This window comes from Arvicanthis niloticus, chromosome 19 (assembly GCF_011762505.2).
Source record: "Arvicanthis niloticus isolate mArvNil1 chromosome 19, mArvNil1.pat.X, whole genome shotgun sequence".
NCBI lineage: Eukaryota > Metazoa > Chordata > Mammalia > Rodentia > Muridae > Arvicanthis > Arvicanthis niloticus.
The window spans coordinates 6,802,364-7,055,485 of record NC_047676.1 but is presented as its reverse complement, the minus strand read 5'-3'; the positions used below and the strand labels follow the sequence as shown (position 1 = coordinate 7,055,485).

Genomic DNA, 253,122 nt, shown 5'->3' with positions numbered 1-253,122 from the left:
CCCTTTCAGGTGAACCCAGTTGACTTGTGGCCGCGGGCGGCTACATATGGGTTTTATTTGAATAGCATATATCTGTTGTCAAACAAAAGCCATCAGTCTGTTGAACAGCATGAACTTGAGAGACAAGAGACTTAATGCCTAAATAGTTTGCAACACTTTTTAACGGGCAACACACAATTCCCCTGTTGGAGAAGTAAAAGGTCTAAGCCTTGTACCCACAAATAGAAGAAATTATACCAATGAAACCCTTGAATTTGCATCAGCTTAGTAACAATTATAGAGATTTCTACCAATAGATTATGGATGTGTAATCAATTTTAGCTCTTCCTCCCTGTTCCAATAAAACAATTACTTTCCCCTAGAAAGACAGCCTAATATTAACCACCTCAGTCCCCAAGTCCAGGGAACTGGGGTGCCGACTCTTCATTAACTTCTTCAAGCTGAATATGGGCTTTAAAGTTTAAATAAGTCTTTAAAGCCTTTTTCACCTCTTTCTGCTCACTTATTTCTTGCCCCATTTTCGTTACTATAACCTTTATCTATTTATCCATTTGGCTCTCTTGACTCAGAGCAGCCTGCAATTTACTCCTTGCATCTTTAAAGCCTTTTTCATCTGTTTCTGTTTACTTATTTCTTGCCCCATTTTCATTACTATGACCTACTGGTCTCACTGCAATCACCTTTGTTTCACTTCTGAATTCTTGACAGACCCTTCTTCCAGTAACATCCCTCACTGAGTCTCTCATTCTTGCTGTCTCAAGTCAAGTGCCACTGCCAAGCCAGCTCCTTCAGTCTACTGGTTCTCCAGCTCAGGAGCGAGGATGCTGACTTCCAATTCCCAAGGTGTCCTTCACTTTATCTCACTTACTGGAGCTCCAACATTGAAGCTCTTTGTTTCACTTCTGAATTCTCGGCAGACCCTTCTTCCAGTAATGTCCCTCACTGGATCTCTCGTTCTTGCTGCCTCTCGTTGAGCACCAAAATGTCCCAGCCTGAGCTGCCCCACGCTTGGGGGCCAAAATGTCCTGGACTGCTCTGCTGCTCTGGTCTATGGGTCAGAGTCTAGCAGGAGAGAGAGTGTCGGGAAGAAGGGGAAGAGACTCGACAAATGGAGACAAAACAGAGTGTGTAGTCAAGTCTCATTTACTGTCTCCCATTGACTCCCTTGCAAGAAAATCCTGGGTATTTATAAGCACAAGCAGGGGAACACAGCTGAAGACTATACCACGGGCACCATGCAGCTGGGGTCACTAAACAGCAAAACAAGATATGTGGGATGAACAAGATGTTTGTCAGAGTGTGCTCAGCTGTTGTAGGCTGCTGAAAAACAAGTCTCTTATCGGGGTATATGGCTCAAGATGGCTGCAAAGTTGATAGCTGCTTTCTCCTAGAAGTCTGCTCCCAACAATTGACAAAGGAAGTCTCAAAAAAGCCCAGCAGAGATTTATTCTCTGGCTAAGTCTCATGAAGAGCATTTTACACAAGCTTAGGAAGGTTGGGAAGGAAAAATATAAAATATGTGGTTCAAGTCTTTAAGGGGCACCAGGAAATGAAATGGAGCTGAATCCTGTGTTCTAGGAGATAACAGATTAGAAGATATTGGGGCAAGGTCAAGTTTAGATCCAGGCATAGTGGTGCACACCTTTAATCGCTGAAGGCAAAGCCTAACACATCTCTGAGTACATGGCCATTGTAATACAAAGTAGGTTGTAGGTAAAGAAAGCTTAAATCCAGATGTGTCACACCTTTAGTCCCAGCATTACAGGAGACAGAGCAATGCAGATCTCTGAGTTCAAGCTCAATCTACAGAGCAAGTTCTAGGAAAGCCAAGTTTAGGCAGTGAGGGAGTTGGAAAATAGAAACCTGGTAATAAGGGCAGCCATGTTCCAGTGCCAGCAACCAGTAGAACATTTCAGCTTCAGCCATGTGGCTCTGGCTTTAGAGTAAAAAGCAGAAGGTACTACTGTGACAGTGGATGCTGGTTAGATGGAGCTAAGAAGTTAGTAGTGATTAAGAAGAGACCAGCCTCATTGAAGTGAAATCTTCTGGGAAGTATTTTCTGAGAACACAAAGAAGCTGTGTTTCAGAGATAGCCAAGGTTGTAGGTTGTGCTGCAGCTGTACTTGGTAATATGTAAGAGTCACCCAGGTGGTACTGCTTTTGAAGGCATTAAGGAGTTATGAAGAACAACTGAGGCTTGACACTGTGAGAGGCCATGGAAGGCCATTGGTGAAGGGGCAGCCTCAGTTGTAGTGGATGTACCAGGAATGAAGGGGTCAGGAAAAGGAGTTGAGGCTTGGACCCATGAAGGGATCCTATGAGAGGCTATTTGTGAAGCCTAGTTGCAGTGGAAGACCCCACTGTATTAGAGATTCAAGCACCATGGGACTATGAACAAGAGCAGCAGTGGCAGTGGAGTGGATCACACTGAGCTTAGCGAGCAACCGAAAGAAGAGCTGCAGAAGTGGTGCCAGCCCTTTCAAGCAGCCCAGAATGTCGTGTGTGGATCCCAGACATTGAGACAAGAAGCTGTAACACTGAAGTTGCCTTGAAGACCATGAGAATTTCGAGATGCCAGTATACCTCCTAAGGAATGCTGCTAACAGGGAGTGGATCCAGATCAGGAAAACAAGTCTGTTGCAATCAAAAAAGATGAAAAGGGAGTTGGAGATATGAAAAGTCCTTTAATATCTGAGATGGAAATGCAGAGTTTGGTGTTTGCTCAGCTGTTTCCCTATCTTGATTCCAGGAATTACAGTTAACTGATTGGATAGATATCAAAAGAGACTTTGCACTTAGACTTTTGACATTGTTTATACTTGTTTAGACTATGGGGACTTTAGAAGTTGGATTAAGTGTATTTTTCTTAATTATGCTATGACAAGATTTGGCCCCCACACATTCATATGTTTGAACAAATCTATGGGGGTCAGTGAGTGGAATGTGATGTTTTTTATATGGTTGGCACAGAGAGTGGCACTGTTGGGAGGTGTGGCCTTGTTAGAATAGGTGTGGCCTTGTGGGTGTGGCCTTTAATACCCTTGTTCTAGCTGCCTGGGAGCAGTAGCCTGCTAGCAGCCTTCAGATGAAAATGTAGAACTCTCAGCTCTTCTGTCCATTGCCTACCTGGATGTGGCCACGTTCCTGCCTTGATGAACTGGACAGAACCTCTGAACTTGTAAGATAGTCACAATTAAATGTTTTTTTTTTTTTTTTTTTTTTTTTTTTTTTTTTTTTTTAAGACTTGCATTGGTCATGGTGTCTGTTCACAGCAGTAAAACCCTAACTAAGACAACTAGGCTGTTTAAGATTTCCTTAGCTAATGCATTTAATCTAAATCTCTTCACTTAATCCTCAGACAGAGTATTCTGAACAGGAAACAAAGCAGCCAAATTCATCACAAAGCACCTGCAAGCGCGCGCACGGGCGCGCGCGCACACACACACACACACACACACACACACACACACCTAGTGAGAGAGGGGGAGAGGGAGGGAGAGAGGGATAGAGATGTCTAAGGCACATACTAATATTCTTTGCCTGTGAAACTTTTTGAGCTAGGCCTCAACAGTTCAAGTCACCCTCAGCACCAAAGTCTTCCATATTTTACTAACATGACACATTAAGCCCATCTTAAAGCATTTCACTGCTTTCCTAATTTAAAGTCCCCAAATCCTTATTCTTCCAAAGCAAAACATGGTAAGACCTAGCAGAGCAAATACCACAGTCTCTGGTACCAAGTTACATCTTAGTTAGGGTGTCATTTCTCTAGAGGGACAACATAACTAAGGCAACTCTTTTTTTTTCTTTTTTTTTTTTTTTAAAGATTTATTTATTTATTGTATGTATGTACATGAATACACTGTAGCTGTTTTCTGACACAACAGAAGAGGGCATCAGATCCCATTACAGATGGTTGTAAGCCATGCCCATATGGTTGCTGGGAATTGAACTCAGGACCTCTGGAAGAGCAGTCGGCGCTCTTAACCACTGAGCCATCTCTCCAGCCCAACTAGGGCAACTCTTAGAAAGCATTTAATTAGGGCTGGTTTATATTTTCAGAGGTTTAGTTCATTATCATCATGGTAAGAAGCATGGTTGAGTTTTGGCAGACATGGCACTCGCAGAGCCAAGAGTTTTTCTTTATTTGCAGGCAGCAGATGGTGACTGCCTTCTGGAAGCAGCAAGGAAGAGGCTCTGGATCACACTGGCCAGACTTGACCATATGTTTGAGACATCAAAGCCCCACCTCCACTGTGACATGCTTCCTGTACCAAGACTACACCTTAAATGAGGCTACACCTCCTATCAGTGCCACTTCCCATGGACCAAGCATGTTAAAACTACCACTGTCTCCTTGTCACATAATAATCAAAAAACCACTAAAGATTAGAATCAGTTCCTCAATAAATCGACATCATAGACTAAGTTGCCAATAAAAAGACATAGATTAACTGAATGGATGCAAGGCAAAAAAGACTATAAGAAATACTCCTCAACATCAAAGATAGCTTTCACCTCAGAGTAAAAGTTTATAAAAATATTTTCCAAGCAAACAAACCTCAGATGGAAGCTGGGATAGCTATTCTATTGTGTAACAAAATAGAATTCAAACAAAAATTCATCAGAAAAAAACCCACAAATAAATCAAACATGGAGGAACATTTCAAAATCCTCAGAAGAAAAATCCACAAAGATGATGTTTCAATTCTTAACATCTAGATAGCAAATTGCAAGGATATCCATGCCTAAAGCAGAAACATTTCCAAGCTCAATCCCACATTCTCCCTAACATACTAATCATTGGAGAGTTCAATACCCCACTCTCAGCAAAGGACAGGCTGTCCAGCCAAAATCTAAACAACAACAACAAAAAAAATACCATAAATAACAAACATTAAACCAAATAGACCTGACAGACATCTGCAGAACATTTAACTCCAAGACAAAAGAATATACTTTCTTTTCAGCTCATATGGAAATTTTTCCCAAATTGACTACATACTTCGTCAGAAAGCAACTCTTGCCAGACATTAGAAAATTGAAATAACCCAAAAGGGTTATTCAAAAGGTGCATCCTTTCAGACCACTATGGATTAGACCAGAATTTTAATAATAACAGAAACAACAGAGATTCTAACATCACAGAGAATCTAAACAACTCTCTCCTGAATGAATATAGATTTTCAAAGTACAACTAAGGTCAATAATCATTAATTGTTCCACAGAAATAGAAATGCAGGAAATTTTTTAAAATCTGTATTGTGAGGCCATGGTGACATTGATAACCCAAGTACACAAAGATTCAATGAAGGAAGACAATTATAAATTACCTGTATCAGCATAGATGCAAAAATTCTCAATAAAGTTCTTTCAAAGCCAATCTAGGAACACATCAAAAATATTATAGAACATGACCAAGTAGGCTTTCTCTTAGACCTGAAAGGATGGTTCCATATTAAAAAAAAAAAAACAAAAAAAAAACAAAAAAAAAAACAAAAACAACAACAAACAAAAAAACCATAGCCAGTCAGTGTAATTTATCATATAGGAAAACTTAAAACCACATGACCATCGTATTAGACATCAAACAGTCTTTTGAGAAAATTCAACACATCTTAATGACAAAAGTCTTAGAAAGAGCAGAGATATATTGGACGTGGCTAACTATAATACAGGTGATTTCCATCAAGCCTATAGCCAACATCAAATGAAATGGATAGAAACTCAAAAGAAATTTCAGGAAAATCGGGAATGAGGCAAGGTTTTCTATCTTTTGAATATATATTTGAAGTTGTAGCTACAGTAATTAGAAAACTGAATGGAGCCACCCCTCGCCTGGGTCTGCTGCCTTCAGCAGACACTGCCAGGTCTGCTCCTGTGTGGACACTGGATCCCGAGACATCCTTCAGGGATCACCGAACACAGAGGGGCAGGTAAGAACATTCACACACTGCCCTAAGCCGGCCCCAGACACATAACTGGGTACAGGCAGCTCAGGTTCTAGCAGACACCCAAACCCTGCCCCTGTGGAATACCACTCCCCTTCTGCCCCTCGCCTGGGCTGGCTGCCTTGAACAGATACCCACTAGGTCTGCTCCTGTGTAGACACTGGATCCCAAGATATCCTAGAGAAACCACTGAACCCAGAGCTGCAGACACCCAAACCCTGCCCCTGTGGAATACAACTCCCCTTCCGCTTCTTGCTTGGGCTGGCTGCCTTGAACAGATACCCACTAGGTCTGCTCCTGTGTAGACACTGGATCCCAAGATATCCTAGAGAAACCACTGAACCCAGAGCTGCAGACACCCAAACCCTGCTCCTGTGGAATACCACTCCCCTTCTGCCCCTCGCCTGGGCTGGCTGCCTTGAACAGATACCCACTAGGTCTGCTCCTGTGTAGACACTGGATCCCAAGATATCCTAGAGAAACCACTGAACCCAGAGCTGCAGACACCCAAACCCTGCCCCTGTGGAATACAACTCCCCTTCCGCTTCTTGCTTGGGCCTGCTTCTTGGAGCAGACACCTGCCTGGTCTGCCCCTGTGTGGACACTGGATACCGAGACACCCTAGAGGAGACACTGCACCCAGAGAAGCGGACACCTAGCTGGTCTGCCACCATGGAGACACCATATCCTGAGACATCCTAGAGAAACCACTGTACTCAGAGCAACTGGAACTCAGGATTAAAAGATCACAGAGACATTAGGACCCTGAGGAGCACAGACACAAGCAAAATAACTGGAAAGACAGGCTCCAGTCAGAGACAGTGAGTGCAGGCAGCACTAGAGTTAAGCAGATGGTGAAAGGCAAGCGCAAGAATGTAAGCAAAAGAATCCAGAGTTACATGGCATCACCAGAACCCAGTTCTCCCATCATAGCAAGCTCTGAATACCCAATCACACTGGAAAAGCAAGATTCAGAATTAAAAATCACTTCTCATGACGATGATAGAGGACTTTAAGGACATAAATCACTCTCTCAAAGAATTTAAGGAGAACGCACGTAGACAGGTAGAAACCCTGAAAGAGGAAACACAAAAATCCCTTAAAGAATTGCAAGATAACACAACCAAAAAGGTGAAGGAATTAAACAGAAGGGAGACTATCCTGGAGATAGAAAACCTAGGAGAAAGATCAGGAGTCATAGACACAAGTATCACCAACAGAATACAAGAGATAGAAGAGAGAATCTCATGTGCAGAAGATACCATGGAAAACATTGACATAACTGTCAAAGAAAATGCAAAATGCAAAAAGCTACTAACCAAAAACATCCAGGAAATCTAGGACACAATGAGAAAGCCAAACCTAAGAATAATAGGTATAGATGAGGGTGAAGACTCCCAATTTAAAGGACCAGTAAATATCTTCAACAAACTTATAGAGGAAAACTTTCCTAACCTACAAAAAGAGATGCCCATAAATATACAAGAAGCCTACAGAACTCCAAATAGTTTAGACCAGAAAAGAAATACCTCCTGCCACATAATAATCAAAACAACAAATGTACAAAACAAAGAAAAAATACTAAAAGCAGTAAGGGAAAAAGGCAAAGTAACATATAAAGACTGACCTATAAGAATACACCAGACTTCTCACCAGAGACTATAAAAGCCAGAAGATCCTGGACTAATATCATACAGACCCTAAGAGAACATAAATGCCAGCCCAGACTACTATACCCAGCAAAACTCTCAATCAATATTGATGGAGAAACCAAGATATTCCATGACAAAACCAAATTTACACAATATCTTACTACTAATCCAGCACTTCAAAGGATAATTGGCAGAAAACTCCAACACAAGGAGGGAAACTATAACCTAGAAAAATCAAGAAAGTAATCTTTCAACAACCCCAAAAGAAGATAACTACACAAGCACCTTCAATAACAAAAATAAAAGGAAACAACATTCATTTTTCCTTAATATCTCTTAATATCAATGGACTCAACTCTCCAATAAAAAGACATGTACTATCAGACTGGATACATAAACATGACCCAGCATTTTGCTGCATACAGGAAACGCACCTCTGTGAAAAAGACAGACACTACCTCAGAGTAAAAGGATGAAAAACAATCTTCCAAGCGAATGGTACCAAGAAACAAGCTGGAGTAGCGATTCTAATATCAAATAAAATCGATTTTCAACCAAAAGTAATCAAAAAAGATAAGGAAGGACATTTCATTTTCATCAAAGGAAAAGTGTACCAAGAGGAACTCTCAATTCTGAACATCTATGCCCCAAATGCAAGAGCACCCACATACATAAAAGAAACCTTACTAAAGCTTGAAGCATACATTGAACCTCACACAATAATAGTGGGAGATTTCAAAACCCCACTCTCAGTAATGGACAGATCATGCAAACAAAAACTAAACTGAGACACATGAAAGTAACAGAAGTTATGAACCAATTGCACTTAACTGATATCTATAGAACATTTCATCCTAAAACAAAGGAATATACCTTTTTCTCAGCACCTCATGGTACCTTCTCCAAAATAGACCATATAATTGGTCACAAAACAGGCCTCAACAGATACAAAGAGATTGAAATAATTCGTTGTACCCTATCAGACCACCATGGACGAAGGCTGGTCTTTAGTAATGACAAAAACAATGGAAAGCCCACAAACACGTGGAAACTGAACAATGCTCTACTCAATGATGACTTGGTCAAGGAAGAAATAAAGAAAGAAATTAAAGACTTTTTAGAATTTAATGTAATCCTAAAACTGATAAACAACTTCAGCAAAGTGGCTGGATATAAAATCAACTCAAACAATTCAGTAGCCTTCCTCTATTCAAAGGATCAACAGGCTGAGAAAGAAATTAGGGAAATGACACCCTTCACAATAGTCACAAACAATATAAAATACCTTGGAGTGAATCTATCCAAGCAAGTAAAAGATCTGTATGACAAGAACTTCAAATCTCTGAAGAAAGAAATAGAAGATCTCAGAAGATGGAAAGATCTCCCATGCTCCTGGATTGGCAGGATAAATTTAGTAAAAATGGCCATCTTGCCAAAAGCAATCTACAGATTCAATGCAATCCCCATCAGAATTCCAAATCAATTCTTCATAGAGATAGAAAGAGCAATTTGCAAATTCATTTGGAATAACAACAAACTCAGGATAGTGTGAACTATTCTCAACAATAAAAGAACTTCTGGGGGAATCACCATCCCTGACCTCAAACTGTACTACAGAGCAATAGTGATAAAAACTGCATGGTATTGGTACAGAGACAGACAGGAAGATCAATGGAATAAAAGATCCAGAAATGAACCCACACACCTATGATCACTTGATCTTTGACAAAAGAGCTAAAACCATCCAGTGGGAAAGGGATAGCATTTTCAGCAAATGGTGCTGGTTCAACTGAAGGTCAGCATGTAGAAGGATAGAAATCAATCCAATCTTATCTCCTTGTACAAAGCTCAAGTCCAAGTGGATAAAGGACCTTCACATAAAACCAGATACACTGGAACTAATAGACGAGAAGGTGGGGAAGACCCTCAAATACTTAGGCACAGGGGAAAAGTTTCTGAACAGAACACCAATGGCTTATGCTCTAAGATCAAGAACTGACAAATGGAACCTCATAAAATTGCAAAGCTTCTGTAAGGCAAAGGACATTGTCAATAAAACAAAATAGCAACCAAGAGTTTGGGAAAAGATCTTTACCAATCCTACATCCAATAGAGGACTAATATCCAATATATACAAAGAACTAAAGAAATCATACTCCAGACAACGAAATAACCCTATTTAAAAAATGGGGTACAAAGCTAAACAAAGAATTCTCAACTGAAGAAACTCAAATGGCCAAGAAGCACCTTAAGAAATGCTCAACATCCTTAGTCATCAGGGAAATGCAAATCAAAACAACCCTGAGATACTACCTCACAACAGTCAGAATGACTAAGATCAAAAACTCAGGTGATAGCAGATACTGGCAAGGATGTGGAGAAAGAGGAACACTCCTCCATTGTTGGTGGGATTGCAAGCTGGTACAACCACTCTGGAAATCAGTCTGGCAGTTCCTCAGAAAATTGGACATAGTATTACCTGAGGATCCAGCTATACCACTCCTGGGCATATACCCAGAAGATGCTCCAACATATAACAAGGAAATATGCTCCACTACGTTTATAGCAGCCTTATTTATAATAGCCAGAAGCTAGAAAGAACCCAGATGTCCTTCAACAGAGGAATGGATACAAAAAATGTGGTACATTTACACAATGGAGTATTACTCAGCTATTAAAAATAATGAATTTCAGAAATTCTTAGGTAAATGGATGGAACTAGAAATTATCATCCTGAGTGAGTTAACCCAATCACAAAAGAACACACATGGTATTTACTCACTGATAAGCAGATGTTAGCCCAAAAGCTTGGAATAGCCAAGATCAACACACAGACCACATGAAGTTCATGGAGAAGAAAGACTAAGTGTGGATGCCTCAGTCCTACTTAGAACGAATAACAAAAATACTCAAGGGAGCAAATATGGAAGCAAAGTGTGGGACAGAAACTGAAGAAGAAGCCATCTGGAGACCATTCCACCTGGGTCTCCATCCCAAGTGCAGGCACCAAAGACAGACACTGATACAGATATCAGGAAGTGCATGCTGACAAGAGCCTGATATAGCTGTCTCCATAGAGGTCTGCCAGAGGCTGACACATTCAGAGGCAGATGCTCACAGCTAACCACTGATTTGATCAAAGATTTCCCAATGGGGAAGTTAGAGAAAAGACTGAAGGAGCAGAAAGGGTTTGTGGCCCCATGAGGAGAGCAACAATACCAACCAACTAGAGCTCCCCAGGGTCTAAACCACCAGCCTGGGAGCACATAGGGAGGGACCCATGACTCCAGCCGTATATGTAGGGGAGGATGGCCTTGTCAGGCATAGGTGGGAGAGGAGATTCTTGGTCCCATGAAGAATGAACACCAAATGGGGGGAGGGAATTTGAGGGTGGGGAAGGTGGGAGTTGGGGGGGGGTAGGTGTGGGCAATTCCTCAAGAAGTATGAGGAGGGGGATGGGATAGAGGTTCCTGGGTGGTGGGGGGGAAGGAGAGTTAGGGGATAAAATCTGACATGTAAATATAATATCCAATAAAAAAAAGAGAGACAACTGAATGGAATAAGGGGATCCAAATAACAAAGGCAGAAGTCAAATATGAATATTATTTAATTTACTCTTTTATTTATTTATTTATTCATTTATTTATTTTTTATAGGTCAGATTTTATTCCCCTTGTACTGTTCCATATCCTATACCTCCTCTTCCCCACCCCCCCACAACTCCACCAGAAGTCTAAACTCCCTGGGGCCTCCAGCCTCTTGAGGGTTAGGTGCATCTTCTCTGACTGAACCCAGACCCAGAAATCCTCGGCTATATATGTGTTGGAGGTCTTATATAAACTGGTATATGCTGCCTGGTTGGTGGTACAGTGCTTGAGAGATCTCAGGGGTTCAGGTTAAATTGAGACTGCTGGTCTTCCTACAGGTTGCCACCCTCCTCAGCTTCTTCCAGCTTTCCTGTAATTTAACCACAGGAGTCAGCAGCTTCTGTCCATTGGTTGGGTGCAAATATCTGCATCTTACACTTTTAGCTGCTTGTTGGGTCTTGCATAGGGCAGTCATGTTAGGGCCCTTTTTGTGAGTACTCCATAGCCTCAGTAATAGTGTCAGGGCTTTGGGACTCCCCTTGAGCTGGATCCCACTTTGAGCCTGTCACTGGACCTCTTTTTCCTCAAGCTCCTCTTCATTTCCATCTAGTTCTTTCAGACAGGAACAATAATGGGTCAGAGTTTTGACTGTGGGATGAAAACCCTATCCCTCACTTGATGCCCTGTCTTTCTGCTGCTGGTGGGCTCTACAACTTCCCTCTTCCCACTGTAGATCATTTTGTTTATGGACTCTCCCTTGGAGTTCTGAGAATCTCTCACCTCCCAGGTCTCTGGTACACTGTGGAGGGTCTTCCCAGCCTCCTACCTCCCGAGGTTGCCTGTTTTCATTCCTTCTGCTCACTCTCAGGGCTTCAGTCTTTTTCTTCTACCAAATACTAGATCAGGTTCCCCACCACCACCCACCCACATTCCCTCCCAGGTCCCTCCCTTCTTCCTGCCTTGTGATTGCTTTCCCTCCTCAGTGGAATTGAGGTGTTCTCACTTTGGCCCTTCGGCTTGTTGACTGTTCCACACTCAGGAAGAAGGAAATTGATGAGTAGTTGTTCTCTGGGTATTATCTCATACCTCAGCATCTCAGTCAAACAGATGCTTACAGTCACAATCAACAGGCCTTCTGAAATCAATTAAAGTAATCAAGATGAATCCTTCAAATCAACCAGAGGCTTGCAACTCAAATGACTCAAGACCTCATGGTGCTAACAAGTGAGATACAATTCTTGTCCACATAAAACACAAAGTCATTTCAAAAGTGTAATTTATGTTTATTTCTGGGCACACAAATATATGTTTCTGTGGGGGCCCATACATGGAGGTGAGAGGACAACCTTCAGAGGTAATTACCTCATTCTATTTTGAAGGTACTGGGAACACTAACATGGGTGTGGGTCTGGTTGACAATTCACTTTGTTCTCAAACATGCTAGCTTTATCCTAAAAGCTTTTAATCAAAACATTCCTTCCCTTTCACAAACCTTACCCTTACTTCTAAGTAAAATAGGTTACAGCTTGAAAGGTCCACAAAGAATTTAACAATTACAACAGCATGAAAGACCACAGTCCATGTGGCATGTGAGACTCAAGGCAATCTCTTAACTGTGAGCTTCTACAACATACAAACAAGTGACTACTTTTCTACATACTGGTATAGAACAAGGGCTTCAATTCTAAAAGAAACAAAAGACAACAATGAAGGATCATCCCCAAATCCAGAAGGACATCCACAGGGTCTGACAGCTCCACTTTTGACATGGGTGTATGAAGGATTCCAAAGCCTTTACTACACTCCCCAAATTTATAGGGCTTCAATTCAGTATGAAGCTGTTGATAACTTTTAGGGTCTGAAGAAGTGTTAAGATTTTATGAACATTTAACATTTTTACTATTTCTCTCCAGTTTGACCTACCTTGTGCTAAGAAATATAAGAAAGCTTATTAAGGCGATTGCAATATTTTTCACACTTGTGACATTTCAATCTACTATGAATATAAGGTTTTTCCCATAGTTTCAGTAAGTCCAAAAGTCTTTAGTACATTCTTCACACTAGTGTGGTTTCTCTCACAGATGAAGTCTTTCATGTTGCTTGAGACCAGAAGACTGGTAATAATAGTGTTGGCCACATTCTTCACATGTGTAGTATTTATCTTTAATAGAATTATTCTCTGTTCAGACCATGCAATGGAACTTCAAAAGTATTTGCCACATTGTTTACATTTGTATGGTTTCTCTGCAGAATAAATTCTTTGATGATCCCTAAATGTGTTGAGCACTTTGACATACTCTTTTCATTTGTAAATAGTCTCTCCATTGTGAGGTAATTTGTGTAGACATAGGTAGGACTTTGTAAAGGAGGCTTTTCCACATTCCTCATGTTTGTATGGCTTCTCTCCGGAATGAGTTATGAAATGAAGGAATGAATCTGGAAAGTTCTACAGGATACATTGACTGATACATGACAAGTTTAGGGTTTCCACCTGTATGGATGCTCTTTTTTCAGAATGTAATTATGGACAATGGAAGGCCAGGCCGCATACTTCATACTTGTAGGGTTTCTCTCATGTATGAATTCTTTTATGTTTGTAAAGACTTGATGGATATTCAAAGGTCTTGTCACAAACTTCACATTTGTAGGGATTTTTTTCTGTATGAAGTCTCTTGTGACTAGAAAGTAATGATGGATATTCAAAAGCCTTGCCACATACTTCACACTTATAGGGTTTCACTCCTGCATGCATTATCTTGTGTGAATGAAGTGATGACTGAGAACGGACGAATTCTCCACAGATTTTACACTTGTAGGGTTTTTGGTCTGTATGACTTATCTTGTGTTTTGAAAGTAAACATGGAAAGCGAAAGGCCTTGCCACATACATCACAATTGTAGGGTTTCTCTCCTGTATGAGTTCTCTTATGTTGACAAAGTGATGGTGGAGAGTGGAAGGCCTTCCCACATATTTCACACTTGTATGGCTTCTCTCCTGTATGGATTCTCATGTGAACATAAAGTCTTGATGAATAACTGAAAGCCTTGTCACATACTTCACATTTGTAGACTTTTTCTTTTATGTGAATTTTCTTATGTTGAGAAAGTCTTGATGGACCATGGAAGGCCTTGCTACAGATGTCACACTTGTAGGGTTTTTCTCCTGTGTGAATTCCTTTGTGTTCAGAAAGTACTGATGGATAACGGAAGGACTTGCCACACTCTTCACATTTGTAGGGCTTGTCTCCTAAATGAATTATCTGATGATCTTGAAATGCTTCTTTCCCTTCAAAGACATTACCACATTCTTTGCATGTATAGCAGTCTCCCCCTGGTGAGTAACAGTTGAGAAATGAATGAAAACAGATCAAAAATGTGTATATTCATACTGAAAGCTTTTAAAAAACAAACATTTACTTGTACTTGGATTTGTCTGTATTAATCTGAAGCTACATTCAATTTTCTGTACCTGTATTCAGTGCAGTACAATTTAAAACACAGAATAAGTGAAAATCATGTAGACTTCCTTGAAGAAAGAAGACAATGGCAACATACAACACAAAACAAATAGAATATTAAACAAAATCAAACATCTATGAAAGAATCATATCCACTAAGAAAACCCATAAGGGCATTATGCAAATGCAAATCAGCTGCTTAAAGAGATACTGAAATGTCATGAGTACTTAAAAACAAAGTATAAATTAGTCTAATGTAGAAACCACCTGAATAAACAACATTTATATATTATATGTGTATATAATATCTGTAGAGTTTTGTTTCAGAAGTTTTGAATGGCAACTGAAGACATTCTTTAATAACTAAATAAAGATTCAAGAAAAAAAAGATTTATGCACGTCTTTAGGCATAATGGTTTTGTGCATTTTGTGAAGATTATCCATGCATTATTCAAATGCTTGATTTCTCTACCCCCATATGTTTGTGCCATCCAGAATTGGCATTGGACTGTTCATTCTTAGAATCTCCCATCTCAAGTTTGTGTAAATATTATTCCTCATTTGCCCTCTAACTTGTCAATAAAAGCTGATCAGCCAATGGCAGCAGGCAGAAGAAAAAATCTGCTGGACTTCTGCTACCCCAGGGAAGAACAGAGAGGGGGTGTTCACTATAAGAAGGGGTTCTAAACAGACATCATGTGAAGTCCCCTGAAGATCAGAGAGCCAGACCAACACTAAAATGCAAAGACCATGGGGACTATTTCTGAGAGCTAGCCTGATTACCTTAGAGCATTAGACTCATTACTAATGTCCCAGTAACTGTGTTGTAAAGCTTATCCAAGAAGTCTTATAATCACTGTCTCATTCATTTGGGAGCTAGCTGAGATGACTCATCACTTTTAAACATGCATGTATGTACCCTTCCCCCAGCCATGAGCAGGCCTGAGAGACCTTGCTTACCACAACAGACCAAGTGATAGGATCTAGGTGGAGTTATGCACCTTAGCAGCACAGAACACAGAAGCAGAACTGCCCCTGGGCTTGCCTTGCGATATCTCTGGCCACTACCAAGAATGGATTATGGATTATCCCACCCATCTCTGCCTGAAACCAGGAGGGGTTTTGGGTTGGACCTTCCCCTTTAAATTGAGAACTGAACATTAAAGCTTGGAGCCTTGATCAGAAAACTTTGTCTTGGCTTCATCTTTCCTCACCCTCCTTCCCCTTTCATTCCCAGCCCCCCTTTCTGGTGAACCCAGTTGATTCGTGGCTGCAGGCGGCTACACATGTACATATATCTCATAAAAATACATACCCAAGTTAAAGATTACATAGAAATGACAGAGCTTTGTCAGTCATGGGAAACCCAAGCTAATCTCATGGTAGAAGAAAGCAAAGCTAAGGGGACTCAAAGCATTATAAATGTTAGATTATGTCCTGCTTTGACAGAAAAAGTCAGAAAACTAGATTTTGAAAAGCAAATGAACATGTGGTCTTCTGAAAGGCTCCACCCAGCAGCTGACTCACACAGATACAGACAACCACGGCCAAATACAGTGGATGGACCATGGGGACTCCTAAGGAGGAAGAGGAGAAGATGTTGCAGGACTCAAATGGGATATGAAGTCCACAGAAAGACCAATAGAGTCAAGTAACCTAGATCCTTGGGGCTTTGAATTTGAATGACCAATCAAAGCACATACATGGGCTGGATCTAGGCCTCCCTTCTCATAAGTAGTAGAGGTGCAGTTTGATCATTATGTGGGTCCTGAACAATTGGAAAACAGGCTATCCCAACAGCTGTTGTCTGTATGTGAAACATACTCTACTAGCTGGGCTGCCATGCCTGTACTCAGTGGGAAAGAAAGCACCTAGGATTACAGAGTGTTGAAGTGGCAGTGTTGGGATGGAGCCCACCAGCTGAGAGCTGAAGAGGATGGCAGACAAATGAAGAATTGTGGAAAGGGGTGACCAGGTGGAGGGCAGTGAGCCAGATGTGAGGTGAATAAGTAAAATAATGATAATAAAAATTATACATATATATGTATATATATGTATATATATACACATATATATAAATTTTAAAAGGATGATTTATACCAGAATATTGTGTGTCAATGCATTTATGTTAGATCTTAGCATTTCCCACTCTGTTCTCTGACACCCTCCTTCTGACATACCTGAGCAACTAGTGATGGCCGATTGACTCTTCACATCTGAAAGCTCTTGTATTTGCTCCAGGAACGTGACTAGGTATGGCCTAGAGGAAGCAAGACCTGTTTGTGGAAAAATGGAAAGACATTGTTACTGTGGTCACGTGGGAAATAAAATGTCCCTCGAGGTCTGTGTGTATCAGGAATGAGAAGACACAATAAAGGAGTATAGAGGACCAGTTCTTGTGTGTTTTCTGATGGCCACATCAGAATGCTGAGGAGGACCTTGGAAACTCCAGGGCCTGAGCCTCATACCCTTGATTACAAGGAGAACTTTTACAACTGAAGTGTGTGTTGTTCTCTTTAGGGTACCACTTATGTTCTAAGACAAAGCACACATTTAGGGGTGGTATGAACCCAAGAAGAGATAGTGCAAAGCTATAGGAATAATTTAAATTTTCCTTACAAGTAGCCCTGTGACGCCATTGACAAATGTAGAAATTCCCATGAGATACTGTACGAAGGGAGCAATTTTCATGCTTACAAATAATTAAATATTCATCATGGAAGGTATCCTCACCCAGGAAAACAAGGTTGTTGTAATTCTCCAACATCACATCCCTGTACAGTTTCCACTGAGCAGGACCCAGGTATTCCCATTCCTCTGCAGAGAAATAAATGACCACATCCCAGAATGACAGCATATTCTGAAAAAAATAAAATTAAAAAAAGAGTAAACATCTGACATTATTGTTTGTGGTTGGTGTGGTGCATCCATTTATTCAAGTGGTAAATTCTGTACCCCAACATCTGGCTGCCCCAAGACAAGTGAATTTCCATGAGTTCCCAGGAATTTTTGTGTAAAACTGGCTCCCCAATTTAAAATATTGGTTAAATAAAATTAGCAATAGTCAATTATGGCGGTGGATAGAGGTAGGCAGGGCTTCGAAGACAGGACTAGGGTTTGCAAGTAAGGTCCACAACATGAGAAAGAGAAATAGGGAAGGGAAGGAAAGATGTAAGGACAGGTCTCCAGTAGTCATGATGGATCAGCAGCAATGCCCAAGTGAAATGCCCCACCCCGGCCCCAGACACATTGATGGAGCACAAATAATTCAGTAAAGACAAAAACAGTAAGAATTTGGGGAGCAAGAAAAATAGATTAGGAGAAATCCTCCTGTAATTGAGCAAATGCCAAATAAATGAATCATATAGTCTGAGTCTCATTCATTCATAAACTATACTGTGGTAGACATAACCACAATTAACTTACACATTGTGCTAAATAAAACCATCAGTAATAACATAAATACAAAGAGGCATCATGCACTTCTGCATATAAATCTAAAGGTGACCCTAAGGGAGAGGAGAGCAGGAAGCACTTCTGATACAGGTAAGAAAGAATCCTAAAATACTCCTGATGTGGTACTGTTTGCAACACAGGACCCATCTCTAAGTGAAGTGGATGACAAAAGGTCCTAGAAACTCCCATTATATAATGCTTTTAAGAACCATAAAATGGAGAACGAGGGCAACTAAAAACAGTGTGTTAAAGCTAGACAGATGACTCAGTAGTTAAGAGCACTGGGTACTCTTCCAAAGGACATGGGGTTTGATTCCTAGAGGCCTCATGGCCACTCACAACTGTCCATAACTACAGTTAGAGAGGATAAGACAATCTCTTAGACATGAATGGTAACAAAATACAAACACACATATGCCTTAGTTACAGCTTCTATTCCTGCTATGAAACTCCATGACCAAAAATCAGCTTGGTCAAAAAAGAGTTTATTGGGCACCAGGCAGTAGTGGTGCATGCCTTTAATCCCACCACTCAGAAGGCAGAGGCAGGCAGATTTCTGAGTTTGAGGCCAGCCTAGTCTACAGAGTGAGTTCCAGGACAGCCAGGGATATATAGAGAAACCCTGTCTCGGAAAAACAAAACAAACCAATACAAAATGAAACAAAACAAAATTAAAGTTTATTGGGCTTACACTTCCACAGCACAGATCATTATAGAAGGTCAGGACAGGGATTTAAACAGGACAGGGACCAGGAGGCAGGAGATGATTAGAGATAATGGAGGGGTTCTGTTCGTAGACTTCCTATAATGGCTTGCTCAGCCTGCTTCTCTATACAATCCAGGGCTACCGTCTCAGAGTTCCACCTTGAATATCAGTATGTGCCATTCTCCACCAATCACTAGGAAATTGTTCTACAGGCTGGCACACACCCTGATCTTATAGAGTATTACCTAAACTAACATCTCCTCTACTCACATAAGGATACTTCAAGTGCACAATACTCTAGCTAACATGATAAAAAAATAAACAAATAGTTAAATCTTGGGGAAAATGGAGCTTTAGTGTCCCATCATTGTATTATAATACAGCACACATTGTGTAAATGGTTCACAGTAGGGAGCCATGGTGAGGCTCAACCCAAGTATGCACAACCACAAATGACAAATACAATGAAGATCCACATATATTGTAGGAAGTATTTGGGAAGGGCTGGCTTCTTGAGCACACTCAGAGAAATCCAAATGATACTGCACAAAGGGAAAGGAGTTTGAGCACCCAATGGGTAGAACAGTAAATGAATTTGTAGACAAATGGAAACCAATTATACAAACTACATTATAATTAGAAAATTTACCAATAAGTTCAGTCACTGTGGGGCTTATACCAAAACAACACTCTCTCAAAGGCCCCATGAAAGGACAATGGGAACTTTAGTTCTCTGTCTTCATCCTGTAGGGGACTTGGCCAGGCTAATCAGACAGAGGACACATTGCCATGAAGTCATTGTTGCAGTTACAGGGGATTCCACACTTCTTCTGTGACTGCAGTTATCTTCCCTAAGGCAGCAGTTTCTGAAGTATCCTGTGCACTTTCTGCCTAAACTGAATGATTTAGGTATCAGGTGAACTTGGTCATTTTTCATCTACCAATACAATATTGCATGTTGTATTTTTTAATAAACTTGCTTGCCTTTTGTCAACAGTTTATACAAGACATCCTGTTCCCAGCTATTGCTTTTGTCTTCTTTAAGTTTTCTTCTTTGTTTTCATTCCATGATCCACCCATTCCACACCTTGCCATTTGAGAAAATCCCTTGAATTCAGGGCAGCATCAGTACTCTAAGATTCCTGCATCTTTTTATTTTTTATTTTTATTTTTTTATTAGATATTTTATTTACACTTCAGATGCCATCCCCTTTTCCCATTCCACCCCCTTAGAAAATCCCTATCCCATGCCCCCTTTTCCTTTCTGCATTTATACATTTTTAAAAAAAATAATGTTAATCATAAGCGTTATAAGTTTGGACTTGTTCAATCAGAGGTGTAACCCACTGACCAACCTAGATATAACAACTATCTTTGACTGGTGGAGATACATGAATATCTGCCTCCCTGTCTCCCCCCTCTTTCTCTCTCTCATCACCTAGCTTCTCCTCTCCTCCTTCTCCTCTTCTTACTCATTTTCTTCCTCTCAGTATTCCTCCTACCTTAACTCCTCCTACACATCACCCTTCCTGTTAAAATGAAACTTTTCTCTCAAAATACACTTAGAGCATAATTATGCCAATTTGTACCAGTGAGGTACAAGATAGTCCTAATACCCCATCCATCCTTTTGTTGACTAACCAGCACCTCTGTCATTTATCCTAACTAAAACATTTAGTTCTGAACCTGGCTTTAGGATGAATGTCAGCTGATGACCATCCACTCAAATCTTTTCTCTTATGATAAATAGCTGTAAGTTTTCAACCCCATCAGAAATCCAGAATGACTGAGTTAACTATAACTGTGGGAAGCACAAAGCATAGCTTCTAAAACTTAGCCAATTTATAGAGACCTCTGAACACCTGAAAAGCCCCTATACTACCGAACGTTGGAGCATCAAATCTTCAGCCTTCTGGCCCAGAATCATCTGACAGACCTTGGTGATGCAGGATTATTAAGGACTGATTACTCTGTCTAGGCAGATATAATCAGTCGACCATTCTGCATGTGTGTCCTTTTCTGGACAGTAATTTGTCTGTAGATGGAGACAGGCAATTCTTGCCTAGTGGCTGTTACCACACAACTGGAGTAACTCCAAGGATGCTCAATTTCTTCTTAGAATCCACGACAGGAAGCTGTCAGGAGCAGAGAGGTCTCTAATCAATATGAACATTAATATATAAATATTTGTAGCGTCAGTTCTATGGACTTCTGATGTTTTGAAAACCAACTATCCATGTAAGGTAACCTGGACTGTTGTCTGTTCACTCCTCTCAGCTATTTCTAAATAAAATATGGGAAACACCCTAACAATAAACTCAAAAACATGAATTTGCTATAGTCCCTTAACTCATAAGTTAACCGTCCCAAATCAGTTAAAAAGGTTAAAAAAGGGCTGGGTCTAGGCATTGTATTCCTAAATGTGTTATACAGGCACAATGCCCATGAGCGTATCAATATTCATCTCATTTTTATATTAATAAGAGGCTTGTACCAATGAAAACCTTAAATTTGAGATCAAAGTAAATTTTGTACCATTTAAGAAATTATAACTTCATCTTGATAATAATTATACAGATTTCTACCAATAGGTTATGGCTATGCAATAAGTCCTAGCTAATCCCCCCTGTTCCAACAAAACCACTACTTGTCCCTAGAAAGACAGACCATTATTAACCACATTAGTCCCCAAGCTCAGGGAATAGGGGCGCTGACTCTTCTTTAACTTCTTCATGCTGATTAAGGGCGTTGAGATTTTAGAAGAGGGGTTGGGGGGAAGAGTAAGTTGATAAGCCTCTAATGCTGTGTCTTCACTGAATCCAGATGGAATTCCAGGACATCAGAAGTTTGGGCAGGTCTGCTCAGTATGCTTGATGAGTAGATACACCAAGGCTGTGTATTCTGCAATATACAATTCTCAGAACAAGCTTTAGTATCAAGAAAAAAAAAAATTTCCCACCCCCAGGGGGCTGACATTTTTTTTAAAAGATGTTGGTTCTGAAGACTTTTTTTCCCCGCTTGTTAAAATTGGTTGTAGTATTTACATTTCAGATTTTATCCTCTTAGCTTACTTCCTCCCACCACCCAGAAAACTCCTATCCCATCCCCCTCCTCATGCTTCTATGAGGCAGTGACTGCACCTACCCCCCCTCACTATCCTCTCCCCACCCTCACATCATTCCCGCCCCCCCCCCCCACTGTGTGTTCATTTTTTTTTTATGGGACCAAGAAACTCCTCTCCCACCTATGTCCTACAAGGCCATCCTCCCCTACATATACCTCTGGAGTCTTGGGTCCCTCCCTATGTGTCCATGTTTTGTTTCCCTATTTGCTCCCTTGAGCATTTTTTTCTCGTTCTAAGAAGACCTGAGGCATCCCCTCTTGGTCTTCCTTCTTCATGAGCTTCATGTGGTCTGTGGGTTGAGTCTTCGCTAATCCAAGCTTTTGGGCTAACATCCGTGGAGATATGTTTGTGTAACTATCTTCTTTTGGGGTTTTTGGAAGATTACTTTCTTGCTTTTTCTAGGTTATAGTTTCCCTCCTTGTGTTGGAGTTTTCCACCAATTATTCTTTGAAGTGCTGGATTTGTGTTGAGATACTGTGTAAATTTGGATTTGTCATGGAATATTTTGGTTTCTCCATCAATAATGATTGAGAGTTTTGCTGGGTATAGTAGTCTGGGCTGGCATTTGTGTTCTCTTAGGGTCTGTATGATATCGGTCCAGGATCTTCTGGCTTTTATGGTCTCTGGTGAGAAGTCTGTTGTAATTCTTATAGGTCTGCCTTTATATGTTACTTTGCCTTTTTCCCTTACTGCTTTTAGTATTTTTTCTTTGTTTTGTACATTTGATGTTTTGACTATTATATGGCAGGAAGTATTTCTTTTCTGGTCTAAACTATTTGGAGTTCTGTAAGCTTCTTGTATATTTATGGACATCTCTTTCTTTAGGTTAGGGAAGTTTTCCTCTATAATTTTGTTGAGGATATTTACTGGTCCTTTTAGTTGGGAGTCTTCCCCCTCATCTATACCTATTATCCTTAGGTTTGGCCTTCTCATTGTGTCTTGGATTTCTTGTATATTTTGGGTTAGTAGCTTTTTGTATTTTGCATTTTCTTTGACAGTTGTGTCAATGTTTTCCATGGTATCTTCTGCACATGAGATTCTCTCTTCCATCTCTTGTATTCTGTTGGTGATACTTGTGTCTATGACTCCTGATCTTTTTTTTAGGTTTTTCTATCTCCAGGGTATTGTCCCTTTGTGATTTCTTTATTGTTTCTACTTCCAGTTTTAGATCCTGCATGGTTCTGTTTAATTCCTTTTCCCGTTTGGTTGCATTTTCTTGCAATTCCTTAAGGGATTTTTGTGTTTCCTCTTTAAGGGTTTCTATCTGTCTACCAGTGCTCTCCTTAAGTTCTTTGAGAGTGTTATTTATGTCTTTCTTAAAGCCCTCTATCATCATCATGAGAAGTGATTTTAATTCTGATTCCTGCTTTTCTGGTGTGATGGGGTGTTGAGGGCTTGCTCTGATGGGGGAGCTGGGTTCTGATGATGCCATTAACTTTGGTTTCTGTTGCTTATGTTCTTGCTCTTGCCTTTTGCCATCTGGTTAACTCTAGTGCTGCCTGTACTTGCTGTCTCTGACTGAAGCCTGTCTTTCTAGTTATCTAGCTTGTGTCTGATCTCCTAGGGGTCCAGATGTTTCTGTGATCTTTTCCAGCTGCACTGATTACAGTGGTACCTCTAGGATGCCTCAGGATATGGTGCCTCCAAGGTAGTAGTTCAGCTAGGTGTCTGCTGTTCTGGGTGCAGTGTCTCCTCTAGAATATCTCAGGATATGTTGTCTGACGCTCTGAGTTCATTTGTTCCTCTGTGGCTCTGGATTGAGTGGACCTTCCAGTAGGTCTCAGGTGGAATCCAGGATCCACACAACAGCAGACCTGGCAGAGGTCTGATCCAGGCCTCAGATCTGAGAACTAGTTTCTAAGACACTGTCCAAGTTAGAGCGCCTGGGATCCCTGCTTCCTCTGGGTTCTTGGAGGTTGGGGACAGAGCTACCACCCAAGATCTGTTCAGTGCTCTGGCCCAGACTTCAAGGAACCAGTGTTCCAGGCCGGGAGTGACTTCCTGGGTCCTTTTGGTTCCCAGTTACTCCCTGTTTAGGGCGGGCCCTGCTGTCTGCTTACCTAAGATACTGCCTGAGTTAGAGCGCCTGGGATCTCTGCTTCCTCTGGGTTCTTGGAGGTTGGGGACAGAGCTGCAACCCAAGATCTGCTCAGTGCTCTGGCCCAGACTGGAAGGAACCAGTGTTCAGGGCCTGGAGTGACTTCCTAGATTCCTGCATCTTATCTAAATGAAGAATAATAAGTGTTGATCAACATTCCTGTAGGTTTCCTCTTCATGAGATTACTGGACAAAGGGATAAAAATTACATCTCTCACTTGACTCACAATCCTTTAGATTCAATGTGTGACTGACTGGATTAGATTTCTTGCCTTTAAAAACAGGATTCCTGTGTGAATGCAGCTGACTTTCCTTACCCTTCCTTGTTTGCTACAACCAGGGAGGATGTGTTTGGGGACCTCCTGTGTCTCAATATAATCTGTCTTTCCCAAGCAGACAACACCAGAAAGGGGACACCGCAGATCAGCACAGGGCTCCTAGAGCATCATCCACTTCCTCATTCCCCAAACACTAATGCTCTAAAAGGTACAAGCCAGGTTTCTCTCCTCACTCAATCCCCATCCCATACTTCCAGGACAGTTGGTGCCCCTCTCTGTGAGTACTAATAAACAGTCTCATCTGTTGTTCCCAGACTCTTTCCTGCTCTTCTCCTTGGACTGTGCTCCCAAACCTAACATTGTCCATATTGTCAAAAATGACCATATGTATCCTTTGATGCCATTTAATAGTATCCCAAATTAACCATGTGTACCACAATTCCCAGGTTGTTTTACTTTCATGATTTAATTAAAGTTCATTCAAAGGAAAGAACTTCATATCCAACCCCATTAAGATGACTCCAAAACCACAGAAAAAAGGAATATAAAGAAAAATATTTCATTTGGGTTAAAAAACTATAGAGGTCTTTTATAACTAGAAAGAATAAAGGAAGCTGCTACGAAGTCAAACACACAAAACAAAGAAAACAACATATAAGTTTGCTGCAGGTAGGGTGACTGCTCTGTCAGGCCTGCATTTTCTCCTGAAAACCACATGGTCAGATCGCATATCAAAATAAGCAATAGAGAAGATGATGCTGGCTTATATCCACCATCACACAAGATAGAAACACTTTCCATTACACGTTGCTTAGATGAGCACTAGGACACAGACCTTAGAAGACAATCATAAGCTTCATCAAAGACAACAAAATGTTTCAGAAAGGCATGAAGAAGCATCCCAGTAGCATTAAAGACAATGATCATAAGGAGAATAAATGCTTCTTTGATGTTCCAGAAACCAAAAACTTTAGAATGATGGAAATGACAAAACATCCCAGGATTTGAAACTGAAATTCAATAAAGAGAAACCCTGAACAGGACTCTAGCAGCAGTGACCTAAAATCTAGCCCAATAATCCTAAATGAAAACCTAAAAAAACCTTACATTAGAAAGAACTGGCAGAAGATAGCATGCAAGAATTTACAAATAAAGTAGGTGATCTAGATAAAATAAGCTAAGTATATGAAGCAAATGAAGAAAGAAATCTGTGGGAAGGAAACATACAGGAAATGTTAGACAAGGTGAAAAGACCAGGCAATGGCATAGATGAAGAGGGCTTGGCCTAATACTCCTTGTATTCTAATGCTAATCTTGGTGCCCCAAACAGCTTACACAGTGTCTGCATATGAGACACTGAAGGACCCAGACCCCAGTTGGTTCTGATTGGTAAATAAAGATGACAGCAGCAAATAGCTTGGCAGGGCAGACAGAGGCTGGACTTTTAGGATTCCTGGGCTTGGGACAGATAGAACAGAGAGAAAGGAGACAGTCCTCATGACTCAGCAGAGACAGCAGAATCAGATTTAGGAGCTACAGAAGAAAACCCATCCAAAATGTAGGTGGAAGGAGAAAGCATCTTTATGGGGGGTGGCAGCCCAGAAGGTAATAGAACAGCAAAGATAAAACATAGAATGAGAAGGGGTTAAACCAGAAACCCTGGAGGGAAGTAGATGCTAGGCACAGGGGGGATTAGAAGTGCCCAACCATTGAGCCAGCCAAGGCATATGAAAATTAATTGGCGCGCGCGTGTGTGTGTGTGTGTGTGTGTGTGTGTGTGTGTGTGTCTGTCTGTCTGTCTGTCTGTCTGTCTTTCATTTTCGAATCTACAGCAGGTTAACTAAATTACCACTACACAGATATGATCTCAAGAGGGCCATAAAAGAAATCTTCCCTAAACCAAGGAAAGGTACACTCATAATAATATAAAAAGCACACTTAATAATTAATTGGACAAGATCAGAAAATAAGATCCTCATAGCATACTGAAATCTGCAAGTGAAAGAACACATTTATTAGGATAACAGCCAATTCCTGTATGGAGCTTTGAAAGAACCTGGAGGAATACATTCCAACTCCTAAAAAACAATGACATCCAACTTTAGATACTGCACACCACACAACTATCTGCAGTGATTAAAAGGGACAGAAAAACCACCCATAAAATAAAGGGCATTAAAAAATTATGATTTACAAACCAAACATAAAGAAAATACAGAAGCAACCATCTTAGGCTGATGAGAGAGATGAGCATAGCCAAAAGACTCTAGAAAGGAATCAGAAGCCAAAATTACAAAACCACAAAGGACCACTGAGAATACACACAACACTGAACATGAAGAACGGACTGACAATTAACACTGACATATCAGATCAAGTGATGCCCACAGGCCTCCATTCACAAGACACAGGTCAGGGGAATGGAACAAGAAATGAATCCAACTTCATGCTATCTACAAGAAGGAAAGTGATGTCTTTTAGATGTACCACTTAATTCAGACAGGTTTTAAAATATCCCCGTATGATAGTCTGAATGTTTTGGTATCTGTTGTAATATCTCCCCGTTTATTTCTGAATCTCATCATTTGGGTCCTGTATCTGTTGGATAGCTGGATCAAGTGTCCCTCAATCTTATTTAGCTTCTTAATGAACCTGAGGCAAATCTGTTGATCATTTGAATCTTTTTCTGTGACTTACTTTTAATTATTTCTCTTCTCAGTCTTTACTAAATTATTTGCCATTGACAGGATTAGAATTACATTTGTTCCTGTTTTTCCCAAATTTCTTCAATGTTTCATTCAATCATTTTTCCGTAGTCTTTCTCAAAGTTTCATACAATTAGAGCTGTAATCTTCACCTGCAGGATTGCCTTGAACAGGTCCCAGAGCTTTAGTTTCTTTGTGATTTCATTTCTATGTATGTTTTACCCATAAATAAAAACATGAATGAGGAAGAAATTAACAACCTAAATGGATTCAAAAGAATGGGGAGGTTGTAATTTTAATAAGAAGTTTTCCAGCTAAAAAAAAAAATTCTGTGTCCAGATGGATTCACAAGAAGATTATATATATAAATGTATATAAAATGTATATATGTTAATAGATATAGATATATAAATATATTAAGTATGTATGTATATATATGAATTTTAAAAGAAACCTTGGATCTCTTGTCCCAACTCCCTACCAGCCTGCAACTACTCTGGTCAAACCCAGAAGTAGTCATCCTGATACCTAAATCACACAGAGACTTATTTCAACCAGTTTTCCTTATGAATATTGATACAGAAATACTCAGGAAAATACTCACAAAACGGATCCAAGAATACATCAAAAATATCATCTACCATGATCATGTAGTCTTTAGTCTTAATCTCAAGAATGAATGGGTGGTTCAAGAAAAAAAGGTAATCTATTTAATACAACACATAAATACATTGAGAAAACCAAAAATGACATGACCATCCCCTTAGATGATGAAAAAAAAGCTTTGGAAAAAACCAAAACCCCTTCATGTTAAAAGTCTTGCAGAGATAAGGGACAAGACAAAGCTGTTCACTGTCACCAGATCTCTTCAATATAATACTTGAAGTTCTAGCCAGAGCAATGAGACAACTAAAGGGGATCAAAGGTATATAATTTGGAAAGAAAAGGTCAAAGCATAACTATTTGAACTATTTGTAGGTAATACTGCAGTATTCATAAGTGACCACAAAACTCTACCAGAGAACTCCAACAGCTGACGAACACTGTCAACAAAATGGCTAGATTCAAACTCAAATAAAAAAATATCAGTAGGCCTCTTTTATTTAAAAAAAAAAAAAAAAATGGGATGAGGAAGAAATGGGAAATCAGGAATGTTTCCCAGGAATACAACCACCCTAATGATATCCACAAATAATACAAAATATTTGGTATAGCTGTAACCAAGGAAGTGAAAGACCTGTATGACAAGAACTTCACATGTCTAATGAAAGAATTTGAAGAAGATATCAAAAGATGAAAAGATCTCCCATACTAATGGTTAAGTAGGATTAACATAGTAAAAAATGGCCATCTTACCAAAAGTAATCTACAGACTTAATGCACTTCCCATCAAAATTCCAACACAATTCTTTATAGACCTTGAAGGAACCATTCTCAACTTCAAATGAAAAACCAAAAATCCCTGGATAGCTAAAATAAACCTGTACAATAAAAGAACTTCTAGACATATTACAACCCTGATTTCAGGATATATTACAGAGCAGCAGTAATGAAAACTACATGGTATTGGTGTAGAAACAGAAATATTGATAAATGCATTCAAAAAGAGGAGCCAGAAATAGACTTACACACCTATGGATGCTTGATTTTTGAGAAAGAACCCCAAACCATATACTGGAAAAACGTAAGTATTTTCAAAAAAGGTGCTGACCTAACTGGAAATCGGCATTACAGAAATGCAAAGGGATTCATATTTATCACCCTGCTCAAACTCAAGTCCCAGTGGATGAAAGACCTCAACATAAAACCAGACACACTAAATCTAACAGAAGAGAAGGTGTGTGGAGTACCCTTGAACACTTTTGTACGGAAGATAACTTCCTGAACAGAACAGCAATAGCTCAGGCACTAAGATCAGCAATTACTAAATGGGACTTTATAAAACTGAAAAGCTTTTGAAAGGTAAAGGACACTGTCAATAGGATAAAATGGCAGCCTACAGAATGGGTAAATAATATTCGCCAGCCTAACATCCCTTTGAGGGCTGAGGTCGAAAATATGTAAGGAACTGAGGAAGGCAGACACCAACAGAGTAACCCAGTTAAAAAATGGGGTATAGAAATGAACAGAGAATTTTCATCAGAGGAATTTCTAATGACTAGCTAACACTTCTAAAAGGGCCACCATGTTTAGTCATTAGGGAAGCACAAATCAAAGTGACTCTGACATTCTCCCTTATACCCATCAGAATGACTCAGATCAAAAACTCAAGTAAAGGCACATGCTGGCAAGGACTGGATCAAGGAGAACACTCCTCCATTGCTGGTGGGATTGCCAACTTGTACAACCACTACAGAAATCAGTTTGGCACTTTCTCAGATAATTGGGAATAGTTCTACCTCAAGACCCAGCTATACCATTCCTGGGCATATACCCAAAAGATCTTCCACCACACCACAAGGACACTTGCTCAACTTGTTCATAGCAGACTAATTCACAATAGTCAGAAACTGCAAACAATCCAGATACACCAAAACAGATGAATGGAGTACTATGTGGCTGTTAAAAACAAGGACATCATGAAATTTGCAAGGAAATGGATGGAACTAGAAAACATCATCCTGAGTGAGGTAACCCAGGTCCTAAATGACATGCATAGCATGTACTCACTCATAACTGAATATTAGCCATAAAGTACAGGGTAACTAAGCTATGAACCACAGACTGAAAGAAGGTAAATAACAAGCAGGGTTCAAGGGAGGATGGTTGGATCTCACTCAGAAGGGAAATAAAATAGTCATGAGGAGTGGATGGAGGGAAGGAGGTGGGTGGGGAAGGAGATAGGAAGGGGCATGGGTGATGGGGGATAAGGTGTAGGGAGAGCCTGGGGACAGGGCCAGTAGACTGAATGGAATTCTATGGTGGGCAGTGGAAGGGGGATCTCTGGGACAAGTCTGAGAGCAGGGATGCAAGAGGCTTCAAGGAGTCTATGAGGGTCACTCTAGCTGAGTTCCTAGCAGTGGGGAATATGGGGCCTAAAGTGGCTTCCTCCTGTAGTCAGGCAAGACCCCCATTGGAGAGATAAGGACATTGATCTGAGGACAAAACCTTTCACCTAAAATTTCTCCTACCTACAAGAAGTGAAGAGGAAGATGGAACAGACACTGAGGGAATGGCCAACACTTGATTAATCCAACTTGAGACCCTTTCCACAGGCAAGAACCAATGCCTAATACAATTGATAACACTGTGTTAATCTTGCAGAGAGGAGCTTCAGTGCAATGTCCTCTGAGAGGATCAACCCAGCATCTGACTGAAACAGATGTAGCCACCTACAGCCAAATATTAGGAGGAGCTTGGGGAGTTTTAAGGACGAGTGGTGGAAGTATTGTAGGACAAGGAGAGGAAATGGGCTCCACAAAAGACAGTGTTAAGTCTGTTAAAATCAGTGAGTCCTTCGTTCACACCATCACTCACAGTAACATTAGGATGAAGTGAAAAGAGCCTGCAAGGAAAAGGGCAGAACTTCACCTCATAGGAGACTGGAGTCCCCCCTTGAGGAAGAGGAAGGAATCCTACCTGGACAGTTGACTGTCTGGATGGTGGTGATGCCACCTGTGAAGGACATGGTAGATGAGGTTGTCATTTTCTATCTGTAGAGCCACAGTGCTGTTCTCAAAAGATTCATGTGAAATCAGAAGAACTCACTATGAGGTAACGTCAGAAAATAAGAGAGAAGAATATGCAAAGATAACTAACATTCCCTGCCAATAGAGAGGAACAGTCCAGCCAGGCAAAGGGAGGGATCCTTCCCCACACAGTAAATGCAAGCAAGTTTCTAATCCCCAACACTAGTCATTAATAGAAGGATGCTAGTGAAAATTTGGATCTAAGACTTCAAATATAATCGACAGAATTTCTTAAAGCACATTTTTATGTTTTCATAATTAGAAGATGTCAATTGGATGAATTTCTGTCAGATCACTGGTGTTCAGAACTGAGACCAACCAGAAGTAATTACCACTTGGAAAAAACATACATTTTAAGAATCATTTTAAACCACTGTTCTCAAGCAGCTTAGGCTCACAATGAGTTGGCTATAAAAGAGAGGATGATTTTGAACCCAAGAATCCCTGACTAACCCCAAAAAGCAGAGCTGACAGAAATGAATCATAGAATAGGCTTAACTTCACTTTTCTGTCATAGAGCTGGTTAAAATTCATATGAATATTTGGTGCCTGTAATTCATATCTGAGCAGGCTGCTGTACCCTCTCTACATTGTAAGGAACCTGGTTTGGTGTACAAGGTCGCATGTGAGTCCAACTTCATATATTGTTACATTTTTCCTACAGATTAGAAACATTAACTAAGAAATGTCTATTATCCTAGATATGGTTTCAAACTCATTGAAAATCCCAGTAAACAGAGCAAGGTGGTCTGAAGCCCATGTTCCCAGAGAGTAGACTTCAATGCCATAAGCCAGGCTCTGGCTCAGTAACTCTTGGTTTGACTGGACTGACAATATAAGCAAAGTCACCAGAGATGGGGGAGGGTCTGTCGAGGAGAAATTCTTAAAACACAAACACACAAAACCACATGTCTGACTGTGAATGCAAATCTCTTGGAAGGAGTCTGTGTGTGCAGAGACTGATGGTCCATGTGGAAGTTCATTGAGGGGCAGAGCCTGGAATTTTGCAGGTTCAGGGGCAGCTGACTTACCTTGGGCTGGTTTTCCCTGCAGGACAGTCAGTCCTTGCCTCACTATGTAGTAAACCACACAGCTTGTGACAATAGATTAAAAACCTCTCAGAACCCACTGACTTGGCAGAACCTGAGATTCGACCAGTCCAAAAGCTAAAATCTCACCAGATGGCATCATAGGCGAATAGAATATCTCTGATTTCTCTATGACACACACACTAATGTATTTTAACTTTCCTTGGTTAATGACATTCTCTGTTCTCTAAAACCATGAAACTGCTTTTTGTTGAAGCACGGATTTTGGATTAAACTAATGCTGTGTTCTCAGATAATGACCACTCAAAAGGCACCGGACTGAAGTCTCTCTTAACCCTTTAAGAGGAGGACTGAATTTTACATGGCAGAAACCTATGTTAAAATAATAAGAAGGCAAATGTGCCAGAACCTTGTAAATTTTTCTTACATCCTCACGAATACATTAGGAAATCTTTCTAGAAATAGTCAGAGAACAACAGTGAAGCTGGATGCCAGACACAGGGACAGAGTACATTCAAGAGAATTTAGACACTGCTGATAATGTGAACAGACAGAAGACAATCATGTGAGCAGAGGAGGGCCATCACCCTTCCCTTTCTGAGACATTCCAGTCCCTCACAGAGATCACAAGTCCCATTTCTCTCATTACACCGAGTCAACTCTCTTATCACAAAACAAGTCCAAATTTTGAATAGAACACGTACTAAGAATTGCTGAGGTGTTATGGTCTAGTGACTTTTAAGCAGAGGAGTAAATTCCATAACAATTTGTATTGTGTAAACACAGGTTCATACCAGTTACAAGGTTATTCTGTGGCTTTATCACCATGTATTGTGGTGATTCAGGTGACAGTGAAAGAGTTAAAAATCTTTTAACAAAATAAGTAAGATAAGAGTTCAGAGCTGGGAGTTTAGGTCAGTGTGACCGAGTGCTATGGATACCAGGAGAGTTTGAGTTGGGAGGCCCGTGCACCCTGGATACCAGGAGAGTTTGAGTTGTGCACCCTGGATACCAGGAGAGTTTGAGTTGGGAGTTCTCAGCTTGCCCATACATCCTGGATACCAGGAACTTGGCTGATTACTTATAGGCTCTTAGAGAATAGCCTGTTCCTTGTACCCTGTCACAAACTGAATAATGAGCTGGGACTTTCCACAGGTGCTCTCCAATAGCCCTCCCTTACTCCCCCAGAGTTGTGGTTCCCCCCCACCCCCAAGTTGTGGTTTTGGGCTTTAAATTCTCTCTGTCTCCAAAGCCCCTGGGACAGACCCCATTACCCCTGCATGGGCTACAGGTCTTGACCTCAGTATACTGATTAAAATATGCCTCTTGCTGATTACATCAAGTTTGGTGTCTTGCAGTTAATGGGTGGCCGTGAATTCCTGAGGCTTGGGTGAGGTTCTCCATTCGTGGGGGCCTTACAACGGGAGTGTACATTCAGAATTCTTATTCAAACCGAGGCATACATAAATCTAAGAATTCATTCCAAAGGAAAAGGAACTAACACCCCACACAACAATCACCGCCACAGGACTCTGTCCCTGGACATTAGGAACTTTAGGAGGATTTGTGAGCTCAAACTCAGTACTAGAGAGGACATAAAGTAAAGGGGGCGCTAGACATCCACGTGTTCTGTAAGACCTGAGATTCTGACTACAGCCACGTGAGCAGGGGTCAGCTAAGGAGAGCACATTTCCCCAGTAAAGATGAGTGCGCTCCCTTCAGCATCTCAGGCACAGGCAGGCAGCAGACCCAGCCTGCCCTTGCCACCCTGTTGTTTCCAACCTTCTTCCCTAGCCTAGGTCAGCACAGCACCTCCAGGTCAGCAGCTTCCCCTGTCTCACAACAAGCCCAAGTAAGCTCCTTCCCGCGCCTGCATGGTCCCTCAGATCTGCAAGATTGCACTGTTCCCTGCACCAACCTCCATGTCAGAGATCCAAACGCAGCTCTCAACAGGACAGTCGCCTAAGTTGAGGAGAAGTTAAGTTTCAAAATCAAATGCGGAAGTTTGACTCCAATGGCCAGCCTTCTGATGTCGTCACAGTGGTTCGGACTACATTTCCCACAAGTCATTGCAAGGCACTTCCCTGAGCCCACAGAACCCGTTGGTTCACCGCCTGGATTCCTGAGGAACTATGAGTAGGTGAATTTGGGAAGGAACAGAATTCTGCAGCTGGGCAGCCACTGGCTTTTGGACTCATTTAAACTTCTGTGGTCTCAGCACGTGATGTTGGCCTGTGAGTCGACCCTTTCACAGTGATGTTTACCAGGTTTCCTAGTTATTTCAGCTACAACGCTGTGATTTTAAAGGAATTTAAAGTATCTTACTAGCACATGGAAAATTCATGACTTGTTTTACTTAAAAATGTGGAAGCAAAAGTTAATGTAGGAGTGAGCATCATCTCTGTAAGATGCTCTTGAAAGCATCCTTGGTGACCCTGCCTGTCATGTCTGGTACTTAAGACACAAGACTTAGAATTCAAAGCCAGTAACCACAGGTGTTCTGAGCTCACTCTTTCCATCTCTGCATCTCCTAAGAGGAGGGGCAGAGCTCCTGGGATCACACTGGTGTGTGTCCTGAGACCTGATCAATCGTGCACGATAAGATTTCTGTCTGTGTTAGGTTGATGTTCCTTATCAAATTTCCTGACTCTCTGCTGATCCTGTCATCGTTCATTTTGACAATCTTTGAAGATCAGTGGTATTGGCCTTGAACTTCCCACATTTCTCCTAAGCAGAACACCGAGATGATTTCTTCTTGAACACAAAGGTATCATAAATATGTTCATATTTCTGTCAAGTGAGGTCACTGTGTTAAAGAAGTTGCACTGGAAACATGGAGTATTGAGAATTCCCATCTCTTCTTTGGAAGGTTTATTCTTGTGCAGTTCATGCTTGAGTCAAAGTTACAAAACCCCTTTCCTAGCTGTCTGGGAGCAGTAGTCTGTTAGCAGCCTTCAGATGAAGGTGTAGAACTATCAGTGCCTCCTGTACTAGGCCTGCCTGGATGCTGCCATGTTCCCTCTTTGATGATACTGAAGTGAACCTCTTAACCTGTAAGCCAGCCCCAATTCAAGGCTGTCCTTTATAAGACTTGCCTTGGTCATGATTTCTGTTCACAGCAGTAAAACCCTAAGACAGAAGTTGGTACCAGGGAGTGGGCTCTTGCTGTGATAGGCCTGACCATGCTTTTGTCTGGAAGAATGTGGATTTGGGGAAGAATTTTAATTTGTCAACAGTGGAATGCTTTAAATGGGGCTTAAGGGGTTATCCTAATAGGAATATGAAAGACTTTGTTACTGAAAGTGATTCTAACTGTGCAAACCTGGCCCAAGAGCTTTCAGAGAATTTCAGTATGTGTTCTAGTGACTTTGTGATATTTTGTGAATGTGGCTGCTTTTTGCTCTTGTCTGACAAGATTACCTGAGTCTAAAGTAAAGAGATTTATATTAATTGCATTGACAAAGGAAGTCTCAAAAAAGCCCAGCAGAGATTTATTCTCTGGCTAAGTCTCATGAAGAGTATTTTGCACAAGCTTAGCAAGCTTGGAACAGAAAAATATAAAATATGTGGTTCACGTCTTAAAGGGGCACAAGGAAGTGAAATGGAGCTGAATCCTGTGTTCTAGGAGATAACAGATTAAAGGATTTTGGGACAAGATCACGTTTACATGTAGGCATGGTGGTGCACACATTTAATCCCTGAAGGCAAAGCCTAACACATCTCTGAGTGCATGGCCATCCTAATAAAAGTAGACTGTAGGCAAAGAATGCTTAAATCCAGGCATGGTGGCACACACCTTTAGTCCCAGCATTACAGGAGACAGGCATGCAGATCTCTGAGTTCAAGCTCAATGTACAGAGCAAGTTCCAGCAAAGCCAAGTTTAGGCAGTGAGGGAGTTGGAAAATAGAAACCTGATAATAGCATAAGGGCCACTATGTTCCAGTGCCAGCAAGCAGTAGAATATGGCAGCTTCAGCCATGTGGCTCTGGCTTTAGAGTAAAAAACAGAAGGTACTACTGGGACAGTTGATGCTTGTTATCTAGAGCTAAGAAGTTAGTAGTGATTAAGAAGAGAACATTATCATTGAAGTGAAATCTTCTGGAAATATTTTCTGAGAACACAAAGAAGCTGTGTTTCAGAGACAGCCAAGGTTGTAGGTTGTGCTGCAGCTGTACTTGGTAATATGTAAGAGTCACCCAGGTGGTACTGGTTTTGAAGGCATCAAGGAGTTATGAAGAACATCTGAGGCTTGGCACTGTGAGAAGCCATGGAAGGCCATTGGTGAAGGTGCAGCTTCATTTATAGTTGACTCCCCAGTACTGAAGGGGTCATGCAAAGGATTTTAGACTTGCCACCATGTAGACATTCTATGAGAGCCTATTTGTGAAGCCCAGTTGCAGTGGAAGACCCCATTGCATTGGAGATGCCAGTACCATAAGATGATCACCAAGAGCAGTAGTGGCAATGGAGTGGATCATGCTGAGGTTAGCCTGCTACAGAAGGCAGAGCTGCAGAAGTGGTGCCAGCCCTTTCAAGCAGCCCAGAATGTCATGTTTGGATCCCAGACATTGAAACAAGAAGCTGTAACACTGAAGTTGCCTTGAAGACCACAAGATTTTCAGGATGCCAGACCCATAGTATAGCTCCTAAGGAATGCTGCTAACAGGGAGTGGATCCAGATCAGGAAAACAAGTCTGTTGTCACCAACAAAGATGAAAAGGGAGTTGGAGATATGAAAACTCCTTTGACATCAGATATGGAAATGCAGAGTTTAGTGTTTGCTCAGCAGGTTTCCTATCTTGATTCAGGGGATTACAGTTAACTGATTGGATAGGTATCAGAAAAGACTTTGCACTTGGACTTTTGACATTGTTTATACTTGTTTAGACTATGGGGACTTTAGAAGTTGGATTAAGTGTATTTTTCTTAATTATGCTATGACTAGATTTGGCCCCCACAGACTCATATGTTTGAATAAATCTATGGGGGCCAGGGAGTGGAATGTAATGGTTTTTATATGGTTGGCCCAGAGAGTGGCACTGTTGGGAGGTGTGGCCTTGTTAGAATAGGTGTGGCCTTGTGGGTGTGGCCTTTAATACCCTTGTTCTAGCTGCCTGGGAGCAGTAGCCTGCTAGCAGCCTTCAGATGAAAATGTAGAACTCTCAGCTCTTCTGTCCATTGCCTACCTGGATGTGGCCACGTTCCTGCCTTGATGAACTGGACAGAACCTCTGAACTTGTAAGCTAGTCACAATTAAATGTTGGTTTTTTTTTTTTTTTTAAGACTTGCATTGGTCATGGTGTCTGTTCACAGCAGTAAAACCCTAACTAAGACAACTAGGCTGTTTAAGATTTCCTTAGCTAATGCATTTGATCTAAATCTCTTCACTTAATCCTCAGGCAGAGTATTCTGAACAGGAAACAAAGCAGCCAAATTCATCACAAAGCATCAACACACACACACCACCTAGAGAGGGGGGAGGGAGGAAGGGAGAGAGGGATAGAGATGTCTAGGGCACATACTAATATTCTTGGCCTGTGAAACATCTTGAGCTAGGCCTCAACAGTTCAAGTCACCCTCAGCACCAAAGTCTTCCATATTTTACTAACATGACACATTAAGCCCTTCTTAAAGCATTTCACTGTTTTCCTAATTTAAAATCCCCAAATCCTTATTCCTCCAAAGCAAAACATGGTAAGACCTATCACAGCAAATACCACAATCTCTGGTACCAAGTTACATCTTAGTTAGGGTGTCATTTCTCTAGAGGGACAACATAAGTAAGGCAACTCTTAGAAAGCATTTAATTAGGGCTGGGTTATATTTTCAGAGGTTTAGTTCATTACCATCATGGTAAGAAGCATGGTTGGGTTTTGGCAGACATGGCACTTGCAGAGCCAAGAGTTCTTCTTCTTTATTTGCAGGCAGCAGATGGTGACTGCCTTCTGGAAGCAGCAAGGAAGAAGCTCTGGATCACACTGGCCAGACTTGACCATATGTTTGAGACATCAAAGCCCCATCTCCACTGTAACATGCTTCCTGTACCAAGACTACATCTCAAATGAGGCCACACCTCCTATCAGTGCCACTTCCCATGGACCAAGCATGTTAAAACTACCACTGTTTCCTTGTCACATAATAATCAAAAACCACTAAAGATTAGAATCAATTCCTCAATAAACCAGCATCATAGACTAAGTTGTCAATAAAAAGACACAGATTAACTGAATGGATGCAAGGTAAAAAAAAAAAAAAAAAAAAAAAAAAAAACCATAAGAAATACTCCTCAATGTTGTGGATAGCCCTAGCCTCTTGTCATGGTAATTCCACTCCTGGGAGGGGCTGCGAAGGAGGAGTGAATCTTGTGAACCTTCTGTCCAATTGAATTTGTTAAATAAAGGCTAGAGACAGTGATTGGGCAGTAGAAGGGGAGTGGGAGGAGCTGGAGGTGTGGGAGGAGTCAGAAGAGCCATTGGGGCAGTTGGGGAGTTGGTGGAAAGAACAAGGAGAATAAGAATAAGCAACAGGAAGGAGATAGAGATAAAATTTGGAAACAAAGTCTAGAAGATAATTTACTAATGTTAGCAAATAAGGCAGATGCTGCAATATTACAATTACAACATAAAGAGAAATTAAGATTATGAGCAAGCCAGCGGTGATGCTGCAGCTTAGGTGGCCGCCTGCAGAGGGCGAGCCCGTGCCCTTTGCTTTCTCTCTCCAGGTTCAAATCCCACTTTCCCCATGTGACTCTACCCGAGTCTCATGGGAAAAAAAAAAAAAAAGTATAATGCCAGGCGGTGATGGTGCACGCCTTTAATCTCAGCACTTGGGAGGCAGAGGCAGGCGGATTTCTGAGTTCGAGGCCAGCCTGGTCTACAGAGTTAGTTCCAGGACAGCCAGGGCTACACAGAGAAACCCTATCTCAAAAAACAAAAAACAAAAACAAAATTTTCAGTTAAGGAAAATACTCAGGTAGAGACAGAAGAAACTAGAGAAAATCAACCAATGGTTATTAGAAAACACAATTTATTCTATCTGGTTAATGTACAACAAAGACCTACAGACATTGTTTATCCACAGGGTTATGAGGAATTTGAATGGCAACCCATGGATGTGTTAGATCTGAGAAAATTTAAGGAAAGTGTCACTAATTTTGGAATGGACTCACCATTTGTAAAACAAATTCTGACTTCTTGGGCTATTAAAAATAGAATAATCCCCCAAGACTGGAAAGATATGGCAAGAGCAATACTAGAACCTGATGGAAATTTACAATGTTTTGCATGGTGGAGAGATGAGGTAAGGGATACAGCAAGACAATATAGAGCTAGGGGAAGAGAGATTTCCACAGACCAACTGCTTGGTGAAGGTCACTTTGCTGAAATAGAGGTGCAGGCTGTATATGATGAAGAAACTCTGGCATTGTGTAGATTGTCAGCCTTAAAGGCCTGGGACAAAGTTGCAGAATCTGGGAAGACACTTGAACCATTTACTCAAGTCATACAAGGTCCAAAAGAAACCTTCCCTGACTTTTTACAAAGGCTAACCTCAGCTGTTGAAAGGAGTGTGTCAGATTCAGTAGCATGAAAGGCAATAATTGAGTCTTTAGCTTTTGAAAATGCAACTGCTGAATGCAAGGAAGTAATCAGACCACTGAGGGCAAGGTCAGCATCTATAGATGAGTGGATTAGATACACAGTTGATATTGGATCTTGCTCAGCTGATATGATGGTAATAGACACCTAGAGATGACCCAAGATTTCAAATGTTTTAATTGTGGTGAATGGAGTCATCTCAGAAATGACTGCAGGAAAAAAATCAAAGTAATACAAATGGGGGCCTAGGCCTTCTGGATTATGTCAGAGATGTGGCAAAGGCTGACATCTGACTAGGGAATGTAGAGCAACAACAGACAAATGGGGCAATACCCTGCCAAAAATCTTCCGGGGGGGCTTCTCGCAGGCCCCAATGCCAGACAGGGAGAGTTCTCTTCCTCAGGACAATTAAATGTCACTGCTTCAAAAACAGATGTTCTGAGACCAGATATGGCTGAGAAGAAGGGCACACAAGCTGGAGAGATACACGGCCTCAAGGACATGCTGGACGTGAAGGACCGGAAGGTCAATGTTCTCCAGAAGTAGATAGAAACTCTTCAAGAACAACTAAGAGATAAAGAGAAGCAGATGAGCAGCTTGAAAGAGCAAGTCAAGTCTCTGCAGGCAGACACGACTAACACAGACACAGCTCTGACAATGCTGGAGGAGGCTCTTGCAGACAAAGAGCAGACAATTGAATGTTAAAAGGAGCAGCAGGACAGAGATGAGTGAGAGAAGCAAGAGGAGATTGATACCTACCAAAAAGATCTTAAAGACTTGAAAGAAAAAGTCAGCCTATTGCAAGGAGACCTCTCAGAGAAGGAGACTTCTCTCTTGAATCTCAAAGAGCATGCTTCTTCCCTGGCTTCCTCAGGACTAAAAAAGGACTCATGGCTCAAGACCTTAGAAATTGCTCTTGAGCAGAAGAAGGAAGAGTGCCTAAAAATGGATAGATCTAATCGAACTCTGAAGGAGATGCTTAATAGGCAAAAGGAATCAATAAGAACCCCCAAAGATAGATTATATATTGCTTTATTAACCTTAAATTTTTTGAATGCTAATGAAAAAAAACACCACAGCCACTGAGATACATTGGATGGTGGAAAAAATTACTGAACTAAATCAACCTGTTTATATTAAGGATATTTTGACATCAGAATGGAAAGTGGGAAATGTGTTACGCTGGGGGAGAGGTTATGTTTATGTTTCCACAGGAATAGAAAAGCTGTGGGTTCCTTCCAAGTTGATAAAGATCAGAAATGACAAAGGGAGACCCCCTGAAGACCTGGTCGACACATAAGAAAAGGGAGACTAACACAACCAACCAAATAGGTGATGTATATATGGTTTTGTTTATGTCTCTTATATGGAGACAGCTCTGGAACTGGCTGGGACTAAAATGTCTATACAAAGCTAACAATACTTAATTGGGTACTAATTTCTCATGACTTAATACATGTCATCCTTTATGAGGCATGTATACAAAGTTATATTATAGTTTGATTAAGTGATGAAACTAACCTGAAGAAGGGCAGTTGCCTTTCTTTATTGATCTTCATTGACCAAGCTGTGTGCCCTGCATGCTCTATGTGAATGTCTTTATAGAACTACCTGCTGCTTTTAAGTTTTATATGTTGCAGAGTGAAAGAAGAGAAAGACAGCCCTAGCCAGATTCATACTCGGGGATGGTGAGACTCCAGGACCTTCTATTCCAGCTTTGTGCTTGATTCTACTGCAACGACATTGAAGCTGTTTCTTTTAAGGACTTGCTTCCAGAACTTTTCCAGAACAACTAGATTGCCTGTCCAGCCTTTCTGACTGTCACAGTCATGGTGTCAGCTAAGCAATGAACTTTCTCAGCACATAGTGACTTCAAGGCAAGTGATGCCAGCTAACTCTCCTTTGACTAAGCCAATTTTCCTATTTCCCTTTGGACTCCCAGATGGGAATTCTTTGCCCCAATTCAGCTGGAAGCAGACAAAAGGAGATCATCTTCCCAGTTCCTTATGTTCGGTGGATGGTTCTAGTTACTTTAGAAATTACTGAGAGAAAAGGGTCTTTTAATTGGACAGAAAGTGGGGAAATGTTGTGGATAGCCCTAGCCTCTTGTCATGGTAATTCCACTCCTGGGAGGGGCTGCGAAGGAGGAGTGAATCTTGTGAACCTTCTGTCCAATTGATTTGTTAAATAAAGACTGGAGCCACTGATTGGGCAATAGAAGGGGAGGTAGAGAAAAAAGGCTTAGGGGAGGAGTCAGAAGAGCCATTGGGGCAGTTGGGGAGTTGGTGGAAAGAACAAGAAGGAGAAGTACATGACCTAGAAAAACCACAGGTTGTAAGGGATCTCATAGCTGGGCATTAGAGTAGTCCAATGGTAAATCTGCCCAATCTAGGCGTGCAGTTTATAATCATAAATACTGAGTTGTGTTTTCCTTGACTGGACTTCCTTGGGTCTGAGATTTACTGCAACACCTCAACATCAAAGATAGCTTTCACCTCAGAATAAAAGTGTATAAAAATATTTTCCAAGCAAACAAACCTCAGATGGAAGCTGGGATAGCTATTCTATTGTGTAACAAAAGAAAATTCAAACCAAAATTCATCAAAAAAAAAAAAAAAAAAAAAACCACAAATAAGTCAAACATGGAGGAACACTTCAAAATCCTCAGAAGAAAAATCCACAAAGATGATGTTTCAATTCTTAACATCTAGATAGCAAATTGCAAGGATATCCATGCCTAAAGCAGAAACATTTCCAAGCTCAATCCCACATTCTCCCTAACATACTAATCATTGGAGAGTTCAATACCCCACTCTCAGCAAAGGACAGGCTGTCCAGCCAAAAGCTAAACAACAACAACAACAAAAATACCATAAATAACAAACATTAAACCAAATAGATCTGACAGACATCTGCAGAACATTTAACCCCAAGACAAAAGAATATACTTTCTTTTCAGCTCATACGGAAATTTCTCCCAAATTGACTACATACTTCGTCAGAAAGCAACTCTTGCCAGACATTAGAAAATTGAAATAAACCAAAAGGGTTATTCAAAAGGTGCATCCTTTCAGACCACCATGGATTAGACCAGAATTTTAGAATAACAGAAACAACAGAGATCCTAATATCACAGAGAATCTAAACAACTCTCTCCTGAATGAAAATAGATTTTTCAAAGTACAACTAAGGTCAATAATCCTTAATTGTTCCACAGAAATAAAAATGCAGGAAAATTTAAAAAATCTGTATTGTGAGGCCATGGTAACATTGATAACCCAACTACACAAAGATTCAATGAAGGAAGACAATTACAAATAACCCATATCAGCATAGATGAAAAAATTCCAAATAAATTTCTTTCAAAGCCAATCTAAGAACACATCAAATATATTATAGAGCATGACCAAGTAGGCTTTCTCTTAGACCTGCATGGATGGTTCCATATTAAAAAAAATAGTCAGTCAGTGTAATTTATTATATAGGAAAACTTAAAACCGCATGACCATCTTATCAGAAATCAAAAAGTCTTTTGAGAAAATTCAACACATCTTAATGACAAAAGTCTTAGAAAGAGCAGAGATACATTGGACGTAGCTAACTATAATACAGGTGATTTCCATCAAGCCTATAGCCAACATCAAATGAAATGGATAGAAACTCAAAAGAAATTTCAATAAAATCAGGAATGAGGCAAGGTTTTCTACTGTCTCTTTATCTATTCAATATACATTTGAAGTTGTAGTGAGAGTAGTTAGAAAAATGAATGGAATAATGGGATCCAAATAACAAAGGCAGAAGTCAAATTTGAATATTATTTAATTTAATCTTTTATTTATTCATTTATTTATTTTTTACACTTCAGATTTTATTCCACTCGGACTGTTCCACAACCTATACCTCCTCTTCTCCATGAGGATGTCCCCACCCACCACCCTGCCAGAAGTCTAAACTCCCTGGGACCTCCAGCCTCTTGAGGGTTAGGTGCATCTTCTCTGACGGAAACCAGACCCAACAATCCTTGACTATATATGTATTGGGGGCCTTATATAAACTGGTATATGCTGCCTGGTTGGTGGTACAGTGCTTGAGAGATCTCAGGGGTTCAGGTTAAATTGAGACTGCTGGTCTTCCTACAGGTTGCCACCCTCCTCAGCTTCTTCCAGCTTTCCTGTAATTTAACCACAGGAGTCAGCAGCTTCTGACCATTGGTTGGGTGCAAATATCTGCATCTTACTCTTTTAGCTGCTTGTTGGGTCTTGCATAGGGCAGTCATGTTAGGGCCCTTTTTGTGAGTACTCCATAGCCTCAGTAATATTGCCAGGGCTTTGGGACTCCCCTTGAGCTGGATCCCACTTTGAGCCTGTCACTGGACCTCTTTTTCCTCAAGTTCCTCTCCATTTCCATCTAGTTATTTCAGACAGGAACAATAATGGGTCAGAGTTTTGACTGTGGGATGGAAACCCCATCCCTCACTTGATGCCCTGTCTTTCTGCTGCTGGTGGGCTCTACAACTTCCCTCTCCCCACTGTAGTTCATTTTGTTTATGGACTCTCCCTTGGAGTTCTGAGAATCTCTCACCTCCCAGGTCTCTGTTACATTGTGGAGGGTCTCCCCAACCTCCTACCTCCCAAGGTTGCCTGTTTTCATAGCTTCTGCTCGCTCTCAGGGCTTCAGTCTTTTTCTTCTACCAAATACTAGATCAGGTTCCCCCCACCACCACCCACATTCCCTCCCAGATCCCTCCCTTCTTTCTGCCTTGTGATTACTTTCTTCTCCCTCCCCAGTGGAATTGAGGTGTTCTCACTTTGGCCCGTCAGCTTGTTGACCTCTTTGAATTCTGTGGACTGCATTTTCGGTATTCTATATTATTCTGTGTGGGTAATATACACTTGTTAGTGAGTACATAAAATGCATGGTTTTGGGGGGTGGGTGGGTCTGAGTTACCTCTCTCAGGATATTTTCTAGTTCAATCCATTTGCCTGCAAAACTCAGTGTAGGAAGCTGCTGTTAGCTGCGCAGTTGCTAGGCAGATAGGCGTGCCTTAGCCACTGCCAATCCCGAGGCATATTGGGTGGTGAGCGAACAGCCAATCAAAAAGTGAATATGTCACTCTAGACTGCACTTAAGCGGGGGACCCGTTCCTCAGCTCTCTCTCTCTGACTCTGACTCACTCTCTCTCGCTCTCTCTCTCTCTCTCTCTCTCTCTCTCTCTCTCTCCCTCCCTCCCTCCCTCCCTCCCTTCCTTCCGCGTCTCTCCACGTTTCTCCACGTGGGTGATAAAGATTAAAAGCCTCGTTTACAGTAACTACCTGTTCTCTGCGTCTCGTGATTTCTTCGTGGACGCAAAAGCGCCAGGGGGGCGCGGTAGATCTGGTGCCGAAACCCGGGTTAAGTTCCAGGCGCAAGAATCCAAGCGCGCAGATTCTCCACGCGAGCGAAACCCACGCGCGGTTTTCCCCGGCGGCAGATCCCTACGCGTTAGCGGAAGGAACCCTGAGCTTCGAGAACGGTTAACAAACTGTGGATGTCGGGGTCACATCCGGAAGGTATGCTTGGGATAGAAACCCTCGTCGCGGGTGGATATTCTCCCATTGCCACCGCAATAGCTAGCTTCCTGTTTGCGTTGCTTTCAGCTATTAGGGCAAGTCAAAAGGTTTCACGAGAGGTCCGTTCCAAGCTATCAGAACCAGAGTGTGTTAGTGTGAGCCGGCGGCGGCATCAGGCCAAGGAGCCTTGGAGAAATAGGGTGCTCAAAAGTAACTAAGACTACTACAGAGTCCATGGAACCACCGGCAGGTGGGAAAAAGTGGGTACAAAAGAGAATCCGGTGGACAGAGGAAGCCGGGCGTGGCGACGCATGCCTTTAATAGTGAAACAAAGGATTTTAAAACCGCGCACAGCCGCGGCCGCTGCGGCAGAATCGCGCACAGGCGCGCCTGCAGCGGCAAAACATGTAGCTGCTTCTCGTGGGAAGGGAAGCCTGAAAAATTGTCTGGGCACATTTTGCGGCCCGGGAGAGGGTCTTTTTTGTGTTTCTTTCACAGGCGAAAACAATCTAATTCGGTCCGTGGCACATGGCAGTGCGGGCGCACTCGCGACGGAGGAGCGCGGCCTGGAGCTGCTGCCCCCCCCCCCCCCCCCCCCCCCCCCCCCCCCCGTGGTGCAGACGCAGCTACAGAAGCAGAAATCTTCGGAAGACCACAAAGAAGGAAGCTAGATTACAAGATCTCGGCTGACTCTCCTGCCATTGTGGCTGAGTATATCGATGTGGGATTTAATAAAATCTTAAACTATTCCAGAGGTTTTTAGTTCAAATTTAAGGTTTTAAATAAAAGCAAAATCTCTCAGTTCAGAACTGCGCCTAAACTGGCAGACAGGCAGGCAGAGAGAGGTTAAGTGCATTTACATTTGAATTAAGACACGCAGGCTACGGCCAGAAGCAGTTTTCGTTCTGAGTCTAAAGACCAGATCCTAACAAGATAACCTATATTCAAAGCTGTTAAAAATAAGATGCCTTAGATTCCTTTAAAATGTGTAACAAGTATTAGAGAATAAAATTGGCTTTTATCCGAAATTCTCATGAGACAAAAAAGATTGGTTATTAAATTAATCCAAAATAAAGTTCAAATTTAAGTTTTATACAACCTAACTTGTCTTATCCAGCTACCATTTCAATAAATGTTTACATAAAAAAAAATATTTTTATACCATTCCTTTACATTTTTGGTAAAGGTAAAAGGTTTATAGGTAATAAATTTATTCATAATGTTTAAGAGCCCATGAAACAATATTTGTTAAAAAATAATTGCTTCAGAAAATGGGTAATGTTTTATATTTTACATATATGTACAAATTTTGTTGCCTTAATACAAAAAGGATAAGAGGTTAAATCCTTTGGTGTATATTATATTTTACCAGTGGATTTCTCTAAAGAAAATTTTTTCTACAAACTATCGCTTCAATATAGCGAGCTTTTAAAATTTTTAAAATACTTGTTACTTCAAAAAGGTATTCAAAGACAGTGTCTTTCAATGTTTGAGTCAATTTGACTTTAGAAATAACTCAGCCATTAAGGCTGGACTTAATTTAAAATATAAAGGCTAAACTCCCAGCGGCACTTAATTTAAAATATAAAGGCTAAACTCCCAGCGGCCACGTGGTGTCTCACAACCATTTGTGGTGAGGATCTAACGCCATCTTCTGGCTTGTGAGTGTACATGCAAAGAAAAATAGTTTACTTTAATCTTAAATTACTCTTAGTAATTTTTAAAGGTTGTTAAGAGATATTATTTGACTAAAACCTCATTTTAAGCTTACCATAAGAGGATTTAAAACCTCTGTTTAATGTTTTCAAAGGGATGTAAGTCCTAAATTAAATCATATATATATTTTCTTGAGTTTATCTTGCTTCAACACAATTTATGTGTTGTAGTCACTGTTTTAAATGTTAAAAAAGGGGTATATCTGCCTTTGTCTTGTTAAATATGTTTCATAAAGTGCAAAATGTTTCGGCTACAAGATTTAATATCTCTAGCCATTTAAATAACATTAAAAATTAGTAAGGTGTTTAAAAATACATCTACACAACCGGTGTTGGTGTGTGTAGACCCTTCATTTTTCTTTATGTTATCCAACCTTCAGAATAATTCTGATATCTTGGATTATAAGAATGTTACATGCTTTTTAGCACAAGGCTAGAATGGATCACTAGACCTAGCCTTGGTTGTGCATGTGCCTACCTTTGTGCCCATCTCAATACATCCTTATGGAGACTTAAAATAGACTTTGGTCAATCAGAGAGTTGATTGGCTCTAGCCCATGTGAAGGGGCTCACAGATGTGGCTCAAATAAGCTGTGTCAACAGCCCCACATCCAGGTGTTACACCTCTAAGATTTGTGAATGATGCATTTACTTAAAGCCATGATCTTTCTGCTTATTTAAAAGGAAAGTGAAATGGGAAATTGGACCAGATACAGCAGCCATTGCAAATCCGGATTTCCAGCCTTGATGGAGTGTGGATGGAGCCTGTTTCCCGTGGAGATTTTACTTCTTAAAAATAAATTTCTTCTGCCTTTTCTTTCTTTCTAAAGAGCGGGAATAGGCCTGCTTGATATGCAGTCCTATGATGTGAATTAGTATTCATAAATGGTTGGTTTGTAAGCTCAGAGCCCAACAAAATAAGTGACAAGGTAGCTTATAGCCTAAGCACTCGCAAACCTTGGAGCAAGCATCCCTCCCTCAAATTTGACGATCTAGGCTAAAAAATAGCCTATGACAGAGACACTCTCAGTCTATGCACCCCAAGAGCTCAGCTCATTTGCACTGGGTAGATGAGAGGTCTTGTCCAGTCAGCTCTTGCCTAAATAATTGTGATACCTAATAATAGGTTGACAGCCCTCGCACCCCTGGGAGCTATATATACTCCATTGCACAGGGATGGGTGTCAATGCCTCTTTATATTTCCTTAGCCCATGCACCCAGAGGACTGGTTTCCATGGCACCTGGAAGGGTAAGGAAAAATCTTCGGGCTATAAGCTCTTGATCGATTACTCCCCCCCAAGATGGAGTTTGCTTGATCGGGTTTGAGTTCGAATCTTATTTGGTACTACATTTAATAGGCAAAAGGCTGTTTCATATTAATAATTTAAACAGGGGGAGATGTAGGAAGCTGCTGTTAGCTGCGCAGTTGCTAGGCAGATAGGCGTGCCTTAGCCACTGCCAATCCCGAGGCATATTGGGTGGTGAGCGAACAGCCAATCAAAAAGTGAATACGTCACTCTAGACTGCACTTAAGCGGGGGACCCGTTCCTCAGCTCTCTCTCTCTGACTCTGACTCACTCTCTCTCGCTCTCTGACTCTGGCGCTCTCTCTCTCTCTCTCTCTCTCTCTCTCTCTCTCTCTCTCCCCCTCCCTTCCTTCCTTCCGCGTCTCTCCACGTTTCTCCACGTGGGTGATAAAGATTAAAAGCCTCGTTTACAGTAACTACCTGTTCTCTGCGTCTCGTGATTTCTTCGTGGACGCAAAAGCGCCAGGGGGGCGCGGTAGAACTCAGGATGTCCTCGTTCTTAATAGCAGAGTAGTATTCCATTGTGTAAGTGAACAACATTTTCTGTATCCATTCTTTTGTTGTGGGACATCTGGGTTGTTTTCAGCTTCTCAGTATCACAAATAAATCCACTATGAACATAGTGGAACACGTCCCCGTGGCATGGTGTGGCATCTTTTGGGTATAATCCCAAGAGTGATATTGCTGGGTCTTCAGGTAGATATATTTCCAATTTTCTGAGGAAACTCCAGATTGATTTCCAGGGTGATTGTATTAGTTTGCAATCCCACCAGCAATGGAGGGATGTGCCTCTTTTTCCACATTTTAGCCAACATGTGTTGTCACCTGAGATTTTGATCTTAGCCATTCTGATTGGTTTAAGGTGGCTTTGATTTGCATTTCTCTGATCACTAAGGACTTTGACCATTCTTTAGGTGCTCCTCAGCCATTCAAGATGCCTGCATTCTGAATTCTTGGTTTAGTTCTATACCCCATTTTTTGATTGGATTGTTTGGTTTTTTTTGGTGGTTAGCTTTTGAGTTCTTTATATATTTTGGATAGTAGCACTCTATCAGATGTGGGGTTATTGAAGATTTTTTTCCCCCAGTCTGTAAGTTGCCAATTTGTCTTACTGACTATGTTCTTTGCCTTACAGAAGCTTTCCAGTTTCATGGGGTCTCATTTACAAGTTCTTAATCTTAGACCATGAGCCATTGTAGTTTTGTTTAGGAAAGTTCCACTTGTGCTAATGAGTTCAAGGCTCTTTCCCACTTCTATTAGATTCAGTGTATCTGGTTTTATGTCGAGGTCCTTGATCCACTTGGAATTGATCTCTTTGCAATGTGACAAATATGGGTCTATTTTCATTTTTCTACACACAGACAGCGAGTAAGTCCAGCACCATTTATTGAAGATGCTTTCTTTTTTCCATTGTTTTTTTTTTTTTTTTTTTTTTTTTTGCTTCTTTGTCAAAGATGAAGTGTCCATAAGTGTGTGGTTTTATCTGGGTCTTCAATTTTATCCCATTGATTAATGTGCCTGTCTGTCTCTGTACAAATACCAAAGCTACAAATACAAATAAATGACATATAAACTGAAGATGTAATAGACATGGGCGCAGAAGTAACAATAACTTTACCAACATCTTCACATTCAGATGGGCTCTTCAGAGGGTAAATATTCAGCTTCTAGGAACTTTATCTATGGTGAAACCACTTGCACGTGGGGTCAGGTGTATAGGGCCAGAAGGATACATATATAAATAAAAACAATGTGTGGCCAACATAGCATAAATTTATTGGGATGGGAGATGTTGCCGCCATGGAAAACACAGATTAGCATGCCTCTAATCTCAGAAAGAAACCACTGTCAGGAACCATCTCAGGAGGTTAAAGGCTACTAGTTATTCCAGGGATGTTTCACTGTGGAAAAGATGATGTATGAGCCATCTGAGGCAAGGCCTAGGGGATAAGTCTCAGGAAAGATTCCTGCTAATATATGCCTTTACGGTTAATATTAAACATTATCTTACTGAACATTTGCTGACCTTCTTTGGGCAGGATCTCTACAGGTTCAATGAAGATTCACTGTTTTGTACTGATGTGATTCAGACAAATATATAACTTCTTAATAATAATAACAACAACAACAACAACAACAATGACAACAATTAACAAGAATATACATGATACAACTCACACCCTGAACGAAGTTTACCAAGAAGGAAGGCCCAAGTGAGAATGCTTCCTTCCCACTTAGAGGAGAGAACACAATAATCTCGGAAGACAGAGGGAAGGAGGGACCTTGATGAGAAAGGGGATTGGGAGGGAAACGGGGACAGGCGTAGGTATTGGGGGAGACAGGAGTGAAGCACAGAAGGACAGGCGAATCAATGGAAATATGCTGCTACAGTGGCGTGAGTGGTGAGGGCAACCACTAGAAAGTCCCAGTGATCTGGGATGTGAGAAGCCCCCAGGAATTAATGGGGATGACCTTAGCCAAAATGCACAACAATGAGGAGAGGAACCCTGAAGAGACCACCTCCTGTGGATAGACAGGACCCCCAGTAGAGGGGTGGTTTCACCCATTCATCTTCATATTTTGACTCAGAATTGTTCCTGGATAAAGGAAATGCAGGGACACAAATTGAGCAGACACTGAAGGAAAGTCCATCCAGGACCAGGCCCAACTGGGGATTGCTCTCATATTCATACACCAAACCCTGGCACTATTACTTATACCACACTCTGAAGACAGGAACCTTGCATGACTGTCTTCTGAGAGTCTGTACCAGCAACTGACTGAAAGTGATGCAGATCCTTACAGCCAATCATTGGAGTGTGGTCAGAGACCCATATGGAAGAGTTACATGGAGGACAGAACCTAAATGGGATTGCAACCCCATAGGAAGAACAATAGTATCAATTACCTGGACCATTCAGAGCTCCCAGGTACTTAGCCACCAACCAAAGAGCATGCATGGTCTGGTCTGTGTCCTCCAGCACATACGTAGCGGAGGACTGTCTCATCTGGTCTCAGTGGGAGAGGATATGTCTAATCCTCTAGAGACTTGATGCCCCAAGGGTTTCTTTATGGGATGGGGGCAAGAAAATTGGAAAATATGATTAGTCTTAAGACAGCTAGCTGTAGCTTTGGCTGTCTAGTCTTTGTATGCTGAGCAAGTTCAAGGCTTAACTGAAGTCCGGATTAGAACCATCTGAAAGTCTAGATGAACTGAAATCTTAGGGGATTAGCAGCAAGTCTCTGGAAACAGGATCAGTTGAGGCAGGATCAGGCAGGGAGCTGGAAGAGCAGGTAATTTCAGCTTCCCCGAGGATGACTTTTGTTAGAAGTGTTCTTTTGGTGTTTTATTCTGTAGTATATAAACCTTCCAACAATATTTAATTCTATAAAGACATTTATATGGAATGTGCAAGGTGCAAAAATCAATTAAGTATAAATTTTTGGTTTTTTTAAGCAGGTGAAAGAAAACTGATTTTAATATGAATTAGCTTGATCAATAACCAAATTGTAATAAATCTTCATTCATGCCATGTGAAAGGATAGCATGATGAATTTTGAGGATTCTGTAACCAATAATATTTATAGGCTATGTATACCTTACGTTTTGTCTAGAAACATTTTTATGTCTCAGCCAGTTTCAAGACAGTTCCCATGTAGAGAGAGCAGGAAATCATGTTACCTGTCCTGTATGGTCTTCTTGATGTTTTTCCTTTATGTCTTCAGCCAAGATCTTCAAGAGGTCTTCCTGTGTCATGTTTGATCCATACCACTTTGGAAGGATTTTGGAGCTTTTCTCTCTCTCTCTCTCTCTCTCTCTCTCTCTCTCTCTCTCTCTCTCTCTCTCTCTCTTTCTTTTTCTGGTAACAGAAATGCAGAGGCTCTCTCCCAAAATAGCATGTTCTTGGCCCAGCAACCCAAAGTCTTCAAAATCTAAATTGATTCAAAATAGCAGTCTCCTTTTTATTTAGACCTGCTCAACTTTGACATCTCTCACAGACGATTTGTAATACCATTGTAATCGTCAAACATATTACCTCCTTCATTTTGATAATTAAAACAATGTAAAATACTTTAAGCAATTTGAAACAATTATTATTAATTACTGAGATAGGGTTTTTCTCTCTTGGAGCCCATAACTTTGTCTCCTACACATCAGATTAAAGGCCTTGATTTATTTATTCCTTAATTTCAATACATTTCTCTATACTGAAAGTCATTTGAAACAATATTTATTTATTCCTGCTTTCTATGGAGATTAATCTCTCTCAATCTCCCTCTGTGTTTGTGTATATATACACACACACACACACACACACACATATATATATATATATATTGATGTATATATATAAGTGTGTGTGTATGTATATCTCTTCTTTGTATGCATTGAACTAATACCATTTCCTATATTTAACTTCAATTAAACTCCCATCAATTTACTGGGTAACCTATTTTTCAGGCCAATATATGTGTCACGTACGAGGCTAAGCAGTCCTAATATTACTGTGGAGACATTAAAAGAACTGAATTGCTTGAGATAGCATTGACAACTTACATTTTCATTTACTCTTTATTTTGATTTTGACTGTGAGAGGCATGCAACCATGCTTTCTGCCCTCTGAGCAGCCTGCTTCATTGCACAGCAGGGCTCCTAGCATCAGCACAGAGCCCACCAGTGAGTGTATTGTCAGTGTCCACTTGGGGGCTGCAGCTGTGTCTTAGCTTATGATATGAACCCCAGGATTTTGTGCACTCAATCAGCATGAATTTTCTCCTAGTCCCAAACACCATGTGTCTTTGAGAAAATGTACAGCTAAGAAACCAGTTCTTCCTGTCTCCTAAGCTAAAATGAATGGCATATGTTTTCCATTTGGTAATCTCAAATCAATTTTTTTTTAAAGAGTTTTTGCCAGATGTTGAGATGCCGTATGTTGTAGAAATATTTTAATCCTGGTTCAGGGTTTCGACCCCGCCTTTACCATTTGGTTCCTGAATAAAAACACACGCAACTTTTATATTTACAATAAGCCTTACATAGTGCAAAGGATGGGTGGACACCTAGCATTGATGCTATTAGAATCCAATTTCCTATTGATAATATTAGCTGTATTTCATCTGGGCTGCCCTAAACTTCAATTGGCCAGCTCACAGAGTCACTTTTTTTTTGATGGCTCACCTAACCCACAGCAGCTTCTTCTTTTCCCACCTCTACATTCTTCTTCTCCTGGTTCTCCTCTGATCCCAAGCCCAGGAAACCTGAACAGTACTTATGTCCCTTCTGCCTAGCTGTTAGCCTGTTGGCTCCTTATTGACCCATCAGAAATAAGGTGGGGCAGGATCACAAGGACTAAGCACACACTCCAGGTCTTAGGAGCCTGCTCTTAGCATTACAATAGATAGTAAAAGACAAAACCTCAACACATGCTAGTTTAGTTAAGTCACAGACATTTTCTAACTTAATAAGACAGTAAATAGCTAGAGACAAGCAACATATGCCTATGGTAATATACTGAGAATGTAGGATGGTCTTCAGAACCATCAGAAATCTGTAGAATATGACATTGAAGAGTGTTTTATGAATTATTGACAATCAGAAATGCTGGCTCTTGGCAAACCCACTGAGTCCTTCGAAGAGGAAGATGAACACTGAAGAACCTCCTTATGGAGTTTGCTGCAAATGTGACAAGCAGCCACTGGACAAGAAACATCCCTTGTCTCAACTTCTGACCATATATTGTGCAAGCTGTGGACACAAAGAAAGTCAACTGCCAAACTCTGTCAGGACAAGAGAGAGAACTCCATCTTATTTGCTGCTTTACAGAAAAACCTGTCAGATGTTTTGGGCCAATAGGTTGAAGAGATGAATGTTCCAGAGTTGCAGGGGAATCTGTGTGACTGTCAGGCAGCCAGAAGTCACTAACGTTTCTATAGTTTTGGACACTGTTTGCTCTACATCTGTGTTGTTCATCTAGATATGTGTGTAGCTATGTAAGTAAAGAGAAGAGCAAATACTTTTTGGAGACAGACAAAATGGAGGATAATAATAGGAAAAGGGAAAAAGTACATGATTCATATGTATTAAATGTCACATTGAAACTTGCTTTTGGCATGAAGATTTAGTAAGTGTCCTCATGGCAGTGAGAAAATATGCACACAAGAGCAACTTGAAGGGTTTAATTTGGACCATAGTTCAATTTCATTGTCTACCACTATCTTAGTTAGGGTAGTACTGCTTTGAACAGACACCATGACCATATTTGGGGCTGGCTTACAGGTTCAGAGGGTCAGTCCATTATCAACGTAGGAGCATGGCAGCATCTAAGACAGGCATGGTGCAGGCAGAGCTGAGAGTTCTACACCTTCATCTGAAGGCTGTCAGTAGAAGACTGACTTCCAGGCAGCTAGGATGAAGGTCTTAAGTCCGTGCCTACAGTGGACACCTATTCCAACAAGGCCACAACTCCTAACAGTGCCAATCCCTGGGCAGAGCATATACAAACCATCACAACCATGGAATCTTACTCAGTGTTCTATAGCTATGGAGAGACACCAAACCAGGACAACTCTCATGAAAGAAAGCCTTGATTGGGGCTTCTTACCAGCTTCAGAGGTTTGTCCATTATGATTGTGGGGAGCAAGCTAGGTAACACATTGGAATGCAGGCAGACATGGAACTGGAGAAGCAGCTGGGAATTATCCATACTGACCCATAGTCAGTAAAAGAGGGGACACTGGGTCTGAGCTTTTGAAACCTCAACTATGACCCCCAGTGACACCTTAACACCAATGAGGCCACACTTCTGAATCCTTATCCAGCAGTGCCACTACCTGATGAGTAAGCATTGAGCTCTAGGGCAATTCCTATTCCAACCACAGCAGGTGCTGAGAAAGTTACAACAAGAGGCACTTAAAGCAGCTGCTCATGTTCCTTCCACAGTCAGGAAGAAGGAGATTGATGAGTAGTTGTTCTCAGGGTATTATCTCATACCTCAGCCTCTCAGTCAACAGGTGCTTACAATCACAATCAACAGGCCTTCTGAAATCAATTAAAGTAATCAAGATAAATCCTTCAAATCAACCAGAGGCTTGCAACTCAAATGATTCAAGAACTCATGATGCTAACAAGTGAGATACAATTCTTGTCCACATAAAACACAAAGTCATTTCAAAAGTGTAATTTATGTTTATTTCTGGGCACACAAATTTATGTTTCTGTGGGGGCCCATACATGGAGGTGAGAGGACAACCTTCAGAGATAATTACCTCATTCTATTTTGAGGGTACTGGGAACACTAACATGGGTGTGGTCTTGGTGACAATTCAGTTTGTTCCCAAACATGCTAGCTTTATCCTAAAAGCTTTTAATCAAAACCTACCTTCCCTTTCCCAAAGCTTACCCTTACTATATAAGTAAAATAGGTTACAACTTGAAAGGTCCACAAAGAATTTAACAATTACAACAGCATGAAAGACCACAGTCCATGTGGCATGTGAGACTCAAGGCAATCTCTTAACTGTGAGCTTCTACAACATACAAACAAGTGACTACTTTTCTATATACGGGTATAGAACAAGGGCTTCAATTCTAAGAAACAAAAGACAACAATGAAGGATCACCTCCAAATCCAGAAGGACATCCACAGGGTCTGATGGCTCCACTTTTAACGTTGGTGTATGAATAATTCCAAAGCCTTTACCACCTTCCCCAAATTTATAGGGCTTCAATTCAGCATGAAGCTGTTGATAACTTTTAGGGTCTGAAGAAGTGTTAAGATTTTATGAACATTTAACATTTGAATTATTTGCTGTGGTAAATCTTCGACCCAAATAAGTCTGGTCAAGAAAAACCCAACACAATACTTATGGATATAAACTGGAGGCCTAGATTGGGCAGATTTACCACTGCACTACTTTATTCCCCAGCTATGAGATCCGTTACAACTTGCAATTTTTCTAGGCCATGTTCTTCTCCTCATTCTTCTCCTCTGTTGTCCTTCCACCTCAGGCTCCTCTGTAGCTGTTCCTTAGCTTCTTCTGTAGCCTTTCTCTCTCTCCTGTCGACTTCTTCCTCCAACTCCTCCCCTTTTGACTCCTCCCCTAAGCCTTTTTCTCCACCTCCTCTTCTACTGCCCAATCACTGGCTCTAGCTTTTATTTTACATGTTCAATTGAACAGAAGGTTCACAAGAGTACTGATTCACTCCTACTCTGCAGCTCCTCCCAGGAAAGTGGAACTACCATCAAAACACGAGCCTGGGGCTATCCACAACACTTTCCCCTTTCTGTCCAATTAAAAGACTCTTTTCTCTCAGATATAAATTGAACACAAACTATATTACCATGTTGTAATTGTTAAAGTACAAGATAGACCTAATACCCAGTCCATTTTTTGTTTACTGAATAGAACCTCTGCCATCTCTCTCAACTAAAAGACTTAGTTCTGAACCTGGCTTATTTTTGGGGGCTGACTTTTAGCAGAAAGCGGCTATCAGCTTTGCAGCCATCTTGAGCCATATACCCTGACATGAGACTTGGATTACAATAGCCTACAACAGCTGAGCACACTCTGATAATCTTGGTTTAGATACCTTGGGTGTGTGAGATTAAAGGTGTGTGAGATTAAAGGTGTGTAACTTAAGAGTGTGACTTAGAAATGTAGAGATCAGATTTAGAGACAAGACCTAAGGGCATGATTAAAGGTGTGACCAAAAGGCATGGCTTAGAAGTGAGACATATAAAAGGCAGAGGCAGATGGTAGAGAATCAGACTCTTTATATATACTCTTTAGGGAGACTCTTTAGAGAGCACAGCTAGACTTGGGACTTGGACTAGGAAGAGAGACTGAAGAATAAATGGGACTGAATCACACTCTGTCTGGTCTCCATTCTTCGAGTCCGTCCTCTCTCTCTTGCTGAACCCCGACCCGCGGACTGGAGTGGCAGCTTGGGCCAGGATACAGTGGCCGCCAAACGCAGGGCAGCCTGGGCCTCAACATTTTGCTTGGGCCGAGACATTTTTGACCGCCCAAACGTGGGGCTAGTGCGGTTCCCGCTATTTTTTGGCCACCCAAAATGGGCCAGCTAAGGCCTCAACAGCTTATAACCTGTCTTCAGAATGAACAGCATCCAAAAGCCATCCTCTCAAAGTAAATAGCCTGGGTTGGCTGTGAGACTATAAATCTTCAAGGCCATCAGAAATCCAGAATGACTGAATTAACTAAAGATTATGGGAAGCACAAAGCATGGCTTCTAAAACTTAGACAATTTATATAGACCGATGAACACTTGGACAGTCCCTTACTTCAAAATGATGGAGCATCTGGTCTTTTTCCTTCTGCCCAGGATCATCTGACAGATATAATCAGTCTACTATTCCGCAAATGTATCCTTTTTCTGCACAGTATTTCATCTGTCGATGAAAAGAGGCAATTCCTGCTTAGTGGCTATCTCACCACAACTGGAGTAACTCCAAAGATGCTTAATGTCTTCTTAGAATCCAAGACAGGGAAGCTGTCAGGGGCAGACAGGTCTTCAATAAAATGAATGTTTATACAGGAATGCTTGTAACATCAATTCTGTGGATTTCTGACATTTTTGAAAACCAACTATCTATGTAAAGCAATCTAAACTGTTGTCTGTTCATTCCTTTTTGCTATTTCTAATTAAAATCTAGAAAATACCCTAACAGTAAGCTCTGAGCCATGCAATTGCTATAGGCCCTTAACTCACAAGACAACCATCTCAAATCAGTTAGAAAAGTTAAAGAACTGGGTCTAAGCCTTGTACTCCTAAATGTGTTATATAGGCACAATGCCTATGAGAGTAACAATATTAATCTCACTTTTATATCAATTATAATCTTGTACTAATGAAAACCTTACATTTGAAATCAAAGTAAATTTAAGAAATTATAACTTCATCTTAATAAAAATTATACTTATTTCTACCAATAGGTTATGGCTATAAAATAAATCCTAGATATTCCTCCCTGTTCCAACAAAACCACTACCTTTCCCTAGAAAGATAGTCCAATATTAACCACCTTAGTCCTCAAGCCCAGGGAATAGGGGTGCTGACTCTTCATTAACTTCTTCAAGTTGATTGCAGGCATTGAGATATTAGAAGGGGGCAGGAAAGAGTAAATTAATAAGCTTTTGACATCTCTGTCTTCACTGCATCCAGCTGAAATTCCAGGACCTCAGAGGTTTGAGCAGATCTGCTCAGCTTGCTTAATGAGTAGATACACCAAGGCTGTGTATTCTGCAATATACAATTCTCAAAACAAATTTTAATGTCAAGATAATTTTTTGTTTGAATTCTGAAATCTAGTCTTCTGGCAGGCTGCCTCTGTCATGTCTAATCCATATAATTCTGGGAGTTTCTATGAGGGTGTGCTCCCACCATCCTCTTATTCCTGCCTCCCTGCCCTCAAATTTTCCAACACTAGGGAATTCAAACTTTCAGGCACCAATGCCCTCCACTTCCAATGATGTCTGACAAGGCCACCCTCAACTACCTATACAGGTGGAGCCATGAGTCCTTCCCTTTGTGTTCTCAGGCTGGAGGATTTAGAAGCTTGTTTCTTAAGACCATTTGCTTGAAAATTTGTTTTTCAGTCTTTTACTTTAAGGTAGTGTCTGTCTTTGTCACTGAGGTGGGTTTCCTGTATGCAGCATATTGCTGGGTCCTGTTTACAAATCTAGTCCAATTAGGCATATGGTTTTTTTTATTGAGGAATTGAGTCCATTGATGTTAAGAGATATTAAGGAACAGTGATTGTTGCTTCCTGTTATTTTTGTTATTAGAGGTAGAATTATCTTTAATTATGTTATTAGAGGTGACTATCTTCTTTTGGATTTGTTGGAAGAGGATTACTTTCTTGTTCTATCTAGGGTATAGTTTCCCTCCCTGTATTGGAGCTTTCCTGCTATTATGCATTGTAATGCTGGGTTTGTGGAAAGATATTGTATAAATTTGGTTTTGTCATGGAATATCTTGGTTTCTCAATCTATGGTAATTGAGAGTTTTGCTGGGTATAGTAGCCTGGGCTGGCATTTGTGTTCTCTTAGAGTTTGTATGACATCTTTCCAGAATCTTCTCGATTTTATAGTATCTGGTGAGAAGTCTAGTGTATTTCTGATAGGTCTGCCTTTATATGTTACTTGGCCTTTTTCCTGTCCCAGTCCCACGGGGCACTGAACTGGGATCAGAAGACCTGGAAGAGAGGACTGGAGGACAGGGGACACAAAGAATGAGTGGCTTGTCTATAGGCTGGTAAAACAGCTGATTTTACTTTTTTCACACAGGGGTTATATGCACATAGAAGCAGGATGTGGGGAAGGGGATGACGCAGCAGTGTAGGTGTTCAGGGGGAGTACAGATATCTTCCAGAAGAGAGTGTCAGCTGGGTGAAGGTTCAGGGGACAGGGCACTATGACTCCGCCTATGATTCACTTGTCCTTATTTAAGGTATCCACCAAGGCTACCCAAGGTCTATGAGTATCCACAAGACCTATGACTGACTACTCATTCCTATCCAGGCTGGTAAATTTCCACCAAAGCTGCCCATTTACAATATCTTATAATTATCTGTCTCAGTGTTTTTCCACAGAAACCCGAGACTTTGTATTAGCAGACTGACTGAGGCCTATGGCTGATTTTAGACCTTCAGTATATAAGCAAAGCTGCCCCTGACATTTTCCTTTACTGTATTTATTATTCTCTCTTTGTTTTGTGCATTTGGTGTTGTGATTTTTATGTGAGGTATTTTATGGGAGGTATTTCTTTTCTCATCTAGTCCTTTTGGCGTTCTGTAGGCTTCTTGTATGTTTCAGGGCATCTCGTTCTTTAGGTTAGGGAAGTTTTCTTGTATAATTTTGTTGAAGATATTTATTGGCCCTCTAAGTTGGGAATCTTCACTCTCATCTATACCTATTATCCTTAGCTTTTGTCTTCTCATTGTGTCCTGGATTTCCTGGATGTTTTGTATTAAGAACTTTTTTACATTTTGCATTTTCTTTGACAGTTGTGTTAATATTTTCAATGGTATCTTCTGCACCTGAGATTCTTTCTTCTATCTCTTGTATTCTGTTGGTGATGCTTGCATCTATGCCTTCTGATTTCTTTCCTAGGTTTCCTATCTCCAGGGTAGTCTCCCTTTGTGATTTCTTTATTGTTTTTACTTCCATTTTTATGTTCTGGATGGTTTTGTTCAATTCCTTCACCTGTTTGGTTGTGTTCTCTTGTAATTCTTTAAGGGATTTTTGTGTTTCCACTTTAAGGGCTTCTACCTGTTTACCTGTGTTCTCCTCAAATTCGTTGAGAGTGTTATTTATGTCCTTCTTAAAGTCCTCTATCATCGTCATTAGAAGTGATTTTAAATCTGAATCTTGCTTTCCCAGTGATTTGGGGAATTCAGGACTTTCTAGTGTGGGAGAACTAGGTTCTAATGATGCCAAGTACCCTGGGTTGCTGATGCTTATGTTCTTGAGCTTTCCTTTTGACATCTGGATCTCCATAGTGCTACCTGCACTCAGTGTCTCTGACTGGAGCCTGTCTTTCTTATTATTTTGGTTGTTTCAGAACTGTATGGTGTGGGTATTATTACAGGGGTTAGAGCTGAGGCCCAAGATCTGCTCAGTGCTTGGCCACAGACAGGAAGAAACCAGTGCTCTGGGCCAGGAGTAAATTTCTGGGTCCCAGTGGGTCCCAGTTACTCCCTGTTTGGGGCAGGTATTGCTATCTTCTTACCTAAGATACTGCCTGGTTTAGAGCTCCTGGGAACCCCACTTCCTCTGGGTTCTGTGAGATTGGGGACAGAGCTGCTGCCCGGGATCTGCTCAGTGCTTGGGCCCAGACTGGCCACCTATTGACTTCTAATGCAAATACTTTATGTATATGGAGAAAAAATACTCTTTTTTTGGTTTTTCATGACAGTGTTTCTCTGTGTAGTCCTGGAACTCACTCTGTAGACCAGGCTGGCCTCAAACTCAGAAATCCACCCGCGTCTGCCTCCCAAGTGCTGGGATTAAAGGCGTGCGCCACCACTGCCTGGCTGAAAAAAATATTCTTTGTTTGAGAAATAAATCTGGACATTTCACAAGGCACGGAGAACCTTATACTCAGTCATTGCCAACCACCCTATTGTCATAAGGACTCTGTTTGCAATGATAGTAAAGCCAGAGTCAAATTCAAAGGAAGAATACATCTCAGGATTACCCATAGAAGGAATGCTGTTAGATGGAACTGGTACCTATCTGAATTCTCTTCATGAACAGGATGTGGGTGCAAAGATACCTGTGCCTTCTCACACTGAGGAAATAGCTCAGTTACCTACTCTGCCCACCCCTCCACAAGAAGATGCAACTATTAAACTGTGGGGACCAATGGAATATTAATAACATTTGGCAAAACCATGATTTACTGATGATTCATCAAACACTGATGGGATCAAAACTAATGAAAAGCAACAGCCTTTAGACCTATAGCACCTTATAGCCCATAGAATTGAATGGCTACTACTGAGGAAAGAACTACAAAATGAGTGTAGCACCACTGGCTATAAGATAAAGACCTACAAAAGCAAAGAAAAAATTTCTGTCTTCTCCAGTGAATGTTGTGTGCAGTGGTATAGCTATATACTCATCAAAATGAAAAAAACACTAACTGGTAGAAAAATGGCAAGGATATCTGGTCATGGGATGTATGACTGCAAATGGCAAAATCTTAAAAAATGTAAAGACATTGAATTCTATGTAGCTCATAGAGACAAGACAAACAAAATGCTTGAATATAGTGAAATAATGGGCAAAATGTTTATTTAAGATTTAATTAAGACTGGAATGTTAAAATATAATATTTTAGAATAGATATTTAAAACACATAAACAGAGCAAAAAGTTATAAACCTATACAGAAAAGTTTTTTATTTGATTGTGAAAGGAAGAATAAGACTTCATGAATTAACGGGAATAAACCCCATCAGAGATTACAGTGTCTTACACGAATGCTGAAATTATTCCATTATGTGTATTCAATGAGGATTGGCAAAAAAACTTGCAGTAATTTTGGGAAGAAATTAACAACAAATACCAGAAAATCAAGCAAGTTTAGTTTACTTAAACACAAAACCAAAAACCTAATTGGATTCTTCCTCAGCTAGTGAGAGGAATACCAATTTTAAAAGCCTTTTATACAAATGGCAATAAATCAAGAAGAGAAGGTTATAAGTCAGAAAACATGAGTAACATAACTCAGCATCTACATGCTCAGTTCAGAAATCTGAATTCTCATGTTTATACCAGATTTCCAAAAACCTCTTAATATAGTTACTGGCTCTCAATATGTGGAGATGCTTCTTTTCCATATAGAAACTCCTCAAATTATTACAGATTCAGAATAAAGATTGTTATGTATACAACTGTAACTAGTAATCTGAAACAGTGATCTTCCAATATATATAACTCATATTCGATCACATACAGGTTTGCCAGGATCATTGCCATCAAGAAATAAGAATATAGATCAATGATTAATAGCAAATGCATTAGAAACTTTAAACTTTTATAAAAGTTATAATGCAATATGTAAAAGTTTAAAGAATACAAGTTTCTATATTCCAACAAGCCTGAAAAAAATATTAAAAATTTATGTGCTTGTTCTTTTTTTTAATAATAATCAAGCTCCATTACCTATCAGGAAAAAAATTCTAGAGATAATCCATGGGGCAGTGAGCTGTAGAGATAGCTGAGTAACTGGTTAAGCATGCCTTGAACCCTAGAGGCCCTAAAGGGATGGTAGGGGTTTGCTGCCTATCCCAGATACCTAATTAACATGATGTTTTTCTTTCTCAGCCATCCAAAGCACTCAAAGATGCCTTCCAGGACTAAATTTCCTCAAACACCCTTGCTTTCTTAGGATTATAACAGCAGACCATGCGGTGCTTACTCCCAAGTAGCTTAGTACTTGCTACCCACCCTTTGAAGACATCCCCCTGCTGGGGTTCTGCTCTTCTGTTGTGACCACCCTACAGGTTACCCACACAAAGGAAAAGGACAGTGCCCCTCTCACAAATTCAGTGGAGACAACCCCATCTCATGGAACCTGCCTAGGAAAACAAGTTGCCTTCCTCCAGACACTCATCTGACTGAAGCCTCTCGAGACACATGCTGAGATCCAGAAACATGTGCTGAGTTCTACAGCAGACAGACTTAGAGCTTCCAGCTGCAGATGTACTCTCTTGCCAAAGTCAAATGGCTACTGAACTTGGCGAAAGTTACATGTTACTAAGGAAAATATAATGTCTATCCAGATTAATCAGATGTTATTACCCTCAAACTGTACAAACCTGTGAAACAATTGGTTCATTGATGCCTTGCCTTCCCAACCCCCACCCTCAACCTTCTTACACTGTGACTTAATTGTGCTATCCCCTACAGCCTGTATAGTGTTTTCTTTTGATACTTCCACCTCATCCAAAATTTTCACAACAAACAGTCACTTCAGTGATGCCTCACCTTTTTAAAAAAATGTAAAAGGAGGAGTTTCAGGGCAGTGGGCTGTGAGAGGCAGCTGGGTAACTCATCGAGCATGCTTTGAACCCCAGAGACCCTAAAGGGATGGTAGGAGTTTGGGATTGCTCCTGGGACCCCTGGTTTCACATAGCCACAGTCCTTCATGGCCCTGCCCAAAGAGAGGTTTGTGGCTATCGGTCAAGGAGCACAGGTAGAGGGCATGACTACAGGCCTCAGAGCCTCAAGACATCTCCATATTTGTGAGATACCTAAAGGCCAGAGGGCATAGCCAATTAAGCATTCCTTCCCAGACCCTCCTCTTTGCAAAAGGTATTTAACCTTAGGCCTGCCCTGAGAATACAGGCTATAGCTTCATCCATTTCCACAATGACAATGAAGATTTTTAAGATCATGGACTATCTCTCATCTTTGGGGCCAACTATGGGGAACCATGGAGAAGGTCTTCAACTACCAAGCCATATAATCTCCTGCTGAGGACCTCTCTATGTTCCATGGAGGCGGCCAACTCAAGCCAACTAGCTGAGTCAGCCATGACCAAGTCAAACAAATTGCCATGACCAAGAGCCCTCTCCCGAGGGGCACCACCGGAGCTCATCTTCTCTCCCTCGCCTCTTCAGCTGCAGGTCAATCCAGCCCGTATGCCCCCCATCTTGGTTCTTCTTTGGCCTCTCAGTGGTGCCTGAGAGCCCAAGGTCTTGAGACCAGTTAGTCCCCGGCCACCTCCTGGCTGAGGGATCTCCAACCCAAGATTCTGGCCCCCATGGGGGTGGTCTCAGACTGTGTTCTCTCTACCCATAGATCGTAGTCACCAGCTTCCCACAGCCCAAAATCTTCCTGATGCGGCATGGAGCGAATTCAGTCAACTTCCTGTGCTTCTTCACACCTGAGCTACGGCCCTAGCCCCTTGGAGGGGCAGACATGTGGGACCCACAATTTAGCCCAATGGGACACATGCTCACATGGGTGCCCACAGCCCAACAGTAACCAAAGAAATAAAATTTGTCAGATGGATTTCTTTCATTTTGCAGAGTTTGGAAAACTTAAAGATATGCATCCATCATAAGAGAAAAGAGTCCATTCCCAAGAGACTGGGTGGGTTGTTCCTTGGGTGATGAAGGTTTGCCATCCTTTAAGGAGGTGTTGGTCTGGGAGGAAACAAAGCAAAAATAGTAAGATTCAGGGATCTCTTTCTTTCCCTTTCTTTCTCTTTCTTTCATCCTTCTTTCTCTTCACTCTTGTCCTAGGGCCAAGTGGTGGAGAGGAGATGAAAAGAACAGGAGGGGATATATAAATAATAGGATGAAATAATAGATCTTTGAATCTGTTTAAACTAAACATCATCAACAGGACAAATAACTTACATCGATATAAAATTTATTGATATATTGATACAAGTTTAAGATTCTTTAGATTACCAAATACTCTATTATGTTTTCACCATATTTTAGATATCCTACATAAACAATTACAGTCCTTAAAAGCTACTATTTCAAACTCTTTAAGATACAAGCTGGTGGTCATTTAACTAAAGCTGTGCTCTTGTTAGCTAGTTCTTTATCTAGTTCATTAGCTAGTTCCATAATTACAAAAATAAGCTTTGTTTGCCCTCCTGTAGCTGTTTTCCAATTTAAACAGATAAATAGCTAGAAAAAAAGCAACATCTACATATGTATATATCCCTTAGATATATAGGTGTTTTTCAAACACTTCGGAGATCTATCTACAGAATATGGCATTTAAGATGTTTTAATAATAAAAGACTTTTCATAACAGTGAGACACAAAATATTTTATATTACTTTTGGCTATTGTGAAGGGTGTTGTTCCCCTGATCAGTCATTTGTAGTTACTATCCTTCTGCTAATAATAGTACTTGCCTTCTGCATTTCTTATTTGGATCCACTTATTCCATTCAGTATTTTAATTAATCTAGCTACAACCTCAAATACTATATTGAATAAATATGGAGGGAGTGGAGAACCTTGCCTCATTCCTGATTTTACTGAAATTTCATTGTGTTTCTCTTCATTTAATTTGATGTTGGCTATAGGCTTGATGTAAATTGTCTTTCTTCTTTGAATCTTTGTGTATTTTGAGTATCAGTGTTACCATGGCCTCATAAAATTAATTTTGAAAAATTTCCTTCCTTTCTATTTCTGTGGAATAATTAAGGATTATTGGCCTTAGCTGTACATTGAAAACTATTTTTCATTCAGGAGAGAGTTGGTTAGATTCCATGTGATTTTAGGATCTCTGTTGTTTCTGTTATGCTTGAAATTCTGGTCTAATCCATGATGGTCTGAAAGGATGTAGTGGGTTATTTCAATTCTCTTATGTCTGACAAGAATTGCTTTATGACCAAGTATGTAGTTAGTTTGGGAGAAATTTCCTATGAGCTATAAAAAAAAGGTATATTCGTTTTGTTTTTGGTGAAATGTTCTGCAGATATATGTCACCTCTGTTTGCTATAATGTTTGTTATTGATGGAACTTTTTTGTTTAGCTTTTGACTGGATAACTGTCCATTTGTGAGAGTGGGGTATTGAACCTTCCAATGATTAATATGTTAAGACCAATGTGGGATTAAGCTTGGAAATGTTTCTCTTTTAGTCATGAATCTTTGCATTTTTATACAGATGTTAACAATTGAAAAATCATCTTTGTGAATTTTTCATTTGATGAGTTTGAAGTGTTCCTGTTTGGTTTGCTTTTTGATTAATTTGGGTTTGAATTCTATTTTGTTACATGATAAAATAGCTACACCAGCTCCCATCTGAGGTCTATTCACCTGAAATTTTTTTTAAAAAAACCTTTACTCTGAAGTGACAGCTATCTTTGATGTTGAGGTGTGTTTCCTATAGGTAGCAGGGTTTTTTTTGGGTGGGGGGAGCAGGAGGCTTCAATCAACTCAGGGAGTTTATGTCTTTTTATTAAAATCTTAGTCTGTGCCTATTTATTTATCTTAGTCTATGCCTATTTATTTATAGTTGATTCTAATCTTTAGGGTTTAATTATTATGTTACAAGGAGACAGTGGTAGTTTCAACATGCTTGATCCATGGGAAGTGGCATTGTTGAGGTGTAGTCTTGCTACAGGAAGAATGACACAGTGAGGTGGGGCTTTGGTGTCTCAAACTTATAGTCAACTCTGGCCAGTGTGATCCAGAGCCTCTTCTTTGCTGCCTCCAGAAGACAGCCACCATCTGCTGCCTGCAAATAAAGAAAAAGAACGCTTGGCTCTCCAAGTGCCATGTCTGCCTAAATCCTACCATGCTTCCTACCATGACGATAATGGACTAACCCTCTAAAAATATAAGCCAGCTCAAATTAACTGCTTTTGAAGAGTTGCCTTAATTATGTTGTCCCTACAGAAAAATGACACCCTAAGACACAACTTAGTACTGGACACTCTGATATTTGTTGTGATAGGTCTTACCATGTTTTGAGGAATATGGATTAAAATTTGAAAAGCAGGGGATTATTTTAGGATGGGCTTAATGGGTCATATTAGTGAGAATATGGAAGACATTGGTGCTGAGGGTGACTTGAACTGTGGGGACCTGGCTCAAGAGGATTCACAGGCAAAGAATGTTACTATGTGGCCTAAACAAAATATCTCTCTCTCTCTCTCTCTCTCTCTCTCTCTCTCTCTCTCTCTCTCTCTCTCTCTCTCTCTCTCTGTGTGTGTGTGTGTGTGTGTTTGTGTGTGTGTGTGTGTGTGTGTGTGTGTGTGTGTGTGTGCTAGGTGAAGAATTTGGCTGCTTTGATTCCTGTCCAGAATACCCTGTCTTCTAATAAAGTGAAGATATTTAGATTAAATGCATTAGCTAAGGAAATCTTAAACAGCCTAGTTGTCTGAAGGTTTTACTGCTGTGAACAGACACCATGACCAAGGCAAGTTTTATAAAGGACAACATTTAATTGTGGCTGGCTTATAGATTCAGAGGTTTGGTCTAGTGTCATCAAGAGGGAGCATGGCATCATCCAGGCTGGAATGGGACAAGAAAAGCTGAGGGTTCTACATCTTCATCTGAAGGCTGCTAGCAGACTACTGTTCCCAGGCAGCTAGGACAAGGGTATTAAAGCCCACACTCACAAGATCACACCTCCTCCCACAAGGCCACAAATCCCAACATTGCTACTCCCTGGGCAAACCATATATAAACCATGACATTTAACTCCCTGGCTCCTAAAGACTAGTTCAACCACGTCAGTCTCTGGGTCCATATCTAGCTATAGCATAATTTTAAAAGTATCTTTAGTCCAACTTCTAAAATCCCCATAGTCTATATCAGTATCAACAATGTCAAAAGTCCAAAGTTCAAAGTCTCTTCTGATATCCATCCAATCATCTAACTGTAATCCCTGAATCAAGATAGGAAACCAGCTGGGCAAATTTCAAACTCTGCATTTCCATGTTTGATATCAAAGCAGTTTTCAGATCTCCAACTTCTTCTTCGTTTTTGTTGACTGCAACAAACTTGTTTTCCTGGGCTGGTTCCAATCCATGTTAGCAGCATTCCTCAGGAGATATTCTATGGGTCTGGCATCTCAAAAATCTTTTGGTCTCCAAGGCAACTTCAATGTTACAGCTTCTTGTTTCAATGTTGGAGATCCACTTATGACCTTTTGGGTTCCTCCAATGGGTTGACATCACTTCTCCAGCTCTGCCTTCTGTAGCATTCTAAACTCAGTGTCATCCACACCACTGTTGCTGCTGTTCTTGTTCATAGTCCCATGGTGCTTGAATCTCTAATACAGTGGGGTCTTCCACTGCAACTAGGCTTCACAAATAGCCTCTCATAGGATCTCTTCATGGGGCCAAGCCTCAACTCCTTTTCCTGACCCCTTCATTCCTGGTACATCGACTACAACTGAGGCTGCTCCTTCACCAATGGCCTTCCATGGCCTCTCACAGTGTCAAGCCTCAGTTGTTCTTCATAACCCCTTAATGCCTTCAAAAGCAGTACCACCTGGGTGACTCTTACATATTACCAAGTACAGCTGCAGCACAACCTACAACCTTGGCTATCTCTGAAACACAGCTTCTTTGTGTGCTCAGAAAATAATTCCCAGAAGATTTTACCTCAGTAATGTTGGTATCTTCCTAAACACCACTAACTTCTTAGCTCTAGATAACCAGCCTCAACTGTCCCAGTTGTACCCTCTGTTTTTTACTCTAAAGCCAGAGCCACATGGCTGAAGCTGCCATATTCTACTGCTTGCTGGCACTGGAACATGGCTGCTCTTTTGCTATTACCAGGTTTCTATTTTCCAACTCCCTCACTGCCTAAACTTAGCTTTCCTGGAAATCTCTCTGTAGATTGAGCTTGAACTCAGAGATTTGCATGGCTCTGTCTCCTGTAATGCTGGGACTAAAGGTGTGTGCCACCACATGCCTGGATTTAAGATTTTCTTCACCTACAACCTACTTTGTATTAGGATGGGCATGCACTCAGAAATCTTTTTGACTTTGTCTTCGAGGATTAAAGATATATACCAATATGGATCTAAACTTAGCTGGATAGGATCTTGCCACCAAATCCTTTAATCTGTTATCTCCTAGAACATAGAATTCGTTCCATTTCACTTCCTAGTGCCCCTTTAAGACATGGAGTATATATTTTACATTTTTCTGTTCCAAGCTTGCTAAGCTTGTTCAAAATGATCTTCATGAGACTTAACCAGAGAACAAATCTCTGCTGGGCTTTTTTGAAACTTCCTTTATCAATGCAATTAATATAAATCTCTTTACCTGACTCAGACAGTCTTGTCAGACAAGGGCAAAAAGTAGCCACTTTCTTCACAAAAATACTACAAAAACAGTCTCTAGGCTGTTTTTGTTCAAATCAATTGCAGCAACAAAGCCTTTCATATTCTTACTAGGATAACCCCTTAAGCCCCATTTAAAGCATCCCACTGTTCCCATATTCAAAGTCCCCAAATCCACATTCTTCCAGACAAAAGTATGGTCAGGCCTATACCCAAGTCCCTGGTACCAACTTCTGTCTTAGTTAGGGTTTTACTGCTGTGAATAGACATCATGACTAAGGCAAGTCTTATAAAGGACACCATTGAATTGGGGCTGGCTTACAGGTTAAGAGGTTCACTTCAGTATCATCAAAGAGGGAACATGGCAGCATCCAGACAGGCCTAGTACAGGAGGTGCTGATAGTTCTACATCTTCATCTGAAGGCTGCTAACAGACTACTGCTCCCAGACAGCTAGGAATGGGGTTTTGTAACTTTGACTCAAGCATGAACTGCACAAGAATAAACCTTCCAAAGAAGAGATGGGAATTCTCAATACTCCATGTTTCCAGTGCAACTTCTTTAACACAGTGACCTCACTTGACAGAAATATGAACATATTTATGATACCTTTGTGTTCAAGAAGAAATCATCTTGGTGTTCTGTTCAAGAGAGATACCACTGATGTTCAAATATTGTCAAATATGAACGATGATGGTGTTGGACTCTAAGTATCCAATACCAAGGGACGCACTCCCACAGAGAACCCACAGGCAGGTCTCGTTGTAATAACATGAGGTTTATTGATACTGGTGCACCAGGACTCTCTTGTGTGCAGGTAAGAGAGAGTCCTGATTCAGAGTTGAGGCCATTTATATACCAGTATTCACAAGGCTCATAAAGGCAGTTTTACCTCTTAATCAATAACTACAAAGTCAGATTTTAACATCCATTCTCAAGCTTGGTTTCCTTCCCAGTTTGTGTCCCGATTTATGTATCTCACTCTCAATTTACATCTGTATCTCCTTCTGGGAGAATTCTTTTAAGTGACTGTTTACCCAGGTCTTTTATTGCCTCTATCTTGGGTCCTTTGTTCTTTTGAAATGTTAGTTCAAGTCCCAGGGATGCACCCCAGGGGCAGCTAACACTTGAATGTAAATTGAAACTCTGAACCTAAGAATCTTTCATGTTGAGACCTAAAATTTCATTTTTACGATTTATTCTCACAACGGGATCAGCAGAGAGTCAGGAAATTTGATAAGGAACATCAAACCTAACACAGACAGAAATCTTATCGTGCACGATTGATCAAGACTCAGGACACAGACCAGTGTGATCCCAGGAGCTCTGCCCCTCCTCTTGGGAGACACAGAGAAGGAAAGAGCTTAGAGAACATCTGTGGTTACTGGCTTTGAATTCTAAGTCTTGTGTCTTAAGCACCAGACATGACAGGCAGGGTCACCAAGGATGGTTTCAAGAGTATCTTACAGAGATGATGCTCACTCCTAAATTAACTTATGCTTTCACAGTTTAAAGTAAAGCAAGTCATGAATTTTCCATGTGCTAGTAAGATACTTTAAATTCCTTTAAAATCACAACGTTCTAGCTGAAATAACTAGGAAACTTGGTAAGCATCACTGTGAGTCGACCCTTTCACAGGGTCACTAAGAATGGTTTCAAGAGGATCTTAAATTAGCTTTTGCTTCCATATTTTTAAGTAAAACAAGTCATAAAAGCTTGAATTTTCCATGCTGAAGTAAGATACTTTAAATTTTACGGCGTTCTAGCAGAAATAACCTGGAAGCCTGGTAAACATCACTGTGAAAGGGTCGACTCACAGGCTAACATCGCGTCCTGAGACCACAGAACTTTGAATGAGTCCAAATGCCAGTGGCTGCCCATCTGCAGAGAAGACTGTTCCATCCCAAAGTCACCTACACACAGCTGGTCAGGAACCCAGATGGTGAACCAATCAGTTCTGTTGGTTCCGGGGAGTTCCTCGCAGTGCCTTGTGGGAAATGTAGTCCTGACCATTGTGGCATTCTCAGAAGGTTGGCCATAGGAATCAAACTTCCGCATTTGATATTCATACTTAGCTTCTCCCCAAAGTTAGGCGACTGTCCTGTTGAGAGCTGCGTTTGGATCAATGACATGGAGGTTGGTGCAGGGAACAGCGCAATCTTGCAGATCTGAGGGACCGTGCAGGGCGCGGGAAGGAGCTTACTTGGGCTTGTTGTGAGACAGGGGAAGCTGCTGACCTGGAGGTGCTGTGCTGACCTAGGTTAGGGAAGAAGGTTGGAAACAACAGGGTGGCAAGGGCAGGCTGGGTCTGCTGCCTGCCTGTGCCTGAGATGCTGAAGGGAGCGCACTCATCTTTGCTGGGGAAATGTGCTCTCCTTAGCTGACCCCTGCTCACGTGGCTGTTGTCAGAATCTCAGGTCTTACAGAACACGTGGATGTCTAGCGCCCCCTTTACTTTATGTCCTCTCTAGTACTGAGTTTGAGCTCATAAATCCTCCTAAAGTTCCTAGTGTCCAGGGACAGAGTCTTGTTGGAGTGATTGTTGTGTGGGGTTGTTAGTTCCTTTTCCTTTGGAATGAATTCCTAGATTTATGTATGCCTCGGTTTGAATAAGAATTCTGAATGTACACTCCTGTCACCGGAATCATCACAATACATGGCGATATAGCCACAGAATAATCTTGTAACTGGTATGATCTGGTGTTTACACATTCCAAATAATTATGCATTTTGCCCATCCGCTTAAAAATCCCTAGGCAATAATACCCCAACAATTTTTAGTATGTGTTCTGTCCAAAATATGGACTCCTTTTCAGATATGAGAGATGACTTGGTGTGATGAGAGAAATGAAACACATGATCTCTGGTAGGGGCTGGAATGTCTCTGAAAGGGAAGGGAGATGGCCATCCTCTGGTCACATGATTTTCTTCAGTCTGTTCACATTATCACCAATGTCTAAATTCCCTTAAATGTACTGTGTCCCTGTATCTGGAATCCAGCTTTTATTGTTGCTCCCTGAGTATTTCTATAATGGTATCCTCATGTCTTCGTGAGGATGTAAGAAAAATTCCATGTTCTCTGGCCCACTTGGGGTTTTATGATTTTCACATAGGTTCCTGTCCATGCAAAATGCACACACAGTTCTCCTCTTAAAGGGTTAAGAGAGTTTAGTTCGGAGATTTTTGAGTGGCCATTATCTGAGAATACAGATTTTGTATTCAAAGTCTGGGCTTCAACACAAGGCAGTTTCATGGTTTTACAGAACAGAGAATGTCATTAACCAAGGAGAATTAAAATTCATTGGCATGTGTCTCATAGAGGTGTCGGATATATTGTATTCACCTAAGATACCATCTGATGAGATTTCAGCTTTTGGACTGGTCGAATCTCATGTTCTGCCAATTCTGTGGATTTGAGGTTTTAAATCTGACACAAGTTGTTTGGTCTAATATGGAGTGAGGCAAGGACTGTCCCTGAAGGGAAAACCAGTCCAAGTTAAGTCAGCTACCCCTGAACCTGCAAAATTCCAGGCTCTGCCCCTCAATGAACTTCCGCATGGGCCTTCAGTCTCTGCACATACAGACTCCTTCCGAGAGTTTTGCATTTACAGTCAGACAAGTGGTTTTGTGTGTTTGTATTTTAAGGATTTCTCCTCCACAGCCCCTCCCCCTACCTCAGGTGATCTTGTTTATATTGTCAGTCCAGTCAAACCAAGCATTAGTGACCTGGAGCCTGGCTTATGGCATTCAAGTCTACTCTCAGGGAACATCGATTCAGACCACCTTGTTCTGTTTACTAGCATTTTAATGAGTTTCTAACCATACCAAGGATAATAGACATTTCTTAGTTAACTCTGCTAATCTGTAGAAAAAATATAACAGTATATGAAATCAGAATCACATGCTGCCTCATACTTCAAAACATGTTCCTTATAGTATAGAGAGGGTACAGCAGCATGCTTATATATAATTTATGGGATATATATATATATATATATATATATATATATATATATATATTTACTTAAACAGCCTTATGACAGTAGAGTGAACTTATGCCTATTCTATGACTCATTTTTGTCATCTCTGCTTTTGGGGGAGGAGTCAGGAAACCTAGGGTTCAAAATCATCCTCTCCTTTATAGCCAACTTATTGTGAGCCTATGTGACATGAGACCTGTGCTTTACAAAGATTCTTAAAACATAGTTTTTTTTTTCCATGTGGTAATTAATTCTTCTAGTTGGTCTCAGTTCTGAGCACCAACGACTTGACAGAAAGCCATTCAATTGACATCTTCTAATTATGAAAACTTACAAATGTGCTTTAAGAAGTTCGGTTGAATGTATTTGAAATCTTAGATCCAAATTTTCACTAGCATCATTTTGTTAATGACTTGAGTTGGGGTTTCCATTTACTATGTGAAGAAGTGTTCCCCTCTTTGTCTGCCTTGACTATTCTGTATTTGCAGGGAATGTTAGTTGTCTCTGCATACTCTTCTCTCTTATTTTCTGACATGACCTCATGGTGATTTCTTCTGATTTTACATGTATCTTTTGAGAACAGCACTGAGGCTCTACAGATAGAAAATGACAACCTCATCCACCACTGTCCTTCACCATCCAGACAGTAAAGTGTCATGGTGGGATTCCTTCTTCTTCCTCAGGGAGGACTCCAGTCTCCTGTGGTGTGCAGTCCTGCCCTTTTTTCTCACAGCCTCTTTTCGTTTCATTCTAATATTACTGTGATTGATGGTGCGAATGAAGGACTCACTGACTTTAACAGACTGGCACTATTTGCCTTTTTTGGAGCCCGTATCCTGTCCTACAATACTTCCCAACTCTTCTACAAGACTCTGAGCTCCTTCTAATATTTGGCTATAGTTCCTTGCATCTTTGTCCGTCAGATGCTGGTGGGTACTACGCTCCTGTCAGCAAGACTAACAGAGTATTATTATGTTAGGCATTGGTTCTTGCCCATAAAAAGGGTCTCAGGTGGGAGGTAATTAGGGGTTTTCCTTTCCCTCAGTCTCTGCTCCTTTTTTTCCTGCACTTCTTGTAGGCAGGACAAATTTTGGGTCTAACGTTTTGTCCACTGATCAGTGTCCTTATCTCTCCAATGGGGGTCCTGCCTGACTACAGGAGGAAGCCACTTTAGGCCCCATATTCTCCACTGCTGGGATCTCAGCTAGAGTGACCCTCATAGACTCCTTGAAGCCTCTTGCATCCCTGCTCTCAGACTTGTCCCAGAGATCCCCCTTCCCCTGCCCACCATAGAATTCCATTCAGTCTACTGGCCCTGTCTCCCAGGCTCTCCCTACACCTTATCCCCCATCACCCATGCCCCTTCCTAACCCCTTCCCCACCCACCTCCTTCCCTCTGTCCACTCCTCATGACTATTTTATTTCCCTTCTGAGTGAGATCCAACCATCCTCCCTTGAACCCTGCTTGTTATTTACCTTCTTTCAGTCTCTGGTTCATAGCTTAGTTACCCTGTACTTTATGGCTAATATTCAGTTATGAGTGAGTACATGCTATGCATGTCATTTAGGACCTGGGTTACCTCACTCAGGATGATGTTTTCTAGTTCCATCCATTTCCTTGCAAATTTTATGGTGGTTTTTTTTTAAACAGCCACATAGTACTCCATTCATCTGTTTTGGTGTATCTGGATTGTTTGCAGTTTCTGACTATTGTGAATTAGTCTGCTATGAACAAGTTGAGCAAGTGTCCTTGCGGTGTGGTGGAAGATCTTTTGGGTATATGCCCAGGAATGGTATAGCTGGGTCTTGAGGTAGAACTATTCCCAATTATCTGAGAAAGTGCCAAACTGATTTCTGTAGTGGTTGTACAAGCTGGCAATCCCACCAGCAATGGAGAAGTGTTCTCCTTGATCCAGTCCTTGCCAGCATGTGCCTTTACTTGAGTTTTTGATCGGAGTCATTCTGATAGGTGAAAGGTAAAATCTCAGAGTCACTTTGATTTGCATTTCCCTAATGACAAAATATGTTGAACCTTTTAAGTGTTACCTATGCATTCCTCTGGTTCTAGTGTTACCTAGAAATTCTTCTGTTGAGATTTCTCTGCTTAGCTCTGTACCCGATTTTTTAATTGGGTTACTCAGTTTGTTGATGTCTAACTTTCTGAGTTCTTTGTATATTTTGAATATCAGCCCTCTGGGGAATGTGGGATTGGCAATTATTTTTTTCTTATTCTGTAGGCTGCAGTTTTATCCTATTGACAGTGTCCTTTGCCTTTCAGAAGATTTTCAGTTTTATAAAGTCCCATTTATTAATTGCTGATCTTAGTGTCTGAGCTATTGGTGTTCTGTTCAGGAAGTTATCTCCTGTATGAATGTATTCAAAGGTACTGCACATATTTGTGTATCTGGTTTTCTGTTGAGGTTTTTGATTCACTTGGTCATGAGTTTTGTGCAGGGTGATAAATATGTATCTTTTTGCATTCTTCTACATGCATATATCCAGTTAGACCAGCACCATTGTTTTGAAGACACTTTTTCCCAGTGTATGGTTTGAGTTCTTTGTCAAAAATCCAGTGTCCATAGGTGTGTAGGTTTATTTCTGGCTCTTCTTTTTCATTGATTTATTGATCGGCCTGTCTGTTTCTACACCAATACCATGCAGTTTTTATTACTTTTGCTTTGTAGTATATCATGAAATCAGGGATGGTGACACATCTAGATGTTGTTTTATTGTACAGGTTTATTTTAGCTATCCAGGGATTTTTGGTTTTTCCTTTGAAGTTGAGAATGGCTCCTTCAAGGACTGTAAAGAATTGTGTTGGAATTTTGATGGGAAGTGCGTTAAATCTGTAGATTGCTTTTGGTAAGATGGCCATTTTTTACTATGTTAATCCTACTTAACCATTAGTATGGGATATCTTTTCATCTTTTGATATCTTCTTCAAATTCTTTTATTAGACATGTGAAGTTCTTGTCATACAGGTCTTTCACATTTTGGTTACAGTTATACCAAATATTTTGTATTATTTGTGGATATCATTAAGGTGGTTGTCTCCCTGGGAATCATTCCCAATTTCCTATTTCTTCCTCAGTGCATATTTTCTGTGTATAAAAAAAGAGATACTGATTTTTCTTTTAAATCAATTTGAATCCAGTCAGTTTATTCAAGGTGTTTATAAACAAAATTTATAAACAAAATTTTTGTGGTCACTTATGTATATAACCATATTATCTGCACATTGCCATACGTTGACTTTTTCTTTTCCAGATTATATGCCTTTGATGTCCTTTAGTTTTATTATTGCTCTGGGTAGAACTTCAAGTACTATCTTGAAGAGCTATGGAGAGAGTGGACAGCCTTGTTTCTGATTTTAATGGAATTGCTTTAAATTTCTTTCCATTTATTTGATGTTGTCTATTGGCTTACTGTGTATTGCTTTTATTACATTCATGTATGTGCTCTGTATCCCTAATTTCTCTAAGACATATATCAGGAAGTTTTGGATTTTTTTTTAAATGTTTTTTCAGAATCTAAGCAGATTGTCATGTCATTTTTGGTTTTCTCAGTTTATTTATATGTTGTATTAAGTTGATGGATTGTTGTATATTGAACCTCCCCTGCATTCTTGGGATGAAGTCTAAAGACTACTTGATCATGGTAGATGTTGTTTCAAATGTGTTCTTGGATTTGGTTTTTGGGTATTTTAGTGAGTATTTTTGCATCAATGTTCATAAGGAGAAGTGGCCTGAATTTCTCTTTCTTCATAGAGTCTTTCTGTGGTTTAAGTATCATGGTGACCACTGCTGGGTTTGCCCAGATTGGCTGCAGGCAGGCTGGTAGGGAGCTGGGGTAAGCCTTCCAAGGTTCCTCTTAAAATCCATATATATCCATCTGACCACAGAATTTATTTTAGCTGAAAAAATTTTTATTACAATTACAACCTCCCCATTCTTTTGAATCCATTTAGGTTGTTAATTTCTTCCTCATTAATGTTTTTTATTTATGTGTAAAACATAAATAGGAATGAAAATGAAATCACAAGAAAACTCTCGGCCCTATTGAAGACAATTCTGCAGGTGAGGATTACAGCTTTAATTGCATGAAACTATGAGAAAGACCATGGAGAAATGATTTAGTGATACATTGAAGAAATTTGGGAAAAACAAAAAACAAATGTAAATCAAATCCCGCCAATGGCAAATAATTTTAAAAAGTATGAGAAGAGAAATAATTGAAACAAACTCATAGAAAAAGATTCAAATGATCAACATCTTCACATCAGGTTCATTAAGAAGATAAACAAGATTGAGGGACACTCGATCCAGCTATCCAACAGATACAGGACCCAAATGATCAGATCCAGAAATAAACGGGGAGATATTACAACAGGTATCAAAATTTTGAGAGTATCATAAAGGAATATTTTGAAAACCTGTCCGGTTTAATTGGAAAATCTAAGAGACAAAATTCATATCTCCTTCTTGTAGACAATATAGCGATGGATTCATTTCTTGATCCAGTCCCCCAGCATGTGTCTTGTGAATGGAGGACTGTGGGCATTACTTGTTCTTGTTCTGATATGTGAGTGTTAATTGTCGGTATGTTCCTCATTTTCAGTGTTGTTTGTGTTCTCAGTGGCCCCTTGTGGTTTTGTAATTTTGGCTTACAATTCCTTTCCACAGTTGTTTTCAATATTCTCATCTCTCTCTTTAGAGTACAATGGTTCGTTCTTTCTTTCTTTCTTTCTTTCTTTCTTTCTTTCTTTCTTTCTTTCTTATATTTGGTTGGTAAAATACAAGTTTTTAAATACTCTTTATTTTGTAGATGATTTTTTCCATCTCTTTCAACTACTGCAGATAGTTGTGTGGTGTGCAGTATCTTAAGTTGGATGTCAATGTCTTTTAGGAGTTGGGATGCATTACTCCAGGCTTTTCTGTTTTTTTTTTTTTTTTTTTTAACAGCAATTCCATATAGGAATTGGCTGTTATCCTAATAAATGTGTTCTTTGAATGGAGATTTCAGTACGCCATGAGTTTTAATTTTCTGATCTTGTCCAATTAGTGTTAGGTGTGTTTTTTTTTTATATGATTATGGGTGTATCTTTCCTTACTTTAGGGAACCAGTATTTTATGTGCTTCTTGAAGATCATATTTATGCCATTGCCTGGGCCTTTTTCTCCCTCATCTATGCCTATAATTTGAAGGTTTGGTCTTTTCACAGTGTCTAACATTTCTTGTGTGTTTCCTTCCCCCAGCTATTTTTTCTTCATTTATGTCATAGAATTAGCTTCTTTTTTCTAGATGGTCTACTTTATTCATAAGTACTTAGATGCTATCTTCAGCTGCTTTGTTCTAGTGTAATTTTTTCTTTTACATTTTCTGTTAGGATTATTGGGCTACATGTTGGATCACTGCTGCTAGAGTCCTGCTCAGGGTTTCTTTTTATTGAATTGCAGTTTCAAATCCTGGAACGTTTCGTCATTTCCATTATTCTGAAGTTTTTAGTTTCTTAGGCATCACAGAAGTATTTATTCTCCTTATGATCATTGTCTTTAATGGCACTGAGATGCTTCTTCATGCCTTTCTGAAATGCTTTGTGGTCTTTGATGAAGCTTATGATTGTCTTCTAAGGTCTGTGTCCCAGTGCTCATCTAAGCAACATGTATTGGCAAATGCTTCTGTCTTGTGTGATGGTGGTTACAAGCCAGCATCCTCTTTTCTATTGCTTATTTTGATATGCAATCTGACCATGTGGTTTTCAGGAGAAAAAATGCAGGCATGACAGAGCAGTCATTCTACATGCAGCAAACTTACATGTTGTTTTGTTTGTTTTGTGTGTCTGAGTTCATATCAGTTTTCTTTATTCTTTCCAGTTATAAAAGAACTTCATAGTCTTTTAACCCAAATGCATTATTTGTCTTTATATTCTCCTTTTGTGTGTGTGTGTGTGGTTTTGGGGTCATGTCAATGAGGTTGGATATGAACTTCTTTAATTTAAATGAACCTTAATTAAATAATTAAATTATAAAAGTAAAATAATGGGGGAATTGTGGTACACATGGTTAATTTGGGAAACTATTAAATGGCATCAAAGGATGCATATGGTCATTTTTGACAATGTGGACGATGTTAGATTTGGGAGCACAGTCCGAGGAGAAGAAGAGCAGGAAAGAGTCTGGGAACAACAGATGAGACTGTTTATTAGTACACAGAGAGGGGCACCAACTCTCCTTGAAGTATGGGATGGGGGATTGAATGAGGAGAGAAACCTGGCTTGCATCTTTTAGAGCAACAGGTGAGGGGCTTAGGAATGAGGAAGTTGATGTTCTAAAGGAGTGCCTTACAGGTCTGCAGTCTCCCCTTCCTGGTGTTGTCTGGTTAGGCAAAACAGATTACCTTGAGACACAGGAAATCCCTAAAAACATCCCTCCCTGGATTGTAGGAAACAAGGAAGGGTAAGTAAGGTCAGCTGTATTCACATAGGAATCCTGTTTTTAAAAGTAAGACTCTATCAGATGGGAGAAGACATCATAATTTCAGGCATAAAAAAACAAGTGCAACATATTGTGTGACGGAGCTTCTTGTGCTGTAAGACTGACTGGCCTACATCAGCAACATTTCTGGCTGAGATCACTAGAACTGCTCCACTCTGCTTGGTGGAAAGCAGAACAGCTCTGAGGTGAAGGTGACGTTGCCAACTTAGCCCCTCTTTCAATAAACAAATGTCTGAAGGATTAACCTGTGTCTACTTTGGAAAACAGTCTGATCGATCAAGGAGAGTCTTCAGGAGAGAAATATGGACTTGTGCCTCATTCCCGAGTCCCTCATTCTTCCCCTATAAATGGTTGTTGCAGCCTTTTTCCTCCACTGTTATTATACTCCTTACTTTCCTATGAGCATGAGAATGTCTTTCAGTGTGTGAGACAATAAATGCACAGCTGTCTGTCAAGCATGAGACTCCTGTCTCTTCTGTCTTCTGGACCTTTATGCTGCCTCAGAAATCTAACCCAGTCAGTCACACATTGAATCTAAAGGATTGTGAGTCGAGTGAGAGATGTAATTTTTATCCTATTGTCCAGTAATCTCATGAAGAGGAAACTTGCAGGAATGTTGATCAACACTTATTTTTCTTCATTTACATAAGATGCAGGAATCTTAGTGTACTGATGCTGCCCTGAATTCAAGGGATTTGAGATCTCAAATGGCAAAGTGTGGAATGGGTGGATCAGGGAAGGAAAACAAAGAAAAAACTTAGAGAAGACAAAAGCAATAGCTGGGAACAGGATGTCTTGTATAAACAGTTGACACAAAGGCAAGCAAGTTATGAAGTACAGCATGCAGTATTATATGGGTAGATATAAAATGGCCAAATTCCCCAGAGACCTACACAATGTTGGCAGTGAGAGCACAGGATACTTGCCTTAGGGCAGATGAGAACCTCAGTCCCAGGAGAAGTGTTGGATTCCACTGTGCTGTGGAAGTGTAAGTCCAGTAAACCCTTTCCTCGCCAATCTGATTTTTGGTCATGGAGTTTCATGGCAGGAATAGAAGCTCTAACTAAGGCATATGTGTGTTTGTATTTTGTTATCATTCATGTCTAAGAGATTTTCTCATCCTCTCTAACTGGAGTTATGGACAGTTGTGAGTGGCCATGAGGCCTCTAGGAATCAAACCCCATGTCCTTTGAAAGAGTACCCAGTGCTCTTAACTACTGAGTCATCTGTCTAGTTTTAACACAGTTTTTAGTTGCCCTCGTTCTGCATTTAATGGCTCTTAAAAGCATTATACTATAGGAGTTTCTAGGACCTGCTGTAATTGACTTCACTTAGAGATGAGTGCTGTGTTGCAAACAGTACCACATCAGGAGTATTTTAGAATTCTTCCTTACCTGTATCAGAAGTGCTTCCTGCTCTCCTGTCACTTGGGTCACCTTTAGATTTATATGCAGAAGCACATGATACCTCTTTGTATTTATGTTATTACTGATGGTTATAGTTAGCATAATGTGTGAGTTAATTGTGCTTATGTCTATCCCAGTATAGTTTCTGAATAGATGAGACTCAGACTATGATTCATTTATTTGGCATTTGTTCAATTACTATGGGATTACTGCTAGTCAATTCTTCTAAAGCTAGACTAGCTACTTCCCCATCAATGCTCCCCAAATTCTTGCTGTTTTTGTCTTTCCTGTATTATCTGTGCTTCATCACTCTGTCTGGGGCAGGGGTGGGCATTTCACTTGGGCATTGCTGCTGATCCATCATGACTACTAGAGACCTGTCCTCACATCTTTCCTTCCCCTCACTATTTCTTCTTCTACTTGTTGTGGACCTTACTTGCAAATCTCAGTTCAGTCATCGAAGCCCTGCCTACCTCTATCCTCCTAATAATTGGCTGTTGCTAGTTTTATTTAACCAATATTTTGAATTGGAGAGCCAGTTTTACACAAAAGTTGCTGGTGAACTCATGGGGAATTCACTTGTCTTGGGGCAGCCAGATGTTGGGGTACAGAATTTAGCACTTGAATAAATGGAAGCAGCACACCGACCCCAAACAATAATGTCAGATGTTTACTCTTTTTTTTTTATTTTTTTTTCAGGATATGCTGTCATTCTGGGATGTGGTCATTTATTTCTCTGCAGAGGAGTGGGAATTACTGGGTCCTGCTCAGTGGAAACTGTACAGGGATGTGACATTGGAGAATTACAACAACCTTGTGTTCCTGGGTGAGGATACCTTCCATGATGAAATTTTAATTAATTGTAAGCAGGAAAGTAGCGAGTTCTCCATTCATCAATGAGGTTCATAGGGCTACTTTTAAGGAAATTTTAAATGATTCATGTAGCTTTGAAGTATTTCTTCTTCTGTTCATGCTACTCCCCTTAAATGTATCATTTGTACGAGAATATAAGTGGTACACCATAAAGAGAAGGCCACAGACTTCAGTTGTAAAATTCTTGTAACCAAGGGGTGTGAGGCTCAGGCCCTGCAATTTCCAAGTTCCTCCTCAGCATTCTGATGTGGCCATCAGAAAACACATAAGAACTGGTCCTCTAAAACAAAACAAAAAACAAAAAAACAAAGAAACAAACAAACCAACAAACCAACAAAAAACTGGTCCTTTATACTCCTTTATTGTATCTCCTCATTCCTGACACACACAAAGCTGGAAGGGATCTATTATTGTCCAAGAGATCACACTGACAGTCTGTCTTCTTTTCCTATAAACAGGTCTTGCTTCCTCTAAGCCATACCTGGTCACATTTCTGGAGCAAAGACAAGAACCTTCAGATGTGAAGACAGGAGCGGCCATCACTAAGTATTCAGGTGTGTCAGGAGGAGGGTGTCAGCGAACAGAGTGGGAAACTCTAAGATCTAACATAAATCCATTGAGACACAACGTTCTGCTCTAAATCATCTTATTTAAATAAAATTATTTTTTTAATTATTCACTTTACATCAAGCTCGCTGCCCCACTCCTGGTCACCCTTCTCACCGTTCTTCCTTTGTCTGCCATCCTCTTCTGTTCTGAGTGGGTGGGCACCTTCCTGGGTAATCCCCAACTTCCATCTTGGCACTTCCCCACCCCCTTTTTTTCCTCTTCCTCCTCTTCTTCTCCTTCTTCTTCTTCTCCTTCTCCTTCTCCTTCTCCGTCTTCTTCTTCTTCTTCTTCTTCTTCTTCTTCTTCTTCTTCTTCTTCTTCTTCTTCTTCTTCTTCTTCTTCTTCTTCTTCTTTTTTTTTTTTTTCAAGACAGGATTTCTCTGTATAGCCCTGGCTGTCCTGAAAGTCACTCTCTACACCAGGCTGGCCTCAAACTCAGAAATCTGCCTGCCTCTGCCTCCCAAGTGCTGGGATTAAAAGCATTCGCCACCACTGCCCAGCCTTTTCTTTCTTTTTTTTTTTTTACACCCCCCCCCCCCCAATCTTGGCACTTCAAGACTCTGCAATCCTAGGTGCTTTATCTCCCACTGAGTCCAGTCATGTAGGCCCAGCTAGTAGACTATATTCCATATCCAGGCAACAGCTGTTGGGATAGCCTGTTTTCCAGTTGCTCAGGACCCACATAATGATCAAGCTGCACCTCTGCTGCACATGAGGGAGGAGGACTAGGTCTAGCCTGTGTATGTTTTTTGTTTGGTGGTTTAGACTCTGGGAGCCCCAAGGGTATAGTTGACTCTCGTCTTCCTGGGAATTCCTATCCCCTCAGAATCTGCCATATTTCTTCCTATTCTCTTGTCAGAGTCCCCAAGCTCCATGCACTGTTTGGTTCTGGGTGTCTGTTCCTGTCTGAGTCAGCTGCTTGGTGGAGCCTATTAGAAGACATCATGCTCCTGTCACCTTTAAAACTCTAATTTTCTGTGTTTATCTGTCAAAGGAGGACATGATCCAACAGTTAGGATGCTTTGAGTCCCCTTAGCTTTGCTCTCTTCTACCATGAGATTAGCCTGGGTTTCCCATGACTGACAAAGCTCTGTCATTTCTGTGTGATCTTTAACTTGGGTATGTATTTTTTATGAGATAAATGTACATTTATATTTAAAAGTGATGAGTCATCTCGGCTAGGTCCCAAATGGATGAGACAGGGACTGTAAGACTTCTTTGATAAGCTTTTCAACACAGTTACTGGGACGTTAATAATGAGTCTAATCCTCTAAGGTAATCTGGCTAGCTCCCAGAAATAGTCCCCATGATCCTTGCATTTTAGTGCTGGTCTGGCTCTTTGAGCCTCACATGTTTTCATGATGTGTCTCTGGATCCCTTTCTTATAATGAATCCCCCCCCCCCCCCCCTTCTATCTTGCTGTCTCATTCTCTCTGCCTCCCTCTCTCTCTCCCTCTCTTTCTCCCTCTCCCCTTTTCTCTCTCTGCTTCTTTTTTCTTTTTACTTTCTTCTTCCTCTTCCCTTTTCCCTGCCCCTGCTTCCCCCGCCTTTGCCCCTGCCTTCCCTGCCCTTGCCTCCCCTGCCTCCCCTTCCCCTCCCGCCTCCCTGCACCCTTGCTCATTCTACTTCTTCCTCATTGGAATGGCAGAAGTCCAGCATATTCTCTCTTCAGCACGGCCATTGGCTGATGAGATTTTATCAAGAAGTTAGTGCATACATGGGGAACAATATTTACCCAAACTTAAGAAGGGAGAATCTTAGATTAAGCAATGCAGTGCCATGTCTGGATTGTACAAACATATAGGGCAGAGAAATCAGCATTAGAATAATACATGGATAATATTTATACAATGTACAAAACCATTATGCCTGAAGATATGCATAAAACATTTTGTTTAGAATTTTTATTTAATGTTGTTAAGGAAAGTCTTCCTAAGTCACCTAACTTTCATGACTTCCAAAATTAAAGTCTATACTTAGACTCTCTCTCTCTCTCTCTCTCTCTCTCTCTCTCTCTCCATACATACATATATATATATATATATATATATATATATATATATATATATATTTCAGGTGTTTTCCAACTTAGACTACTTTATACTTTGTTTTTAACTAATAAAATTTCTGTATTTGTTTAAGGGGCTGATTTTTATTATATAAAGCCATTATCGGTTTTCTCATTTGATATTATCCTTTCCTTACATGATTGATTTTCATTATTCCTTGTTTCCTTCTTCTATATTATCATGGTCTTCTTACTTCAGTGAAAGTCCACATGATTTTCACTTATTCTGTGCTTTAAATTAGACTGCATTGAATACAGGCATAGAGATTTGAATGTAGCTTATCATTTATATAGACAAATGCAAGTATGAGTACATTTATTTTTTTTTTAAAGTAATCAGTGTAAATATACAGAATTTTGCTCCTTTTCATTCAATTCTCAACCCTTACTCACCAGGGGAAAAATGTTATACCAGCAAAGAATATGAGGAAGTTTTTGAGCGGGAAAAACTATTTCAAAATCACTACAGATATCATTTAAGAGTGAAAGCCTACAAGTGTGAAGTATGTGGCAAGTCCTTCCATTTTCCATCACGTCTCTCTAAACACAACAGAATTCATAAAGGAGAAAAACCCTACAAATGTGATGTATGTGGCAATGCCTTCCATTATTCTTCAAGCCTTTCCAAGCATATAAAAATTCATACAGGAGAGAAACCATACAAGTGTGAAGAATGTGGCAAGTCCTTCCATTTTCCATCATTACTTTCGAAACACAAGATAACTCATACAGGAGAGAAACCGTACATGTGTGACATGTGTGGCAAGGCCTTCCATACTCCATCTTTATGTTCTATACACAAGAGAATTCATACAAGAGAGAAACTCTACAAGTGTGAAGTATGTGGCAAGGCCTTCGATTTTCCTTCAAAACTTTCCATCCATAAGAAAATTCATACAGGAGAGAAACCTTATAAGTGTGACATATGTGGCAAGGCCTTCTATTATCCATCAAGACTTTCCAATCATAAGAAAATTCATACAGGAGAGAAACCATACCAATGTGTAGAATGTGGAAAGGCCTTCTGTTTTTCATCATCACTATCTAAACACAGGAGAATTCACACAGGAGAGAAACCATACAAGTGTAAAGAATGTGGGAAGGCTTTCCACTCTCTGTCATCACTTTCTAAACACAAGAGAATTCATACTGGAGAAAAACCCTACAAGTGTGAAGTATGTGGCAAGGCCTTTCATTATCCATCATTACTTTCTAAACACAGGACAATCCATACAGGACAGGAACCCTACAAGTGTGAAGTATGTGGCAAGGTCTTCAATTATCCAGCAAAGCTTTACAAACATAAGAGCATTCACACAGGAGTGAAACCCTAAAATTGTGATCTATTTATCAGTGAATTCCTTTAGAACTTTCCAGATTTTTTTTTCTACTCATTTGATAACTCATTCTGGAGAGAAACAATACAAAAGTGAGGAATGTGGCAAACCTTCCTCTACAAAGTCATAACTATATCTATACAAGTGAACTCAAACTGTAGACCATATTTACAAATGAAAATAATATGTCAAAATACTCATATAATTCATTCTGGAGAGAAACCTTACAAATGTAAAAACTGTGGCAAATACTTTTGAAGTCTTATAGCATGGTCTGAACACAGAATAATTTCAATTGGAGATTGTCAATACACGGGAAGAATGTGGCAAACACTATTATTACCAGTCTTCCGGTCTTAAGCAACATCTAAGAATTCATCTATGAGAGAAAGTAGACAAGTGTGAAGAATGTGCTAAGGTCTTTTGGACTCACTGAAAATTTGGGAAAACCCTCATAATTCATACTAGACTGAAATGCCACTAATGAGAAAAATATTGCAAACCATTTAATAAGCCTTCTTATATTTTTCAAAACAAGATAGTTCAAACTGGTGAGAAATAGTACAAATGTTAAATGTTCATAAAATCTTAACACTTCTTCAGACCCTAAAAAGTTATTAAAAGCTTTATGACCAGCTGCTTTAAATTTCTGTTGTTTTAACATTCTCACCACGTCTTGTGGTTGGAATAACAATTGCCTTAAGGGCTCTGGAAAAGGATTAATAAGTGTGGCCTCATTGGAGTAAGCGTGTCACTGGGGGTCGTATTTGAGGTTTCAAAAACTCAGACCCAGTGTCTCCCTCTTCATTACATACTATGAGTCAATATGTACAATTTTCAACTACTTCTCCAGTGCCATGTCTGCATTCCACCATGCTTCTTAGCTAGCTCCCAAACAATAATAATGGACAACCCTCTGAAACTGTAAACAAGTTCCACTTAAATGCTTTCTTTTTTAGGAGTTGTCCTTGTTTGGTGTCTCTTCGTAGCAATAGAACACTGAGTAAGAAATCATGGCAGATGATGACTTTGAACTATGATCCAAACTAAAGCCTTCAAGTTGCTCTTGTGTGCATACTGTATCACTGCCATGAGAACACTTACTAAATCTCCATGCCAAATGCAAGTTTCAATGTAGCATTTAATACATATGAGTCACATACTTTCTCCCTTTTCCCACTATCTCTCTCCCTTTTGCCCCCTTCCTCAAAAAGTGTTTCCTCTCCTCTTATATACCTACACACACACACACAAATACACACACACACACACACACACCACACACATACACACACACACACACACACACACACACACACACAATTGTTCCATGTATTTTTAAAGACTAACACATTTTTCCCAGGGTGTACTACACTCAGCCCACCCCAACCCCCATGCCTGCTTCCCTTTTTTTGTACTAGAATTTGCTTCAGGAAGTGGGCCACACTACCAGTCCCCACCAGAGACCCTTGATTCTACAGATAAAAGACACACATACACAGTTTGTTACTTTTACAACTTGCCTTTTAGGCACAATTGCTGGGTGCAGATATCTCTCGCCTGGAAAAGCATGTCCTCACCAATGTATTATCTCCATCTCTCCATTCTTCAGTAGCTAGTCCCCCCTAGCCCCTGCCAAACATTCTTGGCCACTCGCCTGTAGCAGAGGCAACAGGACTCAGCTCCCCCACCCAAGCCCTGAGACCTCACATGGTTGCAGCATTCTTCATCCCCTTAAAGCATGGCAGAAAAGACTACTCTCCTTCTTGCCATTTGACTTTTCCTCCCACGACATGAAGGCCCTGCTAGTACTTTCTGCCCAGTAATTCGCCCTCAGTTTCCTTTACTGACAAATCAAGAACCAATTGGGGAATAGGACTTTAACATCAGAACCTTTCCTTACACACACCCACATGAACAAACACAGATGTAATATCAGTATAACCTTTTGTATTATGAATGTTTTTCTTTTGCAAAATGTGGATACCATACATGTGATTTCTGTGTATATTTATTTGTGATATTAGTCACTTCTTTGTATTTTCAATGTTAAATTACTCCATTTGAAATAGATTTTTTTTTCTGCAGGGTGAGCATTTCATTTTCCACAATTGGACATTCATATTTGTCAGTACTATTTGTTGAAAAGGCTGTTTTCCAATTATGGTTTTGATGTCAAGGTCAAAAACCCCATATCCTTTGATTTAATGATTTATCTTTGGTTGCTAACCTTAATGTACATTGGCCTATACCCTGGGACTTTTTAACCTAACAGATGACACATATTGGCCTGAAAAATAGGCTCATACAATAAACAGAAGGGAACTTAATTGAAGTTAAATATAGGAAAGTATATTTATTCAATTTATGTACAGAGAAAGGTGATATATATGTATATATGTCCACAGAGATATTCATCTCCATAAAAAGGAAGACTAAATGAAAATTACATTAAACTTTTTTACAATAGAGAAATTAACTGAAATTGAGGAATAAATAAATCCAGGCCTCTGATTCAATGTATAAAAGACCAAGGTATGGATAACAAGAGAGAGAGAGAGAGAGAGAGAGAGAGAGAGAGAGAGAGAGAGAGAGAGAGAGAGAAGATTGCATGTGTACTCCCACCCAGGAGTTATCTTTGGATTGTCTAATGAAACACACACACACACACAGACATTAGCTTATTTTTAAATGCTTTGGCCTCCTCAAAATCTGGGCACCCCCAATCTTTCCCCTGTTACCCCAGTCCCAATCTGGGAAGTGGCCAGTGGCCACTTACCTGAAATCTCACATGGCTGGTTGGCTTTATCTCCTGCCGCTTCTGTTTCTCATCCTTCCTCCCCAAGTCCTGGCAATCCTCTGCCTTCTCCCCCATGTGTTAGCCTGCACAACTCTAAAGTCTCACCCTGTGCTCAACCATTGGCCATTGACCATTGGCATTTTTATTGATCAATCAAAGACCAAACAGGGACAAGGACCTTTAGCATTTGCACATGAAGATACCTGCTTGAATCAGAACATTAGAACCAATCTCCAATATGGCAGTACCATGGATGACCACCAAACTTAAGTAAAAATGAAGTCAGCCAGAGCATAAAGGGCTACAGAGCACAGAGTTAGAGCATTGAACCAAGTTCTTTGGAGAATCCCAGATGTTGGAGACTTTGAACTTTGATTTTAAATGTTGTTGAGACTGTGATAGACTATGGGGACTTTTGAAGTTGAACTAAATGAATTCTGCATGATGTTATGGATATTTAAGCCTATGGGGGGGGGGCAGGGACTGGAATGTTTTGAAGTTTGTGAAGGTTTTTCTCACATAAACTTACATGTTTGAATGCTAGGCCCATACAGAGTTCCACTAGTAAGAAGTGCAGCCTTATTGGAGTTGGTGTGTAATTTTAAGGAAGTGTGTCACTGTGGAGGCAGGCTTCTAGGTCATATATGTAAGCTCAAGTCCCACCACATCTCCCCATGTGGGAGACAGGTTCATTCTGGCTGCCTTTGGATCAAGATGTAGAAATCTCAGCTCCTTCTAAAGCACCATATCTGCATGCACACTGCCATGCTTCCCACCATGATGATAATGGACTAAACAAAGAGCTGGAAACCGTAAGCCAGCCAAAATGAAATGTTTGCTTTTGTAAGATTTGCCTTGGTCATGGTGTTTCTTCACAGCAATAAAACCTTAATGAAAACATCCAGGTTTGCAAAGCCCCTTGTCCCCTGACAGGTATATCTTCCCTTTTCTAGCATCTGAAAACTCCCTGAGTGCAACTTACAATTAACCAGACAGATTGCCAAACTGAGAGTGTGCTTGTACTTGCTGACTTGATGGAAGGTATCATAATCTGGGTAGTGGGAACCGTGACTAAGAAGGACCTTTATCAGATAAGCCTTTAGACAAGTCAGCGAAGTAGTACAAAGATTAGTGATTATTTGCGGAGACCTCAGACCATTATTGGGTTTTACATCGCTGGGAAAGTGAACCTTGCTTGTTTAGCAAGGAAACTGAGATAGCCCCTGATGAGCTGGAGGAAGGGGTAGAGCCTGAAAGAGGTCCAAGTGCTCTATCAGAACAAGAAAGAAGCCAAAGAGTCTTGAAGTTAAAAGAAACATGGTTTTGTTTTCCCAAGGACATCATTTCCAAGATGCTTTTATTGTAAAAGAAAAATAAGCCTGATTACAACAGAATGTGTCTCTTATTTACAGACATCTGTTATCCAACAAATCTGAGATGGCTGTTTTGATTTCGAAGCTGTATCATGTTTTTCTTTGTTCTGTTTTTTGAGCTAGGATGCTCTCAGAATCCCATATGCATGAACATTCATGTAACTTTTTTCTAGGGAGTACCCCAGGGATATCTGCATGCAAAGCACATGAAGATGCATTCAAAACAAGATAAAAGTAACCACCACAGAGGTGTGAGGATAGGCAAAAGACACATGCTCAGTAACGTAAGGAGAAAACTTTCCCATATACACCAATGGGTGGTACAATCATTCCTTTTTGTGGGGAGGAGTAAGGGAAGTATGTGGATGTATTATAAAGGCATAGCGTGAAGTTCAGTGATCCACTCTTTATAAAGTCACCGTTTGTTATATAATCTGCTCACACAGCTCAGTATGTCTTCCAAGAAGGTATGGAACTATCTGCACATCCCATGTGCCTTCCTGTGAGGGATGTAGTAATGATGGGATCTGGAATGTGTCTGGGGAATTGGTGCAGGCTCAGCATGATAGACATAGGGGCTCTTAAGAACTGCACTGGAAAGGGCTTTATTTCAGTGGACTTTTGCTTATCACCGGTGAAAGGACCTATCTTTTAAAAATGGCAACTGGCAGAGGTTCAATCATTTGTGTTATATTTAAACAGTGAAAAAGCAGTATTCCTTTCAAATATCATTCTTTTTTTTTTTCGAAACGTGAAACCTTGGTTTTACTTCTTCTTCTCGTGATTGTTCTTGTTCCAGACAGGGTTCCTCTGTGCAGCACCGTTACTCTTAAAATTCGCTCTGTAAACTGCTGTCCTCCAACTAAGAGATGCAGCTCTCTCTGACCCCTGTCCAGTGGAAATGAGTGGATGTCCCACCATGAGCAGTGTAAAATTTTAACTGTACATTTAATTTTACTAGAAATGTGTGTGTGTGTGTGTGTGTGTGTGTGTGTGTACCTGTCTTTTCTACAACAGATGCCTGATAATGTGGAAAGAAGGTATCTGATCCTCTAGAACTACTGCTGTATGTGCTGTGAGCCACCATGTGCCTGTAGAAGACAGACTCATCTTCTGAAAAATGTCAGTTACTCTCAAATACTGAACGATTTTTTAGCCTGTAAGCATAGATTTCAAAGTGATTTTGCCAAACATGGCACCTACCAGAGATTATTTCAAAGAGAGAAAATTAAATAGTTAAGATATATTTAAAAAATGATAGTAGGTAATGAACTTAAAACCGTGAACATGGTCTAAACAAATATATTAGGCCTGAGAATCTGTCTCCAGTTAGACTTTTCTGTAAGTATGCCTGGGCCCCTAATATTCTGCTGAATGAGGTTCCTCTTTGAACCAGTATGTTCAGGTAGTAGATAGTAGCTGTACAACACCATGGCAGCTCCTCCCACCTACTGAATTAGGCAGTCACAATGCCAAGAACTGGAGACTACAGAAGAGTTGTGAATGAATGCTGCATCCTCAAGGATTAGCACATCTCATAAGAATGACTACCATCTTAGGTAGGTGTGCACTTAGCAGACACAAACATACATGTAAGTAGTACAACCAATTTAAGCTCGTTCTGACTGGCTTACAAATAAACACAACTCAGATAGGGTTATTTCATTTGGCTTTGACAATTACTGGGGGCAACCCCTAATCTACTTACTGTCCTGGCTACCTTCCTGGTGGTGTACCCCAGATACTTGCTGTTTCTCCTGGCTACATGTTCATGGTCCATCTGCCCCATGGCATCTTTGTCCTTTTTCCACATTCCTCCTCCTCTTCCTGGTCTCTTTTCTTTCTCTGTCTTCTCCATCACCTACAAGGTAACTCAAAACCCACCTACCTCTAATCCCTCCAGTAAGTGGCTATATCCAATTTGATTTATCCAATAGTTTTAAATGAAGACAGAAGGTTTACACAACAAAACATTGTACGTGTGAGAAGTCAGTAGAAGGCCTAGGCCTTCCGGTAGAGAATTTAACATTACAATACATAGCAACACACCAAACCTCAACACATACACATGTTGGAAAACTAGCCATGCTCAGAAATTCTGTCCTTATAGTTGCTGGCAATTTCCTTCACTGCAGCATTCAGGAGGAGGACAGACCAGTCATGACCTCATTCTAAACAGACATGTCAATCAAGTGTCCAGCTGAATGTACTGCTTGTTGACTCTGGTTTCTCTAAGGGGAGGAAGCTGTTCTTCATCCATTGCTAAACACACTCCTCGGAGAAGAAGAATTCAATAGGGATTTTCACAGTCTTTGCTCTGAAACAGCTTACTTTTGAGTCATTATGCATCAAGGAAGTATGAAGTCTTTTCTGTAATGGGGTTTGTAACTTAAAACTTAACCGTGAACTACGCAGGAATAAAACTTCCCCCCAAAGCTGGGAATTCTCAATACTCCCATGTTTCCAGTGTCACTTCTTTACTACAGTGAGCTCATTTGACAGAAATATGAACATATTTATGTTATCTTTGTATTCAAAAAGGAATTATCTCGGTGTTCTGCTTAGGAGAAATGTGGGAAGTTCAAGGCAGATACCACTGATGTTCAAAGATTGTCAAATACGAACGATGACAGGATCAGCAGAGAGTCAGGAAATTTGAAAAGGAACATCAACCTAACACAGACAGAAATCTTATCGTGCACGATTGATCAAGACTCAGGACACACACCATTGTGATCCCAGGAGCTCTGCCCCTCCTCTTGGGAGACACAGAGAAGGAAAGAGTGAGCTCAGAGAACACCTGTGGTTACTGGCTTTGAATTCTAAGTCTTGTGTCTTAAAGCACCAGATATGACAGAGGCAGAGTCACCAAGGATGCTTTCACGAGCATCTTACAGAGATGATGCTCAGACCTAAATTAAGTTTTGCTTCCGTATTTTTAAGTAAAACAAGTCATGAATTTTCTATGTGCTAATAAGATACTTTAAATTCCTTTAAAATCACAGCGTTCTAGCAGAAATAACTGGGAAACGTTATAAACATCACTGTGAAAGCCTTGACTCACAGGCTAACATCGCGTGTTGAGACCACGGGACTTTAAAAAAATCCAAAATCCAGTGACTTCCCATCTGCAGATGCTTGTTTCTTCCCAACTTAACCTACTCAAGTCAGGCAGGAACCCAGGCAGTGGACAAACCAGTTCTGTGGGTTCCTGGAAGTTCTTCGCTCTGACTTGTGGGAAATGTAGTCCCGACTACGATGACATCACCAAAAGGCTGGCTGTTGGTATCAAACTTCCGCATATGATTTTCAAACTTAAGCTTCTCCCCAAAGTTAGGCGACTGTCCTGTTGAGAGCTGCGTTTGGATCTCTGACATGGAGGTTGGTGCAGGGAACAGCGCCATCTTGCAGATCTGAGGGACTGTGCAGGGCAAGCTGGTCGGGCGCGGAAGGAGCTTAAGCCCAAGTAATTGGCTTGATGTGAGGCAGGGGAAGCTGCTGACCTGCAGGTGCTGTGCTGACCTAGGCTGGGCCACCGCCCCTGGGCACGGGTTTGAAGGGGAGAAGATTGGAAACCACAGGATGGCCAGGACAGGCTGGGTCTGCCTAGTATGAGTAAAGCTGCTATGAACAAGTTGAGCAAGTGTCCTTGCGGTGTAGGGGAAGATCTTTTGAGTATATGCCCAGGAGTGGTATAGCTGGGTCTTAAGGTAGAACTATTCCCAATTATCTGAGAAAGTGCCAAACTGATTTCTAAAGTGGTTGTACAAGTTGGCAATCCCACCAGCAATGGAGAAGTGTTCTCCTTGATCCAGTCCTTGCCAGCATGTGCCTTCACTTCAGTTTTTGATCTGAGTCATTCTGATGGGTGAAAGGTAGAATTTTATAGTCACTTTGATTCCTAGAAATTCCTCTGTTGAGATTTCTCTGCTTAGCTCTGTACTCCATTTTTTAATTGGGTTACTCAGTTTGTTGATGTCTAACTTCCCGAGTTCTTTGTATATTTTGGATATCAGCCCTCAGTGGGTTGTGGGATTGGCTTTTTTTTTTTTTCTTTTTCTATTCCGAAGGCTGCAGTTTTATCCTATTGACCGTGTCCTTTGCCTTTCAGACGCTTTTCAGTTTCATAAAGTCCCATTAATTAATTGTTGATCTTAGTGTCTGAGCTGTTGGTATTCTGTCCAGGAAATTATCTCCTGTATGAATGTATTCAAGGGTACTCATGTTCCCAGAAGAACTCTAAGAATTGCAAGTCCTAATATAACTTGAGAGCCTTTATTCATGAGTCGGACCTGGATCGCACACCTTTTGCGGTTAGGAATGCAATACCCATGCCCAGGGGCTTCGAGTATTTATATGCTTGCATACATAAGCTGGGATCCTCAGACTTTGGGGTTACATGACTGGTAAGGTAACAAGGGGAAGCCATCCTTCAAACCTGATATCGTTTGTTCAGACAGTAGGGCAGCTGGAAAGGGGGACCCTTCTGACCTAGGAAGTAACTTTATGGTGTATCAGAAGTTAGAATATTTTTACAAACTGGTCACAGCTGTCTGGGAACACTTAATTGCCCTTCTCTTATGGTCCAAGAGTGGGCCACTTACCATTTCAAGGATGTTTGGTCCTTGTTCCCTTCAAGGACAGGAGCCATACACACAGGACACAGAGGCTGGGGTATGTTGTCTTTTGTCTGTTCCCAAAGCTGGCATTTGCTGCACCCCCAGGGGGGGCTTGTTAGGGAAAAAGGAATGCCACCATGAAAAGGGAAATTGCAATATCCAGGCACCAGGTTGGGCTCTCTGTTTGCCCTCTCTGAAAGGTAGGAGGCATCTGTGCTGGGAAACAGAGAAGGGTGTGGGTGCTGTAACTGCCTGAGCCTCTAGAGTGTAGAGGCAGGTTTCCTGCATGTCTTCACTCCACAATTTCCTTTCTATTAGATATGGTGTATCTGGTTTTCTGTTGAGGTTTTTGATTCCCTTGGTCATGAGTTTTGTGCAGGGTGATAAATATGTATCTTTTTGCATTCTTCTACATGCATATATCCAGTTAGACCAGCACCATTGTTTTGAAGACACTTTTTTCCAGTGTATGGTTTGAGTTCTTTGTCAAAAATCCAGTGTCCATAAGTGTGTAGGTTTATTTCTGGCTCTTCTTTTTCATTGATCTATTGATCGGCCTGTCTGTTTCTACACCAATACCATGCAGTTTTTATTACTTTTGCTTTGTAGTATATCATGAAATCAGGGATGGTGACACATCTAGATGTTGTTTTATTGTACAGGGTTGTTTTAGCTATCCAGGGATTTTTCTTTTGTCATTTGAGGTTGAAAATGGTTCCTTCAAGGTCTATAAAGAATTGTGTTAGAATTTTGATGGGAAGTACATTGAATCTGTAGATTGCTTTTAGTAAAATGGTCTTTTTTCCTATGTTAATCCTACTTGTGCATGATCATGGGAGATCTTTTCATCTTTTGATATCTTCTTCAAATTCTTTCATTAGACATGTGAAGTTCTTGTCATACAGGTCTTTCACTTGCTTGGTTACAGTTATATCAAGATATTTTGTATTATTTGTGAATATCATTAAGGTGGTTGTCTCCCTGGGAATCATTCCCAATTTCCCATTTCTTCCTCAGTGCATATTTTCTGTGTATAAAAGAGAGATACTGATTTATTTTTTTAAATAAATTTTGAATCCAGCCAGTTTGCTCAAGGTGTTTATCAGCTCTTGAAGTTCTCTGATAGAATTTTTGTTGTCACTTATATATACCACCATATTATCTGCAGATAGCCATGCTTTGACTTCCTCTTTTCCAAGTTATATACTTTTGATCTTCTTTAGTTGTATTATCATTCTGGTGAGAACTTCAAGCATTATTTGAAAAAGCTATGGAGAGAGTGGACAGCCTTGTCCATGATTTTAGTGGGATTGCTTTAAATTTCTTTCCATTCATTTGATGTTGACTATTGGCTTTTATTGTGTTTACTTATGTGCCCTGTGTCCCTGATTTCTCTAAGACTTGAAGGGGTTTTGGATTTTTTTTCAAATGTTTTTTCAGCATTTAAGCAGATTGTCATGTCATTTTTGGTTTTCTCAGTTTATTTATATGTTGTATTAAGTTGATGGATTGTTGTATATTGAACCTCCCCTGCATCCTTGGGATGAAGACTAAAGACTACTTGATCATGGTAGATGCTGTTTCGAATGTGTTCTTGGATTTGGCTTGTGAGTATTTTAGTGAGTATTTTTGCATCAATGTTCATAAGGAGAAGTAGCCTGAATTTCTCTTTCTTTGTAGAGTCTTTCTGTGGTTTAAGTATCATGGTGACCACTGCTGGGTTTGACCAGAGTGGCTGCAAGCTTGTAGGGAGCTAGGGTAAGAGTTCCAAGGTTCCATATATATATATATATATATATATATATATATATATATATATATATATATATATATATATATTATATATATATAAATATATATATTTATATATATATATATAAAATTTTAGCTAGAAAACATTTTTTTACAATTTTAATCTCCCTATTCTTTTAAATCCATTTAGGTTGTTAACTTCTTCCTTATAAATGGTTTTTTTGTTGTTTATGTGTAAAAATTACATAGGAATGAAAATGAAATCACAAGAAAACTCTTGGACCTGTGGAAGGCTCTCCTGCAGGTGAAATTTATAGTTCTAACAAAACTATGAGAAAGACCGTGGACAAATGATTGAATGATCCATTGAAGAAATTTGTGAAGAAAAAGAACAAACATAATTCTAATCCTGTCAATGGCAAATAATTTTAAAAAGAATGAGTAGAGAAATAATTGAAACTAACTCACAGAAAAGATTTAAATGAACAACAAGTTCACATCAGGTTCATTAAGAAGATAAACAAGGTTGAGGGACACTCGATCCAGCTATCCAACAGATACAGGACCCAAATGATCAGATCCAGAAATATACGGGGAGATATTACAACAGATACCAAATTTTCAGACTATCATTAGGGAATATTTTGAAAACCTGTCCAGCTTAATTGGAAAATCTAAAAGACATTACTCATATTTCCTTCTTGTAGGCATCATAAAGATGGATTTGCTTCTTGATCCAGTCCCCCAGCATGTGTCTTGTGAATGGAGGACTGTGGGTGGGCATCACTTGTTCTGATATGTGAGTGTTAATTGTCGGTATGTTCCTCATTTTCATTGTTGTTTGTGTTCTCAGTGGCCTTTTGTGGTCTTGTAATTTTGGCTTACAGTTCCTTTTCACAGTGTTTTCACTATGTTCATCTCTCTCTTTAGAATACAATGGTTCCTTCTGTATTTTTTTTTTTTATGTTTGGTTTGTAAAATACAACTGTTTTTAATATTCTTTATTTTGTAGATGGTTTTTCCATCTACTTCAACTACTGCAGATAGTTGTGTGTTGTGCAGTATCTTAATGAATGTAATTGAATGTCATTGTCTTTTAGGAGTTGGGGTGCATTACTCCAGGGTCTTCTGGCTTTTAAAGTTCCATATAGGAATTGGCTGATATCCTAATAAATGAGGTCTTTCACTTGCAGATTTCAATATGCCATGAAGTTTTAATTTTCTGATCTTGTCCAATTAGTGTTATGTGTGTGTGCTTTTTATTATATATATATATATATATATATATATATATATATATATGATTATGGGTGTATCTGTCCGTAGTTTAGGAACCATTATTTGATGTGCTTTTTTTTTTTTTTTTTTTTTTTTGGTTTTTCAAGACAGGGTTTCTCTGTGTAGCCCTGGCTGTCCTGGAACTCACTCTGTAGACCAGGCTGGCCTCGAACTCAGAAATCTGCCTGCCTCTGCCTCCCAAGTGCTGGGATTAAAGGCGTGCGCCACCACTGCCCGGCCATTTTATGTGCTTCTTGAAGATGATATTTATGCCATTGCCTGGGCCTCTTTCTCCCTCATCTATGCCTGTAATTTGAAGGTTTGGTCTTTTCACAGTGTCTAACATTTCTTGTATGTTTCCTTCCTACAGAATTTTTTTCTTCATTTATTTCCTATCCTTAGCTTGTTTTATCTGGATTGTCTCCTTTGTTCATAAGTCCTTATATGCTATCTTCTGCTGGCTTATTTTAGTGTAAATTTTTTTTAAGTTTTCTTTTTGAATTATTCGGCCAGATTTTGGATCATTGCTGCTAGAGTCCTGTTCAGGGTTTCTCTTTATTGAATTCCAGTTTCAAATCCTGGATTGTGCTGTCATTTCCATCATCTAAAGTTTTTGGTTTCTGGAACATCACAGAAGCATTTATCCTCCTTATGATCATTGTCTTTAATGGCACTGAGATGCTTCTTCATGCCTTTCTGAAATGTTTTGTGGTCTTTGATGAAGCTTATGATTGTCTTCTAAGGTCTGTGTCCTAGTGCTCATCTAAGCAACGTGTAATGGCAAATGTTTCTATCTTGTGTGATGGTGGGTACAAGCCAGCGTGATCTTTTCTACTGCTTATTTTGATATTCGATCTGACCATGTGGTTTTCACGAGAAAATGCAGGCGTGACACAGCAGTCACCCTACCTGCAGCAAACTTACTTGTTGTTTTGTTTGTTTTGTGTGTCCTAGTGCTGACTTCATAGCAGCTTCCTTTATTCTTTCCAGTTATAAAAGTGCTCTATAGTCTTTTAATAGAGATAGATTATTTTTCTTTATATTCCACTTTTCTCTGATTTTGGGGTCATCTCAATGGAGTTGGATATGAACTTCTTTAATTTAAATGAACCTTAATTAAATAATTAAATCATAAAAGTAAAACAATCTGGGAATTGTGGTACACATGGTTAATTTGGGAAACTATTAAATGGGATTAAAAGGTGCAGTATGGTCATTTTTGACAATATGGACGATGTTAGATTTGGGAGCACAGTCCGAGGAGAAGAAGAGCAGGAAAGAGTCTGGGAACAACAGATGAGACTGTTTATTAGTACACAGAGAGGGGCACCAACTCTCCTTGAAGTATGGGATGGGGGGTTGAATGAGGAGAGAAACCTGGCTTGTACCTTTTAGAGCATTAGGGTTTGGGGAATGAGGAAGTGGATGCTGCTCTAGGAGCCCCCTGCTGGTCTGCAGTCTCCCCTTCCTGGTGTCTGTTTAGGCAGACAGATTATCTTAAGAGAGAGGGGGTCCCCAAAAACATAGTTCTCTGGCTTGCAGCAGACAAAGTTGGAGATGGTCAGCTGTATTCACATAGGAATCTTGTTTTTATCAGTAAGACTCTATCAGATGGGATAGGACATCATTATTTCAGACATAAAAAGACAAGTGCAACATATTGTGTGACAGAGCTTCTTGTGCTGTAAGACTGACTGGCCTACATCAGCAACATTTCTGGCTGAGATCACTAGAACTGCTCCACTCTGCTTGGTGGTAAAGCATAACAGCTCGGAGGTTAAGGTGACGTTGCCAACTTACCCCCTCTTTCAAGAAACAAACATCTGAAGGGTTAACCTGTGTCTACATTGGAAAACAGTTTGATGAAGGAGCACCTACAGGAGAGAAAGGTGGACTTTGTGGCTCACTCCCAATCCCCTCATTCTGCCTCTAAAAATGGTTCCATCCTTCTTTTCCCTCTGTTTTTATTTTCCACAATTTCCCATGAGAGTGAGTCTGTCTTTCAGTGTGTGAAACAATAAATGCACAACTGTCTGTCAAGCATCAGACTCCTGTCTCTTCTGTCTTCTGGATCTTCATGCTGCCTCAGAAATCTAACCCAGTCAGTCACACATTGAATCTAAAGGATTGTGAGTCGAGTGAGAGATGCAGTTTTTATCCCATTGTCCAGTAATCACATGAAGAGGAAACCTGCAGGAATGTTGATCAACACTTATTCTTCTTCATTTACATAAGGTGCAGGAATCTTAGTGTACTGATGCTGCCCTGAATTTAAGGGATTTGAGATCTCAAATGGCAAAGTGTGGAATGGGTGGATCAGGGAAGGAAAACAAAGAAAAAACTTAAAGAAGACAAACGAAATAGCTGGGAACAGGATGTCTTGTATAAACAGTTGACACAAAGGCAAGGAAGTTATAAAGTTCAGCATGCAGTATCATATTAGTAGATGTAAAATGGCCAAATTCCCCAGAGACCCACACAATGTTGGCAGTGAGAGCACAGGATACCTGCCTTAGGACAGATGAGAACCCCAGTCCCAGGAGAAGTGTTGGATCTGCCTGTTTATGCACCAATGACTCCTTCCATGGCACTGCATCCTCAGTCAGATTTGCCTGGCCAAGTCCCCTACTAGATGAAGATAGAGAACTAAAGTTCCCATTGCCCTTTCCTGGGGCCTCTGAGACACTGTTGGTTTGGTTTAAGGCCGCCACAGTGACTGAACTTCCTACTAAATTTTGTAATTATAATGTGGATAGTATAATTTGATTCCATTTGTCTCTGAATTCAGTTATTGTTCTTCCCCTTGGGTTCTCAAACTCCTTTCCCTTCGTGCAGTATCATTTGGATCTCTCTGTGTGTGCTCAAGAAGGCAGCCCTTCCTAAATGCATCGTACAATATATGTGGATCTTCATTGTATTTGTCATTTGTGGTTGTGCATACTTGGGTTGAGCCTCACCATGGCTCCCTACTGTGAACCATTTACATAATGTGTGCTGTATTATAATACAATGATGGGACACCAAAGCTCCATTTTCCCCAAGATTTAACTATTTTTATTGTAGTAGCTAGAGTATTGTGTATTTGAACTATCCTTATGTGAGTTTAGGAAATGTTAATTTAGGAAATCCTCTATAAGATCAGGGTGTGTGCCAGCCTGTAGAACAATTTCCTAGAGACTGATGGAGCATGGCACATACTGATATTCAAGGTGGAACTCTGAGAAGGTAGCCCTGGATTGTATAGAGAAGCAGGCTGAGCAAGCAATTATAGGAAGTCTACGAACAGAACCCCTCCATTATCTCTAATCATCTCCTGCCTCCTGGTCCCTGTCCTGTTTAACTCCCTGTCCTGACCTTCTTCAATAATGAACTGTGCTGTGGAAGTGTAAGTCCAGTAAACCCTTTCCTCTCCAATCTGATTTTTGGTCATGGAGTTTCATGGCAGGAATAGAAGCTCTAACTAAGGCATATGTGTGTTTGTATTTTGTTACCATTCATGTCTAAGAGATTGTCTCATCCTCTCTAACTGGAGTTATGGACAGTTATGAGTGACCATGAAGCATCTAAGAATAAACCCCATGTCCTTCAGAAGAGTAGCCAGTGCTCTTAATTACTGAGCCATCTGTCTAGCCTCAACACACTATTTTTAGTTTCCCTTGTTCTCCATTTTATGATTCTTAAAAGCAATATAACCTAGGAGTTTCTAGGACCTTCTGTCATCCATTTCACTTAGAGATGAGTCCTATGTTGCAAACTTACCACATCAGGAGTATTTTAGGATTCTTCCTTACCTATATCAGAAGTGTTTCCCACTCTCCTGTCACTTAGGTTCACCTTTAGATTTATATGCAGAAGTGCATGATGCCTCTTTGTATTTATGTTATTATTGATGGTCATATTTAGCATAATGTGTAAGTTAATTGTGGTTATGTCTATCACAGTATAGTTTATGAATGAATGAGACTCAGATTAAGACTATGATTCATTTATTTGGCATTTGCTCAATTACTGGGGGATTACTGCTCATCTATTTTTCTAAAGCTAGACTGGCTATATCCTGATCCGTGCTCCCCAAATCCTTGCTGCTTGAGTCAAGAATTATGCCTGCTCCATCAGTCTGTCTGGGGGAAAGGTGGGAGCATTTCACTTGGGCATTGCCAGTGATCCATCATGACTACTGGGGACCTGTGTTAACAACTTTCCTTCCCCTCCCCATTTCTCCTTATACTCATTGTGGTCTTTATTTACAAACTCATTTCCGTCATCAAAGCCCTGCCTATCTCTATCCTCCCCTGTAATTATCAGTTGCTTGTTTTATTTAACCAATATTTTAAATTGGGGAGCCAGTTTTACACAAAAATTGCTGGTGAACTCATGGGAATTCACTTCTTTTGAGACAGCCAGATGTTGGGGTACAGAATTTAGCACTTGAATAAATGGATGCAGCACACCAACCCCAAACAATAATGGCTGATATTTATACTTTTGTTAATTTTATTTTTTTCAGGATATACTGTCATTCTGGGATGTGGTCATTTATTTCTCTGCAGAGGAGTGGGAATACCTGCGTCCTGCTCAGTGGAAACTGTACAGGGATGTGATGTTGGAGAATTACAATAACCTTGTGTTCCTGGGTGAGGATACCTTCCATGATGAATTTTTAATGAATTGTAAGCATGAAAGTTGCTCCCTTTGTACAGTATCTCATGGGAATTTCTACATTTGTCAATGGGGTCCACAGGGTTACTCTTAAGGAAAATTTAAATTATTCCTATAGCTTTGCACTATCTCTTCTTGGGTTCATACCACCCCCTAAATGTATTGTTTGTCTTAGAATATAAGTGGTACCCTAAAGAGAACAACACACACTTTAGTTGTAAAGGTTTTCTTTGTAACTGAAGGGTGTGAAGCTCAGAACCCACAAATCCCAAGTTTTTCCTCATCATTGGGATGTGCCCATAAGAAAACACATAAAAACTAGTTCTGCATACTTCTTTATCGTAGCTTGTCATTTTTGTTACACAAAGCCCTGGAGGGACATTTTTTCCCACGTGACCACAGTTACATTGTTGTTTTCTTTTCCCACAAACAGGTCTTGCTTCCTCTAAGCCATATCTGGTCACATTTCTGGAGCAAAGACAAGAGCCTTCAGATGTGAAGAGCGGAGCGGCCATCACTAAGTATTCAGGTGTGTCAGGAGGAAGGTGTCAGCGAACAGAGTGGGAAACTCTAAGATCTAACATAAGTCCATCAAGACACAATGTTTTGGTATAAATCATCTATATTTAAAGTTAATATACATTTCTTTTACTTATTTACCCTACATCCCGCTCACTGTCCCCTTCGTGGTCATCCCCTCTAACAATCCTTCCCCCATCTGCCATTCCCTTCTCTTCTGAGCAGGTGGATGCTCCCTGGATATCCCCCACCCTGCTACTTCAAGACTCTGCAAGGCTAGGTAGGCTCTTCCTCTCCCACTAAGGCCAGACAAGGCAGCCCAGCTTGTAGAATGTATCCCACATACAGGCAACAGCTTTTGGGATAGCCCTCTTTCTTGTTGTTCAGGACCCATATGAAGATCAAGCTGCACATCACATATGAGCAGGGAGGCCTAGGTCCAGCCCTTGTGTGTTCTTTGATTGGTAGTTCAGACTCAGACCCCAAGGATCCAGGTTAGTTGACTTTATTGGTTATCCTGTGGAGTTCATATCCCTTTTGGGCCCCACCATCTTTCCTTCTCTTCTTCCTTAGGAGTCCCCATGCTCCATCCACTGTTTGGCTCTGGGTATCTGTATCTGTGTGAGTCAGCTGCTGGGTGGAGCCTTTCAGAAGACCACATGTGCATTCACTTTTAAAACTCTAATTTCCTGTGTTTTTCTGTCAAAGGAGGACATGATCCAACAGTTAGGATGCTTTGAGTCCCCTTAGTTTTGCTTTCTTCTACCATGAGATTAGCCTGGGTTTCCCATGACTGACAAAGCTCTGTCATTTCTGTGTGATCTTTAACTTGGGTATGTATTTTTTATGAGATAAATGTACATTTATATTTAAAAGTGATGAGTCATCTGGGCTAGGTCCCAAATGGATGAGACAGTGACTATAAGACTTCTTTGATATGCTTTACAACACAGTTACTGGGACGTTAATAATGAGTCTAATCCTCTAAGGTTATCTGGCTAGCTCCCAGAAATAGTCCCCATGATCCTTGCATTTTAGTGCTGGTCTGGCTCTCTGAGCTTCAGGGGACTTCACATGATGTCTGTCTAGAACCCTTCCTTATAGTGAACTCCCCCTCTCTGTTCTTCCCTCAGGTAGCAGAAGTCCAGCATATTTTGTCTTCAACCCATGCAGTGACTTATCAGCCTTTATTGATAAGTTAGAGCATAAATTGGGAACAATATTTACACAAACTTGAGATGGGAGATTCTAAGAAACAGCACTACAATGCCATTTCTGGACAGCACAAACATATATGCCCAGAAAAATCAAGAAGTTGAATAATACATGGATAATGTTCACAAAATACACAAAACCATTATGCCTAATGATATACATAAAACTTTTTTCTTGAATCTTTATTTAATGTTTTTAAGCAAAGTCTTCTTCAGTCACCATTCAACACTTCCAAAAGAAAACTCTATGCTTAGACTATAGATATAATATATATAATTATATATATATATATACATATGTATAATATTTATTCGTGTTTTCCAAATTAGACTAATTTATACTTTCTTTTTAACTAGCCATGAGATTTCTGTATTTGTTTAAGGGGATGATTTGCATTTTCATAATCAAATTATGGGTTTTCTTAGTTAATATTATGCTTTTGTACATGTTTGATTTTGATTAATATTCCTTTCGTTGTTTTATGTTGCCATCATCTTTTTACTTCAAGGAAGGCTACATAATTTTCACTTATTCAGTGTTTTAAATTATACTTCACTGAGTACAGGTACAGAAAAATGAATGTAGCTTATAATTTGTACAAATAAATGCAAGTATGAGTAAATGTTAGTTTTTAAAAAATGATTAGTGTAAATACACAGATTTTTTTTCATTGTTTTCTTCTATTTCTCAACTCTTACTCACCAGGGGAAAAAAGCTATACGTGCAAAGAATGTGGCAAAGTCTTTGAGGCAAAAAAAGTATTTCGAAATCACCAGATAATTCATTTAGGAGTAAAGCCCTACAAATGTGAAGAGTGTGGCAAGTCCTTCCATTTTCCATCATTACTTTCTGAACACAAAAGGATTCATACAGGAGAAAAACCCTACAAGTGTGAAATATGTAGCAAGGCCTTCTATGTTCCATCAAAACTTTTTCAACACAAGATAATTCACACAAGAGAAAAACTCTACAAGTGTGACGTTTGTGGCAAGGCCTTCTGCATTCCATTATTACTTTCTAAACACAAGATAATTCATATGGGAAAGAATCCCTACAAGTGTGAAGTGTGTGGCAAGGCCTTCGAATATCCATCAAGACTTTTAAAACATAAGAAAATTCATACAGAAGAAAAACCATACAAGTGTAAAGTATGTGGAAAAGCCTTCCGCTCTCCATCATCACTTTGTGAACACAAGAGGACTCACACAGGAGAGAAACCGTACAAGTGTGAAGTATGTGGTAAGGCCTTCCATTATCCATCATTACTTTCAAAACACAAGATAATTCATACAGAAGAAAAGCCCTACAAGTGTGAAGTGTGTGGCAAGGCCTTCCATTTTCCATCAAGACTTTCCAACCATAAGACAATTCATACAGGAGAGAGACCGTACAAGTGTGAAGTGTGTGGCAAGGCCTTTCATGTTCCATCATCACTTTCTGAACACAAGAGAATCCACAGAGGAGAGAAACCCTACAAGTGTGAAGTATGTGGCAAGGACTTTCGTTGTCCATCATTATTTTCTAACCATAAGAGAATTCATACAGGAGAAAAACCCTACAGTTGTGAAGTATGTGGCAAGGCCTTCCATACTACAACTTTATATTCTATACACAAGAGAATTCACACAGGAGAAAAACCTTACAAGTGTGAAGTATGTGGCAAGGCCTTCCATTATTCATCAAGACTTTCATACCATAAAAAAATTCATATAGGAGAGAAACCGTACAAATGTGAAGTTTGTGGCAAGGCCTTCCATTATCCATCCATTCTTTCTAAACACAAGATAATTCATACAGAAGAGAATCCCTTTAAGTGTGAAGTGTGTGGCAAAGCCTTTGATTATCCATCAAGACTTTCCAACCACAAGAAAGTTCATACAGAAGAGAAACCATACCAATGTGAATTATGTGGCAAGGCCTTCCATTATTCATCATTACTTTCTAAACACAAGATAATTCATAGAGGAGAAAAACCTTATAAGTGTGAAGTGTGTGGCAAGGCCTTCCACTACCTATCAAGACTTTCCAACCATAAAAAAATTCATACAGGAGAGAAACCATACAAGTGTGAAGTGTGTGGAAATGTATTTCGTTTTCCATCATCACTTTCTGAACATAAAAGAATTCACACTGGAGAAAAACCCTACAAGTGTGAAGTGTGTGACAAGGCCTTCCATTATCCATCATTACTTTCTAAACACAAGAGAATTCATACAGGAGAGAATCCATACAAGTGTGAAGTATGTGGCAAGGTCTTCAATTATCCATCAAGACTTTACAAACATAAGAAAATTCATACAAGAGAGAAACTCTACAAATATGAAGCATGCGGCCTGGCATTCCATTGTCCATAATTACTTTCTGAAAAGAAGAGAATCAATACAGGTGAGAAACCCTAAACTTGTGATGTATCAGTCAAGTCCTTTACAACTTCCCAGATTCTTTCTCCTTATTTGATAACTCGTTCCTGGGAGAAACCATACAAAAGTGAGGAATTTGCAAAGCATCTTTTACAAAGTCATACCCATATCTTCACAAATTAACTCACAATGTAGAGAATATTTACAAATGGAAAGAATGTATCAAGATGCTCAACAAATTTAGGAATCATCAAAAATTCATTCTGAAAAGAAACCATACAAATATAAAAAATGTGACAAATACTTTTGAAGTTCCATTGCATGGTCTGAACACAGTATAATTCCTATTAAAGATAAATACTACACATGTGAAGAATGTGGCTAACACTATTCTTACCAGTCTTTTGGTCTTAGGCAACATCAAAGAATTCATCTTTGAGAGAACCACAGAAATGTGAGGAATATGCTAATGTCTTTGGACTTATTAAACCTGGGGGGGAAACCTCATAATTCATAGTAGACTGAAATGTCACAAGTGTGGAAAACATTGCAAACCCTTTAATAAGCTTTCTTATTTTCTTAACACAAGGTAGTTCAAACTAAAGTGAAATAGTACAAATGTTAAAATGTTCATAAAATCAGGGCTGGAGAGATGGCTCAGCGGTTAAGAGCACTGACTGCTCTTCCAGAGGACCTGAGTTCAATTCCCAGCAACCACATGGTGGCTCACAACCATCTGTAATGGGATCAATGCCCTCTTCTGGTGTATCTGAAGATAGCTATGGTGTACTCATATACACAAAATAAATTAATTAATTTTTAAAAATGTTCATAAAATCTTAACACTTCTTCAGACCCTAAAAGTTATCAACAGCTTCATGCTGAATTGAAGCCTTATGTTTGGGGAGTGTGGTAAAGGCTTTGGAATCCTTCATACACCCATGTCAAAAGTGGAGCTGCCAGACTGTGTGGATGTCCTTCTGGATTTGGGACTGATCTTTCCTTGGCGTTTTTTGTTTCTTCTGTTTTAGAATTGATACCCTTGTTTTATACCAGTATGTAGAAAAGTAGTCACTTTTTTTTTTTATTGTAAGAGCTCATGGTTAAGAGATTGCCTTGAGTGTAATATGACAAACACATGGACTGTTATAGTGTTATAACTTTTTTTTTTTTTGGTTTTTCAAGACAGGGTTTCTCTGTGTAGTCCTGGCTGTCCTGGAACTCACTCTGTAGACCAGGCTGGCCTTGAACTCAGAAATGCGCCTGCCTCTGCCTCCCAAGTGCTGGGATTAAAGGCGTGCGCCACCACTGCCCAGCGTGTTATAACTTTTATAGTGTTATAATTGTTAAATACTTCGTGAACCTTTCAAGTTGTAACCTATTTACTTATGAAGTGAGTGTAAAGTTGGGAAAAGGGAAGGAATTTTATGATTTAAAGCTTTTTGGATAGAGCTAGCATGTTGACTTTGGGAAGAACTGAGTTGCCAACAAGACCCACACCCATATTAGTATTCCCAGTACCCTCAAATGTACAACATATGCACAACATATGGTCAGAAGTTGAGACAAGGGCAGTTTCTTGTCCAGTGGCTGCTTGTCACATTTGCAGCAAACTCCATAAGGAGGTTCTTCAGTGTTCACCATCTTCTTCGAAGGACTCTGTGGGTTTGCCAAGAGCTGGCATTTCTGATTGTCAAAAATAAATAAAACATCTTTCAATGCCATATTCTACAGATTTCTGATGCTTCTGAAGACCATCTAACATTCTCAGTATATTTGCATAGTCATATTTTGCTTGTCTCTAGATATTTACTGTCTCATTAACTTAGAGAATTCTGTGGTTTAACTAAACTAGTATGTGTTTAGGTTTTATCTTTTACTGTCTATTGTAATGCTAAGAGCAGGCCCCCAAAACCTGGAGCAGGCACCTAGTCCCTGGGACCCTGTCCCAGGTTATTTCTGATTGGTAAATAAAGATGCCAACAACTAATACCTGGGTAGAAGAGAAATAAGTGCTGATTAGGTTTCCTGGGCTTTGGGTGAGAGAACCAGGAGAAGAACATTCAGGAGACAGAAGGAGAAGCTGCTGTGGGTTAGGTGAGCCATAAAAAAAATGTGGTCCAGTGAGTTGGCTACTTGGAGTTAAGAGTAGCCTGGATGACACATAGTGAATATGAAATAATAATTTGCAGTAAATATATCAATAGGGATGTAGATTCTGATAGCATGTAGGCTAGGTATCTGCCCATCATTTGTACTGTATAAGGCTTATTGTAAATATAAAAGTTGTATGTGTTTTTATTCACAATCTAAATGGTAAAGGCTGGGAAGAAACCCTGTGCCAGGATTAAAATATTTATACAACATATGGTGTCTCAATATCTACCCTGTGTTAGGGGCCAAACTCTTGCAGTAAATTTCCCACCCCTATAAGCCTATGTAACAAAACACAAAACTCAGTTAAAATCTTTATGAGCTGCATGCCTAGATTGGGTAAGTATACCACTACACTACTCTCTTCTGCAGCTATGAGATCCCTTGCTACATGCAGCTTCTCCAAGCCACATGGTTCCGTCTTCCTTCCATCTCCTCTTCTTCCATCTTCCTCTACCTTCCTCCATCTTCCTTTAAGTATGTAGTCAGTTTAGGAGAACATTCCTTGAGAGCTGAGAAGAAGGTATATTCTTTTGTATTTGATGAAAGCTTTTGTAGATATCTGCAATGTCCATTTGGTTTATAATGTTTGGCAGTAGTGGTATTTTTTGGTTAACTTTTGGCTGGATAACCTATCCAATGGGATATTGAACTCTCCAATAATTAATATATTAGGACCAATGTGAGATTAACCTTGGTAATGTTTCTCTTACAGACATGAGTCCTTGCATTTATGACACAAATGTTAAGAATGAAACATTATCTTTGTGGATTTTTCGTTTGATGAATTTGATGTTTTCCATCCTGTTTGGTTTTCTTTTTGATTAATTTGGGTTTGAATGCTATTTTGTTACAAGTTAGAATAACTACACCAGCTTCTATCTGAGGTCCATTCGTCTGGAAATTTTTCTTATACACCTCTACTCTGACATGATGCTGTCTTTGATATTGAGGTATGTTTCTTTTTTTGATATTTTATTTATTTACATTTCAGATGTCATCACCTTTCTCCATTTCCCTCCCTAGAAACCTGTATTTCATCCCCTCTCTTCCATTTTGCTTTTATACCATTTTAATTACATACAAGTATTCAGGTCAGTTCTAGGTTGAGGAACTACCAATACAATAGGTGCAAATAGTCAAGGAACAAGCAAGACAATAAACACAAATAGTCAAAGAACAAGCAAGGCAATAAACAAAGTTCTGTGAACACTCCCAGGATCACTGTTTCTTTAATTGGATATTTTGTTTATTTACATTTCAGATGTCATCCCCTTTCCCCCTTTCCCCTCCCTAGAAATACCCATTCCATTCCCCTCCTCCTTTTTGCTTTTATACCATTTTAATTACATGCAAGTATTAAAGTCAGTTCTAGGTTGAGGAACTAGCAACACAATAGATGCAAATAGTCAAAGAAGAAGCAAGACAATAAAAACAAATAGTCAAAGAACAAGCAAGGCAATAAACAAAATTCCATGAACACTCCCATGATCACTGTTTCTAAGGGCTTATCAGGATGACCAAAATATCTGAGCCAACTTCTCTGTCCTAGCCCAGAGTCATTTTCATATCTGAAGCCTACTTCCTTGTTCTAGCCTAAGATTTAGATTCCTGTCTGAAATTACTTTTTTGTTCTGGCCTAAGATTTAGATTCCTGCCTGATATTACTTCTTTGTTCTAGCTTAATATTTAGATTCTTGCCTGAAATTACTTCTTTGTTATAGCCTAATGGCAGATTCCTACCTGAAGCCCAATTCCTTGTCCTTGGCCAATTTCATATTCCTGCCAAGCAACCAATTTCTTTCTCTTTTGACCACATCAGATTCTTGCCAAGAAACCCCAAAAGCTCTCCAAGTTTCCCCCTTTTGTATTTCATAAATAAGACCGAGCTTGTCTTAGGTTTTTCTGACAAGAATGCCTTCCTTACCTGTCATGGAATATGTGTTATCAAAAGCAAAGCACTTCTGTCTTAGGGTGGTAAGGCTCTGTGCAGAATCTTACCTCTCCTTGGCTTGCCAGCCTGTTAATTTAATAACTCTGTCTGGGGGTCCATTTTCAGTTTTAAGCCATGTACTTTGGCTGGCAACATGTTAATGTTGTTGAAGACAAGCTTTAACACTATGGGCAGGAATAAAAGTATTCCCAGGACAAACAGCTAGCATGATTAATCTATATATGCCATTCTTGAAGCTTGGCCAAAATAAAAATACTGACCTCAGGCCATGGGTAATTTTATCAGCAGTATCTGCTGCATCAATGCTTAGCAGAACAGCATTCTTTAAATTAATTAGCTCACTGTGCAAAGTTAAACATCCAGAGAGTTGCTAAAATTATGCCAAATACACTGCAAGTGTCTTTAAACTTTTTCCTAATTATAATGACTACCATTGTAAATTTTAGAACTAACACGAATCCAATGGTATTTGGCATGACAGTTGAGATGGCTCCTTACTCTTAAACTCTGAACCTCCTTTCAAAAATTTGAATAGGATAAAGAGCATCAATCCATTGGTCCAAATGTCTAGATAAATCTTGTATATTCAACACATTAGGAACATTTTTTTGCGAAATGATTAAGAAAAGTAGCTGTCTTAATTTCTTGTGTCAAAGCAATTGCAGAAGCAGTGGTGCTAGCAATTAATATAATTAAAACTGTTATGCCAGCAATAATCAAGTCTACTACCCTCTTGCTTCTGCTTAAGGTCTGACTCATTTCTTCTAGTACTTACAAGTTTTTTTTTCAGAATACCAAGGCTCTGTGATACTCAGGGCAATAAAACAAAAGATGGTTGATAGACTTTCATAACAGATGTGCTGGGTTTCAACACACTAACACAATTGTAAAGTGTACAATCAATGCAACTTACATTAAATACTGTAGAAGAAACAAAAGTAATTTTAACTTGACAATTAAAAGAGCCTTCACACATGTACTAACACTTGTTTGAATCCAGATCTTGTCCCAACTTTATCTCTTCTTAAGATAACATCATAGAGAACTGCAGCTAACTTCCAAATATATGTCTGAAAATGTCCTGAACCAGCCTTCCAAATGAAGACTGTTACTTCCAATATTGGATTGATTTTTAGACCAGTTCATGATTGAGTCTGAATAACTGATCACAATTTAAGAAAAATATAAGACTCATTTTAACTTCTTTTTTTTTTTAATTTTCTGTTCCACAAGGTCTAAAAACTTGAGGCAAGGCAGCTTGTCCCATCTGGGGTACAGGTAAGCAAAGGTGGGTCAGGAACATATGTCTAATACAGCTTCCCAGTCACCATTGTCAGGGTACTAAGTAAGCTCACAGGTCAGCAACATTCTTTGTTCTGGTATCAGCATGCCTCACCCATTGCTCTGGCAACCAACATGCTTTTTCAGCAACCTGCAGAAAAAAACAAACAAACATGCCCTCTTCTCCATATTAAATACCTGATCAGGATTATGCCATATGCCAGTAAGTGGATCCTTCCCTTTCACCTATGCATAAGTATGCCTAGTTGTAGAGTGCCATAGACACTCAGCAGAAAGTTCCTTGGCATCCAAATATTTTTTTAAAAAATTTTTAAATAAAAAGAACATAATTTAAATAAATTTCTGGTGTATGGGGATATACCTCCCCCCTTTTTATTTTATGAAGATATTGTTTTAAAGTTACGTGGGCCCCTTCCACAGTCCCTTGTCCTTGACAATTATAAGGAATCCCAGTAATATGGGTAATATTAAACTGCTGACAAAAACTCTCAATGCTTGACTGCGATAGCCAGTTCCATTATCTGGTTTTTGTTTTGTTTGTTTTTTAATTGGATAAATTATTTATCTACATTTCAGATGTTATCCCCTTTCTCCATTCCCCTCCTCAGAAACCCCTTATCTCATCCACCCTTGTCCTACTTCTATGAGGGTGTGCCTCCATCCATCTAACCACTCCCACCTACCTGCCCTCAATTTCCCCTACACTGGGGCATCCAGCCTTCACAGGACTAAGGACCTCCTCTCCCACTGATGTCCGACAAAGCCATCCTCCACTACATATACAGCTGGAGCCTTGGGTCCTTCCGTGTGTGTTCCCAGGCTATCTGTTTAGATCCTGGGAGCTCTGGTTGGTTGGTATTGTCCCTCTCCCCATGGGGCTGCAAGCCCCTTCAACTTCTTCAGTCTTCTCTCTAACTCCTCTATTGGAGACCCTGTGGTCAGTTCAATGGGTGGCTACAAGCGTACACCTCTGTATAAGTCAGGCTCTGGCAGACCTCTCAGGAGACAGACAGGTATATCAGGCTCCTGTCAGCATGCACTTCCTGACATCTACAACACTGTTTGGATTTGGTTATTGCACCTGGGATGGATCCCCAGATCCTCTGGACTGTCCCTCCTCCAGTCTCTGCTCCACACTTTGTCTCCATATTTTCTCCTGTGAGTGTTTTATTACTCCTTCTAAGAAAGATCAAAACACCCATACTTTATTCTTCCTTCTTCATGAGCTTCAGTGGTCTGTAAGTTGTATCTTGGGTATTGTGAGCTTTTGGCTAATATCCAATTATCAGCGAGTGCATACCATGTGTCTTATTTTGTGATTGGATTACCTCACTCCCGATGATATTTTCTAGTTTGAGTCATTTCCTAAGAATTTCATGAAGTCATTGTTTTTAATAGCTGAGTAGTACTCCATTGTGTAAATGTACCACATTTTCTGTATCCATTCCTCTGTTGAAGGACATCTGGGTTCTTTCCAGCTTCTGGCTATTATAAATAAGTGGAACATATGTCCTTGTTATATGTTGGAGCATCTTTTGAGTATATGCCCAGGAGTGGTATAACTGGGTCCCCAGGTAATACTATGTCTAATTTTCGGAGGAATCCCAGACTGATTTCCAGAGTGGTTATAACAGCTTGCAATCCCACCAAAAATAGAGGAGTATTCCTCTTTTTCAACATCCTCACCAGCATCTACAATCACCTGAGTTTTTTATCTTAGCCATTTTGACTGGTTTGAGGTGGGTTCTTTGGGTTGGTTTGATTGGCATTTCACTGACGACTAAAAATATTGAAATCTTTTTTGGTGCTTCTCAGACATTCGAGTTTCCTCAGTTGAGAATTCTTTGTTTAGCATTGTACACCATTTTTAATAGGGTTATTTGATTGTCTGGAATCTCATTTTTTAGTTCTTTGTATATATTGAATATTAGCCCTCTATCAGTTGTAGGATTGGTAAAACATCTTTTCCCAATTTGTTGGTTATCATTTTGTCCTATTGACAGTGTCCTTTGCCTTACAGAAGCTTTGCAATTTTAAAGGTCCCATTTGTCAGTTCTTGATCTTAGGGCATAAACTCTAAGATTTTCTGCCCTCTACTCCTCTTGTGTGTATTTGCTTCTTTTTGTTCTAGAGCTTTTGGGTGTGCTGTCAAGCTGCTAGTGTATGCTCTCTCTAGTTTCTTTTTTGTAGGCACTTAGAGCTATGAGTTTTCCTCTTAGCACTGCTTTCATTGTGTCCCACAAGTTTTGATATGATGTGTCTTCATTTTCATTAAATTCTAAAAAGTCTTTAATTTCTTTCTTTATTTCTTCCCTGACCAAATTATCATTGAGTAGAGCGTTGTTTAGTTCCCACATGTATCTGGGCTTTCCATTGATTTTATCGTTATTGAAGCCCAGCCTTAGTCCGTGGTGATCTGATAGGATGCATGGGATTATTTCAATTTTGTTGTAACTGTTGAGGCCTGTTTTGTGACCAATTATATGGTCTATTTTGGAGACGGTACCATGAGATACTGAGAAGAAGGTATATTCTTTTGTTTTTGTATGAAATGTTCTATAGATAACTACGAAATCCATTTGGTTCATAACTTCTTAGTTTCACTGTGTCTCTGTTTAGTTTCTGTTTTCATAATCTGTCCATTGATGAAAGTGGGGTGTCAAAGTCTCCCACTATTATTGTGTGAGGTGCAATGTGTGCTTTGAGCTTTAGTAAAGTTTCTTTTATGAATGTGGGTACCCTTGCATTGGAGCATAGATGTTCAGAATTGAGATTTCATCTTGGTTGATTTCTTTTTTGACAAGTATGAAATGTCCTTCCTTATGTTTCTTGATAACTTTTGGTTGAAAGTTGATTTTATTTGATATTAGAATGGCTACTCCAGCTTGTTTCTTTGGACCATTTGTTGGAAAATTGTTTTCCAGACTTTTATTTTATTTTGAGGTAGTGTCTGTCTTTTTCACTGAGGAGCATTTCTTGTATGCAGCGAAATGTTGGGTCCTGTTTACGAATCCAGTCTGATAGTTTATGTCTTTTTATTGGTGAATTGAGTCCATTGATGGTAAGAGATATTAAGGAGAAGTGGTTGTTGATTCCTGTTAGTTTTGTTATTAGAGGTGAAGTTATGTTTGTGTGGCTATCTTCTTTTCAGTTTGTCGGAAGAAGATTACTTTCTTGTTTTTTTTTTCCCTAGGGTATAATTTCCTTCCTTGTGGTTGCGTTTTCCCTCTATTATCTTTTGTAGGGCTGGATTCATGGAAAGATATTGTGTAAATTTGGTTTTGTCATGATATATCTTCATTTCTCAATCTATGGTAATTGATAGTTTTGCTGAGTATAGTAGCCTGGGATAGCATTTGTGTTCTCTTAGGGTTTGTATAACACCTGTCTAGGATCTTCTGGCTTTTATAGTCTCTGATGAGAAGGCTGGTGTAATTCTGATAAGTCTGCCTTTATAAGTTACTTGACATTTTCCCTTACTGCTTTAATACTCTTTTTTTGATTTGATTTGTTTTGTTTTGTGCATTTGGTGTTTTGATTATTATGTGAGGGGAGGAATTTCTTTTCTGGTCTAGTCTATTTGGAGTTCTGTAGGCTTCTTGTATGTTCATGGGCATCTCTTTCATTAGGTTAGAGAAGTTTTCTTTTATAATTTTGTCAAAAATATTTACTGACCCTTTAAGTTGGGAATCTTCACTCTCATCTATACCTATTATCCTTAGATTTGGTCTTCTCATTGTGTTCTGGATTTCCTGGATGTTTTGAGTAGGTGATTTTTGTATTTTGCATTTTCTCTGACAGTTGTGACACTGTTTTCTATGGTGTCTTCTGCACCTGAGATTCTTCTGTCTCTTGTATTCTGTTGGTGATGCTTGCATCCATGAGTCCTGATCTATTTCCTAGGTTTTCTATCTTCAGGGTAGTTTCCCTTTGTGATTTGTTTATTTTTTTTACTTCCATTTTTAGACCCTGGATGATTTTGACCACCTCTTCCTTGCTGCTTGCAGAAGACATTCACTATCTGCTACCTGAAGATAAAGATGTAGAACTCTTGTATCTGTAAACATGTCTGCCTACACTCTATCATGCATCCTACCATAATGATAATGGACTGTCTTTCTGAAAATGTAAGCCAGCCCCAATTAAATGTTTTCTAAGAGTTGCTTTTGTCAGGTTGTCCCTCCACAGAAATGAAACCCTAACTAAGACAGAACTTGGTACCAGGGACTTGGTTGTTTTCTATGATGGGCTTCATCATGTTTCGGTTTGGAGGAATATGGATTTTTGGACTGTGGATTTGTAAAGCAGTGCAGTGCTTTAGGATGGCCTTAGTGGGCAATGCTAGGAAGAACATGGAAGACGTTTGTGCTGAAGGTGAATTGAAATATGGAGGCCTAGCTCAAGAGGTTTCAGAGGCAAAGAATATCGCTCTCTCTCCCTCCCTCCTCCTCCTCCTCCTCCTCCTCCTCCTCCTCCTCCTCCTCCTCCTCCTTTTCTTCTTCTTCTTCTTCTTCTTCTTCTTCTTCTTCTTCTTCTTCTTCTTCTTCTCTCTCTCTCTGTCTCTCTTCCTCTCCTTCTGTCTTGTGTCTGTCTGTCTGTCTGTCTCTCTCCTCCCCCCATCTTGTGGTCTCTCTTTTTCTCTCTTCTCCTCTCTCTCTTCTCCTCTCTCTCTCTCTCTCTCTCTCTCTCTCTCTCTCTCTCTCTTTCTCTCTCTCTGTCTGTCTCTCTGTGATTGTGTATTTGGTGAAGAATGTGGCTGCTTTTGTGTGCTTTTCTGCTTGAGCCTAAGGTGAAGAGATGAAGATTAAATGCATTAGCTAAGGAAAATTTAAACAGCCTAGTATAAATAATGTTTTGTGGTTAATAAAGTTCACCCTTATGAATACCCTTTTGATAAAAAGGGTACAAGATGAACAACAAAAAAATATAAAATACATGTTTTAAGGAAAAGTGGAGCACCAGGAAGTGGATTGGATCTAAAGCCACTGTTTAGATATATTAAATAAATGAATGGATGGTGCTCTCTGGACAAGATTCCACCCTAAGTTTATTGTTTATACATTTGTAGGTACAAAGTGAATAGTTATATCCTGTTAAGTGTTATTATGATCTGGCTATTGTTTTAATTTAGACATAAGGAGATTTGATTGTGTGTCAAATTGACAAGGAATGGATTATAATAGCTATTATAAGTTAACTACATCTGGAATAAACTATAATCTGGAAATGAAGGACATACCTATGATCCAGATCTTGAGGCTAGAAGACAATCTAGGAGTGTCAGATTAGGCAGTAAAAGAAATCATTGAAAACAGGAAACTGGTCAATCTGTGTTCTAGAGATAGATCTCATTCTGGCAGCCAGGCTTGGTGATGTGTAATAATCTCTCAGATGGTACTGGCTTTGAATGGATGAAGGCATCCTGATGAATAACTGAAGCTTGAAACTGAGAAGGGGAAGGGCCATTGGTGAAGTTGTAGCCTTATCGGCATTTGAAAGCCCAGGACTGAAGGGGTCATGCAAAAGAGTTGATGCTTGGTACCATAAAGAGAGCCTATGAGAGGCTATTGGTAAAATTGCAGCCTAATTGCAGTGGAAGAGCCTGTTGCAGTAGATCTCTGACCCAAATGAGTCCAGTCAAGGAAAACACAACTCAATATTTATGGTTATAAACTGCAAGCCTAGATTGGGCAGATTTACCATTGCACTACTCTATTCTCCAGCTATGAGATCCCTTACAACTTGCGGTTTTTCTAGGCCATGTTCTTCTCAGTTGTTCTTCCACCTCTGGCTCCTCTGTCCCCTCCCTCTCCCGTCCTTCCTTTTCTGACTCCTCCCCTAAGCCTTTTTCTCCACCTCCTCTTCTACTGCCCAATCACTGGCTCTAGCCTTTATTTTACAAACTCAATTGGACAGAAGGTTTACAAGAGTACTGATTCACTCCTCCTCTGCAGCCCCTCCCAGGAAAGTGGAACTATCATCAAAACACAAGGCTGGGGCTATCCACAACAAGAGCCCAGTACATTGATGATGCCAGTACCATAGTATGACCACCAACAACTGAAGTACAAATGGAGTGGAGCCAGCTCAGAGCACAAAGCTGGAGAATTGAACCAAGATCTTTCAAGAAGCCCAGATTGTGGATCCAGATGATGTAGACTTTGAAATTTGCTTTTAAACATTGTCTAGATTGTGATAGACTATGGAGACTTTTCAAGATTGATGAAATGCATTCTTCATTATGTTATGGACATAAGCCTATGGGGGCCAGGGACTAGAATGTGATAGTTTGTAAAAAGTTTTGTCCCCATAATCTCATGTGATTAAACACTTGACCCATAGGAAGTTTCAGTACTAAAAAATGGAGCCTTATTGGAGTTGGTGTGGACTTTTAAAGGAAGTGTGTCACTGTGGAGGCAGGCTTCCAGGATATATATATATATATATATATATATATATATATATATATATATGTATATATATGTATATATATATGTGTATATATACACACATATACATATATGTGTGTGTATATATATATATATATATATATATATATATATATATTCAAGTCCCATCATCTCCCCTTAATGTGACACATAGTCTCCTGTTGCCTTTGGGTCAAGATGTAGAACTCTCAGCTCCTTCTCTAACACCATGTCTGCCAACATGCTGCCATGCTTTCCACCATGATGGTAATGGAGTAAACCTCTCAAATGCCAAGACAGCCAATATTAAATTTTTGCCTTTGTAAGAGTTGTCTTGGTCCTGGTGTCTTTTCACAGCTAAAAATCCATAATGAAAACATCCAGGTTTGCAAAAGCCCCTTGTCCCTGACAGGTATATCTTCCCTTCTCCAGAACCTGAAAACTCCCTGAGTGCAACTTACAATTAACAGGATGGATTTCCAAACTTAGAGTGTGCTGGTAAATATTTGCTGAGCTGACAGAAGCTATGGTAATTGAGTAGATGGAACCGTGACTGAAAATGAGCTTTATGAGGTAAGCCTTTAGATAAGTCTATGAAGTAGTACCAAGATTAATATCTATTTGTGGAGGCCTCTGACCACTGTTGGGTTTCACATCACTGGAAAAGTGATCCTTATTTTTTTGGCAAGGAAACTGAGATAGCCCTTGATGAGCTGGAGGAAGGGGTAGAGCCTGAAAGCACACATAGATGAGTGGAAAACAAGATAAAAGCAACCACCACAGAGGTGTGAGGATAGGCAAAAGACACATGCTCAGTAACGTAAGGAGAAAACTTTCCCATATACACCAATGGGTGGTACAATCATTCCTTTTTGTGGGGAGGAGTAAGGGAAGTATGTGGATGTATTATAAAGGCATAGCGTGAAGTTCAGTGATCCACTCTTTATAAAGTCACCGTTTGTTATATAATCTGCTCATGCAGCTCAGTATGTCTTCCAAGAAGGTATGGAACTGTCTGCACATCCCATGTGCCTTCCTGTGAGGGATGCAGTAATGATGGGATCTGGAATGTGTCTGGGGAATTGGTGCAGGCTCAGCATGGTAGACATAGGGGCTCTTGAGAACTGCACTGGAAAGGGCTCTATTTCAGCGGACTTTTGCTTATCACTGGTGAAAGGACCTATCTTTTAAAAATGGCAACTGGCAGGGGTTTAACCATATATATGAATATTCCTTTCAAACATCATTCTTTTTTACTAAACACGTAACCTTGGTTTTACTTCTTCTGGTTATTATACTTGTTCCAGACAGGGTTTCTCTCTATAGCACTTGAAATTCACTCTATAAACCTGCTTTCTTCCAACTGAGAGATCCAGCTCTCTCTGACCCATGACTGATGGAACTAAGTGTATGTAGCACCACAAGCAGCATAAATTTATTTAATTACACATTTTATTGTACTTTACTAGAAGTGTGTGTGTGTGTGTGTGTGTGTGTGTGTGTGTGTGTGCATGTCTATCTATTCTACAATAGATTCCTGAGGACTTATGAACCTGATGGTGTGGAGAGAAGGTATCTGACCTCTAGAACTGCTGCTGTATGTGCTCGTGAGCCACCATGAGCCTGTAGAACACAAACTCCTCTTGTATAAGACGTTAATTACTCTCAACTCCTCAACCATCTCTTTAGCCTGTAAGCATAGATTTTAAAGTGATTGTGCCAAACATGGCACCTACTAGAGTATGTTTCAAAGAGAGAAAATTAAATTGTCAAGATGTAAAAAAAAAAAAATGACAGTACACAATAAACTTAAAGCTGTGAACATGGTCTAAATGAACATATTAGGCCCGAGAATCTGGCTCCAGTAGACTTTTCCATAAGTATGCCTGGGCCCCGAATATTCTGCTGAATGAGGCTCCTTTTTGAACCAGAATGTTCAGGTTGTGACTACACCATGGTAGCTCCTCCCCAATTGAAATACACAGTCACAATGCAAAGAAATGAAGCCTGCAGAAGAGTTGTGAATGAATGCTGCATCCTCAAGGATTAGCACATCTCATATGAATGACTATCCTCTTACATAGGTGTGCATGAGCAGACATAAACATACATGTATACACATACCATACTCACAACTAATTTAAGGTTATGCCTTACAAATAAACAAGACTCAGACTATGCTTATTTCATTTGGCTTTGACAATTACTGAGGGGGGGGGGCAATCATTAATCTGCTCTTCTAACTGCTGTCCTGGCTACCTTCACAATGGTGTACCCAGATACTTGCTGTTTCTCCTGGCCATGTCCCCTCATGGCAGCTTTGTTCTGTTTCCCCATTCTTCCTCCTTTTCTTGTCTCTCTTCCTTCTCTCTCTTCTCTACCCTCTACCAGGTAACTCAAAACCCACCTACCTCTAATCCCTCCAGTAATTGGCTGTATCCAATTTGATTTAACTAATAGTTTTAAATCAAAGAACAAGGTTTGCACAACAGAACCTTGTAAATGTAAGTAGTCAGTGATAGGCGCAGACCTGTGGGTAGAGAATTTAACATTACAATACATAACCAGAAGACCAAACCTCAACACATACACGTATTGGAAAACTGGCTAAGCTCAGAAATGTTAAGTCCTTGTTGTTACTGACAATGCCCTTCACTGCAGCATTCGGGAGGAAGACAGCCCAGACATGACACTTGTCAATCAAGTACAGGTAAGTGTACTGCTCCATGACTCTTGTTTCTCTCAGGTGAGGAAGCTGTTCTGCTTCCCTGGATAAACATACTCCTGGGAAAGAAGAATTCAGTAGGGACTTTGCACAGTCTTTGCTCTGAAACAGTTTCCTTTTGGATCATTATGAATCAGGGAGGTATGAAGACTTTTCTGTAATGGGGTTTGTAACTTTGACTCAAGTAGGAATTGCAGAGGAATAAAAATTCACAAGACGAGATGGGAATTCTCAACACTCCATGTTTCCAGTGTAACTTTAACACAGCGACCTCATTTGACAGAAATACGAACATATTTCTGTTATCTTTGTATTCAAGGAGAAAACATCTCAGTGTTCTGTTAGGAGAAGTGAGGGAAGCTCAAGACAGATAACACTAATGTTCAAATATTTTAAAATATGACCGATGATAGGATCAGCGGAGAGACAGAGAAATCAAAGAGGAACATCAAACCTAACACAGAGGGAAATCCTATAGCGCACAAGGATCAAGAGTCAGGACACACACCATTGTGATCCCCGGAGCTCTCCGCCTCTCCTTGGGAGACTTAAAGCAGAGGAGGAAAGCCTGTGCTCAGAAAACACCTGCTGGTCACTAGCTTTGATTTCCAATTCTTCTGCCTTAAGCAACTGGGATGGTTTCAATAGAACCGTAAAGAGATAACGATCACTCCTCCATTAACTTCCTGCTTCCATATTTTTAAATGAAGCAGATCATGAAAGCATGAATTTTCCATTCGTGAATTGGATTCTATAAGTAGGTCTGAGTTTTAAAAGCACAGTGTTTTAGCAGACATAACATGGAAACGTGATAAACGTGATTACTGGGAAAGGATCATCTCACAGGCTAACACCGCGTGCTGTGTCCAAGGACTTCAAAGCAGCCCAAATTCCCTGTGCATGCCCGTGTGCACCCGCTCACAGTTAGGCTGTAATCCAGGGAGTGCAAAAAACATCTTCTGTGGGTTCCTGGAAGTCCTTCGCACTGACTTGTGGGAAATGTGGTCTCAAACACTGTGACGTCATCAGAAAGGGCTGTCAGTATCAAACTTTCTTACTCTTTCTTGAAGCTTCGCGTCTCCTCAAATTTGTGCAGTTGTCCTGTTGAGCGCTGTATTTGGATCTCTGACATGGAGGTTGGTGCAGGGAACAGCGCAACCTTACAGATCTGAGGGACTGTGCAGGGCGGCCGGTCAGGCGCGGAGGAATCTTACTTGGGCTTGTTGTGAGACAGGGGAAGGAAGCTGCTGACCTGGACGTGCTGTGCTGACCTAGGCTGGGCCACCGCCCCTGGGCACGGGTTTGAACGGGAGAAGATTGGAAACAACAGGACGGCAAAGGCAGGCTGGGTCTGCTGCCTGCCTGTGCCTGAGATGCTGAAAGGAGCTCACTCATCTTTAATGGGAAAACGTGCCGTGCCTTGCTGACCCCTACTCAAGTGGGGTAGTCAGTTTCTCAGGACATATAGAACACGTGGATGTCTAGCGCCCCCTATACTTTATGTCCTGGATACTACTCCTGATTTGAGCTCAAATAGCTTCCTAAAGTTTCTAGTGTCCAGGCACAGAGAGTCCTCTGAGGGTGATTGTTGTGTGGGGTGTTAGTCCTTTTCCTTTGGAATGAATTGTTAGATTTATGGATGCCTGTGTTTGAATTGGAATTTCTAATAGACATCTCTGTGACTCGAATCATTACAATACATGGCTATATAGCCACAGAATAATCTTGTAATTGGTATGAACCTGTGTTTGCACAATCCAGATAATTATGTATTTTGCACATCAAGCTAAAAATCGCTAGACAGTAATACCTCAACAGTTCTGAGTATGTGTTCTGTCCAAAATTTGGACTCAGTGTCAGATATGAGAGATGACTTGGTGTGATGAAAGATTGCCGGATGGGGCTGGAATGTCTGAAAGGAAAGAGGGGAATAGCTTTGCTCATCTGCCAGGATCTGTACATTGTACTATGTTCTCTCATCGCGTGATTTCTTCTGTCTGTTCACATTGTCTGAGTGTCGGAAGTGTCTTAAATTTACTCTGTCCCTCGATGTGGCATTCAGGTTTACTGATGCACCCTTAATAGTTTTAAGAAGAATTCTCCAAGTTCTTCAGTTGTGTTTGAAAGGCTGTAAGATAAATTTGGAAAGCTGTGGTGCACTTGGGGTCTTATGATCGCCATGCAGTAAGTTCCTGTCTGTGCAAATGCACTGTCCTCATCTTGAAAGATTGAGAGGACAGTTTAGTCCTGAGCCATTTGGGTAGCCATGATCTGAGAACACAGATTTATTTTAATCCAAATTCTGGATTAATCCAACACGGAATCAGTTTCATGGTTTTACAGAACCAATAACGTCATTAACCAAGGAAATTTGAAAATGTATTGGTGTGTGTCTGATAGAAGCAAATACTGTGAGACATGGGAGGTATTCTATTCACCTGAGATCCCATCTGATGAGATTTTAGCATTTGGGCTGATAGACGCTCATGTTCTGCCAAGTCCATGGGTTCTGAAAGGTTTGTATCTATTGTCACAAGCTTGTGGTTCACTACAGAGTGAGGCAAGGACTGACTGTCCTGCAGGGAAAACCAGCCCAAGGTAAGACAGGTAACCCTGAACCTGCAAAATTCCAGGCTCTGCCCTCAATGAACTTCCACATGGACCATCAGTCTCTGCACACACAGACTCCTTCCAAGAGTTTTACATTCACAGACATGTGTTTTGTGTGTGTGTGTGTGTGTGTGTGTGTGTGTGTGTTTTCAGGATTTCTCCTCCACAGTCCCTCCTATCTCAGGTGATCTTGCTTATTGTCACTCTTCAGTCAAACCAAGCATTAGTGAGCCAGAGACTGGCTTATGGCATTCAAGTCTACTCTCAGGGAACATGGGCTTCAGACCACCTTGTTCTGTTTACTGGGATTTATGTTTGCAACCATATCTAGGATAATAGACATTTCCTAGTTAATGTTGCTAATCTGTAGGAAAAATATCACAGTATATGGAGTCAGGAATCACGTGCTGCCATGTACATCAAAACTCACTCCTTACAACGTAGAGAAGGCATAGTCACATATAACTTACAGGCACCAAATATTTATTTATATTAAATATTATTAATTTTATAAAATTAAACAGCATAATGATTGAAGAGTGAACTTGAGTGTAGTCTGTGATTCATTTCTGTCATCTCTGCATTTTGGAGAGGAGTCAGGAATCCTGGAGTTCAAAGTCATCCTCTCCTTCATAGTCAACTATGAGCCTAGGCTTTATGAGACTCTGTGTTTTAAAAAGATTCTTAAAATGTAGTTCTTTGGGTGTTGTAATAACTTCTTCATGTTTTTTTCACTTCTGAGCACCAGGGACAAGACAGAAATCCATCCAATTGACATCTTCTCATTGTAAAGATGTTACAAATGTGCTTTAAGGAGTTCTGTGGGATGTATTTGAAGTCTTAAATCCACATTTTTCACTAGCATTCTTTTGTTAATGGCTAGTGTTGGGGATTAGAAACTTGATTCCATGTGATTTTTGTCCATAATATTCTGTCATTTATTGCATTTACTGACTTGCATATTATGAATCATCCTTTCATTTAATGGATAAAGCCAGTTTGCCATGGTTGATAAAGTGTTTCACATGTGTCTGTATTTTCTTTGCAAGTTTTTTTTCAAGTATTTTTTTGAACACTTTGAATCTGACTACCTTATGAATATTGGCTACTAGTGTTCTTTTGTTGTGTAGTTTGTATTGTGTCTCTATCTGATTTTGTTATTAGAGTGATAGTAGCTTCTTAGAAATGGTTTCTAGGTGGGCCTTCTGATCATATATTTATTTAATGGTTGAAGATAGATTAGTTGTAGATCTCCGAATGCCTCAGAGGATTGTTGTGAATCCTTCTGGACATAGAAATTGTTTTAGCTGGAAAACTTTTTATTGTAATTTCAATCTCCCCATTTGATTCGAGTCCATTTTAGGGTGTTAATTTCTTCCCCTTTAATTTTGTTTATTTATATGTAAAACATACACAAGAATGAAAATAAAATCTCAAGAAGACTAAACCTTTGAGACCTGTTGAAGCCAATCCTGTGGGTGGAGATTATAGTTCTAGTTACCTACATGAAACTATGGGAAAGAACACAGAGAAATGATTGAATGATACAATGAAGAAATTTTGGGTAGACAAGAGCAAACGTCATCCAGATCCTCTCAGTGGCAAAGAATAAAGGGAAAGAAAAAATAAACAAAACAAACGAACAAAACAACCAGAAAGGCAATAATTGAAGATAGGTCAAATAAAAAGATCCAAATGATCAACAAGTTCACAGATGGCTCATTAAGAAGGTAAAAAGTTTGAGGGACACTTGACCCAGCTCACCAACAGAAACAGGACCCAAAAGATCAGGGTCAAAAATGAACAAGGAGACATTACAACCAATACCAAAAAAATTCAGACAATCACGCAGGAACATTTTGAAAACTTGATCTCTTGGGAAATTTTAAAAAGACATCATCCCTTAGATCTCCTTCTTACAGACAACACAAACTTGGATTTGTTTCTTGATCTATTCTTCTGGTCTGTATCTTGTGAATGGAGGACTGTGGGCATCCCTTATTCTAATAAGTGAGTGTTAACTGTCAGTATGTTCCTCATTTTCAGTGCTGTGTGTGTTCTCAGTGGCCGTTTGTGGTTTTGTAAATTTGGTTTCTGATTCCTTTCTAGAGTCTCTCAGCTACGTTCATCCCCCTCTTCAGGCTACAATGTTGTTCTCTGTATTTTCTGTAGTTTTGATTTTTAGAATATAATTCTTGTAATGCTCTTTATATTGTGGATAGTTTTTCTTTTTCCTTCAGCCACTGCAGATATTTGTGTGGTAAATAAATAGTAGCTTAGGTTGGATGTCACGGCCTCTTTAAGACTTGGGATGCATTTCTCCAGGTTCTTTTGGCCTTCAAAGATTCATTCAGAAATCAGCTGTTATCCTAATAAATGTGGTTTTTCACTTGCAGATTTCATTATTCCATGAATATTTTATTTTCTGATCTTGTCCAGTTGGGTGTGTGTGTGTGTGTGTGTGTGTGTGTGTGTGTGTGTTTTATATTATTATGGGTCTGTCTTTCCTTGGTTTAGGAAAGATTTCTTTTACAGCCTTCTTGAAGATCATATTTATGTCATTGTCTGGGGCTTTTTTTCCCTCATGTATGCCTGTAATGTAAAAATTTGGTTTTTTCACAGTGTCTAACATTCCCTATATGTCCCTCCTACAAATTTTTTCTTATTTCATCTTCTTAGCTTATTTTGTCTGGATCATCTACCTTATCTATAAGTCCTTATGTGCTGTCTTCTGCTGATTAATTTGATTGTAAGTTTTCCTTTTAAATTTTCTTTTTGGATTATTGGGCTTTTGAATTCTGTGTTCATTGCTGCTAGAGACCTTTTTTAGTGTTTCTTTTTCATAGAATTCCAGTTTCAAATCCTCAACTGTTTTGTCATTTCCATCATTCTGATGTTTTTGGTTTCTTAGGCATCACAGAAGCATTTATTCTCCTTAAGTTCATTGTCTTCAATGACACTGAAATGCTTCTTCATGCCTTTTAAGAATGCTTTATAGTCTTTGAGGAAGTTTATGATTGTCTTCTAAGGTCTGTGTCCTAGTGCTCATCTAAGTAATGTGTAATGACAAATGTTTCTAGACATCTTATAGGTCATTGAGAGGAAATGCCAGCATGATCTTTTATATTGTTTGTTTTTTTTCTATGAGAGCTGGTCATAAGGTTTTTAGGGGAAATGCAGGCTTGTCCTAGCAGTCAGCCTATCTGCAGCAAAATTTAATGTTGTTTTATTAGGTTTGCATGTCTGACTTCATAATGGCTTCCTTATTCTTCTCAATTATAAAACAGCTCTATATTCTTTTAACTCAAACACATTGTTTTTCTTTATATTCCCTTTTTCTTTGATTTGAGTTCATCTTAATGTGCTTGGAAGTGAACTTCTTTAAATAATATGAAGTTTAACTAAATCATAAAGAAAATAGGGAATTGTGGTACACTTGTTAAATTTGCGATACTATTCAGTGATGATACAAGATTCACTATGGTCATTTGTGACAACATGGATGATGTTAGATTTGTGAGCATGAACAAAGAGAAGAAAGTCAGGAAATAGTTGGGAGCAACAGATGAGACTGCATGTCAGTACACACAGCAAGTCATAGAAGTATGGGATGAGGGTTGTGTGAAAGGAGAAACCTGGGCTGGACCTTGTAAAGAAACAGGTGAGGGGCTAGTGTTCATCTAAGTTATGTGTAATTGCAAATATTTCTATCTTTTTATCAGGTGAGGGAAATGAGGAAGATGCTCCTGCTCTAGGAGCCCCCTGCAAGTCTGCAGTCTCTCCCTCCTAGTGTTGTCTGCTTACGCAGACAGATAAGCTTGGGTGACAGGCTATCCCACAAAACATTGCTCTGTGGGTTATAGCAGATGAGTAAGATTGAGGATTCCTGTTTTTACAGGCAAAACTCTTATCAGATGGGACAGGAAATTATTGTTTCAGGTATAAAAGACAAGTCCCACATGCTGTGTGACTGTGCTTCTTGTGCTTTCTGACTGACTTATCTATACCAGGAGCACTGCTGACCAAGATGTCTAGAACTAATCCTCTGTTTGGTGCTGAGATTACAGGTGACTGTGCCAGTATTCTTACTCTTTCTAGAGAGGAATTTCCGAATAGTTAACCTGTCCCAACTTTAGAAAACAATTTGGCAAAGGAGAGACTTCAGGAGAAAAAAGTGGATTTTGTGCCTCATACCCAAACCCTTCATTCTGCCTATATAAATGGTTGCAGCCTTCTTTCCCCTTTGTTTTTATACTTCTCAGTGTCCCATGAGAGTGAGTCTGTCTCTCGGGTTGTGAGCTAACAAATTCAGTCCTGTCTGTCAAAAATAAGACTCCTGTCTCTTCTGTCTTCTGTCTCTTTATGCTGCCTCAGAAATCTGACAGTGTCAGAAGTTGAATCTAAAGGATTATAAAACAAGTGAGAGATTTAATTTTTATTCCACTGTCCAGTAATCTCAGAAAAAGGAAACCTGACAGAATATTGATCCGTGGATATAGTTTTTTATTTAAATAAGATGAAGGAATCTCAGGGCACTGACATACTGAACCCAAGGGAATAGAGACTTCAAATAGCAATGGGTGGACCAGGGCTGAAAAAGAAAAAACACGTGAAAAAGACAAAAGCAAGAGCTGGGAACAAGACAAAGAACAGGAGCAGGTTATGAACTGATGACCCAAAGGCAAGTACGTTTAATAAGTACAACAAACAATATGGTATTAGTGGATGGAAAGGGGCCAAGGTAACCAGAGATAGGAATCACACAACGTTGGCAATGAGAACACAGGAGACCTCAGACACAGATAGCTGCCTTAGGTCAGAAAACCCCAGTCCCAGACGAGCTATAGCCTCCTGTAACGGCAACAATGAGTCCTACATGGCACTCTATCCTGTGTCAGATTTGCCTGGCCAAGTCCACTGCTGGATAAAGACAGAGAACTAAAGTTCCCATTGTCTTTTCATGGGGCCTCTGAGACAGCCATGGGTCTGTATAGATCCCCACAGTGACTCAACTTATTCCTAAATTTTCTAATTATTATTTTGTTAGTATAATTTATTCCATTTGTAAAAAAATTCTTCATGTATTGTTCTACTCACTTGCTTCTCATACTCAGACCATTGGCGCCCTGTCGTTTGCGTCTCTCCGTACATGTTAAGGATGCTGACCTCAGCCCAGAGGTGCTCATCAGATCTGCATCTTCATTGTATTTGTCATTGTGATTGGGCATATTGAGTTGAGAAGTATCTTCTCCATCACCACAGCTCTCTAGTATGCTGTACTATAATGCAATCATGGGACTAAATGGATATGTTAAGAAAAAACTTACTATTTGTTTATTTTTTATTGTGCTGGCTAGAGTACATGTAGTTTTGTGAGTATAGGAAATGTATCCCTAAGATGAGGCTGTGTGCCAGCCAATAGAGCATTTTCAAGTGACTGATGGAGCATCACACAGTCTGATATTCAAAGTACCACATCTGGGCCGGTGGCCATGGTTTCTATAAAGATGCTGCAGGCTGAGCAAGCCATTTATAAGAAGCCTATAAGCAGAACCCTTCCATTATCTCTAATCATCTCCTGCCTCCAGGTTCCTGTTCTGTTTAAATCCCTCTCCTGACTTCCTTCAATAATAAACTGTGTTATGGAAGTGTAAGCCCAGTAAACTCTTTCCTCATCAAGCTGATTTTTGGTCATGGAGTTTCATGGCAGGAATAGAAGCTGTAACTAAGGCATATGTATGTTTGTATTTTGTTACCATTCATGTCTAAGAGATGATCTCATCCTCTCTAACTGGAGTTATGGACAGTTATGAGTGGCCATGTGGCATCTAGGAATCAAACCCCATGTCCTTTGGAAGAGTAGCCAGTGCCCTTAATTGCTGAGCCATCTGTCTAGCCTCAACACACTGTACTGTAGTTGCCTTCATTCTCCATTTTATGGTTTTTAAAAGCATTATACCATGGGAGTTTCTAGGACCTTCTGTAATCCACTTCACTTATAGATGGGTCCTGTGTTAACCCCAGCATCACAAATAATATTTTAGGGAAATCTTACCTATATCAGAAGTGCTTCTATCTCTGCTCTCACTCAGAGCCTCATTTAGATTTATATGCAGAAACACATGATGTCTCTTGGTACTTATGTGATTATTCATGGTATAATCGGCTTAATGTATATGGTAAATGTGGTTATTTCTATCCCAGTTTAGCTATAAAATGAATGAGACTTAGTTTATTATTTATTTCACATTTGCTCGGTTACTGGGGAATTACTCTGAATCTATTTTCCCAAAGCTAGACTTGACTACTTCCCCATCTGTGCTCTTGAAATCATTGCTGTTTGAGTCTTTCCTGAATTATTTCTGGTCCATCAGCTTGTCCAGAATGCAGGGGCATTTCACTTAGGCACTTACCACTGACCCATTGTGTCTAATGGAGACTTCTGTCCTCCCATCTTCTCCTTCCCCTTCCTATTTCTCCTTCTCCTTACCTTTGACCTCCAGCCCAATTACCAAAGCCCTGCCTACCTCTATTTCCCCCTATATTGTTACCTAAACAATAGTTTTAATTTGGAGACCAAGGTTTATACAACTAACACTAGTGTATATGAGAATATTCACTTGCCCTGGGGCAGCCAGATCTTGGGGTACAGAAGGTAGCATTTGAATATATAGAAACACCAGACCAAACCACAACATTAATGTGTGGTATTTACCCATTTTTTTTTTCAGGATATGTTGTCATTCTGGGATGTGGCTTTATATTTCTCTGCAGAGGAATGGGAATACCTGGGTCCTGCTCAGTGGAAAATGTACAGCGATGTGATTTTGGAGAATTACAACAACCTTGTGTTTCTGGGTGAGGATAGCTTCCATGATGAATTCTTAATTAATTGTCAGCATGAAAGTTGTTCCCTTTGTACAGTACCTCACTGGAGCTTGTGCTTCCAACAGGGAGGTACATAGGGCTACTTTTAAGGAAAATTAACATTATTCATATAGCTTAGAACTACTTCTTGTGTTCATATCCCCCTATTAAATGTATCATTTGTATGAGAAAATAAGTGGTACACCTTAAAGAGACTGTCACATACTTTGGTTTTAAGTTTTCCCTATAACTGAGGAATATAAAGCTTGGAACCCACAAACTAAGTTCCTCCTCAGCATTCTGATGTGCGCAACAGAGAACACATGAGAACTGGTCCTCCATGCTCCTTCATTGTATCTTCTCAGCCTTGTACACACGGTCCTGGAGGGACAGTTTATTTCCCACGTGACCACAGTAACAATGTTGTTCCATTTTTCCACAAACAGGCCTTGCTTCCTCTAAGCCATACCTGGTCACATTTCTGGAACAAATACAAGAGCCTTCAGATGTGAAGAGTCAAGCGGCCATCACTGTGCACCCAGGTGTGTCAGAAGGAGGGTGTCAGAGAACAGAGTAGGGAATTTTAAGATATAACATAAAGCCATTGAAACAAAATATTCTTGTATAAATCATCTTTTAAAGATCTAATTTCTCTTTCTGTCAAAGGAGGACATCAGGTAATGTTTAGGATGCTTTGAGTCCCATAAGCTTTGTTTTCTTCTACCATGAGATTAACTGTGTTTCCCAAGTCAGCCTAAGCTCTGCCCTCTCTATGTAATTTTTAACTTGGCTACTTATGTTTTTATAAGATACCTGTACATGCATTTTTAAAAGTCATGATTTTTCTTTATCCCCAGCCAGCTCCCAAATGAGTGAGACAAAGACAGTAAGAGTTATTTGATGAGCTTTACAACATAGTTCCTGGGCAGTTAATAATTGATTCTAATCCCTTAAATTAAACTAATGGCCTCCCAGCCAAATTCCACATGATAGTTGCATTTTACTATTGGCCTGACTCTCTGGGCTTCAAATGTCTATCATGAGACTCTGGACACCTTCCTCATAGCTATTCCTCTCTCCCCATCTCTCTGTGTGTTTATATTTGTGTGTGTGTGTGTGTGTGTGTGTGTGTGTGTGTGTGTGTGTGTGTCTTCTTCCCAGGGCTGGCAGAAGTCCAGCTCTGTTTTCTCTTCAGCCCAGCCATTGGCTGATCAGCTTATATTGACAAGTAAGAGAATAAATAGGACCAATATTTATGCAAATTTGAGATGGGAGATCCTAAGAATAAGCATTACAATGCCGTGTCTGGTTGGCAACAAGATATGGAAGCAGAGAAATCAGTGTTTGTATAATATGAGGATAATCTTTACACAATATACAAAAACATTATGCCTAAAGATATTCATAAAACTCCATCCCTTGAATCCTTGAAAATTATTATTTCATGTTATTATGGAAAGCATTCTAATGCTGTCAAACTTTCATAACATTCAAAACTAAACTATATACTTTGAATATGTATATATGTGTGCTTAATGTATATACCTATAAATACATATAAATACATATATATGTATGTATATATGCATACATGTATATATTGAGAAAAAATTTATATATGTGTGTGTATGTATGTGTATATACATATATATTTACAAATGTATATATAGTTTATTCAGGTGTTTTCCAAGTTACACTATTTTATACTTTTGTTTTTAACTAGTCATAAAATTTTGTATTTCTTTAAGGGGTTGATTTGTATTTATATAATGCTATTATGGGTTTTCATTGTTGATGTTATGCTTTCCTTACATGTTTGACTTTGATTAATATTTCTTTGTTTCCATGTTCTATGTGGTTATGGTCTTATTTCAGTGGAAGTTTACATTATTTTCACCTATTCTGTGTTGTAAGTTAGACTTCAATGAGTATAGGTAGAAATGTATTTTTATAGACAAATAAAACTATGAGTAAATGTTTGGTTTTAACAATAAGCATTGTAAATATACAGAATATAACTCTGCTTTTGTTCATTTCTCAACCCTTCCTCACCAGGAGGAAAATGTTATACATGCAAAGAATGTGGCACAGCCTTTGAGCACAAAAAAGTATATCAGAATCACCGGAGAATTCATTTAAGAGTGAAGTCCTACAAGTGTGAAAAATGTTGCAAGTCCTTCCGTTTTCCGTCATTACTTTCTGAACACAAAAGAAATCATACAGGAGAAAAACTCTACAATTCTGAAGATTGTGGCAAGGACTTCCATTATCCATCATTACTTTCCCGAAACAAGATAGGTTATACAGGAGAAAAACCTTACAAATGTGAAGACTGTGGCAAGGCTTTCCATTATCCATCAAGACTTTCTGACCATAGGAAAATTCATACAGGGGAGAAACCACACAAGTGTGAAGTATGTGGCAAGGCTTTCGATTATCCATCAAGACTTTCCAACCATAAAAGAATTCATACAGGAGACAAACCCTACAACTGTGAAGTGTGTGGCAAAGCCTTCCATGATCCATCAAAACTTTCTCAACACAGAATAATTCATGTAGGACAAAAACCCTACAAATGTGAAGTTTGTGGCAAAGCCTTCCATTATCCATCCATACTTTCTAAACATAAGATCATTCATACAGAAGAGAATCTCTGCAAGTGTGATATATGTGGTAAGGCCTTCCATTATCCATTATTACTTTCTCAACACAAAATAGTTCATACAGGAGAAAAATCCTACAAATGTAAAGACTGTGGTAAGGCCTTCTATTATCCATCAAAACTTTCCAGACATAAGAAAACTCACACAGGAGAAAAACCATACAAGTGTGAAGTTTGTGGCAAGGACTTCCATTATCCATCAAGACTTTCTAAACACAAGATAATTCATGCAGAAGAAAATCCTTACAAGTGTGAACTATGTGGCAAGACTTTCAACTATCCATCAAGACTTTCCAACCATAAGAAAATTCATACAGAAGAGAAACCATACAAGTGTGAAGTATGTGGAAATGCCTTCTGTTTTTCAGCGTCACTTCGTAAACACAAGATAATTCATACAGGAGAGAAACCCTATAAGTGTGAAGTATGTGGCAAGGCCTTTGGTTCTCCATCAAGACTTTCCAAACATAAGAAAATTCATACAGAAGAGAAACCATACAAGTGTGAAGTATGTGGAAAGGCCTTCCACTTTCCATTCTTACTCTTGATACACAAGAGAACTCATACAGGAGAAAAACCCTACAAGTGTGAAGTGTGTGGCAAGGCCTTCCACTGTCCGTCAATACTTTCTGTACACAAGAAAATTCATACTGGAGAAAAATCCTACAAGTGTGAAGTATGTGGCCAGGCCTTCAATATTCCATCAAAACTTTCTCATCACAAGAGAATTCATACAAGAGAAAAACTCTACAAGTGTGAAGTCTGTGGTAAGGCCTTCCATTATCCATCAAGACTTTCCAAACATAAGAAAATCCATACAGGAGGGAATCCCTACAATGATGAAATATGTAAAAATGGCTTCAATTACCCATCAAGACTTTCCAAACATAAGAAACTTACTACAGAAGAGAAACCATACAAGTGTGAAGTATGTGGAAAAGTCTTCCGCTTTCTATCATTACTTATGTTACACGAGAGAATTCATTCTGGAGAAAAACCCTACAAGTGTGAAGTATGTGGCAAGGCCTTCCATTATCCATCATTACTTTCTAAACACAAGATTATTCATCCAGGAGAAACTGTACAATGATGAAGTCTGTGGCAAGGCTTTCCATTCTCCATCAAGACTTTCCAAACATAAAAAAATTTATACAAGAGGAAAACTGTACAAGTGAGAAGCACATGGCACGGCCTTCCATTCTCCAGTTTTACTTTCTAAACACAAGATCATTCATACAGGAGAGAATCCTTAACATGGTGAAGTATGTGGCTTGGAGAAGGGTTTTGAGAGAAGGGATGTTTGGGAACGGTACCAAAAAAAAATTACTTGAAGTCAAATTGTGGTTGCATGCTAGTAGCCTATATTCAGCTCAAGACAGCTTTTGAGACTGATTTCTCTATGTTCTGTTCCAGAGAGTTCTCTAGGCAGTTCTCTCTTGCTCTTCTGAAAGATTCTCTGGATAGTTCATCTCTTTCAGATCAAAACCCAGTCTTTTTATTTACATGTCAATCCAGCCATTTATCCAAGTTCCTTTTTGATTATCCCATGAATCAGGATTTCATAATCCCAGCCCCTTGATTCTTAGGGGACCGGAAGCACATTTTTTTTTATCAACATTACAAAAGAATTCAGACATCTGCCTGCTTCTGTTAAGCACAGACAATAAGCTAGGTGTGTGGAACCTCATTTTGAGATTGCCATTCCTACCACAACTATGCCTAACTTTGCTCTGTTCCAGTCAAACCCTGAACTCAGGAGTCTGTCTGCCCTTGTAAGCAGAAACAAAAAACTAAGCTAGGTGGGATCTTCTTCGATTACCACTCCCTAAATCTTTTTATCTCCTTCCTTAGTGTCTTCGGACAAATTGGCTTTGAGTTCAGCTGATTTTGTTCTTTTAGATTCGTGAAGCCCCTCATATAATTCATACTACATCTGTATATTTTACATCGTTGAGAAATTATATATTTTTGGACTCATGTTTTTAGAGTTGTTTCCCACAGCCTTAAAGGCTGTCCTGACAGTCCTACTATTTACCACTTTCCTGAGACATTAGCTACACCTTTGACTCCTGGACTCATGTTGTTTTTAAGTATGAGAGAGTCATGAAAATTAACAGAGAGGGCATTCCTTGAAGGAGGAACATGAAAATATGTACATGATTATACAAACAAGCCTTGTGCCTACTGCAGACATTGACACTCATTGAGCCACGTACTGGCCCTGTTCCAGGGGTAGGAACCATGTCATCCCTACCACAGCAACTTGTATTACTTCTGCCCACCTCCCATCTCTCTCTGACTCATCCCTCCCACTGTATCCCCTTCAGAAAAGAGCAAGCCTTTCAGAGACATCAACTGGGTTTTTTCCAACCCAGAAGGAGGAAAGTAGTGCCAAGAACAGGCAAGATATGAGAGATACCCCCACTCTGACTGACAGGAACCCCACAAAAACCCAAAGCCTACAACCATAACTTATGCTACAGACCTAACACAGACCGCTGCTGGCTTCATGATTCACTTCAGTCTCTGTGAACCACCATGAGCCTTGCTTAAATGATTCCTCAGGCAGTGCTCTTGCAGTGTCCTTAACCCCTATGGTTCCTAGAATACTTTATCCTTCTCTTCCACAGGATTCTCCAAACTCCAAGGAAAAAACCTGATGGAAACTTCCAACCTGGACTCTCTGACTAATGTTTGGCTGTGAGTCTGAGACTCCACTCTCCACCAGCTTTCAGAGAAAGCCACTCTAATGTTGAGTGGACTAGGCATGTATCTATTAGACTATGGTTGTGAATAGGTATGGCCCCCATAGACTCATGTGATTGAATTCTTGTCCCATAAAGAATGGCACTATTAGGAGGTTTGGGCTGTGTGTCATTGTAGGGATGGGCTTTGAATTCTGTACTCAAGCTACACCTAGTGGTGAAAAAAAAAGTCTTGTGATTTTAAAAACAGAATCTCCTGTTCAATTTTACCAGTGAGGGCTCAGATATCATTGTAAAGCCTGCTAGCTCAGAGAATCAGAGAATGCATCCAACTGACCTTAGGACTTCACTGACATCTCAGATGGAAAAAGCTCCTTTTCCGCCCTGTCTTAGATACACTTCTCTGCAAAGTCCTGCCTTTTTATTTATATTCACTCTCTGCCAGCTTGGTGCTTTCTCTGCCTCTTCACCGATGGTTGAATTGATCTGGCTCTTAGATTAAAGGTGTGTGCTAGGGCTAAGCCACACTACAACGAGGGTTTTCAGTTCACAATCTTGGGTTTCATAATGTGATCAAATATCCTGCAACATTCCCACTTTTGTCGAAATAAAAGACTCTCTAACATCAATGAACTACATAGTATATGATAAAAATTACATTCACAATGACCAATCTATTTTATTTGGTAACTTTGGAGAACATAGTATGTTTTATATCTTCATGAGTTCAACAGTCTGTACCTACATAACATTTTATCATAACTTGCATTTATCAACCTAAAAACCTATTTTTAGACCTTACAACATTTTCTTAAATTCTAAACAACTTAAGCTTAACTGCGAGACTATACCTATCTCGTCTTCAACCCCATTGGAGACCTGAGAAGGGTAAATATTTCCTGAATAAACAGAAAGTGCAGAGCAAGCAGCTTTCAAACTATAGAAAGTTAGGGACATCTGGCAGCTTGGCAGCCTCCAAAGATTTCTCTGCAACATTGAATCATTTATCTTTTTGAACTATTGGCCCGGAATATCTTACAGATTTCTCTGTGACACAGGATAAAGGATTTCTCTACCTTGTCCTGAGAGACTTTGGCAGTCAACTTTCTTTGTGTCCTGCTTGTCCACAGTTTGGACAGCATACAATCAGCAGTTGAGACAAAGCAGTTTCTTACCTAGTGGCAGCTTGTCACGTTTGCAGCAAACTCCATAAGGAGGTTCTTGTGTTCATCTTCTTTAGTGTAGGTGTGCTACCAGGAGCTGATATTTCTCATTGTCAAAAATTAATAAAACATCTTTTAGTGCCATATTCTACAGATTTCTAATGTTTCTGAGAACCATCTAACAGTCTCAGTATACTTGGATAAGCAAATGTTGCTTGTCTCTAGCTATTTACTATCTGATTAACATAGAAAACATCTGTGATTAACTAAACTAGTACCTAACAAATCCACAAGTTTGATTGACTTCAGAGGACTGAATTATCCAGTGCTGGACTGACTCCATGACAGGCTGCAAACTGGCAGTTTGTGATACGAGAACTAAATTTTTGTTTTTCAGATTAGAACCCGGATCCCAGAACCTGTGATCAACCAACTACACCAGAGGACAGCCAATCTGAGAACACTTTGTCATCTGGCCTGAAGTAAGAATAGGTACCTAGAATGATTAAGCAATCCCCATGGGAAATCTCCAAAGTCTAACCAATTGTAGAATCAGTCACACCTGTAGAGATAGAGCTAACCAGTCAAGGTTAAAGGGCAGACAGAACCTTTCCTGGAATTCCTCTGATGATAAAAGCTGGGCCTATGAGTCTACCAGGGGTCTCCATCCCAAAAGCAGAGACTCCTGAATGCAGGAAATTCTGCTGAATTAATTCTCTTTGCTTTTTCATACTATTTGAGTTTGGGGTATCATTCTTTGTTGATTTTTGGATCCTAACATCTGACTATTAAATTGCATTTTTTTAACTATCTCAAACAATTTTTAATGGCAACTTTCAAAAGGACTAGAACATCACATTGAATATTTAAGAATTACATAGTTACAATACCTTAAAAAGAGTTGATATTGAAAGACTCCCAAGAGGAGAGGCCCTCTCTCAAACCTCAGGAATTCATGGCCACCCAGAAACTCACAAGACACCAATCTTGATGCAAGCAGCAAGAGGTAGAGGTTTAATTCAGAATCGATTTGTTGAGGTCGAGACTCGTAACCCATGCAGGGGCAAAAAGTCTCAACCCCAAGAAAGTTCTAACCCATTATACAGTTTGTGACAGGTACGACAGGGTTCAAAAAAATGGTCATGGGGAAGCATCTTGTACAAGCATTTTTCAAAAGAGTTCTAATCTTATTTTATTATCTACCTTGTGGTCGGGCAAGTTCCTGAAACACAGAGCTCACAAACAAGCTGACCCTGCACCTGCACCTGCACTTTTTGTCTCTACTTTGTCTGTTAGGGTCTTAAAAAAAAAACTTTAACTCTTTCAATATATAGTGTGTTTTAACTGAAATATGACCTTAATTCTGTATCAAGTTACAGACATCTGTAGCAATGTAACTGTTTCCTAGTAACAGCACATAAGAAAATTTCCTTGTAACATTAATAACAGCATAAAATGGCTGGCAGTTACCATAGACAGGCAACAGTTACCCAAGCCTTAACAGGTAGTAAATGCTTACCTGTGGAGCAGAGCAAGTTTAGATATATTTGGGAATCATTTGTCATGGAAGTGAAATTTGGAAATCAGGTGTGCTAATTTTTGGCCTTTGAATTGGGCCAGGGTGGGTCCATCAGGAAGAGTGAGTGCTTGGCTTACTGTGAGCTGGCTACAAAAATCCAGGAGTGGGAAGGGTGCACAGTCTGTGGGCAAGCAGAGAGATCCAGGGCCACATGAAAGACACGGCAGGCTAAAGAATCAGACTCTAAAATACGGCCTCAGATTCACAGACAAATAATTAGTGCATACCTCAGGAGGGTCAGATCAGCAGTTTGGTTCAAGCAGCCCTTATGGCTGGAACAAATGTGTTGTAGTGAAGGAGAGGGAGGGTTGAAAGAACTGTTTCCAAAATCCTTGGACTCAGGGAGGTCAGACTGAAGTTGTCCATGCAAAGTCTGTGACAAATTCAATTTGGATAAATTTTGCAGCAGATGCCCCCAAGGTGTCGAGCAGTTGAGTTGTAGATGTGGTGGTGTCAATTTTCCTAGCCTTTACTGGTAACTCAGAAGACTCAATGGGCAGAAGACTCATTGGTCAGCATCCTGCCTTGGGGGGGGGGGGGTGAGTGGTGTCATACAGTGGGGTGGGATATGTGGGTAGCCTAAGGTCATCTGGTCAGTCTCTGAATCCCAAGTCTCCACAGAAAGAAGACTGTAATTTTTTTTTTTCTAGAACGGACTTGAGCTTGCACAGATGAGACATTTGGCAGGAGGAAAGGGATCTTGAGGCATGGAAGAGAAGCCTGGTACTTCTTGACAGTGACTGGGAAAGGATAACTCACCTACTACAAAGTCAGTTGTTTCAAGTGAAGAGAAACATGGAGGGAAGGAGCAGCCCATGTAGCCAGGCTAAGCCTGGCATTCTAAGCTCGTGGGGCAGGGGCTCAACTCTTCCAAGTCTCCATGCCAGATGAAAGGATTCTATTCTAATGAAATAAGACAATTTAAGACAAATTAAAGTATAAAGACAGGTTTGTTGGGAGCAGTTCTCAGGTAAATTCACTGGTTCAAAGAATGAGGCCAAGGAAGCCAATGTGAAGAGGGAGCCAAGGAAGGGGAAAGGAAAAAGAAAGAGCATGAGAAAGAGGGGGGAGAGGGAGAGGGAGAGGGAGAGGGAGAGGGAGAGGGAGAGGGAGAGGGAGAGGGAGAGGGAGAGGGAGAGGGAGAGGGAGAGGGAGAGGGAGAGAAGAAGGGAAAGAGAGAGAGAACATGTCTGGATTATATAGTGAGGACCCTCTGGGGGAGAAGAAGCCCAGTCCCTAGGCTGGAAAATTTGCCAGAAACTGAGGGATGCTGGGAGAACCTAGAGGCCAAGGCCTGCTTTGGTGTATTAAATGAACGCATCAGCCACTTGTCCCAGGTTTGAATCCCAACTCAAAACTGGTCTCTGAACTGAAACTTTATCAACTCTGCTGCATCTGGTCTAATGATCTGGACCTGCAAAATTAACAGGTTGTTACTTTGTTGACAGGTTGCATTGGGACAAATGACTCCAGGGTCTCAGTCCCTGCCTCTTCACAAAAATCAAAGATTTGAATGTAACTAAAATAAGTGGGGTGTGACATAACTTAGCCCAGGTCAGGTTATCCTGATATTATACGGCAAATAGGAGAAGACTGGCTTCTAGGCAGCTAGGTTGGGTAATGGGTTACACCTCTGATTGAGCAATACCAAACTTTTAAAGCCTATGATTAACATTTTTTTAATGACACACTTTCTCTGATAAGATCACACCTCCTCATAGTGCCACTCCCTGGGCCAAGCGTATTCAAACCACTACAATCCTCAAGATGAATCTTTTTTTTTTTTTTTAGTTTTTTTTTTCCTTTTTTTATTAGATATTTTATTTACACTTCAGATGCCATCCCCTTTCCCCATTCCCCCCTTAGAAAACCCCTATCACTTGCCCCCTTTTTCTTTTTGCACATATACATTTTTTTAAAAATGTTAATCATAGGCTTTATAAGTTTGGTATTGCTCAATCAGAGGTGTAACCCACTACCCAACCTAGATATATCAACTATCTTTGACTGGTGGAGATACATGAACATCTGCCTCCCTGTCTCCCCCCTCTTGCTCTCTTTCATCACCTAGCTTCTCCTCTCCTTCTTTTCCTCCTCTTCTTACTCCTTCTCTTCCTCTCAGTACTCCTCCCACCTTAGCTCCTCCTACACATCACCCTTCCTGTTAAAATGAAACTTTTCTCTCAAAATACAATTAGAGCATAATTATGCCAATTTGTACCTGTGAGGTACAAGATAGTCCTAATACCCAGTCCAACATTTTGTTGACTGACCAGAACCTCTGTCATCTCTCTTAACTAAAACACTTAGTTCTGAACCTGGATTTAGGATGAATGTCAGCTGACGACCATCCACTCAGATCTTTTCTCTCAAAGTAAATAGCCAGGATTGGCTATGAGGCTATAAGTTTTCAACCCCGTCAGAAATCCAGAATGACTGAGTTGACTATAATTGTGGGAAGCACAAAGCATAGCTTCTAAAACTTAGCCAATTTATAGAGACCTCTGAACACCTGGACACTCGCTCTACTTCAAAACGTTGGAGCATCTGTTCTTCCACCTTCTGGCCCAGGATCATCTGACAGACCTTAGTGCTGCAGAATTATTAAGGGCTGATTACTCTGTCTAGGCAGATATAATCAGTCGACTATTCTGCAAGTGTGTCCTTTTCTGGACAGTAATTTGTCTGCAGATGGAAATAGGCAATTTTGTCTAGTGGCTGTCTCACCACAACTGGAGTAACTCCAAAGATGCTCAATTTCTTCTTAGAATTCAATATAGGAATCTGTCGGGAGCAGACAGGTCTCTAATCAAAATGAACATTAATACAGAAATGTTTGTCATGTCAATTCTGTGGATTTCTGATGTTTTGAAAACCAACTATCAATGTAAGGTAATCTGGATTGTTGCCTGTTAAGTCCACTCAGCTAGTGAAATGGAAACTTAAGGGTCCTTTGGAAAGTCAGTTGTATCAGATGGAGTTTTGCTGGGGCAAACATGTGAGGGAGTGTTTTCCTGAAGCAGACACAGGTGAAAGGATGTTTTGCTAAAGCAGACACGTGAAAGAACATTTCACTGAAGCAGACACAGGTGAAACACTGGGGCAGACCCGTGAAGGAACATTTCCCTGAGGCAGACATGGGTGAAGTGGTGTTCTGCTAAAGCAAGCACATGAAAGGACGTGATAATGGATTCTTTGCTAATGACACAATTGTGTGTTGAGCTTCATCTGTTAGGACTCCACAGAGAGAAATGCACCAAAAAAACTTCCAGACTCAGGCTGATTAGCAGAGTGATGTCGGCTGAAACAGACTCATGTGCTGAGGCGAGACCTGTGCTGTGGAATGACCCTTGGAGGGAGTGTATATAGTACCGGCTGGACAGTGAAGGAGGCTGGGCTGGGCTTGCTGGTACAGCTAGCTGTGCAACGCTTGTTGGTCTTAGATGATCTTCGCTTCGCTGAGAGAGGCACAGCAGAGAACTTCTCCTGGCATCCTTCCTGGGCCCTCCTTCTGACGTGTGCTAATTTGGCTAAGGCCTAGCTGTTCCTGCTAGGTCCTGCCACTGCTGTTGATTTATGTTTGCTATCCCGACTCTACCAAACTGGACTCCTGGTATATCCATGAAGTGTTTGCAAGTGGATAGAGCCACCGCTGCTGCTGTGGAACTGTAAATGGAACTGCTGATTTCCTGAAAACAGATGGGAGTTGCTCCGAAGAACCTTTCTACACAGGTCCACTTCCCTGTACACTTTCTTTCTCAACACCTCGGTGGCTGGTATGCTAGAAGAGAGGTTTAAGTGTTTAAGAACCATCATTAAAGGTAGACTTTGAAAAAAATTAAAGTTGTAGCCAAGTTACTGACAAGTATGCTTAAGGTATGGAGCTGGACAACTCTTTTGTAAATTTGCGAGAAATTTGGTGCCACCTCAAACAGGACATTCTCAGTGAGCATGAGAACCAAAGAGGCACCAACAGCCACTGGGAGTTAAAAGAAATTAATTAATCTTAAGATGGTTTTCATTCCCACATTAGTGTATTACTCACATATTTTAAAGTACGACTGAGCCAGCATGAATTTCTCACGCTGTAATAAGATTAAAATTACAACATAGATAACAGAAAGGACTTGAATATTTCTGTCACAGGCTCGGCTTACATTCACATATCTCCTGTTGTGGATCTGGGGGTGAACACCAGCCTGACTCCCCATGGCTCTCCTCCAGACTCTGTATCTTTCTCCCATACTCTACTGTGGGTTTCCAGAAACAAATTCAGGAACAGTAGGAATCACCCTACCTGGGTTCCAGGAATTCCTTCACACAGACTTCTGGGAAATGTAGTCTGGATACTGTGACATCACAGAGAACCATTTAGGAAATCCCCATCAGGCTTTTGGTTTACATGAGTCTCAAAATCGGGCAAGAGTCCTGCCCTGCTGTACATTCCTGTTGTGTCTCTAACATAGAGGTTGGTTCAGGAAACAGCACGTCCTGAAGGTCTATGTGGAGTGTGGGGTCGGGGTGGGGTGCGCTTTGGAAAAAGCAGAGCAGTGCAGTGTGGGAGGGCTGAAGAAGCTGCTTGGGAGTGCTGTGTAGAACTACCTGGGACATACAAGGTTGCAGGTCAAGGCTGGGGACAGAGCAATTAGGATTGTGCATTGTGTTAGTTAGAAGGCAGCTCGTTTGCAGACAGATCATGCCAGGCCGGCACAGTCCCACGAGAAGAGGGTTTATTGGATGGGCGAGGGGAGGGGGGAGGAGGGGGGATAGTGAGGAAAAGAAGAAAGAGGAAAAAAGGGACTAGGGGTCAGGGTCTCAGTCTTTTATTCAGGTGGTGACCTAGTTGTCAGGGAATGAATGATAAACACAGGTGACTTACACCGGGAGTGTGTGGTGGTTGCCATGGTCATAGTCCCTTAGGGATGACTTCATTACTGGAATCGGAGGCTGACTGTAAAGCCATTTCTAATGCCAGCACATTGAGTCATAGCTTCCTTAGGACTCTGCCTGAAGCCCAAGTCTGCCTCGGGTGTCTGGGACCTGAGGGACGCTTGGTAGTGCAGGAGCAGATGATAGTGCAAGGTCCAGGATTGTAAGTTAACAATATCAGATGACTACCAGCACCCGGTGTCGTGCTAGACCTCAATGAACAGCTTTGCTTGGAAGCATGATTCACTGGCTGCCTCATTCTTACACAGATGCTGTCAGATTCCTCAATGTCTTTAGAGTAAATGCGGTTTCTGGTCCCCCTGTACACTGCAGCTGGTCTATTGTAATGGTGTTGAGGGGTGTGACTGTTAACTTTCTCTGCCACTTAAAGAATTAAGAGAAAATCTGAGGCGCAACAGGTCACAAAGGGAAATTCTTGAGTACAAAAGACTACTGAGCCCACAATAAATGTGTCAGCATGTCTTTTTGTTTTGTTTGTTTGTTTGAGACATGATTTCTCTTGGCTCTCCTGGAACTTACTTTGTAGATCAGGCTGTCCCAGAACTTACAGAGATCCCCCTGCCTCTGTCTCCCCAGTGTTGGGAGCCGACTTTAGTAGAAAGCGGCTAGATCAACTTTGCAGCCATCTGGAACCATATACCCTGATGAAAGACTTGGTTTTCAAAAGCCTATAACAGCTGAAGCACACTCTGATAAATATATTGTTTATCCCACATAGCTTGTTTTGCTGTTTAGTGACCTCAGCTGTATGGTGCACGTGGTAAAGTGTTTTCACCTGTGTTCTCCTGCTTGTGTATATAAATACCTCAGAATTCCCTTCAATAAGAGAGACTTGATAAAGAGAGACTTGATCACACCCTGTCTTGTCTCCATTCTTCGCGTCTCCTGTCCCTGCAGCCCCACTCTCTCTCTTGACCAGAGCACTTAGCCCCAAAACTGTTGAGGCAAAGTGTTGAGGTAGAGTAAAGGCCACAACACCCCAGTGCTTTGATTGAAGGCATGCACCACCATACATGTCATGGTCTGGTCTTTAATTTTTTTGAGCTAGTGCATAAGCAGGGCCCTACAAGCAGGTGAAAATCTCACTTGGCTTTGTTTAAGGGTGCCAGGCTGTCTTTGTTAGCGTTTTACGGCTTTAAACAGACACCAGGACCAAAGCAAGCTTTACAAAGGACAATATTTAATTGCGACTGGCCTACAAGTTGAGAGATTCAGTCCATTATCATCAAGGGGGGAGCATGGCAGCATCTAGGCAGGCATGGTACAGTCAGAGCTGAGAATTCTACATCTTCATCTGAAGGCTACTAGTGGAAGACTGACTTCTAGGCAGCTAGACTGAGAGTCTTAAGCCCACGCCCACAGTGACACACCTACTCCAGCAAGGTCATACCTCCTAATAGTGCTACTCCCTGGAACAAGCACATACAAACCATCACACTTCACTCCCTGGGCCCCATGGGCTTGTTCAAACATAGCATAATGTAAAATACTTTCAGTCCAGCTTCCAAAATTCCCACAGTCTATAGCAGTCTCAACAATGTTAAAAGTCCAAAGTTCAAAGTCTCTTCTGAGATTCATCCAATCACTTAACTGTAATCCCTAAAGCAAGACAGGAAACTCCAAACTCTGTATCTCCTCTCTGATGTCAAAGCAGTCTTCAGATCTCCGACTCCTTTTTAATCTTTTCTGACAGTAACACTTCTTTCTCCTGGGCTGATTCCACTCCCTGTTAGTAGCTTTCCTTGGCAGATATCCTATGGCTTTGGCATCCCAAACGTCTTGAGGCCTCCAAGGCAACTTCAGTGTTACAGCTTTTATGTCAGTGTCTAGGATCCACACATCATCTATCTTCTGGGCTCCTCCAAAGGGCTGGTGTCACTTCTCCAACTCTGCCCTCTGTAGCACTCTAAGTTGATCCACTTCAGTGCTGCTGCTGCTCTTGGTGATCACCCATGGTACTGGCATCCCCAATACACTGGGGTCTTCTGCTGCAACTAGGCTTCACCAGTAGCCTCTCATAGGCTCTCTTTGTGGTGCCAAGCCTCAAAGCCTTTGCATGACCCTTCAGTCCTGGGTTGTCAACTGCAACTGAAGCTGCACCTTCACCAGAGCCCTTTCATGGTCTCTCACAGTGCCAAGCCTCAGCTGCTCTTCATGACCCCTTCATGCCTCCAAAACCAATACCACCTGGGTGACTCTTACACATTGCCAAGTACAGGTCCCCTTGGTGTGTAGTTATCTCTCTCTGTCCTCCTAGGCTTTTTAAATTGTATCTCAATGTTAGTATGAGGGAAATAGTTACTTGTCTTTACAACTCATGCATGAATCTTGCTGTGTTAGACATATCCTCTCTGGAAAATCCTGAGGGGAATTGTGGTGGATGACTGGTGACATTTTGTTATCTCCAGTCTACATGATTATGTTAGAGGTCATGAAAAAAATTACAAGAAAACATTTGAATGGTAGTAAAACACATTTGCTAGGCAAGTAGATGGAACTAGAAAATATCACCCTGAGTGAGGTAACCCAATCACAAAAGAACACACATGATATGCACTCACTGATAAGTGGATATTAGCCCAAAAGCCTTAATACCCAAGATACAACTCACAGACCACATGAAGTTCATGAAGAAGGAAAACCAAAGTGTGGGTGTTTCGGTCCTTCTTAGAAGGAGTAACAAAATACTCATGGGAGCAAATATGGAGACAAAGTGTGGGACAGAAACTGAAAAGGGGGCCGTCTGGAGACTGTTCCACCTGGGTATCCATCCCATGTGCCATCACCAAAGGCAGATGCTAATGTGGATGCCAGAAGTACGTGCTGACAGGAGCCTGATATAGCTGTCTCCTTAGAGGTCTGCCAGAGCCTGAAATATACAGAGCTAGCTCACAGCTAACCATTGAACTGAGCATGTGGTTCCCAATGGAGAAGTTAGAGAGAAGACCGAAGGAGCTGAAGGGGTTTGTGGCCCCATGAGGAGAGCAACAATGCCAACCAACCAGAGCTCCCAGGGTCTAAACCACCAGCCTGGAAGCACATAGGGAGGGACCCATGGTTCCAGCTGTATATGTAGGGGAGGATGGCCTTGTTGGGCATAAGGTGGGAGAGGAGGTCCTTGGTCCCGTGAAGGCTGGATGCTCCAGTGTGGGGGAATTTGAGGGCAGGGAGGTGGGAGTGGGTGAGTGAGTGGGGGCACATCCTCGTAGAAGCAGGAGGAGGGGAGATGGGATGGGGGTTTCTGGGTGGGAGGGAAATGGGGAAAGGAAATAACATCTGAAATGTAAATAAAATATCCAATAAAAAAACTAAAAAAAAAACATATGCAACAAATAAACCTGACTAATCCAGATTCTCATTGCATTGTCATTTTCTGTTAAAAAAAAGTATCTGTCATACCACCCTCCATAGTCATTATCAATGCAGTAACGTATCAGTGACATATTTTGGGGTGAAAAGTGTTTGGTTCCCCTGCCAATTCTCTTTAAGTCTGCATCCCATTGTTCTCTTCTTTCCAGAATCAATATAAAAATAAGTCAGATGGATCCGGGTACAAGTTTCTATTTTTTACTGAATACACTCCATGTACTGGTGCTTTAAGACTCAGAAAAAAAAAATATGGACTCTTTAAAATCCACAGATTTACCTAGTCATCTAATGGACAGAGCAAAGCATGTGATTTTTATCTTCAAACTAAAATTACAATTCCATCATTCATGTTTTCAAAGTAGATTCTATATGTGTTCTCCCATATTTTTTTTTCATGGTGTATTCCGCCTCAGTCATAAAGTTGCAAAACGCATTTACTTGAAGCAAAAGTTAATGATTGTTTCATAACACTGTTATGGGAATAAAGCCTTGAAGCAAAGTTCTAGGAGGTGCTGCCTCATGATGTGTGTAGTATGTATTTTAAGCACTGAATTGTGTAATCTGTAGGTTTAATGTGGATGCCAGAAGTACATGCTGACAGGAGCCTGATATAGCTGTCTCCTTAGAGGTCTGCCAGAGCCTGAAATATACAGAGCTAGCTCACAGCTAACCATTGAACTGAGCATGTGGTTCCCAATGGAGAAGTTAGAGAGAAGACCGAAGGAGCTGAAGCTATTGTTTGTAACTTGATCAGGAATCCAGTCCTCTCTTTGCATCTCACTTTGACTTCCCAGTAACATCCTGTCAGTCTAGAGTTTTGTCTGACTTCTCTGAGGGATACTAACAGGAAATCAAGAGTTTTTAATGTATCTATTCTGTCCATTCTGCTGCTCCAAGCTTGCCTCTGGGACCAGCCTCCAGTCAACTGGAGTATCAATATCTACCTCCCAATTAATGTAAGAATATGTAAGTTTTTAATAAATGACAACTTGCACACCGCATTTTAGGCCTTATTTATGTTTGGTTTGCACAGAGTAAATTTTGTCCATCTCACATTCCATTAAAATACTTGCCATTAATTGTACTGGATAAAGTGTCTCCTAAATGATATCCTTCCCATTGCCCATCCCCTACAGCATCTGAGGAGATTGGCCGCAGGACAGCAGACCCTTGCTCATGCAGAATGGAGGTAGCCAGTGTTGGGTTACAAGGGAATGATCCTTGCAGTTAATTCTCCATTGGGGCTCTGCTCCAGTTCCCTCGGGAGAATAACCTTTCCATCTTCACTGTGCTCTGGACTCTTGCCATTCTCCACACTGATCTCTTTTCTCTGTTCTTGTTCGTCTTATAGGTATAAAACTGTAAATATTTGTTAGGGTTTTTTTTCTTCCATTTACTTGTAAAATGGGAACATGGCCAAACAGCTACGATGAAGCACTTTAAGAGAGTTCAACTGCTTTTCTCTTGAGAAAATCCTCAGTGTTCGAATCACCATTTTTCTTCAGTTTGCCTGGAACTTAGAGTTCTGTTGACATCCTCATTGTTACTCAACTCTGCCCTTTATTTACAGATATTTTTCCATGTGTCATTCTTTACACAGTATGTATTTCTGCCGTAACAAAAGTCTTGTGACAATAGTTTTCTAATGGTGACCAAAGGTACTGCAGACACAAAACTCAGAGGATAACGCCTGCATCTGACGTGAAGAGAGATCTCCTGCCTAGGCACAAGGTTTCATGGTGCCGGAAGGTGTTTTGCAAGTTTTTATGGGAAAGAAGCAGTAAATCGTACTGCATAGCTGTTACAGCAGTGGACCACAGCAGTGATCAGTGTGGCATGATATCCTAAATATGCCACAATGCCTCTCACATTAGCAGCAGCTGTCTAATTGGACTTCAGTGTGGATCAAGAGGACGTACATCACATATGCTTGGAACCATAGGCAGCCATTAATAGCTTGTTGAGAACACACTAATGCCAATTTACTAAACCATCATAATATTTCTGAAAAGGCAGTAGAGAGATTGTGTGAGCCGGAGGCCCAGGAGGTCTGCTCTGAGGTTGTGCATGCTAAAAAGTGAAGGGAAGCTGCACTCTTGATAACCCAACACCATGAATGCCTGAGCAATGACAATGGCATGTGATGCCCTGCAGGGAGAGTCTTCTGCTAGACTATGAAGTATGGGTACCTAAGACCTGCTGAGAAGGAAAACTGATGTTCCCCAGGGATGAGCCCACTCACCATTCATCCAGTAACAAGGGTCAGTCCTGATAACATAGATACAGGAGACACTGAAGAGAGTCAGTGGTTTATATTTATATAGTTATTTGCAGGTATATACATATATGTATAATATTAATAACTAAAGAAGAGTATGTCATATTTTAAATGTATTGTCAGGAGATGTGAGAGGACTAGGAATAATGAAAACAAGGAAATATAATTTAAGTTTACCAGTTTTTCAGAAAAAATAGTATCGTAAATTGTAACAATATGGGTGAAACTGGAAATTATTTCAGGCATAGAGAGACAGATATTATATAGTTTCATTGATATGTTCAAGATACAGAATTGTGACTTATAAAAGAAGGAGGTAAAATTGTTTTTTACCATGGTTAATGATATATCTACCACCTGAACTATTTCCTCCCCAAGGCTGCTTTTGTCTGAGAGCTCTAGCAGAAGAAGAGAGAAGCCAATCAATAGAGTCATGAAGCAAAACAAACATACCTTTATTTTCTCAAATATGTAATTTCCAAGGTACTTATATTCAAAAAGAAATATAAGCTTGCTTACAAGAGAATGTATATATTATTTGCTAACACTTGTTAACCCACAAAGCTTAGATGGGTATACTGATTCTAACCTTTATCCTGTTTTGTTTTGTATTATGTAGAATGCTCACAGAATTTCAGTGCTCACAGAACACTCATGTAAATTCTATACTTGGTAGCCAACCAGGGATGTCTGCATGGGATACACAGATAGACCAGTTCAAAGAAATATAACAATAACCAGAGAGGCATTAGTACAGACAAAAGGCACATGTTCAACAAGGTAATGAGAAAACTTTCCCAAATGTACAAATAAATAGGACCATCATTATTTTTGTGGAGAGAAATGAGGGAGTATGTGAATATATTATAAAATCACATAATGAAGTTCAGTGATCAACCTCTTATAAAGTAGTCATTTGCAGTATAAACTCTTGGTCCAACTCAGTATATATTCAGAGAAGGTATGGAACTATCAACACAACTCATGAGCCTATCTGTGAAGCCTACAATTTATCTGGAGAAAAGTTACAAGCTCAGTGTGGTGGACATAGGAAGTCTTGAGAACTACATAAGCAAGGAGTCTATTTCACTGGATTTTTGCTTATTACAGATGAAAGGTTGAATGTTTTTTAATGGAAACTGGAAGGTTTTAGTCATTTGGTTTAGTATATTTAACATTGAGAAGATAATTTTACTTTCAGGGTTTCTATTTCTACACGAACATCATGACCAAGAAGCAAGTTGGGGAGGAAATGATTTATTCAGCTCACAGTTCCACATTGCTGTTCATCACCAGAGGAAATCAGGACTGGAACTCAAGCAGGTCAGGAAGCAGGAGCTGATGCAGAGGCCATGGAGGGATGGCACTTACTGGCTTGCTTCCCCTGGCTTGCTCAGCTTGCTTTCTTATAGAACCCAGGACTACCAGCCCAGGGATGGCACCACCCACAAAGGGCCCTCCTACCCTTAATCATTAATTGAGAAAATCCCTTACAGCTGGATCTTATGGAGCCATTTCCTCAAGGAAGGCTCCATTCTCTATGATAACTCCAGCTTGTGTCAAGTTGACATACAAAACCGGCCAGTACAAATATCAATTTTTTTCAAAACATGAGACCTGAGTTTTATCCTACTTTATTTTATCTTGTCAGTGTTTTCCAGATAGGGTTGTTCTGTGTAGTGCTGGCATTCCTGAAACTCACTCTAAAGACCAAGATGTCCTGAAATACAGAGTTCCAAGTCTTTCTGACCCATGACTGCTGGAATCAAAGGAATACACAACCATGGGCCACATAAATACCTTTAATTATATATTTTTATTCTATTTTACTAGCAGTGTGTGTGTCTGTCTGTCTGTCTGTCTATGTCCCTCTGTCCATCTCTTCTACATGAGCCTCATGATGTCAGAAGAGTTGGGCTGACTCTCTAGAACTGCTACTCTATGTGCTTGTGAGCCACCATGTGCATGTTAAGAAACAAACACACCCTGTAAGAATATTAATTACTCTCAACTACTGAACAATCTCTTTAGCCTACTGTAAGCGTAGATTTTAAAGGAATTTGGCCAAGCATCATGGTGAATGCAGAAGATTTGTATGGGAGAACCTTAAATTATCAAGGTATTATAAAATGATAGTATATGTGATAAAGTTGAAACTGCCAACATGGGGTGAACATATAAGGCCTGAGAATTGTGCTATGGTAAACATTCCCTAAAGTATGCCTGGGCCCCTAATGTCATGCTGACTGAGGCTTCCTCCAGAGTCTGCATGTTCAGTTTGTGCCTGCACCACATCCTCCTCCTCCTCTTGAATTAACCAATCCCACTAGGAGGAAATGGAGACTGCAGAACAGTTGAGAGTGAATGCTGCATCTTCATGAATCAGTGCCTCTCAGACGAGTCAGTGCCCTCTCAGGTAGGTGTCCATGTAACAGACACAAACATACATGTACACACACACACACACACACACACACACACACACACACTGGAAGCCTAGCTATGCTCAGAAATGCTAAGTTCTTATGGTTTCTGACAATGCCCTTCACTGCAGCATTCAGGAGGAGGACAAACCAGTCATGACCTCATTCTAAACAGACATGTCAATCAAGCGTCCAGGTGAAGGTACTGCTTGTTGACTCTGGTTTCTTTAAGTGGAGGACACTGTTCTGTATCATGGGGATAACGTACTGTATGGAATAGAAGAATTGAATAGGAACTTCACAGTCTCTGCTCTGAAACAGCTTCCCTGGGGATCAGCTTGCATCATGGAAGCATGAAGCCTTCCTTGTGATAGATGGAGTTTGTACCTTTGTCTCAAGCATGGACTGCCCAGGAATAAACCTTCCTAAGAAGAGACGGGCATTCTCGGGACTCCAGGTTTCCAGTGTAGCTTCTTTACGACAGTGAGCTCATTTGACAGTCCTAGGGACAAATTTCTGATACCTTTGTATTCAAGGAGAAATCACCTCAGGGTTCTGCTGAGGGACATTCAAGACAGGTACCAAATATTTAAGTAGTTTCAAACATAAACGATGACTTGATCAGAGGAGAGAGGAAATTCGCTAAAGGAACATCAAAAGGAACAAGGGAAATCCTATAGTGCACATTGTAGCAAGAATCAATACACACACCAGTGTGATCTCAGGAGCTCTGTGCCTCCTCTTGGGAGATGATGATAAGGGGGAGGAGGAGGAGGAGGAGGAGGAGGAGGAGGAGGAGGAGGAGGAGGAGGAGGAGGAGGAGGAGGAGGAGGAAAGCCTGTGCTCAGAGAACACCTGGTGGTGACAAGTTTTGATTTCCAATTCCCCTCTCTTAAGCACCTGAGATGCTGCTCTTCAGGCAGGGTCACCAAGCGCGGTTTCAGTAAGCATCTTAACGAAACTCTCTGTCCTACATTAGTTTCCTGCTCCCCCCACCCCCCCCTTTTTTTTTAAAGTAAAGCAGACCATGAAAGCATGACTTCCCATGTGTTAGTGTGATTTTATAACTAGATTTGAGCTTTAAAATCACGTTTTAGCAGAAATTACTAGCAAATGTGATAAACATTGCTGTGAAAGGCTCGACTCACAGGCTAGCATCGCGTGCTGAGACCACAGCACTTCAAAAGAGCCCGAAGGCCCGGTGGCTGCCCAAGTGCCGAAGACTCTTTCTTTCTAATTTCACCTGCTCACAGTAGGAAACGTACCCGGGCAGTACACAAAACTCCTTTGGTGTGTTCCTGGAAGTCCTTTGCACTGACTTGTGGGAAATGCAGGCGTTACTATTATGACGTCACCAGATGGAGCTGTCAGTATTAAACTTCCGGATTCGTTCGTAATCCTTGCTTTTCCCCAAAAATTAGGGGGTTTTCCTGCTCAGAACTGGGCTTGGATCTCTGACATGGAGGTTGGTGCGGGGAGCAGCGCCGTCCAGCAGATCTGAGGGACTGTGCAGGGTGGCGGGTCGGGCGCGGAGGGCGCTTACTCGGGCTGGCTGGGAGAAGGGAAGCTGCTGAGCTGGAGATGCTGTGCTGACCTAGGCTGGACCACTCCCCTGGGAGCAGGACTGACTGTGGAGAGTGTTGGAAACAAGAGATTTGCAAGAGCAGGCCGGGTCTGCTGACTGCCTGTGCCGAGATGCTGAAGGGAGCGCACTCAACTTTGCTGGAGAGCCTGCTCTGCCTAGCTGACCCGTGCTCAAGTGACTGTAATAATTTTCTCAGGATTTACAGAACTTCCCGAAGTGTCCAGGGATAGAGAGTCTTGTGAGGGCGACTGTTGTGTGTTCCTTTTTCTTTGGAACGAATTGTTAGATTTATGGATGCCTCGGGTTGAGTGGGAATTTCTAATGGACACTCCTGTGACCAGAGTCATCACAATACATGACTGTGTAGCCACAGAATAATCTTGGAATTGGTATGAACCTGTGTTTGCACAATCCAAATAATTAACCTTTCTTCTCTCTTACCTCTGGTACGTGGGCTAGAGGGAAAGTTGAAGCGTTCAAGAATGTTTTCTAGTTTCATCCATTTGCCTGAAAAATTCTTGATATCCTTTTTTTTTTTTTCAATAGCGGAGCAGTATTCCACTGTGTAAATGAACCACATTTTCTTTATCCATTTGTTCATCGAGGGATATCTGTATTGTTTCCAGATTCTGGATGTTATGAATGAAGTTGCCCCGAGTGTAGTTGAGCGAGGTGCTTTGTAGTATGGCGGAACATCTTTTGGGTATATGCCCGTGGTATAGCTGAGTCTTAAGATAGAACCATACCCAATCATCTGAGAAGCTGCCAGATTGATTTCTATAGTGGTTGTGCAACTTGACACTCCCACCAGCAATGGGGGAGTGTTCCCATTGCTGTGCATCCTTGTCTGTATGTGCTGTGGCTTGAGTTTTTGATCTTTGCCATTCTATCTTCCACCCATTTTGCTGGGTGGAAGGTAGAATCTCAGGGTCACTTTGATTTGCATTTTCCTGAAGGCAAAGAATGTTGGACCATTTAAAGGTCTTTCTTGGCCATTAGAGATTCCTCTGTCGAGGAATCCTCTGCTTAGCTCTTTACCACATTTTTTAATTGGGTTATTTGGGTTGTTGGTGTCTATCTTTTTAAATTCTTAGCATATTTTGGGTATCACCCCCACCCCTCATGGGAGTTAGGGCTGATGAAGATCTTTTCCCATTCTGTAGGCTGCCAATATTTTTTCCTATGACAGTGCAGAAGCCTTTCAGTTTCATGAGGTCTCATTTATTAATTTTGATCTTACCGCCTGAGCTATTTGGTGTTCTGTTCAGGAGGTTGTCTCCTGTACCAGTGAGTTCAAGGCTACTCCGTACTTTCTCTTGTATTAGATTCAGTGTATCTGGTTTTACATTGAGGTCTTTGATCCATGTGGACTTGAGTTTTTGCAGGATGATAAATCTGGATCTATTTGCATTCTTCTACATGCAGACATCTAGTTAGACAACTACAATTTGTTAAAGATGCTTTCTTTTTTTCCATTGCATGGTTTTGGCTTCTTAGTCAAAGATCAAATGTCCATAGGTGTGTGGGTTTGTTTCAGGATCTTCTATTCAGTTCCATTCATTGTCCTCTCTGTTTCTGTACCAATGACATGCACTTGTTATTGTTGTTTGTTTGTTTGTTTGTTTGTTTTACTACTCTGTGGTACAGCTTGAAATCAGGGATGGTCATTTTATTGTACAGGATTGTTTTAGATATCCTGTTTTGTTTGTTCCATATGAAATTGAAAATCGTTCTTCCAAGGTCTGCAAAGAATTGTGTTGTAGTTTCGATGGGAAGTCCACTGAATCTGTAGATTGCTTTTGATAAGATGGCCATTTTTACTATGTTAATCTTACTTATCCATGACCATGAGAAATCATTCCATCATTTGATATCTTAGTCACATTCCTTTTTCAGAGTTGAAGTTCTTGTCTTACAGGTCTTTCACTTGCTTGGTTAGAGTTACACCAAGATATTTTATAATATTTGTGGCCCATTTATTGTTCGTATAACTGAGGGCCACTGATTTTTTTTATCCAGCCCTTTTGCTGAAGGTGTTTATCTGCTGTAGGAGGTCTCTGGTAGAGTTTTTGGGGTCACTTGCACATACTATCATATCATCTGTGAATATTTATACTTTGACTTCTTTTCCAAGTTGTATCCCCTTCTTGTTGTTTTGTTGCTCTCGCTAGAACGTCAAGTTCTATATTGAAGAGACAGGGGGAGATGGACAGCCTTGTCTTGTCCATGATTTTAGTGGAATTGCTTTAAGTTTCTCTCCATTCTGTTGGCCTGCTTTATGTTGCTTTTTTTGTGTTTAGTTATGCACTTCAGATCCCTGATCTCTCCAAGGCTTTTAACATGAAGAGCTGTTGGATTGTTTTCAAAGTTCTTTTCAGTATCTAAGGAGATTGTCCTGAAATATTTGGTTGTCCTGAAAGTGTATTTATATGGTGGATTAAGTTGATGGGATTTCATATATTGAACCACCCCTGCATTCCTGGGATAACACCTCGTTGATCATGGTGGATGTTTTTTGATGTGTTCTTGGATTTGCTTTGTGAATATTTCATTGAGTATTTTTGCATCAATGTTCATAAGGAAAATTGATCTGAAAAATTCTTTCTTTGTTGAGTCTCTGTGTGGTTTAGATATCAGGGTGACCACTGCTGGGTTTACCTAGAGGAGCTGCAGGCAGGTAGGGAGTTAGAGTAAGAGCTCCAAGGTTACTTTTAAAATCCGTATTTGTGTTCTTCCACATCCCTAATTATAGCCTCCCAGTTCTTCCCAATTTTCCTATGAGGTCATATGTACCCTCCATTCTGTCTCTCTCTCTTTTTTTCATTTTAATTTAATTTTCTTTTACAAATTCACTTTACATCCTGCTCACTGCCCACCTCCCAGTCAACCCCTCCCACAATCCTTCCCCCATTCCCCTACCCTTCTCCTCTGAGTTGGTGGGGGTCCCCCTGGGTTTCCTTCCCACCCTGGCACTTCAAATCTCTAAAGCTAGGTGCTTCCTCTCCCGCTGAGGCCAGACAAGGCAGCACAGCTAGAAGATCATATCCCACGTACAGATAACAGGTTTTGAGGTATCCCCCATTCCAACTGTTTGGGATCCATATGAAAGTCAAGCTGCACATCTGCTATATATGAGCAAAGAAGCCTAGGTCCAGCCAATGTATGTTCTTTGCTTAGTGGTTCAGACTCTCAGAGCCCCAAAGGTCCAGGTTAGTTGATTCTGTTGGTCTTCCTGTGGTATTCCCATCCACCTCCAGGCCCTTCCTCCTATTCTTCCATAAGGATCTCCAAACTCCAACTTCTCCTTGGCTGTGGGTGTCTATCTGTCTGATTCAGCTGCTGAGTGGAGACTCTCAGAGGACAACATGCTCCTGTCTGTATGGTTCAGGAGTCTGATAGATGTTGAAAAAAAATATTTTAAACCTTTGTTTTCTTGGGCCGACTATCTAAGCGGCAGCAGCTCTGCTTACATGGCCATGTGCAATCTGCAGCTAGAAACAGCCAGAGGTCACTCACACACCACAGCTAGGAACGGACAGCCAGAAACACCAGCCCTGCCACCCACCAGACGGCAGTGTGGGAGATGGTTCTGATTAACCAAAGGCTTTATATGTTTGATAATGCTCAACAACAAGATGCCCACACAATTGGCAGTGTTAACCAATTAACTAACCTAGATATACATTGTTACCCAGGACTGCTCTCAGTCCAAACCTGGTTCTCCATTCTCCTACATCTCTATCTCTCCCTCGCTCCTCCTCTTCCTCCCCCTCTTCCTCCCCCTCTTCCTCCCCCTCTTCCTCCTCCCACCTTAGCTCCTCCTAACTTGCAGGGAAAATTTCTCCACTGCAGATGGAGATAGAGGAAGAATCCCATTCTCTCTCTTATGCTTCCAAACAGAATCCCTGCAGGGCTTCATGGCCTTCATGACCAGCCAGATAACAAGGCAGGGAGGCAGTTTGTCCAACACAACTCATTTGCGGTTCTTTGTTCAAATTGGGGGAATCTGACCTCCACTTGTTTTTTAATAGGCATATTCATGCACAAGCACAATTAGATGAAACCTCTTCTGGTGATAATTACCTAAATCCCGTATGCACAATAAAGCATACATAAATCTCCTAGAGGGAAAATATTAGCTAAATACAGATCATATGTGAATAAGAGGATACTCATTGTCAAGTCTATAAACATGTGTTTTATAGATTGAGTAGAAAAACAGTTTTAAAATGAATTTTTAAAAAACTAATCACAAGAAACATCTTGGAGGAGACTGGATGGCAGCAGAGTTTCTAGCCACAGTCATAGAATAAAGTTTAGCATACTAGCCGTCTGTTCTAAGCTTTGTAGGAAAAACAGGTTTTGCATTCCTTCCCTTGAAGGAACAACCCTCTGGTCCTACCTTCTTTAGCACTTTTATCATGAAAACATATTGGAGCACATTAAAATTTTTTCTGCTCCTGTTGAGATGACCATGTGATTTTTGTCCATATCATTTATTGCATAGATTGACTTGCATATCATGAACCATCCCTGAAGTGAAGGGATAAAGCCAACTTGGTCATGTCAGTAATGTTTTTGACATGTGTCTGTATTTTCTTTGCAAGTTTTTCTTCTAATATATTTTTCAAGCACTTTGATTCTGACTTCATTATGGATATTTATTTTGGCTACTGAAGTTCTTTTGTTTTTATAGTTTTTGTTATGTCTCTACCTGATATTGTTATTAGAGTGATAGTTGCTTCATAGAATTTGTTTGTAGGTGTACCTTCTGTTCATATATTTACTAAATGGTTGAAGAAAGATTAGTTATAAATCTTTGAATGCCACAGAGAATTGTTGTGAATCCATCTGGGCATAGAATCTTTTTTTAGCTGGAAAACTATTTATTGCTATTTCAGTTGCCCCATTTGATTTGAGTTCGTTTAGGGTATTAATTTACCCCCCTTTAATTTTGCTTCCCCTTTAACTTTACTTTGTGTGTATAAAACATTCACAAGAATGAAAATGAAATCTTAAGAAAACTAAGACTTTGGGACCTATTGAAAGTAATCCTGTGGGTGAAGATTATAGCTCTAATTGCCTAATGAAACTCTGAGAAAGAACACAGAGAAATGATTGAATGATACAATGAAGACATTTTTTAATAAACAAGAACAAACATCATCCAAATCCTCTCAATGGCATAGAATAAAAAGAAAGAAAAACAAGCAAACAAACAAAACCACAAAACAAACAATCAGAACAGAGCAGCCAGAAGGGAAATAATTAAAACTAGGTCAAAGAAAAATATTCAAATGATCACCAAGTTCACAGCAGGCTCATTAAGCAGGTAAACAAGATTGAGAGACACTTGATCAAGCTCACCAAGAGAAGCAGGACTCAAATGATCAGGGTCAGAAATGAACACGGAGACATGACAATGGATACCAAAATTTCAGAAAGCCATAAAGGAATATTCTGAAAAACTATCCTGTTTGAAAACATTTAAAAGACTCACTCAGATCTCCTTCTTGTAGACAACATAAACATGGGTTCATTTCTTTATCCATTTTCCCGACCTGTGTCTTTTGAGTGGAGGACTGTGGGTGGGCATCACTTGCTCTGATATGTGAGTGTTCATTGTCCCGATGTGCCTCATTTTCACTGCTGTGTGTGTTCTCGGTGGCTTTTTGTGGTTTCGTAAATTTGGCTTTCGATTCCTTTCTAGAGTCTCTCGGCTATGCTCATCCCTCTCTTCAGCCTAAAATGTTGCTTTCCGTATTTTCTATAGGTGGATTGTAGACTATAATTCTTGTAATGCTCTTTATATTGTAGGTAGTTTTTCTTTTTTCTTCAGCCACTGCAGATAGTTGTGTGGTAAATAAATAGTAGCTTAGGTTGGATGACACGGCCTTTTAGACTTGGAATGCATTTCTCCAGATTTTTTGGCTTTCAAAGATCCATTTAGATATTGGCCGTTATCATAATAAATGTGCTCTTTTGCTTGAAGATTTCATTATTCCATGAGTGTTTTATATTCTGATCTTGTCCAATCAGTGTTCTCTTTGTTTTTTATGTTAGTATGGGTGTGTCCTTTTTTTAGTTTAGGGAAGATTTCTTTTACAGCCTTATGGATGATCATATCTATGCCATTGCCTAGGGATTTTTCTTCCTCATCTGTACCTGTAATTTGAAGATGTGGTCTTTTCACAGTGTCTAACACTTTCTATATGTTTCCTTCCTGAAGATTTTTTTCTTTTTTTATTTCATATTCTTAGCTTATTTTATCTAGATCATCTACTTTATCTATAAATCCCTATATCATATCATCTGCTGATTAATTCTATTGTAAGTTTTTTTTTTTTTAAGTTTTCTTCTTGGATAATTGGTGTTTTGAATTCTGTCTTTATTTCTGCTAGAGTCCTCTTCAGGGTTTCTCATTATTGAATTCCAGTTTCTAATCCTGGATTGTTTTGTCATTTCCATCATTCTGTTATTTTTGGTTTCTTGGGCATCACTCAAGCACTCATTCTTCTTAAGTTCATTGTCTTCAATGCTACTGAGATGCTTCTTCATGCCTTTTTGAAATGTGTTGTAGTCTAGGATGAAGTTTCTGATTGTCTTCTAAGGTCTGTGTCCTAGTGTCCATCTAAGTACTGTGTAATGACAAATATTTCTAGGCATCTTATATGTCATTGAGAGGAAATGGCAGTGTGATCTTTTATATTGTTTATTTTTTCTATGAGAACTGATCATAAGGTTTTTCAGGAAATGCAGGCTTGTCCTAGCAGTCAGTTCATCTGCAGCAAAATTTAATGTTGTTTTATTAGGTTTGCATGTCTGACTTCATAACGGCTTCCTTTATTCTTCTCAGTTGTAAAACAGCTCTATATTCTTTTAACACATGTTGATTTTCTTTATATTCCCCTTTTCTTTGATTTGAGTTCATCTTAATGTGGTTAGAAATGAGACTCTTTAATTTTCATGAACTTTAACTAAATCATAAAGACAATAATCAAGGAACTGTGCTACACATAATTGACTTGTGATAGTATTCTTCAGTGATAATACAAGATGCAATATGGTCATTTGTGACAATATGGATGATATTGGGTTTGTGAGCACAGAACAATCAGAAGAAATACAGGAAAGAGGCTGAGAACAACAGATGAGACTGCTTATCAGTACACACAGAGAAGGGCATCAAGTCCCCTGAAAGCATGCGATAGGGGTTTGTGTGAAGGGAGAAGCCAAGAAGGCTTGGACCTTGTAGAGAGACAGGTAAGAGGCTTGGAAGTGAGGAAGTTAATGCCGCTCTAGGAGCCCCTACGGGTCCGCAGTCCCTCCCTCCTGGTGTTGTCTGCTTGGGGAACTAGGATTATCTTGGGTGACAGGCTGTCCCCCAAAACGTTGCTTTGTGGGTTGTATCAGAAAGTAAGGTTAAGGGCAGCTGTATTCATACAGGAATCCTGTTTTTACAAGCAAGATTCTATCTGATGGGACAAGATATTATTATTTTATGCATAAGAAGACAAGTCTCACATCCTATGTGTCCAAGCTTCTTATGCTCTCAGGCTGACTTACCTATATCGGCAGCACTTCTGAGCAAGATCACTGGAAGTAATACACTCTGCTTGGTAAAGCAGGACTGCTCTGAGATTAAAGATGACTTTGGCAACTTACCCACTCTTTCAAGATACGTGTCTCAACTTTGGAAAACAGTTTAGCAAAGGACAGACTTCAGGAGAGAACGGTTGATTTTGTGCTGCAAAAATTTCTTTATTCCCAAGCCCCTCAATCTGCCCCTATAAATGGTCATAGCCTCATTATCTGCTATACTCCTCAATTTGCCACCAAAGTATGTCTGTCTCTCAGTGTGTGAACCAACAAATGCAGTCTTGTTTGTTAAAGGTCAGACTCCTGTCTCTTTTCTGTCTTCTGTCTCTTTATGCTGCCTCAGAAATCTAACAGTGTAAGATGTTGAATCTAAAGGTTTCTAAACCAAGTTAGAGAAATAATTTTTATTCATGTGCTGGTAATCTCAGGAAATGGAAACCTGGACGAACATTGATCAGTAGATACTCTTCATTTAAAAGATAAAGGAATTTTGGGGTACTAGTGTTGTCCTGAACCCAAGGGAATAAGATCTCAAATGGCAATAGATGGATCAGGGCTAAAAAGAGAAAGACATAAAGAAGACAAAGTAATAGTTGGAAACTGCACAAATAGCAAGATCAGGTCTGTCCAGGAGTGAGAGAATTTTACTTTACAAGATCTATCATGTCTAATGGAGACCATCCCTGTCTTCTCTTTCCCCTATCATCCTCCCATCTTCTCCTTCCCCTCCCTTTCTCCATCTCCTCATTGTGATCCTTACCTTCGACCTCCAGCTCAGTCACCAAAGCCCTGCCTACCTCTACTTTCCCCCATAATTGACTCTTGCCAGTTTGATTTAACCAATAGTTTTAAATTGGAGACCAACATTTTACACAAGGAACATTGGTATACATGGGAATTTGCTTGGGGCATCCAGATCTTGGGGTACAGAAGTTAGCATTTAAATACATAGAAGCACCAGACCAACCCCCAACAATAATGTGTGGTATTTACCCTTTTTTTTTTCTTCAGGATATGCTGTCGTTCTGGGATGTGGCTATATATTTCTCTGCAGAGGAATGGGAATGCCTGGGTCCTGCTCAATGGAAATTGTACAGGGATGTGATGTTGGAGAATTACAATAACCTTGTGTTCCTGGGTGAGGATAATATTCATGATGAATTCTTAATTAATTGTCAGCATGAAACTTGTTCCCTTTGTACAGTACCTCATGGGAGCTTATGCATCCAACAGGGGGGTTCATAAGGCTACTTTTATAGAAATTAAAATTATTTATATACCTTAGATTTTTCTTCTTGTGTTCATATCCCCCTATTAAATGTATCATTTATATGAGAAAATAAGTGGTACACCTTAAAGAGACTGTCACACACTTTGGTTTTAAGTTTTCCCTATAACTGAGGAATATAAAGCTTGGAACCCACAAACTAAGTTCCTCCTCAGCATTCTGATGTGCGCAACAGAGAGCACATGAGAACTGGTCCTCCATGCTCCTTCATTGTATCTTCTCAGCCTTGTACACACGGTCCTGGAGGGACAGTTTATTTCTCACGTGACCACAGTAACAATGTTGTTCCATTTTTCCACAAACAGGCCTTGCTTCCTCTAAGCCATACCTGGTCACATTTCTGGAACAAACACAAGAGCCTTCAGATGTGAAGAGTCAAGCGGCCATCACTGTGCACCCAGGTGTGTCAGAAGGAGGGTGTCAGAGAACAGAGTAGGGAATTTTAAGATACAACATAAAGCCATTGAAACAAAATATTCTTGTATAAATCATCTTTTAAAGATCTAATTTTCTCTTTCTGTCAAAGGAGGACATCAGGTAATGTTTAGGATGCTTTGAGTCCCATAAGCTTTGTTTTCTTCTACCATGAGATTAACTGTGTTTCCCAAGTCAGCCTAAGCTCTGCCCTTTTTATGTAATTTTTAACTTGGCTACTTACGTTTTTATAAGATACCTGTACATGCATTTTTAAAGTCATGATTTTTCTTTATCCCCAGCCAGCTCCCAAATGAGTGAGACAAAGACAGTAAGAGTTATTGAGTTATTTGATGAGCTTTACAACATAGTTCCTGGGCAGTTAATAATTGATTCTAATCCCTTAAATTAATCTGATGGCCTCCCAGCCAAATTCCACATGATAGTTGCATTTTACTATTGGCCTGACTCTCTGGGCTTCAGATGTCTATCATGAGACTCTGGACACCTTCCTCATAGCTATTCCTCTCTCCCCATCTCTCTGTGTGTTTATATTTGTGTGTGTGTGTGTGTGTTGTGTATGGAGGTCTTTTTCCTTGGACTGCCCAAAGTCCAGCTCTATTTTCTCTTCAGCCCAGCCATTGGGTGATCAGCTATTATTGACAAGTCAGAAAATAAATGGAAACAATATTTATACAAATTTAAGACAGGAGACTCTGAAAACAAAAATTACAATGCCATGTCTGGATGGCAAAAAGATATGGGGGCAGAAAAATCAGTGTTTGAATGATAGGATAATCTTTACACAGGCCACAAAAACATTATGCCTTAAGATTTGTGTAAAACTCCTTGGCTTGAATCCTTGAAATGTATTCTTTCATGTTATTATGAAAAGTGTTCTAATGCCACCTAACTTTCATAGCTTCCAAAACTAATATATATATATATATATATATATATATATATATAGAGAGAGAGAGAGAGAGAGAGAGAGAGAGAGGTAGATATATAGACATAGACATAGATATAAACATAGATATAGTTTATTCAGGTGTTATATATTCAGAAAAATATATATCCTGCTTATTCAGGTGTTTTTCAAGTTGTGCTATTTTATACTTTCTTTTTAATTAGTCATAAAACTTTTGTATTTGTTTAAGGGGTTGATTTGTAATTGTATAATGCTAATATGGGTTTTTGTAGTTGATATGTTTTGCTTACATGTGTGAGTTTGGTTAATATTCCTGTGCTTGCATATTCTATGTGGTCATAGTCTTTTTAACTCAGTGGAACTTTATATGACTGTCTCCTCTTCTGTAAATTAGGTTTTTGATTTTTTTTGTTTTGTTTTGTTTTGTTTTGTTTTGTTTTGTTTTTTTGGTTTTTCGAGACAGGGTTTCTCTGTATAGCCCTGGCTGTCCTGGAACTCACTCTGTAGACCAGGCTGGCCTCGAACTCAGAAATCCGCCTGCCTCTGCCTCCCAAGTGCAGGGATTAAAGGTGTGCACCACCACTGCCCAGCTGTAAATTAGGTTTTAATGAGTACAGGTAGAAACTTGAATGTAGCTTATCATTTTTATAGACAAATGAAACTATGAGTTAATGTTACATTTTAAAAAATAAGTATTGTAAATATACAGAATATAACTCTGCTTTCATTCATTTCTCAATCCTTCCTCATCAGGTGGAAAATGCTATACATGCAAAGAATGTGGCAAAGCCTTTGAGCACAAAAAAGTGTATCAGAATCACCTGAGAATCCATTTAAGAGCAAAGCCTTACAAGTGTGAAGAATGTGGCAAGTCCTTCCGTTTTCTATCGCTACTTTCTAAACACAAAGGAAATCATACAGGAGAAAAAACCCACAACTATGAGATATGTAATAAAGCCTTCCATGCTTCTTCAATGCTTTCCATACACAAGAGAATTCATAGAGGACAGAAATCCTACAAGTCTGAAGAGTCATTAGTTTCTCAACACAAGATAGTTCATACAGGAGAAAAGCCCAACAAATGTGAAGACTGTGGCAAGGCCTTCCATGTTTCATCAAGACTTTCCAACAGTAAGAAAATTCATACAGGAGAGAAACCACACAAGTGTGAAGTATGTGGCAAGGCTTTCGATTATCCATCAAGACTTTCCAACCATAAGAGAATTCATACAGGAGACAAACCCTACAAATGTGAAGTTTGTGGCAAGGCCTTCCATTATCCATCCATACTTTCTAAACATAAGATAATTCATACAGAAGAGAATCTCTGCAAGTGTGATATATGTGGCAAGGCCTTCCATTATCCATTATTACTTTCTCAACACAAAATAGTTCATACAGGAGAAAAACCCTACAAATGTGATGTATGTGGTAAGGCTTTCTATTATCCGTCAAGACTTTCCAGACATAAGAAAACTCACACAGGAGAGAAACCATACAAGTGTGATGTATGTGGCAAGGCCTTCCATTATCCATCCATACTGTCTAAACACAAGATAATTCATACAGAAGAGAATCCCTACAAGTGTGAAGTGTGTGGCAAGGCCTTTGACTATCCATCAAGGCTTTCCAACCATAAGAAAACTCATACAGAAGAAAAACCATACAAATGTGAAATATGTGGAAATGCTTTCTGTTTTTCATCGTCACTTCGTAAACACAAGATAATTCATACAGGAGAGAAACCCTATAAGTGTGAAGTGTGTGGCAAGGCCTTTGGTTCTCCATCAAGACTTTCCAAACATAACAAAATTCATACAGAAGAGAAGCCATACAAGTGTGAAGTATGTGGAAAGGCCTTCCACTTTCCATCATTACTCTCAGTACACAAAAGAATTCATACAGGAGAAAAACCCTACAAGTGTGAAGTGTGTGGCAAGGCCTTTTATTGTCCATCTACACTTTCTGTACATAAGAGAATTCATACTGGAGAAAATGCCTACAAATGTGAAGAATGTGGCAAGGGCTTTCATTGTCCATCAACACTTTCAGTGCACAAGAGAATTCATACTCAAGAAAAACCCTACAAGTGTGAAGTATGTGGCCAGGCCTTCCATGTTTCATCAAAACTTTCTCATCACAAGAGAATTCATACAGGAGAAAAACCCCACAAATGTGAAATTTGTGGTAAGGCCTTCTATTATCCATCAAGACTTTCCAAACATAAGGTAATTCATACACGAGAGAAACCCTGCTATGGTCAAGCATGTAGCAAGGCCCTCAATTATCCATCAAGACACTTCAAACTTAAGAAAATTATTACAGGAGAGAAACCAAACAAATGTGAAATATGTGGTAAAGCCTTCCGTTTTCCATCATTACTTTCAATACACAAGAGAATTCACACAGGAGAAAAACCCTACAAGTGTGAAGTGTGTGGCAAGGCCTTTCGTTACCCATCAAAACTTTCTAACCATAAGAAAATTCACACAGGAGAGAAAGCACACAGTGTGAAGTGTGTGGCAAGGCCTTCTGTTATCCATCATTAGTTTCTAAACACAGGATGATTCACATAGGAGAGAATCCCTACCATGGTGAAGTATATGGGAAGGCCTTCAGTTATTCATCAAGAATTTCCAAAGATAAGAAAATTTGTACAGGAGAGAAACCATAAATGTGCAAAGTATGTGGAAACACTCCATTTTCCATCATCACTTTCTAACCACAAGAGAATCATACTGTACAGAAATCCTACAAGTGTGAAGTACGTGGCAAGGCCTTCTGTTATCCATCAAGACTTTCCAACCATAACCAAATTCATTACAGGAGACAAAACATACAAGTGTGAAGAATGTGCAAATGCCTCCCACTCTCCATCATCGCTTTCTAAACACAAGAGAATTCAATACAATAAAGAAACTCTAGCCGGGCAGTGGTGGCAAACGACTTTAATCCCAGCACTTGGGAGGCAGCGGCAGACTGATTTCAGAGTTCGAGGCCAGCCTGGTCTACAGAGTGAGTTCTAGGATAGCCAAGGCTACACAGAGAAACCCTGCCTCGAAAAACAAACAAACAAAAAGAAAGAAACTCTACAAGTAGAACTATGTGGCCTGTCCTTCTATTCTAAATGCAAGAGAATTCATTACAGATGTGAACCCCTACAATTGTAAAGTATAAGTCCTGTCCTTAGAACTTCCCAGATTATTTCTACTCATTTCATAGCCCATTCTGGAGAGAAACATTACACATGTGAGGAATGTGGAAAAGCCTTCTTTATGAAGTCATACTTATGTCTGCACAAATTAACTCAGAATGTGGAGAAAATATACTAATGCAAAGAATATGGAAAAATGCTCAACAAATCTTTAGGGATCATCAAATTTTTTTTCTGAGAAAAAAATATGAATGTAAAGAATGTGGCAAATAGTTTAGAAGTTCCATTGCATGACCAAACATGGGACAATTCTTACTGGAAACAAATATTACAAATGTGAAGAATATTGCAAAAAACTATTAGCAGTCTTCTGGTCTTAAACAACACTAAAGAATTCATCTGTCAAAGAAACTATACAAATGTGAAGAATGTGCCAAGGTTTCTGGACGTACTAAGAACTTTTGGATCACCTCACAATTCATTCTAGACTGAAATGCCACCTATGAAAAATGTTGCAAACCTTTTAATAAGCTTTCTTATATTTCTTAAGACAAAGTAGTTCAACCTGGAGTGAAATTGTACAAATGTTAACACTTTTTGAGACCCTAAAGTTTATGAAAACTTTATGCTGAATAGAAGCCTGTAAGTTTGAGGAATGTGGTAAAGCCTTTGGAATCATTCATTCAACCATGTCAGAAGTGGAGCTGTCAGATGTGTTTCTCCTTGTGGCCTTGGGGCTGTCTTTTGTTTCTTCTGTTTTAGAAATGGAATGCCAGTGTGTGGTAAAAATAGTGACTTGTTTTTCATTGTAGGAGCTCACAGTCAAGAGATTGCCTTCAGCCTCATGAACATGACACATGGACCATGGTCTGTCTTAATGTTGTAACTATTAAATATTTTGTGGACGTTTCAAGTTGTAGCCTATTTTACTTATGTGATGAAGGTAAGGTTGGAGAAAGGGAAGGAATGTTATGATTTAAAACGTTGTGGCTAGAGCTAGCATGATGACTTTGGGAACAAACTTAATTGTCAACAAGACCCACACCCATGTTAGTATTCCCAGTACCCTCAAAATAGAAAGAGGTAATTACCTCTGAAGGTTGTCCTCTGACTTCAATGCATGAGCCCACATACAATCATACATATGTGTGCCCAGACAAGATAAACTTATATTGTGTTTTTACATTGAATTTGTGTTTTATGTAGACAGGGGTCAAGAAGTAGTGCTTGCATCTCAGTTGTTAACACCATGAGTTCTAGAAGCATGTGGGAGGCAAGCCTTAGGTTGTTGATTTGCAGGACTTATCTTGATTAGTTTAATTGAAGTCTGAAGACCTTACCCTCAGTTCTTACCCCAGCTCTTCCATTTCAGTCCCTGAGTTCTATCCAATGTTTGGCTCTGGGTCTCTGCATCTGTTTTAGTCAGCTGTTGGGTAGAGCTTCTCAGAGGACCGTCAGGCTAGGCTTCTGTCTTAAGAAAAGACATACTTGGGGACTGGAAGGATGGCTCAACAATTAACAGCACTAGGTGTTTTTCCAGAGGAACTAAGTTTTATCCCTGAATCCACATGGCAGCTAACTTCTATCTGTAAGTCCAGTTGATTATGTTTGGAAGTGTGTGTTTGACTGAGATGTGTATTATTCGAAAATACCCTGAGAACACCTCTTCATCTATCTCCTGCTTCCTGACTGTGGATGGAACATAACGAGCTTCTTTAAGTTGCTGTTGTAATAACTTTCCCATCATGTTTTGTGCCTGGAGTAATAATTGCCCTCAGGGTTCACAGATTTGAATCTTAGTCATCAGGCAGTAGCACCTCTTTAAAAGGATTAAGAAGAGTGGCTTCGTTGGAGTAAGTGTGTCATTGGGAGCTCGTATTTGAGGTCTCAAAAGCTCAGTGTGTCCTTCATACTGACTATGGATCAATATGTAGAATTCTCAGCTACTTCTCAAGCACCATGTCTGTGTGCATTTCACCATGCTTCCTAGCTTGCTTTTCACTATATTGATATATTGATAATGGACAAAACCTCTGAGACTCCATAGAAGCCCCAATTAAATGTTTTCCTTTTTCTGATTTTTAAAGAGAGAGAGAGAGAGAGAGAGAGAGAGAGAGAGAGAGAGAGAGGGAGAGAGAGAGAGAGAGAGAATAAAGGGGAAGAGACATGAAGAATGGAGATAAGACAGAGGTTCTGATCAAGTCTCAAGCCTCATTTATTGAAAAGAAATCTGGAGCTGGCCCCTGTTCCCGTTTCCCTTATTATGGGAAAGGGTGTTACCTTGTGCATCTCTTTTACACATACAATCACTAGCCCAATGCCTTCCACATTTGCAACATGGGCAGAGCCCAGGCTGTTTTCTGGGCTGTCTCTGGCTTAGCTCATTTTCTACCCTACAATCTCTTGCAAAGTGTCTAGGCTTACCACGTTTAAAACATGCCTTTCTGTCTCTATTTACCAAAAAATCTCTTACAGATTTTCCTTGCATAGCAGCCGCCATAGCTAAGCCCTGTTGACAAGAGGGACCTATGTCAGAACAGAGTCTGATATGTCCCGTAAGGTCTGTCTTTCTCCTATAAGGTCTAATGGCCGCTTGGCAGGCAGGATTAGCATTTTCATATGCAAGTTGTTTCACATAATCTACACCTGCCTCTGCATTACCAAAAATCCTCCCTGCTGTTGTCATTAATTGATGAACAAAGTCAGAAAATTGTTCATCAGGCCCTTGCTGACTGTTGTTAAAGATGCACCAGGGTCTCCCTTTACCAGAAGTTTATGCCAAACCTTCATGGCTGCATTTTGAATTTGAGCATATAAACCTGGGTCATATTGCATCTGGTTATCACTAGAAGCAAAGTGCCCTTCTCCTACTAAGGCATCAAAAGACCAACCATTGCCTGCCTGAATGTTTCTCCTAGCTGTCTCTTTACAATTCTCATGATACTCTGATTTCCAAATAAGATAGTCTCCACCACTAAGAACTGCTCTCACTAACGTATTCCAATCACTAGGAGTCAGCCACTCCTCTACTACAAACTCTAAAATTACAAGAGTAAAGGGAGCAGTGGCACCGTATTGAAATACTGCATTTTTTAATTCTTTAATAATTTGAAAATTAAACCCTGTGTGATGTCTCCAAGCAACCCCTTGAGCATCTCTGGTCTCTGATACAGGGAAAGCCTTAGCGTCTCCCTCCTCTGGCTAGTCTGTAGCTGAATTAAAGCTAGATGATAGCGACTGCCTTTGGACACCGGGTTGAAGAACGTGAAAATCCGGGGGATTTTCGCAGTTGGCCTCTCGAGACTTCTTCCCTGTCCTTAATTTTTGTAGCTGATTAATTAAGCCCTGATACTCTTTTTCTAACTCTATTTGTTGTTTAAGAAAAGAAATTTTATCCTGTAACTCCTTTTTGGGATCTACAACCATTGTCTCCATTGGGGGAGCACTTGGAGGTAGAGGCACATAAGGAAAGGGCATTTCATCGTCATAATATTTAACTTCCTCTTCCTCATGGTCAGCACAATCTGGCTCTGACAAATTGTCATCAACCTTTGGCTGTATTTTGGATTCGTTGAGTGCCAAAAAATGTTACGGCCCTCTCCACTCCATGCTTGGCAGCCACTGTTTCCCTGCCCAAGCTGCCACTTCAGTCTTCAGGTCAGGGTCTAGCGAGAGAGAGAGAGAGAGAGAGAGAGAGAGAGAGAGAGAGAGAGAATAAAGGGGAAGAGATGCGAAGAATGGAGACAAGACAGAGGTTCTGATCAAGTCTCGTTTATTGAAGGGAAATCTGGGATATTTATAAGCTTTTGCCATGTGCCTTATAGGCGCGTGGATACCACGTGCCTTGTGGGTGTTGATATGATGTAAGCCTTACAGGCGTGGATACCATGTACATCTTATAGGCATGTATGGCATGGATAGCAGGTGGATAGCACGTGAACTGCATGCCTTGCAGGCGTGGCTACCACGTGTGCCTTGCAGCTGGGGGCAGTAAACAGCAAAACAAAATATGTTGGATATCAGAGTGTGCTTCAGCTGTTGTAGGCTGTTGAAAAACAAGTCTCACGTCAGGGTATATGGCTCAAGATGGCTGCAAAGCTGATAGCTGCTTTCTGCTAAAAGTCGCCTCCCAACAGCAGCTAACTTCTATCTGTTAGTCCAGTTTCAAGTAATCTGCCACTCTCTTCAGGCCTCCTTACATTGCATATAGACTTGCACAGAAAATAATTACATACTTGAAGAATCCAAATAGGAAGGTCAAAGATCTGTAGATGTAAATTTCCCAATACATGTTCAAATAAAATTGTAAAACTCAACAGAGAAAAGGAGCAACTCTGTAGCATTTTTTTTCTGGTTAGATTCCATTGATTGTTGTTGCAATTTCCTTAGTGTAACAGCAGCCTCTGGATTAAGGAAAGACTTTTTTCATGAGCCTTTGCTTTTTTTGTTCCTTTATAGGCCAGTATCCTTTACAGTGTGGAATGTCATGAAGGCCAAGCTGCACATCTTCTACATATCTGGGGGAGGTGGGGAGGCTATGCCCAGCCTTTATATACTCCTTGGTTCATAGTACAGTCTCTGAGAACCCCAAAGGACCAGGTTGGTTGACTCTGTTGTTCTTCCTGTGGCGTTCCTATCCCCTTTGAGTCTTGCAATCCTTCCCCCCAACTCTTCCATAAAAGTTACCAATCTATATTCTCTGTTTGGCTGTGGGTCTCCGCATTCTACCAAGTAAGCTGCTGGGTGGAGCCTCTCAGAAGACATCCATGCTAGACTCCTGTCTGCAAGCATAGCAGTATCATTAATACTGTCAGGGTTTGGTGCTTGCCCATGGGATGGGTGTTGCACATAGTTCCTTCTACCCACTTTAAGCTCTGGACAGACTGCACTACCAGCCCCCACCCAGAGAATATTAGATCCTCAGATGAAAAACACAGACACAATGTTTAATTTCAACCTGGCTTATTGGCTCAATTGTTTGATGCTTCTAATATCCCTCAGATATCATGACCTTCCCAATACTATTAGCTCAGCACCTCTTAATCTGCCCTTAACTTCTCCTTGTTCAACAACCCAAAACTGCCCTCAGCTTAGCTGTGTTTCTAGTCTCCCACTTGGAAAAGCGTCCTATGGTTGCTAAGCCCAAGATCTCACATGGCTGGTCACCTTTTCTCCCTCCAAATCATGTCAGGGGTAGGAAAACCCTCTTAGCCTGCCTGTAAGGGCCCAGTAGCCCTGCCTCTTTCCTTCTGCCCAGAAATTGACCCCTAGCATCTTTATTGAATGATCAGGAACCAACTGAGGAACAGGACCTAGTGTCAGAACCAGCCCTTACAAATGGGTCTCAAGTTGGACCCATTGTGGATTGGCCATTCCCTCAGTCTCTACTCCACCCTCTATCCTTGCATTTCTTGTAGACAGAATAAATTTGGGGTCAAATATTTGAGGGTGGTTTGGTGTTCCTATTGCTCCAGTGGGGTTCCTGCCTGGCTACCTGAGGTGGCCTCTTTGGGCTCCATATCCCCAGTGCTGTGAGTCACAGCTAAGGTCAACCCCATTGATTCTTGGGTACCTCTCCTATCCCATACCTCTCTCATGTCCTTGAGATGCCTGCCCCCACCTCACCACCACCATCAATTACAGATTTCCAGTCTCATAGACTTCTGGCCATCTCTCCTATCCCTCCCAATACCTGATCCTGAACACCCCCATTCCTCTCCCTATACCATCTCCCATCCTGTTCCCTCCCTCCATCTGCCTCCTATGACTGCTTTATGCTCCATTCTAAGTGAGATTCAAGCATTCTCGCTTAGACCTTCCTTCTTTAGCTTTTTTGGGTGACATGTAGCATGAGTATCCTGTATTTTATGGTTAATATCCACTTATAAGTGAGGACATACATACCTTTGTGCGTGTCCTTTGAGGACTGGGTTATCTCACGGTGATAATCTCAAGTTCCATGCACTTGCCTGCACAGTTCATGATGTCTTTATTTTTAATTGCTAAATAGTATTTCATGGTATAGATGTACCACATTTCCTTTATTTTCAGTTGAGGGAAGTCTAAGGTGTTTCCAGTTTCTGGCTATTACAAATAAAGCTGCTTTGAATATAGTTGGACAAGTGCCTTTTGGGGATGATAAAGCATCTCTTAAGTATATGCCCAGCAGTGGTGTAGCTGGGTCTTGACATAGAACTGGTCCCATTTTTCTGAGAAACCTCCAAATTGATTTCCAAAGTGGTTGTACAAGTCTGTACTCCCGCCAGCAATGAAAAAGGATTCCCTTTGCTCCACATCCTCAGCAGCATGTGATGTCACCTGAGTTTTTTTTTTTTTTATCTTAGCCATTGTAGTTGGTGTAAGATGGAATCTCAGAGTTAATTTTGATTTCCATATCCCCGATGACTAAGGACTTTGAATATTTCTTTACATGGGTCTTGGCCATTTGAGATTTCTCTGTTGAGAATTCTCTGTTTAATTCTGTACCCCATTTTTAATTGGGTTGTTTGGATTGTTGGTGTCTAATTTTTTGAGTTCTTTACATATTTTGGATATTAGCCCTCTGTTATATGTAGGGTTGGTGAAGATCATTTCTCAATTTGTAGGCTGCTGTTTTGTCCTATTGATGGTGTCCTTTGCTTTACAGAAGCTTTTCAGGTTAATGAGGCTCCATGTATCAATTTTTGATAGAGCCTAAGCCATTGGTGTTCTGTTCATGAAGTTGATTCCTGTATCAATAAGTTCAAGGCTATTTCCCACTTTCTCTTTTATTAGATTTAGTAGATCCACTTTTATGTTGAAGTCTTTGACCCACTTGGACTTGAGTTTTGTGCAGAGTGATAGATATGAATCTATTGTATTTTTCTATATACAGACATCCAGTTAGACCAGTACCATTTATTGAAGATGCTTTTTCCGCTGTCTGGTTTTGCCTTCTCTGTCAAAAATCAACCCAAAGTGTATGGGTTTATTTCAGCATCTTTGATTCATTCCATTCATCAACCTGTCTGTTCCTATACCAATACCATGAAGTTTTTATTACTATTGCTCTGTAGTATAGCTCGAGGTCAAGATGGTGATACCTCTAGAAGTTCTTTCATTGTTCAGGAATGCTTTTACTATTCTGTTTATTTGGGGTGGTGTTTGTTTGTTTGTTTGTTTGTTTTCATATGAAGTTGAGAATTGCTCTGTCAAGGCTTGTAAGGAATTATGTTGGAATTCTGGTGGGAATTTCATTGAATCTGTAAATTGCTTTTGGTAAGATAGCCATTTTCACTATGTTAATCCCATAAGCATGGGAGATCTTTCCATCTTCTGATATCTTCCTCAATTTCTTTCTTCAGTGACTTGAAGTTCTTGTCTTACAGGTCTTTCACATGCTTGGTTAGAGTTCTAACAAGATTCTTATATTATTCATGGCTATTGTAAAGGGTGCTGTTTCCCTAACTTTTTTTGTTGGCCTGTTTATCATTTGCATAAAGGAAGATTTTTTCGAGTTAATTCTGTATCTAGCCACTTTGCAGAAGGTGTTTACCAGCAATAGGAGTTCTCTGATAGAATTTTAAGGGTTGCTTATATATACTATCTTATCATCTATCTGCAAGTAGTGATACTTCAACTTCTTCTTGTCCGATTTACATCCCCTTGATCACCTTTAGTTGTCTTGTGCTTTTGTGTTTGGATGAAATATTCTATATCTGTCTGTTACGTTAGGTCCATTTGATTCATAATGTCTGTGAGTTTCATTAGTTCTCTGTTCAGTTTTTGTCTGGATGGCCTGTCAACTGGTGACACTGAGGTGCTGAAGTCTCCCACTATTAATGTTCCATAAGCTTTAGCGCTGTTTCGGCATCTTATCAGTGTTCAGAATTGCCATGCCATCTTGGTAGATTTTTCCTTTGATGAGTATGAAGTGTCTTTCCCTGTCTCTTCATTAATTTTGGTTGAAAGCTTATTTTATTAGATACTAGAATTACTATTCCAGCTTGCTTCTTGGGTCCACTTTTTTTTGGAAAAACTTATTTCCAGCCTTTAATTCTCAGGTACTATCTATTTTTTTTTTATTACTGAGTTGTCTTTCTAGTATGCAGCAGAATTATGGATCATGTTTTCACATCCATTTTGTTAGCCTGTTTTTTTTTGGAGGATTGACTCCACTGATATTGAGAAATATTGCTGGTTGTTACTCCCTGTTATTTTGATGGTTGTGCTGTTAGTATATGACTTTGTCTTTGTGTGCTTCTCTTGTTTTTGCTAGTATGGAATTATTTATTTCCTGTGTTTTCTTGGAAGTGGTTATCTTCCTTGGGTTAGTTTTTCTTCTGGCATTTTCTATAACACTAGATTTGTGAATAGATACTGTTTGAATTTGGATTTGCCTTGAAATATCATGTTTTCTCCATATATGTTGATTTTGAGTATTGTTGGCTGGGTATAGTAGTCTAGGTTGTCATCTGTGGGGTTTTTGTTGTTTGGTTTTTTTTGTTTTTTTGTTTTTTTTTTTTTTAGAAATTGTGAGATATTTGTCCAGGCCCTTTTAACTTTTAGAATCCTGTTGAGAAGTTGGTGTAATTCTGATCAGTCTGCCTTTCTATGATACCTGAACTTTTTCCCATGCCACATGTAATATTTTGTCATTGTTCTGTAGATTTTGGGGTTTTTTTTGTTTTGTTTTTTTTGTTGTTGTTATTGTTTTGTCTTGTTTTTGTTTGTTTGTTTGTTTGTTTGTTTGTTTTTTCGAGACAGGGTTTCTCTGTATAGCCTTGGCTGTCCTGGAACTCACTCTGTAGACCAGGTTGGCCTCGAACTCAGAAATCCACCTGCCTCTGCCCCCAAGTGCTGGGATTAAAGGTGTGCGCTACCACTGCCCGGCTGTTCTGTAGATTTTGATTATTATGTGGCTGGATGACTTTTTTTCTGGCCCAGTCTAATTGGTGTTCTAAAACTTTGTATATTTATACGTGTGGGGCAATGGACTGTGCCAGGAAACTTGGTACAGCTGAGTGGGTTCAGAAACCCCGGCATCCAACTGAGAACAGTAGGTGTTTCACCAGATTCCTGGCCTGAGACATATGGCCACAACTCCCCACATAAATAATGTGATCACAGATCATGTAACACAAAACAGAGTTCTCCATGCTAACGAAATATCTAGATGGGCTCTGAGGGTTTAGCCAATAAACGTCCCTCCCAGACATTCTTTCCTACATTCCCACCATGAGCCCTGCTTAAATGATTCCTCAGGCAGTGCTCTTGCAGTGTCCTCAACCCCTATGGTTCCTAGAAATACTGTATCCCTCTCTTCCACAGGATTCCCTAAGATCCAAGGTAAAAACTTGATGGAAACTTCCAACCTGGACTCTCTGACTAATATTTGGCTGTGGGTCTGGGCCTCCATTCTCCACCAGCCTTCAGAAGAAAGCACTCTCATGGTGATTGGACTAGACACATAACTATTAGAATACTATGGTGGTGAATATGTATGGCCCCCATAGACTCATGTGGTTGAATTTTTGTCCCATAAAGAATGGCACTATTAGGAGGTATGGCATTTTGGAGTGGCCATGGCCTTGTTGTAGAATGTGTGTCATTGTGGGGGTGGGCCTTGAGTTCTATACTCAAACTATGCCTAATGGTGAAAACAGTCTTGTTATTTTAAAAACAAAAACTCCAGTGAAATTTTACCAATGAAGACCCAGATGTCAGATGTCATGGTAAAGCCTGCTAACTCAAGGAGGCAGAGCGCTTCGAACAGCATACCATGGCATGGATGGCATCTGAGACCCTGAGAAGCAGGAGACACATCCCTCCGGGGGACCCATCATCAGGAATAAGGATCTGCCCACAGCAGGCCTGGACGGTGACATCTCAGAAGCCTGTGGGCAGCTTGTTTGTAAAAAAGTTGCTTCCATTTCTCATGACCTTAGCCCTGGATAAGGGCTGTATAGATTTCGTCATTCTGCTTTTCAGTTGGGCCTTGGTGTGCATAATAATTATCCTATTATATCTGACTTCCCTATTTCGTTCTCCTGCTCTGGCAAATTCTGTGAAACTAGATGTTCCTTGATATAATGATTCTTAAACAATTAAAAATTGAGGCATAGAGCACAGCACAGTCCTAATGGCCCAGGTGAGTGCTGTAAACAAAGTTCTGGGAATTAATCTAACAGCCCAGGAGGCACACTCATTTTAGGAACAGTGTAATAACTACACAATGGGAGTTTTAGAATAAGGTTTGACTTGGAAAGAAAGTTGGAAGAAATTATGTCTAACAATACATTTAAAAATGAAACAGGGCCACGTACTACTGAAGTCATACAGGGCCCATTACCAAGAAGTGACGGAATTTACTGGAACTATGAAAATTATTAGTATAAGAGTCACAATTATAGGATAAAAGGAAAACAGAATAAGGGAACACAGACATGGGATACTTTAATTCAGAAAGGAAAAAGCTATTGAAGAAATGAGTTTTGCACATTTGAGAGTGGTTCCTGGTCTCCTTTGGATATGTATGGATAAGCAAATAAAAAGTAGATTCCTGAAATAAGATATAGAATGCCTAAAATCATATACTAGAAAGACTAAGGTAAAACACCGCAACTCTTTTGAGAGTCATCATGTGCTATGTGCAGAAGCAGAAGCTTGGGAATCGCTGAGTTAGGGATTAACCTGAGTCTGTAACCACCACTGCCTGACACTTTTGCCCATGTCATATATTATTAGAGCTTTCACAGGAAACTGCATGTAGATGACCTTGGAGATTTGAGCTCTGAAGTATAATAAGTTTAAAGTTAAAGTTTAAATAATGATAAGTTTGCAATTTTTATTTTGGCGACAGGCCCGGGGAATAAGGGAAGCTTGAAACTTTGGGAAACAATCATAATTCTTAATTCTTTTTTTTTTTTTAATTTTATTTAATCTTTTTTTTTAACTCCAGATTTTATCCACCAACCCCCAGTCCTTCCTCTGACTGTTCCACATTCCATACCTCCTTCTCCCCCTCATCTCCAAAAGGATGTCTCTAATCCCCAACCCCCTACCTCACCAGACCTCTCCACTCCCTGGGGCCTCCAGTCTCTTGAGGGTTAGGGACATCTTCTCTGACCCGGCAGTTCTCTGCTGTATATGTGTTGAGGGCCTCATATCAGCTGCTGCATGCTGCCTGGTTGGTGGTCCAATGACTGAGAGATCAGGGGGGCGGGGCGGTCCAAGGGTAATTGAGACTGTTGGTCTTCCTATAGGGTTGCCCTCCTCCTCAGCATCTTCCAGTTTTTCCCTAATTCAGCCACAGGGGTAATTCTTAATTTTTGGTGAGATGTGGTCATTTTGAATTTGACACATCTGGTAATGATTATACAATGTCTCTCTTTCTACTCCCTCTTTTGAGTGACATTTAAAGACTGGGGTTTGACGCAAGGGAGTGTGAGAGCATCCGAACACAAAGAGAGAGTGCTAGCTATTGAGTGCGCACCATCTCAAGCCTCCAGACTTGCATGTCAGCTTGTACCTGAAAACGTTTTCGTGTATTCCTTATGTGACTTCCAGATATCGCTGCTTTCAGTTGAGAACCCCATGCCTGTGTCGAAGCTGGATCCCAGAAGCAGAGAATGCACCCAACTGACTTTACTTCTCCCCTGACTTCCCAGATGGAAAAGGCTCTTTCTGTCCATTTCTGCCCTGTCTTAAATACACTTCTCGAAGTCCTGCCTTTCTGTTTAACTGTGCTCACTCTCTGTCAGCTGGAAGCTTGCACTGCTTCTTCATCTAGGTTGAGTTTATTTGGCTCTTGGATTAAAGGTGTGTGCTGGGGCTGAGCCACACCACACGAGGGTTTTCAGTTCACAATCTTGGGGTTCATAATGTGATCAAATATCCTGCAACATCCCTGCCATTTTGTCTAAATAAAAGACTCCTTTGCCGGGCGGTGGTGGCGCACACCTTTAATCCCAGCACTTGGGAGGCAGAGGCAGGCGGATTTCTGAGTTCGAGGCCAGCCTGGTCTACAGAGTGAGTTCCAGGACAGCCAGAATTACACAGAAAAACCCTGTCTCGAAAACAAAACAAAACAAGAAAGAAAGAAAGAAAGAAAGAAAGAAAGAAAGAAAGAAAAGAAAAGAAAAGAAAAGCCAAGCCAAAAAAGTTTGCCTCTCTAGGGAAAAGTAGTGGTTTTGTTGGAACAGGGGGGATTAGCTAGGACTTACTGCATAGCCATAACCTATTGGTAGAAATCTGTATAATTAATATCAAGATGAAGTTATAATTTCTTAAATGGTACAAAATTTACTTTGATTTCAAATTTAAGGATTTCATTGGCATGAGCTTCTTATTGACATAAAAGTGAGATGAATATTGATACTCTCATGGGCATTGTGCCTGTATAACACATTTAGGAATACAAGGCCTAGACCCAGTCCTTCTTTAACTTTTTTAACTGGTTTGGGACTGTTAGCCTATGAGTTAAGGGACTATAGCAAATTCATGGCTTTGAGTTTATTGTTAGGGTGTTTTCCATATTTTATTTAGAAATAGCTGAGAGGAGTTAACAGACAACAGTCCAGGTTACCTTACATGGATAGTTGGTTTTCAAAATGTCAGAAGTCCATAGAATTGACGTTACAAATATTTATATATTAATGTTCATTTTGATTAGAGACCTGTCTGCTCCTGACAGCTTCCTGTCTTGGATTCTAAGAAGAAATTGAGCATCCTTGGAGATACTCCAGTTGTGCGGTGACAGCTACTAGGCAAGAATTGCCTCTTTCCATCTACAGACAAATTACTGTCCAGAAAAGGACACACTTGCAGAATAGTCGACTGATTATATCTGCCTAGACAGAGTAATCAGCCCTTAATAATCCTGCATCACTAAGGTCTGTCAGATAATTCTAGGCCAGAAGGCTGAAGATTTGATCCTCCAACGGTCAGTAGTATAGGGGCTTTTCAGGTGTTCAGCGGTCTCTATAAATTGACTAAGTTTTAGAAGCTATGCTTAGTGCTTCCCATAACATCAGTTAACTCAGTCATTCTGGATTTCTGATGGGGTTGAAGACCTATAGTCTCATAGCCAATCCTGGCTATTTACTTTGAGAGAAAAGATCTGAGTGAATGGTTTTCAGCTGACATTCATTCTAAAGCCAAGAAAAAAGCCAGGTTCAAAACTAAGTGTTTTAGTTAGGAGAGATGACAGAGGTTCTGGTTAGTCAACAAAATGATGGACTGGGTATTAGGACTATCTGTACCTCACTGGTACAATTAGGAATAATTATGCTCTAACTGTATTTTGAGAGAAAAGTTTTATTTTAACAGGAAGGGTGATATGTAGGAGGAGCTAAGTGGAAGAAGTAATGAGAGGAAAAGAGTAAGGAGAGGAGAAGATGAAGGAGAGGAGAAGCTAGGTGATGAGAGAGAGAAAGAGAAAGAAGGGGGGGCATGGAGGCAGATGTTCATGTGTCTCCACCAGTCAAAGATAGTTGATATATCTAGGTTGGGTATTGGGTTACACTTCTGATTGAGCATTACCAAACTTATAAAGCCTTTGCTTAACATTTTTAAAAAAATTGTATAAAAGCACAAAGGAAAAGGGGGCATGAGATAAGGGTTTTCTAGGGAGGGGAAATGGGGAAAGGGGATGGCATCTGAAATGTAAATAAAATATAAAAAAAAAGAAAAAAAGAAAAACCAAAATAAAAAGGACTTCTCTAACATCAGTGAACCACATAGTATATGGTAAGAATTACATTCACAATGTCCAGTCCATTTGTATTTGGTAACCTTGAAGAATGTAGTATGTCTTCTATCTTTGTGAGTCCAGCATTCTAAACCTACATAACATTCTATCAAAATTTGCATGTATCAACCTAAAAACATAATGTTAGGCCTTAAAACATTTTCTTAAATTCTAAACAACTTCATCTTAACTGTGAGACTATAACTATCTAGTTTTCTATCCCATCAGAGACTTGGGAAGGATAAACATTTCCTGGATAAACAAACAGGAAGTGCAGAGCAAGCAGCTTCCAAAACTACAGAAATGTTAGGGACATCTGGCGGCTTGGCAGTCTCCAAAGATTCCTCTGCAACATTGGAGCATTTATCTTTTCCACCTATTGGCCAAGGATATCTGGCAGATTTTTATCTCTGATGCAAGAAGGATTTCTCTACCTTGTCCTGGGAGAGTTTGGCAGTGACTTTCTTTGTGTCTGCTTGTCCACAGCCTGGACTGCATACAGTCAGCAGTCGAGGCAGAGGCAGTTTCTTGCCCAGTGGCAGCTTGCCACATTTGCAGCAAACACCATAAGGAATTTTTTGATATTTATCTTTGAAGTAGCAAAGGGGTAGTACCAGAAGCTGACCGTTCTCATTATCAACAATTTATAAGACATCTTAAATGTCATATTCTACAGATTTCTGATATTTCTGAAGACCATCTAACATTCTCGGTATATTTGAATAGTCAGATGTTGCTTGTCTCTAGCTGTTTACTATCTGATTAACATAGGAAACATCTGTGATTAACTAAACTAGTACCTAGCAAATCCACAAGTTGGATTGACTTGAGAGGGCTGAGTTATCAAGAACCAGGCTGACTCCAGGACAGGCTGAAAACTGGCAGTCTGGGATACTAGGACTAAGTTTCTGTTTTCTAAAAATGATAACCCCAATCCAGGAACTTGTGGTCAGCCAACCACAGCCCTGGGCAGCCAATCCAAGGACACCTTGTAATTTGGTCTAAAGTAAGAATAGGTAGCTGGAATGATTAAGCAACCCCCTTGGGATGTTTGCAGAGCCTAACCAATTGTGGATTAAGTCACACCTATAGAGATAGAGCTAACCAGTGAAGGTTAAAAGGCACAGAATCACCCCTGGAATTCCCCTAACTGACCATAAAAGCTGGGCCTGGGAGCCTTCCCAGGGTCTCTATTCCCAAAAGCAGAGACTCCTGCATTCAGGAAATTCTGCTGAATAAATGCTCTTTGTTTTTGCATACTATTTGAGTTTGGGGTATCATTCTTTGTTGAGTCTTGGATCTTAACATCTGAATATTAGCTTGCATTTCTTAATTATCCTAAACAATTTGTAGTACTAACTTCCAAAAGGATTAGAACTTCACATTGAATTTTTACAAATTACATAGTTACAATGCCTTAAAAAGACATAATGCATAGTATGTTTTAAGAAAAATATGACCTTAATTCTGTATCAATATGCAAAGATCTATAAGAGCAGATTCAGTAATCTACCCAGTTTTCTTAATATTCCTATTTTATTCCTACCTTCCCTTGATGGTCTTAACAATAAGTAAAGATTTTAACTCGAATAGAGTAAAACTAGTTACGATAATGAAGCTGTTTCTGCTGAGCTTGCCACAATGTCCAGCTTGGCTGTATTTTGTAATTTTAGGATTAAGTATTTTTGAGTTCAAAGCTATACAGAATGTTCATGTCAGTCTCATTTGAACTCAGCCATTTGAATGTCCTGACCAGTTTGTAGCCTGAAACTGATCTTTGGGTGGTCTTTGTCAGCTTAATGGAAATCCTAACTAGATAAAACATAGCGGTGAACCAAAAGGTGTCCATTGTTTGCATAGAACCTGGGGGCAGAAGCAGCATTGGTGACTTTTGACCAGTGGTAGCCTTGCCACAACATGGGTAGATTCATTATAGAGGGCCTCGTTATATTTTGGAGACCTCAAAGGTCACATTTGGCCAATTTATTTTTTCTTGGGAGAAATTCTCTTGATGACCTGTTATCTCTCTCTCTCTCTCTCTCTCTCTCTCTCTCTCTCTCTCTCTTTTTTTTTTTTTTTTTTTTTTTTTTTTTTTTGGAGACAGGGTTTCTCTGTGTAGCTCTGGCTGTCCTGGAACTCACTCTGTAGACCAGGCTGGCCTCGAACGTTATCTTTCTTTAGATGATTCACTTGTCCAGTGATCTGCAGATTCCTTAGATGGATGCTTTTATTCTCTATAAAGATAAAAGCAAAACCTTGCCCCAATCCTAACTTTGGGGTGTTCCCTCTTTTTGGCCAACTATCCTTTCCAGAGCAAAATGTTTTGAACAATAGAAAAAAATATTATCTTTCAGTTGAAATAAAAAAAAATTCTTTTGGAATTTTGAAATTAATTATACCTTAGTAGATAAATATATTTATTTACCCCCTTTTCTTTATACATATATTCAGTTTTTAAGGGTTTTTATCTTTAGATCACAAAGCCATTCAATTTGAGTTTCAGCTTGCCCCTTGCAAGTGGCTTTTAAATTAAAATCATTTTTATTATTTTTATTTAATTTTTATTTGCCTGCCTCTGCTTCCCAAATATTGGGATCACAGCCAAGCATCACCCAGGTACTGGGATTAAAGATATGAACTTTCACCTTGCTCTCTGTAACTCTAGAATTTGGAAAACAACTAACTTATAGAGATCTGACCCTCTCTGCTAGTAATAAAGGCATAGGTTACTATTGCTATGATCAAATATTTTATCTTAGCTGCAGCTTACTCCAACTCTAACAGATTTAAAAAAAAAAAAAACAAGTTTGAAGTGTAGTAACCCTACGAATTTACTTAAAAGGTTTTTCCATCTCTATTTCATTTATTTATTTTTTTCGTCGCTGATCCAATGAAAGGCATTTGTTATTCTTTATAAGATAGTTTTGACTGAATGATCAAGTTGTCTGAATAACTATCACCTCTCTTTATTCAGATCTCTCCAGTTTGACTCTGCTATTTATTACTCTTGATGATATCTTTAAAGTTTCCCCTCTTATGGAAACAAAGACAAAACTTCTTCCCCAACATAACACAAATCCTGGTTTCCATTCTGAAGTCAAAGACCTCTCTAAAATATACAATTTAACTCCACAGGTTTCCTTTTCTACTATCTAATGTCTCTCCATAGCTGCTGTTCCCTTCTTATTAGCATTTAAAGATGTGATATTAATAAACCACTGTGCAATCTATCTCTGATAGAAAGAAAGGAGTCTTTATTACCCCCTTCTGTTGATTAAGCATATCTGTTAAGCCATAATTAGATCTTTTTGTAATTGCTTTTCCTGTTGGATTTTGTTGTATACCTGTAATATGCTTTATTACGTAATATGCAAAACACTTTTATTTTATTAGAGAAACACGCTGGAACATTGTCAGTCTTAATATGCACAGGTATTCCGACAATAGTCATAATGTCTAATAAATGTGTGATTATTGAATCAGCCTTTTTAGGCCTAAAAGCAGTTGCCCTTTGAAATCCTGAATACATATCAATGGTACACTGTATATACTTTTAATTTGTCAGTGCACGTCAAAGACACTTCTTCCTGCATCACAGAAAGCATTACAGAAAACCCAAATGGACCAAAGTGCAGAGATCTTGGGTCCTGAACAATAGATGCATCTACACCACAATTTCTGCACATAATAACCAGGGAATGTTTCTGGATAGGGGTAGATTGATTATGAGAGCTGGAGGCCCAGGAGGTCTGCTGTGAGGTTGTGCATCCTAAAATGTGAAGGGAAGCTGCACTCTTGATAACTCAACAACATGACTGCCTGAGCAATGACAATGGCATGTGGTGCCCTGCAGGGGGAGTCTTCTGACTAGACAATGGAATATGGGCATCTAAGATCTGCTGAGAGGGAGAACTGATGTTCCCAAGCAGGGCTAAGTCCATTAATATTCATCCACTAATACGGGTGAGTCCTGATATCATAAATACAGGAGACAGTGAAGAGAGTCAGCCGCTTGGGGCTAGCCACTCAGGGAGAGCAAGACCACCATTGCCAGTGTATAGCAAGTTTAGCCTGGTTTGTTTTATAAACCTACATGCTACACCAAGATGGAAGTGCCATCCTGTGGACCCACCATGTAAAGCTAAAAAAGCACGTCCTGGGGAGAAAGAACCCTGGGCTGTGAAAGTCTAGAGTGACCAGCCTCTCAGAATCACCTTCCAGAGAAGATGGGACCTGTTCTTCAGTCTGCTCCCTTTAAAACCTGGAGTCCAAAGTATTCAACAAGGTGATTGGAGATAGGAGTCACTATGCCTCTTCTTCCCTGTGGACTCAGCAATTTTAGCCATCATGCTCTGTTTAATTTGGGTTGTCATTGCTATGATTAAGCACTATGACCGAATTTAGAGTGGAAAGGGTCTTGACAGAGGCCTCCATAATACTTTTCATCATTGAAGGAAGACATGATGGGAATCCAAAAATAGGAACTTGGAGGCAGAAGCTGATGCAGAGGCCATGGAGGGTGCTGCATACTGGCTTGCTCTCTGGAGCCTTCCTCTACCTGTTTGGTTTGGTTTGGTTTGGTTTGGTTTGGTTTGGTTTGGTTTGGTTTGGTTTGGTTTGGTTTGTTTATTGGGTTTTTTTTGTACCCAGGACCAGCAGGTAAAGAATGAGCTCACATAATCGACTGGTTCCTTACCATAAATCAAGAATTAATAATTGCTCTATAGGCTTGCCTACAGCCAGATCTTCTGGAGATATTATCTTAGTTGAAGTTTCCATCTCTCAAATGACTGTAGCCTGTGTCATGTTGACATAAAACTAGCCATCATGGCTTTTAAAACAAACTGGATATTTTATTTACATTTCAGATGTTATCCCCTTTCCCCATTCCCCGCCACCCAGAAACCACCTATCCCATTCCCCCTCCTCCTATTTCTATGAAAATGTGCCCCCACCCACCCCATGCATTCCCACCTCCCCGCCCTCTAATTAACTCACACTGGGGCATCCAGACTTCATGGGACCAAGGATCTCCTCTCCCACCTATGCCCAACAAAGGCCATCCTATCCTACATATACAGCTGGAGCCATGGGTCCCTCCCTATGTGCTCCCAGACTGGTGGTTTAGACCCTGGGAGCTCTGGTTGGTTGGTATTGTTGCTCTCCCTGTGGGGAAGCAAACTCTTTCAGCGCCTTCAGTCTTCTCTCTAACTCCTCCATTGGGAACCCCATAATCAGTTCAATGGTTAGTCCATCATGATTTTAATAGGGCCAGCCACAATAGCTCTGCAGGACTGGTCTCTGAATCCAAAGCTTACAAACTGCTAAATCTGGTCTAATGGTCAGGTCATTTTTAATTAACTGTAATTAGCTGTTAAAACTTGGTCAGTTTGCAAGTAGCATCGAGAAAAATGACTCCAAGGGCCAGTTCCTTCTGTTTCATCAAAATCACAGATTTTAAATAAGTAAAAAAAACAAAAAAAAAAAAAAGTGGGGAATGAAGTGACCCAGGCAAAATCAGGGTATCCTGACATTGGATCCCTCTTGTCTTAGTCGGGGTTAATATTGCTGTGAAGAGACACCAAGATCAAGGTAACTCTTACAAGGAAAAATATTTCATTAGGGCTGGCTTACAGTTTCAGAGGTTTAGTCCATTATCGTCACAGCTGAAAACAGGAAGGCAAGGAGGCAAAGATGGTGTTGGAGAAGGAGCCTAGAGTTCTATCTGTGAGTGGCAGGCAGGAGGAAGAGAAGGGCTCTAGTAAGCACATACCTTTTCCAAGAAAAGCACACATCCTAATGGTGCCACGGCATCTGGGCCTATAGGCGTCATTTTCCATCAAACCACTACACCTCTAGAGCCTTTCCAGGTAAATAAATTGTATTTCCTATCTTCTGACAAAGGAATCTGCTTTCTGTATTAAAAGAAGACCTAGATGTCCTTGTGTAATTTTTTTCGAAGATCAAACGATCCCATTTTCACAGGTATGCAAGGTTACAGTGAAAAAAAAAATCACCCCAGTGTATATCATCTGTGATGTGAACATAGCTTTGTTACTTAAACAAAAACATCTTTTCATGCTGCTCCACCAAGAGTCCTTTTGAGGAGAGAGATGATATTTGGTCATATGTACTCTTAAATATATCTTAATAATAAACATTATTTGTAACTTTCTTGTATGGGTTATTTCATTTGCTAGTTCTGAAATAAAGATAGAATTCTTAATTTAGAATACTGGCTGTAAACCAGGTGTTACCAACTTAGAAGCTTCCTGTCTACTGCTTGGGTTTCATAGTGGAAGCACAGACTAGGTGTGCCACTGTGACAGTACCTGATAAACAGTCTTACACAGCGTGAACCTAGGGAGTAGCTGAAATGTCTGGGCAAATTGATGCACCCGTGGAGCAATAGTGATAACAATCTTATTGTAATGACCAGTTATTTTCTGGTTGAAGTTAAAGTTCATTCATTCAATGTACATATGTGTGTGTATGTATATATGCATATGTATATAATTATATGTGTGTAAGTATATATGCTTATGTATATGTGTATATATGTGTGTATGTATATATGCATATGTATATGTGTAATTATATGTGTGTATGTATATATGCATATGTGTAACTATATATGTGTGTATAAATGCATATGTATATGTGTAACTATATATGTGTGTATAAATGCATATGTATATGTGTAACTATATATGTGTGTATAAATGCATATGTATTTGTATAATTATATGTATATATATGCATATGTATATGTATGATTATATGTGTATGTATATATGCATATGTATATGTGTAATGTGTGTGTGTGTGTATGTGTGTGTGTGTGTAAGGCGAATTTTTCCTCATGTCTCCGGTGACCATGAGATGGATTCACTTCGACAGTGGAGGAGTCTGTACCCACATCCTAAATTTCTCAAGCCTCGGAGAGACAAATAACAATTATTCTGCCTTCAGTATCTCTCTTTGTAACATATTAGGATGCTGTGACAAGGGGAACCCTATGTCTAACTAACCCACCAGCCTAGTGTTATTAGATTTATACCATAGTTCAATTGGCTGTGACAGGAATCTGGTTTTGACAGGAATATGGTACTAAGTAATTGGAGATAAAGGAATGTGGAGGAAATTTGAATATAGCACATTCATGTATTAAATTCTGCCCAAAGGAATAACATTTTAAAAACTTCTGTTTGGAAATACTTAAAATTGGCCTGTTTTAGATGTAAATTATGGAATATGACTCAGGCTGTCTTAAAAATCACAGAACGACAGCATCTTCCTGGGAAGCCATCATGAGCAAACAAGTGAGAAGACTCCCAGAAGGGCTAAGATGCTTAGGACTGTGCATCAGTGTGACATCAGGGAACAGAGGGTCTTAAATCATTGTTATAAGTGATAGTTGGGTTTTTTTTTATCCCTGTTAGCTCTTGAATGAATAAGACAGAGACTTTAAGCTTTATTCACTCAAGCTTTTGAGGCACAATTGCTGAGCAGTTAATCTGTTCTAATCCTCTAAACCAATCTGGCTACTTCTGAACCAAAATTTCTGAGATAGTAGCATTTCAGTATTTGTCTGGCTTTTTCTGCTCTAGGTGTTTATTCATGGTCTGTCCTGGACCCTCTCCATGTGGCCAATTTCACACACACACACACACACACACACACACACACACACACTCCCCTCATGGCTGGGAGGAAGAAGCCCATCCCTGTTCTCTCCCCTGCTCACTCATTGGCTAATCAGCTAGCTTTATTGATGATCAGGGAATAATTGGGGAGCAATGTTTACACAACACTGAGACAGGAGATTCTTAGAATAATGATTGCAACCAGACATGGGATCGTGGAAATCAGCAGTTGAATGATACGAGGATGCATTTTGCACAGGGCACAATAACATTATGCCTGCAGACAGGGATGACGCCAAGAGATGAGCTAGTCAGACTCGCCTTGAATCTTCCACTCGGCTTTGCCATGAGTACAGCAGAGGAAAGATGAACAGTGAGTGGTCTGCTCCTCCTCCTTTTCCTCCCTTCTACACACCTGGTTATCACAGCCGCTTCCGTTCCTTGTCATCCATCACCATTAAAGTTAGGAAAGGAGTATACCAGCCAAATGAATGAGGTCAGTAAACGCTAAAAAGACCACGTTTCAGTAATCGATCTTGGTAGAAAAGGAAACTTATTTGTATATAAATGTCATGTAAACATTAGAACACAGCTGAATGAACTGAATAAACACAGAGAAATGAATAACACAGAAAAGAAAGGGTCGCAGCCTCAAGCTTTAAATCCCACCCTCTTCAGTAACAATGAAAAGGCTTCTGTGTGGACAGTCTAGTTTTCAAAACAACAACAACAACAAAAAACTGACTATGGAGTGGCCACCAAGGCCCTTTGAGCAAAGACCAGGGTTGCTATGTGTATGTGACTGAATGTATTCTTTCTGCTTGGAGTCTCTGTAGACTTGCTTATCAGTTTCCTCAGTAACATAGCAGCAGATGTCATTACAACTGGAAATAACCTCTATGTATATACATTTGTTCTAGAAGGGAATGATTTTTCAGAGCTATAATCTGTCAGGGAATCTTCTCAAGGGACCAGGGCACAAGTGACTAGGATAGCAGAGACTCCCTCTCAGGTGTAAATAGGATATAGCAGAGACTCCTACTTTCAGGGATAAATATTATAGGGAAAACATGTCCTGTCAGAAATAAGTAGATTAACAGAGACTCACACTCTCAGGTGGCATTGCTTATTTCTCTGTCTTTTTAAATATTAAACCCTATTATACAAAAATATTGAAAAAAAAATTTTAAAGATCACACATTACAATTACACATAACAAACCCAAAGACTGCAGGACCCATGAACTTCTGCAGTTAGGATGGACATTCAGAATAGAATCTGCGCTGTTCACATTGGGTTTAAGATGGCCTCCACTGAATATGTTTATGCACTTACATGAAAACCAAAGTCCATCATGCAGTTGGAGACTGATAACCAGTTATGTCCTTTTTCACAACCAATGTTCAGTACCTTCTTTAAATCCTTCCTCCTGTCTTAACATTTAACCTTTATTATTCTCTTTTTTGTATGACATACTTCCTGTAAATACATTTTAACAATAGATAGTTTTTCATGATCCCCCGCTAGCTCACAGCTGAATAAGACAGAATTCAAGGTTTGTTTATTGAGCTTCACAACACAACTGGGCAGTTAATCTTTCTGAATCTTCTAAAAGAATCTGGCTACCTCCCTGCCCACATCCTTGAGATGCTTGCATTTTAGTATTGTTGTTGCTTTCTGGGTGGGATTTAGGTGTTTTTTCATGACATTTCTCCTGGACTGCTTCCTCATGGCCCATCGGCTCTTCCTCCTTTCTTTACCCTTCCCTTGGCTAACAGAAGTCCAGCCCTTTTCTTTCCTTTGCCCAGACACTGACAGATCAGCTTTACTAAGCAGTCAGATAATAAGTGGGGAGCAATGCTTATACAAACTTGAGAGACGAGATACTTAAAATACTTAAAATAAGCACTACAATGCCATCTCTGGATTGCAACCATATAAGGGGCAGAGAGATCAGCATTTGAATAATACAAGGATGATCTTTACACAGTGCACATAAGCATTATGCTTACAACATACCGTGCCTGCATGCACATTTCTTCACATATATAAACATAATACTGTCTAGATTAAAAACCTAGAGGAAGAACATGCAGTGTTTACCTTTATTAGACTAAGTAATCTCAATATCATACATACTATACCCATCTGTTTTTCCATAAATTTTGTGACTACAGTTTCTTAGAGCTAAAGACCATCTCTTTCTCCTCCCTCTGTCCCTCCCTCTAGCCCCTGGTGTGTGTGTGTGTGTGTGTGTGTGTGTGTGTGTGTGTGTGTGTAAGAAACATATTACCAAGTTATTTTCCATTAATATGTTCATAGATGCCTATATTGATTCGGGTTATTTACTATTGGAAATAAAGGATCAATAAATATGGGGGCACAAATACCTCTGCATACAGTAAATTATGAGGTTCTCTGAGCATAAGCCCAGGATTGAATTAGTAGGAACAGTGCAGAGACTTTCACCCTGGTTCCAATAGGATGAGGTCATTGTGGGTGTGAAGTATTGATCTGTAAGGTTCCAGTGTTCACTGCAGCACCCACACAACACCTATGGTGTCGTAGTCTCCGAGGCTACTTTGGGTCTGTGGTCCACAGCCTGAAGATAGTAGACTCACTGCATCCAAAGTTTAGTGCCCTCCTCCAGCAGGCTCACAGGATCTAAAAATGGCCAAGGATTTGACTCCTTGTGATCACCTGGCTGCTTTGTGAGAAGCCCCACCTACACTGATTTCTAAGAGCTCTGGAAGGAAATCCTAGTTGTAGGCTACTCTCCTGTGAGGGTGCATACCACTTTAAAATGTTTGTACTCTGCCCACTCTTATCTCCACAGTAAAACTTGAAGCCTTGTGCATGTATGTCTGAACTACATACAAGTTGGAGAAATGACTGCATATGCGATCTGCTTTGATTGCAGACACCTTTATAACCACAGATAAACAGTGGTAGTCTGTGTTGGGCATAGGCAGCTGTTAGCTGTTCTTAATCAATGCCTTCTTGGGCTGCTTGTTGATCTCCTTTACAATGTCTGAGACTCAGGGGCATTAACTCAGGACAGGAGATTTAGAGGAACCTTAGAGACACACATGGTTCAGTGTGACATGGGGGTGCCAAATTTTAGCTTCAGAGTCAACCTCCTCAGTCTGCTAAAACAGTGTGTATTCATTGCAATATTAGCAACGCCCTGAGGGGACTGTGTCTATATATTTGAAAAGTAGAAACACAAACAAGAGTGTACAAGGTTGTTGGGGCAGAAACGAAGCCAGCTTTGTATCCCCAGTCTATTTGTCAGAAGCCACTGAAGAGCTAGGAGCAGAGTCAGATGTGCCAAGGCTGGTTTCAAACTTCATCTTAAAAAGTTACCTTTCCTTCCCATGTTTGTGAGTGTATTGCTTTGTTATTTTAACAAACAACTAAGTCAACATTTTTTTTTCAGAAAGTAGTAATATTAAAATTACATCCAGACTTTTGGGGCTGCTTGGCAGGAATGTGACATTGGCCAAGGACAAGGAAATGGTCTTCAAGCAGGAATCTTACATTAGGTTAGAACAAAGTAATTGCAGGTAGGAATCTAAATCTTAGTCTAGAACAAAGAAATAGAGTTCAGGATTGAAAATGACTTTGGGTGCCTTTAATCTAAGCACTTGGGAGGCAGAGGCAGGTGGATTTCTGAGTTCGAGGCCAGCCTGGCCTACAGAGTGAGTTCCATGACAGCCAGGGCTATGCAGAGAAACCCTGTGTTGAAAAACCAGAGAAAGAGAGAGAGAGAGAGAGAGAGAGAGAGAGAGAGAGAGAGAGAGAGATCATGGGAGTGTTCACAGAACTTTCTTTATTGTCTTGCTTGTTCCTTGACAATTTTCATGAATTGCATTGCTAGTTCCTCAACCTAGAACTGACCTTAATACTTGCATGCAATTAAAATGGTATAAACACAGATTGGGAAAAAATATAAAAACAAAACAAAACAAAACAAAAAAAACCTTTTTTAAAATTACAACCTGAAATGACTTGTAAGCCAGAAGTTTCTGTCAAAGTCTCGACTCATATCCATACATCTCCGTTGTGGTTCTGGGGTTGGAAACCAACTTCATTACCCATAACTGTTCTGCAGATAAAGCTTAGTCCTCCCACACTCCAATGCGGGTTACTACACCTGGGACAGTATAAATCACCTAATCTGGGTTCAGGAATTTCCTTCGCACAGACTTCTGGGAGATGTAGTCTGCCCCATTGTGACCACATGGAGTCTTCCAGGAAGTTCCATTCTGACTTCAGGTCTGTCCAAGTGGGTCTTCCTCAAAATTGGGCGGAAATCTTGTGCGGCTGTCCATTCCTGTTGTCTGTGGCATGGAGGTTGGTCCAGGGAGCAGCGTAGCCTGGGGTTTCTGTGCGGGAAGCAGGGCTCGGTCTCGGAGGGAGCGGACCTGGGCTATGTGGGACGGGGGAAGAAGCCGCTTGTACTTGCTGTGCTGAACCTGCTGGGACACGTGAGGTGGGGGTTTCGGAGTGAGGGTACAGGGCGTTTGGGATTGCGCCCTGAGTGAAGGTTTCCTTAGGACACCGCGTGCAGCTCGAATCTGCCGTGGTGCTCTGGTCCACCAGGGCAGCTTGGTTGTGGGGGGGTGGATAATAGAGAGAGGACGAGGATTACTAGCTAATGGTCACCGAACTGCCTGCTCCTGAGAGAGAGCAGGGGCTCACAGACCTGCTTTGCTGGGAAGCACACTCCCCTGGCTGCTCCATCCTCACATGGATGCTGCCAGATTCCTCAGTATCTTTAGAGTAAATGGGGTTTCTGGTCCCTCCTGTACTCTGTAGCCGGCCTGTTGTAACGGTCTTGATTATGTTCATTTTCTCTGCTACTTAAAGAATTAAGAGTGAAAAAAATGTGAGGCGCAACAGGTGGCATGTTGGGAAATTCTGGAACACAGCAGAAAGATCTGCCAGAAGGAGCCGCTATAGAAAAGCTTTGATCAGGGGGCGAGAGAACACATGTAGCCAACACTTGGAGGGAAAAAACAGGGTACCAACTAGGGAAGCTGAATCCTGTTTCACCTTGAGGGCTGGTTTTCTCAAATCTTTGAAAGGTCTTCCATCCCTAATTTAGGGTTGAGTAATTTGGGTCCGGTTGGGGGTGTGGGGATGGGAAGACAGGATGTCTGGTTAGCCCATAGTACTTGCATCAACGTGTCTTCATCTGGGCTTGAAATTGTTGAGCTAGTCCATGAGCAGGTTGCAAAGCTCCCATGTCTTGTTTTTTTTTTGGGGGGGGGGTGGGAGGGGAGGGCAGGCTTTTGTGTCAGGTCAACAGGGTGAGGAGGAACTCACCAACCTGGTGCATTCATATGATTTAAAGTCAGCAGACGTGTGATGGAAAAGAAACTTGAGCCTAGTCTGAGGTACATCCCTGTCATGTCTGCATTTGTGAGGTGGGGTGGAACCCTTTCTCTGGTCATCTCCTGCTTCATAGCAAATTCAAGGCCAATGTTGGCTAACTCAGTCTGTCAGAAAACATTTAACCATACTTGGTGGACATGAGAAATACTTTCTATGTTTCATTTTCTGTCTTCCAGTGAGCACCATGGCAAATCCATGTTCTCAGCACTTTGGTGTCTTACAAACTACATGTGGTTCCCTTCTGTTGGCCCATTCCACGTGTGATTTACACTTTGTTTTCACTACCTTTGTCTTGATAAAGTCAGTATATTTTGGTGATTAAATACTTGTTGGCACTTACTATGTGTAGAAGAATTCTTTTTCTTGCTTGGATATTTTTCTTATTTGCAGTGAATATTCATTCCTTTTGGGTAGTAGTTTTGTGTTAGATTCTGCTATGACCTATGATGCTTTCTTCTGGTTTGTCCTGAATTTTTCCAGTTTGCACCTTTTATATTTAAGCAGAGACTCCATCATGTCTTCATTTCCTTCCTGCAGTTCTTGACTGATGCAGGCTACTGTGGTTTACATCCCTATGTCTTTTTCTGCCTACTTGTCTGGGTTACCTTCCCGTATCCCTGTCCCAGCGATTCAGCTGCTTGCAGATGCTTCTTGCGCTTAGCTGGAACAAAACCACTTCCTCATAGCATCAACAATGATATTTTTCACCTATAGCACACCCAATGGATCTTGGTATTTATTTTACTAATGGTTTTAATTAATTTTAATGGCCTAATTTATATTATTAATGTTTTTAATTAATTAAAGGTGTGATATTATTCATTGGTTATTATTTCAGGAAATGCTGTCCTTCTGGGATGTGGCCATTGATTTCTCTCCAGAAGAGTGGGAATGTCTGGAGCCTGCTCAGTGGAATCTGTACAGGGACGTGATGTTGGAGAATTACAGCAACCTTGCCTTCCTGGGTGAGCATTGCATCTACAGAGAATTCGGTTCTCACTGTGAATATGTTGCTTCCTCACTCAGTACAGTGTCTCAGTGCACTGAGTGTCAACAGTGAATTTCATGTCCTTCAGTTTAAGAAAAATTAGGGAGGTCACTGTACAGCTAAGACACATTTCACTGTTTTTTCTCCCTGTGTTTGAAATGTCTGTGTTGGAAGCGTGCCTCCTTCACTCCTGTGGGGCTGTTAGAGATACACCGGCCTCAGGCTTGGAGATCACACTTGTCCATGAAATTCTTTCTCAATTCAGTTTTAATGATTTCTCTTTAAAGAAACTCAGAATCCAGATATTATACATTCCTTCGTGTATTGTACTGTAACGTGTCAGACACCATTTAAGGAACTAATTGTCTGCAATTATTTATTGTATCATCTCTCCTTATAAACACTGTTCTGGAAGAGAGAGTAGAACACTTAAAGAATCTTGCCCTTTATTTCTACAAACAGGTCTTGCTCTCTCTAAGCCATTCCTGGTGATATTTCTGGAGCAAAGACAAGGACCTTGTGATGTGAAGAGCCCTGCAGCAGCCACTGTGTACCCAGGTGTGTAGGAATGAGGGGGTCTGGGGACAGAGTTCAAGTCTGAAGATCCAACAAAAAGCCAGGCTTCCCCATGTGGCTCGAGTCCAGTCATGGGTAGCCATTGTGCTTATCCCTATAGGAACTATTATTGTTAATATTACTATGATCTTCGGGAGGAAGAGCTCTCATGGTCCTTTCTCTATGTCTCCTGTGTGAATATATCCACTGGCTTCCCGGTTTGTAATGGAGCAGGGCTGAGGAGCCGGTCCAGTTGTCTCTGGAAGGTGACTCAGAGAGACTGCTCTGGGTGAGCCTTCACAGTCCACATCTCCTTCTTCTCAGGCAGGATTGCTTTCTTTCCCTGGCTGTGGTTGTCCACATGGGGCACATGCACCTCAGTTGAAGTGAGTCCCACAGCTCAGCCTGCTGTGCTGACTGGCCCTGTGGCAGAGCCTCTGTCATATACTGTGTCACACTCTTCTGAGGACTGCTTACAGAGTCAGACACTTGACCTCTCAGCTCAGGGATTAGCATTGTTAAGAGGAGGAGAAATGAAAGCCAGGGGACACGGCATGGCCATTTGAACTTGCATGTAGTTCCCAAACCCTTTGGGTGGCAAGTGTTGGTACAAGGTTCCCCTGTACACAGTATCCTTGGTTATCAGTTTAGGAGACATAGAATGCAGAGTAATTGCACTGAGTGCTTCCATTTGAGACATTGACACTGTGGGTGCCAAGTCTAAGATCCTCCTCAGCCTGAGAGGATTTATCCCCCTGTGTTGTGAAACAGGAGGAGTAATTCCTCTTCCCTGCACCTAAGGAGTAGGAGTTCCTGCTCTGGCTTACAGGCCAGAGGGAGACAGGAGCAGCAGATGCTGGCAAGTCCTCTTCCCCATGCATCCTTATCCCGTGATGAGGCGAGCTTGCCTTTTGCTCTCATCCGTGAGTGTCTCACTGGACAGTGTGCTACTGGTAAGCTGCTCATCCCCCCTGGATGTGTCCTACCATGCAAGCTTAGTGTAGTTTTAGCTGTCTTCACTCAGGCATTCGATTTCAATCACCAGTTTTTAAACTACACAGGATATTGATTACTTCATACTGAGCAAACTGTAAGGTGGCTTTAAATTTGTTTGAGTTCCCTGTTTGGGGCTAAACGTTGACATTTACAGAGGACTGTATACTGGAACATAAGTATTAGTCACTCGGTCCAATATTGTCTCTATAAATGAATTGCATTTGTATTTAGCATGAATACAAATATAACTTGGGCACATTGATTATATTTAATCACTCATTAGGTGACTCATCATTACCAATTATGGCTTAAATATATTTGCTATGACATTTTACAGTGAATCAAGTGACTCATCAGATTAGGATTGTAATAAATGAAAGTAATTATCTCTATTAAAAATTTCAGTTTTATTTTTATTTATTCTCACATGTGTCTCTAGAAAAGGACAGTCACACTATTGTCTTTTCTGTATTACTTTTTGATGAAATAAAACAAGGAACATAGACCATCTGGGGAACTGATGAAGACTGTGTAAAGGTGCCTCCTTCTTTGAAGGAATGCTAACATTTAACAAAATTTCAATTGCTGAGACTGGAGAGATGCCTCAGTGGTTAAGATCACTGGCTTCTCTTCCAGAGGAAAGTTCACTTGCCAGCACCCACATGGCAGCTCACAACTGTTTGTAACTCGAGTTTCAGGGGATCTGACATCATCACACAGACATATATGCAGACATGCATGCAGGCAAAACACCAATACAAATGAGATAAAAAAATAATAAAAAAAAAAATTAGAGTTTCTGAACTGAAAGTCTTTTATCTCTAAGTAAAGTTTAACAGAAATGCAACGTGGAGGAAATGGGGACGTCACTCTCCTGATCCTTTTGTAGTGCACCTTTACACAGTCTAGATCAGTCCTCCAGATTGTCTTTGTTTCTTGTTTTATTTCATCAAAAAATAATACAGAAAATACAAAAGTATGGTTGGCCTTTTGAAGAGATGCATGCAAGTATAAAATGGTGTACAAGTAATTGTCATTTCTTGTCATGACACCATTTTCCACAAGCCAAAAGCTTAAGAAAGTTAGCAAGGACTAGTGACTAGATAGGGATCTGTAAGTCAGAAGTGTTTGCTAACATCAATGGAATTTCATAGCCTAGGAACAGAAATAAATTTTTGATTAAATCTCCTTTCTCAACATGCCTATTTTACAAAGTCAGACCTAATATGACTTAGCCCCATGTTGTTGTGCTTTTGTCCCCTCCTTTATTAATATAATTTGTATTATCTAAAATAATTTAATCCTTTTATTAGAGATATAACTTGAAATATGTATACTTTGTATCTTTTTAAAATGGTTACACTCACCTACACAGAGAAAAGTTGTATGTCAGCACGAGGTTTAGAGAGGTCGAGAGACTCGGAAGAGAGGTCACCTTTTGTAAACACAAAGCTAGGAAGGAGAGTACAGCAGTTCAGTCTGTAACTGACTGAAGAATCAGCTGAGACACCACCCTCCCTTAGGTCCATGCATCTGATCTTTTACATATACGTCGCTGGGTTAAGCAATTTCAAATGAGACATGAGAAGTTTAACAAGTAAGCTTAACATTTGCTGTCACAAAACTTCCCCCAGAGTTTGGGTGTTGGGCGATATTTGTTTCCACACGGGCCCTCAGGTGGTGTAGATGTCAGTTTTCCCAGGTTCCTGAGCTCAACCCTGCAGCAGTTTTAGGTTTCCTGGTCTGTATACCTTGCTGTCTCTAGGAAACCTTGAAAGCCCATGAGTTAATGCCTCATTCCATACAACTATCTGAGAGGAGGGACTGGGTACCCAGGTGAGGCTTCAGTGACCTTGCCTGTAGCCTCCTGTTTGGAAGGAATGCTAACATTTAATAAGCCCAGCCATTTAGTAAGTGCTTGTGTTTAGCCAGCACAGCTAGACTTATGAAGATGGCAGTTGTTCAGCTTAGGAGATACTGTGCAACATCAGCAAAATAAAAGTAGGTTCCAAGCAAACTACACAGCGAGTGTAATCCGATGAAGTAATATGATGTGTGCACATACTGGTGAAACATCATGCCTTGACAGTTTCCAGGAAAACTTTATAGAAAACCGAAGATGGTCTTTATGATTTAGATAGCATGTAGACTTACCATAACCACTAAGTTGATGGTTAAAGCCTCTGTCAGTACTTAGCTATGATTTTGGACTTATAACTAAGACACTTTAGCAATTTGTGTCTTCTTTCTGTTTTAAATATGAGTGTTCTATTAGTTGTTCTTTGTATATATATAATATATATATAATATATTAAAATTTTCATATTGAAAACTTATGTCTCATTTGAAATTGCTTAACCCAGCCACGTATATGTAAAAGATCAGATGCATGGACCTAAGGGAGGGTGGTGTCTCAGTTGATATATTATATATATAATATATATTATATATACTATATATATATATATATTATATAATTTATATAATATATATTATATAAATTATATATTATATATTATATATATATATACACACAATTTTACATTCAGATTTATCTAATACAATTCAAATGCAAAGAAAAAAAGTGTCTTAATGAGTAAAGAACAGAGCTACCTTGTGAGTGAACCTTTTAAACCTTTCAAATTTTACTCTTAAAGCTAATGTTATCCAACAACATTTAAATATCACAGTGTTTCCCCATCAACACTGATGGTCAAGTTACATGTCCGTCGAGAAAATCATTTTTTTCCCTAATGACTAATGCTGCAGTCAAAACTGCTAATATCTTTTGCTTAAAGCACTGATGACTTATGTAAGACAGGGTTGCAACCCCAGTCCCTTGGTGTTTTACTTTAGGTTGTAAAGGGAAAAAAAAAAGTGGGGGTAGGAATCAGAGTGGGAGAGAACCTCTTTGTCCTAAGGTGTGGATTGTGGAGGGAATGAGGAATTTGGGGCATATGTCAAGATTAAAAGCTCTATCCACACAGATACATATGGGGTTTGGCTTACATTGAGCTCTTGGGGACTTCTGGTAATAAGGCTCTCTTCTATCCCTAGGCCTTACTGGTGGGTACAAAAACAGGCAAGCAGTCTCAGGCAGCCCCTCCACCAGAAAGCTGTTCTTTTCTTCTTTTTAAAACTCCAACAAATGGAGAAGGAAGATGGTTCTCCATTCTGAGGCCTCAAAATGGTATTAAAATCATTCCCTTCTGGCAAGAAATAATGATTTAAAACCCAGCACTAGTAGTTAGTATATAGGCTACTTCCCAACCTCCCCCTCTTTTCCCACAGCATTCCAGTTTCTGCCCCCAAATCTACTCAGTTAGCATCCTTGCAGGTGACTAGGTGGTCCATTGGTTGGAACCTAGGGGGCTGAGGATGGACTTCTGCAGATTGCTGATGTAGAAATTTTTCAAGGATGCAGTTCCTACAGGTTGGAACTGGCCAAGTGGCTGTGGTGCTCTACCACCTGTTCCACTCCACTGAGTGCCAAATGGGGCAGCTGGAAAGCCATACTGCTGTGGGGACACATGGACTTAGTGCAGTGACCTAGAGAGGGAGCAGATGCTGCAGAGATGGGGTTAGAGCACCCAGGTTTGAGGTCATGGAAATGCACAGTTGCCCAGGAGCACAGAACTTCCTTGCCATTCCAGGGCCCTCAAAATTCATGTGTCCTTTGCTGCCTTTTCTGCCTGAAAGATTCATGGCATTTCAGGCCCAGTTGTCTACCAACTTGTGCAGGTCATCTGTGAATGTGCCTTTCCTACTGGAAGTTGTGGCAACTGGGCATCCTGGACACTCACTGTTCCTCCAATGGTATTTGTACTGCCCATTAGTTGTTCTTATTCAACAGAAATTTCTACCATGAGGTAAATAATAGCAGCCTCTACAGGAAACAGTTCACTTCTTAGCTGTTCTCAAGCACATGGATTCTTTCCCTGGGCTGTCCTTCTGTCCTACTACCTGTTACAGACACAGGGAGCCAGTCTGACCCAGGACAGAGGCTATGGGAGAAACCTGAGTCCTTTATGCCTGAGCTTGAGGTGGGTGGGGCACATCCTATCTTCAGAACCAGGTTTTCAATGAGCTTAAATCCAGACAAAAAATACCTTCTTGGAGCACCAGAAGAACTAGGTTGTAGTTTGGTGTCAGCAAATGCATTGGTCACTCCAGTACCCTCTGGCCCTGATTTAATTGACTTTAAAAGCCAAACTCGCAAATCACACCAGAGGCAGGCTAGTGACCTATAGTTTCAAAAGTTTTCATTCTATCTATTCAAACAATTCAAACAGTGGATCTTCCACAGTTCCATGTTTGGAGGCTGTAGGACAACAGTTTCTCAGCAGTATTGCTTAGGTTGGGTGAGCTGTTTGATAAAACTTAGACCAAAGACAGTCACACTGGGTGGTGACAGTCTTTGCACTCTTTGCACACATCTGAATGTGTACATAGTTTTCTACAGACCTAGGTAGGAAATCATTGTAAGAAACTAACACCATACTTAAGTATGTCTCAAATCACTTACCCATATGTTAATGAAACTCACCCCAAGACTTTTTTGTAAAGGACAAAAATTTCTGAAATGTTTTCCTATCACATACTCAATAATAAAGATTTAAAATGCATGCCTTTAGTGGAAACATAATTCAAAGATTAAACTTTACCACTAGGAGTGTGTGTTTAATACCTCGTCAATAAGCTTTCAGAATTTTTTGGATTCACGATTTTTCCCTTTGTCCTTGGATCTTCTGCATCGTTGTTTCTAAGTGTGCAGTGCCTATCATCACTTGGTATGCTCACCCCGTATATTATTGAGGACCATTCTGTCAGTGTTGAAACCCGCACTGCCAAAAGCCTTGGGGTCTAAGTGTTAGAGCCCACACTGCCCCAAGCTGCTCCGGTCTACGGGTTGGGGTTCAGCAAGAAAGAGAGTGAGGATGGACGCGAAGAATGGAGACCAGACAGAGTGCAATTCAATCCTGTTTATTCTTCAGTCTCTCTTCCTAGTCCAAGTCCCAGGTCTTGAGTTTTTAGTCCCTAGTTCCTAGTCCCTAGTGCCTCTAAGTTCCAAGTACCTAATACCTAATAATCTTCTTCCGAGTTCTCTAGTCCAAGTGTCTTCTTCCTCAAAGCCTAATTCCTAGTTCCAAGTTGTACTCCCAAGTGCCTAATAATCTGTTGCTTTCTTCTGTCTGCCTCTCGCCTTTTATATGCCTCACTTCTAAGCCACGCCTCGAAGTCACGCCTTTAAGTCATGCCCTTAGGCCTTGTCTCTAAATCTGATCTCTAAGTCACGCCCTTACGTCTCAGCTCTAAATCACAGCTTTAAGTCTCATACCCAAGGGAAGATCCTGGGTATCTAAAGCAAGATGTTATCAGAGTGTGCTCAGCTGTTGTAGGCTGATGTAATCAAGTCTCTTGTCAGCATATATGGCTCAAGATGGCTGTAAGGATGATAGCCATCTTTTCTCGGCTCCCAACCATATATTTTGGTGGATGTGTAAAATACATTTGATATTGTATTGATAGAACATTTAAGGAGAGTGTAGGATAAAAATATCTGTAAGCTTTGCTTCTGTGAATGTTCCCTTCATGGGTAAACAGGGCTCTTCCATTTTCATGCCCTGTTCATTATCACTCTCCACTCAGTGGCTCAGTGGTTATTTAATCTTGTCAATGAATTACTCTTAGAAAGAGGTAATTTTATTGCCAAGTCTGGTGCCCCATTCCATTAATTCCAGCACTTGAGAGGAGGAAGCAGGTGGATCTCTGAGTTCAAGGCCAGCCTCATATACATAGCAATTAACAGGACAGGCAGGGCTACAAAGAAACACTGTGTCAACAAAACCAAAACCAGTGAAACAAAAAAGCTAATAGGAAATTGAGATAATTATTCATTGACATATACATTGCCCCAGCAAAATTTCAGTTATTCATAGATGAACTTGATATTTATTATTATGCCTTGATATCTCTCAAGTATATATTTTCTAGTCATCAATATAAACCACAAAATACTGTCCAAAATCCTTAGGCTATATGGTTTAGTCTTGATGTAGACAGTCTACATGTAATGCGACATATTTTTTTGCCTTCCAAAATAAGCTTTATACTTAGGATAAATTTGATGTTCATCCAATCTCAGAGTCACAATTAACTTTTTCTTTTTCAGGTTTTGCTGCTTTATAATTTCATAGATGTGTGGCCTTATAATATCTATATTAATTGAAAGGCTAATTTCTGGTAGTAAACTGCCCTTACAACTTACTTAGCTATTTAATTTTGAATAATCTGCCATTATTTCTATGTTCTGTTTGATTGTGCTCTTACTCCAGTAAAAGTACACATTCTTTGCACCTATTCTATTTGCAAATTTTGCTCAGTGCTTACATGTATTGAAATATACTGCAGATTTTTATTTATGCTTAAATAAATATAAGTCAGTGTCTTCATTGTAAATAATAAGCCACTTAAATATAAAGAATATTGCTTAACTTTTGTATATGTCTCACCTTTGGCTCAACAGGAATAACACCTAATGATCCTAACAACTACAGCAAGAACACTGACCATAAATCACTCTTTATTAAACAACAAAGAATTCATATAGTGGAGAAACTCTACAAGTGTGGAGAATGTGGTAAGGCCCTGAGTTCTCATAAAGCACTTTTTGCACACCGGAGACTTCACACTGGAGACAAACCCTACGAGTGTGAAGTGTGTCGTAAGGCCTTTAGTACTCGCTCGTCACGTTTTATACACATGAAAAATCATGCTGACGAAAAGCCCTACAAGTGTGAAGACTGTGGCAAATCGTTTTACTATCCTTCAATGCTCAAGCAACATCAGAGAAATCATTCTAGAGAGAAACCCTACAAATGTAAAGAATGTGGAAAATCCTTTCGCTTTTCTTCAATCCTCAAGCACCATCAGAGAATTCATACTAGAGAAAATCCCTCCCGATATGAAGATTGTAACAAAAAATTTTCCTTTTCTGTACACCTTCACAAGCAGGAACAAATCTATACTGGAGAGAAACCCTACAAGTGTGGAGAATGTTATAAAGCCTTTCGTTCTCTCTCAGACCTTAGAATACACAAGAAAGTTCATAGTGGAGAGAAACCTTACAAGTGTGAAGAGTGTGGAAGATGTTTTTCCTTATCTTCCTGCCTTAGAAGACATCAAAGAATTCACTCTGCAGACAACCCCTACAAGTGTGAAGAGTGTGAGAGATATTTTTCCTCATCTTCATCCCTTAGAAGACATCAAACATTTCATTCTGAGGACAATCCCTATAAATGTGAACAATGTGGGAAAAGGTTTTCATATTATGGAAGTCTTCAGGAACATCAAACAATTCACACTGGAGAGAACCCCTACAAGTGTGAAAATTGTCACAAAGCCTTTCGTTATCACTCATCACTTAGGAAACATAAGACAGTTCATACTGGAGAGAAACTTTACAAGTGTGAAGAGTGTGGGAGATGTTATTTGTCATCTTCTAACCTTAGAAGACACCAAGTAATTCACTCTGAAGACAATCCACACAAGTGTGTGGAATGTGGCAAAGCCTTTGTTGATGCTTATAACCTTACTCAACACATGTTAGTTCATACTAGAAAGAAATCCTACAAGTGTGAAGAGTGTGGGAGATGTTATTTGTCACCTTTCAACCTTAGAAGACACCAAGTAATTCACTCTGAAGACAATCCACACAAGTGTGTGGAATGTGGCAAAGCCTTTGTTGATGCTTATAACCTTACTCAACACATGACAGTTCATACTGGAGAGAAATCCTACAAGTGTGAAGAGTGTGGGAGATGTTTTTCCTCATCTTCCTACTTTAGAAGACACCAAGTAATTCACTCTGAAGACAATCCACACAAGTGTGTGGAATGTGGCAAAGCCTTTGATAATGGATATAGACTTACTCGACACATGACAATTCATACTGGAGAGAAATCTTACAAAGTTTTTTAAAAGTTTATATTTCTTCAGCCCTTAAAAGGCATCAAATAATTCATACTGAATAAAACTCTATGGCTGTGTGGCGTGTGGTAAAAATCATTCCTAATCCTTCAGACCTCACCCAACTCAATCCATAGGGTAGACGATTAAGTGAATTTGCCAAAGGGCTGCTGTGAGCACAAGAGTAGTAATAATGCAAACAGCCAACTATTTATCATACTCTATATAATTTATGTGTTGATAACTAATAGCTTACTTTCAGCAAAGCTATCTCTCCTTTATTAGTTAATTGTCAAGGGGAATTTGGACTTGCATCTCCCTTGAGAATATCAAACAGAGGTCCAAGTTCTCCTATGGTAAGCTTAAGATGAGGTTTTAGCCAATTAATATCTCTTAACAACTTATAAAAATCATTAAATGCAAATCAAATGAAAAGCAAACTATTTTTTGCATGTATACCTGCAAGCCAGAAGAGGGCACTAGATCCCACCACAAATGGTTGTGAGCCACCATGTGGTTGCTGGGAATTCAACTCCCTTTTTTAATTATGAGTCTAGCCTTTAACGGCTGAGCTATCTCTCTAGCCCCAACTATCTATTTTTATTGGAATTCTCTGTGCCACAATCTGCTTAGGATATAACTGAGGTCTCAAATATTGAAAAGATACTGCCTTTGAAACTTTTCTGGAGCAACAAGTACTCCAAAATTTTAAAGCTCGCTATATTGGAGCAAAGGCTTGCAGAAAAACTCCTTCAGAGAAATTGATAGATACAAAAATTTAAGTTGACCCCCTGAACCCTACCATTAAAGCAAAGACATAAAACCTGTACGTCAAACACTGGTGCTTCAGTCTCAGGAAATTAGCTGACTATTCAAACAGATGACCCTAACTAAACAGCCCTGAGACAATTGGTGCCAGGATGCTATAAACTTGAGATAAGCCTGACCCCTTTGACCCAGAACTCATGATAAATGGTGTGAAGCTAGTCTGAAATAGCCAATTATAAAGTGACTCACCATCCATCTTAGGAATTTGAGATCAAATGTATCCATGATTTAGTGACCTGTTTTTGCCTCCTTCCCCCTTCCCTAACTCCACCTGGTTTGTGGATTCTTTCTATATAAGCTGTAAGAACTCGTTGCTGGCTGTGGATTTCCTCAACCCCTGCATGGGTTATGAGAAAAGGATGCCCTAGCATGCTAGTTTTGAGTAAACCTCTTGTTATTGCATCAAGCCATGTTTCTCATGAGTGATTTGGGGTGCATCTGCAGTTCTCCACAGATTGGGCTTTACAAGATCAGCTAATAAAATATCATATAATGAATAATATACACTAAAAGATTCAAACTCTTAATTTCTTGTATTAAAGCAACAATTTTTTTTTTAAATAATGTGAGGCAATTAACCATTCCTTGAGGCAAACTTTTCTAATGATATTGCTTCATGAGCTCTCAAAAATTACAGGCAAATTTACTGAAAGCAAACCTCTCACATTTACCAGAAATGTAAAGGAATGGTATAAAAAGTCTTCTAGATCTATAATAATTTTATATGCATTTACTGGAATGGCAGTTGGAGTAAGCAAGTCAGTCTGTAATGCCCCATTAGTTCCAGAAATCGTATGTTTGAACTTTGCTTTGGATTAATTCAATAACCAATCTTTTTTAGCTGAGCAAGAGTATCAGATAAGGCCAAGCTGAAGGCAATCTTGTCCTCTAATAATTGTTACATAACTTAAGATTAAGTCTCTTGCTAGTAATAGATTGAACCCAATATACATTAGAGGAACCAAAGCCCTCTTGTCCTTTTTCCTTTTTAACAAATGGAAAGGAAGCAGATATAAAGGAACCTAAACAAATTAAACAATTCTCTTCTCAACAGGTACAGTTATAATGCCATGGAAGATGCAGGCACAATTTTAATTTCTCCCTCATAATCACTATCTATAAATCCTGGCCCATAAACTGTTTGTGGTGAATGTCTTTGGGTCTTAGATTGACCCCTCCCCCACAACAAACAAGGCAAAAAACAAATTCCAGAAAACACCTTTCTAGGGGCTGGTCATGAAGACCCAGGACAAAAGGAATGTTTGTCACCCAAGCTTCTGCTGAGCTCAGTCTTCATTGTCTTAATTCAAAAGTAAATGTTCTTCATTTCGGCCTGTTTTCTGAGGCCTGACCCAAACACTAGGCCTATACTGCTCTGTAGTTTTGGGGTTTTTGTTTGTTTGTTTGTTTTGTTTTTTGAAACTTTATTTTAACACTACATGCTGTATCTTTTTCTCTATAAACATAAGCAGGTCAAAAAAATCCCAAAATCACAATTGAACTGCCAACTGCAGCCAATGGAAAAGTGGCAGTTTAACTATATTTTGAAGTTTCTTTTGCAACATTAGAGTATAACCATAATTTTGAGAAACAAAACTTATTTTTAATGATATAAACTACCTATTTTCTCTAAAATCAACACCAAGTAGATTACCTTTATGTTACAAAGATTTGCTACCAATTCTTATATATGAATGCATGATAGTGCAGCTTTTAATACCTCACTAAAGAGACATTGTTTTTAAATCTTATCTTTATAAATTTGGTCTCTGAATGACTCCAACCTTGAGTTACCAGCTTTAAGCCAAATTTCTATTACCAAGGTTACAAATTTTTTAATCATGCCCAATAACTTATAGGCCAATAATCTACAACCAAGACATGCAGAACATATTTATACCTTTAAAACCAATCAGAAACAATTTTTTCTAGCTGTAATTTCAAGATAAAAGCACCTTGTCACCGAGATTTTTCTAGGACAAACAACTCATGGCTTCCTTATAGAATCTAAAAAACTGCTGATCCCTTTAAAAGCAGCTTCTACTGACCATCAACTTCTGGAAAGGCTTTTCTAGCTTAGCTCAACTCTTGTAGCAGACTGCTGGACACCAAGGCTGCTGGCAATGCTTCCTAGGTCTTATTGTTTTGGTCTACTGTGGTAAATGACTCCTTAAGTCCTGCTCAAGGCTGGGGGGAGGGCACACATGGGTAATTAAAACATAAAATTTTAATTTTCGTCATGCTAAGTACAAGTGAAATTCATTTATGGAGACAAGATAGGATGGAGAGACCAATTTATATTTCTCATTCTATAGGCTTCTGTATATCCTATTGTAGTCCATCCTAAAACCCAGCCCTTAATGTAAATGTAAAATATACTTAGTGGCCTTCCAGTCTGGACTGGAACACAGAGCAGATCCCGGGTGGCAGCTCTGCCCCCAATCTCATTGAACCCAGAGGGAGCAGGGCTCCCAGGAGCTCTAACCCAGGCAATGTCTTAGGTAAGCAGACAACAAGTCTGCCCCAAACTGGGACTAACTGGGACCCACTAGGACCCAGAAAGTCACTCCTGACCAGGTGCACTGGTATTTTCCTGTCTGTGCCTGAGCACTGAGTAGATTTTGGGCCCCAGCTCTTACCCCACTAGTAACACCCATCCCACACACTTCTGATACAACAAGATAATAGGAAAGACAGGCTCCAGTCAGAGACAGGGCAGGTAGCACTAAGGAGATCCAGATGGCAAAAGGCAAGCACAAGAATATAAGCATCAGCAACCCAGGGTACTTGGCATCATTAGAACCTAGTTCTCCCACACTAGAAAGTCCTGAATTCCCCATATCACCAGCAAAGCAAGATTCAGATATAAAATCACTTCTAATGATTATGATAGAGGACTTTAAGAAAGACATAAATAGGACTCTCAATGAATTTGAGGAGAACACAGGTAAACAGCTAGAAGCTTTTAAAGAGGATACACAAAAATCCCTTAAAGAATTACAAGAGAACACAACCAAACAGGTGAAGGAATTGAACAAAACAATCCAGGACATAAACATGGAAGTAGAAACAATTAAAAAAAAAAAACAGAAAGACAGAAAGGGAGACTATTCTGGAGATAGAAAACCTAGGAAAGAAATCAAGAGTCATAGACGCAAGCATCACCAACAGAATAGAAGAGATAGAAGACAGAATCTCAGGTGCAGAAGATGCCAGAGAAAATGTTGACATAAATGTCAAAGAAAACACAAAATGCAAAAAGTTCTTAACACAAAATATCCAGTAAATCCAGGACACAATGAGGAGACCAAACCTAAGGGTAATAGGTATACATGAGAGTGAGGAGTCCCAACTTAAAGGGCCAATAAATATCTTCAACAAAATTATAGAAGAAAATTTCCCTACTCTAAAGAACGAGATGCCCATAAACATACAAGAAACCCATAGAATTCCAAATAGGCCAGACCAGAAAAGAAATAGCTAACATCACATAATAATCAAAATACCAAGTGCACAAAACAATGAAAGAATATTAAATGCAGTAAGGGAGAAAGGCCAAGTAACATATAAAGGCAGACCTATCAGAATTACTCCAGACTTCTCTCCAGATACTATAAAAGCTAGAAGATGCTGGACAGATGTCATATAGACCCTAAGAGAACACAAATGCCAGCCCAGGCTACTATACCCAGAAAAACTCTCAATTACCATAGATGGAGAAACTGAGATATTCCACCACAAAACCAAATTTACACAATACCTTTCCACAAACCCAGCATTCCAAAGGATAATAGCAGGAAAGCTCCAATACAAGGAGGGAAATTATGCCCTAGAAAGAGCAAGAAAGTAACCCTCTTCCAACAAATCCAAAAGAAGATAGCCACACAAAGATAATGTCACATCTAATAACAAAAATAACAGGAAGCAACAATCACTGTTCCTTAATATCTCTTAACATCAATGGACTGAATTCCCCAATTAAAAGACATAGGCTTATGGACTTGATACATAAACAGGACCCAGCATTTTGCTGCATACAGGAAACCCGCCTCAGTGACAAAGACAAACTCTACCTTAAAGTAAAAGGCTGGAAAACAATTTTTCAAGCAAATGGTCCTAAGAAACAAGCTGGAGTGCCATTCTAAAATCTCCAGCCTGATAACACAAAGGGAGGGACTCATGGCTCCACCTGTATAGATAGTTGAGGGTGGCCTTGCCAGGCATCAGTGGAGGTGGATGGCCTTGGTGCCTGAAAGTTTGGATTCCCTAGTGTTGGGGAATTTTGAGAGCAGGGAGGCAGGAATGAGAGGATGGTGGGAGCACACCCTCATAGTAATTTAAAAAGGGGGGATGGGTTAGGGGCTAAGGCATCATTGGAAATGGAGGGCCTTGGTGCCTGAAAGTTTGGATTCCCTAGTGTTAGGGAATTTAAGAGTAGGGAGGCAAAAATGGGAGGATGATAGGAGCACAGCCTCATAGGAACTCCCAGAATTATATGGATTAGACATGAGAGAGGCAGGCTGCCCGAAGACTAGATTCCAGAATTCAAACAAACAATTATCTTAATACTAAAATTTGTTTTGAGAATTGTATATTGCAGAACACATAACCTTGGTGTATGTAGTCATCAGGCAAGCTGAGCAGACCTGCTCGAACCTCTGATGTCCTGGAATTTCAGTTGGATGCAATGAAGACACATCAATTTACTCTTCCCCCTGCCTCTCTTCTAATATCTCAACGCCCATACTCAGCTTGAAGACATTAATGAGGAGTCGGTGCCCCTATTCCCAGGTCTTGGGGACTGAAGTGGTTAATATTGGGCTGTCTTTCTAGGAAAAAGTAGTGGTGTTGTTGGAAGAGGGAGGATTAGCTAGCATTGATTGCATAGCCATAACCTACTGGTAGAGATATGTATAATTGTGATTAAGATGAAGATACAATTTCTTAAATGGTACAAAATTTACTTTAATTTCAAATTTAAGGTTTTCATTGGTATGAGATTCTTATTGATATAAAAGTGAGATGAATATTGTTACTCTCATAGGCATTGTGCCAATATAACACATTTAGGAATACAAGGCTTAGACCCAGTCCTTCTTTAACTTTTTTTAACTGATTTGAGGTGGATAGACTGTGAGACAAGGGCCTATAGCATATTCATGTCTTTGAGTTTATTGTTACGGTATTTTTTGAATTTTATTTAGAAATAGCTGAGAGGAGTTAACAGACAAGAGTCCAGATTACCTTACATGGATAGTTGGTTTTCAAAACATCAGAAGTCCAAAGAATTGACATTACAAACATTTCTGTATTAATGTCGATTTTGATTAGAGACCTGTCTGCTCCTGACAGCTTCCTGTCTTGGATTCTAAGAAGAAATTGAGCATCTTTGGAGTTACTCCAGTTGTGGTGAGACAGCCACTAGACAAGAATTGCCTCTTTTCATCTACAGACAAATATACAGAAAAGGACAAACTTGCGGAATAGTCGACTGATTATATCTGCCAAGATAGAATAATCAGCCCTTAATAATTCTGCATCACTAGGTCTGTCAGATGATCCTAGGCCAGAAGGCTGAAGATCAGATGTTCCAACATTTTGTAGTATAGGGACTGTCCAGGTGTTCAGCAGTCTCTATAAATTGGCTAAGTTTTAGAAGCTATGCTTAGTTCTTCCCACAGTTTCAGTTAACTCAGTCACTCTGGATATTTGACAGGGTTGAAAACTTCTAGTCTCATAGCAAATCCTGGCTATTTACTTTGAGAGAAAAGATTTGAGAGGATGGTTTTCAGCTGACATTCATTTTAAGCCAAAAAAAAAAAAAAAAAAACCCAGGTGCAGAACTAAGTCTCTTAGTTAGGAGAGATGACAGAGGTTCTGGTTAGTCAAGAAAATTATGGTCTGGGTATTAGGTCTATCTTGTACCTTACTGAAACAAATTGATATACTTTTGCTCTAATGGTATTTTGAGGGAAAAGTTTTATTTTAACAGGAAGGGTGATATGTAAGAGGAGCTAAGGTGGGAGGAGTATGGAGAGGAAGAGGAGGAGTAAGGAAAGGAAGAGGAGGAGTACAGAGAGGAGGAGTAAAGAGAGGAAGAGGAGTAAGGAGAGGAAGAGGAGTAAGGAGAGGAGGAGGAGTATGGAGAGGAAGAGGAGAAGGAGAGGAGGGTCTAGGTGATGAGAAAGAGAAAAAGGCAGGGGGACATGGAGGCCAATGTTCACATCTCTCCACCAGTCAAAGATAGTTTATATATCTAGGTTGGGTATTGGGTTACACTTCTGATTGATATTGAGCACTACCAAACTTATAAAGTTTTTGGTTAACATTTTTTAAAATGTATAAAAGCAAAAAGGAGAAGGGGGAATGAGATAGGGGTTTTCTAGTGAGGGGAAATGGGGAAAGGGGATGGCATCTGAAATGTAAATAAAGTATTGAATAAAAAAATGAAAAAATATACTTAGTGTATTTAATATAATAAAAATTTAAAACAACTTTAATTATATTTTCAAAAATCTTGGTCTGTGAAATAGAATACTGGAGTTAAAGATGTTAAATTTACAATATCCTTGGATGGCAGGACATGCCCAGGCTCAATAGCACCACTCCTCTTGGATGGGAAATAGATCCTATCAGAGTAATTTGTATGGTAGTCACATACCATAACTTACAAAGGATATAAGGGAAAAGACTTTGTGATAGTCTGGTGCTCTTATCTCCAGTGCTACATCTGGTTTCACAACTGGGTCCTGATGAATTAACTGGTTGTTAATCTTGTACAAATGCCAGGTTGCTTCAGAAGCAATGAGTCCAAGGACCCAGTCCCCACTTCATAAAATTCAAAGATTTGAAAAGAACCAAAAGAACTGGGTGATGGCATGACTTAGGCCAGGTCAGGTTGTCCTCACACTGTACCTCAGACCCTCTGGAGCCTCCTCAGAGAAGTAAATGGTATTTCCCATCTTCTCAAGAAGGAATCCTTCTATGCTGAGAAAGGATCAATCTACAAAGAGTCGCTCCTGAAAAGTGGCCATTATGTTGTGTTTTATAAGTCCAAGGGTCCTTACTTCCCTGCTGTGGAAGGGTAAGGTGAAAAACACCCAAATAACAACAACAAAAACCAAATAAATATAACAGAACTTTCAGTCTACATCTCTTGTGACGTGGATGCAGCCTTTTGGCTTTGAAATCTCTACCCTCACTTCCTTCCCTATTAAGAGACTTTCTGGATGGAAGCTCAAGCTTGCTTACCTATAAGTCTATCTTTCACAAAGATGTTATTTATTTATTTTATGTATTCACCATTGCTCTCTTCAGACACACCAGTAAAAGAGCATCAGATCCCAGTGCAGATCGTTGTGAGTCACCATGTTGTTGGAAGGATTTGGACTCAGGACCTCTGGAAGAGCAGTCAGTTCTCTTAACCACTGAGCCATCTCTCCAGCCCTCTCACCTATATTCTTAAAGGGCTTGATAATAAGCCATTTAATAACTTTGTCACAGGGGTTATTTAATGTCTCAGTTCTCAAGTACAGCTAGAATTCTAGTTTTATGAACAGTGGCTGTTCATTTATACCATCAGGTGGAACCAACTTAGAAGCTTGTTGTCTACTGCTTGGGTTTCATAGTGGAAGCACAGTGAAGGTATGCCACCTTGGGAGTTCCTGATAAACAGTCTTACACAACTGTGAACCCAGGAAGTAGAATAAATGGCTGGGCAAATCGATGCACCTGTTGAGCAATAGTGATAGCAATCTTATTGTAATGACCAGCTATTTTCAGGTTGAATTTAAAGTTCATTCAACAGAAAGTAACTAATAACTGGTGATGTTAATCAGATGATAAACCTGTGTGTGTCTAGAGAGTATACCCTAGGGACAACCTAGTCATGCTATTCTTATGGGTGACCTAAGCTCTTATCTTTGTATCCACAGAGTCAGGCACCTTCTACCACCCATCAGAAAATTTAATACTGTGGTAGATGGGGAGTGATCCAGAGACTCACAGTTGGTCAAAGTGTGGAGAACAATACTCTGTAGAGGGCACCGATCTAGATGTGATACCTATATCATACCACTAATGAGGGAAGTCATGGATCTCTGAGGGAGAAGAGGTATAAAGATGGTCATAGCCAGATATAATGATGTCTACAGTGAAACCATGTTTTCTTGAAATGTGAGGACCATTTCAATCATCACACTGTGGCTCATACTCCTTGATTAACATGTGCATGATCCAAACCCAGCCATGCAACAAGCATGGTTGCCTTAGGGCCTCATAGTATCTCACCTGGAGAGGAGGGGCTATGGCTCTTGTGGGAGACAGTCATCTGAGAGGGTTCCAGTCTTCAGTCGATGGACCTCCCAGCCACCTCCTTCCTGTTAGACATAATGGCAATCACTGTACTTGGGTTACTGGTTATGTGCCATTATTAAAGTTAGCAAAGGAGTATACCAGTCAAATGAAATTGGTTGAGAAAATGTTAAAGACACAACACTTCAGGTACCTTCTATAGTAGATTTTTGTAGAAACAGAGTTTACTAATATGTAAACAAACAGGATTGACTATAAGTTCCAGCTAATTCTCATTCACTTCAATAGCAAAGAGAGGCTTGTCTGTAGAAACGCTAGCTCTGTTTTTAAAAAAATAGTTGCTAAGAAATGGTCAACAAGGTCCCTGGAGTGAAATACTAAGTTTAATATGTGTTTTAGTTAGGGTTTTATTGTCATGAAGAGACACCAAGACTGAGACACCTTTTCTAAAAGAAAACATCTCATTGGGGCTGGCTTACACTTTCAGAGGTTTAGTCCATTTTCATCAAGGCAGGACACATGGCAGTGTGTAGTCAGATGAGGCTCTGGAAGAAGGTAGAGCTCTACACCTTGATCTGAAGGCAACCAGGGGACTAGATTCCACACCAGGGAGAGCTTGAGAACATGTATGTCCTCAAAGTCCACAGAGCTAGATTGACTCTAACCAGACCACACCTCCTAATATGCATATGTGGTCATAGTATTCTTCATGCTTGGGAGATTGTGTAGACCTTATTAGGTCAGTTTCCTCAGGAATACAGAGGGAGATGTCATTACACATGGAAATATCCTTTATGAATATACATTGGTTCTACAAAAGAATTAGTATTCAGTGTTACTGTCTGTTTAGCAAGATTCTGCCTTGAGGTGTGACATGGGTGCAGGGGTGATACACCCTCACGGCCTGTGACAGTTAGGAGAGCTGGCACTGATGTCATGCCATATGCATATGTTTGGGTCTGACATGGAAATGCCAAATTCTCATTTCAAAGCCACCCTTCTCAGTTTCCCAAAACAGCATATGTTGCCAGATGTGTATGTAATATTATTCATAAAAAAAAAAAAAAAAGACTTCATGCAACATGCAGGTGACCACTAGGTGGACTTGGAGCCCCACCATAGACTTATGTTAGAACTGTTGCAACATGTAGACAGGGGCTGTCTGTGCTTCAGCCCACACAGATCCAGTTTAGGTTGACACTGTTCTTTGGCATCCAAATGATTCTTTCAGCATCCACAGACCCAAGGCATGTGATGTTACAGGAGCTGGGTTCTCACAGGCCATTTCTATCGAACTTGTTCTTGTCCTTCCTTGCCAGGTGCCTAGTCCTCTCCTTTGGAATAGGCAGGTTTCCACTGGTAAATGGAGTGTGGAAGGAGTAACCCTGTAAGCAGTTTGAGAATAGCAATTGATTGAATTACAACATTTAGAGACTTTGGGCTTTGAGTGTCTTGGGACTATTAAAGTCTATTGGCATGTAGAGAAATGAATTGTCTTTTTAAAAATCAGATAACAGTGAAACTCTCAGAGGCTTCCAGGTTAGAGATTATGGGGTATTTTAAGGTATTTGTTTGTCAAAAATCCAAGAAATTTATTTGATATTTGTGGTTTCGTTTTCTCCTCCTCTTCCTCCTCGTCCTCTTCCTCTTCCTCCTCCTCCTCCTCCTCCTCCTCCTCCTCCTCCTCCTCCTTTTCTTCTTCGAATCGTTTCTTCACCCTGATTGTGAAGAACTGAGGTAAGTTCAAGGCAGATGCTTTGATTTCCAAAATACTGTCACATAGAAACACTTGTAGATCAGAGAAGGGAAAGGAAATTGAGTAAGACAGATCAGATGTCTGCAGAGAGAATTCTCACAATGGGTAATGGGCCAGTGTCCAGTGCATATGCCAGTGTGATCTCAGGAGCTGTGTCCCTCCATGTGTATCAGAGTAGGGGAAGTAACAACAACAACAGCAACAACAAAACATACCCAGTGGTGTATATGTACCTGTGTCTGTAAGCAACCAGATGGAGACCAGTAAAATTCTAGTAGAGCTCACACTAAAATGGCATTTCTAATGATGTTGGAAGGTTTCAACTTTGATAAATGATCTATACCCTCTTTGTCTCACTGGCCAACTTATCCCAGTGTATGGATCCCAATAGTCACATAAAAACTATTTACCAAAGAGATGGAATCTGGTCAGGCAGTGGTGGCTCACACCTTTAATCCCAGCACTTGTGAGACAGAGGCAGGCAGATTTCTTACTTCAAGGCCAGCCAGGTCTAAACAGTGAGTTCCAGGACATCAAGGGGCTACACAGAGAAACCCTGGCTCAGAAAAGAGAGAGGAGAGAGAGAGAGAGAGAGAGAGAGAGAGAGAGAGAGAGAGAGAGAGAGAGAGAGAGAGAGACAGAATGAATGAATCTGATCCATGTATGTCTCATGCAGAATGTCAGTACTGAGCGACACGAATTATTTATTTGCAATACTGACTATTAAGACAGAGTCTACATTAGAGTCGAGAGCTCTAACATAGGCTAAGTACCACAGTAAGGACAACAGAGAGAAGGAAACAAATGTAAGAACCAGGTAAAGAACATACTCATTTCCAGGAACACCTTCGCACAGACTTCTGGGATATGTAGTCCACGCTACTGAGCCATCGCGAGGAGCCCTCCAGGCAATCCCTATTTAGCTTTCATTTTGTACAAGTGTGTCTTCCTCAAAGTTTTGCGAGAGTCCTTTGCGGCTGTACATTGCTGTTGTCTCCGTCATGAAGGTTGGTCCAGGAAACAGCACAGCCTGGGGGTCTGTGCAAGCAGCCGGAAAGGGGGGAGGGGGTGTTTGGAGGTGGGGTGGGGGAAGGATTCGGAGGGGGGAAAGGAAGTGGAGTGCTGCGGCTCTGAGTGAGCATACCTGGGCTGGGTGGGAGGGCAGCAAGAAGCTGCTGGGGTGGTTGTGCACAACTGGCTGGGTCACGTGAGGTTGCAGTTGCGAACTGGGAACAGGGCGATTGGGATTGAATCCTGGGTGATTTCTTTACTTAAGACCCCGGGTGCAGTCGGAGTTCGCCTTGGGCTTCTGGGACTCGGAGCAGTCTGGGAGCGCGGGAGTAGACGCCAGGATTGCAAGCTAATGATGGTGAGATGACTACTTGTACCTGAGGCAGTGAAGGGACCTCACTGAACAGCTTTGCTGGGAAGCACCCTCCACTAGCTGCCCCATTCTCACATGGACGCTGTCAGATTCCTCAGTCAGTACCTTTAGAGCAAATGGTGTTTCAGGTCCCCCTATACTCTGTACCCGGCCTATTGCATCCGTCTTGATTATGTTCGCTTTATGTTCATTTTCTCTGTCAGTTAAAGAATTAAGAGAGGAAAAAAATTCAAGGCACAACAGGTCATAGGTGGGAAATTCTGGAACACAGCAGTGAGGTCTGGCAGAATCCGAGGCCACAGAAAATCTTTGACTGTGGGTGAGGAAACACATGGAGTGGACACACAGAGGGAAATCTGCAAAGCAGGGAAACCTGACACCTTGAAGGCTGGGTTTCTTTAAACCTTTGATAGGTCCCCTGTCCTTAACTTAGGGTCCAGTAGTTGTAAAAAAAAAAAAAAAAAAAAAAAAAAAAAAAAAAAAAACTGGATGTCTGCTTGGCACACTCTCATTACATCCAGGTGACTTGGTCAGACCTTGAACCTGAGAAAGATTCTGAGCAGGTCCCTAGGAGGAAGTGCAAATCTCCCATGTCCTTGTTTTAGGGGCCAGGCTTTTCTATCAGGTCAGCAGGGTTAGGAGGAGCTCACAGACCTGTGTGCCTTCATGTGATTTAAAGTAAACAGACCTGTGATAGAAAAGAAACTTGAGAGTACTCTAAGGCACATCCCTGCCATTTCTGCATTTGGAGTGGGGAAGGGTTTAGGACCATATACCTGTCCCCTGCTTCATAGCCAGTTCAAAGCTACACCAGACTACTTGAGGCTGTGCCAGAAACCATTTAAACATACATGAGAAATACTTTCTATGGTTCATTTCCTGACTTCAGGGGAGCGCCATGGCAAATCCATGTACTCAGCCCTTTGGTGTCTTACAAACTACATGTGCTTCCCTTCTGTTGGCCCATTCCACGTGTGGTTTACACTTTGTTTTCACTAGCTTTGTCTTGATCAAGTCGCTATATTTTGGTGATTAAATACTTGTGGGCACTTGGTATGAGAGGAAGAATTTGCCTCTTTTTCTTGCTTGAATGTTCTTTCATTTGTAATGAATGTTCATTCCTTTTGGATGGTAGTTTGTGTTAGATTCTGCCATGACCTGAGGATGGTTTCCTCTGGTCTTCCCTGAATCCTTCCAGTTTCTTCCTTTCATATCTAAGCAGAAATCCATCATTTCCTCTCTGTGGTTCCTGACTGATGCAGGCTACTGTGGTTTATATTCCTATGCCTTTTTCTGCAGCTGCATCTGACAAGACTGCCGTGTCCCGGCCCCAGAGGTTCAGCTATGTGCAGATGCTTCTTACAGTTAGCTGGAAGACAACCACTTCTCCACTGTCCCTCACATGATTCCTGAGTGGCTCTTGCCACTCTCTATGGTGATCAATTTCCTCTGCTTTTGGAGGTCTCATATTTTAGAACACGGGCGAGTGGAATATGTGGGTTTCTTTTCTTCACTCACTTGTAAAGGTGGAAGTGTGGTATGTTAGCTATTAAGATGTTTCAACACAGTTCAGTTGCTTTTCTCTTGAGGAATTAATGGGTGTTTTATTCACCAAATTTCTGTAGTATGCTTGTGATTTGAAGATGTGTTGGCCTCCTCTGTGCTGCTTAAGCCTGTCCTTTATTAAAAGACACTTTTACTGCAATTATTCTTACAGAGTGTATATTTCTACAACACCAGAAGCCTTGGGAGCATGGCTCCTCCTTTTTCCTAGTGCTGAGAACACCATGCAGTTCAGCCCCAGTTCTGTGAGTCTGACCTAAAACCCTCTTCCCTAAGGACAAGTTTTCATAGCCCTGGAGGGTGATTTGCAAGCTTCTAAGAGAGAAGGGATAACCCACATATAGGACTGCCTGAACAATGACATTAATGTGCATAATACCCTGTGGGTGGGAATCTCATGTGACCTCATCCCTAAATACCTCAGTCATAGCTGGAGTGTCTCTAAGACCAGCTGAGAGATGGAGAATTGGTCTGCCCTAAGGATGAAGCCATCACTGTTCATCTGGTGCAAAGGCTCAGTCCTCAAAACACAGATACAGGAAACCTGAACAGAATCAGCTGTTCCTATTTATATAGTTATGCACATATATATACACATATAATAATTAAGGAATAAGATGTCAGTTATTTAAAATGGAGTAATAGAGAAATATGAAAGGAGTTTGAAGAAAGGAGGCAAGGATGTAATTCCACTTTAATTGCATGATTTCTCAGAGAAACCTACCAGTCTTGTCAGTTGTGATAATTTGGGTAAAACTGGAAATTATTTCAGCAGAGAGACCTTATGATTGCATTCATCTGTTAGATATAAGAAGTTGTGATTCCCATCACCCACCAACAGGACGCTGAGCCTGGGTCCATACTGGACACTAGTAGGTGCTGTGGAACACTGTGATGTAAGGGTTTCTGTGTGCACAGTACTGTTGTCCGGATGCTGGATGTGTGCAAGCATCATGCAATGCACATTTCAGAAGCCTGGAACATGGAGTTTGAGAAGATAAGCATTCAGAAGCTGAGAAAGGCAATCCAAAGTTGACCTGTGAATTTACTACAGAATACCCCATTCATACCTTAGCTGCTGCAAAATTTCATGTAATATAAAAGTAAAAATGATGTAGGACTGTTCTCATAGGTCATCTTGTGATTTTTCTCAGGATGATATTTAAAACATAAATTCTTGAATAAAAAATTATTGAAGGAAAAAAGGTAACATCAGGAAATATGTTTCTCAGCTCCTACTAATTAATACTCAGGTGTCACATGTACAAAACATGATATAGGTACATCATGACCACATCAATCAATATCTGTAGCTGCCTGCAGCTATGGGAAACCAGGTTCTCCTGAGAAGAAGCCTGGGAATTAACGGGAATGGAGGGTGAGAGAAACATGGGGCCAAGACAAAGTATTCTGATCAAGGGCCGAAGTGTAATAATTTGCTTTCACATATAAAGGGGAAGTCCCACCCCCCAGAGTCTCTTCTGGGTTCAGCCCAGGGGCTGGGTAAGGAGATGGCAGTCTGGAAGGTGTCAAGGCTAGCTCAGCAGGCAGTCCATTCTTCTTAGCTCAGGTAGCAGGCTCCAAGGCGCCAAGACTGGTAATGCAATGCATCTCAGGTCTTACTGTTTTGCTTGGTCTATTCTGGTAAAAAGCCTCGAAGGCCTTCTCATGCCTGGAGGAAGGGCACAAATATCTATGTCAGAAAAGGTAGAAAGGAAAAATGACCAAAGAGCAGAGTGATATCTGTTCCACTTTAAATTCTCATTTTTCATGTGTTCACATACTTACATTTGGTCAGTAAGTTCTTCCTTTGCTGTCCTACCCCTTGCTTGCTCCAGCTACTATCTTTTGAAACTACTTTGTGTCACTGCTGAACTCTGAACAAATCCAGAAACCCAGACGACAGCCAGAGCCACGTCATTGTTGTCTGTATTTTCACTTCATTTCACATTCATGATTGTGAATGTTTGGTGTTGACAAGTAACTTTTTTTTTTGCCAGAACTCTCCCCTGTATGTGTGTGTGTGTGTGTGTGTGTGTGTGTGCACTCACATGTGTGTGTTTATTTGTCTATAATATATACAAACCACCAGAATGAGCACCACCCATTATGCTGTGTTGGGAGCTGACTTTTAGCAGAAAGCGGCTATCAGCCTTGCAGCCATCTTGAGCCATATATCCTGACATGAGACTTGTATTACACTAGCCTACAACAGCTGAGCACACTCTGATAACATCTTGCTGTAGATACCCAGGACTTTCCTTGGGTGTGTAAGATTAAAGGTGTGTGACTTAAAGGTGTGATTTAGAGATCAGATTTAGAGACAAGACCTAAGGGCATGACTTAAAGGCGTGACCAAAAGGCATGGCTTAGAAGTGAGACATATAAAAGGCGAGAGGCAGACAGAAGAGTTCACAACAGTTTGGAGTAACAGAGATTCAGACACTAGGAGTAGGAGTAGATATTAGACACTCAGAAGAGAACAAGAGGAGTACAACTAGGAACTAGAAGGAGTACAACTAGGAACTAGGAACTCAAGACTTGGGACTTGGACTAGGAAGAGAGACTGAAGAATAAACGGGATTGAATCACACTCTGTCTGGTCTCCATTCTTCGAGTCCATCCTTACTCTCTCTCTTGCTAAACCCTGACCCGAAGACTGGAGCGGCAGCTTGGGCCGAGAAACAGTGGCCTCCAAGCATGGAGTGGAGAGGGCTGCAACATTTTTGGCCACCCAAAGTGGGGCAGCTCGGGCCTCAACATTTTTGGCGCAACATTTTTGGCGCCGAACTTGGGCTAGTGTGGTTCTCAACAATGCTGTGTGCCATATCAGTCACTAATTAAGAAAATGCCATACGCCTCCCAACAGGACAGTCTCATGGAGACATTTTCTCAACTATATTTCTCTTTTTTCCAATGACTTCAGCTAGAGACAAGTTCACAGGAGAACAAGCCTGCCCAATGCATCTTAATACTTATATGATTATTCTAGGTTTTAATTAAAAGTATGATATCATTCGTTCATTGGTCTTTATTTCAGGAAATGCTGTCTTTCTGGGATGTGGCCATTGATTTCTCTCCAGAAGAGTGGGAATGTCTGGAGCCTGCTCAGTGGAATCTGTACAGGGACGTGATGTTGGAGAATTATAGCAACCTTGCCTTCCTGGGTGAGCATTGCATCTACAGAGAATTCGGTTCTCACTGTGAATATGTCGCTTCCTCACTCAGTACAGTGTCTCAGTGCACTGAGTGTCAACAGTGAATTTCATGTCCTTCAGTTTAAGAAAAATTAGGGAGGTCACTGTACAGCTGAGACACATTTAATTGTTTTTTCTCCCTGTGTTTGAAATGTCTGTGTTGGAAGCGTGCCTCCTTCACTCCTGTGGGGCTGTTAGAGATACACCGGCCTCAGGCTTGGAGATCACACTTGTCCATGAAATTGTTTCTCAATTCAGTTTTAATGATTTCTCTTTAAAGAAACTCAGAATCCGGATATTATACATTCCTTCATGTATTGTACTGTAACGTGTCAGACACCATTTAAGGAACTAATTGTCTGCAATTATTTATTGTATCATCTCTCCTTATAAACACTGTTCTGGAAGAGAGAGTAGAACACTTAAAGAATCTTGCCCTTTATTTCTACAAACAGGTCTTGCTCTCTCTAAGCCATTCCTGGTGATATTTCTGGAGCAAAGACAAGGACCTTGTGATGTGAAGAGCCCTGCAGCAGCCACTGTGTACCCAGGTGTGTAGGAATGAGGGGGTCTGGGGACAGAGTTCAAGTCTGAAGATCCAACAAAAAGCCAGGCTTCCCCATGTGGCTCGAGTCCAGTCATGGGTAGCCATTGTGCTTATCCCTATAGGAACTATTATTGTTAATATTACTATGATCGTCGGGAGGAAGAGCTCTCATGGTCCTTTCTCTATGTCTCCTGTGTGACTATATCCACTGGCTTCCCGGTTTTTAATGGAGCAGGGCTGAGGAGCCGGTCCAGTTGTCTCTGGAAGGTAACTCAGAGAGACTGCTCTGGGTGAGCCTTCACAGTCCACATCTCCTTCTCCTCAGGCCAGATTGCTTTCTTTCCCTGGCTGTGGTTGTCCACATGGGGCACATGCACCTCAGTTGAAGTGAGTCCCACAGCTCAGCCTGCTGTGCTGACTGGCCCTGTGGCAGAGCCTCTGTCATATACTGTGTCACACTCTTCTGAGGACTGCTTACAGAGTCAGACACTTGACCTCTCAGCTCAGGGATAGGCATTGTTAGGAGAAGACCAAATGAAAGCCAGGGGACATGGCATGGCCATTTGAACTTGCCTGCCCCTGCCTCTGCCTCTGCCTCTGCCTCTGCCTCTGCCTCTGCCTCTGCCTCTGCCTCTGCCTCTGCCTCTGCCTCTGCCTCTGCCTCTGCCTCTGCCTCTGCCTCTGCCTCTGCCTCTGCCTCTGCCTCTGCCTCTGCCTCTGCCTCTGCCTCTGCCTCTGCCTCTGCCTCTGCCTCTGCCTCTGCCTCTGCCTCTGCCTCTGCCTCTGCCTCTGCCTCTGCCTCTGCCTCTGCCTCTGCCTCTGCCTCTGCCTCTGCCTCTGCCTCTGCCTCTGCCTCTGCCTCTGCCTCTGCCTCTGCCTCTGCCTCTGCCTCTGCCTCTGCCTCTGCCTCTGCCTCTGCCTCTGCCTCTGCCTCTGCCTCTGCCTCTGCCTCTGCCTCTGCCTCTGCCTCTGCCTCCTCCGCCTCTCTGGGCCTCCTCCTCTCCACGCCTCCGCGCCTCCCTGCCCCTGCCCCTGCCCCTGCCCCTGCCCCTGCCCCTGCCCCTGTCCCTGCCCCTGCCCCTGCCCCCCTGCCCCTGCCCCTCTGCCTCTGCCCCTGCCCCTCTGCCTCTGCCCCTGCCCCTCTGCCCCTGCCTCTCTGCCTCTCCGCCTCTCCGCCTCTCTGCCTCTCCGCCTCTCTACCTCTCTGCCTCTGCCTCTCTGCCTCTCTGCCTCTGCCTCTGCCTCTCTGCCTCTGCCTCTGCCTCTCTGCTTCTGCCTCTGCTTCTCTGCCTCTGCGCCTCTCTGCCTCTCTGCCTCTCTGCCTCTCTGCCTCTCTGCCTCTCTGCCTCTCTGCCCCTCTGCCCCTCTGCCCCTCTGCCCCTCTGCCCCTCTGCCCCTCTGCCCCTCTGCCCCTCTGCCCCTCTGCCCCTCTGCCCCTCTGCCTCTCCCTCTGCCTTGCCTCTGCCTCTGCATCCCCAGTGCTGGGACTAAAGGCATGTGCCACCACTGCCCGGCTTTGTTTCTTGTTTTATTTCATCAAAAAATAAAGAGAAAAGACAAAAGTATGGTTGGCCTTTTGAAGAGATGCATTCAAGAATAAAAAGGTGTACAATGATTGTCATTTCTTGGCATGACACCATTTTCCACAAGCCAAATGCTTAAGAAAGTTAGCAAAGACTAGTGACTAGATAGGAATCTGTAAGTCAGAAGTGTTTGCTAACATCAATGGAATTTCATAGCTTAGGAACAGAAATAAAATTTGAGATTAAATCTCCTTTCCCAACATGCCTATTTTACAAAGTCAGACCTAATATGACTTAGCCCCATGTTGTTGTGCTTTTGTCCCCTCCTTTATTAATATAATTTGTATTATCTAAAATAATTTAATCCTTTTATTAGAGATATAACTTGAAATATGTATACTTTGTATCTTCTTAAAATGGTTACACTCACCTACACAGAGAAAAGTTGTATGTCAGCACGAGGTTTAGAGAGGTCGAGAGACTCGGAAGAGAGGTCACCTTTTGTAAACACAAAGCTGGGAAGGAGAGTACAGCAGTTCAGTCTGTAACTGACTGAAGAATCAGCTGAGACACCACCCTCCCTTAGGTCCATGCATCTGATCTTTTACATAAACGTCGCTGGGTTAAGCAATTTCAAATGAGACATGAGAAGTTTAACAAGTAAGCTTAACATTTGCTGTCACAAAACTTCCCCCAGAGTTTGGGTGTTGGGCGATATTTGTCTCCACACGGGCCCTCAGGTGGTGTAGATGTCAGTTTTCCCAGGTTCCTGAGCTCAACCCTGCAGCAGTTTTAGGTTTCCTGGTCTGTATACCTTGCTGTCTCTAGGAAACCTTGAAAGCTCATGCAGTTAATGCCTCATTCCATACAACTATCTGAGAGGAGGGACTGGGTACCCAGGTGAGGCTTCAGTGACCTTGCCTGTAGCCTCCTGTTTGGAAGGAATGCTAACATTTAATAAGCCCAGCCATTTAGTAAGTGCTTGTGTTTAGCCGGCACAGCTAGACTTATGAAGATGGCAGTTGTTCAGCTTAGGAGATACTGTGCAACATCAGCAAAATAAAAGTAGGTTCCAAGCAAACTACACAGCGAGTGTAATCCGATGAAGTAATATGACGTGTGCACATACTGGTGAACCATCATGCCTTCACAGTTTCCAGGAAAACTTTATAGAAAACTGAAGATGGTCTTTATGATTTAGATACCATGTAGACTTACCATAACCACTAAGTTGATGGTTAAAGCCTCTGTCAGAACTTAGCTATGATTTTGGACTTATAACTAAGACACTTTAGCAATGTGTCTCTTCTGTCTGTTTTAAATATGAGTGTTCTATTAGTTGTTCTTTTTATATATATTATATATATATTAAAATTTTCATATTGAAATATGAAAATAAACATTGCCCAACACCCAAACTCTGGGGGAAATTTTGTGCATCAAATGTTAAGCTTACTTGTTAAACTTCTTATGTCTCATTTGAAATTGCTTAACCCAGCCACGTATATGTAAAAGATCAGATGCATGGACCTAAGGGAGGGTGGTGTCTCAGTTGATATATTATATATATATATAATTATATATATATATATATATATAATTTATATAATATATATAATATTATATATATATTATATATTATATATACAATTTTACATTCACGTTTATCTAATACAATTGAAATGCAAAGAAAAAAAAGTGTCTTAATGAGTAAAGGACAGAGCTACCTTGTGTGTGAACCTTTTAAACCTTTCAAATTTTACTCTTAAAGCTAATGTTATCCAACAACATTTAAATATCACAGTGTTTCCCCATCAACACTGATGGTCAAGTTACATGTCCGTCGGGAAAATCATTTTTTTCCCTAATGACTAATGCTGCAGTCAAAACTGCTAATATCTTTTGCTTAAAGCACTGATGACTTATGTAAGACAGGGTTGCAACCCCAGTCCCTTGGTGTTTTACATTAGGTTGTAAAGGGAAAAAAAAAGTGGGGGTAGGAATCAGAGTGGGAGAGAACCTCTTTGTCCTAAGGTGTGGATTGTGGAGGGAATGAGGAATTTGGGGCATAGGTCAAGATTAAGAGCTCTATCTACACAGATACATATGGGGTTTAGCTTACATTGAGCTCTTGGGGATTTCTGGTAATAAGGCTCTCTTCTAGCCCTAGGCCTTACTGGTGGGTACAAAAACAGGCAGTCTCAGGCAGCCCCTCCAACAGAAAGCTGTTCTTTTCTTCTTTTTAAAACTCCAACAACCCCCACCCCACCATCTGCTCCTGTGGGGACACAGGATCCCTCCCGAGACATCCTAGAGTGTCCACTGAACCCAGAGTGGCAGAGAAATAACTGAACTCAGAGCAACAGACAACATATCCCAAGACATCCTAGAGGAGACACTGCACTCAGAGCAGTGGACACCTTATCCTGAGACATCCTAGAGGAGACACTGCATCCAGAACAGCAGACACCTAGCTGGTCTGCTACCTTGGAGACACCATATCCTGAGACATCCTAGAGGAACCACTCTACCCAGAACAGCTGGAGCTCAGGATTAAAAGATCACAGAGACATCTGGACTCTGAGGAGATTAGACACAAGCAAGATAACTGGAAAGGCAGGAGCCAGTCAGAGACAGTGAGTACAGGTAGCACTAAAGTTAACCAGATGGTGAAAGGCAAGTGCAAGAATGTAAGCAACAGAATCCAAAGTTACATGGCATCATCAGAACCCAGTTCCTCCATCATAGCAAGCCCTGAACACCCCATCACACCGGAAAAGCAGGATTCAGAATTAAAATCACTTCTCATGATGATGATAGAGAGCTTTAAGAAAGACATAAATAACACTCTCAAAGAACTTAAGGAGAACACAGGTAGACAGGTAGAAGCCCTTGAAGAGGAAACACAAAAATCCTTTAAAGAATTGCAAGAAAACACAACCAAACAGGTGAAGTAATTAAAGAAAACCATCCAAGATCTAAAAATGGAAGTAGAAACAATAAAGAAATCACAAAGGGAGACTACCCTGGAGATAGAAAACCTAGGAAAAATATCAGGAGTCATAGACACAATTATCACCAACAGAATACAAGAGATAGAAGAGAGAATCTCATGTGTAGAAGGTACCATGGAAAACATTGACACAACTGTCAAAAAATGCAAAATACAAAAAGCTACTAACCGAAAACATACAAGAAATCCAAGACACAATGAGAAGGCCAAACCTAAAGATAATAGGTATAGATGAGGGTGAAGACTCTCAACTTAAAGGACCAGTAAATATCTTCAACAAAATTATAGAGGAAAACTTTCTTAACCTACAGAAAAAGATGTCCATACATATACAAGAAGCCTACAGAACTCCAAATAGTTTAGACCAGAAAAGAAATACCTCCTGCCACATAATAATCAAAACATCCAATGTAAAAAACAAAGAAAAAATACTAAAAGCAGTAAGGGAAAAAGGTAAAGTAACATATAAAGGCAGACCTATAAGAATTATACCAGACTTCTCACCAGAGACTATAAAAACCTGGTATCATACAGACTCTAAGAGAACACAAATGCCAACACAGACTACTATACCCAGCAAAACTCTCAATCAATATTGATGGAGAAACCAAAGTATTCCATGACAAAACCAAATTTACACAATATCTTACCGCAAATCCAGCACTTCAAAGGACAATTAGTGGAAAACTCCAACACAAGGAGGGAAAACTACAACCTAAAAATAGCAAGAAAGTAATCTTCCAACAACCCTAAAAGAAAATAGCTACACAAACATAACTCCACCGCCAATAACAAAAATAACAGAAAGCAACATTTATTTTTCCTTAATATCTCTTAATATCGATGGACTCATTTCTCCAATAAAAAGACATAGACTATCAGACTGGATACATAAACACAACCCAGCATTTTGCTGCATACAGAAAACACAACTCTGTAAAAACGACAGATAATACCTCAGAGTAAAAGGATGGAAAACAATCTTCCAGGCAAATGGTTCCAAGAAACAATCTGGAGTAGCGATTCTAATATCAAATAAAATTGATTTTCAACCAAAAGTGATCAAAAAAGATAAGGGAGGACACTTCATATTCATCAAAGGTTAAATGTACCAAGAGGAACTCTCAATTCTGAACATCTATGCCCCAAATGAAAGGGCACGCACATACATAAAAGAAACTTTACTAAAGCTTAAAGCATATATTGCACCGTACACAATAATAGTGGGAGATTTCAACACCCCACTCTCAGCTATGGACAGATCATGGAAACAAAAACTAAACCGAGACACAATGAAACTAACAGAAGTTATGAACCAATTGGACTTAACTGATATCTATAGAACATTTCATCCTAAAACAAAAGAATATACCTTCTTCTCAGCACCTCATGGTACCTTCTCCAAAATAGACCATATAATTGATCACAAAACAGGCCTCAACAGATACAAAAAGATTGAAATAATCCCTTGTAGCCTATCAGACCACCATGGATTAAGACTCGTCTTTAATATGGAAAAAAACAACAGAAAGCCCACATACACATGGAAACTGAGCAATGATCTACTCAATGATGACTTGCTCAAGGAAGAAACAAAAAAGAAATTAAAGACTTTTTAGAATTTAATGAAAATGAGGACACATCATATCAAAACTTGTGGGACTCCATGAAAGCAGTACTAAAAGGAAAACTTATAGCTCTAAGTGTCCACAAAAAGAAACTGGAAAGAGCATACACTAACAACTTGACAGCACAACTGAAAACTTTAGAACAAAAAGAAGCTAACATACCCAAGAGGAGTAGATGGCAGGAAATAATCAAACTCAGGGTTGAAATCAACCAAATTGAAACAGAAAAAACTATACAAAATATCAACAAAACCAGGAGCTAGTTTTTTGAGAAAATCAACAAAATAGACAAACCCTTAGCCAGACTAACCAAAGGGTGCAGAGACAGTACTCAAATTAATAAAATCAGAACTGAAAAGGTAGACATAACAACAGAAACTGAGGAAATTAAAAAAAATATATAATCAAATCCTACTACAAAGCCCAATACTCAACAAAATTGGAAAATCTGGATGAAATGGACAATTTTCTAGACAGATACCAAGTATCAAAATTAAAACAGGAGCAGATAAACCATCTAAACAGTCCCATAACCCCTAAGAAATAGACACAGTCATTAAAAGTCTCCACACCAAAATAAGTCCGGGACCAGATGGTTTTAGTTCAGAATTCTATCAGACCTTCTAGGAAGACCTAATACCAATTCTCTTCACACTATTCCACAGAATAAAAACAGAAGGAACACTACCCAGTTCATTCTATGAAGCTACAATTACGTTCATACCTAAACCTCACAAAGACCCAACAAAGAAAGAGAACTACAGACCAATCTGTCTTATGAATATTGATGCAAAAATACTCAATAAAATTCTCAAAAACCGAATCCAACAACACATCAAAGCAATCATTCATCATGATTAAGTAGACTTTATCCCAGGAATGCAGGGATGGTTCAATATTCAGAAATCCATCAATGTAATCCACTACATAAATAAACTCAAAGAAAAAAACCACATGGTCATCTCACTAGACGCTGAGAAAGCATTTGACAAAATTCAACATCCCTTTATGTTAAATGTCTTGGAAAGATCAGGAATTCAAGGTCCATACCTAAACATAGTAAAAGCAATATACAGCAAGCCAGTAGCCAACATCAAACTAAATGGAGAGAAACTTGAAGCAATCTGGCTAAGATCAGGGACTAGACAAGGCTGCCCACTCTCATCCTACCTATTCAATATAGTACTGGAAGTCCTAGCCAGAGCAATTAGACAACAAAAGGAAGTCAAAGGGGTACAAATAGGAAAGGAAGAAGTCAAAATTTCACTATTTGCAGATGATGTGATAGTATATGTAAGTGACCCTAAAACTTCCACCAGAGAACTCTTAAACTTGGTAAACAACTTCAGCAAAGTGGCTAGATAGAAAATCAGCTCAAATAAATCAGTAGCCTTCCTCTATTTAAAGAATAAACAGGCTGAGAAAGAAATTAGGGAAATGACACTCTTCACAATAGTTACAAACAATATAAAATATCTTGGAGTGAATCTAACCAAGCAAATAAAAGATCTGTATGACAAGAACTTCAAAGTCTCTGAAGAAAGGAATAGAAGAAGACCTCAGAAGATGCAAAGATCTACCATGCTCCTGGATTGTCAGGATTAATTAATTAGTAATTAATTAATTACTAATTTATTAGTAAAAAATGGCCATCTTGCCAAAAGCAATGTATAGATTCAATGCAATCCCCATCAAAATTCCAAATCAATTCTTCATAGAGATAGAAAGAGCAATTTTCAAATTCATTTGGAATAACAAAAAATCCAGGATAGCGAGAACTATTCTCAACAATAAAAGAACTTCTGGGGGAATCACCGTCCCTAACCTCAAATTGTACTACAGGGCAATAGTAATAAAAACTGCATGGTAATTGTACAAAGACAGGCAGGAAGATCAATGGGATAGAACTGAAGATCCAGAAATGAACCTACACACCTATGATCACTTGATCTTTGACAAAGGAGCTAAAACCATCCAGTGGAAAAAGGACAGCATTTTCAGCCAATGGTCCTGGTTCAACTGGTGGTCAACATGTAGAAGGATGTAAATCAATCCATTCTTATCTCCTTGTACAAAGCTCAAGTCCAAGTGGATAATAGACCTTCACATAAAACCAGATACACTGAAACTAATAGAAGATAATAATAAAACTGGAAGATAATAAAACTGGAAGAAGATAGTAATAAAACTGGACATAGCATTACCTGAAGATCCAGCTATACCACTTCTGGGCATATACCCAGAAGATGCTCCAACATATAACAAGGACATATGCTCCACTATGTTCATAGCAGTCTTATTTATAATAGCCAGAAGCTGGAAAGAACCCAGATGTCCCTCAACAGAGGAATGGATACAAAAAATGTGGTATATTTACACAATGGAGTATTACTCAGCTATTAAAAATAATGAATTTGAGAAATTCTTAGGTAAATGGATGGAGCTACAAATTATCATCCTGAGTGAGTTAACCCAATCACAAAAGAACACACATGGTATTTACTCACTGATAATCGGATGTTAGCACAAAAGCTTGGAATAGTGAAGACTCAACTCACAGACCACATGAAGCTCATGAAACAGGAAGACCAAGTGGGGATGCCTCAGTCCTACTTAGAAGGAGTAACAAAAATACTCAAGGGAGCAAATATGCAAACAAAACGTGGGACAGAAACTGAAGGAGGGGCCATCTGGAGACCATTCCACCTGGGTATCCATCCCATATACAGTCACCTAAGCTGGACACTGATGTGGATGGCTGGAAATGCATGCTGCCAAAACCTGATATAGCTGTCTCCTTAGAAGTCTGCCAGAGACTGACACATTCAGAGGACGATGCTCACAGTGAACCACTGACATGATCAAGGGTTCCCAATGGAGAAGTTAGAGAGAAGACTGAAGGAGCAGAAAGGGTTTGTGACCCCATGAGGAGAGCAACATTACCAACCAACCAGTGATCTCCAGGGTCTAAACCACCAGCCTGGGAGCACATAGGGAGGGACCCATCGCTCCAGCTGTATATGTAGGGGAGGATGGCCTTGTTGGGCATAAGTGGGAGAGGAGATTCTTGGACCCATGAAGGACGAACACTGAGTCAAGGGGAATGTGAGGGTGGGGAGGTAGGCATGGGGGAGTGGTAGGTGGGGGCACAGCCTCATAGAATCATGAGGAGGGCGGATGGGATAGGAGATTTCTGGGTGGTGGGGGGAAGTGGGGTAAGGGGATAAAATCTGAAATGTAAATATAATACACAATAAAAAATAAAAATAAATTAAAAAATAAAATAAAACTCCAACAAATGGAGAAGGAAGATGATTCTCCATTCTGAGGCCTCAAAATGGTACTAAAAACATTCCCTTCTGGCAAGAAATAATGAGTTAAAACCCAGCACCAGTAGTTAGTATATAGGCTACTTTCCAACCTCACCACTCACACTACAGCATTCCAGTTTCTGCCTCCAAATGTACTCAGTTAACATCCATGCAGCTGACTAGGTGGTCCGTTGGATGGAACCTGGGGGGCTGGGGATGGACTTCTGCAGATTGCTAATGTAGAAATTTTTCAAGGATGCAGTTCCTACAGGTTGGAACTGGCCAAGTAACTGTGGTGCTGGACCACATGTTCCACTCCACTGAATGCCAAATGGGGCAGCTGGAAAGCCATACTGCTGTGGGGACACATGGACTTAGTGCAGTGACCTAGAGAGGGAGCAGATGCTGCAGAGATGGGGTTAGAGCACCCAGGTTTGAGGTCATGGAAATGCACAACTGCCCAGGAGCAGAGAACTTCCTTGCCATTCCAGAGCCCTCATAATTCATGTGTCCTTTGCTGCCTTTCCTGCCTGAAAGATTCATGGCATTTCAGGCCCAGTTGTCTACCAACTTGTGCAGGTCATCTGTGAATGTGCCTTTCCTACTGGAAGTTGTGGCAGGAGGCTGAGCCTGGGCAACCTGGACACTCACTGTTCCTCCAATGGTATTTGTACTGCCCATTAGTTGTTCTTATTCGACAGAAATTTCTACCATGAGGTAAATAATAGCAGCCTCTGCTGGAAACAGTTCACTTCTTAGTTGTTCTCAAGCACTTGGAGTCTTTCCCTGGGCTGTCCTGTTGTTGTCCTTCTGCCTGTCACAGATTCAGGGACCAGTATGACCCAGGACAGAGGCTATGGGAGAAACCTGAGTCCTTTATGCTTGAGCTTGAGGTGGGTATTCAGAACCAGGTATTCAGTGAGCTAAATACCAGACAAAAAATACCTCCTTGGAGGACCAGAAGGACTAGGTTGTAGTTTGGTGTCAGCAAATACATTGGTCACTCCAGTACCCTCTGGCCCTGATTTAATTGACTTTAAAAGCCAAACTCGCAAATCACACCAGAGGCAGGCTAGTGACCTATAGTTTCAAAAGTTTTCATTCTATCTATTCAAACAATTCAAACAGTGCATCTTCTACAGCTCCAAGTTTGGAGGCTGCAGGACAACAGTTTCTCAGCAGTATTGCTTAGCTTGGGTGAGCTGTTTGATAAAATTTAGACCAAAGACAGTCACACTGGGTGGTGACAGTCTTTGCACTCTTTGCACATCTGAATGTTTACATAATTTTCTACAGACCTAGGTAGGAAGTCATTGTAAGAAACTAACACCATACTTAAGTATGTCTCAAATCACTTACCCATATGTTAATGAAACTCACCCCAAGACTTTTTTGTGAAGGACAAATATTTCTAAAATGTTTTCCTATCACATACTCAATAATAAGGACTTAAAATGCATGCCTTTAGTGGAAACATAATTCAAAGATTAAACTCTACCACTAGGAGTGTGTGTTTAATACCTCCTCAATAAGCTTTCAGAATTGGATCTTCTTGGATCTTCTGCATCATTGTTTCTAAGTGTGCAGTGCCTATCATCACTTGGTATGCTCACCCTATATATTTTGGTGGATGTGTAAAATACATTGATAGAACATTTAAGGAGAGTGTAAGATAAAAATATTTATAAGCTTTGCTTCTGTGAAAGTTCCCTTCACGTGTAAACAGGGCTCTTCCATTTTCATGTCCTGTTCATTATCACTCTCCACTCAGTGCTCAGTGGTTATTTAATCTTGTCAATGAATTAGTCTTAGAAAGAGGTAATTTTATTGCCAAGTCTGGTGCCCCATTCCATTAATTCCAGCACTTGAGAGGAGGAAGCAGGTGGATCTCTGAGTTCAAGGCCAGCCTCATATACATAGCAATTAACAGGACAGGCAGGGCTACAAAGAAACACTGTGTCAACAAAACCAAGGCCAGTCAAACAAAGAAGCTAATAAGTAACTGACATATGTATTCATTGACACATACATTGCCCCAGCAAAATTTTAGTTATTCATGGATGAACTTGATATTTATTATTATGCCTTAATATCTCTCAAGTATATATTTTCCATTCATCAATATAAAACAAGAAATACTGTCCAAAATCCTTAGGCTATATGGTTTAGTCTTGATGTGGACAGTCTACATGTTATTCAACATATTTTTTGTGCCTTCCAAAATAAAACTTTATACTTAGGATAAATTTGATGTTCATCCAATTTCACAATCACAGTCACAATTAACTTTTTCTTTTTCAGGTTTGGGTACTTTATAATTTCATAGATGTGTGGCATTATTATATCTATATTGCTTGAAAGGCTTGTTTCTGGTAGTAAACTGCCCTTACAACTAACTTAGCTATTTAATTTTGAATAATCTGCCATTATTTCTATGTTCTGTTTGATTGTGCTCTTACTCCAGTAAAAGTACACATTCTTTGCACCTATTCTATTTGTGAATTTTGCTCAGTGCTTACAGGTATTGAAATATACTGCAGATTTTTATTTATGCTTAAATAAATATGAGTCAATGTCTTCATTTTAAATAATAAGTCATATAAGTATAAAGACTATTGCTTAACTTTTGTTCATGTCTCAATTTTGGCTGAACAGGAGTAACACCCAATGATCCTAACAACTACAGCAAGACCACTGATTGTAAATCACTCCTTATGAAACGACAAAGAATTCATATAGGGAACAAACCCTACAAGTGTGGAGAATGTGGTAAGGCCCTGAGTTCTCATAAAGCACTTTCCATACACCAGAGACGTCACAGTGGAGACAAACCCTACGAGTGTGAAGTGTGTCATAAGGCCTTTATTAGTCGCCGGTCACTTTTTATACACAAGAAAAATCATGCTGACAAAAAACCCTACAAGTGCGAAGACTGTGGCAAATCATTTCACTATCCTTCAATGCTCAAGCAACATCAGAGAATTCATTCTAGAGAGAAACCGTACAAATGTAAAGAATGTGGAAAGTCCTTTCGCTATCCTTCAATCCTCAAGCAACATCAGAGAATTCATAGTAGAGAAAATCCCTCCCAATATGAAGATTGTAACAAAAGATTTTTCCCTCCTCTACACCTTCACAAACAGGAACAAATCTATACTGGAGAGAAACCCTACAAGTGTGGAGAATGTTATAAAGCCTTTCGTTGTCTCTCAGCCCTTAGGGTACACAAGATAGTTCATACTGGACAGAAACCTTACAAGTGTGGAGAGTGTGGGAGATGTTTTTCCTCATCTTTCTGCCTTAGAAGACATCAAATATTTCACTCTGCAGACAACCCCTACAAGTGTGAAGAATGTGGGAAATGTTTTTACTCATCTTCCTGCCTTAGAACACATCAAAGAATTCACTCTGCAGACAACCCCTACAAGTGTGGAGAGTGTGGCAGATGTTTTTCTTCATCTTCTTGCCTTAGAAGACATCAAACATTTCATTCTGAGGACAATCCCTATAAATGTGAACAATGTGGGAAAAGGTTTTCATGTTCTGCAGGTCTTCAGGAACATCAAAGAATTCATACTGGAGAGAAACCCTACAAGTGTGAAAATTGTCACAAAGCCTTCCGTTATCACTCCTCCCTTAGGAAACATAAGACAGTTCATACTGGAGAGAAACTTTACAAGTGTGAAGAGTGTGGGAGATGTTTTTTGTCATCTTCCAACCTTAGAAGACACCAGGCAATTCACTCTGAAGACAATCCACACAAGTGTGTGGAATGTGGCAAAGCCTTTGCTGATGCTTATAACCTTACTCAACACATGACAGTTCATACTGGAGAGAAATCCTACAAGTGTGAAGAGTGTGGGAGATGTTTTGCCTCATCTTCCTATCTTAGAAGACACCAAGTAATTCACTCTGAAGACAATCCACACAAGTGTGTAGAATGTGGCAAAGCCTTTAATAATGGTTATAGCCTTACTCGACACATGATAGTTCATAATGGAGAGAAATCCTACAAGTGTGAAAAGTGTCCTAGGTGCTTTTCCACATCCTCACGCCTTGTACAACACCAAATAATTCACTCTGAAGACAATCCACACAAGTGTGTGGAATGTGGCAAAGCCTTTTATAATGGTTATAGCCTTACTCGACACATGATAGTTCATAATGGAGAGAAATCCTACAAGTGTGAAAAGTGTCCTAGGTGCTTTTCCACATCCTCACGCCTTGTACAACACCAAGTAATTCACTCTGAAGACAATCCACACAAGTGTGTGGAATGTGGCAAAGGCTTTGATAATGGTTATAGCCTTACTCGACACAAGGTAGTTCATACTGAAGAGAAATCCTACAAAGGTCTTTAAAAGTTTATATTTCATCAGCCCTTAAAAGGCATCAAATAATTCATACTGAATAAAACTCTGTGACTCTGTGGAGTGTGGTAAAGATCATTCCTAGTCCTTCAAACCTTACCCAACTCAATCCATAGGGTAGATAGACTATTAAGTGAATTAGTCTGGAATGTCAACACCAACTTATTACATCCATCAGTACAAATATAGAGAATAACATCAGAGAACAGTAGAGACTTCTCTTTGCTATAACCTCCCAACCAGTGTGTTCTGTAGTGTGCTTGAATATTGTATGGCTTGATGAGTTTCTTCTATACTTATAGACATAAAAGAAAACTTATTATTTCATAATGTAGGTCTAAGATCTGGCCCATGGTATAGTACTGTCGGGTGTTTTTCAGTGGGGTTGCACAAGCTCCTCCAATACTGTTTCTCTTGGGCATGTAGAAAGTTTGGTAAATTCACATCTCACCTTTTGTAAAATTGTCTGCATTGGTTCTCACCTAGGCTGAATGGGCATTAGTGTTTCTTTCTCTGGGAAAATCTAACAGAACATACTGAAGTCATGTTTAGTTCCAGAATAAAGAACCTGTATTTCCTTTCACTTCAGAAATGTTTCTTATATGACTCCAACTTTCATGTCATGAAAACTTGGCAGGAATTAAAATATGGACCCAAGCCTTATGCACTCACTCAGTAAAAGGGGTGTGTTTGATGAGTGGATATGTGATGTCAAGTAGGAAGCATAGGTGCAGGTCTTACTGTATCATTGATAGGGGTCTGAAAAATTCATGTCAAACTTGAGTTTATTAATTTGGGTAATTTATTCATGGGCAATTGAAACCTAAAATTGCAATTTTTGTCATGCTAAGTACAAGTAAAATTTATTTATGGAAACAAGATCGGCTGGAGAGACCAATTTATATCTCTCATTCTATAGTCATCTCTATATGCTATTGTCCATCCTAAAACACATACCTTAATGCAAATTTAAAATAAACTTAGTGTATTTAATATAATAAAAATTTAAAATCAACTGTAATTATATTCAAAAATCTTGGTCTGTGAATTAGAGTACTGGAGTTAAAGGTGTTAAATTTACAATATCCTTGGATGGCAGGACATCCCCAGGCTCAAGCACCACTCCTCTTGGATGGGAGTAGACCCTATCAGAGTAATTTGTATGATAGTCACATACATAACTTACCAAGGATATAAGGGAAAAGACTTTGTGAAAGTCTGGTGCTCTTATCTCCAGTGCTACATCTGGTTTCACAACTGGGCCCTGATGAATTGACTGGTTGTTAATCTTGTAAATGCTAGGTTGCTTCAGGAACAATGAGTCCAAGGGCCCAGTCCCCACTTCATAAAATTCAAGGATTTGAAAAGAACCAAAAGAACTGGGTAATGGCATGACTTAGGCCAGGTCAGGTTGTCCTCACACTGTACCTCAGACCCTCTGGAGCCTCCTCAGGGAAGTAAATCGTATTTCCCATCTTCTCAAGAAGGAAGCTTCTCTGCTGAGAGAGGATCTATATACAAAGGGCCACTCCTGAAAAAATGGCCATTATGTTGTGTTTTATATGTACAAGGGTCCCTATTTCCCTGCTGTGGAAGGGTAAGGTGAAAAAAAAAACAAACCCAATAACAACAACAAAAAACAAACAAATATAACAGAACTCTTCAGTGTACATCTCATGTGATGTGAGTGCAGCTTTTTGGCTTGAAAAACTCTACCCTCACTTCCTTCCCTATTAAGAGACTTTCTGGATGGAAGCTCAAGCTTGCTTACCTATATGCCTGTCTGACCTAACAGGAGGTCTAATCTCCATTCTACCTTCACCCTTCAGTCAAGTACACAGGTGGGCATGATAAACAGGCCCCAAGCCCTAGAGAGATTTACATACTAATGAGATACCTGAAGGCCAGTGGGTGAAGTCAATTAAGCATTCCTCCCCAGCCCCTCCCCCCATTCCCCTCTCTAGTTAACTCAGGTCCACCCCGGGTTTTAGGGGGTGTACATCCTGATCCACCCACCATCCTTCATGCCAATAAACTGGTTTTGGAAACCCAAGGACTTCCTCATGTGTTGGGTCAGCGCCTTGAGGAACCATGGAGAGGCCTTTAGTTAGTGAGCAGCCAGGCCTAACTTCCAGCTGGAGGAACCCAGGGCGTTCCCAGCCAACTACACACAGTGTGAGGAACCATGCAGTTTCCCAGCCAGCTGTTTTCTACCTACATATGCCTATTTTTTTAAAGATTTTATTTATTTATTTTATGGATTCACTATTGCTCTTTTCAGATACACCTGAAAAAGAGCATCAGATTCCAATGCAGAGGGTTGTGAGTCACCATGTTGTTGCTGGTAATTGGACTCAAGACCTCTGGAAGAGCAGTCAGTTCTCTTAACCACCGAGCCATCTCTCCAGCCCTCTTACCTATATTCATGAAGGGCTTGATAATAAGCCATTTAATAACTTTCTTACAGGGGTTATTTAATGTCCCAATTCTCAAGTACAGATAGAATTCTAGTTTTATGAACAGTAGCTGTTCATTTATACCATCAGGTGGAACCAACTTAGAAGCTTCCTGTCTACTGCTTGGGTTTCATAGTCGAAGCACAGTGTAGGTATGCCACCTTGGGAGTACCTGATAAACAGTCTTACACAGCTGTGAACCCAGGGAGTAGAATAAATGGCTGGGCAAATTGATGCACACGTGGCGCAATAGTGACAACAATCTTATTGTAATGACCAGTTATTTTTCTGGTTGAATTTAATCTTTATTCAACAGACAGTAACTAATGACTGGTGATGTTAATTTTGTGATGAACTTGTGCCTGTATAGGTGATATGCCCTAAGGAGAAACTAATATTGTTATTCTGCTAAGTGAGTAGTAACTAAATGAACTCAAATTTCATTTTTACACCCACAGATTCAGGCATCTCTCAACACCTCTCTTAATATTTTCCTCCAGAAAATATTAATTATGTGGTAGATGCAAAATAATAAACAGAGTCACAGTTGTTCAAAGTGGATCAATTAATGGCTATCCATCATTATTTAAGGTAGGACAGGAGGATAAAACTCAAATGAACTTGGTATAATTAAAAAACTAAAAATCACATAATTCTATTGTTGATCTCAGCAGAAAACAAATAGTTTACATATTATCTCATGAACACATTAGATAGAACATAGAGAACTCAATGAACATCTGGAATAAATTTGGAAAAAAGGAGGGGCTAAGATTCAGGCTTTAAATCCTATCCTCATCGGTAACAATGAAAGCCTGGTATGTGGAAAGGTTCTTTTTCTAAAATAATATCTAAATTGTAGTCAGCAAGCCACTTTGAACAAAGATCAGGTTTATTATGTATGTGTGCCAATGTATTTTTTTCTGGTTGGAGTCTCTGTAGACCTAGTTATCAATTTCCTTAGTAACACACAGGCAGGTATCAATTTCTACCCACGATGGGCTTGGCCCTCCCCCCTTGATCACTAATTGAAAAAATGCCTTACAGCTGAATCTCATGGAGGCATTTCCTCAAGGGAGGCTCCTTTTTCTGTGATAACTCCAGCTTGTGTCAAGTTGACACACAAAACCAGCCAGTACAACCTAGCTACTGTTACTGGGAAATATTAATATCTCTTGCTCTATTTTATTGTTCTATGGCTATAGTTTCCTTTTTCCACCAGGTTTGACATTGTAACTGAAAACCAGCTTCCCGTATTGTTGTTGCCAAATCTTTTCAGTCTTAGGGAATAATTCAGTTCTGAGTTACCCATGAATTAAGTACCTGCTTCATATATGGAGAGTGCATACCATGTGAAAGGATCACTTTCTTGAATCTCTTCAAGTCTAATATGTCTATGGGATTTCATTTAACTTCTTTATAACCTTGGAAGCGCCTGTTGTTTGTTGATAGTGATAGTGTTGATAGTTTCTCCTTAGGAAACTAGCTATCCACAAGACAAAATAAATAAGATAAAGAGTTCAGAGCTGGGAGTTCAGGTCAGCGTGCCTGTGCACCCTGGATACTAGGAACTGAACTGACCACAAGATAGGGTTTCATGCCCGTGCACCCTGTATTCCAGAAACAGAACTAACCACAAGACAAATTGGATAGGGTTTGATTTTTAACATGACCATTTCTTGAACCTGTCACGGAAGCTGAACACTAGACAGGTGCTTTCTATAGATACTTAATCATGATTTCCCCCCTCGTCTCCCTGGGTTTCGGTTCTTTCTCTAAAAGGTCTTCCTCTTCTCTAAGTGGGGGTCGTACTTCATTGCTTGCCTCTGCGTAGGACAGGCTAGAAGTGCGGCCTCAACTCGTTGAATCAAATATACCTCTTGTTAATTGCATCAAGTTCGGTGTCTTGCAGTTATTGGGGTGGCCGTGAATTCCCGTGGGTTGAGAGGGAGTTTCTCCCTTCCTGGCGGGCCTTACAATAGGTTTAGTATAGTAACTGGATGGACTAAAGTTGGTTTTCTAACAACCTTGGGCTGCCCTTCTTCAGTTTGATCATGAGATGGTGCAGTAGGTTCTTGTCTAAATTCCTCTCTCTGTGTCTGAGTATTTTTCTTACTTTCATTTATAAAAGTTTTCTTAAAGCTTGTATCTTATCAATCCATTTTTCCTATTTGGAATAAAAAGACACTGTGACTCTCATGGATGAAATATGAATTACCAGAGTGAGAGTAATTACAATTACTATTAAATCAAACTTGGTTAAGTCATTTATATTTTCATTTTCTGCTCCTGTTTTCAAGCCATCTAAAATAGTACTATCCAGAGTCTTAGCTCCTTATGTTATGATATTTCCCATCTTAAAATACTCCTTGAGGCCTTCCCAGATAAGTCACCAAATATGATTGCCTCCCAGTTTGTATGAAGCTGGTGTGATTTCTGTCTGTCTGGTCATGCCATACCATGCTGTTTTTAAAAGAATCTCAAACATTTGATTTTGTTAATAAAGACTCAAAACACAGCTGCTGCAGAGAAAGCTAGCTAGCTCAGAGTTAAAGAAACCACCCAGCTGACCTTCCTTCTCAGCCAGAGTCCCAAAAAGAACTCTGTCTCTAACCCCTTCACACTAAATGTCTTTCTGTTCTACTTACTGTACATTTCTCTCTGTCCTCCTGACTTCTTACTTCTATTGTTTTTTCTATGTTCACCCCTGTCAACTTGTTGCTTTCAATAAACAGAAAGTTCCTGAGTTAAAGGTGTGTGTTATGACTGAGCAACATGACAACAGGAAACAGGTTTTTCCAGTAAATACCACAATCTCAGAGGTCACAGTGTGATCAAATATCCTACAACAGAGTTGGCTTGATACATCCTTTTTATCTGGAAGGACATGTGCCTTTAATCCAGATCTTATTGCACTCCTTTAGTCTGGGCCTTATCTTTTGTTAGAAATATATATTAGAAGTAGGAAGGGTTCATTCATTCTTTGTCTGTTTGTCCCCACTTTGCCAACACATCCATTCCTTGAATTACAAATTATACAGAAAAACAACTGAGACAACCACCCTTGTAGGACTGAGCAACTAATAGATTCTTGGATTTTCCATTCACAGCTAGCCATTGTTGAATTAGTTGGACTGTAGCCTTTTCGACCCATAAATTCCCCTTACAGATAGTCATTCCATATATTCTGTGACTCTAGAGAACCCTAGCAGGCAGATTTCTGAGTTCGAGGCTAGCCTGGTCTACAGAGTGAGTTCCAGGACAGCCAGAGCTACACAGAGAAACCATGTCTTGAAAAAAAAACAAAACAAAACAAAAAAAGAGAACCCTAACAATATGGGGTGGATGCTTTTTAGGGCTGAAAAATGTAATCACAAAATTTACAGGACTAGTGAAGGACTTGGAATGTATATTAATAGAGGCTACACAATATCAGAAAGAGAAGAGTCTATGTTCTCTCTAATATGTGTAACTTAGGCAACAAATATGTACATATGTGAGCAAATTTACATATGGATACAGTATGTCATGTAGAAAAGTGTTGTGGATAACTCCAGCCTCTTGTTTTGATGGTAGCTCCACTCCTGGGAGGGGCTACAGAGGAGGAGTGAATCTTGTGAACCTTCTGTCCAATTGAATTTGTAAAATAAAGGCTAGAGCCAGTGATTGGGCAGTAGAAGGGGAGGTGGACAAAAAGGCTTAGAAGAGGAGTCAGAAGAGGAGGAGTCAGAAGAGGAAGTTGACAGGAGAGAGGCTATGGAGGCAATGGAGGAGCCTGAGGTGGAAAGACAATGGAGGCGAAAAATGGGGCCTAGAAAAACTACAAGTTGTAAGCGATCTCATAGCTGGGGAATAGAGTAGTGCAATGGTAAATCTGCCCAATCTATGCTTGCAGTTTATAATCATAAATACTGAGTTGTGTTTTCCTTGACTGGGCTTATTTGGGTCAGAGATTTACCACAACAAATTGGTGCCCAACTTATTACTTAGGACTAAACTAACCTGAGATAAAAGTTCATTGCCCCCCAACCTCTGAATATGGCTTGGGCAGCCTTCTAGGCTGCACCAGCATGTATTGAAAGTTGAGTGGGTCTGAGGGCCTACAAAGAACCACCAAGAGGCTTTCTCTCCCAACCCCCAGAGAGCTACAGCCAGGGTCAGGAGCGGTACCTCAGCCTGCAGCTGGGCTTGCTCAGTACCCTGTAAAAACTGCAAGGAGGGACAGGTGATCCTAGAACACAACTGCCTGTGAGGTCATTTTCAGGCAGAAACAGTGAACTTAGGGCTCCGGACCAGGTAATTCTTCGATATAAAAAAGACACATAATCTTTTGATACATAAAGATGAGAAAAACAATAAATATCTTTTGGGCTTTATGTTGAAGACCCCCAAATTCAGGAGGTCTTGGGAAGTCACGGCCACCCAGAAATCGCAAGACACCATACCTGGATGCAATCAGCAGAGGTTTATTAGGGAGAGTTGGCCAGCCAGTGGTCAAATCGCTTGCTCACACAGGAGCTGAATTTGACAAAAGACTGGAAAGCTGAGAGGCCTTTTAAAGGGGAAAACCACAAACCAGGGGAGTGAGGAGGGGGGTTAGGGGTTGTCAAGGATACATAACATAAAAATAGCAGAACATTCCAGAGGAACCCAACCTAAATGATTCAGGGTTATGTGAAAAACACTCTGTATAGTCATTCTTCTCAAAAATGTAGTTTTACCATGTCACTGTGCCCTACCCTGTCATTTACTCAACTATTTCTGATTAACTATTTCTCACTTGCTCTGGAAAGTCCTACCTGGTCATTGTGGTTCACCACCTAAATGACTTACATCCTTTTCCTTGTGGGCAGCTGGTTCTGGAACCGGCGTATCTACATTCTTGGCTCGTTTCAGAAAGAAGTTTTCCATGTCCTTTAAAGAAAACCCTAAAGAAAAAAATATACATATACATATATATAATGATTTTTATAATGTTTCATTCTTCAAAGTGATGATATTTCAAATGGATAGGAATCAACTTAGGGAACATAGACACCTTATTTATCAGTGTTGCAATATTTATTCTCTTGATTTACTATGTCTTCTCAAAAGACAGGGCCCTAGATAAAAAAAAATTCCTTGCCTTGGAAAAGAGATTACAAGTAACACTAGACCTAAAGGTACAGGATTTTATTGGTCAAAATAAGAAGAAGCAAGGAGATAGAGATAAAATTTGGAAACAAAGTCTAGAAGATAATTTACTAAAGTTAGCAAATCAAAATGAGGCAGATGCTGCAATATTACAATTACAACATAAAGAGAAGTTAAGATTATGGAAGCAGGGCTTAGAACAGAGGATACAGGAAATTATAGAGCAGCATGAACATCAAAAAGAGAACCTTATGACTTGGCAACAAAGCTTAGAGGAAACAGTAGAATTGAAGACACAAGAAATTATAGAATAAGAGACAGAAAAATGAAAATGAAGGTGAGAGACAGGAGCTTGAAAAAAATGATAGAACAGAGAATGCAGCAGCTCACAGATCAAACTGAGCAGCAAGCAGAAAATAATGAGGAATGGAAGAAAGAATTGGAGAATAACCTTGTAAAATTAATCAATCAAAATAAAATGGACAGCAAACTATCAGAGTTACCATATAAGGAAAAATTCAAAATGTTGAGGCAGAACCTTGAACAGAGACTACAGAAACTCAAGGAACAGGAAGAGCGACAAAAGGAGAGCTGTGAAGCGTGAACACAGACCTTAAGGGAGGAATTTAAATTTTCAGTTAAGAAAAATACTCAGGTAGAGACAGAAGAAACTAGAGAAAATAAACCAAAGGTTATTAGAAAACACACTTTAGTCTATCTGGTTAATATACAACAAAGACCTCTAGTTGTTTATCCTCAGAGTTATAAGGAATTTCAATGGCAACCCATGGATGTGTTAGATCTGAGAAAATTTAAGGAAAGTGTCACTAATTTTGGAATGCACTCACCATTTGTAAAACAAATTCTGACTTCTTGGACTATTAAAAATAGAATGATCCCCCAAGACTGGAAAGATATGGCAAGAGCAATACTAGAACCTGCTGCAAATTTACAAAGGGTTGCATGGTGGAGAGATGAGGTGAGAGAGATAGCAAGACAAAATAGAGCTAGGGGAAGAGAGATTTCCACAGACCAACTGCTTGGTGAAGGTCACTTTGCTGAAATAGAGGTACAGGCTGTATATGATGAAGAAACTCTGGCATTGTGTAGATTGTCAGCTTTAAAGGCCTGGGACAAAGTTGCAGAATCTGGAAAGAGACTTGAACTATTTATTCAAGTCATACAAGGTCCAAAAGAAACCTTCCCTAACTTTTTACAAAGGCTAACCTCAGCTGTCAAAAGGACTGTATCAGATTCAGTAGCAAGAAAGGCAATAATTGAGTCTTTAGCCTTTGAAAACGCAACTGCTCAATGCAAGGAAGTAATCAGACCACTGAGGGCAAAGTCAGCATCAATAGATGAGTGGATTAGATACACCGCTGATGTTGGATCTTGCTCAGCTGAAATGACGGTAATAGGAAAAGCTGCCACCAGACACCTAAAGATGACCCAAGATTTTAAATGTTTTAATTGTGGTGAATGGGGTCATCTCAGAAATGACTGCAGGAAAAACCAAAGTAATACAAAACGAGTGCCTATGCCTTCTGGAATATGTCAAAGATGTGGCAAAGGCTGACATCTGACTAAGGAATGTAGAGCAACAACAGACAAATGGGACAATACCCTGCCAAAAACTTCCAGGGGAGCCTCTCACAGGCCCAAATGCCAGGCAGGGAGAGTTCTCTTCCTCAGGACAATTAAATGTCACTGCTTCAAAAACAGATGTTCTGAGACCACATAAGGCTGAGGCAAGTTTTATAGACAATTCAGAAGGCCTCACATGGAGCCAAAAGCAAATATTTTGGCAAACTTTTATAGAGGATCAAAGACCAAAACTAAGAATACTAGTGAATAATACTGAGATTGAAGGGATGGTTGACACTGAAACAGATGTCACCATTATCTCTCCAAATTCTTGGCCTGAAAGTTGGCCACTTCAAGAAGTAGACATCCAGTTTCAAGGTCTTGGGACTTTATCCAAAACAAAACAAAGCACCAGATGGCTTGAAAGTATAGGACCAGATAGTCAGGTAGGAAAACTGAGGCCATACATGGCTGATATAGCTATTAACTTATGGGGAAGAGTTGTATTACAACAGTGGAAAACCCAAATTAATATCCCCTCAGTGTCTAGTCATGAAACACATCAGGCTCCTAATAAAAATTTAAAAGTAGTTAGGAAATGTTATCAAAGGCAGTCATAGACTGTCCAAGCTGTTCATAAACAAGATACAGCAGAGGTCAACAGTTTACCTCTACCCTAAGGAGCCATTGCTGGTAAGACACCAACAGCCTTACCATTAAGGTGGTTGACTGATCAACCCATTTGGATTGAGCAATGGTCTATGACAAAAGAAAAATTACAGATATTAGAACAGATAGTCCAGGAGCAGCTGGAGGCTCAGCATATAGAAGAGTCTACCAGTCCTTGAAATTCTCCAGTATTTGTCATCAAAAAGAAATCTGGCAAATGGAGGATGTTGACAGATCTCAGAGCAATTAATAAGATTATTCAGCCTATGGGTTCCTTGCAGCCTGGTATCCCATTGTCTTCCTTGTTGCCTAAGTAATGGCCCATCATAGTGATTGATCTGAAAGATTGTTTCTTCATGATTCCTCTACATGAATGCGATAAGGAAAGGTTTGCTTTCTCAGTAGCTACCTTCAATAGAGGTCGCCCAGCAGAAATATATCATTGGAAAGTCTTACCACAAGGAATGGTAAGTAGCCCTACCTTGTGTCAATACTTTGTACAACAGCCATTGGAGATGATTGGCAAACAATTTCCCAAATCCATTATTTGTCATTATATGGATGATATTTTGTTGGCTGATCCAGATATTAATATCATGGAAAGAATATTTGATGAAGTAAAGAAAACCTTGCTTTGCTAGGGATTGCAAATAGCCCCTGAAAAAATACAAAGAGGGGATTCTATTAATTATCTAGGGTATAAAATAAGTCTACAAAGGGTTAAGCCACAAGGGGTACAAATCAGAAGAAACCAGTTAAGGACCCTTAATGATTTTCAGAAGCTACTTGGAGATATCAACTGGCTGCGGCCAGCAATTGGCTTGGCCACTCAAGAGCTGAGTAATTTATTTCAAACCTTACAAGGTGATAAAGATTTAAATAGCCCAAGGAAACTGACACCTGAAGCAGAGAAGGAGTTAGCCTTGGTAGAAATAAAATTACAGGATACACATCTAGATCATATTGATCCAAAGCTGGACTGCATCTTAGTTATCTTACGTTCTACTCATTCTCCTACAGGAATTCTTATGCAGAAAGAAGATTATATCTTGGAATAGATATTTTTAGCTCATAAACAGAGTAAGAAGTTTAAAACCTACATTGAGGAGGTCTCTGAATTGATACTAAAGGGGAAAATGAGACTTCCACAATTAGTTGGAATGGACCCGGATGAAATTGTTGTACCTTTTACTAATGCAGCAATTGACTCATTATGGGCACAAGATGAACATTGGCAAAGAGCATGCAGTAACTTCTTGGGAGATATTAACAACAGATTCCCTAAAAGCAAGCGGCTTCAGTTCATAAAAAGAACTAATTGGATTATCCCTCGTATATTAAAGGGAACTACGATATCTGGAGCCCCTACGTTTTACAATGATGCTAGTAAATCAGGAAAGGCAGGATATAAATCAGAAGACATAAGTAAGGTGGCTGAGAGTCCCTATAAGTCAGTTCAAAAATCTGAGTTATATGCAATAATCATGGTATTGTCAGATTTTCAAGAGTCCCTTAATATAGTAACTGACTCTCAATATGCAGAAAGTGTTGCTTTACACAGAGACTGCTGAAATTATTCAGGATGATTCTGAATTGACCTCACTATTTATTCAACTACAACAAATGATCAGAAATAGGAGTTACCCACTATATATAACACACATAAGATCCCATACAGGTCTGCCAGGCCCTCTAGCACAAGGTAATAATGAAATAGACCAGCTATTGGTAGGAAGCATGCTAGAGGCTTCAGAATTCCATTAAAAAAAAAAAACACCATGTTAACAGCAAAAGTTTAAAGAACGAGTTCTCTATTACTTGGCAACAAGCCATGGAAATTTGAGGCAATGCCCTACTTGCTCATTATACAACCAAACTCCCTTGCCTACAGGAAGTAACCCTAAGGGTACCCAAAGAAATGACATTTGGCAAATGGATGTCTTTCATTTTACAGAGTTTGGTAAACTGAAATATGTGCACCATACTATAGACACGTATTCAGGATTTCAATGGGCAACTGCCTTGGCATCAGAAAACGCTGATTCTGTAATTACACATTTGTTAGAAGACATGGCCATTATGAGAATAACCATACAAATTAAAACAGACAATGGTCCAGCATATATCTCTAATAAGATGAAGAAGTTTTTTACATATTATAATATAAAACATGTTACAGGCATATCACACAATCCTATGGGACAAATTGTGGAGAGATCTTATCGAACTCTAAAGGAGATGCTTAATAGGCAAAAGGGATCAATAAGAACCCCCAAAGATAGATTACATAGTGCTTTATTAACCTTACATTTTTTGAATGCTAATGAACAAAATACCACAGCTGCTGAGATACATTGGATGGTGGAAAAAACTACTGAACTAAATCAACCTGTTTATATTAAGGATATTCTGACGTCAGAATGGAAAGTGGGAAATGTGTTATGCTGGGGGAGAGGTTATGCCTATGTTTTCACAGGAAAAGAAAAGCTGTGGGTTCTTTCCAAGTTGATAAAAATCAGACATGAAAAAGGGAAACCTCCTGAAGACCTTGTCAACACAGAAGAAAAGGGAGACTAACACAACCAACCACATAGGTGATGTATATATGGTGTTGTTTAAGTCTCTTATATGGAGACACCTCTGGAAACAGCTAGGACTAAAATGTCAAAAAAAAAAAAAAAAAAAGCCAAGAACACTTAATTGGGTACTAATTTCTCATGACTTAATACATGCCATTCTTTTTTTTTTGTACATGCCATTCTTTATGAGGGCATGTATTCAAAGTTATATTGCAGTTTGATTAAGTGATCCAACTAACCTAAAGAAGGGCAGTTGCCTTTCTTTATTGATCTTCATTGACCAAGCTGTGTGCCCTGCATGCTCTATGTGAATGTCTTTATAAAACTACCTGCTGCTTTTTAAGTTTTATATGTTGCAGGATGAAAGAAGAGAAACACAGCCCTAGCCAGATTCATACTAGGGGATGGTGAGACTCCAGGACCTTCTATTCGAGCTCCGTGCTTGATTCTACTGCAACTACATCAAAGCTGCTTCTTTTAAGGACTTCCTTGCAGAACTTTTCCAGAACTGCTAGATTACCTGCCCAGCCTTTCTGACTGTCACAGTCATGGTGTCAGCTAAGCAATGAACTTTCTCAGCACATAGTGACTTCAAGGCAAATGATGCCAGCTAGCTCTCCTTTGACTAAGCCAATTTTCCTATTTCCCTTTGGGCCCCCAGATGGGAATTCTTCTCCCCAATTCAGCTGGAAGCAGACAAAAGGAGATCATCTTTTCAGTTCCTTATGTTGGGGTGGATGGTTCTGGTTACTTTAGAAATTATACATGTGTTGTCATTTAAAGGATACTTTACAAATGTAGCTTTGGACAGGGAGGGAACTAGAGAGCTTAAACTCAGAGATTTCTACCTTTCCTGTCATCTTCTCTATCCTTTATTCTTAGGTAAAAGGGAGGGAGGCAAGAAAGGGGGCATAGTAATATCATAGAAATAGACAAATAGGGTTAGTTAGTAAATTTACTCTTAAGTGAAACATTACATAAGTTTATCTTACATTGGTAGAAATCTTTATGATTGTTATAAGGTTGAAGTTATAATCTCTCATATTGGTATAGAATCAATTTGTACAAATTTAGGGTTTTCACTAGTGTGAGTTTCTTATTGATATAAAAGTGGGATTAATATTTTTACTCTCATATAGGCATTGTGCCTGTCCAACCCATTTAGAAATACAAGGCTTAGACCCAGTCCTTTTTTAACATTTTTTAAACCTGATTTGAGATGGTTGGCTTGTGAGTCAAGGGCCTATAGCAATTGCATGGCTCAGAGTTTACTGTGAGGGTGTTTTCTAGATTTTAATTAGAAATAGCAAAAAGGAATTAACAGACAACATTTCAGATTGCTTTACATAGATAGTTGGTTTTCAAAAATGTCAGAAATCCACAGAATTGATGTTATAAACATTCCTGTATAAACGTTCATTTTATTGGAGACCCGTCTGCTCCTGACAGCTTCCCTGTCTTGGATTCTAAGAAGACATTGAGCATCTTTGGAGTTACTCCAGTTGTGATGAGACGGCCACTAAGCAAGAATTTCCTCCTTTCATCTACAGACAAAATACTGTGCAGAAAAAGGACACACTTGTGGAATAGTTGATTGATTATATCTGCCAAGACAAAGTAATCAGCCCTTAGTAATTCTGCATTACAAGGTCTGTCAGATGTTCCTGGGCCAGAAGGCTAAAGACCAGATGCTCCAATGTTTTGAAATAAGGGACTGTCCAGGTGTTCAGTGGTCTATATAAATTGGCTAAGTTTTAGAAGCCACGCTTTGTGCTTCCCATATCTTCAGTTAAATAAGTCATTTGGATTTCTGATGGGGTTGAAAATTTATAGACTCACAGCCAACCCAGGCTATTTACTTTGAGAGGATGGTTTTCAGATGCTATTCATTCTGAAGACAGGACATAAGCCAGGTTCAGAACTGAGTCTTTTAGTTGAGAGAGATGGCAGAGGTTCTATTTAGTTAACAAAAATGATGGACTGGGTATTAGGTCTATCTTGTACTTTAACAATTACAACATGGTAATATAGTTTGTGTTCAATTTATATATGAGAGAAAAGAGTGTTTTAATTGGACAGAAAGGGGGAAGTGTTGTGGATAGCCCCAGCCTCTTGTTTTGATGGTAATTCCACTCCTGGGAGGGGCTGCAGAGGAGGAGTGAATCTTGTGAACCTTCTGTTCAATTGAATTTGTTAAGTAAAGGCTAGAGCCAGTGATTGGGCAGTAGAAGGGGAGGTCAAGAAAAGGGCTTAGGGGAGGAGTCGGAAGAGGAGGAGTCAGAAGAGGAAGGTGACAGGAGAGAGGCTATGGAGGTGAAGGAGGAGCCTGAGGTGGAAAGACAATAGAGGAGAAGAACCTGGCCTAGAAAAACCACAAGTTGTAAGGGATCTCATAGCTGGGGAATAGAGTAGTGCAATGGTAAATCTGCCCAATCTATGCTTGCAGTTTATAATAATAAATATTGAGTTGTGTTTTCCTTGACTGGACTTATTTGGGTCAGAGATTTACCACAACAGAAAAGAGAGTAAAAGATAAATATTAGGAGATAAGGAAAAATGAACATGAAAGAGGATATAAGATAATTGTTTTTCTGTTTCTAACTCAGTCATGAATTTTGGATTTTGGTGCTGTGTAAGTGCATAAATATACATTCAAAAGAGACAGCATAAAAATCTGATGGCAACTCCTCTGTTCCCATTCTGCATGTCCATTCTAACTGTACAGAAGTTTAGGAGTTACATAGTTTTGGGTTCTTTTTAATTTGGATGCAAAATTTCTTTACATTTTTTAAAATAAAAAATAGCTAGGTGGTAGTGATATGCACCTTTAATTCCAGCACTTGCAAGGCAGAAACAGACAGATCACTGAGTTTGATGCCAGCCTGGTCTACAGAGTGAGTTCTAGGACAGCCAGGGCTACACAGAAAACTTCTGTCTCAAAACAAAATGGGAGGAGGGGGTAAAGAGAGGAGAGGAAAGAAATGAGAAATGGCACTTAAGAGTGTGTCTGTGCTATTCTATTTACTCTTGAGAGTATGTGTCTCTAGTATAGTATTCACTTTGAGCTGCTTATAAAGATACTTCCTACACAGGTTGTACCTCAGAATAAGCCTTTCTTGTAGAAAAGAAATGTTTATCTATAAAAGAGATTTCTACTTGTAGGGAGATACCCTGTTCTGTTCCAGAAATAAAATGATAACTACATCTCCAGAGACTCCAAACAGAAAGAAATCTTTGACTCAAATATAGAGCAAACCTGATCTTTCTTTGACTTGCCTAGCTGGCCACATATTGGTCATTTAAAAAAAATAACTAGACCTTTCTACATGCCAGCCTCACAGTTGGCCTCCAGCCTTGCAAAGGGAGCTGAACAGCAGGTCCTATCTTCTCTGAAAAGTGATTCTGAGAGGCTTGTCAGGCTGGATATTTATAGCCCAGATTTCTTACTCCTTGGGCAATGTTGACTTTTTATCTGTACATGGTGGGTGACAAAATGGCACCTGTAGTTTGGTGTTTACATGAGTGCCCATACTTCAACCTGCTATGCTGACTGGCCCCTCAGCTGACTCTGTCTTATGTTATTTCAAACTTTTCTTGGGACTCCTTACAGAATCAGGCACTGACCTGTCCTTCTGAATCTACCTTTGCTGGGAACAGAAAAATTTGAAACTCAGGGGAAAGGCAGGGCCAATTGAACTATGATGTTAATCAAATTGAGGTGGCAGGTTAGTTAGATATAGGGTTCCCCTATTCGCAGCATCCTAATATTTTACAGTGGGAGAAACTGAAGGCAGACTAATTGGTATTTGCCTCTCTGACACTTGAGAAATTTAGGATATGGATACAGACTCCTTCACTGGACAAGTGAATCCATCCCACTACCATGTGAGACATGAGGGAAAATTCATCTTCTTTATAGAACAGGTGTTTGTTTTTTAACATGGCCTATACAACAGAGACAGGAGCAGAAGACTTTCTGAAAATCTTCTTTTCCTATGCATCTTTATCCTGCAATGTGGCTAGCATGCAATTTACTCTGGTAGGTTCTTTGTCCCATCCAGGGGAATTGATACTACTTGAGCCTAGGATGTCTTCCCATGCAAATGTATGTAAATTTAACCCCTTATCCAAGCATCTTTTATTCATAATAATTTGTAAATATATATACACATGACTGTGAACATTTTAAACAAGCTAAGCTTAAATTTGTTTTGAGGTATGTGTTTTAGTATATACTTTATTGGAAATATACAGAAGATTATAAAATGAGAGATATAAATTGGCCTATCCCTCCTCCCATCTTGTCCTTGTAAACAAATTTTATTTGTACTTAGCATGACTAAAACCACAACTGTGGTCACATAAGAGACATTCAGTCATTTGTAAGTTAATGATTGTTAACTTATAGGTTTTAATTTCCCTTAACAGTTTAGAGTAAAGTAGTAAACTCGAGAATGAGATGACTTTTTAGGATACATATCAGTAATAGAGTAAGGACTGCACCTACAATGCTTCATATTTGATGACCAAGTATCCACTACTCAAATACATCATTCTGTTGAGTTAGTGCATGTGGCTTGGGTCCTTATTTCAATTTGGTTCTTTGTTTCTAACATGATAGTTTTATTCATATAAGAAACAGTTTTAAAATTAAGCAAAATAGATTCTTCTGGAGCCAAATGTAACTGAGAATGTGTTCGGTCTACATTTCCTGGGAAGACAAACACTAATGCCCATCCACCTCAGGTTGGCACCAATGTAGATCATTTCACTAAAGTCCAACTTGGTGAGAAATTTGAGCTTATGGAGCTTCATACATGCCCAGGAGAGACGTTATTACAGGAGCTTGGGTGACCCCACTGGGAAGAACAATAGGAACTATGCCATGGCTCAGACCTCAGATTCAGGATGCCCAAAGGACCAAATTATGACATGGTAACATTTTTATGAACAATTATATTTATAAAAGAAAGAAACTTATCAAGCACTGCAACCTTTAAACACACTGGTTGAAAACATTGGTGGGGAAGTTACAGTTAAGTGAAGTCTCTGCTGTTCTCTGGTGACACTCTTAGCATTTGTGCTAGTGGAAGTTGGATGTTTGTGTTGACCTTCCAAAATAATTCACTTAATCATCTGCAGTATGAAGTCATTTGAGTTGGATAAGGTCTGACTTGTTAACAAAAACTTACTTCACTCCACACACTTATGGAACTTGTGCTCAGAAAGAATCATTTGATGTCTTTTAAACACTAAAAATGTGTAAACTCTTAAAGGCTAAAGAAGT

The 253,122-nt window shown here is 40.2% G+C and overlaps 6 protein-coding genes and 1 long non-coding RNA gene across 9 annotated transcripts; 6 read left to right on the top strand and 1 right to left on the bottom strand.

Annotated features, from left to right (window-relative positions):
- Window positions 1-12,452: 12,452 nt before the first annotated feature.
- Window positions 12,453-33,794, bottom strand: LOC117723904 (uncharacterized). Its single transcript, XM_034523488.2, has 4 exons — window positions 33,670-33,794; window positions 17,381-17,507; window positions 16,828-16,923; window positions 12,453-14,520 (listed from the first exon to the last, which is right to left on the bottom strand). The coding sequence occupies exons 1-4, from the start codon at window positions 33,673-33,675 to the stop codon at window positions 13,763-13,765; spliced, it is 987 nt and encodes a 328-aa protein (XP_034379379.1). The 5' UTR covers window positions 33,676-33,794; the 3' UTR covers window positions 12,453-13,762.
- A 40-nt stretch (window positions 33,795-33,834) lies between these two features.
- LOC143435122 (uncharacterized) lies at window positions 33,835-43,044 on the top strand. Its single transcript, XR_013105124.1, has 3 exons — window positions 33,835-34,518; window positions 37,677-37,991; window positions 39,781-43,044. It is a non-coding gene; the product is annotated as an uncharacterized LOC143435122 (long non-coding RNA).
- Window positions 43,045-71,228: 28,184 nt separating this feature from the next.
- On the top strand, window positions 71,229-90,251 carry LOC117723902 (uncharacterized). Its single transcript, XM_034523485.2, has 4 exons — window positions 71,229-71,354; window positions 81,797-81,923; window positions 82,429-82,524; window positions 85,044-90,251. The coding sequence occupies exons 1-4, from the start codon at window positions 71,349-71,351 to the stop codon at window positions 85,979-85,981; spliced, it is 1,167 nt and encodes a 388-aa protein (XP_034379376.1). The 5' UTR covers window positions 71,229-71,348; the 3' UTR covers window positions 85,982-90,251.
- Window positions 90,252-93,414: 3,163 nt separating this feature from the next.
- On the top strand, window positions 93,415-139,771 carry LOC117723891 (uncharacterized). Its single transcript, XM_076916381.1, is given in 7 exon segments — window positions 93,415-93,538; window positions 102,314-102,476; window positions 102,899-102,994; window positions 104,905-106,516; window positions 132,671-134,341; window positions 134,343-134,523; window positions 137,527-139,771. Coding segments are annotated over 6 exon segments (3,720 nt in total). The 5' UTR covers window positions 93,415-93,532; the 3' UTR covers window positions 134,515-134,523; window positions 137,527-139,771.
- Window positions 139,772-153,087: 13,316 nt separating this feature from the next.
- Window positions 153,088-170,979, top strand: LOC143435121 (uncharacterized). Its single transcript, XM_076916369.1, is given in 5 exon segments — window positions 153,088-153,193; window positions 161,924-162,050; window positions 162,506-162,601; window positions 164,299-166,050; window positions 166,053-170,979. Coding segments are annotated over 5 exon segments (2,148 nt in total). The 5' UTR covers window positions 153,088-153,187; the 3' UTR covers window positions 166,220-170,979.
- Window positions 170,980-192,271: 21,292 nt separating this feature from the next.
- On the top strand, window positions 192,272-204,061 carry LOC117723896 (uncharacterized). 2 transcript variants are annotated; one of them, XM_034523477.2, is made up of 4 exons: window positions 192,272-192,352; window positions 194,313-194,439; window positions 194,925-195,020; window positions 202,540-204,061. In XM_034523477.2, the coding sequence occupies exons 2-4, from the start codon at window positions 194,316-194,318 to the stop codon at window positions 203,991-203,993; spliced, it is 1,674 nt and encodes a 557-aa protein (XP_034379368.1). In that variant the 5' UTR covers window positions 192,272-192,352; window positions 194,313-194,315; the 3' UTR covers window positions 203,994-204,061. The 2 variants fall into 2 exon arrangements, with proteins under 2 accessions (XP_034379368.1, XP_076772490.1); XM_076916375.1 differs by having other exon boundaries at window positions 192,294-192,430.
- Window positions 204,062-215,733: 11,672 nt separating this feature from the next.
- Window positions 215,734-235,990, top strand: LOC117723893 (uncharacterized). 2 transcript variants are annotated; one of them, XM_034523475.2, is made up of 4 exons: window positions 215,734-215,885; window positions 220,866-220,992; window positions 221,478-221,573; window positions 233,700-235,990. In XM_034523475.2, exons 1-4 carry the CDS (start codon window positions 215,880-215,882, stop codon window positions 235,403-235,405), a joined length of 1,935 nt encoding a protein of 644 aa, XP_034379366.1. In that variant the 5' UTR covers window positions 215,734-215,879; the 3' UTR covers window positions 235,406-235,990. The 2 variants fall into 2 exon arrangements, with proteins under 2 accessions (XP_034379366.1, XP_076772489.1); XM_076916374.1 differs by lacking the exon at window positions 215,734-215,885 and adding an exon at window positions 216,106-216,247.
- Window positions 235,991-253,122: the final 17,132 nt, after the last annotated feature.

What these genes read in the sequence shown, in the direction of transcription:
- LOC117723904 (XM_034523488.2), bottom strand. An exon ending in CAACAACCTTGTTTTCCTGG is followed by an intron (nt 16,924 to 17,380) that starts GTGAGGATACCT and finishes TTCCACAAACAG; the next exon opens with GTCTTGCTTCCTCTAGGCCA. An exon ending in GGCCATCACTAGTTGCTCAG is followed by an intron (nt 14,521 to 16,827) that starts GTATGTCAGAAG and finishes GTTACTCACCAG; the next exon opens with GGGGAGACTGCTATACATGC.
- LOC117723893 (XM_034523475.2), top strand. An exon ending in TAGCAACCTTGCCTTCCTGG is followed by an intron (nt 220,993 to 221,477) that starts GTGAGCATTGCA and finishes TTCTACAAACAG; the next exon opens with GTCTTGCTCTCTCTAAGCCA. An exon ending in AGCAGCCACTGTGTACCCAG is followed by an intron (nt 221,574 to 233,699) that starts GTGTGTAGGAAT and finishes TTGGCTGAACAG; the next exon opens with GAGTAACACCCAATGATCCT.
- LOC117723902 (XM_034523485.2), top strand. An exon ending in CAACAACCTTGTGTTCCTGG is followed by an intron (nt 81,924 to 82,428) that starts GTGAGGATACCT and finishes TCCTATAAACAG; the next exon opens with GTCTTGCTTCCTCTAAGCCA. An exon ending in GGCCATCACTAAGTATTCAG is followed by an intron (nt 82,525 to 85,043) that starts GTGTGTCAGGAG and finishes CTTACTCACCAG; the next exon opens with GGGAAAAATGTTATACCAGC.
- LOC117723896 (XM_076916375.1), top strand. An exon ending in CAGCAACCTTGCCTTCCTGG is followed by an intron (nt 194,440 to 194,924) that starts GTGAGCATTGCA and finishes TTCTACAAACAG; the next exon opens with GTCTTGCTCTCTCTAAGCCA. An exon ending in AGCAGCCACTGTGTACCCAG is followed by an intron (nt 195,021 to 202,539) that starts GTGTGTAGGAAT and finishes TTGGCTCAACAG; the next exon opens with GAATAACACCTAATGATCCT.